At 37.5% G+C, this 288,358-nt stretch overlaps 4 long non-coding RNA genes and 1 other non-coding gene across 11 annotated transcripts, besides 9 other annotated features; 2 read left to right on the top strand and 3 right to left on the bottom strand.

The window, feature by feature from the left end:
* Positions 16,002-16,536: an enhancer, noted in NCBI's record as "NANOG hESC enhancer chr3:30593324-30593858 (GRCh37/hg19 assembly coordinates)". NCBI's record gives its function as "activates a minimal SCP1, AML or CMV promoter by ChIP-STARR-seq in primed H9 embryonic stem cells {active_cell/tissue: H9 hESC(primed)}" and the evidence as "EXISTENCE:reporter gene assay evidence [ECO:0000049][PMID:30033119]".
* Positions 16,622-17,154: an enhancer, noted in NCBI's record as "OCT4-NANOG hESC enhancer chr3:30592706-30593238 (GRCh37/hg19 assembly coordinates)". NCBI's record gives its function as "activates a minimal SCP1, AML or CMV promoter by ChIP-STARR-seq in primed H9 embryonic stem cells {active_cell/tissue: H9 hESC(primed)}" and the evidence as "EXISTENCE:reporter gene assay evidence [ECO:0000049][PMID:30033119]".
* Positions 18,113-18,998: an enhancer, noted in NCBI's record as "OCT4-NANOG hESC enhancer chr3:30590862-30591747 (GRCh37/hg19 assembly coordinates)". NCBI's record gives its function as "activates a minimal SCP1, AML or CMV promoter by ChIP-STARR-seq in naive and primed H9 embryonic stem cells {active_cell/tissue: H9 hESC(naive and primed)}" and the evidence as "EXISTENCE:reporter gene assay evidence [ECO:0000049][PMID:30033119]".
* LINC01985 (long intergenic non-protein coding RNA 1985) lies at positions 41,175-49,500 on the bottom strand. The gene is made up of 3 exons (NR_147054.1): positions 49,411-49,500; positions 43,542-43,661; positions 41,175-41,536 (listed from the first exon to the last, which is right to left on the bottom strand). It is a non-coding gene; the product is annotated as a long intergenic non-protein coding RNA 1985 (long non-coding RNA).
* Positions 67,449-67,498: an enhancer, noted in NCBI's record as "active region_19624". NCBI's record gives its function as "activates an Ori minimal core promoter by ATAC-STARR-seq in GM12878 lymphoblastoid cells {active_cell/tissue: GM12878}" and the evidence as "EXISTENCE:reporter gene assay evidence [ECO:0000049][PMID:35858748]".
* Positions 98,988-218,577, bottom strand: LOC101927995 (uncharacterized). 6 transcript variants are annotated; one of them, XR_001740628.2, is made up of 5 exons: positions 195,211-195,271; positions 178,545-178,660; positions 178,321-178,368; positions 176,480-176,514; positions 98,988-99,335 (listed from the first exon to the last, which is right to left on the bottom strand). It is a non-coding gene; the product is annotated as an uncharacterized LOC101927995 (long non-coding RNA). The 6 variants fall into 6 exon arrangements; XR_007095856.1 differs by having other exon boundaries at positions 178,321-178,364; XR_001740627.2 differs by lacking the exon at positions 178,321-178,368.
* Positions 101,196-148,628, top strand: LOC105377013 (uncharacterized). The gene is made up of 4 exons (XR_940683.2): positions 101,196-101,255; positions 124,612-124,696; positions 127,214-127,361; positions 146,002-148,628. It is a non-coding gene; the product is annotated as an uncharacterized LOC105377013 (long non-coding RNA).
* Positions 127,097-127,391: a silencer, noted in NCBI's record as "tiled region #9798; HepG2 Repressive non-DNase unmatched - State 7:EnhWF". NCBI's record gives its function as "represses a minimal TATA promoter and a strong SV40 promoter by Sharpr-MPRA in HepG2 cells {active_cell/tissue: HepG2}" and the evidence as "EXISTENCE:reporter gene assay evidence [ECO:0000049][PMID:27701403]".
* Positions 213,077-213,371: a silencer, noted in NCBI's record as "tiled region #15230; HepG2 Repressive non-DNase unmatched - State 7:EnhWF". NCBI's record gives its function as "represses a minimal TATA promoter and a strong SV40 promoter by Sharpr-MPRA in HepG2 cells {active_cell/tissue: HepG2}" and the evidence as "EXISTENCE:reporter gene assay evidence [ECO:0000049][PMID:27701403]".
* Positions 218,691-218,835: an enhancer, noted in NCBI's record as "145 bp enhancer 299 fragment used in the MPRA reporter construct; PK_construct_3200". NCBI's record gives its function as "activates an SV40 promoter by MPRA in HepG2 cells {active_cell/tissue: HepG2}" and the evidence as "EXISTENCE:reporter gene assay evidence [ECO:0000049][PMID:23512712]".
* Positions 218,754-218,771: a transcriptional cis regulatory region, noted in NCBI's record as "GATA motif; enhancer activity is reduced when this motif is scrambled, but it is unclear which activator is functional in HepG2 cells". NCBI's record gives its function as "necessary for full MPRA enhancer 299 activity {active_cell/tissue: HepG2}" and the evidence as "EXISTENCE:site-directed mutagenesis evidence [ECO:0005528][PMID:23512712]".
* Positions 225,066-226,265: an enhancer, noted in NCBI's record as "CDK7 strongly-dependent group 2 enhancer chr3:30383595-30384794 (GRCh37/hg19 assembly coordinates)". NCBI's record gives its function as "activates an origin of replication core promoter dependent on BRD2, BRD4, P300/CBP, MED14 and CDK7 cofactors, with strong dependence on CDK7, by STARR-seq in HCT116 cells {active_cell/tissue: HCT116}" and the evidence as "EXISTENCE:reporter gene assay evidence [ECO:0000049][PMID:35650434]".
* Positions 262,793-275,801, bottom strand: LOC124909358 (uncharacterized). Of its 2 annotated transcripts, none has more exons than XR_007095854.1 (2): positions 275,693-275,801; positions 262,793-264,050 (listed from the first exon to the last, which is right to left on the bottom strand). It is a non-coding gene; the product is annotated as an uncharacterized LOC124909358 (long non-coding RNA). The 2 variants fall into 2 exon arrangements; XR_007095855.1 differs by lacking the exon at positions 262,793-264,050 and adding an exon at positions 269,654-270,075.
* Positions 263,832-264,047, top strand: LOC124906377 (small nucleolar RNA U3). The gene has a single exon (XR_007096341.1). It is a non-coding gene; the product is annotated as a small nucleolar RNA U3 (small nucleolar RNA).
* Positions 275,802-288,358: the final 12,557 nt, after the last annotated feature.

The raw sequence follows: 288,358 nt of genomic DNA, 5'->3' as shown, positions 1-288,358 counted from the left end.
CTTCTGCTTGCTCCATTCCACTGTTAAAGAACTCTGATGTATTTTTGAGTATATTAATTGCATTTCAGAGCTCCGGAATTTCTGCTTGATTCTTTTAAATTATTTCAATCTCTTTGTTAAATTTATCTGATAGGATTCTGAATTCCTTTTCTGCATTATCTTGAATTTCTTTGAGTTTCCTCAACACAAGTATTTTAAATTCCCTTTCTGAAAGGTCACATATCTCTGTTTCTCTAGGATTGGTCCCTGGTACCTTATTTAGTTCATCTGATGAGGTCATGTTTTTCTGGATGATGTCGATCTTAGTAGATGTTCTCTGGTGTTGGTGCACTGAAGAGTTACATGTTTATTGTAGTCTTCACTGTCTGGGTTTATTTGTAGCCATCCCTTCTTGGGAACGATTTCCAGATATTTGAAAGGACTTGAGTGTTGTGAACTAAGCTGTTTGTGTTTTGGGGGGCACCCCAAGCCAAATACCACTGTGGTTCTTACAGACTTGTAGAGCTATCGCCTTGATGGTCTTGGACAAGATCTGGGGGAATTCTCTGCATTACCAGGCAGAGACTCTTGGTCTCCTTCCTTAGTTTCTCTCAAGCATACGAAGTCTCTCTTTCTCTGTTCTGAGCCACCGAAAGCTGGGAGTGTCCTATCCTGCTGTGGCAGACCGGTCTCAAGATGTAAAACAAATTTCTCCTCACTCTTCTCTCTCTTCTCCTGAAGCAGAAGAAAGGGGTTTCTTTGGGAGCCGTGAAACATGCAGCCTGGGGCTAGAGGAGGGGTGATGCCAGTTCTCTCTTGACTGCCCAGCTGGTGGTGTCTCAGTATGTCACATGCCTCCCTAGTCCCCTCTCTTTGGGCCTAGTTCAGCCCTAGTAGTCTCCTATGAGTTGCAATCCTTATAACCGAGACTACCTTTCAAGTTTACTTCGAGAATGAGAGTACTTTGGCCCTCAGTGGTGAGGTTTTTGGTCACTCAAGTTCAGACTGCTGGGATCCGCAATTCCTCTCTGGCCGGGCTGGTTTAAATGCTCCCTCTATGGGTGGGTGTCAGCTGAGTTTGATCTGGTTTTTCTTTCTGCTCTAACAGGACAGCACTGAGTTCACTATCTCACCATTGCTGCGTTCTTCCTCCCTCAGTGCCCAGAGATGCTCTTTATATCATGCTGCTGCTGTGGGGGATAGGGGAGGGGTGGTCTTGGTGATTCAGGACTCTTTTTTCTATCTCTTCAGTGCTTCTTCCAGTGATACAAAGTTTAAACCAGGTACTATGAGTGCTCATCTAATTTTTGGTTCTTATGAAAGTGTTTTTCTGTGAAGATAAGTTGTTAACTTGGTGTTAATGCCTGAGGTGGGGGGGAGCAATCAGGGGAGCTCTCTATTCCATATTGGTCTGCCTCCCCGCTAATGCATAGTGTTAATAAAGTAGGCTGACTTTTAGTTAGTTTTATCATTGCTTTACCATTTGCTATATGCACTACGTCTGTCTTATTGACTACATGTGAGGCTGACAACTTTGGCAGCCCCAGCCTTGGAATGCCACTCTTCTTGGAAAATCTGAGTTATAGGGTAGAGCTAAATCATCTCTAATCAGGAACTGGGAAATAGGCTTTATCTTTATCTTAAGGTTAATATTATTGTTAATAATAGTAACAGTAGATCTCAAATCCCTGGTATTGATACTGAATCAGGCCCATTCTACTTATTGTTCAGTGTGCCAATCACTAACATGACAAGTTTTGTAGCAAAGAAAGGATTTATTCACCCGGAAGCTAAGTAAGGAGATAAGAGAACAGATCTCAAATCCACTGCCCAAAGACGAGTTTTAAGGATGTTTATTGCATAGGGGAGCAAAGTGGCCCAAGGCATGGAGAAAGGTGATTGGAGGTAAAGAAAAATTAGTCAAGTGGGGGTTATCTGCACTACTGTGGTCAAGCTTTATTGGTCTTCACAGGACTCATGTTCACACAATGGTGTGGTTAGCATGATTGGAAGATGGAGTTATTTGCCCTCTGAAGTCAAAAGGTCACCTATTAAACATATAGGCCAGTTGAAGGGTCAATGGTCTCAGCTGATTTGAACTGGACAAGAACTGACCCCAAGTCCCTGAAAAACAAGCAATTGTTACGGTGTTGACCCATACGTTGGAGATGTTATCTATAAGGAAGCTAGTGGGAGTTTAGATATATATTGTTTAACTATGTGACTTTTAGCTATACGAGTTTCGAAATCGACTAAAAGCAAGTGATTAAAAACAAATGAGGCAAGTTAAGTTTGGCGGGCCTAATCAGGTTAGCCCTCGGTTTCAGTATGAAACTCTTAATTGTGAGAAAGCAGAAGCATATCCAGGTAAGGAATTCTGTCCACATTTCCTGCCTTCTGAGATTCTCACTCACTTTTGTCTGGAATGCTACTACATCATCTTTTCAGCAGAAAGGAGTTTGACTTACTGTGTTACAATTTCCTTTACCCACTGAGGGATCAGCTGATTCCAATGTAGGCTTGCAACTTTAGTCAAGGCTTTTCTTTCTTACAACTGCATCTCCTCATATGAAAAAGTGCAGATGTTAGACTACATCAGAAGACACAAACATCCCTACAGAGGCCAGGAGGTACTAATTGTGAGTGAAGATGGCAAAGACTCAGCAAAAGGGAGGAGTGGAGACTGTAAAAACCAGAGAGCCCACATTCTGTCCCAAACAGGTAGCACCTGCTCCATATTCACCAATCAATGCCACATACAGGTTTGATATTGCCAGATATTTTTACTTCTCCAGAAAGATCAATTACCTTCTTTTTTTAATGTTCAATCTTACACTTTCGAATGTTGGAAATGAATTTTTGAAAATTAAAAACTGCATGAGACAAACACATATCTACAGGCCAGTTTATGGTCTCTGAATTTTGTGAGATTTCTTATTCTTGGGTTTCCTTAGTGATTCCATCATGCTAGAAAAGAGGAGCTTGACTTTACTCCTTGGGGAGAGCATCCAAAAAATGGCTTCTGATCTGATGCCAAGCTCACAGCTTGACCTTTTATAAACCATTGTTGGTTTGGTCCAAATCTGTTTAATCCACCCAGCTTGCACCCACTAGGCTGGGAGAAAAGGAGGATTATCTTCTGTCAATGGTTTCCATTCTACATCATGACTTTGAGGTCCATTTGGGATTATGTTGGCTTTTTCTATTAGGATATAAGTACAAATGGAAATGAAAATGAAACAAATGAAAATTCCCAATCTGAACAGACAAAATTGAAGTACAGAATCTCTACATGTTAATGAGCCTCTTTTATTTTTATGGTGAAAGAGTGAATTAAGGTAAGAACTATCTTTACTGCTTTTTCTTTACGTACACTTTTTTATTTATTTATGTATTTTTTTTGGTGCTAACATTTGGTGTTAATTGGTTTGGTAAGTTAGGGATACATTTTTTGTTTTGTTTTGTTTTACTTGCAATGCACTGCAGCTCACTGCCCATTTCAATTTTTATTTTTTCCTTATTACCTTGATATTTTCCTAAAATACACAAAGGATAAGGAATTTTAAAGATTGACAGAGATTAAAAGTAATTGGAATTAAAAGGAGGAAAGAAAGGCAGGGGACCAGAAGAAGGCAAAGACTGAGGAAAGGAAGCCTGAACAGAATTATCATTGTCAGTCATTAATCAAAGCTGCTGCTCTTGATTGTCATGTTGAGTCTAGTGGACTTTCCTCAGTGACAGAAATCCATACTCACATTCTTTTGTTTAATGCTTCCATTGTATGGGAGTGGGTACTTATTCAAATATAATATCATTTCCAGAAGAATTATGAAAACACACTGAAAGTCAATGTATGAGAGTTCTCTCAGTCCCAATTTTCCATGTAATGAAGGGCATTTTTGAAGCATAACTTATGCATTTGCTTCGTTTGTTATGATCAATTAAAGTGGAGAACACGATTATAAATTAAACCTTTTCAGAAAAGGATTAAAATGATCTTATAAACAGGCTTTTTAGTATGAGAGCATAAGCTTTACCTCTGAATTGAAAATCAATACCATATAAAAACTAATGCAAGAGAGTTTAATTAACCTACAGTTTATTCTCAACTTCTGTGAGAAACAAAAAGAAACTATCATTTACTTAGGATCTGTCTGTTTAATTTCTAGAACAATTGCATTAATGGAGAGAGTAATTATTAGTGCAAAGGAATGCATTTGAATGCTTTGCAATTACAAGAACAATGTTGAAAGTCTCCATGCTTGAAATTTAATCTGTTTCACAGCTCTGTGATCTAATAAAAGAGTACCTGAATTTCAGCCATTTACAAAACACTTGTATTTGTCTGCGCTTGCCTGTTTTTATTAAATTCCTGGGGAAAAATAACCATATCAGGCATTTAAAACAATTATTCTAAAATATTGCCTCATTGATGAAAGGCATAAAACATTTCTGGCAAGGGCTAAGAAGTGAATTATACATAACATTTTCAATGAATATTTTACCCTTTACATAGACACAAGCAACGAGAAACCAGAAATGTAATTTCAGAATCTCTAAGAGAATTTCAAAGTCAAATGTCAAACCCAAGAATTTAAAGGAAAAGAAGAATAAAAAATATATAATTAAAAACAAGCAACCATCTTTATATCTTAATCTTTGTACACATCCCTAATTATTTAAAGAGGTGTCTTTTTAGGGCAGTATGGGTTATGAGGAACCTTGCAATCTTTTTGTTTGTTTGTTTGTTTGTTTGTTTGTTTGTTTTTGAGACGGAGTATCTCTCTGTTGCCCAGGCTGGAGTGCAGTGGCACGATCGGGTCACTGCAAGCTCCGCCTCCTGGGTTCACGCCATTCTCCTGCCTCAGCCCTCCGAATAGCTGGGACTACAGGCGCCCACCATCATGGCTGGCTAATTTTTGTGTATTTTTTTTTAGTAGAGATGGGGTTTCATCGTGTTAGCCAGGATGGTCTCGGTCTCCTGACCTCGTGATCCACCCACCTAGGCCTCCCAAAGTGCTGGGATTACAGGCATGAGCCACCGCGCCCGGCCGAACCTTGCAATCTTACTTGAAATATAGAAACTTGGGCCCTGCCAAAAATCTAGGCATCAGAATACCTAATTTATGGGCCTGGTACAGGATCTAGGAAACTGAATTTTAGATTTTAGGAGATTCTGATGCAAATGACACTTTGGGAGACCCTACACTAGAGCTATAACAAATTACTCATGTTTATTAGATATTTCACTAGCAGCTAAATGCTTTTTTAAACCCAGGATGGAAAGAAAACAGAGCTGTTCTGACAAAGACAGACTGTCAGTCTCGACTGGCCTACTTGGCCTGCCCTTCAACCTCAAGAGGTAATCCATCCCTGTGGACTATTGAAAACCGGTACTCCTCTGTCCTCAAAACTTGATTAAACAATAGCTTTTGTATCTCCCCTTGGGAAGAACTAAAAAGTGAACATGAACATTCTTATGAGAATTTCACTAACATTTTGGGGGGATGTGGTTTCTAATCAAAACTAACATATAACAGGCCAGCCCCAAGACAGTCTAACCAGATGTTCAAGGTTACCTTGATTCTGATTAGTTATTTCCCTGGCAAACCCATTTTTAACTGTTTTATATCACCAGTGTTTTTGATTGAATTATTGTGTAAGAAAGCAATATTTGCCTGCCTAACAACCATTTCCATCCTCATTTGGGCTTTTTTTGTTTACCACTAAAGGATGGAAAAAGGATGAAAAAGCCAATGCTGACCTTCTTGGCTTCCCTTGTAGCCAAGAGCAGCCATGCAACCCAATTTTGAACAAATGTAAGTAAGAGACAGTCTTCTGGAGCCAGTATAAAAAAATGATTTTTGGTGATAAAAGCAGCAGGGTACCTGAAGAGCGCTTTCTTGACATTTTGGCTGCCCTCTGCTTTTTGCCCTTGGAAACAGTCACACGAAGTTATGTCAGAAATGGTGGCAGCTGCCTCGTCATCCCAAGGAAGGGCCAGGACAATGACAGAGACACGTGTTTTCTACCCTACCATGGTGCAGCTGATGACTGAGTGCCAGAAGGGTCTACCTCCAACTTTCTTGTTATATAAAAATTAATATCCTTGAATTGTAGGCCTCCTTAGTTGTATTTTGGTTTCTTTTACCTAAGAGCATTCTAACTAATGTTGTTTATAACAAACATTTTTCTTCTTCACTGGGTCATCTTCTCTTAGTGGAATATTTTCCCAGGAACTTTTTGAAGTAATATAATATTAAAACTTGAAAGCATTTCTAACTGGGTGACTAATGGTGTCATGTGTATACACACACACACACACAAACACACACACACACACACATTTCTAGTTCAGATTCAAGATCAGAATACCCAGAGGTAAATTCTGTAACTTGCACAAGCACTCAAAACTATCTTGTTAGTCATCATTTAGAACATTGATTAATAGATATACCTTGCTTTCCTCCAAAATGTGTTGAGAAAAACTTATAACTATTCACAAATTACAGACACATTACATAGAAAGACTTAGAGCAAAATCAAAAGGGAAGCAAGAGCTGAGTCATGATACAGAGCCTCGGTAAAGAGAAATCGAAAAAAAAAAAGCATAATCTGAGATGCTATATCGTGGGGCCATATATTTATTTTTAAACCAAGTACCAGTAGTTATTTGAAGCAAACCAATTGTTCGTAACAATTGTAACTATTCCTGATCCAAATGTCAGGAAGGAATTTTTCCCTGAGAATTCTTATAAATAGAGTATTGTGTAGTGTAGTCAGGCTCTGTAGCATGGTATCCTGGGACCTTTGCCTCCATCATCACACCAGGGTGCCTGGTCCTTTGTGAAGCTGTTTTTTTTTTTTTTTTTTTTTTTGAGACAGGGTCTCACTCTGTCACCCAGGCTGGAGTGCAGTAGTACGATTATAGCTCACTGCAGTCTGGAACTCCTGAGCTCAAGTGATCCTCCCACCTTAGCCTCCCTAGTAGCTGGTACCACAGCTGCATGCCATTATGCCTGGCTAATTTTTTTTGCAGGAATGGTGTCTCGCTATGTTGCCCTGGCTGGTTTCAAACTTCTGGCCTCGAGCGATCCTTCCATCTCAGCCTCCAAAGCAGTGGGATTATAGGCATGAGCCACCACAGCTGGCCCATGAAGCTTATTGCACAGTCCAAAGTAAAGCAAGAAAAACAAAGAGTCAACCTAAACAGACTTCTTAAAAAGGATTTGTGGGGCACACTAGGACAAATTTGCTTGGGTTGAGTAAATGGAAGCTAACTTCTTGAAAGAATGTGTTGTAATTACAATGTAAGTGTTAAGAACACAGATTCTGAAGCCAGGTTGCCTGGCTTTGAATCTCACCCTTGCTGCCTATTATCTGAATGACTGTGGACATGTTACATAATCCTCTGTACCTCAGTTTCCTCATATGAATTATAATGCTACTTAGTTATGAAGTTTTGTGAGGAGCAAATGTGCTACTTAAAACAGTGCCAGGGACATAATAAGAATTACGTTAGTGATTGCCATTATCCTATTTAGAGGTAGCTCTACCATGAGCTAAACCATGTTATAAATCATTCTGGGTTCTAGTCATAAGTTCCCCATAAAAGTTAGTCTAATATTTAGTGGCTTTGAAAAGCAAGCATTTTATCTCATGATTGTGTAGGTAAAAAATTTGGCAGGCCTCCTATGGACAATTTTTCTGCTGCTCGAAGCACTGACTAGGGTCACTCAGTGGTACTTATCTGGTGGCTGGTCTGGTCTGAAGTCTGGACTCAGCTAACATTGTAAAAGAAAGTGCCTACACATGACCTATCCAGCCTGGCAGCCTCAGTGCAATTAGATTTCTCATATAGTGGCTCAAGTTTCTTAGAGTTGATATTCCAAGAGACCCAGGTGGAAGTAGCAAAGTGTTTTCAGACCTGGTCTTAGAAGTTCCAGAATGTAGCTTCTACTGCATTCTATTGTTCAAGCAAGACATAAAGGTCAATGCAGATTCAAAGGGGAAAGAATTAAACTCCACATCCCAATGGAAAAAGAATAAAGAACTTGCAACCATCTTTAATCTACCATGTAAAGAATATACCTTCCTGGTCCAATCTGAGACACAGGTCACTACATCATTGTATGCGACCATATTCCTTCTTCAGTGACATAGTGCTGCTAGATGAAGCTCTTCAATATAAGAATGCACACAATTTAAATTCTTTTAGAAGAAAATTGTATTTGAAGACTTTTGATCACAAAAAACAGTGTACTACTAATCATTTAATATTTTCTTAGTATCAATAAAACCTATTTTGTACCATGAAACACAGGATTTATTTTTAAGATCAGCGATCTCTATATTCTCTTCTGAGAATTGGGCCACGAGAAAATTCAAGCCCTCCAAACTTGACAATTCTGTGCTTAGGCAGAATTACTTACTTATCAGAAGCTGTTTGATTATTCCAGTCATCACAGTTCAGTATCCAAACTGTAAGATTAATTAGCATGTTGACTTTCAGTCTTTGTAAATCAACTGAAATGTGAATAACCTGTATTAGAGACTGATAATAAAATATTAACGTTGAAACCTACTGCAAAAATGCTTAAGACTGGAAGGAACTATGAGAAAGGCAGAATATTGGATTTAAGCGATTCAATAAAGAAAAAGCGAGACATTTTGGGAGAAAGCAATAGGTCTCCTATTTGCCTTATACTTGGTAGAAGTCTCATAGTGGAGGATCCCAGATTGAATTTGTCCCTCAGAATATCCAGCAAACACATTGTTGTGGTTTGTTGATGTTTTCTGTACTATGTTTTTATTGAGAGTTTTAAGTCTTTGTGTACAGCATTCCTGATACTCAGGCACAGTCTTTATCACCCCTTACTGTGATACACTGATCTGCTTTGCTTTTGTATGTTGCTTGCTTAGCCACCTTAGCCACTCTCTATAAGTACCTTCATATTCCTTTCTCCTCATTATTATCACTTTAAGAACTTTCTTGTTCAAGAACAACATGGAATGTTCCTCAGGTCCCATTGAAGGCCTCATTAGCTCTATGGCCTTCTCTGATCTTTAGCATCTTTGAGCTCAGAAGCTAACCTCCAACATAAAAGGAAATGAGTGCATTAAAAAAATGTATCACTGTTAGCTATCAAGGGTAGGTCCTAGAACTAGGGCCACGGTGAATTGAAGGAAGAGAGAAGTTATGTATGCATCACTCAATGGTGGGAGAGCTGGAATGTAACAATGGGTGTCACCATCTGGTTACTTTTGCTGGCTGTCTTGATGTCTGACCACTAGGGTATCAATCCAGACTCTTATTTTATTTTATTTTATTTTATTTTATTTTTGGGACGGAATCTTTCTCTGTCGCCCAGGCTGGAGTGCAGTGGCACGATTTCAGCTCACTGCGGCCTCTGCCTCTTGGATTCAAGCGATTCTCCTACCTCAGCCTCCCAAGTAGCTGAGATTACAGGTGCCCGCCACCATGCCCGGCTAATTTTTGTATTTTTAGTAGAGACAGGGTGTCACCATGTTGGCCAGGCTGGTCTCGAAGTCCTGATCTCAGGTGATCCACCTGCCTCAGCCTCCCAAAATGCTGAGATTACAGGCATGAGCCACTGGGCCTGGCCCAGACTCATATTTTTACACTGCTTACTCTGGTGTCTTATGTCATTCATCTTAAGCATCATTATCCTGAAGACTACCTCAAATGTTGTGAAAAATGCAGTGTTTTAAAAGATGTGCTCAAAAAGGCAAACTGCTTTCCCTGTAGCTATTTAATTACTTGAGCTGGGGCCATTTTTCCCAGAGTCAGATCAGCCTATTGCTGATTATATTAGCAAGGCTTGCAGTAGACTCACTAGTAGCTAACAATTGCAGGGAAAAAAAAGTCTCATATAAAGTATTAGAATATAATGAGATTGCCTTTATTAGTCAACAGTCAAATCAATCAAATCAAATCAAGCTTGCCCTTGTTTTGATAGAACATTTGTTCTGTCCAACATTTAAGCAAAGACCACTTAGTAAATGACCCTATTTTCTTACGTATGTTTGTACTTTTTAGAAAGTATATTTGTCCCACTACAAATACGGACATTCTCTATAAGTACCTTCAAATTCATTTCTCCTCATTATTGTCACTTTAAGAACTTTCTTGTTCAAGAACAACATGGAATGTTCCTCAGGTCCCATTGCAAGCAAACTGCTGGATCTTATTCAGGCAATTCTGGAATTGGACTGCAAATAATGGTTGGACCTCTGTTTAAGAGGTCATTCTTACCCCCAACCCCCTGCCCAAACATGATGTAATTTGAGACACTCTGGGTTTTCCATTTCCCCCCAACTTGTTGATTTCTGGTCCTGTGTCAAGGAATTATTCTTATTAGAACAATAACAACAAAAACCCTTTGTTCTTTCATTGGTCTCTTGGGTGTTTTTAGTGGTATTGAACTCAGACATATATTTGCAGTTTCTTGAAATCTTGAATTCCACATCTCATTGGAGTCATTACAGCCTTACAGCATGAGATAAGTTAAATTGTATGGCATTTGTTTGAGAGGTTTCTAAAGAACAAAAGGAGTGTATGTTTCAGGAGGAAGGATGGGGGTGGATGGACTCTATTTATACATCCAAGATCATGGAAAACTCCTTCTCTTAAAAATAGCTGTCCTTTGTGGCAGGTACTGCTTGTTGCCTATCTCAAATCCATTTCTCCTTCTTCCTTCCTAGCAGGATCTCTGATTATGTTCAGGACTGCAATGTACGTAGTTAAAAAGACCCATCTCCCGGAGTTCCTTTGTGATAATATAACTGCTTTTTATCTTTACTGTGACCACAGTTATAGAAATCTATAAGGGTGATAAAACGTCACAGAATTATATACACGAACATATAAGAACCTGAAAACTGAATGTACATAAGAACTAGTGATATCTTAGGAGGGTCTGTCATCCAGACTAATTGTGATCTGTTGATGGAAATTTAATTTTGATAATGTACTCTAGTTATGTAAGATGTTACCTTTGAGGCATGCAACATCATGGCTACATAGGATCTTTGGTTCAATTTTTGCAACTTCTTGTGAGTCTGTAATTATTTCAACATAGAAACTTAAACAAAATAAAGATATTGACCTCAGAATTCCTTGGAAATAAGGATTCCCTAGCGAACTAATTTTGACCAATGAGATATAAGCATGTGGTGATCCTGGGTGAGCCACTTTATCTTACTTAAAAAGGGCAGACTATTGCATTACCCTCCATTCTTTTACCTTTCTTCCTGTGTACAACATAGACATGGGGCCAGAGATGCAGTTTATTTCATACAAGTATGAAGCAGAATATTGCCTAAGTAGGTGATGTGGTGATGTAGAAAATTAGAAGGAACTTGGGTTCTTGACTGTACTAGTCCAGGACAGTCTACACTGGGGTTTTTAATCATGTGAGGAAAATGGACCCCTTAGATGTTTAAGGCCATAAGATAGGGTTTATGCTCTTTGTTTTGCATGAAACCCTAAACAATACTTTTTTTAGTTCGAAATGTAACCTTGGTCACCAAAGGTCTGGGAGATGGTAGACTTTTATTTCTCCATTCTGAGGAAAACCACGGACAGTACACTAGATAACACTTTGGGAGACCTGTGTTCTTATAATAAGAATGGACAAGAAGTTCCATTTTCTCTAAGATGAGAGGGTTGAACTTGAGAACACTGAAGGCATGTATTTGTATGATTCAAGGAAAACCGTAAACTAGGGAATGAAGAATGATAGAATGTAGAGGCATGTTAAATCATACCTAATGATCAAAGAGTATTGGTGGAGTAAATAATGTGAGAAATAGATGGATATTAAAGAGAGGGTGATAGACTAAATCATTTTTCACAATTTTTATTATCTTTTTCTTATCAGAGAACAATTGCTCCTTCCTATTCCCATATGTCTTGCTTTGCTTCCTCGGAGAAGAGTAAACATTCTATCTCATCAACTTTGAGCTTGACTGTGTGACATACTTTGGCCAATGGAATGTGAATTTCACATAGAAACCTTATGAAGCATCATAAATTTTCAACAGAGCCCTTGCTTTTCTCCCGTGCCATCAAGCTTCCTCTCTCATCTATTTCACTGAATGAGAAGACATGTGAAACAGACCTATAGCTTGGCTGCAGTCAATCCACAGCTGAAATATGACATGAACAAGGAATAAGCCTTTGTTGTAAGCCAGTAAGAATTTAGAGTTTTTGTTACTGCAGCAAACTCATACAAAGAGGATCCAACAACTCATTGACAAGAAGCAGTCCAAGAAGAAAGTTGCAGAAGTGCAAAAATGATAATCTAAGGAAGGAATTGTGACTAGAAGCTGGGAAGTGGGTCAGGCACTAAAGAATGGGAACGTGAATTTGGTTGGGTAAATTCTTTAAATTTTGCCAAATGTCATCTTTTACATTATACAGCAAAGTGGTTATAAGTAGGGGTTCCGAGACCAGACACATAGGTTCTAATTCTCAATGCTCCATTGGCAAATTGTTTGTCCTTGGTCAAGTTATATAAATTCTTCTCTAAAACCGGGTAATAAATAGGATTGTGTATTCATTAGCTGGTGTACAAGGAGGATAAAATGTATCAACACCTAGCACTTCGGTGCTTGGTCTATATCACGCACTGAATAAATGCTAGTTAGTATTAATGTGAGAATTCTTTTTTTCACCCCCGTTATCCCAAAATACTATGCTTTGGGCTTTCCCTAGACAATGAGAAAATTACCAGAGCTGTAAACGTAAATCCTGACCAATGAATGAAGGTCTAGAAAAAATTGAGGCAAGACAACTAAAAGTTATAAAACGAGTAAAAATGAAAAATGTTTTCCTGGGCATGGGGGCTCACACCTGTAATCCCAGTACTTTGGGAGGCCTGGGTGGGCAGATCACTTTAAGGTCAGGAGTTCGAGACCAGCCTGGCCAATGTGGTGAAACCCTGTCTCTACTAAAAAAACTACAAAAATTAGCTGGGCTTGGTGATGTGCACCTGTAATCCCAATTACTTGGGAGGCTGAGGCAGGAAAATCACTTGAATCCAGGAGGCGGAGGTCGCAGTGAGCCAAGATTGCATGACTGCACTCCAGCTTGGGTGACAGAGGAGACTCCTTCTCCAAAAACAAAAAAAAGAAAAAGAAGAAAAATGTTTTGCCTATCTATCCAACCTTCTATTTTCCTGTGGATAGGCCTGTTTAATATTTGTACATATAAAATAATTATATATAATTTTAATAAATATGATATATAATTATATTACATATAAATATAATTATATATAGAATTCTTCCTTTGCCTTTAGTGTGTGTGTGTATATGTATGTGTGGGTGTTTATATATAGTGTGTGTCTATATAAACCTATATACACACATACTAAAGACAAAGGCAAAGGCCTTCAGTGTGTGTGTGTATGTGTATATACACGCTAAAGGCAAAGGAAGAATTCAAAATATTCTACTTTTTAGTTTAATTGCTATTATTAATTTTTATTGGAAACTTTTGAACATACACAAACTGGTGGGAATTGTAAAATGAGCCCCAGTGTATTCAGCACCTAAGTATAGCAATAATCGGCTCATGACTATTCTCATTTCATTTAAGCTCCTTCTTCCCCTGCCCCACTAGCTTATTATTAAGAAAATTCCAGACATCATAGCATTTGGTTTAATAACTTTGAAAAACAGTTTGCAATGAATCTTTTTCTAATAAAGGATAGCATGTTTGGACTCTTAGAGTTTCTTATTATCAATTACATAGCATCAGAAAATTAGAGTGTAATTATTAACTGGTGGGTGGTATATCAGCTTGTTAAAACACAAAGTATGAGCTGTGATCATGGTCTAGAGCCAAGAGTCTGCCACACATGCTTCCCACATGGCTTCAGGGCACTTCTTCTTCAAGTGCAGTGATGTGAGCAAGATATTTAAGAGTGGCACCTTATAAAGCCTAAAGAACAAATCATTGCCAAAAAAAGTCAATTCATTTTATTTCAACACATATTTAAAGACCATCAATAATCCAATATACTTTATTATTTGCGAAAAAATAGGTGATTGCAAGATAGCCCTGCCCTTATAGTCCCATAAGGAGAGAGACACATGTATAGTTAATTATAACCCAAGACAATTTGAAGACTTTTAGTAGAGAATTCCAAACCAAAGGCTGTATCATCACAGAGGGAGTGTGAGTCATTTTGTGTTTGGGGAGATGAGGCGAAGAGAGACAGTTTTCTAGAGAGAGCAATTTTTTTTTTTTTTTTTTTGAGGCAGAGTCTTTCTCTGTCACCCAGGCTGGAGTACAGTGGTGCCATCTTGGCTCACTGCAACCTCAGGTTCAAGCAATCCTCCTGCCTCAGCCTCCTGAGCAGCTGAGACTACTGCAGCGCACCACCATGCCTGGGTAATTTTTGTATTTTTAGTAGAGAGGGGGTTTCAAAATGTTGGCCAGGCTGGTCTCAAACTCCTGACCTCAGGTGATTCATCTGCCTTAGCCTCTGAAAGTGCTGGGATTACCGGCATGAGCCACTGCGAGAATGAGTAGCATTTTTGACTGGTGAACTAGAAAGTAAGTGGGTAAGAAAAGAAAACATTTTTTAAAAGGTGTGAACATATATATGCATAGAATATCAAAGGAATCAGTGATGTTTTGTATCCCAAATCTGGAACCTTCTTTCTAGTGTTATATAAATTTAAGTAGTGTTCTAGAAACTTTTTTTAAAAAATAACGACATCTCTTGGTGGCATCACTGAACACTTTCTACATACTGATGAAATTTTATGTACAAATTAAATAATAAAACATTTGTATTTATTTTACATATTGCCATAAAACGAGGGTCAGCAAACTATGACCCTCAGGCCAAATCTGGCCCTTTGCCTATTGTTGTAAATAAAGTTTTGTTAGAACATAGCCACACCCATTCAGTTAGTATAATCTCTAGCTACTTTAGTGCTACAATGGCAGAGGTGAGTAGTTGTAAGAGATCAACTATATTGCAAAGCCTAAAGTATTTACTTAGGGTCAGGATTAGTGAGAGCTTCCTTAAATTTTGTGACTGAGACACCTCACTTGCCTCACTTTAGTCCTGATCTTGTGTTTACTATCTGGCTCTTAACTTTTTCCAAGCCCTGTTATACAATAAAAGGCTTTGTAGCAGATAATACTCTTAAATTTAGCATTTTCCCTGAGATAAAATGACGTCTGTTCATTCTCTAAGGAACCAGAAGACTAGGAAGTGGTGGGTTGTGCACATTCATTAGTATACAGTAATACATTACCAAGTGGAAAATGTAGTCTGCCTTTTCTGCAAAGCATCCTGAAAAGTGACGTGGACCAGGGCTTTTCATTGATTGCAGTATGGATGAATCAAATAGGATTCATTTGTTGGTCTTTCCCTTTTCTTATTTATCCCATGTAATACACTTATCTTTTCCTTTCCAGATATTTCTCCCATTAGGTTGCATTATTATAAACTTCGGGTTATATGGGCAGATTGCTTTGTATTTTATGCTTTTTGAATCAGTGCATGCATTGAGTTCAATAAAATTACTTTCATACAACATAAATAACTAGACAACAAAAGATTAGCCAGAATAAAGGAAAACTCAAATGGAATGTCAATGCCTCTAGCCCCTTCATCTTCTCCTGTGTTTTCATCCACTCCCTCAGGTTACTCTAAAGAGTGCTCTAAATACGCCCTGAGCTTGTCATGTTTCTAATGAAGTATTCTTCCATATGAGTTCCATTGTCACTTTAGTCAGGGTGTTCTGTTCAGAGAAGATTGCTTTGGACAATGTTTTATGTAAATTTTTATCTATCTTTTATAGCTGTCACCATAAAGTTTCATATTGTACAGTTTGAGGGCATCACATCACCAATGTGACAAACAATAGACAGAACCAGGGATGCAGATATAATGTGAATATGCCAAGAGATTTGTAAATTTCTTTTTAAGAGAAGATACAGTGTAGGGGAAGAAAAATCATTTTCTCTCTTTCCTTCATAGTTCTTAACTGGGACTCCTTCTAACAAAAGACAGATTAAAAAGAGGAAAAAAAAATAGAAGTTAGTTAACATGTATTCCTCATGCATACATTGGAGAAAAACCAGTGAAATGAGAAGTCTCCAGAATGTATCTCAAAGAAGGCATTTAAACTTCAGACTTAAATATCACCATATTCTGAAACAACGAAGGGTGTGGGGAAAGGCCCAGCTAAGGTGAGATGAGCAAGAGAAGTGAAAGGTAAGGTTTGTTATGCAGATGCCTTCTCCATTGATGCTGGAATCTCTAGTGATTTAGTCTTCCTTCTCTTCTTGGTGTAGAGAGGAAGATACCCTTAACAAATGGACACTTAATTTACAGATATCAATTTCATTTACAAAAAGGTAACTTTTAAGAGCTATGCCTGTGTCTGCCTACTTTCTGAATGTAACCAGCTCAAAATAATCCTTATGTGAAAAAGGCATATTTGGAGTGCCCTATTCAGATCTACAGTCATATTTTGGGGTGGTGTTGAGTTCTGAGCCCCATCAGTAGCTACTCATTAGTATATTAAAATTGTTGGTGTATTTTGAAACTTCAAGGATATAAACATTATGTAATACAAAAGCTAATAATTGATTGGGTAAACATTAGATAACTAACAAAATAATGCAAATAGTAGGAAATACAAGGATGCATTTGAGGTTTCTAAAGCATTCCAAAGAAAAAGTAGGTTTTTTTCTTGTTGTTTATTTACAGCTGTGTGAAAATGTTACAGGTAGTTAAGCATGAGTAGGGCAGGAAAGGGCTCTCCCCCACCCACTAGAAATGTCAGGTGATGATGGTTCAGCAATTATCACATTGCTTCTCTAAAAATGATAGTTAGGCAGTGTCAGGGAGAGGCCATTTCCTGATGGTCCACACCTGTTAACATAAAAATGTTAATTGAATGCAGACCCCAGGGGGAAGCAACTTCCTGGGCATGCGTGTTAAGATAAAATCTTCTGGGTCACACTCCACTGGAAAAGGGAAGAAAGCATCAGATGGGCATGTGTATAACTACCTAAACATACTGAGCATGTTCAATTCCCAAAGGTAAGGAGAGCACCGAGCATGAGGAAAACCCACCCTAAGGGAAGAAACATGGGAAAGAGTTGAGCCTATAAAGTCCTAGGATCAAGGTTAAAGGTCATTTTTGCTGTCTTCTTCTGCTCTCTTTTCTCTCCTGGACCTTCAAGTGCCTGATTGGACGTCTTTCAAGTGAATTTTCCTATCTTTCCTATTCTAAAGCCTTTTTAAATAAACTTCCACTTCTGCTCTGAAACTTTCCTTGGTCTTTTTCTGCTTTATGCCCCTCAGTCAAATTCTTTCTTCCGAGGAGGCAAGGACTGAAGTTGCTGTGAACCCATACAGATTTGCCGCTTGTAACTCAGGGTAACTCAGATCTCTTCCACCGCTAACAAAAAGAGATATCAAATAGAGATAAATAAAATATTGTTCTGATGCCCAGCTAAAGTTAAGGATCTTAAATTTTTCATGGATCTGTTACCAACCATGGGTTCTTGCGCTTTCAGTGCAATAGAAATTGACATGAGGCCAAAAGAGTTCTCGCAGACAAGGCTTCATTGGAGCTTATGCCCGGGCATAAGGGAGACAGCATGAGAGAGAATTCCCCGACTCGCTTTCTGGAAAAAGCCAGTTGGGATATGAGGCAAAGCACAGGAATTTATATTAGGGGTAGGGTATGCAGGTCAGCATTATCTGGTTGTGATGGCTATCTTGAGTAATGGTTCACCTGGTGGTCTGGCCTGTGGCAACAAGGCTGCAAATCAATTGTTCAGCACTTCTTCCTGAGGTGAGACACTCTGCAACCTAGGTTTGATATTTTGGATTTCCTAAGGCCATTTCCTGGAATTCTTGAAATAAAGGGCATGGTTAAACATTGTGAAAGCACAGAAAGACAATATAGAATGGCTATTTTCTTTCTATGACTAAAGGCTTAAGTTAATGGTACAGTGTCAGGTAGTGGCACAGGTTTTGCAATCAGTGGGAATGCATGGAAGAATGCTCTAGTGGGGATGAACTGAAAAAAAGCCCTGTTCCTACTTTGTCTCAGATCTAGATTAAAATTTGATCAGTATGGATAACTGGAAACTATTAGTATTCTGTATGCAGGCATGGGAAATTGAATACATGAAATTTACTGAAGGTCGAAATAAAAAGTTTTTAAAAGGTGGTAGTATGATCACCTTAGAGAGCAAAGAAGACAAGGTACAGAAACCAAATGGTAGTTGAAAATAATAAAATACATAGTGGTGTGTGTGACTACTATATTCTATACTCTTTGCAGCTCAGAAATCCTGCTAACCGAAGTCTCTAGAAATTCAAGTTATGGGGACAAATGACTGGATAATGTTTATACATCCCACGTGTTTCAGGAAGAAAAACACCCTTCCCACACTCTCCAAAGTCTTCCAACTCCATATGCAATCAAGTGGTACACAATAGGGTGCTTATGTGGTGTTTAGCCCTTCCTCAAAAGAACCTGGCATAAGTCTCAGTAGGAGACAGGATATCAGAATAAATAGGTCATTGTTCCATTCCATTAGGGCAATTCTGGTGTTCCTGTTGCTTGACAAAGACACAAGTGCCGGGAAGTGAGGTCGATTGTTTCCTAGGACTCACATTTTAAAGTGCTCCTCAGTTGCTTCTTTTCAGAGTGGTTCCTTTGGTACAAGCCCAGCTGGAAAAAAGGTCTGGAGAACAATGCCACGGAGAGATAGTCTTTTTCTTTTATTCTATTTCTCCTGTTAACCATATGTTATCAATTACTTAGCAGCTCCATTTGTAAAGCATTTTTAAAATAGAAAAGTGAACAGGCAGCATCCTATCTGGCTTGGGGAAAATCTTGTGTTAAAAAGCGGAGTGAGGAAGTCTTGCCATCAGCATGATAGACCTGTAGAAGTCAGACCAGGGTTGGTGATACTCTTTTCCTAGTGATGAGGGCACATTTTAACCACTCTTCCATGTGCCATTTAATCTAAGAAACAACTGGATTTAGAAACTTTGGAAAGGTGTCTGTAATTAGTTTGCCAGGGCTGTCATAACAAAGAACCATAGACTAGGGGGCTTAAACAGCTGTACGTTATTTTCTTAATCATTCTGAAGGCTAGAATCCAAAATCAAGGTGCCAAGAGGATTGCTTTCTTCTAAGACTTCTCTCTTTGGCTTGCAGAGGTCCACCTTATTGTGTCTTCATGTAGTCTTCCCTTTCTGTGTGTCTCTGACCTTCTCTTCTTATACGGACACCTGTCGTATTACATTAGGGCCCACCCTTATTGGTGCAGAATTTTGCTCCTTAATTTAGCTACAACCGGGTTCTCGTCACACAACCAGAAAAATTTAGGCACGTGGAAAACATTGAAGAGTAAGTAGAGCAGGATTTTACTGGGCATAAAGGGGGGAAAAAAACCAGCAAAGCAAGATGGAATCCTGCTAACAGGTCTCCCACCTCACAGAGTGAATGACTCTCAGGCCACCACACAGGGACTGAGGAAGCCAAGCTCCTCCCCCTGACTTAGCTCCACCCCCTGACTGTGGCTCCACCCCCGACTGTGGCTCCACCCCCAACCGTGGCTCCACCCTGTTCCCCAGTTCACATATAGGCATGCTCAGACAAGGCCCTGGCAGGTTTCCTCATCTGCACAAAAACATCTGATGTAAACACTTGTGGGGTGGATCTATGATTCTCCAGGGACCCCTTTTTATCTGCCTAGGCATTTGGCTGTCTCCTATGACTTCGTTTTACCTTAATTACTCTTTAAAGGCCCTATCTCCAAATATATTCCTCTTCAAAGATTCTAGGGGTTAGAGCTTCAACACAGGAATTTTAGGGGAACACAGCTCAGCTCATAACAATGTCTTTTTCACTTCTTACTTGCAGAAACTCCCGGTTTAGCTCATGATTGGACAACTATGTCACAAAAATATATCTGGTTTATAAATGTCACTTGTGCTGCTGATGGCCCACTTCATATAACAGAAATGGGTTTTGACTGCCCAGGTTAAAGTGGAAGTCACAGGTTTTTCTTTTCCTGAGCTCCGGGCTCAAAAATGGAGCTTTTCCTAGTTTCCTCAGAATTGAGTGGCAGACTAAAGTGGGGAAGTCTCTGTCAAGTGCTGGTGAGGATTGACAATCTTAATATTGGATATTGATACCATTGTCACTATCAACTGAAAAATGATGAGATTCATACATTTGGAAAGGAGAGCTTTATTTCTCATAAAGGGTTGCTAGTCCGCAGGCTGGTCATCCTGCAGAGAAGCATAGCCTCTGGCAGAAGCCAAGAGCAAGCACTTGGAGGGAGTGATAAAGGGAACAGAAATTTATGCTGAGTGGGTTGGGTAAGTATACATACTCAATAGATCACAGGAGGAGCCATGAATATTTTATGAAAGGAGGAACATGAACATGAGCAGTTGCGCTTCATGCCTCTACGTGGGTTGCATGTTTAACAAATGGCACTGTCAGCATGATACATTGGTGGAGTTTTTGGCCTTCTGATATCAAAAAGTGAAGCAGAGGATATGGAAACGCCCACTGTCCCTTTTCCATGAGCCGGCCAAAACTAGTCTGGGGATGGTGGTCAGTTTTTAGTAAGAGGTTCATTGTGAAACAGGTGAGCCGTCAAGCTGAAACTGTAAAGAGGGAGGTCTGGTCATGGCCTCAGATGATTGTCTAAAGGCAATAAAAGAATAAGTGATTTGTGGCCAAGCATGGTGGCTCACACCTGTAATCCCAGCACTTTGGGAGGCCAAGGCAGGTGGATCACCTGAGGTCAGGAGTTTGAGGCCAACCTAATGTACATGGCGAAACCCTGTCTCTACTAAAAATACAAAAACTAGCAGGGCCTGGTGGTGGGCCCTGTAATCCCAGCTACCTGGGAGACTGAGACATGAGAATAGCTTGAACCCCAGAGGCGGAGGTTGCAGTGAGCCAAGATCACACCATTGCACTACAGCCTGGGCAACAGAGTGAGACTCCAGCTCAAAAAAAAAAAAAAAAAAGAATAAGTGATTTGTTTCTTGTCTTCTAGAGCTGGTTTCTGTCTACTTCTTAGGAAAGAATTCTGGTTAAAAGTTAATAAGGAAGGGGCATACTGAGGTGTGTCTAATCTCCCATCCCCTCATGGCAAGGAATCAGAACATTTCTCTGCAGTGCCTTGGCCAAGAGGGAGTCTGTGTTTAGTCAGTTGAAGGGCTTAGGATCTTATTTTTATTTCTCAGCACATGATTTGTGGACTAAAGTATTATGTGGACTTTACTTTTTTGACAAGTGTTTTCCACTTCCCTCGTCCTATGTAACTTTTCCCTTTTCATCTTTCTGTCATTGGTAATTAAAAAAGAAAGTTGTAGTACACTTTTGTCTTTTATTGTGTCACCTCAAAGAGTTTGTAAAAGTGTGTGAGCTCTAAATAAGGCACTAGCTTTTATCGATATTTATTTCTCTGTTGATATTAAGTTCATCAAAACATATCTTTATGACAATTATTGCTATTGGTGTCCCCCAAAACTAAAATATCTTTTTCCTATGTACATGTCAAATGTTAATTTAATTTTTCGTTTATCTTAAGAATTTTATTGAAAAAAATTTTAATTATATAAATTTGAAAAGTATTCAGAATATAGTCAACTGAAAATAGAACATGACAGCAAATAAGTAGCAACAAGGTAGCTGAGGTAAAATACCTTTGGGATTCAAGGTGGATTTTAGGTGGGTTAAGTGGAACTCATGTAAAATAAAAAGGAGTGAGCCTTTTTCTTTTATAAAAATATGCAGCTTTCTCTCTCCCAAGGTTCAACTTAGTGGTTGGAGAAGTCACTTTTTATTATCAGAATGAGAATGAGTAACGCAAGCACTACCTGGAAGCAAAACGGTAACGTAGCTAAGCCCTGAGTAGAGAAATGTGGACCAGTTCTTTCCAATTACTTGTTGAAATGTGGCAATTGCTCTAAAATAAAAATGTGCGAATGGGGTAAAAATTACGCCATGTGGGGGAAAGCACATTCTACTCTTTAAAACCCTTTAAAGATGCAACCATTTTCCACTCAAAACTGCTTGGTGAGAATTTGCAGGATGGCCCCACACAATTCTCAGTCATAGGGAGGTCGCTCAGGTGTTTGATTTCCATTCGAGATGGAAAAACTGAAACAGAGAAAAAGAATATAATTTCCTCATCTATGAGTCAGCAAGCTCATTGAAAAGATTATGGTAGATTTGTGGACAATACTTACTTCAGCCATAGATGGGGTTGACACAATTTTTTATTGCATTACCATGTAGACAGATGAAATAATAACTAAATCTAGGGTTATATCAGTCTTCCTTCCATTTTACATATTTTCCAGTTCTCCTATGAAAGAGTCAGCTTTGTCCTTCTACTCTTGTGTCTCCTTTTATAAAATCATAACACTTTTGTTTTATCCAATAACCTGGACACCTAAGGATTGTACACATAAATAAACAAAATTGGAATTATATTTTATATATATTTGATCTTACTAATATTATATTGTAAGGATTTTCCATAATTTCTAAATGAATTTTTCCTATCCTATCCTAACCTGATTGATTAATTAATTGATTGATTTTACAAAACTTAATTTTTTAGAGCAGGTTTAGGTTCTCAGCAAAATTGGGAGGAAGGTACATAGATTTTCCATGTACCCTCTGCTCCTGCCCCACCTGCATAAATTTATTTTTTCTTATAAACTTACTATGTTTATCTTTAGACTTAAAAATGTCTTTAGAAGAGGGCACTGTTTCTTGACATTTTGTGCTTTTTTTTGGCTATCTTTTACGGTGTTAATTTATTAGGTAAGTGATTGGAAGAAAAGAGTTTCAGAAATGAGACATTGGTAAGTATATTTTGAAGGATGGGAGAATAGTGAAAGGTACAGAGTGTAGCAGGTCGGATCGGGTGGGTCTTCTACCTAGTTAAGGACACCTTTGAACAATAATTAATGTCATTTGTGGAAAAAGAAAATCCCCAACACTTTTCTTTGTTCTGAAGATAATCAGAAACCTATTCAATTTAAAACTTGTGATGTCCCATATGGTAGTTGCTACTACATGTGGCTATTCAAATACACACTTAAATTTCAATCAATGAAAAGTGAATCAGATTAAAAATCTAGTTCCTCAGTTGCACTAGCCACATTTCAAGTGCTCAGTAGCCACACGTGGGTAGGGATTACCACATTGCATAGTGCAGATAGGGAACATTTTCATCATCAGCATCACTGTGAAGAACGGGAAAAACTTCATAAACATGTAAATAAGTGCTAAGAGGAGCTGGCCAGGCACTGAAAACAACCTATGACTACTTCAATTATGATCTTGGCAAAGGCCTGAGACTTTATGAGACGTGAACTCTTCTGACCCTCCAGGATGCTAAGGATTGAACACAACACAAACAGACTTTCCCAAATTAGTCATTTCCTTTTCCATCAATATCTGAGCTCAACACTGAAGCCTCCTTGCAGAGGGATTGTGCTGTGACTACCTTTTATTTAAGAAGATACTCTTTGGTACTTTTTTTATGGTACTCTATCTGCCTATTCTCAAATTACATTCTCTAGCAAATCTCTGCCAAATTTTACCAAATATATTAATAGGTATATTGCCTATATTCTCCAGGAGAAATTTCTTTCCACCAAACTCTAAACATGATTTGGATTAACATTTAGTGTATTACCATATCACTGGATTTTAATTTTAATGCTGAAGACTTTCAACTATGGGCTTAAGGTCAGTAGAGAATAGGTTATAGGATCCATGAGGCTTGCTTTGTTTTCTTTTGCTATTTTAGCATATTTTTAATTTTCATAATGTGACAACCTTTAATATTATATCTTAAATTGAATCTCACTTTTACTTCCATTTTTATGCTCAGTATTAGTGATTAAAAACACCCTTTAAATTCATTTGTCCTGGCATTTTGACTCTTATTATAATTGCATATATAAGAGATGAGATCATCAGTTGGTTTTTAATGCCTTTAAGTTAAAATAATCTCCATATGGTTGAATTAGCCATGATCTCCACACACATAAAATCCATATGGCTGAAATTATACATACAAGGCTTTAGATAAAATGGAGAGTTGTGTAAATTTTACCACCAACAACATGTAAATTAGCAAGGATGAATGGTTTCCCCAGAGTGTCTAAAATCAAATTGCCAATAACAAAGATGTTGGTAATCAAGGTTTGACTTAAAAAATAAAAACAAAAACGAGTGTAATTTGTTAGCACTTACTATGTGCTAGATATTGTATTCTGTGTTTTATGTAGTCTACCCAAATTAGGAGTTGGCAAACTTTTTCTCTCAAAAGCCAGATACGAAATACTGTATTTGAGACTTTGTGGGCCATACGGTCTTTGTACAGTTATTCAGCTCTGCCATTGTGGCACTGAAGCAGCCAGAGATGATATTGAATGAATGGTTGTGACTCTATTTCAATGAAGCTTTGTTTACAAAAATGAGCAGTGGATCTGATTTGGCCTTTGGGCTGCAGGTCCTTTGATCTAAGTTAACCGTCATAAATAACCGAGGGCTATATATTGAGGACATGCCTCCGCCATTGAAGACTGCTGCTAACAGAAAGGAGATAATTTTAAAAATCTCTCTAACACCTGGACAGAGAGTCTGCCCCTGCAAAGGACTTCCACAGTCCCAGAGCTGTTCCTTGTCCTGGTTCCATTTCAAGCTCTGAATGTAGGCCAAAGGCTATATAGTACAGGACCATAGATTGTGGGGTCATCAGGCCTCTGCTTCTGCTTGGATTTAGAACCCTGTACTACCTAAGTAAAAAACCATGTCTCAATCAAATTATTTATAATTTGACATGACACTCCTATGTCTGTTTTAGCCACCCATAATAATGTGGGCCTCTTTGGCCAGCTCTTTTCTCAGATACCTTCCCAGAGCTTCTTCCCTGCCCTCCTGATCTCCTCCTCAGGCTTTTTGTTGTAACCTGTGGGATCTCATTCCATTAGAAATAAACGCTTCCGTCTTCACAGACTCTCCATGGAATTCTTTTTCCACTTGTTCTGTCTGTACTATGCTTCCTCTTTCCATCTCAACTTGTGTGAAGATACAGAGAGTAACCCCTGCCCTCAGACCCTGGAGCGGCCATGCAAGTCCATTATCCTAGAGCCTGTGCGGTAGTGTACTTACTAGCTGCATGCTCTCGTCCATTTAGGCCACAATAAGAAAGGGGAACGTAGATCCATGCTACCTCATTCGCTTTCTTGTTTTCAACCACCTGCTCTAGAGGTGACTCGCAAGTCTGTATCTCTAGTGGGAATTTATCTCCTGAGTTCCTCAAATTCAAATACAACTGTTTAGATATATTTTCCATTGGGTTGTCCCACAGCATCTTTTTTTTTTTTTATTTTTTGAGATGGACTCTTGCTCCGTCGCCCAGGCTGGAGGGCAGTGGCGCGATCTCGGCTCACTGCAAGCTCCACCTCCCGAGTTCACACCATTCTCCTGCCTCAGCCTCCGGAGTAGCTGGGACTACAGGCACCCACCACCATGCCCGGCTAATTTTTTTGTATGTTTTAGTAGAGACGGGGTTTCACCATGTTAGCCAGGATGGTCTCGATCCCCTGACCTGATCAGCCCACCTTGGCCTCCCAAAGTGCTGGGATTACAGGCATGAACCACAGCACCCGGCCCAGTATCTTAAGCTTAATATGCTTAAAGGTGAATTTATTCATGATCTTCCTTACAAAATAGCTTTTTCTTATGTTTGTGAATGAAACCTCCTCTATCCTTTCACCAAAAACAGAAACCTGCGATACTCCTTGACTGGTCTTCTTGGATGAAGCTGGCTGGTGACCCAGTCTTATAAGATACAGCTTTCTGACATCTTCACTAGCTATTTGCAGATGGTAAAGACTCCTACTTGTCCCCTAGAATTGCCTTTCCCCCTTTCACTTAATAGTTGAGTATTTTTAATTACATGGCCATATGGAATAAGCAACACATTTTCCAGATTGACTTGCATCTAAAGTAACCGTCTAACTAAGCTCCAGCAAGGACAGGTAAGCGGAAGTCTCATGTGTAGCTTCTAGGAGGTGTTCTTAATGGAAGGCTGTATAGCCTTCTTTTCTTTTTCCTTTCCTAATCCTGGAATGGAAACATAATGACTCCATTTTGAGTAGCCACCCTGGAATTTGAAGTGAATCTACATTTTTGAGGATGAAGAAGCAAGCAGAATAGAGGATTCGTGGATCAATGTGAGAATTTGCCTTACTAGCCATGTAAATGGATCTCATTTACACGGGAAACAGAAAAATCCCCCAAAACCTACGCGTGCACACACAGACACACACACATGCACCACACAACACACACTTCTATCTTGTTTAAGCTGCTGTTTGTATGTGTGTGTTTCTCTCTCATTCATCTCAACAGTGCTTTATCTACAGAATAATCCTTGCAAAAGCCAAATCTGAACACTTAACACTTCTTACTACATTATAACCTTCCAGTGACTCTTGTTTGTCTCGAGGATAAAGTTCCACTTCCTCAGCAAAGCATACAAGGCTTGCTCATTCTGAAGTTGGCTACTATGTAATGGGATCTTCCATTATGGATGGAGCTAGTAGCAATTATGGTAATAATGGCTATTCTTGGTCTGAACTGCATATCAAATCTCCCAATAAGGAATACAGGTAAATCTGTGTCTCAGGACATCAACCAGAGAGGGGTTTAACATTCAATATTTATTAAAATTTTATTATTTTCTAGGTCCAAGGGCTCTTTATAGATCAACCTATTTAATCCTCAAAACAATTCTGTGAGATAGGTAGTATTACTATTCTTACTTTATAGAAAGAGACTGAGGCACAGAAAGACTAAGTCAAATATCCCAGTACTGACCACTTAATAAACATTAGGGCTAGAGTTTAACCCCTAACAATCTAATGCCAGAGCCTGCTTAACTAATGTGCTATGTGTTACCAGCTGTCTCTATAGAAAGCTAATTCTAACTGGTATGAGATGGTATCTCATTGTGGTTTTGATTTGCATTTCTCTGATGGCCAGTGATGATGAGCATTTTTTCATGTGTCTATTGGCTGCATAAATGTCTTCTTTTGAGAAGTGTTTTTTCATATCCTTCACCCACTTCTTGGTGGGGTTGATTTTTTCTTGTAAATTTGTTTAAGGTCTTTGTAGATTCTGGATATTAGCCCTTTGTCAGATGGGTAGAATGCAAAAATTTTCTCCCATTCTGTAGGTTGCCTGTTCACTCTGATGGTAGTTTCTTTTGCTGTGCAGAAGCTCTTTAGTTTAATTAGATCCCATTTGTCAATGATGGCTTTTGTTGCCATTGCTTCTGGTGTTTTAGTCATGAAGTCCTTGCCCATGCCTATGTCCTGAATGGTATTGCCTGGGTTTTCTTCTAGGGTTTTTATGGTTTTAGGTCTAACATTTAAGTCTTTAATCCAACTTGAATTAATTTTTGTATAAGGTGTAAGGAAGGGATCCAGTTTCAGCTTTCTACCTATGGCTAGCCAGTTTTCCCAGCACCATTTATTAAATAGGGAATTCTTTCCTCATTTCTTGTTTTTGTCAGTTTTGTCAAAGATCAGTTGGTTGCAGATGTGTGGTATTATTTCTGAGGGCTCTGTTCTGTTCCATTGGTCTATACCCAAAGGATTATAAATCATGCTGCTATAAAGACACATGCACACGTATGTTTATTGTGGCACTATTCACAATAGCAAAGACTTGGAACCAACCCAAATGTCCATCAGTGATATACTGGATTAAGAAAATGTGGCACATATACACCATGGAATACTATGCAGCCATAAAAAAGGATGAGTTCATGTCCTTTGTAGGGACATGGATGAAGCTGGAAACCATCATTCTGAGCAAACTATCGCAAGGACAAAAAACCAAACACCGCATGTTCTCACTCATAGGTGGGAATTGAACAATGAGAACAGTTGGACACAGGGCAGGGAACATCACACAGTGGGGCCTGTCGTGGGGTGGGGGTAGGGAGGAGGGATAGCATTAGGAGATATAACTAATGTAAATGACAAGTTAATGGGTGCAGCACACCAACATGGCACATGTATACATATGTAACAAAACTGCACGTTGTGCACATGTACCCTAGAACTTGAAGTATAATGATAATAATAATAATAAAAAATAAGTTTAAAAAAAAAGAAAGCTAATTCTAACAGCCCAAAGATTTTCCAGGGCTGTACCATATTTCCTTCCCATATCTGTTATCAGAAGCAGAGGCCTGTGCTGTTTCCATCTTTCCCAGGATTATTTCAATAAAAGGAACGGGGGGCTTTTTTATGATTCACTCATTCATGCCTAAGTTATTAGAAGTGTGAGCTCATTTCTGGTTGACTCAGATACTTTATATAGTCATAGGCAACATCTAACACTTATTCTAGTATACTCTTACAGTTAATAAATAGTAAGAAATACAAACTCATCTGTAATGTAATAACTTCAAACTTCTAAATATTTTAAATTTAACCTTACTTGCCCAAAGTGAACTAAATCATGATGACATTTATTAAGAATTTCCTCATCCTATAGCAAAGTATAATGCATGACTGGGTGAAAAGAGGGAATTTGCACTGTGTAAATGTCCGAAGGGCCAGAAAGATTTAAATGAAATCCGGGGGTTCTATAATTTTTATATTATTTGTATGCTTATGCATGCATAAGCGAGGAAGATTAATGAAAAGAAAGGATAATTAAAATTGTGGGATATTTTCTGAATTCCTTCCTCAATAGTTCTTTGGAAATGCACAAGCCCTATTATTTTCTCCTATGTTCACTGATATGCCAAGTCACAGAATGTTGTTAGACCGGTTATTGGTGTCAAAAGTTGAAATCCTATCCAATTAATTGCTTACAACATTGCTAGAATTTCTTCACACAGTTCCCTGCAAAAGCATCTATAATACACTGGCGGGGGCTACGTCTTTGCTTTTAAGGTATTTCACTGATGGACTGAACTTGTTGAATGTCTGGTACGTGTTAATAATTAGAATACAGTTGACTATTTATACCCAGGCTTGTTCCAGAAGGGATTTAAAAAATCATTTAATAAAATACATATGAAATAGCAAATAAATGATTTAAAAAAAGACTCAGGAAATTTCAGTGAAAGTAAAAGTGAGTCAGGACACAAAAATCACACAATGAAGTCACGCATATTTTCTAGAGGTATGCCAAAAACTTGTAAGTTTCTGCTAGCCAATGAGAAGAAGGAAACACTAGAGGTGAGTGAGTCACACTACTTATAGTGTTAAATCTATCTAGTTGCTGAAGAGATGAACAATTCTATCTGATTATGAGATCAGAATTTTCTCCCAAGTCTTTACAGACAGGATACCATATATTGTCATACACATAATCTCAACAGTAAACACAGACACAAGTTATTCAGTGAAGTTTATATAATACACCTCAGTATTGGCTGCTGGCATCTCACCAAAGTGCAATTAAATAAAAAAAGAGCTACTGAGGCTAATGTGAAGAGCTGTGAGCCCATGACTCCCAGATGATTTGACTCAAACTAGGGAAGATTAGAGAACTTGTAATAGTAGTTCTTGAACATTTATATCCATAAAAATATCCCAAAACATAAAGAATGGGTTGCTGTGCTTCTTCCTCATTGAGTCAGGTTTAGTCCATCTGGAGAGAGACCCACAAATATCTGTTTTCAATTATTAGCCCTCTTTCCTTGAAGTTATTCCAATGTAGAAGGTAAGCAGACCATCATGGAAAAACCAGAGATTAAAAGCAACAAGTAGCATTATTTGATATCAATTAATGAACTATCAGAGGATACTAGCAAGAAATGATCATTTTAACTTGAGATTAATTGATCTGTAACAAGTTTTGGGGGTAGTGTTAATATAAACTTGTTGAGCTGCCCTACTAGGGAGGATGCTGTACTAGAAAATATTTTTTCCTTTTCTCTACAAAGTGAAAATACCCACTGCATCAAAGAATGGATGGGGATAGAAAATCACTCAGAATTGTTGAGTGGAGACTTCTTAAAGGTGCCATTTCTTAGATGTGTGGTTGTGGGAAGAGGTCTTATTAGAATTATGTTTTTGGGATGTTGGACACTTTTCAGAAAATTGTGGCCCTGTGTAATGAAAGTTATGATGTGGTCTCCACATTCCCACTTCAGTACTTAGGCATTTGATCACCCAGCTGCCAGGAGTCTTTTCTTCTGATGGTTCTTCACAGAAATTGTCCTCCTTACCAAGGTTATATGCTTAACGCAGCTAGCATCCCATGACCCACTGGTGCAGAGAGACAAGACCTGGATGGATATCTCTGAAGGACCATCTTGTATTACAGCTTCTCTTGAGATTAGCTGAAGTCTTTGTAGGACCTGCATCACAGTTTGACTTCTTCCTCCTTCCAATCCTTTGTTCCTTACCCCTTGCAGATGTAGATCCCTAGAGGATTCTCCCCAAACTTCCTGCTCACAACCATCTCAGATTCCACTTCCTAGAGAATCTGACCTAAGACGTGGATATAAATCTCCTGATCTTCACCTCACTGATGCTACTACCTATGTTCCTTTGCAATTTGATTTTAATTATATTCACCCACCTTTCCTTTCTGTATCTGTCTTTTATTTTTCTTCAGCTCTGTTCTTGATATTTAAGGGCTTCTTAGTGTGGACACCTTTTTACTTCCTCAATGATTTTTTTTTTTTTTTTTTTTTTTGAGACAGAGTCTCACTGTGTTGCCTAGGCTGGAGTGCAGTGGAGCAATCTCAACTCGCTGCAACCTTCAACTGCCAGGTTCAAGCAATTCTCCTACCTCAGCTTCCCGAGTAGCTGGGATTACAGACATGTGCCACCATGCCTGGCTAATTTTTTTGTATTTTTGATAGAAAATACAATTTTTTTTTTTTCGTATTTTTGGTAGAGACGGGGTTTCGCCATGTTGGTCAGGCTGGTCTCAAACTTCTGACTTCAGGTGATCCACCCGCCTCGGCCTCCCAAAGTGCTGGGATTACAGGTGTGAGCCGCCACTGTACCCGGCCTGTTCCTCACTGATCTTAAAGGATTTATTTGTTCTGTACTTTGTTATCTCTTTTTGTGAGTCTGACCCAAAACAGGTCTGCTAAGCCTTAAAGATGAGGCATATGAGGTACTACTTAAGCAAACATATGTGCAAATGTGTGCAGGAGTGTGTGTAGGCGTATGTGCACACATACATATACACAGAACAAGGAGGTTTTTGTAATCCAATGCATTTGAGAAATATGACTTAAATGGGTAAGTTACTGCAGGAGTTCTCAGAGTCTGTAAAGTGCTAGTGTGAATTGTGAATCTCCACATTGTACATTATAGAACCCTCCTCTTTTCCCTTTTTATTGATGTAAAATTTTTTTTTTGAGATGGAGTCTTGCTCCGTCGCCCAGCCTGGAGTGCAGTGGCGCGATCTCTACTCACTGCAAGCTCCGCCTCCTGGGTTCACACCATTCTCCTGCCTCAGACTCCCGAGTAGCTGGGACTACAGGCGCCCACCACCATGCCCGGCTAATTTTTTGCATTATTTTAGTAGAGACGGGGTTTCACCGTGTTAGTCAGGATGGTCTCGATCTCCTGACCTCGTGATCCAGCCACCTCGGCCTCCCAAAGTGCTGGGATTACAGGCGTGAGCCGCCGCGCCCGGCCATATTGATGTAAAATTTACACAACATGGTTAACCATTTTAAGGTGTACAATTCAGTGGCATTTATTACATTTACAGTGTTGTATAACCACCGCCTCCATCTAGTTCCACAACATTTTCGTCACCTCAAAAGGGAACTCTGTATCCGTTAAGTCCTTACTTCCCACTGCACCTCCCTCAAGCCTGTGCAACCATTAATCTGCTGTCTCTACAGATTTACCTAATCTCAATATTTTATACAAAGGGACTCATTTAACATAACATGTGACCTTTTGTGTTTGAATTCTTTCACTTAGCATAATTTTTTTGAGGTTCAGTCATGTTGTAGCATGTATCGGTATTTCATTCCTTTTTATGGCTGAATGATATTCTATTCTATGAATATACTGCATTTGATATACACTCATTAGTTCTTAGATTTAGGCAGTTAATGGATACCTTTTGGCTATTTTGAATAATGGCGTTATGAACATTTGTGTATATGTTTTGTTTGAATACCAATTTTCATTTCTTTTTGCTATGTACCTAGGAGTAGAATTACTGGATTAGATGATATTTCCATGTTTAATTTTTTGAGGAGCCAAAACACTTTTTAAGTATATTGATACTAGCATACTGAGGAATAATACATTTTGAAAAGTGTTCTATATGAATTCACTTTACAATATTAATGTTAATTGTGGGTTAATAATGTTTAAATCTTTAGAACTGATGGTTTCAGAAAACTTTCACCAACAGCCTTGAATTTGGAATAAAAAAACTTTAAAGTTGAGATCTAAAAAGGAGAGATATTTTTGAGAAGAAATATCTTTTAGCATTCTTGCTCATATCATGCCATGCCAAGAACTTTTTTCTATGTTTCATAACACTTTTCCATTAAGGAATAAAAGCAAGTTTGATGGTCACTTGAGGACAATGTGAATAACATCTGCATCATAAATGCTTGTTGATTCTCTACTGAAAATCAAGTGACTGTTCTGATGTGAATGATTCAGCCTGGAAGTAAAGTTATAAAAACAAAATAGAAATAAAAAAACAAAAAATTTAATTTAAATTTACCGTTTTATAAACTATTTTTAAAAAATCTAATTCTTATTCCAGAAAGAATTTATTGAAGAGGAAAAACAATTTTGGCTTTATATTTTTTCTGCAGTGTTTAGACATTGATAGAAGAATGTACCCCTTCAATCTCTGGGGGTATTTTAGGGGAATAAAAATATAGACATTGCTATGATGCATAAAAATCAACTCTAATAATATTTGTGCTTATTTGAAAAACTTTATCTTGTAGATAGCATGTAACAGATTACATATGTATAAGTAATATAGTGTATATCACATACACTATTTTCAATTTTCATATATATTTGGATATAATACATATATTTTATATTGAATATATATTTCAAATCTTAAAAAATTTTTTTGCTCATTTATAGGCCAATTGTAAGAATACTTTTTTAAAAAATTTAAAATACAACAACAAAACTGTTTAATTACATTTTGATAGCAGCATTATATACTTTATAAAACCTGGTTTCTGGAAAGATCACATCAAATATCTCATAATTACAGCATAGTGGGCAGATATGAAAGGCTTCTTATTTTACTTTGAATAGTTAGAAATGCTGGCCAGGCACAGTGGCTCATGCCTGTAATCCCAGCACTTTGGGAGGCTGAGGTGGGCAGATCACCTGAGGTTGGGAGTTCCAGACCAGCCTGACCAATATGGAGAAACCCCATCTCTACTAAAAATATAAAAAATACAAAATTAGCCGGGTGTGGTGGCGCATGCCTGTAATCCCGGCTACTCGGGAGGCTGAGGCAGGAGAATCGCTTGAACCTGGGAGGCGGAGGTTGCTGCGAGCTGAGATCGTGCTATTGCACTTCAGCCTGGGCAACAAGACAACAAAAGCAAAACTCTGTCAAAAAAAAAAAAGAAAAAGAAAAAGAAAAGAAATGCTAAACAAATATTTTTTCCTGTGTGTGTGTGTGTGTGTGTGTATGTGTAATATTTCAACTACATAATCAAAACAAAGAATGGGAAATCTCCAGATACTGAAACTGAAGAGAGAACTTAAAGGTAGAGTGTGAGAGACCGAATTGAAGAATTGCAGCCCATATGCATATAGAGGATGCTTTTCCAATACCTTCATAGGACAGGAGTGAATGCACTGTAATCCGGAAGTAACTTTGAAAGTACCAATGAACTGAGATTAGAAAAATCTCCCCATAAGCCAAGGACATAGTCTGAAAGTGGTTCAACTTCCATGGCCTGTGGATGGAAAAGCAGATACTTATAAGTAACTGGGACTCAAGAATGTTACAAGGCACTCATTTGTGACTCCTTCATTTGTATAACCCTTGCTTTACAGATATTTCTTATATAGTAACCTAACAGTTATAGATACGTTTTATTGAGAGATTTATTCCAAAATAGTCTAGTCTATTACTGCACCTTAGAATCAGTGAAAATAGCAAATATAAATGAATTCAACTTTCCTGTTAAAAGACAAAGGTTCTCACATTGCAGTAAACACAGGTAATTTGCTATGAATTAACTCTATACATCAACATGGATAGTTTTTCCCATCACATTTATTCGAAATCAGTGAATTATAGCTGTATGTATCAATATTAATCAATGTCTAAAATAAAATGTTGAAAAGAAAAAGCAGAAATGATGAAGAATGTGTTCTGCATGATTTCATTTCTATAAAGTGCAAAAGCAAGCAGAAGTAATTAATGTATTTGTAGAAATTCAGTCATATGTGATACAAGTTTTAAGAAAATTGGGAGAATTTTTTTTTGTTTTTTTGAGACGAGAGTCTTGCTCTGTCGCCCAGGCTGGAGTGCAGTGGCGCGATCTCTACTCACTGCAAACTCCGCCTCCTGGGTTCACGCCATTCTCCTGCCTCAGCCTCCCAAGTAGCTGGGACTACAGGCGCCCGCCACCACGCCCGGCTAATTTTTTTGTATTTTTAGGAGAGACTGGGTTTCACCGTGTTAGCCAGGATGGTCTCGATCTCCTGACCTCATGATCAGCCCGCCTCAGCTTCCCAAAGTGCTGGGATTACAGGCGTGAGCCACCGCGCCCGGCCGGGAGAATTTTTAATATAAAATTCAGGATCATAGTTACATCCAGGGAAAGGAGAAGAATGAGATAGCTAAGTGCACATATAAGGCTTCTTTATAAAGGATTGTCGAATTGTGGGCACATGGGCGACCACGTCATTGATTTTCTTTAACTGTACTAATATTTTATAGCAAACACTATTTTTCTCTATACTCACACTCACTCTTCAATACTTCACTCTGACACTAGATATGTGGGATTTTTTTCCCTACACATCCATTCTTCAGCCAACACCAACTGGCTGTCCTACAATTCCATTCAATTTTCACACTAATGGTCGTTAGTCCAGACCCCCACAGGCTAAGGGCTCAGTCCTACAAGATTGCTCTCCACTTCAGATGCCAGTTGCAAGTAGTAGGTTTTCAGTTTACCCATATTTCTGTTCTCACTTAGCTACAAATTGGAAGTTCTCATGACCTCCTTGGGTTCTATCATTTGCTAGAACAGCTCATGAAATTCAGGGAAATACTTACTTATGCTTGCGGTTTATCATAAGCGCTATTACACAGGATGCAGATCAACAGTCAGATGAAGTACACTGTGCAAAGCATGCGGGAAGGGAGCGGGAGCTTCCATGCCCTCTTCGGGCACAGCTCCTTCCCAGTGCCTCCATGTGTTCAGCAACCCAGAAGCTCTTCAAACTCTGTCCTTTGGGTTTTTATGGAGGCTTCATTATGTAGACACAGTTAATTACATCATTGGCTGTTGGTTCTCACCTTAACTTTCAGTCCCTCTCATCTCCCCAGAGGTTGGGGAGTGGGTAGAGCTGTAATAACAACGTGCATTCACAGGGTTGATCCCAACCCTCCCAACCAGCCCCTGTGCTGAGGCTGTCCAGGAGCCCCCAGCCACCAGTCACCTCATTAGAAATTATTGCCTCTGAGAATCAAAGGTTACTAGGAGCTGTGTGCTAGAAAACAGGAATGAAGCCCAAAATATATGTTTCTTATTATATATCACAGTATCAAAAGTATATATAATATACAATCTGAGTTTTAAAAGGCGAATAAAAAAAATTTTAGATTGATACATTTAATATGATGTCATTTATGTAAATTATAATAGCACAGCAATTTACTTCATATTGTGAGTGGGTACATAGATATGTAAGAAAAATATTTAAAAATACACTGCAAAGATCAATGCCAAATTCATGACAGTGGTTGCTTCAAAAATGGAAGTTTGGAAATGAAATTTGAAAGGGGGTTGGAAAAAGACTTTAATGGTATCAGTAATGTTTTAAATTCTTTTAAGTTGAAAGAAATGGAAAAACAATATTATCAAAAGTTCTTGTATGGTGAAACAGTGACAACCACTCAAAATAGTTCATTACCGTGGAGTTATTTCTTTTCATGACAATATAGAAAGCAGTTGAACCATCAAGCTACATGTCAAGGTTAAATTTTTAGTGATGTACCAGATTTCATATTGTCGATGTAGCCCACATCTGAAGAAAGACAATAGGAAAAGAAACGTGTGTGGGGGGAAAAGACTACATGCCTAGTGAACACCAAATCCATACTGTGAAACCTCATGGTGTGATCAAAACTATTTCATGATTTTCAAATGAAATTTATTTTCACTTTCAATTGGATTTAGTGGCTTAAATATATCCATACATATGCAAAGTGTACATATATGTAAAATATATGTTTACATAGGCTATATATGATATAACCAGGGCTTATAAATTATAATCAATATTTATATAGAAGCTGGGCATGGTGGTACGTATCTGTAATTCCAGCTGCTCAGGAATAAGGAGGATGGCTTGAACCCAGGAATTTGAGACCAGCCTGGGCAGCATAGCAAGACCCTGTTCCTTTAAAAAATATTACATATCTATATAAATCTATATCTGCCTACATATACATGTACATATATATATATATATATATATATTTGACATTTATATGTATAAAGTCAGAGCAGGCACTTAGCCAGCATTCATTCCAATAAGCAGATGGGTAGTCCATGGATGGACACTGTACATTATCTGGCTAATAAGCCAGCTGTGTCTACCCACCCCCTGAGCTGGCCCCCTGAGGGAGGGCCTGAGCTAAGCCCATGCTCACTTTCCTATGGGACCAGGGACTTTTTCCTCTGCCAGGGTGGAATGCAATGTCCCATTGACCCTAAGGGCTCCAGGTGCAGGGCAGCCAACATTCCCAGACAGCAGCCGCCATCTGAAATCCAGAAAGGATGACTCTAAGCAGCCTATGTATTCTCTGTGGACCAAACTATGTACAGGTCTCCACATGCAAGTGGAAGAGACCTTTGTACTGAAATGCAGTCCTGCCTTTGAAGACCAACAGTGCCCTAGTCTAGGCAAGCCTCCTATAGGATGATGTGAAGATTAAGTGGACCCAAGCAGACGTTGACCTGTGTAAATTTTCCCAATAAAGGCTATTCCTTAACCTATGCTGTGGGTAAGGTGGCATGTGTCCCGAACTCTGGAATATAATATATAGAGGCCTGAATGGGACCCCATATGCATAACATAGAGAGACATTGAAAGAGGGGGTACACATGTACTATAAATATGACCATGTATTTCTTGCTTGTAAGAAACAGGGAAATAAGGAAAGTGAGAAAAACATTAGTAATTGAGCAGTAAGTTTCAAAGGGTAATAAAATCTTGTTCTTTCATGATCATGATAGAGTAGCCTTAGTGACCCAGCCATTTGCCCCTTGGAAGTGTTTCCATTTGCAGTCTGTACTTTATTGCCCCTGCCATTCTCATCACTTCCTCTGCCTGTTTTTACTGTGATTGCTTCTGCTTCTCTAGGTGTACCTCAAGCTCAGAACTCCTGGAAAAAGGATCAATTAATCCCCACCCAATTAAAATCTGATCGCACAGTATTCTTTCACCTCATCAGTGACATGGTCTCTAGCTTAAATAACTATAATTAGAATAAAATAAGGTCAATTATGGCAATTTTCATAAAAAAGTAAAAGACTAGTTTTCTAGTCAAACCAATGGGTGTGGCAAGCCCTTTGATTTTTATGAGTTCTGATCTAGTACAGCCAATATGAGTTAGGATGCCATACTATCTGAACCAGGATTCATTTGAGAATGAAAAAGGGGATATTTTAATAATTAGGACAAGTACTAAGCCAGTACTGTCCTAGGCAAATCAGGATGTATGTTATCTTAATTAGAGCAAAAAATTGATGACTAAGAAATTAAAGTTCAAGCCCTAATACTACCATGAACCAGTGGTGTTCCGGGAGTTAGCCATGTTTTCTGTATAAGTTGCATTTTCCTGTCTATAAATGTGGATGTAATGGTTTCCTCTAATATTCCATGGTTGCAGCATTTTTCTGCCTCTTGATAATTATTTGTTCAATATCTGGCCTCCCTGTAGGTAGCATGAGGACAAGATTCTGCTTGTCTTTTCACCCACATGTCTTTGTATCTATCACAGTGTTTGGCATCTAGTGGTCACTCAAGTGCCCTTTATTGAGTGAGAAGACACAGGGATTCATTCACCTGAGAGACTCAGGTAATGCCAATACAGAATACAGTATCTGTCTAATCAGAATATTCTGGAGAAAGTTGTTCCACTCTTGTCTTGCTAATATTGACAGCAGTAGTGTGTTTGATATTTATGCCACCCAGCCAATGTTTGGAAGAGTTATTTTCTCTAGATGTATGATGTTACTTCTCAGGTTGCTGCAAATGTTGAGATCATTAATTTATGTATTTTAGCTTCAGGGAATACACATGCACACATACACATTGTTTATTTTATGCAAGTTAGAAGTGAAAAAAAAACAATGTTTACCAGGGATATTGAATCTTACAGATACATTTATTTAACTTATTCATCAAATCATCACCTGCTTATATGGTGCCTACTATGTGTCAGGTGCTCTTTTAGGCATTGAGGATACATAGGTAATACAAAAAGGGACATGGGCCCTACTAACTTAGATTTATGGTAGCTGGGGTGAAAAATAGTAAACTAAGAGGAATTGATACATGTAATTTTTGTAGTAATAATTAATGTTTTCAATAAAAATGTAGCAGATAGCAAAAAGGCTGGGGAAGTGAGGAAAGGGGCCTTTCTTGAAGAAGTAACATTTAAGCCAAAACTTGAGAGATGTTAAAAATTAAGCTATGTGAAGAATTGCAGGAAGAGCATTCCAGGGAGAGGAATAACATGTGCAAAGGCACTGAAGTGGGAAGTGCTTGGATGTTCAGGGGATCCAAAGAAAATGAATGTATTTATAGCAGAGCAAGCAAAGCACAGAGTATTAGGAGGTAAGAGCAGAGAAGAAGACAGGAACCAGATCATGTAGAACTTCTGAGGCCCTGATATGGTATTTAAATTTTATTCTAAGAGGAATCACATAATCTGATTTAAAGTCTAAAAAGACAGCTTCGTCAGGTGGGAAGAGAAGAGAGATAAGAGAAGAAGCAGGGAAACAAGTTAGCAGGTGATTGCAACAGTCCATGTGAGAAATAATAAAGATTATGAGAGGCAATTGGCTTTTAAATGTATTGGGAAGGTGGAGCAGAGAGTTTGCTAATGGATTGGATGTGGGATATTAGAGAAATAGATGAATCAAGGATGATTGTTAGGATTTTGTCTACAACTGGAAGAATGATGATGCCACTTGCTGAGATGGGAAGGATCTGGGTGGAGTAAGTCTGGGGATAGCAGTAAGTCAAGGGTCCAGCCTGGACATGCCTTTTAGATATTTAAGTGGATATGTTGTTAGCTGTTGGTTGTACCAGTATAGATTTTACAGCAAAGATTAGGACTAGTGCTATAATTCTGGGAGCAGTCAGGCTAGAGAGGATAGTTAAAGAATGGATTGGATAAAATTGTTGGGGGTATGAGTAAGAAAGAGAGGAGATAAAGACTGAGTTCTGAGATTTGAGACTGATATCACAAAGAGAAGGACCCAGTGAAGAATTCTGAGAAGGAGATAGGAAGAATCACAGCAGAGCATGGTGTCCTGGTCACTGGGGGAGTGGGGGCGGGGAAATGCATTTTAATAAGGAAGAATGGGGATGAGCCATGTCTAATCCTGTTGCTAATTTTACTGAACTCCATCACTTTTAACTTTAGTTCAAAACTGAAGAGATAGCAAATGGCAACAGCTACTTCTAAGGATAAACTTAACTGTGCAAATAAGTCTGAGAGTAATTTTTCTTGTATCTGAGATGAGAGAAGAAGCATGGTACATTTTTCTCCATCAGCTTTAATATTTGAGGAGACATTTCTTTCAGTTATAACAAATGAGCAAATGGTAGGAAGATGTAGATTGTTTGGTAGAGTTTACAAAGGCTAAGCTAACACTTAAACAGATTTTTCAATTGCGTGCCATCATCTGAGTACCTGCAAAGCATATTACATTCCAAATTCTTTAATTTTATAACTGATTTTTAATTTATAATTTTAATTTATAATTGTTTTCTCTTCCAGTGTCCTACTTAGAGTAATAGGAAAAGCTGTTCTTTTCTAGGCGAGAGGAAGTGTGATGTTCCTAATTTGGCTTCTTTTCTTCAGACTTACGTGATTCTGTGTTTACTTTGGAGCTCTCTGAATGGAAAATTCAAGGGTCAGTGTCTGTCACTTGACCTGAGGGAAATGGCAGGTTTACTGTGTTTTTCTTTCTGTTTTTCACAGAAAGGAAAAGATGACAGTATATTTTTGCCTCACCCTCTTCAGTTTCAGGTTTTAGGATGACCAGTGAGATGATCAGAACTTCAGAACCTTCCAAGGTGATGGGTCATTCAAGCTCCAGGAACGTCAAGGCCTCAACAGTTTGGACATAATTTTAAGCAACACATATAAGACCCACAGGTCTCCACTGATATGACTGGGGATCTCATGAAGAAACTACTCGACAAAGACAGATACTGGAGGTATCGTACCCAGTGCCAAAGGCAGATATATTCCCAGAGGGAAGGAAAATCAAGCTCTAAAGGGGATCAGTCTGTCCTCCCATTCTGGTCATAAGTATTGCACCTAGGACTGAGCAAACATATTTCTCTTCGTCCTATTTCTGCGCAGTTGTGGGATTTTGAGCATGCCTCACAATCCCTCCGAGTTCTAATCACTGAGTGAACATATTTCTGTTTGTCCTATTTTTGCGCAGTTGTGGGATTTTGAGCATGCCTCGCAATCCCTCTGAGTTCCAATCACTAGATTTTGTAACCCTGGATTTCTGGTGCCTGCCCTGCCTTTCTTACATAGTACATATAAGGGTCAAAGAGTCTAGTGAGATAATGTATGTAAGTGTTTTTGTAAATTAAAAGTTACTGCAAAAATACACGATGTTATTTTTTATCATACTTTTAATCCTGGATATCTCAAAGTATTTTATAAAACAATCCATGTTGTTTTGTTACACTTTGTTCCTTAAGCTTCCCAGGGTTTAGTTATCTTTTCTCCAATGTTGATTTTTCGCTTGTGTCCCCTTTTTCATCACCATTCAGTAAGACCCCTCTGTACCCCTCACCCCCAACAAGATACCTTGGAGGCGACTTAAACCATTCCTTCACCCTATCTGAAATGATGACAAAGGCTGGGAGTGGTGGCTCACACCTGTAATCTCAGCACTTTGGGAGGCAGAGGTGGACAGATCACGAGGTCAGGAGATCGAGACCATCCTGGCGAACATGGTGAAACCCCATCTGTACTAAAAATACAAAAAAAAAAAAAAAGAAAAGAAAAGAAAGAAATTATGACAAAGTCCTGACAATTCTAACTTTATAAAATCCCCGAGTTCTTTCCTCTGCATAGTCCAACTTTATTGGTACTCCCCCCAGGTCAACAGCCTCCTCCTCCATGCCCATTGATATATTCTAACTGTCGTTATTGCCATAGCTTCTTATTCTCCCATCCATTCTTCATGCAGCTACTTTGTACTGATCCTTAAAAACAACAGAGAGCAACAACCCTGGAAATGTTCATATCATTCCCCAATTAAAAACCCAGAAATGGTTCCTCAATAGTAGCACTATAAAATAAACCTCGATGTGATTTTAAGGTTTTCCATCATCAGGCTTCTCCTGGAATCTTCATGCACAGACTGCCCTTTCCAGTTCTTGTCCCCATATTTCCAGACAGGTTAAACTTCTTGCACTGCCTTGACCAGTCAGTAAGCTTCCATCAACCCCTTCTCATACTGCCTACATGTCCCACACCCTTGATTATCAGGCTTCTCACCTTTTAAATTCCTCCATTATGACTTTACAAATTCAGCCTTGATCTCTACCTTGGCCCTTCACCCAGCCAGAATTAACAGTCCTGCTTTCATGCCTTTGCTTGCCACCCAGCTTAGCCTCTTATCTCAGCTTCTGAAACATTCTTCAAGTAGGTGTTTACGCAACTGTCTCCTTCTTCCTATGAGCTCCTTCAATGTACAACTTTTGTCTTATTAATTGCTTTACTAGATAAGTTTACATTAAGTTACATGCCTAGAACCTTATAACTATTCAACAGGAAGGAAGGAAGGAAGGAGGAAGGAAAGGAGGGAAGGAGGGAGGGGTGGGGAGACGGAAGGATTGTGTATATCAATTTATTTAAAATATTTATGCTACAAGTTACATGTGCTTTTTTTTTTTTTTTTTGAGACGGAGTCTCGCTGTCGCCCAGGCTGGGGTGCAGTGGCGCGATCTCGGCTCACTGCAAGCTCCGCCCCCTGGGGTTCACGCCATTCTCCTGCCTCAGCCTCCCGCGTAGCTGGGACTACAGGCGCCCGCCACCTCGCCCGGCTAATTTTTTGTATTTTTAGTAGAGACGGGGTTTCACCGTGTTAGCCAGGATGGTCTCGATCTCCTGACCTCGTGATCCGCCCACCTTGGCCTCCCAAAGTTCTGGGATTACAGGCGTGAGCCACCGCGCCTGGCCTATGTGCGTTAATATGTAAATAGATGGTACATACCCACCAAACTTTTGTTGAAAACATTTCTTTACCCACATTCTTTCAAAAATAGACTCTATTTTTAAGTAGCCCTTGATAAAAGGTGTCACAGTTTTTGTAATTTCTGTGCTTTTCCCTAACCTTGAGCCTCTACCAGTCTTCTGAAGGTGGCAGCTGTTAATACAGAACTTGATGAGGAAGATGCCAGCATCTCACCTGGAATTCACAAAACCCTAGCCAGCCCTAACTCACAAGGGCCTGCACACCCTTTAATCCAGCAAAATTAACTCAAGAGCATGTGGGACCTGAAATCCAGTCTCTGCATATTATTGCAAGTGCTTCAAGCAAAGAAAAGAACCTGATTTCACATTTGAGATGCATTTTAAACCAAAGGTCTGTTCTGGTACCTCCACAAGGAAGCATCAATCGGACCACAGAAAATTTACATCCAGGGATTTGTCTTCTGGAATGGATCTCACTGACCTACAAGAATTGAATTTGCCCGTGTCTTCACAACACCTTGTTAGTGGTATCAAATCAGGAGATTGAAGTGAGCCATAGTGAGAGTATGGACACCACAGAAATCAACTTACATATCAAGGCTTTTTCTTTATTTCAGGAGAGCCAGTTCAATAGTACAACACTTTTATGATCTTCCCTCTTTTGCTCACACCTCCCTGCCATTCCTGTTCCCAGTCCATACTTGAATAACTGTGTTGCAAATAACATCAGTTCAGAAAACTTGTGTCTCCGCAGGAAGATTTATTTGTTCATTTACCTTAATACAGGAAGTTCCTCTGCAGCATTTTTTAGCTGGAGGTGCTGAAAGACCACGTCCTCTTTGGCTATATTCATTTCAGGTTTATGTGAACATCTTTTGCTAAAAAGGTGTTGAAATCTTCCTAGAACACAGAGTCTATTATAAATAACCATGAAAAAAATCTCCCTTAGTAGACTACAGTTATAAGTAAACACACACCCCACACCCCCCGCAAAAAAAAACACAAATCTTAACTGCTTTCCTCTTCTCCCTTTTTCTTCTCCAAATTACCACAGGGCACTCATGTATGAGTGCAAGCACTTTCAGCCTTTGGTTTGAGGGATTTTATCAGTGTTGATGGCACTCTCTCTGAAACAGTGTCTTAGAGGGCTGTTTGCCATGATGCTAATGAGGCTTAAGCGTCAAGACTCTTCACTTTGATAAGATCTCTCCAAAATCACAATGTGTTCTCATAGTCATATATTTGAAAAATTTACAAAAGTAAGGTTTCTTTCTGTATTCTCTTCCTTTCTTTCTTTTTTTTTTTTTCAGGGTCTCGTTCTGTCACCCAGGCTGGAGTGCAGTGGCACAATCTCGGCTCACTGCAACCTCTGCCTACTGGGTTCAAACGATTCTCCTGCCTCAGCCTCTTGAGTAGCCGGGACTACAGGCATCTGCCACCACACCCAACTAATTTTTGTATTTTTAGTAGAGACATGGTTTTGCCACATTGGCCAGGCTTGTCTTGAACTCCTGACCTCAAGTGGTCTGCCTGCCTCAGCCTCCGAAAGTGCTGGGATTATGGGCATGAGCCACTGTGTCCAGCTACATTATTTTTTTCAAAGAGAGCCCTGCAACACTATATAAATTTCAGGCTCCATGAAACCTCCATACACCCCTGAGGGTTATTTTACATTGGTTTAGCCTAACTTATTTAAAGTCACAATCTTGCTTCCGGCCCTACCCTTCTCATGAACTAAACTCCTGTCCTCTTTCCCTCTTTCTAATAAATTCACAAAGAAACTTCTATGCAATGAATTTGCTGTTTTTAAACTTCCATATTATTATCAAGAAAAAGAAAATGGATGGTTATTTAACTTCTGAAGTAATTTAGAGGAACTCAGGTGCTTGACCAGGGAAAATATAAACTTACTGGCAAGAAAGCTTGGAGCTCAGCTGCCTTCTTGACTAACTGAATCAGAAATGCCTACCTTCCCCAAGCCCCACTTTCCACTGACTACAAACCAGCTTTCTTCCTCAGCCTCATTAACTTCTTGTCCTGCAGGCTCAGCTTAAAGATTGTGTCATCTCGGAAGCCTTTCCTAGGTTAGACATCTCTCCTATTAACTCCCATTGTATCTTGAGTTTAACCCTACAATGGACTTATCACACCAGTAGATTATGAGCTCTAAAGGGCTAGCATGTGTTGTATACATTACTTCTTACAGTGGCTGGCACAAAACCAGCCTTCAACACATATTTGTTGAATGAATATATGAATGAAGGAAATAATACTTTTCTGAATTAGGAGTTAGAATACCCAAATACTTATTGTATATCTGCCAGTAATGAGCTTGTTAACACTGAACAAACCTGTACATTCCCTTGACCTCATTTCCACATACATATATATGTATATAGTAAAGAGTCCAGGTGGAACCAAATCTGAGATTATTCTTAGGTTTTTATATAGCTGTAGCCAGTCTTTACAAGAAAGAATGAGGAGCCTCTTGAGAAAGATCACATGGTAAGTGAAGACAAACAGCTATAACCTGGTTCAAGAACAGTAGGCTGGTGTTGAACAGAGCTGGGACTCTGAATAGACCTTGGGCCTGTCACTCTGATGGTTCTCTGGCCCAGGCCCAATGGACATACAATATGAATAAGAAAACAAAGTTTGTTTTCCTTCTTTTTTTTCCTACTAATTGCTTCACTGGGCTTTGGGACCTCAATAAGTCAGCAGCATTGGCATTGGCAACTTGGGCAGAGACAAGATAGCACTAGAGTCTTGGGAGATGATGTTGGCAGTTTCAGGAGCAATAGCAACGAAGGCCTGGGCACTGAAGATATGTTAGCAGCCTCTCTCGGTATTACGAAGAGCCAAAAACACCATCGCAGTGAGGCAGAGTGAAAGAGGAGGAAAATGACAGACATCCAGTGTCGTAAGAAGATAATTCGCAGCATGCTTACCACAACTTAGACACGTGCCAAACTCCATGGAAGGAATGTAAAGAGGGCTCTATGTCTTATAAAAGCAGAGAGAAACATAGTTTAACTGTTACTGCATAAACCTCTTTTTACTCCGATGTATAGTCTGGAATAAGTTTTGGGGGTTTAACTGGAATTCAAAATTATAAATAATCATCCTTACCCAAAGAATGTGACACCTCAAATATTAGCAAATTGAACAGAGTTAAAAATAAATCTCACTATGGCTGTGAAATTGGGGAAGAGAAGTTCAGAACCTATTTCTTATTTTCTCAGTGCAGTAGAAAGGCTTTGGATTTGGGCTGGTATCCTAACTCTGATACTCAATGGATTAGTCAAATTAGTAAAATTATTTAGCTTATTGAGCCTCAGCTTCTCTAACTGGATGATGAGAATAATACTATCTACAGTACTGTTGGAAGGGATTAAATATATAAAGCATAAGCACATAGCACATATGTGAGTGCCTGACCTTTGGTGGGTGCTTAATAAACATGAGTTCTCCCTCCCTGCCTTCATCTCCCTTTATTAATAAAGCTTCTTCTCACACTCCAAGCTATTAGAAGTTCAGCTGACACAGGACATAGGGCAAGAGGAAATAAACTTTGCATGGTTCTAGAAATTCCCTTTTGATATTCATTATGTTATTTTTCAGGGATAGAAGAGTCTATGAAGTACAGAAAAGAGGAAAGATCTGCAAACAATTCGGTATCTTCTTTTAACTTGAAACTCATTCTACCCACTGCTACAGCTAGGTACTGTGCTCTTGCTCAGATTGCTGGAGGGTTTTGTTGTGATGATCTCCTTCAATACATCAATACTATAAGTTCTATAAGAATCATCTCAGAGCTTGTTTAGAACTCATTTTTTTTCTTTTTCTGGGTTATGCAATTATAATATTCATTTACATGTGAAAGCCCTGGACCATCAATGGATTTTATCAATGTATTAAAATTGCTAACTGTGCCATGCAGATACCAGTGATGTTCCTGATGGAATTACAAGTCTAGGGCCATGGTGTTCTATTCCAAATAAATCCCATGCAAAGCATATTCTTACATTTAGACATTTCCATAATTATGCACATTTTCCTTTATTAGCAATTTCTCTGACTGTGTTTGGATGAGTGGTATGGAGTGTGTATAGGCTTGAGTGTGTACATACACAGTAAGGTGAAATGTGCCATGGTCAATAGGGGATGCTTTTTGGACTGTGGTGGATCTGCATGTGCTTAAGCTCCAGTTTGACACTCCCTATGTGATCTTGGGCAATTTACTTAATACCTCTAAGCTCTTCAGTTTTGTTATCTTTAAAATGGAGTTTGGAGAACTTACGCATAAACAGAACACTCAAAAAATTTTAGCTATGCTATGGATATTCCAAATATGATGAAGCAATATGTTAGATATTACATTAAAACATTACTATCAAATAGATTTTAGGGGTAAATTTTCAAAAATAATTGTTCAGATCTTTTGGTAATAGAGACCACAGAAAGAGCCAAAAAGCTTTTACAAATTATCCTAATGAAGGGAAAGAAGGGAAAAGGGAGGCAACTTTTGAAAAATGAAGTTATTGCTTTCTCAGTCCTTTCCAATTCAGTCACTGGGAGCTGACAATAAAAACAATATTGATTCCTCATTTTTAGTGAAACCTACCCAATAGAAATCCTTCAGGGCTTGCTATTTTTCTGAGAGAAACCCTGCCTTAGCACTATTGCCTTTTCCGGAAAGGATCTGGCAGAAAACAATATTCTGCCTGGAATTCGCAACATTTCTTCCTTTGTGAAAACAAACAAACAGTAAGTTCATTTCCTCCCAAATCTTCTCAGGATTCTTTCTCCTGGTTTACCTCCTAGAAATCAATTTCTTATGACTTTCTTCACTCACTTTCATAAAAGAGATCAGGCAGATACTCTAAAAGGTGAAAATTAAACATTTCAGGGACAATCTGATGTCATTTTGATTTTTTATGATTAAGTCTGATAGGATTTAATCGAATTCTCAATAATTATTTCTGGCAAGTGATTCTATAAGTGATTAAGTAATTCTCATTATTTTTACTTCTCTGTATTTTCTAATTTCCCTACAATAGATATTTAGTACTCATGAAAGAAAACACATAAAAGTTAAAAAGTATGGTGATCTTAAAGTTGCAGTCAAATATTTGTGGCCATTCTAATCAAATCGCCTTTATGGGGTCTGCTCTTGACTATACTACTTCATTTAATTCTTCCAATCACATCTACTCATCTTGACTGTTTTATCACTGAGGAACCAAAGCCCAGAGATTTTAATAAATGAATCGAATTATCACAGCTAGGAGAGGCAACACCATTATTGAACTGACAGCCTTATTTTTTAAAACACCCTGCAAGTAGGTAAAAAGCAGGAATGTAAACTCAGGTCTATCTGATCAAGTTTTATATTATTAATCACTGTTATTTCCTCAGATGTCTTCCTGAAGTAAAAAACTCAGAATCTGACCAATGTGATTTCTTTTTGTAGCCACGGTTCTACAGTTAAACTGAAGAAAAAAATTAGTTTTCTCTCTGTCAATTGAATGGCTAGTTGTTTTTTTGTTTTGTTTTTGTTTTTCTGACAGTCTTGCTCTATTGCCCGGGCTGGATTGCAGTGGAGTGATCTCGGCTCATTGCAACCTCTACCTTCCAGGTTCAAATGATTCTCCCGCCTCAGCCTTTCAAGTAGCTAGGACTACAGTTGTGTGCCACCATGCCCGGCTACTTTTTGTATTTTTAGTAGAGATGGGGTTTCACCATGTTGGCCAGGCTGGTCTTGAACTCCTGACCTCAAGTGATCTGCCCGCCTCGGCCTCCCAAAGTGTTGGGATTACAGGAGTGAGCCACTGCACCCAGGCTTTTTTTTTTTTTTTTTTTTTTTCCCAAAACAGATGAATTTTCTGAGAGAAGGCCCTCAGCTACATCTAGACTCTACTGAAATGGCCCATTCGGAACCCAGAACATCTATAAGAGTATCTTTGCTTGGAAACTTATAAGAAAGTTCTCAAAATACTAAAGACAAGACACTATGAGGGAAATGAAGGAAAGTTATCATACAGACAGAGGCATTAATTGAACCCCAAGATGAGGCCAGTTAATACAAAAACGAAAGAACTTAAATTCAATACACATTTTCCATTAGCACGTAACTAAAAAAAAAGACTTACAGTAACTTTTAGTATTGCCTGGTATTCTACATTTTTGTAGGCGGAACTTAAAACTCTTAATTTTCACTGAGTTACAATTTAATGACCATTAAGTACCTTCTAAGCCAGAAACATTTTGACTTCCTTTAAGTTTTAAAAACTTCTCCCCCAGACCTTTCCCTACTTTGCTTGTGTTTCCCCTCCTCAGACTTTAGTCTTGCTTTGCTTATTATTATTTTTTTAATCTTCTATTTAGTTTTTTGCAGTTCAGGGTAAGAGACAAGGTATTACTTCTCTCTTGTGGGGTTCCAGCACCAAGGCTGATCTTAATTGAATGGCTCAGAGAATGAATCTGAGGGAAGCAACTATGAACCAATCCAACTGCAAAGGAACAGATTATGAAATTAGTCATGTGCTTTTAAAGCAGTCCCATGTTTCAGTTTTGGAAAGCTGGACTTAAAAATGTAACTAAAATCAATGACTAGGAATGAATGGGGGAAGAATAATGTCTTACCTGTTCTATGTTCATCATATTAAGTTTCAAACATACCATCTCCAGCCACAATTTCAAGCAAAATTAGTTTGAGAATGAGACATTCAGGAGACAGGGGAATTGACAAAGAAGGGAGAACCAAACTCATTGGGTCAAACTATACGGAGATGGCCAGAGAGGACCTGTTGCCAATTTGATAAGTGATCTCATTCCACTCTGAAGCCCATCAGAGTTCTGAGCAGAGAGATGCTGGATCTCATTATTATTTATTCTTGACCTGCAGCCAAAAAAACCCTCTGAACTGAATATCCAGCTTTGCATCTAAGGCATTTCAGTGTCTCCAATGTGGTAAAGGAAAACACTTTTTCTTTCCTGTTGCTATGTATATTGGCAAATATCCTATCCAAAGAATTGTGCTCCAAGAACTCTGGAAACACCTGCCAGCAGAAAACTTGGGAGCTTTGTTTAAACAAGTATACCTGCCAACTTTCCAGTGCTGTTGATTTTGCAGGACTGAACAACGTGGACTATTTTAAAACTACTTATGGATAACAGGAACTGGGCCATGGAGATGAGGCACGGAATGTGCCTAGAATCATGTTTATCTTTTTATTTTTTAGTATTGTGTAGTCTGAGCCTTGTGCAAGAAAACTGCAGTGTTAATCTCCCTTCAGCACTGGGTCCACCATGTGGCTGTGAACAGGAAGAATGCTTGGGCGTGAATTCAAGGTATTTGGCAAAATAGGGTTTCCAAGAAACCCTGTGGAAATATAAAGCTCCAGGCTCTGTGACATGTACTGGCATTAACAAATGTCCCTTAGGTTCTCAAGGGCATTTAGATTCCTTTTGTAATTTCTTCATAGCATTGTAATCAATGAATCAGCTCAAACACTCTTGAGTCTTAGTGAGCAATTCCAAATCTGAGTCCTAATTGGACATGATTATAATAAACAGTTCTACTCTAATTTCCTTCCATCAAAATTAACTACTGTAGGTAATTGTCCAATAGGCAAGATGTTTTCTTGAGGTATTAAATAAAGGCATTTGGATATATAAATCTTAATGGTTGGCATAAAAGATGCCATGCTCAAGGCAATAAGGCTTAGTGGTATTTGTTTTTAACTCAACAGCTAGTATATGGTTGTTTGAAAGTAACTGAACTGAGGTCATTGGAGGAGGTGGAAGGACACCAACCTCCCATCTTACAGACCATAAGGTGGTCCCACTGAACTTCAGCTGTTTCCATGGCTGAGCAGCATGGTGATGTTTTGTGGATGGGAAAGATGCTGCTACTCCAAAGGTGTATCAATCTGAAGATGCTAGCCTACTTCATGTGGTTGGAAGGAAGGATGTTGAAAACCTCTTTATCAGCTGGGTGTGGTGGCCCATGCGTGTAATCCCAGCGCTTCGGAAGGCCCAGGCAGGTGGATCACCAGAGGTCAGGAGTTTGAGACCAGCCTGTCCAACATAGTGAAACCCTGCCTGTACTAAAAATGCAAAAAAAATTAGCCAGTTATGGTGGCACGTGACTGTAATCCCAGCTACTCAGGAGGCTGAGGCAGGAGAATCGCTTGAACCTGGGAGGCAGAGGTTGCAGTAGGCCAAGATCGCACCACTACACTCCATCCTGGGTGACAGAGTGAGACTCCGTCTCAAAAAAAGGAGAAGAAAACCTCTTTATCAATGTGTTCTTCTGGCCTGCTATGAAAGTCCTACCATTTTGAGTTTTTCCTTTGGATTAAGGCTCTGTAGGAGTCACTTTGCTTCTTAGTTCCTCAGTTGCCTCCTCCATACTGTTAGGGAATTAGTTTATGTATCATTTAGTGATCACTGCAATAACACTATGTAATAAACCACCTCTGAAACTCAGGAACTTAAAATAATAATTATTTGTCCTCATAGAGCTGTGTGTTGTTTGGGGAGGCTCAGTTTCAGGCCATGGTGGCTGGGGTGGCTTTGTTTTACATTGAGGGTCCACTGGTCAATTTTGGACAACCTGCCATTGGCTAAGGCAAGTCACATGACCAATCCCTAAGCCAAGGAGTGTGGAAATATGCCTCATTCATGAGTATTTAGTACCAAGCAGTGTGAAAATATACTTCATTTATGAAGTTACTATGGCAAGGGTGTGATATAGGGAGGAGTAAAAAATTGGGGTCACTAAATCAACCTAACACAGACTAGTTAAGTGGATTCTAAATATTGGGGTCCTTGTAGCTATAACAGAGATTTCTCAAATACACTATGTTACAGAATCCTAAAATTTTAAAAATGTAAAGACAGAACCATTTTGCAGGTCCACTAGGGAACTCCTAAAGCATTGTAAGTATCATGTGGGAAGCCTGTAAAAATCTGGGTCTTCTGTAGCAGAACTGAGACGGATGGTCTAGGAAACACCATTTTAAATAACATTTCAAGTTATTCTGATGAGAGCTTGGTGGAGCTTGAATTCTCCAGGATCCTAGGATTCTAAGCTGCACCTCTATTTTGACAGCACATGTGGTTATCAAGTACCAGCACCGTTTTACTGAGTCAGGTTACATATGCTAGCTGAAATAAATTACTCTTCCTATGCCAGTTGACACATTTTGGCAGGGACCTCTTATCCACAAGCCAATACAAATAAAGTGGGTAAAAGCAGGAAAAGGGAGCAATGGTATCTTGTCAAGTTTTGAATACTAATATCTCACTTTTATTTACAACAATAATAGTTGACAATAAAGTCAAGTTCTGATTCTAAGCATTATTTCCAGAAAGTTAGAGTTAATATGCAGTTACTGTAGGCCAGGAAAACCTTAAGCAAAACTTCAGTCATTGGATATATCATTCAGGGTTATACCAGATAAAAAGAATTGGTAGGATATCTATCTACCTATCTGTCTATCTATCTATCTTATCTATCTGTGCAAGGAATTGTCTTTTATGATTGTGGAGGCTGGTGACAAGTCTGAAATCCGCAGGGTAGACCATTGGGAAGGGCAGGCTTGAAGTTAGGCAGAAGTTGATGCTACAGTCCACAGGAAGAATTTCTTCCTTGTCAAGAAAAGCTCACCTGTGCTTTCAAGGACTTTCAGTGGACAGAGTCAGGGTCAAGCACATTAGAGATGATAGTCTCCTTTACTTAAAAGTAACTAATTATATATGCTATTCATATTTACAAAACACATTCACAGCAACACCTAGATTAGTGTTTGATTGAATCACTGGTGCAACAGCATTGACAAATTGGCACATAGAACTGACCATCATCATATCTGAGGATTTCTCTTCTTGTTTTGGGTGTTACATTTGTGTGTTACCTGTATCCTTATTTAACATTTTTTTAAACTAACTTAGTTTTTGAATTTCAGCCTTCTCATAAGCAATAGTAACTATTAAACTATTCATTTCATGTGTTAGTTATATAAATCATAAAAACAATAAAATTAGTTATATCTATTAAAATAGTTTGTCCATATACTACCTTAAATAATTTACCACACCCTCTTGGAAATACTAGACTAATTTATTAAATTAATCGCTAGATAGTTGGGTCGAAGAGCTTGCTAGAAAGAAGCAATTTTAATAAGGAAAGAGAAAGTCTAAAGCCAGGAGCTCAACCTGGGCAGGGCAAAATCCAAAAAGATGCTTTCTGTTACAGAAAGCCCAGGGGAACCTGGGATTGGGAGTGCTACACACCTATGGTGAAAATGACACAGGGAGGAGTGTTTAAAGCTGTCTGAAAGTTTCATAGAGTTTTGAGGAATGACTTTAGCCACTTACATTACAACTTTCAGGAAGGCTATACTGCAAAGAACTTAAAATAGTTGAGTTCATCAAGCCAAAGACAAAGAAGGCGAGAAAGAAATTATCTTTGCCCTTAAGACCCTTATAGTCTAATAGAAAAGAGCAATATCAAAATATGATCACAGACCAGTATGGAATACACTGTTAGAGGCCTGCAGAGGTGCCAAGTAAAAGGTGAAGTGCTCAGGAAAGGTTGCTTGGTGGGGAGATGTCTGAGTTGAGGCTCAAAGAATAACAGGTATTAGCCTTGTGAAGATGGCCTGGGTGCACGTGTGGGAGGAGGTGGAGCATTCCACATAATGTGAAAGCATGAACAAAATCGGGGACTTGAACTTGGATTGTATGTATATGTGTGTATGGGTATGTGTGGAGTATAGCGTTGGGGTGGATACAATAGAGAACAGTACAGAAAAATGGCTGAAACAGAGTCACCACGTTGCACAACTCCATGGGACACCATTCAAAAAGACTTTGAGGCTCCGTTCATCAATGGCTCACACCTGTAATCCCAGCACTTTGGAAGGCTGAGGTGAAAGGATTGCTTGAGCCCAGGAGTTCCAGACCAGCCATGGCAACATAGAGAGACCCCATCTCGACAAAAAAATAAAATAAAATGATTAGCTTGGTGTGGTGGCACACACCTGTAGTCCCAAGTACTTCTTGCGAGGCTGAGGTGGGAAGATTGCTTGAGCCCTGGAGCTCCAGGCTACAATGAGCTGTGATCGTGCTACTGTACTCCAGCCTGGGTGACAAAGCAAAACCCTGTGCCAAAAAGAAACAAAAAACAAAAAAAGAAAACAAACAAAAAAGACTTAGATTTAATACCCATTACAAACTCTGCATGACTATAGGGTTTAAAGTGCAAACATGGAGGGTGGAATGTTGGGAACCTAGTCTGGAAAGGTAGGCATAAAGCAGGTCATCATGAATCCTTAATTCCATGACGAGGAAGTTGGCCTTCATATCACACAGCAGTTCTGAATTTTCCAATAAGAAAAATCAAGTACACGCTTAAGACATCAATTAATCAGAAGGGCAATTATTTTATTTTGAAATTGTTTGTAAATTTTCAAATTACCAAAGTAGTTATTTTAGGAAAATACCCCAAACATTGAGTTGCTTTTACCCTTGTTTAATGTCTTAGCATTGCTTTTGTTTTTGAGTTTCATATGGCAGGATGAAGGTAGGTAGAAAACAGCATGAGCTCATCAGTGTTTTGGGTAAATAAAAGCTTTCAGGTCCTGCTGTTGAATATATGTGGCCTTTGAAGAATGTTAACATGAGCAAATACAGAAGAGAAAACATGGTGGCCAGGGTTAGGTGCCTTATTTTAGTGTCGGACAGAATAAAGTAGTGCATTTTTACATTCACTGACCTCTCTGAAATACATACGATAGATAGCATTTTGGTATTATAAAATTGATATTACAAAATATTTAAAATTGCTCAAGGAAAAATATACTAGATCTGTCAAAGTTCCTGGCAGGAAACAGATGGCACATTCAAGTAGAATAATTCAAAACAATTTACTAAAAGGAACTATTTAGTGAAGTGGGAATAGGAATCACTTTGATTTAAGGGAAATCAACAAGGAATATTCAGGGGCTAGTACATTAGGAAGCTCTAAGCACAACCCATAAGCCTGAAGGGACCAGGGGTGGGAGCAGTAAACAGAACCCTGAGAGCCCAGCTGTAGCTGTAGAGAAGATCGTCAGACTAGAGCTGTGACCTTTTATGGAGGGATATACGCAACCTGTGTTAACCTAGCATGAAGGAAGCTAGACTGTATCTTGTCCCCATTTTCCTTTGGCCTTCTGAGTTTCTAACAATGTCTCCTCTTGGCTGAACTTAAACAGAAGCCAGGGAATTAGATTGTGAAATGATGGGTCCATATAAGCCAACTTTCCCTACAGAAAGCAGGATGGAGAAGGATGGTAAGTGCATGTGGAGAGTCAAACAGAAAATATCCAGCGTAGATATATATATTGCAAACAAACATCATTTAAATAATCATTTAGCTGCTGGGTGCAATAACAAAATTCTATCTGTGCAAAAATACAAAAATTAGCTGGGCATGGTGGCACGCGCTTGTAGTCCCAGCTATTTGAGACAATGAGGTGGGAGGATGGCTTTAGGCCAAAGCAGAGGTTGCAGTGAGTTGAGATCTGGTTACTACACCTGATCTCAGAGCAAGACCCTGTCCGTGCCCCCCACCCAAAAAAATTACTTACTTTCTACATCAGGGGCCAGTAAACTATGACCCATAGGCTAAATCCAGCTTGCAACCTGTTTCTTGAAATAATGTTTTATTGAAACACTGCCATACCCATTTATTTACATCTCATCTATGGTTGTTTTTGGCAGAGTCTTTAAATCTGAAAATATTTACTATCTGGCCCTTTACCAAAAGCCTTTACTGACCACTGCTCATAGTAAAAAAGTAGGCTTTCTCCTTTTAAAAAAGTTTCTTAGCGATAACAACATACTCCAGAGTTATCCTAGTTTTTTGACCTCTGCCATCACCAAATATGTATTACTTTCATGATACATATTTCATTTCAGTCTTAGTTTTTCCACAGATGAACTGTATTTGTGTATATATGTATATATATATATGTGTGTGTGTGCGTATTTGTGTGTGTGTGTGTCTGTATGAGGAAACCAGCTTTAATCAGAAACACATCTACGAACTTGGAATGAATAAAAGTGACCAGCAAATAATTTAGGGTGACATATTTAGGTAGCCTTCCCAATTTACCTGGTTTCTCAGATTTTTTAAAAAATGTAGAATACTGTTTTTAAAATGACGAGACATTTCAAAAATATATCATTTCTCACTCCCCATATTCACCCAGCATATAATTATCTATGCACTTTGTCCATGGCAAGTATGACTTTTGACTTCATAGCCTCCCCTTCTTGATTTTCATTTGATGTTATTTTAATCTTCATATACTCAAAAGTGCATTATGAAGTTTTGCTTCAGGTTGAAGAGGAAGATTTAAAAGTTGAAAATTAATTATGTCCTGTTCTTCAAGTCAGATTTGAAACAATGCAAGGAGGGAAGGAGACAGAGAGAGGGAGCAGGAGCAAGAAGGAGAGAGAGGGAGAGAGAGACACACACAGAGGCAGAGAGAGACAGAGAACGAGAGGGAGAAGAATTGTTTGTAAATGAAGAAAGATTGAAATAAATGTTTGAAGATTTTTACTTTATGAATCATATTACTGCCTCCTTTGACTTTGGTTTCCAATGATTTTACCTATTATTTTGTAGTGCATTTGTGCTGAAGCTCTCAGATACTGCTCTTGCAGACCTCGGCCTGGATCTTTCTTGGTGCTGTCTCATTCCACATTCCCGAAATGTTGCAATAGGATGTATTACACAATCTGAGATAGCAAAGAAGAGACTAGACTTGAAGTGAGGAAGCTTGTCATTTAGCCATTCTTCAATATTTGCTGGTGGAAAGAATGAAGAAAGAGGTGGGCGGAAGGAAATAGGAGGGAAGGATGTATTTAACCACAGTAATGTACTGTATGCAATAAATGTGTATAAGAATGGCATTCTCGGTCGGGTGTGGTGGCTCAGGCTTGTAATCCCAGTACTCTGGGAGGCCGAGGCGGGCAGATAACCTGAGGTCAGGAGTTCGAGACCAGACTGACCAACATGGGGAAACCCTGTCTCTACTAAAAATACAAAAAAAATGAGCCGGGTGTGGTGGCACATTCCTATAATCCCAGCTACTAGGGAGGCTGAGGCAGGAGAATAGCTTGAACCTGGGAGGTGGAGGTTGCAGTGAGCCGAGATCGTGCCATTGCTCTCTAGCCTGGGCAACAAGAGCGAAACTCCGTCCCCCACCCCCCAAAAAAAGAATGGCATTCTCTTAAACTACATGTAAAACATTACAGGTCACAAAACACTATTTTCAAAGCACAAATAAAAACTTAATATACGTGTTTGTGTAAATGTGTGTGTTTTTGCAGCACATAACCAAATTTCTATGAATGAATAGAAAAAGGAAAACCCAATAGACAAAAACTGATAGTTTAGAGATGAATGAAATACAAGTGATTCTTAAATAATAATAAAATGTGCATTTTTGTTTGTAATAAGATAAATTCAAATTAAAATCATCGAGGTAACAATTTTTATCTTTCTTACTATATAGTTTGACTCTACGCACCTCTTTCACATTGCTGTATAGGAGTGTAAATGGTTAGATCTTTTTATGGAGAAAAATCAGAAGCTTGTTTTTTGTGTTAAAAATGACATACAGTTTGACCCCATGATGACTCAATTTCTAGAAATAATATACTTCTCTATGTAAGAAATGACATCCATACAATAGCGAACAGTATGAACATTGTTGTATTATTTGTCATAGCAGAAGGTTACTATTATATAATGCGATCTAGAAGATTGCTTAACAAATTAGGAATGCAAAGAACAATATATTAGCCTACAGATCTATGTTCCACTTCTGTAATTCCTCCCTGCTGCGAAAACCTCAGGGGCAAGGGGTCTTCAGTATGTCATTCTTCTTTTGAAGATTACTAACTCTTAAGTTACAAAAAATGCACAGAGTGCAAAATTGGGGAGCTATTATAAAGAATGCAGCAGCTCTATATTTTCTGGAATGCAATAAAACTTTTTTTCTTACAGCATTGGTTTTAATGATGAAATTGGAAAACATTACAAAATCCAATAATAAATAATTAAATTAAAGATAATATATCTGCCTGAACTCAAAAAAATCAGCAAGAAAAATACCAAATAATCCTATTAAAAAGTGGGCAAAGGACATGAATAGATAATTCTCAAAAGAAGATATACAAAGCCAGGTGCAGTGGCTCACACCTGTTATCCTAGCACTTTGGGAGGCTGAGGCGGTTGGGTCATGAGATCAGGAGATAGAGGCCATCCTGGCTAACACGGTGAAACCCCATCTCTACTAAAAATACAAAAAATTAGCCTGCTATGGTGGCATGCACCTGTAGTCCCAACTACTCGGGAGGCTGAGGCAGGAGAATCGCTTGAACCCAGGAGGCGGAGGTCGCAGTGAGCCGAGATCACTCCACTGCACTCCAGCCTGGGTGACAGAGCAAGATTCTGTCTTAAAAAAAAGATATACAAATGGCCAATAAACAAATGAAAAAATGCTCAACATCACTAATCATCAGGGAAATGCAAATTAAAACCACAATGAGATACCACCTTATACTGGTAAGAATAGCCATTATTAAAAAGTCAAAACACATAGATGTTGGTGTGAATTTGGGGAGAAGGAAACATTTATACACTGCTGGTGGGAATGTGTATTAGCATACCCTATTTGGAAAACAGTATGGAGATTCCTTAAAGAGTTAAAAGTAGATCTACCATTGGATTCAGCAATCCCACTACTGGCTATCCACTCAAAGGGAAAGAAGTCATTTTATGAAAAAGACACTTGCAAATTTATGTTTATGGCAGGACAATTCACAATCACAAAGATGTGGAACCAACCTAAGTGCCCATTGACTAATGAGTGGATAAGAAAATGTGATATTATATATAACATATATATGTATAAATGTATCTCATATATATGTATATCATATATATGTATATAGATAGATTACATATGTATATAGATATATATGATATATATGTATATAGATATATCATATATGATAGATATCATATATATGTATAGATATATCATATATGATAGATACCATATATATGTATATAGATAGATATATATATGATAGATATCATATAGATGTATATAGATAGATAGACACCATGAAATACTACTTGGCCATTAAAAGGAACAAAATAATGTCTTTTGCCACAACTTAGATGGAGCTGGAGGCCATTATTCTATGTGAAGTAACACAGAAGCAGAAAACCAAAAACTGTATGTTCTCACTTATAAGCAGAAGCTAAGCTATGAGTAATCAAAGACATACAGAGTGATATAATAAACTTAAGAGACTCAGAATGGGGAGAGTGGGAGAGAGGAGAAGGATAAAAAACACTGCGTTAGGTACGATGTATTCTACTTCGTGGTCAAGTGCAATGAAATATCAGAATTCACCTCTATATGTAGGTGAAAAAATGTTTGTACCCCAAAAGCTATTGAAATAAAAATTAAAGAATTTAAAAAATTTTTAAAAAAGATAATACGTCTAGTCAGTGGATTTTCCTTTTCTCTTAACCTCTCTCGTCTCCTCTTCCAGGCCTCTGGTAACCACCAATCTACTCTCTATTTTCATGAGATCTAGGTTTTTAGCATCCACGCATGAGTGTGATGTTTGTCTTTCTGTGCTTGGCTTATTTCACTTAACATAATGGCCCCAGTTCTGCCCAGGTTGTTGCAAATGACAGGATTTCATTATTTTTTATGGCTGAAAAATATTCCATTGTGTATATATACCACATGTTTTTAATCCATTCATTTGTTGATGGGTGCTTAGATTGATTTCATATTTTGGCTATTGTGAATAGTGCTGTAATAAACATCGAAGTGTAGATAGCTCCTTGGGATACATTAATTTCCTCTTTTTTTTTTTTTTGGTTATGTACACAGAAATGGGATGCTGGACCATATGGTAGTTCTATTTTTAGTTTTTTGAGGAGACTTCATACTGTTCCCCATAGTGGCCGTACTAATTTACATTCCCAGCAACACTGTATGAGGGTTCCTATTTCTCCACATCCTTGCCAGCATCTGTTACTCTCTGTCTTTTTCACACAAGCCATTTTAACTTGAGTGAAATGATACCTTATTGTGGCTTTGATTTGCATTTCGCTGATGATTAGTGATGCTGAGTATTTTTTATATACCTATTGACCATTTGTATTTTTCTTTTGAGAAATATCTGTTTAGATCTTTTGCCCATTTTAAATTGGATTATTTGTGTTTTTTTGCTTGAGGTCCTTATATATTCTTGTTATTAATATTTTGCCAGATAGATGGTTTGCAAATATGTCCCCCCATTCTGTGGGTAGTTTCTTCACTTTGTTGATTGTTTCCTTTGCTGTGCAGAGGCTTTTTATATGGACATAATCCCAACTGTCTATTTTTGGTTTGGTTGCCTGTGCTTTTGAATTCTTACACAAAAGAAATTTTTGCCTACATCAATGTCCTGAAGCATTTCCCCAATGTTGTTTTTTTTTTTTCTGTTCTAGTAGTTTCATAGTTTCAGGTCTTAGATTCTATAATCCATTTTTATTTTATTTTTGTGTATGGTAAGAGATAGGGACCTAGTTTCATTTTTCTGCATGTAGTTATACAGTTTTCAAAGCATCATTTATTGAACAGACTGTTGTTTCTCCATTGTAGAAGATGAGTTGGTTGTAAATGCACGGATTTATAACTGGGTTTTCTATTTTGTTCCATTGCTCTGTGTCTGTTTTTAATGCCACTACCATGCTGTTTTGGTTACAATTGCTTTGTAGTAAATTTTGAAGTCAGGTAGTGTGGTGCCTCCAGCTTTTTTTTTTCCCCCTCAGGATCGCTTTCAATATTTGGGGTCTTTTGTGGTTCTATATAAATTTTAAGATTCTTTTTTCTATTTTTGTGAAGATTATCGTTGGTATTTTGATAGAGATTGCACTGAATCTATAAATTGTTTTGGGTAGTATTGCCATTTTAACAGTATTGATTGTTTAAATCCATTAACATATAATATCTTTTCATTTTTTCAAGTGTCCTATTCTTTCATTAGTGTTAGTTTTCCATGTATAAATCTTTCACTTCTTTGGTTACATTGCTTCCTAGGTATTTTATATGAATATTCTTATAGCTATTTTAAATGGAATTGCTTTCTTGATGTGCTTCTCAAATTGTTTGCTCTTGGTGTATATAAATGTTACTGATTTTTGTATGTTGATTTTGCGTCCTGTTCAGTTCTTACAGTGGTTTTTTTTTTTTTTTTTTGGTGGAGTCATGAGGTTTTTCTAAGGATAAAACCATGTTGTCTGAGAACAAGGCTAATTTTACTTCTTCCTTTCCAACATGGGTATCTTCTTTTTATTTCTCTTGCCTAATTGCTCTCACCAGGACTTCTAGTATTATGTTGAATAATAGCAGCAAAAGTGGGCATCTTTGTCTTTTTCCAGAATTGTTCCACAGAAAAGGTCTTCAATTTTTGCCCATTCAGTATGATGTTAGCCATGGGTTTGTCACATATGGCCTTTGTTATTTGGAGGCATATTCCTTCTATATCCATTTGGATGAGCATTTTTTTCAAAAAGGAATATTGAATTTTATCAAATGTTTTCTTGACATCTCTTAAAACAATCATTGATTTTGTTCTTGATTCTATTAATGTGATGTATTGTGTTTATTGATTTGCATGTGTTGAACCATCCTCGCATCCCCAGGATGAATCTCACTGACCGTGGTGAATGATCTTTTTAATGTATTGCTGAATTTGCTTTACTAGTATTTTGTTGAGGATTTTTGCATCTATGTTCATCAGTAATATTGGCTTGTGGTTTACTTTTTTTGCTGTGTTCTTGTCTGGTTTTGGTATCAGGGTAATGCCGGCCTCATCGAATGAGTTTGGAAGTATTCTCTTTTCTTCAATATTTTTGAAGCATTTAAGTAGAATTGGTATTAGTTCTTCTTTAAATGTTTGGTAGAATGTGTCAATGAATCCTTCAGATCCTGGGCTTTTCTTTGATGGAAAACTTTAAATTATAGCTTCAATCTCTTTACTTGTTATTGATTTAGTGAGATTTTGGATTTCTTCATGGTTCATTCATGGTAGGTTGTACGTGTCTAGGAGTTTATCTATGAAAGGGAATAATCTTGAAGAGAGATGCTACAAAACCCAGAAGGAAGCCGTTGCACAAGAGCGCCTGGGTGATGCAGGCCTTAGTACTGAATCACAGAGGAAAGAAGCAGACAGAAAAGGCTGGAGAATTGATCTGATAAGGCAAGTAGTGCAAAAAAAACCACCACATTATTATTAAACATTTCTTTCACAGTGTCATTTTCAGGAGAATCAAATATGGCAAAATACTTTGAAAAGCACAATGTGTGATATGACTGAAAGGCCTATTTATTAACTTTTTTGACCTATTCATGACTCAAGGTCCTCCCTGGGTCTAGGTGAGATTTCCCTCTATCAGTTAAACGACTGGTGGCGCAACTTGGAATGCTTGGAGAGGGGTGAAGTGGGATGAGAGATTTAAGTAAGAATCCATCCACTGTAGTCACCTAAGCTCTAATAACCATCTTCCCCCATCTTACCGTGTTTCCTTTAAAACTCTGAACTCCAATAACAGACCTCCAATCAGAAGGGGTGAGGGAATAGTTATAGAAAGACAAAAAAAAAAAAAAAAGAACAAAAAACATGAATAAGCAGTGTAATATCCCATTGTTTCTTTGAATTTAGACTATCATGGACAAAAATTATCTACGTTTGCCTTTTTTACCTCAGATCAAATCCTGTGTAGAAACTTTCTCAAATGCTATATTTACCATGAAGCATGTTTTGACCTACTCTCCGAACAGAAAGTCACCTCGCATTTTCCTGACTACCTACTGAACTTTATTCTGTATTTCTTAAGTGCCAAATCTCACCTTATGCCCCATAACATTGTTATGTAGAAACTTGTAGATCCCTTGCAGAGAGGAAGTAAGCCTGATTCATTCACCTTTGTAAGTTATTTTCCAAAATGTTTGGAATTTTCCAAAATGTTTAGAGTGCCAAGTATTTAGTAGGTATTATGGGCTAAATCGTGGATCCCAAATATTAATATGTTGAAGTCCTAATCCCTAGTGCCTTGGAATGTGATTGTATTTGGAGACAGGGTCTTTAGAAAGGTAACCAATTAAAATAGAATCGTTAGCGTGGGCCTTAATTTAATATGACTTGTATTCTTATAAGAAAAGGAGATTAGGACACAGACATATACATGCACAGAGAGCCACCATGCAAATGCACAGCAAGAAGGGGAAAATCTGTAAGCCAAGGAGAAAGGCCTCAGGAAAAATGCATTCTGCCAGCATCTGATCTCAGACTTCTAACCTCCAGAACCACAAGAAAGCAAATTTCTGTTGTTTAAGCCATCCAGTTGATATTTTGTTATGGCAGCGCTAACAGACTAATACAGTAGGTATTCAAAGAAATGTAACTCACAATACTCTATTTACATAGCTCAGCTGTTCCATTATACCACATGTCTAAACTTGACTGGAATTTAATTCATTTAACTTTTAGAAAGTGTATGTCTGGGTCAGGAGTTTGAGACCAGCCTGGCCAACAAGGCCGCCTCTACTAAAAAAAATACAAAAATTAACCAGGCATGGTGGCGTGCGCCTGTAATCCCAGCTACTCGGGAGGCTGAGGTGACAGAATTGCTTGAACCCAAGAGGTGGAGATTGCAGTGAGCCAAGATCACACCACTACACTCCAGACTGGGTGACAAAGCAAGACTCCATCTCAAAAAAAAAAAAAAAGAAAAAGAAAAAAGTGTATGTCTCAAACGTTTAGAGCTGGAGAGTGTTCTTGCCTTTGAAGAGAAAGTTAATAGAATTCACTCACAATTGACATTCTGTAAGGTACAAGTGCTAAGAATGTATGTGCCAGAATCAGTTGGCCCCATGATCAAATGTCAGCTCCCCTTTTTACTGTTTGACTTTGAGCAAGTGATTTAAACCTCTACACTATAGCTTTATCAGCTGTAAAACAGGTATAATAGCAGTTTTCTACCTCATGATTTAGTTGTGAGGACCGAACGAGGTAAGTCCATGAAAATTGCTGAGAATAGTTCTGAGACCAGAGTAAACAATCTTTTTTTTTCTAAGCTGTTATATAATAAAGCTATCGTAAACTAGGGTAATTATGGCAACCATTACAAAAAGAGCAAATGAATCAGCATCTGTATCAGAAGATCCTATAGTTGACAAACACTGTCTCATATTCTAATATACATTTTTAGAATCAGAGAGGTATAATATAGTTTATATTCACAGAATCAGGGACTCAAGAGCTTAGAAAATGGGGTGACATGGGGAGGCCGAGGTGGGCGGATCACGAGGTCAGGAGATCGAGACCATCCTGGCTAACACGGTGAAACCCCGTCTCTACTAAAAATACAAAAAAAAAAATTAGCCGGGTGTGGTGGTGGGCGCCTGTAGTGTCAGCTACTTGGGAGGCTGAAGCAGGAGAATGGCGTGAACCCGGCAGGTGGAGCTTGCAGTGAGTAGAGATCGCACCACTGCACTCCAGCCTGGTGACAGAGCAAGACTCCATCAAAAAAAAGAAAAGAAAATGGGGTGAATGAAAGCAGAGTTCTAGTGGGCCATTTTACCTAAGAACAGGTATTCCTTTTTTCTTTAACTCCCAAGACTGTCAGCAAATATATACTCAATGCAGGCAAGCAGAGAAATTTTGGTGTGACATATGGCACAAATACCAGTTTTCAAATGACACCCACAAAAAGTCACTAAGGAAGTAGAATCTGCCTACTGAAAGAATGAGGAAGATTCTGGGTCATTTGTAGAAAAACATTGACTGGATGTCTGTCAGTCTTATGATGAATCATAACTGAAGGGCAGACAGCTAGATGTCTTGGCATTTGGGGGTTTATGTAGAGACCCAAGACCTGAGTCCATTCCCCAGAATCCGGAGGAGGCAGGACTGATTCTGCTCAGTAAGGAGCTGATATTTTCATCTGTTTTCCATGTTGGAATAGGCTTTTCTGGAAAGAGCTAGGTGGACGGGAAATGGGATCAACAAGAACCTCAGATACTGCCTCAACCTAGAACTTGCATTAGTTGGTTTCCCTGTAGCTTTGCAAGTATGCAGGAGAGTAAAGAGTGTCATTAATATTCATCAACAGATCTCTACAGAGAAAAAAACAACAAACTATTTCTTGGTCTCTGGTTCTTTAAAGTATAGATAATCATAACGTTTCATGTAAAAATTGTTGCATTTCATAAAGTAATAGGTGTTTAAACAGAACAATAATAATTGAGCACTAGTGCACATATTCTCCCCCAACCCTGTCTCTCTGCCACTCCAACTTCAATACCCACTTGAACACCCACACCCCTCTAGTTTTTATTTCTGTAGAAGGAAATAATCTGAGAATGATGACTTTCATTTATTGAGTTCCTACTATGTGCCAGGTGGTGTTTAATTTCATAACAACTTTGCAACGTATGTACTCTCTCTGTTTTATAAATGAGTCTCCAAAAAGTGAGTAACTTGTCCAAGCTGTAACAGCTGATGAGCTATGAAACTAGAATGTAAAACAAAATTTGTCTGGTGATAGCCCCACCCATTTACCACATTATCACATGAATGGTATGCATGAAAGATTACACAAAGTTCATCTCATTTACCTATTGAGTCATGAGGAACTAGTCACCTGGTCTAAGCAGGTGCTCAGAGGCCACTGTTCTCCATTCCATAAGGATACACAATCACTCTTCCCATAGTTAAGACTCTTATGAAGGGCATAACCAAGTTTCTCCCTCCCATTAATAAAAACTTACTATTTTACTGCTGTCAGGCATAACTCTTTGTGCAATACAAATACTTAGCAATGTCTCTGCTTTGTGGTTCTAGCTGGGAGTGGTAATGGCAACATCTTAATTTGTTTCTCCCACCTTGCTTCTGACAAGGAACATGGTTGGGTCACGAATCATGATTTTAGCATTCACAAAGAACTATAATATCAGGAAATATGGAAGGTTGGGGTGGAGTGTGAAGGAGAAGAGGCTGCTGGACTGACCAGAGGTTTCCAGAAACAACACACTTGTCCAGGACTTGTAGCTGAAGAAGGTCATAACGAGTTGCCAACAGAAAACAAAGGACCTGTAGTCCCAGCCAAATCTCTGCTTACCTCTTACCAGCAGCTGTGGGTGCTTTTGCTAACATCTCACATCTGCAGTCTCATCCAGGGAAGTGTCCTTGGGCAACAGGAGCTGCCTAGCCCAGTAGTGTCAGGAGTTGGTGTCCTGACTCCTTCTGTTCCCACCTGGGGCAGCCCTGATCCAATGACTCACCAGCACAGGATTCATTTCTTCATCTTAAGATAGGGCAGGCTCTGTGGTACAGTTTACCCTCCAGAGGGTAAGGATGAAGAATAAAGATAGATTTCATCTGAAACCACATCTTTGCCTAGAGTTTTTTCCCCTTCTCTGTCCTATTTCTCTCACTTTCTTATAGATTTCTCTTGGAAGTACTCCCTGAATAGATCACGTGCATAAGAATTCCCATCTTGAACCCTGCTTCTAGGGAGTTTTTGGCCTAAAGAATTTTCAGAAGCCAGGTGACAAAACCAGAAGAGCAAAGATGCAAAGACTTAGAGCAGGGACCCAAGGGGAGAAGTGGAAGTGCTCTCTTGGTGAGTTTCTATGACAGGACTTCTCCAGTATCCTTATTGGTGGGCCATAGCCACATATATGGCTGAGGGTATGAAGGCAGGGAAGAGGTGACAAGGAAGAGGAAGAACAGGAAATTCAAGAATCTCTTTCAGAATTCTAAAATTCCTAGAAAACTACTCATTTCCTCAACTCTATAAGTTTTATGACATCTCTATTCTTTCCACAAAACATTCCACTTTGACCTTGACCCCTCTAGTAACTGAATTGGTGTCTTATAGGGCATAGTTCAATGTCATTTAAGTCTGGGCTTTAAACCCTACTAGCTTTTTCAGTCTTTTGGGAGGGGATAAGGAGGCATTGCTAGAGTAGACTGTTCCAAAAGTGTGGGGCCTCCTGCCTCAGCACAGTTCTTTTCTTCTCTTTTTCGCTTGGGCACAAAGGGAAGCACTTGACTATGGCAGCCACACAACACTGGGACGCTCAGACTCTGTAAAGAAGTGATGAACCTCAAAGTCTTTGGAAACAAATAGAGAAATTTTCTATCTTTATTCAACTTCCATATACTTAATGAGCATGGGGCAGAGGGACTCAAAGACAGACAAGACAGACTTGAGTTCTGCCTTCATGGAGTAGGCGGTCTGGTACAGACAAAGAAGTAAACAGACAGACGTAATCCAAAGGGGTATGTGTACCATCAGTGGCCATGTGTACCATGGGAACTCAGAGGAGTGGCAGTTCTACCAGATTTGAGGGACAGGGAAGCCGTCCCAAAATATGACACTGAAGCCAAGACCTGAGGATAAGTAGGAGCTACTTGGTGCAAAACACAAAACCAAACCAAAACAAACAACGACAACAAAAAGAAAACAAAACAGATGGAAACTTTTGCATCAAAAGGAGAGAACAGGCTGCCTGGAGATTGGGAAGCAAGAGAGTAGCTGGGGATTTCTCATAGCCAAAGGAAGTTGAAAATGATTAGAGTGCAGAGGCAGAGGTCAGGTTGTGGAGGTGCACAAATCATTTCGAAAGCCAAGTTAAGGAACTGGGGTTTTACCCTATGAGCAAGGGGTGGTTATTAATAAGTTATTAGAATGAGCAATACATATCACTATAAGAATTTTAGACAGATTACTGTTGCTTTTACATGGAGGATAAGATTAGAGGTACAAAAATAAGTTAGGAGTTTCTTACGGCAATTTAGAAAAGAGAGAGAGAGATAGTAGTGGCCTGGACTGGACTAGAAATAAAGAGTTCTTTAGAAGGTCAAATGAACAGAACTTGATTTAGTGTTGGGGTAGAGGAAAAAAGTGAGGGAAACTGAGAACCCAAGTGTGACTCTAAGGTCCTGGGTTTGATGGTGAGGACATTTACCAGAATAGGAAACAACAAAGAAGAGATGATGCAGGCCGGGCGCGGTGATTCATGCCTGTAATCCCAGAACTTTGGGAGGCCAAGGCAGGCAGATCACCTGAGGTCAGAATTTTGAGACCAGCCTGACCAACATGGCGAAACCCTATCTCTACTAAAAACACAAAATTAGCCGGGTGTGGTGGCACACGCCTATAATCCCAGCTACTCCGGAGGCTGAGTCAGAAGAATTGCTTGAACCTGGGAGGCGGAGGTTGTGGTGAGACGAGATCATGCTATTGCACTCTAGCCTGGGCAACAAGAGCAAACTCCGTCTCAAAAAACAAACAAACAAACAAACAAACAAACAAACAAAAAAGAGACGATTCAAGGAGAAAATGAATTCAGTTTTAAAACACTATGATTTTGAGTGGTCTGTAGAACATCCCAGAGATCAGTTACGTATATAGCTCTGAAACCTAAGAGAGAATTCCAGGCTGGACGTCCAAATATGGGACTCCCTGGGATAGAAACTATAGCTGGTGCACATTTAGGTGAGAATTATAGAACAAGAAGATACAAGGGCCTGGTACAAAAGCCTGAGCTATTACCGGATCTCCATAGAAATATCTGAACTAGGACTCTGCAGGGACTGCATTGGTGGTGGATAAAATGATTGCAGCAATGATGATGATAATGATATTAACAGTTAATAGTTACTGAATACTTCCTATGTGTCATGTGCTATATGCTGTCTATTTTTCTCTCATTTAACCTATAGCATTACTATCAGGTATGGATCGTTATCAGTCCCACTTTACAGATGATGAATACAGCCTCAGAGAGGTGAAGTGACTTGCTGGAGTTCACGTGGTGAGGAAGGAGCAGAGCTGGGGTTTCCATGAAAACCTGTCTTTTTCCTCATTCATGGCTCTCAACTGTCAAGTGTCCAAAAGTAAAATCTGAAATACTTCCTCAAGACCTGCCAAACTTCATCAAATGTGTTAAATTAAGTTCACTATCCTTTAGGGTGGGTGTAAGATAAATCTAATGGTTTAAAAATTATTAATGAGCTATTTATGCAACTGATATTAACTGTTAATTAGGACATTTGCTCATCCATAAGATATCATTTCTTCATTAGTATAAGGGACACAGAGATTTGGCATCGTGGAATTCCAGAAAAGAAGTGCAAGAGGGGATCTCAGAATATCTAATTAAAACCTTTTGATCTACAATGGAGAAAGTTCAGAGCCCTCAAATTACTCAAGAGCACAAAATAATTGCAGAGTATCTTGGGGCTCTTTTACTTCTATTCCATTTTTTTTCCATTTCTCAGAGCAGGAACATGTCCCTTGTGCCCTAATACAGCCCCCTTGGGAAATACAGAGCCATAATTCATCCCAGGGGGCAACCCTGGCCTGACTCTCCCAATTCTGGATTTTATCTTCCTCCACCCTGCTGCGATACTCCTGAGTACAAAGCACACACGGCTGGAAGCAGCACACACTCTGGCTTCCTCTCCCATGTGCCTTGGAGGTCATTTTATTTCATTTCTATTCCTCTTGTGAGCTGCTTGCACTTCTGTGTAAGACAGATTTATTTGGAACCAATTGCAGCTGCCAGTTAGAGGAACCCTCTATGAAACATCTCTATGAGACAGCCATCTGAGACTGACCTTCAGGACACCACTGTGCTGTCTCCTGCCAACTTTCAACAGACATATCCAGGAGCAAAGTACATTGTGTAGCCTGGAAAGCCTGCCCCTGTGGTCTCTTCCTTTGTCCCCTCTGACTGTGGTGAGGGGCAGCCTCTATTGACAGTGTGGGAACATGGGAACACAAGACAGAATGCCCTTTGGGCACCCGTTCTTCCTGAATTTAAGTTCCAGGTAATTTCACAAAGTTGGGAGGAAAAGGATGGAAAAGAAGGAAGAAAATGAATATTTCCTACATCTTCTATGGGTTAGCCCTGGAACACCCGCTTTGTATAAATAATCTCTGATTCCTCACAAGATGCAAGGTGACACAGCTGGCAGGGGCAGAGCTGGGCTTTGAACCCAGGCAGAATTGTTCCATGTGCACCATATTTCCTGTGCCCCATATACCTTATTAGTGTCTCAAGGATGCTAACATTTTCCTAATTAGCTACATTTGTCTTCTTTAGGAAACTCTGGAACCCCAAAGTGCTTCAAGAACTGCAAAGAGAGTTCTTGCAGTGATAGTAAGATATCTGTGAAGTGAATGAAGGATGGTATGGAGAGGAGCTGGAGTTCATGTAGGAAACATGGATGAGCCTAATAAGCTTTGTTCCCTACAACTGCTAGCTAGGACTCATTGGGTCTGCAAACACCGTGAACCTTATTGGACAAGAGAAATGTTTACTTACTTGCATACCCTCATGTGTTTTAAAGCAGAGTCAGGGAGAACTATGCCCCTTCTCAAACACGTCCTCTCTTTTGGTGATCTAATAAATTACTGGGTGAGTGTAACAGAGAAAGGTCAGGCTGGGCGCAGTGGCTCACACCTGTAATCTCTACACTTTGGGAGGCCGAGGTGGGTGGATCTCCTGAGGTCAGGAGTTCGAGACCAGCCTGGCCAACATGGTGAAATTCCGTCTCTACTAAAAATAAAAAAAATTAGCTGGGCACGGTGGCATGTGCGACTGTAATCCCAGCTACTTGGAGGCTGAGGCAGGAGAATCACTTGAACCCAGGAGGCAGAGGTTGCAGTGAGCCGAGATCAGGCCACTGCACTCCAGCCTGGGGGACAGAGCAAGATTCCGTCTCAAAAAAATAAATAAATAAAAAATAAAGGTCAGCAAAATACCCCCATAGCAGTAGTGATTCTCACTGATAGCCTCTCTGTGGCTACAGCACAAACTCTTCCACCCTTCTTTCTCATTTCCATCCCTAAAAATATTTGCTGTTATTTGCAAACCTAAAGAGACTAAAGAAATGGGCATAGACCAGTGGAAGTCTCCTTAGAGTTACTTTCACTGTGCATACTTTAGAGAAAGTAGAAAAGTTTTCCAAGAAGGGAAAAAGGGGCCACAAATTATATGTTTGACGCACAACTCCAAATCCTGCCCACTATGTCTTCTCTCATCATTCCTGATACAATTTTAATTCTTTCTTTTGTTCTCTCAAATATTAACAAGAGTTCATATCCCCTGGTATCACATCAAGTTTATTCTGGAAATACTAAACTCTCCACAGAGACTTGGGACAAAGAAACATAATTAAAGGCTCTTATCAAGTGTTATGTCCTAGTTTTGTCCTAGTTTTACACAATGCTTTTGATGAATGAAGAAAATGGCAATAAGTAATTTGTTTTTTTTCTGCTGGAGAATAATATGGGAATAGGAACTTGCACAGCAACAAGCTTGGAAAGTAATCTGTCCTATAGTCTCTGAGTCTTAAAAGCTCAGTCTACCTCTAAGAAAGGAGAGGCAACTCTACTTTTATGGGATGTCTATGTGTGTGGAGGGGAGTATGAATGAGGCTAGTTATGCTGTAAAATAGCCACATCGTTTCTTGCTACATTTTTGTGCTTCCAGCCCATATACACTTCGTGTGTTTCTTGGCTTCCTTATTCGGATGAGGCACCAGCATTCAAGTGAACTGAGGGTGCAGTTTTAAAAGCTGCTTTTTGCGACAGGGGTGGTGGCCTAGCCCACAGGAAATGAAGAAAACTGATAGGTCCAAACTTTGAGTTCCCGCAGAGGCCTGAAATCAGGACACTTGCTCTTGAGGACAAGAACTACTTTGTAAAGAATAACCAGTGTACCCACAGCTCAGAATGCTCTGTGCCTAAGCAAAGCCAAGCCCCGAAACTCATTTTTCCATAAACAAGCCTCAGCCGCAGAGACATAACTCTCTTTAGACTCTCTGGATGATTTCATTTACTCGGCATGCCAAAGCGCCCAGATGTATGATTCGCTCAGCCTCATTCACTGGGGAAACTGATCTTTTCTTTTGATTTGGTATTAGCAGAAATGTCATTTATCAAAGCTTTTCGGGCAGGTTGCCTATCTGGAATTTGTCTCCTAAGACCCTGAAGTCATTTTCAGGGTGACTGTCCCTCCCCACCTCCACCCTGCCATAGTCACATGTACTCTCTTCCTAAAGAATTTAGACCTCCAGTTCTTTCTCATGTAGTGTTTTTCCTTTCTGGGTTTTCTTTCTTTTTTTTTTTTTGGTCTGATACATCCCTTTTGGTCTCTAGGATATTTCCATGCATAAATGGGTTGACATTTTTATGACTTGTTATTTAAAAAAAGAAAAAGACTTGCTGTGTTCACTGTAATCTTTTTAATGTAAGATAATTCCAATGACAAACAGTGGTAAAACAAGCTTATTTCTCCGCCAAACATGATTCAACGTCGATGGGTATTTCTTCTTTCTCCTCGCCGTTTGAGAGAAATTGGGAGGGTCAGGAGGAAAGCCAGATTTGAGAAGAAAGTGCTTCATTAAATTCCAGGCATGGGTCTGAAGCAAAACAGACAAACAGACAAGGAAAAACAAAGCACTTCTCTAAATTTTTATATGGCTTGGTTTTTTTTTTTTTTTTCGCGGTGGTTTCAGACAGATGGCAGAGGTTAGTTCCATCTTCCTGTCAGCTGTCAGCTACTGAGACACTTGTGAACTCCAATCTAGACAGTCTGCCAGGTTTTCCACAAATACAGCCACACATCTCCTAAATTTCCCAGACCATCTTAATTTCAACGGCTCTATACCATTGTTTTACAAATACCTTGACTTGCTGGGCTTCAACTTTTTGTTCAATTCTGATTCTCTATTAAAGTAGAATATAGTCACAGTAAAGTAGACAAATAAATCTAAGCGTCCATCTTTAGATTTTTACCTATTTACACAGGCATGTGTGTACACATTAAGTCAGAATATTTCCAGTGCCAATGAGGTTCCCTGTGTCTCTTTCCTGACTCAGAAATAGCCAAACTTCTGACTTTCATCATCATATTTTACTTCGTGTATTGTTTATTCACTCAGTGTGGAGTCTTTTATATCTGATTTCTTTCATTTAACATAACACTTGTGAGACTCACCTATTTTGTTATGTGTAGCAGTAGCTTGTTCCTCTTTACTTCTATGTAGCATTCGAATTTATAAATACACATGCCATCTCTCTATTCTCCTGTTCATGGGCTTTTGGAAATACCCTTATTTTTGATGATGGATGATTTGGTTACCATACCCACAAGATATCAGACATCATCAAAGAGTGGGGCAAAAAACACAAGGGCTTTCAAACCTAATACATGGGATCTCACAGATATTAGCTTAATGCCCCCAGGAAAGTTACTTAATTTATCATCTGAATTTGCCTTACACATCATTATAAGAAAGACATGGAATACCATATATACATGTCTATACTAATTCTTTACACAAGATAGAAATATAATAAAAGATTGCTATCATGATTTTTTTTAATCTTCGGGGCAAATTAGTTGTTAATATGACACAGGAAGACAAAACATCAATATAATTAGTGCCTCATTATACCATTAGAAAATGACAAGAATGTTTCAAGGAAAATTTTTAAACTTTATCTTGGCAGAAAGTATTTAATTTCTGGTATTATAGAGAATAATTCCAGAATGGGATTTTGGGTGTGGGCTCTAAGGATAAGGGTTCCAAAGATTTGTCATTTTCGGAGAAACATACTAATTCTTCAAAGTTCATCCAACAAATGATTTTGGAGCAATTACAAAATTCCAGTCACTGTTGCAGCAAAGAATCAGACAGTTTATCCTCATGACTATTAGTGGAGATGGATCATAAATAAGTAAGCAATTAAATTAATAAGATATGTTTGGGAGGCCGAGGTGGGTGGATCCCCTGAGGTCAGGAGTTTGAGACCAGCCTGACCAACATGGCGAAACCCCGTGTCTACTAAAAATACAAAATTAGCTGGGCATGGTGGCACATGCCTGTAATCCCAGCTACTTGGGAGGCTGAGGCAGGAGAATCACTTGAACCTGGAGGTGGAGGTTGCAGTGAGCCAAGATTGTGCCATTGTACTCCAGCCTGGGCAACAAGAGTGAAACTCTGTCTTGGAAAAAAAAAAAAAAAAAAGATGTTTTTATCAATAAGTGCTGAGGTAAAACACAGAACAGGGTAAGGAGAGAGAGTGGTGGGCGTCAGGTGCTGCTTTAGATCAGGAGGCTAGGAAAGGCCACATTGAGGAAGGCATATGTAAGCAGAGAACCCTGTGCAGGAGTCATTTATCAAAGTCCCTGGGGAAAGAGACTTCCAGGCAGAGGGAAAAGCAAGTACAAAGGCACTGAGTCAGATATGAATTTGGCAAATTTGAGTAACAGCAAGGAACTCAAAGTTCCTAAAGGGTAGGAATCTGGGGATTTGGGGAGGAGGAGTGATATTGGTGGAGGTTACAGAGACAGGCAGGGGCCAGACCCTCTGTATTTCATCCACTCACTGTTAGTGTTAGAAGCCTCGGAATGTGCCTTATGGGCGGCTGGAGGGTTAAATTACTTCTCTAAGATTACTCAGAACTAGAGTTGAGCAAGAATCCAAGTTTTCTGTTTCTGTTTTCCATGCTGCCTAACTTTAAATAATATATATCAAGTCCATTACCAAGTCTGGGTATGATTTAATACTAATGATTATAATTCAGCCAAAGAGAATAAGAAAATAGGCAATAAAGAGGTGTTATTATGATGAAGAAATTCTCAAACTTCACAACTAGAACAATTTTGGAAAGAACTGAATATTTTGAAACAGATGCCAAACACTGTTTGAAGATACTTTTGATAGTTATTTAGCTATAAACCTCCTGATAACAAAAAACACACGGCGTGGCCACTTTCCTGCACTCTAATTTTCCCTGGAGCCCAGGTGGCGGCTCACGCCTGTAATTTCAGCACTTTGCGAGACCAAGGTGGGCAGATTGCTTAAGCCCAGGAGTTTGAGACCAGCCTGGGCAACAGAGTGAGACCCTGCCTCTATTAAAAATAAATAAATAAGTCCAAAACATATGGTGAGACAATGCAGTGAGATTGAGCAGTGCTGAGGATGTGGATATGATTATATAGTGACACAAAGTGTTGTAACAGATAGGGGCCAAGGGGCTGGGGTTAGCAGCATTCAGGTAAAGATGCTTCATCATTACATATCCAGTAAGGGTACAGTATCACAGGAGAATAAGAGCACAGAGTCTGCAGTCGCCCCCAACTTTGTCACTTATGCTGGAGAAGTGACCCAAGCAAGTTACTTAACATTTGTGTATATCAGTTTCCTTACCTGTAAAATGAGGATAATACTAGCCATGTCTTTGTTCTCATCACTGCCACAACTCCCCTCCCCCTTAACCTCTCAATCACAGCCGCTTCTAATACCATACATTCCCCAAATGAGAGGAATAGGAACACAAGCGAAGAGGGACATGTGGGTTGTAGATAATGCAAACAAGGCAGGCTGAAATAGACTTTAAGTTTGTACATTCCCAGTGAGATGACTGTCACTGTGGTGCAACAATTACATCTCGATCACGATCTCTGACACATTCCATTAAACACCCTTGTTTTATTTCAATACTCACTAAGCTAATATGTGACCCTCAATTGACCTGACTATAGGGAAAGATGTACAGACTCAATAGAGCTTTGTTCCTGATTTCTATGAAGGTACATTCTCATGGTCCGTGTTTGCATTGGCTCTCTGACCTTGAGTAGTATTGTCATGTAGTTTGAGTAAAGGGAGAGATAGTGTTTTACATGCCTATGTGAATATTTCTAGTCTGTGTGACAGATGGTTTATTGTTCTTGGATAAACTGGCTTTCATGAATGAATGAATGCAATTTACAAATAGGCAGAATGATCCTAACTACAGCATAAAAATGTCACTTCATTCCAATCCTTCTAAATCAAGATTTCCCGGTGTGAACTACTTAGACTGGGGGAATTTCTTCTCAGCTGACAGTCACATTTGCTGTTAGTTAACTCCAAAGAAAGCCTGAAATTTTGGTAGGAAGTGAAAGCTCTGAAAATTGAACTGGGTCAGTTTGTTGTCTACCACATATGGCCAGCCTTCATTCTCAGGTTTGAGTGTCACTAACTTGAGTAGAAGAAAAGAACACATGCACTTAGGGTTCTTCTTATAGTTTTCCATGGAAATGTCCCTTTTTGCTTAAAGGCACCAAAAATAAAAAAAAAATCATAAGCTGTACCTCCTAGTAACACTTATTAAAAGAAGGCTCTATTGTGGGGACAACCTTCATTATATATTTTTGCTCCAATGTTTTTTATTATTAGTTCATTCGATAATAAATTGTTGAGATTTTACTGTATCCTATATCCTAGGCACTGGTTATCTTTAGGGATTTAAAGAGGAATAAGAGAATGTTTGTACCAAAAGCTTTTAGAGCTTATAGGGAAGAATACAAAGAAAAACTTAAGATTTCATTTATTTCCCATCATTCCAATAAGATCATTGGCAAAGATAAATAAAATGGGACTTTGTACAAAGAAGTAACTACCTATAAATTAAAGCGAACCAATTATTTAGGGGAAGCAGATTGATCTTGATTCTAAAACCTGAAAACATTCTATTTAGGGAAAGAATAGAGTAATCCCAGCACTTTGGGAGGCCAAGATGGGTGGATCACTTGAGGTCGGGAGTTCAAGACCAGCCTGACTAACGTGGTGAAACTCCATCTCTACTAAAAATACAAAAAATTAGCCGGGCATGGTGGCGCTTGTATGTAATCCCAGCTACTTGGGAGGCTGAGGCAGGAGAATTGCTTGAACCTGGGAGGTGGAGGCTGCAGTGAGCTGAGATCACACCACTGTACTCCAGCTTGGGCAACAGAGAGAGACTCCATCTCAAAAAAAAATAGAGTATTATTATTAACATCCTCAATAAGATCCTTAGAGTAAACATAACCATATTTTTCACAGGACTGCCTCTCAGTATGCGATGAAGCACAGCTCTCTATAAACCATTTGCATGAGCGGGAGGGAGACAAATAGTGAACTCTGCATTACTGGCTGTTTAATAGTCTGTCATGATAGAAAGAGCAGGATTTTCAAATTGCTGCATGGAGACAGATAGAGTTTGAGATCTCTAAACCTACTCCCAGGTCCCCATCACGGCTTGTGAGTGAGCAGTGGAAAGGGCCAGACAGTGATGTTCCAGTTTCCATCAGACAACTGTAGCTTTTATCTGTTTTATAACATGGACTTCCTTGTCAGGTTTTATTGAACAAATGATTCTTATGGCTTAAAACAACTTTAAAATTATTTATCTAAGGGAATGTTTGTGGTAAAATCAAATTTCCACTTTAAAATGTATATAATATTGATAATCCAAGGTTTGATAAATATCAGTAGATATTTCAAGATTATACCCTTCAACAAATATTTGGGACGCAGTTAATCTGTGATTCCAGAAAAATTTAGATTCTTGACTTAGTAATTAACAGAATTGGAAGAGTAAATGATAGTGGCTCATAAAGGTTAGGGAGGCCAAGGCAAACATATGCCTAAACAGAAGACTGACACAGTTCTGCACAGGAGGTTTCATGAAAGAATCAGTGGGAAACATCTAAATGTTCCTTTTCTTTAATTTTAATTTTTAATTTTATTCAAACTTATATTTGTGTATGGTTTTTAAAGAGTTAAGCAATTGACAAGGCTTTTTATGAAAAACCAATTGTTTACCGTCACTCTCCCTCTACCTTAACATTTCCTTTTCTTCAGAAACCGTTTTTCCCCATTCTTTCAGGTAATTTTTTTGGTATTTATCCCCATGTCTAAATGACCAGGTTGAATCACTATCTGTGATTTTTTACTTTTAGACACTATCTATTGACTCTCCAATATGGATAAAGGGAATTTAGCTTTCTTATACTCTTACATTCCCTACCAAAAACGTGAACAATTCCTATTATCCTTAACCCCCAAATTTAATTATCTCATAGGTTTTGTTGGATAAATCTTTGGTGTTTATTAGTGATTGGAAAAATTCTGTTCACAACTAGTCATATGGCTTAATCTGACTACTTTTCTCACTCTAATTTTCTCTGAAGTTACAAGTTTCTTCACACATTTGCTTATTATTCTTTGTACTAATTCAATCCAAACTTCCCCCAACTCAGTTGTGTGAATTTTCTCGCACATTAAAACACATCAAGCATTTTTATAAATGCCATCTTCTTAAAGACTTTTCTCTGGAGTTCTCTGTCCTGCTGCAGCCTAGACTGAAGATTTCTCTCTGGGCCAGCTGCACAGCTGTACCTTGGCATCTGACCATGACCCTTTGGATTCTATGTAGCTCTTTCTTATATTGGATCACCTATTTCCTGTGTCCCATTCTCCTGTTGTTTACTATAGTGCATTGGAGAAGTATACATTCTGGTAGCTTCCTAGAAATTGTGTATGGGCAGAATAATGTTTGATCCCTTGAATATCTGAAAATGTCTTTGTTCTATACTCATTACTTGAAAAGTTATCTGAACATAGCATTCAAGGTTGAAATAATTTTTGTCTATAGCTTTGAAGGCATTGCTACATAGTCATTTGTAAGTTGTGAGGTTGTGATGCCATTATGATTGCTGATCTTATGTAATTAAATTTATATTTCCTCCATTTGGAAGCTTATAGAATTTTCTTTTGTTCTTAGAGTTTTGAAATTTCCCAATAATTACCCTTCGTGTGGATCTGTTTCAGTCAATCCATTTTTCTAGAAACTCAGTGGACTTTTTAAATCCAAAAATACCTGTTTTTCAGTTTCAGAAAATTTTCCCCAACTATATTATTTTTAGAATTTCTCCTTGCCAAATTTTTGGTTATGTTTTTTTAAAAATTCCTTCTATTTCATATATCGGATCTGTTAGATTTATCCTCTAATGTTCTTACAGTTTTTCTTCCTCCTCAATCCCTCCAATTCCTTTACTGAAGTCTACTTTCTGGTATTTTTATTTTCTAAGAATTCCTTTACATTCCCTGAGTGTACCCTTTAAAAAAAACTGTTCATATTTCATGAACTTAATTTCTCATCTTCCTAATCACACTGATGATTATTTTTTGATGTTTCTTTATCATTGTAATTTTTTTTCTTTCCAGTGGTTTTATTTATCTTTGGTCTCCACCTCATATGTCAGAGACTGCTCATTTTTTAAGACTGTGGTACTAAGAAGCAGATTGCAAAATGTCTGTACTTGCAATGGGCTTTTCAACTAGGTGTTTTCTGTAGCATGATCAGGATGAGCCATTTTGGGAAGACCTCTTGATATCAGTATTGTTAGAAGGTTTCTCTTGACTGGACTGAGTTCTCCAAGTCTTCCAGTCTCTTGTTTTGAGGATAGAATCCTGGCTGCCAGTATTTTGGCATTCTGATCCTTTGTAGAATAAATTCGTAGTAATCTGCCGGATAAAGGGATGGTATCTAGAGAGATCAATAATTTTTGAACGGATTTTCAAAAAATCCTACTCTTTTCACTGTTTTTTTTTTTTTTAGCAGAGTATGTTAATTGTGTAGACTTTTTGGGCTCTACCACATAAGTTGGGTTGCTATTCATTTTCCCCAAGTAGTCTTAGGATTAAGCTGTCTTGTATTTGTTAATTTAGTTACCACTTATTGATCTCCTTTTTTTTTGCCTTCAACATTTTTTGCTGTTGTATGTGTGTATGTCTGTGTGTGTGTGTGTGTGTTTGTATGAGTTCTCTACCAGAATCTTCATCCCTATGGGTTTATAGCTTTAAAATACATAGTTCTTTTGTGTGGTTTTGGGAGGGAGCAAATGTCATTGGTCTGCTTAGTCTTCCATCTTTAATTGGAAGACAATATCTTGATTTTCTTAACAAATCATTCAAGGTGAGTTCTAACCAGGGTTCCTTCTTCTAACCAAGGGACATGAATGAGTGAATGTGAATGGTATTTGGCAGCATCCACTTTAATAATTTCAGAAGCTTAAATTAGCATGGTACGTTCTGTAGAGTAGGTGTTAGCTAGATCCAGCTTACTATCTGTCTTTGTAAGATTCAGGAGCTAAGAACGGTTTTAACATGTTTAAATGGATTAAAAAAATCAAAATAGAAATAATGTTTTGGGACATGCAATACTATATAAAACTCAAGATTGTGTCAAAAATGTAGTTTTATTGGAATACAGCTATGCTTATATATTCGCTGTGGCTACTTTTGGTTCTATGACAGGACAGTTGATTAGTTGTGACAAAGACCACATGGCCCACGAAACCTAAGATATTTACTATCAGGCCCTTTATAGAAAAAGTTTCTTGATCTGTTCTCTGTAGTGTAAAACCTGGCAGTTCAGTAATTGAAATACCTAGCCACAGAATATAACTGAAATATGTAGCCACTTTAAATAATATAATGTTTTGGTAAAACCCCCAGGATAAGCAAGTAAAAAAATACATTTCTAGATACCTCTGTTAGCTTGCTTTGTAGATTTACTAGTTATAAACCATTAAAGCAAAACAAAGATTTTGATTTTAGAATATTTGATTTGCATGCATTTTTCCACTGGTATATAGATAGCCCGTCTAGAGTCTTGTAATATATTAAGGCTGCCACTCAGCTGGGTGCAATGGCTCATGCCTGTAATCTCAGCACTTCGGGAGGCGAAGGCAGGTGGATTGCTAGAGTTCAGGAGTTCGAGATCAGCCTGGGCAACATGGCGAAACACTGTCTCTACAGAAAATATAAAAATTAGCCCTACATGGTGATGCACACCTGTAGCCCCAGCTACTTGGGAGGCTGAGGTGGGATGATGGATTGAGCCCAGGAGGTTGAGGCTGCAGAGCCACGATTGTGTCACTGCACTCCAGCCTGGGTGACAGCAAGACTCTGTCTCAAAAAAACAAAACAAAATAAAACCAAAGATTGCTATTTATATATGGCAAAAAAATTCTTGTTAGCCTATATAATTGTTCTTATCTTTCTCTTTCCTATAGCAATGGTGTTTGCTAACTAAATGGATTCTCAGATATTGAGAAGGAGCAAGCAGAGGTGGGATAATGAGGGAGAAGAGAAGATGTTATGGACTGAAGTTTGTTTCCTCCAAAATTCATATATTAAAGCTCTAGCCACCAATATGATGGTATTAGGAGGTGGTGCCTTTGGAAGTTCATTATGCTTAGATGACATCATGAGAATAAAGCCCCCATGATGGGATTAGTAACCCTATAAGAAGAGGAAAAGGTCAGAGCTCTCTTTCTCTCTCTTTTCCATGTGAGAATACAATAAGAAGGCAGCCATCTGCAAGCCAGTAACAGACCCCTCACCAAGAACTGAGTCTGCTGACACCTTGAACTTGGACTTCCCAGCCAACAGAATGGTGAGAAATAAATGTCTTTTGTTTAAGTTACCCACTTGACAGTATTTTGTTACAGCAGCCTGAGCACACTAAGACAGAGAGTAGGAGGAAGGAGCTAGAGAGAGACAGACCACATTCCTATTTAACTCATTGGTAATTATTCCTAATCTTACAACTTTGACTCTTGGGTAGCATTAAGATACAGGTTTTATATTAACATTACTACCCTAAATCCACGCTGACTTTTTATGGTTTATCACTTTACTTGTGTCTGTTAAATAAAGGCCAATAAATCCTGAGAATGATCTCAGGTATTCCTGACAGACACTGCTAGGTGATAAAAATATGATAAAAGTACCCCCAATAAAGAAAGGAAGAAATAAACTGTCACTTGCTGAGAGTCTGTACCTAGTCCACCTTTTTCATATGCTATCTCTGTAATGCCATTAACAACACTATAAAATAGGTACCATTATTATCCTCATTTTATGCCAAATGAAACTGAGTCTTGGATACATTAGATAAATGCCGCTCAAAGACTTACAGCTAGTAAGTGGTAGGACTAAACTTCCAGCCAAGGCTTTCTGTTGACCAAGTCTCTGCTCTTTAAAACCAGACATGCCACTTTGTAGCAGTTCCAAGAAAATGTTTTCACTCTAAGTTCCAGGAAAGGGAAGACATCCCTAAAATATTCTAGCTCATCTGCTGGAAGACAGACTTAAAAATCTTTAGACTGAGGTCGAGAAATTCCCTACAACAACTTTATTTATGACTATAGAGAGTCCTTCATCTGTCTGAAACATTAATGGGTCAGAATAATCATTCAATGAGTTGCCTGCAATAGTCACTTCAATTGGAGATGGCACTAAAGGGATAAACTTTTCCGCACATTTTCTCCACTGCCTGGGCCCCACTGCTGGTGGGATACCAATTCTGCATGCTTTTGGTATCTAGAACAAATGAAGGTCAGTGTGAAAAGACTATTTTCAGATATTCTTTTATTAATGTTCTTTGGAGGACAGATCATAAAGAAGTGGGTTATTTCCAAAACTCTGCCACAATCCTTCTCTGTAAGATACTAGGGAATCTGCCTGCTTTTGATGATTCAGCTTGTCTATTAGGAGAGTGAAGTGTTTTAAATTCTCTTTTTTCCTTCCTTCTTTCCCTTGTTTCTAACTTCTGATCCTTCTAATACTTTTCAACCACTTTGAAATTTTTGTTGAGCACCTACTAAATGCATGGCCTTGTACTTTGTTGTTGCAACAAACATGAATGTGAGCTAAAAAACAGCCACTCTACCCCTAATCCCAATCACATTTTACAATAAAGTAAAATAATCTGAAGACTTCTTTTATGAATGTCTTCTCCCCTTCCTTAAACTGATTACCCATCCTGAGTCTTGCTTCTTGCTTTCCAGGTCAGATAAGTTGCTGCATCAATCAGTGAACTTGGAGTTCATCTGTCAAATACAGTGCAGATCACACAATTGCTTATAGACATAGCGTCTGCCTGGATCCAGAGTTTGATTTGGCTTTTTTGTTTCTCTGCCTATGACTGACTTTACCCAGTGGCTAACTCCATAGTGAGATGGTCCATGTGACAACGATTTGTCCATAATGCACTAGATCACTGATCCATTGTATGGCCTAACAAGGAACTGCAGGTTCTTGTTCCATCTCCTGATCTGGGATCAGAAGATTCCAAAGTTGTTAATAAAGGAATGATTTTCCAGCCCCCAAAAGATGAGATGGGAGATGGACAGGAATTGATTTTGAAAAGGATTTTTGAATAATCACATAATTTTGCATAAATGTGTCTTAGGGGATGCTTTACGATTAGGGCATTTGAAAGGCTAGACTGCATTCCTTCCTTTAAGACATTCAAATGCTCTCATTTTTTTTTTGTTTGATTTTTAAACAGTCTGGCTAAAGGTTTATACATTTTATTGATCTTTTTAAGGAACTAGCTTCTAATTTTATTGATTTTTTTCTTTTTTATTCCTCTGTGTGGTTATTTTATTTATTTATTTTTATTTCACGTTTTTTTTCTTTTTCAACTTTTACTTTAGATTCAGGGGTTACATGCACAAATTTGTTACCTGAGTATACTTGTGATGCTTAGGTTTGAGGTATGAATGATCCTTTCACCCAAGTACTGAGCATAATACTCAAGAGTTAGTTTATCAGCCCTTGCCCCCTCCCTCCCTTCCCACTCTAGTAGTCGCCAGTGTCTATTTTTGCCGTCTTTATGTCCGTGAGCACCCGATGTTTAGCTCCCATTTATAAGTGAGAACATGTGGTAATTGGTTTTCTGTTTCTGCATTAACTTGCTTAAGACAATGGCCTCCAGCTACCTCTATGTTGCTGCAAAAGACATGATTTAATTCATTTTATGACGGTGTGGTATTCCGTGGTGTACATGTACCACATTTTCTTTATTCAATCCACCATTGACGGGTACCTAGGTTGATTCCGTGACTTGGTTATTGTGAAAAGTGTTGCAATTAATGTATGAGAGCATGTGTCTTTTTGGTAGAACAATTTGGGTTGTTTCACATGCACACACACACACACACACACACACACACACACACACAGAGTAAAGGGATTGCTGGGTTCAATGGCAGTTCTGTTTTAAGTTCTTTGAGAAATTTCCAAACTGCTTTCCACAGTGGCTGCACTAATTTACATTGGCACCAACAGCGGATAAGCATTCCCTTTTCTCAGCAGCCTCACCAACATCTGTTGTTTTTTGACTTTTTAATAATAGCCATCCTGACTGGTGTGAGATGGTATCTCATTGTGGTTTTGATTTGCATTCTCTGATGATTAGAGATGCGAAGCATTTTCTCATATACTTGTTGGTCACTTGTATGTCGTCTTTTAAGAAATGTCTGTTTATGTCTTTTGCCCATTTTTTAAGTGGGGTTATTTATTTTTTGCTTGTTCAATTGTTTAAGTTCCTTATAGATTCTGGATATTAGATCTCTGTTGGATGCATAGTTTGCAAATGTTCTCTCTCATTCTGAAGGTTGTCTGTTTATTCTGTTAATGGTTTCTTTTGCTGTGTAGAAGCTCTTTAGTTAATTAGGTCTGACTTGTCAATTTTTGTTTCTGTTGCAATTGTTTTTGAATAGTTAGTCATGATGCTTTCCCAAGGCCAATGTACAGAATCATGTTTCCTGGATTTTCTTCTAGGATTCTTAGAGTTTGAAGTCTTACATTTAAATTTTTAATCCATCTTGATTTAATTTTTATATATGATGAAACGTAGAGGTCCAGCTTCATTCTTTGGCATGGCTAGCTGGCTATTCCAGCACCATTCAATGTATTGAATAGTAAGTTCTTTCCCTTTTGCTTATTTTTGTTTACTCTGTCAAATGTTAGATGGCTGTAGGTGTGCAGCTTTGTTTCTGGGTTCTTTATTCTGTTCCCTTGGTCTATGTGTCTGTTTTTGTACTGGCACTGTGCTGTTTTGGTTAGTGTAGCCTTATGGTATGGTTTGAAGTTGGCTAATGTGATGCCTCCAGGTTTGCTCTTTTTCCTGAGGATTGCTTTAGGTATTCGGACTCTTTTGGTTTCATATAAATTTTATAATAGTTTTCTTCCAATTCTGTGAACAATGACATCGGTAGTTTGATAGGAATAGTGTTGAATCTGTAGACTGCCCCTTGGAGTGCCCTCGTTTTTACAAAATAATAAAAGCTTATCTGGAGGAAAACAGCCTTGGACAAATTCTGACTTGAGTTCAGATAATATGAGCATTTGCTACTATGTCCATTTGAAGAAGGTGTTTAAATTCCTAAATCTAAACTGTCTCTTTTAAATGGACATATGGAAGGTAACTTTTTTATTGAATTGTCCTAACTCAAGATGTAGTCCGATAACTCAAGATGTAGTCCGATGGCCTGTTGTGGAGTAAATAAATATTGGCTAGATGTTGGCTGCAGTTTCTATTCTTCTCTGTCTTAAATTGAACTAATGAACTCTTCAAACAAATGTTATTCTTCACTGGATGATACACTTTGTGTTATTTCCCTTTTGCCTTTCTTCTGTGGAGGGATGCCTAAAAATGATTCAAATGAGATTAGAAAGTGAAGGATTAAACACTTAAACAGGATTAGTTGTTGAAGAACCATTCAGGGTCATTAATGCATTAAAACATTTGTGCATTATAAAGTAACAAAGAGGAACAGGTGTAGCATTTGGCTTAATGATTTGACCACAAAAATTAAAACAAATTTTTTTTTGTTTTAAAAGAAGGAACTTGTAAATTGAGTGTTCTAAGGCATAAATTTTGGGAAATGTCAGTTTAACAATGGATGCAGTGAAACTTGGCCCTACTATTAAGGGAGGAAAATAAATTTGTACAACATGTATCACATATGTCAAATAGTTAAATGTAAAAAAAAAACCTGAAAATATATTAAGACTAGAGTAAAATATGGAAGTACATTTTTAAATCTTTGCATGCCAAGAACTCTGTGTTCCTGGAATAAATGAAAAAAATTACAAAGGTAAATATTGATAGATTTGATTATATAAATGCCCAAGTATTTCTTGTGCCAAAAAAAAATTACTTGACTTTAAGAGGCAAAAGTTAAACTTGAAGAAATCATTTATTTAAAATGACAGACTTTGTAAGCAACTTAAACAAGTAGTGAATTAAATATATATATATATATATATATATAAATAGACCGAGTGTGGTGGCTCACACCTGTAATCCCAGTACTTTGGGAGGCCGAGGTGGGTGGATCACAAGGTCAGGACATGGAGACCATCCTGGCCAACATGGTAAAACCCTGTCTCCACTAAAAATATAAAAAATTAGCTGAGTCTGGTGGTGCGCACCTGTAATCCCAGCTACTTGGGAGGCTGAGGCAGGAGAATCGCTTGAGCCCGGGAGGTGGAGGTTGCAATGAGCTGAGAGCACACCACTGCGCTCCAGCCTGGGCAACAGAGTGGGACTCTGTCTAAAAAAAATAAAAAGAAATAAAAAAATATATAAATGATCAAAATATATGAATTGTATATGGATATAAGAGGAAATAAATGGCCAGGCATGGTGGCTCATGCCTGTAATCTCAGCACTTTGGGAGGCTGAGGCAGGTGGATCACAAGGTCAGGAGTTTGAGACCAGCCTGCCCAACATGGTGAAAGCCCATCTCTACTAACGAAAAAAAAAATTAGCCAAGTGTGGTGACAGGCACCTGTAATCCCAACTACTCAGGAGGCTGAGGCAGGAAAATTGCTTGAACCCAGGAGGCAGAGGTTGCAGTGAGCCAAGATCGTGTCAATACACTCCAGCCCGGGTGACAAGACGGAGTTTTTGAAACTCCGTCTCAAAAAAAATTATGAATAAATGCATGAAATATAATATTTAAAAAAGTTAAATTAAAATAAAGAACAAATTAAGGACATAACATTTTATTTACAAAGTTTGTAATCATTCAAAAAATTCAATACTCAGTATTCTTAAAAGGGTTTCTCTGTCCCATGGAACACTTACATGAAACTGTGGGAATATTAATTTTTGTCATATTTATAAAGAATAATTTAGTAACATATAATTAAATAATTGCAGGTGTATTAGTCCTTTCTCACACTGCTATAAAGAACTGCCAGAGACTGGTTAATTAATAAAGGAAAGAGGTTTAATTGACTCCCTAGTTCTACATGTTTGTAGAGGCCTCAGAAAACTTCCAGTTTTCTGCCAAACCTAGAGTCATAGCCAAACCTCTTCACAGGGTGACAGGAGACAGAATGAGAGTCGAGTGAAGGGGGAAGCCCCTTATAAAACCTTCAGATCTTGTGAGAACTTACTATCACAAGAATAGCATGGGGGAACTGCCTCCATGATTCAATTACCTTCCATGAGGTCCCTCTCCCAGTATGTGGGGATTATAATTCAGATTACAATTCAAGATGAGATTTCTGGGTAGAGACACAGTCAAATCATATTATTCCACCCCCAGACCCTTCCAAATCCCATGTCCTCACATTTCAAAACACAATCATGGCCTTCCAACAGTCGCCTTAAGTCTTAACTCATTCCAGCATTAACCCAAAAGTCCAAGTCCAAAGTGCTTCATCTGAGACAAGGAAAGTCCCTTCTGCCTATGAGCTTGTAAAATCAAAAGAATGTAGTTACTTCCTAGATACAATGGGGTTACAGGCAATGGTTAAATACACCTGTTCCAAATGGGAGAAATTGGCCAAAACAAAGGGGCTACAGGCCCCATGCAAGTCCAAAATACAATAAGACAGTCCTTAAATCTTAAACTTCCAAAATGATCTTCTTAGACTCACTGTCTCATATCCAGATCATGCTGATGCAAGAGGTGGGCTTCCACAGCCTTTGGGAAGCTCCATCCTTGTGGCTTTGCAAGGTACAGCTCCCCTCCTGGCTGCTTTTACAGCTGATGTTGAACATCTGTGGCTTTTCAGGAACACAGTGCAAGCTATCAGTGGGTCTACAATTCTGGGGTCTTCAGGATGGTGGCCCTCTTTTCACAGCTCCATTAGTCAGTGCCCCAGTGAGGACTCTCTTTTGGGGGCTTCAACCCCATATTTCCCTTCCACATTGCACTAGCAGAGGTTCTCCAGGAGGGTTCTGCCCTTGCAGAAGATTTCTGCCTGGACATCCAGGCATTTCTATAAAACTTCTGAAATCCAGGCAGAGGTTCCCAAACCTCAATTCTTGTCAGGCCCACCACTGTGTGTAAGTTGCCAAGGCTTGGGGATTATGACCTCTGAAGCAATGTCCTGAGCTGTACATCAGCCCCTTTTAGCCACAGCTGGAGCTGAAGCAGCTGGGATGCAGGGCACCATGTCCTGAGGCTGCATGGAGCAGGGGGGCCCTGGGCCTTGCCCATAAAACCATTTTTTCCTCATAGGCCTCCAGGCCTGTGATAGGAGGGGCTGCTGTAAAGGTCTCTGACATGCCCTGGAGACATTTTCCCCATTGTCTTGGTGATTAACATTTGGCTCCTCATTACTTACGCAAATTTATGCAGCCAGTTTGAATTTCTCCCCAGAAAATGGGGTTTTCTTTTCTATCACATCATCAGGCTTCAAGTTTTCCAAACTTTAATGCTCTGCTTCCTCTTGAATGCTTTGCTGCTTAGAAATTTCTTCTGCCAGATACCCTAAATCATCTCTCTCAAGTTCAAAGTTCCACAGATCTCTAGGGCAGAGGCAGAATGCCACCAGTCTCTTTGCATAGTAAGAGTGACCTTTACTCCAGTTCCCAACAATTTCCTCATCTCCGTCTGAAACCACTTCAGCCTGGACTTTATTGTCCGTATCACTATCAGCATTTTGGTTAAAGCCATTTAAACAAATTTCTAGGACATTCCAAATTTTCTCATATCTTCCTGTTTTCTGAGCACTCCAAGTCTCTAGGAAGTTTTAAACTTTCACACATTTTCCTGTCTTCTTCTGAACCTTACAAACTGTTCCAACCTCTGCCTGTTACCCAGTTACAAAGTCACTTCCACATTTTCAGGTGTCTTTACCGCAGCACCCCACTCTCTCCTGGTACAAATTTACTATATTAGTCTACTCTCATGCTGCCAGAAAGAACTGCCCAAGACTGGGTAATTTATAAAGGAAAGAGGTTTACTTCACTCACAGTTCTGCATTGCTGGGGAGGCCTCATGAAACTTACACTCATGGTGAAAGGCACCTCTTCACAGGCTGGCAGGAGAGAGAATGAGAGCCAAGCGAAGTGCAAAGCCCCTTACAAAACCATCAGATTTCATGAGAATTTACACACTATCACAAGAAAAACATGGGGAAACTGCCCACATGATTCAATTACATCCCATGAGGTCCCTCCCCCAACACCTGGGGATTATAATTCAGATTACAATTCAAGATGAGATTTTTCTGTGAGGACACAGCCAAACCATAACAGCAGGTAACCTAAATACTATGGTCTTAAGGTTTGTGTCCCCAAAATTTGTATGTTGAAATCCTAACCCAAAGATGACAGTGCTAGGAAACAGGGCCTTTGGGAGGTGATTAGGTCATGAAGGTGGAGGCCTTATGAATGGGATTAGTGCCCTTACAAAATATATTGCCGATAGATCCTTTATCTCTTCCACTGTATAAGGGCACAGTAAGAAGGCATCTTCTATGAATCAGAAAGCAGGCCCTCACCAGACACTGAATCTGTCAGCATCTTGATCTTGGACTTCCCAGTTTCCAGAGCTGTGAGAATTAAGTTGTTTATAAGCTACCCAGTTTATAGTACTTTTTTATAGTTCTCCCAATGGAGAAATATGCTAATTTTTTTAAAGAATGTAATTAGGGAAATGATAAAGCATACATAAGAAATAGTGTATTGAAGCCCTTAAAATATTCCTGAAGATATTTCAGATATAATATGAGCTCAACTAAAATGAGTTTATCAATAAGTATACCTGAGAGGAAATAAACCAAAATGTTAACTTTGATCATCTCTGACTGGTAGAATTAGCATTTTTTCTTTCTTAAACTTTCTTTTATTTTCTATAAAGGAAAAAACCCAATAAGCTTAAAAATATATAATCACAACTTGGATTGGCATTTCTGACACAGAATTAAGTCCTTGATGGTAGGGCAGGAAGTAGTGTAGACAAGGAGTAGCCTAAACAAAAATGCCTCCTAATCTACTTACATGTATATTGGACCATTTGATAAGGCAAATAAAGTGTCCTGTCCAAGCTCAACTAATCAGCTGATAAATAAGTTTTTATCTTGGGTTGTGACAGTCATTGGAAATGAAAGTGAAAATGAAGGATAGAGGCAAAGAAAAGAAAGAAGTAGTTTTGAGCGTCCCAAGAGTGAGGGCCACTATCAAATTTGGAGGATGGTAGCAAGTATGTGTGCTGTAAATTCAAAAAGAACCATCTCAACACTGTTACTTTTAATATCATCTGTAATAATTCTCCAGGGGAAATCAGGAACTAACCAAAGTCACATGTACTAAGCTATTTGGGGTTATGCTAATAAGTTTTATAAATGATGAGCTTAAGTTTGTAATGATAAGCCCATATTAATCCTATTATATTGATAAAATGGCTGGTATATTCACAGTTTTCTGCTCTAGCCTCCAAAGTTAAAGCATGGAAATCTGTAAAAACTAACTAAGCTGCTTTTGTATGTACACAGCACAAAGAAAAACACCAAAAAAAAAAAAAATAATACAACCTGCTCTTCTCATGTTTAGAATTTTTGTTTTTTGGGTTTATTATTTGTTAGTTTGTACTGCATTCTGCCAAGACATGAATGATTAATTAGAATAAAACAATTATAAGGTAAATTGAGTCATCATAAAACAAAAAGCATCCCAGCAGATTTATTAAACTATCTCTTGGATGTGGAAAGGAATGGGATGTCTCCATAGCAGCTCTGTATCTACTGAGGTCTATTCCCAAGTGTGTTCCTCTGCCTCTGAGTCTTATCAAAGTTACAGTTTCTGGTAGCTACTTATTTTGGCTGTCTCTTCAGTCCTCAAGCCGTTTTCCTTCCTGAGAACTACTTCCTTGCATATAGCTATGTGCTCCAGTCAGCTATAATCGCTCTGTACGTCCCCATCCTTTCCCATAACTTATGTGGGGAAGGAGTTGTGGTGTGGGGGTATCTGACACAAAGTGGGCCAATGATAATCTTCTTTCTAGGCAGATGGAAGTAACACCGAAAGGCAGGGTATCCATCCCTATATGTGTCTGGGACAGTAACAGGGACTCTTAGAAGCTAAGAGGCCACAGGGACAAGGAAGCAGAGAAAGCCAATTTACAGAGAAAGTAGAATGAAGTTTTCAGGGAAAGAAAGAAAAAGAAAGTTTTTTGGGTTTTTGCAGAATTCCCTCTCCTAATCTCAGTTCCTCTTTAAAATCTAGCTACATTATGACTTCTGGTTTCTGCAAAGCACCCTTATATTTTTTGAAAGATATCTGACTCTGTTGGCCTGCTCCCCCAACTCCCAATTTTTGGTGTAGCTGTTAAGGGAATTTAATTGTGTCCAGTTATTTGCAAATCGGGAGACTTATTTAATATAAACTTTTACCAAAGGCAGGTATTTCATTTATTTTATCTCCTTCAGGTCTCCCTGACAAACCTGTCCTCCTTTGGGGCTGCTTCATTTGATTAACTTAAACTTGTACAATATTTACATCATTTATAAAACGCTCTTGTATGAGATTGTTTGGGCTCCTCTGGAGTAGTCATGGTCTATTGTGTAAACACAGCTTTGATGTGATTTCTACAACTTGCATTATTTACCCAACAGACTGTGTAACTGCTCCAAATGAACCATTATGACTGTCATGTGGCATAAATCTATCTTCAAGCACTTTTGAAAGCATGACTCACTGTAGTCTTTTGTGTAAGGGAATTTATGAAATGTGTATTATCCATTTAATAAAGTCTAATGTCTGTCTGGTGAGCTGAGTTAATCCACTGGGAAAAAATTAAAACCTTTGCAGAAAGGAGAAATAATTTCTTATACCAACTAATTCTAGCACTCGTAGTCAAAAAATCTTATTTGTTTTCTTCACTAGACAGAAATTTATGGCCCTGTTTTGTACACTACCTTATCCACAGTGTTGGGCACAGGATCTGGCATAGGGACTAATGCACTTTGCTGAATGAGTGCCTGAATAAACTCATATAAGTTGTTATCTCACTTAATTCTAGCAGCATCCTCATTTGCAGATAAGGAATGGTGACTCAGGTGTGGTAAATAATTTTTTTTAAGTCACATAAATTTATAAGGTAAAACTGGAATCCAATCCATCCTACCCAACGCCATAGCTACTTCAATTATGTCAAAATAACAGAAAAGATACAGAAATAATAAAACATTACTATAATAACTAGCATAAAACAAAATACTTATGTATCCAAAAGAACACAAAAACAAGTAAAGTAAATCTTTCCAGACTGGAAGTCAGGAGATCTGTGTTTTACAAGATCTTTTCTTTCAGTTTGCTACATGTGTTAGGCAAATCACTTCATTTTTCTCATCTTTCTTTTCCTTCTTGGTGTTACAGCTTATTTTCTAAAAACCACTATTTTGGATATTCCTGTTTCAGTTGTTTTCATTCTCTCTTCTTGGAAGCACCTGAGAACAATTGCTTAAATTTTAACTTTTTACTCAATTTTACTCCCTAAGCACCTGGCTTGCCTCACGCCAGTCCTGGCCCTGCTCTCCACAAAAGCCCAGGAAACTCCTAACATTGCTTCCAATCATTAAAAACTTTCACAAGAGTCAGTCATTAACACCTTCCGCAAGAGGCCTTAGGCTCACCTCTCCAAGGAGACTGAAAATCAGAAGGAATACATTTCCAGTGGAATTATAAAGGTCCTAAATTATTACCTGGGTAAGTGGGATTGTCCACCCCTTCCAATTTTCCTGTTTCTTTTTCTCCTTTTCTTTTTCCTCTCTTTCTTTTCAATTTTGCTGCATGTGGGGCTCCTTTCATGCTTCTGCATTATATCAGGTATATACCCATCAAAATGCCCTTGAATGGACCGTAGTAAGAATAGGAGTAACATCTCTCCTCTCAGATGACATCAGGTATGACCTCTGTTATCCTCTATGATTGTTGCTCTCATGAGCATTCCTACCCTTGATCTGGACTTTGCATCTTTTCGGGTGATGTTCATGTAGTATTTGGTTTATATTATCTTCTCCTGAGAATAGAAGCGTGTAATGGCCATGTATTGGGGGAAGTTTGGGCGTTTGGCATGTTGGCGGCACAGCCCTGTTAAGCACTTCTTTTGTTCTCAGTTCCACCCAGGTCTGGAGGTAGAATAGCTGGCTGATTGCTCACAGCACCTTGGTATAAGAGCAGGGGAAACCCACAGCTGCTGAAGGTTGAAGCTCTTTGTGGCTTAAGCTGGGCTGGGTTGAGTTCAATGCTCCATTTAGGGATTGAAAGACATGTCTTCCAAACTTCTGAATTGTATTCCAGAGAGCCCCAACATAGGAAAGTGGGACAACTCTGAGTGAGAAAAACTGGGAACAAACCCAATAGCTTTTCTCTCCCTGCAGACCTCATGGGTTTCATTATTAGCTATGAGTGTTTTGGGTGTCAGGACTGAAAGTTCATTGTATATGCTGCCTCTTGAAGTAAACTGTCAGTAGTAGACCAAGAAGTTATTGAAGGGCTCTAGATTATTTTTAGGTGAATACAAACAAACTTGAGCTATCATTTAAAAAAAAAACTTCGGGAGGATTAAATTAGAAAAACAAACAAACAAATAAGCAAGCAAACAAGAAACAACAGCAGCAAAAACAAACCCTACACAAAGATAATTAAAAAAGAAACAAAATTAACACCCCTGAATGGTATTTGAGTAATGGTGAAAGACAGAATCAACACATTACCTTGTCCTTAAAATTCACTGAAATAGCAGAGAATGATAAATAATACACATGCAATGAGGAAAACAAAAATCTCTTGCATTTCCATGCTCTCCAGAGCTTAGCTGAAATAAGTCCCCGTTCCTGTTTGAGTTTGGCCTTGTAGGGCTTTGAAATCAGAAAACAATCCCTGCACACAGAATTGGATGCTCACTAGCTAGCATTTAAAAATAGGAAATGAAAATGAGTGACAAAATAGAATACTGGAGAAGAGAGGAAATAAACCACTTTCCCATCCTACTACTCTTTCATGATCTATTCTGTCCCACAGGCATAGTGGAAATTGCTTTGCTTGTGCTGGCAATGGGGTTTCACCATAAGTTATTAAAAAGTCAAATCAAGGTTTTTTAGATCCTTGTAATTACAAAGCTAAAAAGCAATTGGAAACATATATTCAGTACCTTCAGAGCATTTGCTGTGACTTCCCAGTGACATATAGTCAGGGGCATGCTATTGGGTGAGGATTTTTCTCTTCAATTCCTTCAGCCTTTTCTGAAAGAAAACAGAATTCTCGCACCATCTTTCAATTAAATGAATTCAGTTAATTAGCTTCACAAACAGAGCACATTTCCTATTCAGCAGAGGATTCATTAAGATTGTCTTTTTGTAGCCAGCTCTGGCCCTCACCTTACTGGCTAGATGGGCTAGGTATCACACATTAGGGTCTGCATTTGAGTCAAAGTTTGTCCTGAGTTAAGAGTTTGGGTAGGAAGACAAGGACCGAACTTGGGGTGTGTATAAGTTGGGGAATGAAAGAGTGTGTGTCATGAAAAAGTGTGAAAGAATCAGAATGATCTCATGATTTGAAAAAAGACAATAACGCAATGGTTCATTTGTAGTCTCTCTGGGGTATGTGTTCTGAGAAATTTTTCCTGCCTCATCATATTTGCTTCACTGAGATCCAGTAACAATGATTCATGATTTTATCACAGTGGAGCTGAACAACTGGCTACAAACATACATAGAAAATAGATCATCTAACCATGCCTCGTGTGTGCCACATGCAGCTGGGGAGGCAAACCTGGGAAGAATCTCAGCACATAGTCTCCAGTTCACCTAGAAGGACTATGTTTTAGAAAAAGAATAGGAATCGAAGCCACCTCCCTGGGGTTTTTGATGCAGTTGACTGTATGGCATAACAGACTCTAGGAATGTTTGAGCCTGTCCCATCTGTTTTCTTGATAATGAGGAAACAGGCTAAGGGAGGTCAAGCACTTGTGCAAGATCACACAGTTGGCCAAGAGCAGAGCCCTCTATAATCCCTGTTGCTTGGCCATTGCACATCAGTCTCTGGATGGCCTTGAAAAAACAGCTTCTCTTCCCTGTTCTGTCTAGTGGTTTCTTGTTCTCCATTTTTGTTGAGAGGTTTTTGGGGCTAGTGGTTATGGATATGGGCTCTGGAGACAGTCAACTTGGGTTCAGATCTTGCTTCTGTCACTTAATAGCTCTATAATTCTGTACAAGTTACTTTTCTGAGCCTCAGTTTCCTCTTCCATAAAATAAATTGTTGTAAACATATAGATGGCCGTACATGTAACATGACCCAGCTCTCTTGCTCCCCTTCCCCTTTCCCCCTTACCTTTACTTTCTTTAAATAACAGGCTTCATCCACCTTTGATAAATATGGGAATTGTGATTCAAGAGGCTTATGATCCATAAGGCAGAAGATCAGGCTGATACATTACAGTCTTGAGACAGATATTTGTTGTTTTACCTACCTAGAGTTTTCCCATTCTTCTCAGAATAGAACACCCCTTCCTTTACCCACTCCAATGATGTGGTCATAGATAGAGTAACTCACTATGTTCCCAGATGGCCCTGTCCCACTGATCACAATTAATTTGTCCATTATTAGGCACCTATACCAAATTGAGCAAATAGGTTATTCGCCTAGATTTTTACTAAAGGATCTGAGGGGAAAAAAATAAAGGTTCTCATTTTTAGTGGTGAAGCTGAGGCATAGGAGACTTAGGGATACTGACACCCACCACATGGAGAAAGCCTAACCTCACTGAGAGAAAATGAAGTTATCAGAATAAGATGTGGAAATGAGCCAGAGAACATCTTGGCATTATTCAAGTTCCTATACTCAGCTCTTCATGGGGCTCAACTCCACTCCTATATTTGATATATTTAACTTTTTCACTCTTTATTTGATTAGGTGAGATACCTTGTTATCCATCCGTTCGCCGAATGCTCCTTTTACCTAAGTACTTTCAGACAAGAGATATATATTGAGGGCAAGTGTCTTAGTTTTCCAAAATCTAAGAAAATGTCACCCTTCTTGTATGGTTGCCTTGAGGAATAAATATCATATGAAAAGCCCCTGGTTCTTAGTGAGTATGCATGTTTTAACTTTACATGAGTTTAAGTGCAGGATCTGCCACTCATTAGATAACATGCATATGAGATTTCTGGTGGCTCAGTTATTGACCTTTAAGACAGTGCTGATAATAACTCCATCACAGTGTAATTATTAGCACTAGTGGAATCATGAATGACATGTGAGAGAGCATTGTATTTTAAGGAGTGCTATTCAAAGATACAGTGAACTGTGGCCTTAGTATCACTATATTAAACCTTCCACATTTCTGAGTATTGTTTGAGGAAATCTTCCTGCCACACTCTTCCTTCACACTCTTCATATGAATGGCTAGTATGTAACATAATTGACTAATCAACATGCCACCAATTTGTATTTCTTCAGTAAATCTTCAGCAGACATCTGAAGGAGCTGAAACACTAAAGCAAAATAAGATGATTTTGAAATAATCAGTTCCCAAATGTGAACACATGTGATGCATGCTTGACAAACCCTTGGAGTAATTATCAAGTCATTAGCAATGATTTTGAAAGAAGGATTTCTAAACATTCTTGGTTATACATTTCATGTCTTTGTCTTTGTTTTATTTTTGGGGGTTGGGGGCCTGAGATTTGGGAATCCACTGGGGCTGAAAACATAGGCATCTCTTTTCTGGGACAATGAGGAGAGAAGAGTAAGGCAGCCAATTGACTCAGTCTTCATAACCAGTGATTTACAAAAGAACAGACCGTCTGTCATTTTTTAAAAATGGGATTTTCTGGCAATTTATTAGAGAAAACATAAACGGTCACCCAAAGGAAATGGATAAGAGAACTATGATTTCATTCTTGTACTGTTTCCATTAGAAGTTTATGACAATGGGTAATATTTATTGAAAATCAACTATGAACAAGAAGATTTATATGTATTATAACCTTGATGGACTATTTTCCTCACTCCACACATAGACAGACTGATATTCTGAAATGCAGTGTGTCTTATTTGAGACTAGGACTGTCTGGTTCCAAACCACCACTTTACCACTATTCTGGACAAACAGGTCTGATTAAGGGACAGTTGGAAGGTGAACAGGGGTTGCAAGTTATGATAAACGATTTGCCTGAACCACACATTCCATGGCAAGCAACTTTCCCAAACCATGCCACGATACCCATTATTTCAGAGTCTTGCCAGCAGTAAGTGTGCTGTTTCTTCAGTCAGTGCATTCCTGAGCATGCAAAGGAACTTCTCTAGACATTTCCCAAATCAGAAAGTGTGGAAAAGGTCCAACTGTGTGTACACCCCTCATGGACAGATGTGTGAGGTTATAAAGGGAATTGTAGAGTTTATCTGCCAAAGAGATGCAAAAGTTGATGACATTTTTTCTAAAGTGATTTTTTTCAACTGAGATAAGATCTATTTAATCTGTAGTGGGTTGGAAAAAAACTCATCTAAGTTTCTCTCTTTTAAAATACTTTTACATAAAAATTGAACAGTTGCTATTGTAATTACTCATCATTGTTATTACCATTATTATATTATAACCACTTATTAAAAATAACATTAGGAATTTCTCATGTAAGAACCCCTTGTAAGGAAGGTTCTGAAAAACTGAATTCTCATTCATTTCCTGATTTGCAAACATGCACAGCATTTTCTACTGTAAGAACAATCCCAGCACTAAATTCTTTTTCTTAAGAGAATTCCATTCCTTCTGCCCATTTCTCTCTGACTCAATAACTTAAATTGTATTGCATTTTGCCTGAAATTCCAGGATTAGTAGTTCAAAGTAAGTGTTTTCCACTTCTGTGACCTTCCTTGAAAATGAGAATTTCTCCTACTCGAGTTCAACCTGATATGTCTATAGATGAATTTCTTCATCAACATATATTCTTTGTTCCTCTTTTTAGGTATTAGAAATCTTTGCCTTGTAGTCTTTATTATTTTATTCTTAAGTCTTGTCTTTTTCCGATTACCTCATAAGCTAATTTATAGGTGGGAAAACACTGGAGTTTTTCTTCTTTAGCCACTGAGCTATAATCTTGAACTGAAAAAAAAAAGGTAGAAAAAAAATTTTATTTTCTTGTTCTGAGGACATTCATTTATCATATATTTACCAATCACTCCTCTGGGCTGGACATATATTGATGTACCTTCTCTCATGCAGTTTTTCTAACACAAATAAGTGAACAAATGATGAAATAAGAAAATTTCATATGCTGTAAAGAAAATTAAACAGGATAATAGAATGCTATAGAAGAGCCAACAATGTGAAGATTTGGGCCAGGACTACCCCGTGCTGGGGACAAGCAAGTACAAAGACATGAGATGATAACCAGGGTACAATATGTGTTCCCAACAGCAAGGGTGTGAAGTCTCATTGGTAGGAGATTTAAGGGTGGAAATTCTTCTTTATGGGGAATAATGTGAGAGAGAGGTTGGGTGGGGACAGAGTTAGAGGAATCAGATCTTAAATAAAATTGTGACAATTCTGATTTATTTTTTGTAAAATAATACAACAAATGGTTTGTATCCTTACCAATTTAAATAAATAAATGTTATTGGTATTTAAATAAATAAATGTCATTGCTATTCTCTCCAGGTCAGAAGAGAATACCAGTGACATTTATTTACTTAAATTAGTAATAATGCTTAATTCTCTATTAATTTCCAATAGCCTTTCAAAAACTTTCCTCAACTTGGAAGTAAATAACAAAACTGAATGAGAAAAAGACTAGAAAAAAAATTTCAAAATGTTTTTTGAGGAATAAAATTTACATATGATGTCTCAGAACCAAAGTATTAAACTCAACATAGCCTCCTTTGTCATGAAATGTAGTGAAGCCACCTGCCTCTGAACCCATGAGAGTAGGATGACTATTGAATTGCCTACATACCCACTATCTATGCCTTAGGCACAGATGAAAATCTGAGGTATAAATTGTTCTACCTAGAACCAGGGATTTGAAGGGGAAGGCCTACTGCACAACAGTATCCTCTTCTGCCCTCAAATAGTCTTATAAACCTTCTAAAAATGTCTCAGTCATTATAATTTGTAATTTAAGATCTTCTCTCATGTGCTTCCCATCTTTCTTTCCAGTTAATAATGTTCCTCTCCAACCCTGCCAAGTTTGGGGTATTTGAGGAATAGATACATGAATCAGACTAATGATGATAAAACATGAGCTTTATATTTGGTAGATAAAACATTAGCTTTAAATTTGCATCTATAACCACAATGAGATTTCCAAAAGCCTTGCTTTTGAGATAATCTACTTAAGAGTGAGTTTCAGTTTTCTGAGCAAAATGTTTTCCCAGAATTGATGCCTTATTTCCAATGTATCCCCATGTAGTACCAACCAATGTTAGAGATCTGAAGATATTGAGATTTGGTCCGCCAAATGCATCCATTGTTCAAGAAAATCTTGTCTTCCTTCACCTTTATGAGTAAGAAAATAATATAGGAAGATATGTTAGAAAAACAAACGTATGAGCCTTTAAAAAAAGAGTAAAAGTAGAGTTACAGATTCAGAAAACAGTATACACATATAGTTCACTGAATTTTTACAAATATATAACAACTGTGTTACCAGCATCTATAACAAAGTAGTAAGGAACTCTCACTCAGAAAAAATCTCCATTCAACTAGCCTCCAACATAGGACTGGGCCTGTTCGATCATTGTCCTGTCATTCGTTATTTTTAAGTAGTTCTTATCTTTCTTGTACTTTCTCTTTAGGTCTATTATTATTTCCCTGGTTTTCCCAGGACAGTCCTATTGTCATGGTGAAATTATTTGTAGTGGGTTGAATAGTGTCCCCCCCAAAAAGAGATATGCCCACTGAGAACTACATAATGTGACCTTATTTGAAATAAGGGTATTTGCAGATGTAATCAAGGTAAAGATCCCAAGATGAGACCAACCTGTATTAGGGTGGAGTAAACTGTAAATTCAATGATGAGTGTCCTTATAAGAGAGATAAAGGGAAGACACAGAGACATAGAAGTCCATGTGAATAGAAAGACAGAAATTGAAGTGATACAGCTATTAATACAAGCTAAAGAATATCCGAAGAATATCTAATAACACAAGCCAAAGAATATCTAGGATTGCTGGGAGTTACCAGAAAGTAGGAAAAGGAAAGAATGAATTCTTCTCCAGAGACTACAGAGCAGGAACAGACCTGCTGACATTTGTATTTCAGACTTGTAGCTTCCAGAACAATAAGAAAACAAATTTATGTAATTATAAGTCACCAAATTTGTGGTAATTATTTACTGCAGTCCTAGGAAATTAATACATTATTAATAATTCCCCTTTTCAGTCTCAAAAGTGTCCCAGTTTGGATAATAAATTATATGGTCACCCTTAGTCCCTAGGAGTTCTCATTCCATAAACTTCTCAGGAATTTCCTTCAGACATCAGTCAATACCTATAACCCACTTATAATAAAATAACTGTGGTGTATTAAAACTTGTCTATTTACACTTGACATAACTTTTGTTGATCTTTACAGATTAGTCTACATTTTCTGCAGCTCCTTGGTTCTTCTGGCCCCATTTTCATAGACACAGTTCTTTGTAAACTTGCATAGTAGATATTCTATCTGTAGCTTTTAAAAAGCACTTCCAAGCATAGACATGCATTGCTTAGGAATGAGGATATCTTCTGAGAAATATGCTGTTAAGTCATTCTGTCCTTGAGCAAAAACACTTAAGCTATATGATATGGCCTATTGTTCCTAGGCTACAAGCCTATACAGCATGTTACTGTACTGAATATTGTAGGCAATTGTAACACGATAGTAAAAAAAATGTGTATCTATATATATCTAATCATAGAAAAGGTAAAGCTATGGTATAAAATGGTAGACTTCTACAAGGCAGCTCCATTATAATCTTATGAGATTACTGTCGTATATGGAGTTCATAGTTGACTGAAATGTTGTTATGCAGTGTATGACTATGTTTTTTTTTTTAATTTTTTTTGAAATGGAGTTTCGCTCTTGTTGCCCAGGCTGGAGTGCAATGGTGTGATCTCGGCTTACTGCAACCTCCGCCTCCCGGGTTCAAGCGATTCTTTTGCCTCAGCCTCCTATGCATGACTATGTTTTCTTGGGTCTTGAATCCTTGTGGAGAAGTCATTTTATTTACTCTCTGAAATTTTACCTCTCTTTCTTTGAAGATATCCTTGCAGCTCAAGTCACTGTCTCTGATCAAATAAAAATATTTCTTTTGGTAGTTGGAGTGGCAGAACAAAATGGTAAAATAGAAAGCTCCTCCAATCATCTCTCCTGCAAGGACACTAAGTTAACAACTATCCATATGGAAAAAACACCTTCACGAGAACCAAAAATCAGGTGAGCACTCATAATACCTGGTTTTAACTTACTATCGCTAAAGGAGGCACTGAAGAGTTAGAAAAAACAACCTGAATTGCTGATGCTACACCTCCCCTATCAACACCCCCACACTCCCTAACCCCCCACCCCCGACGCCCCGCCTCAGCAGCATGGTGTAGGGAGCCTCTCTGGGCACTGGGGAAGGGAGAACCCAGCAATTGTGAGGCATTGAACTCAGCGCTGTTTCTGTTACAGCAGAAAGGAAAACCAGAGCAAATTCAGTTGACTCCCACCCACAGAGGGAGGATTTCAACCAGCCCTAGACAGAGGGGAATCGCAGATTCCAGAGGTCTAATCTTGAGTGCCCACAAACCTGACCATCAACAGCCAAAGTGCTCTCAGTCTCCAAGTAAACTTGAAAGGTAGTCTAGGTCGTAAGACCTGCAAATCTTAGGCAAGTTGTAGGGCTGAACTATGCCCAGAGAGAGTGGACTTTTGGGGGCACACAACATACTAAGACACCAGCTGGGGAAGCCCAAAGGAGTGCTGGCATCACCCCTTTCCTAATCCTAGGCTGCACAGCTGGTAGCTCCAAAAGAGACTCCTTCCTTCAGCTTGATGAGAGGAGAGGGAAGAATAGGGAGGACTTTGTCTTGCCTCCTGGAAACAGCTCAGCCACAGCAGGATAATGTACTGGTCGGAGTCATGAGGCCTCCATTCCAGGCCCTAGCTCCCAGATGGCATTTCTAGAAACACCCTAGTTCAGAAGGGAATCTGCTGCCTTGAACCCCCTGGGTTATGCTGCTAACTAAAGAGCGCTTGGGCCCTGAGTAACGAGCAGCAATACCCAGGTACTACACTGAGGGACTTGGTGAGCCTCTGAGACTTGCTGGCTTCAGGTGAGACTCAGCACATTACCAGCCATGGTGGCTATGGTGCAAAAGTCTTTATGCTTGAGAAAAGCAGAGAGAAAAGAAAAGGGGACTTTGTCTTGCACCTTAGGTACCAAGACTGCCACAGGTAGGTAGAGCACCAAGCGGGCTCTTGGGGTTCCTGATTCCAGGACTTGACCCTTGGATGGCATTTCTTGACCTGCCTTGGGTCAGAGGGGCACCCACTGCCCTAAAGTATAAGTCCCAGGCCAGACAGCATTTACCACAAACTGACTTAAGAGACCTTGGGCTTTAAGGGAACATCAGTGGCAGTCTGGCAGTACTCCTGGCCAGAGGCAGTGTTGGCTATGGGGTGAGTCTCCTTTGCCTTTGGAAAGGGGAGAGAAGAGTGGAAATGGCTACATCTCCTGGTTTGAGTGCCAGTTTAGCTGCAATACAATATAATACCAGGTATACTTCTAAAGTTTTTGACTTTTGTCCTTGACTCCCAGAGGGTACTTCTAGACCCACTCAGGGCCAGCAGGAGCTTGCCACCCTGAAGGGAAGAACACAGGCCTGGCTGGCCTTGCCACCTGCTGATCGTAGAGACCCAGGGCCTGTAGCAAACATTGGCAATAGCCAGGGAGTGGTTACAGCAGGCCTTGGGCAAGACCGAGCTCTGTGCTGGTTTCAGGTCAGTCAGTCATAGTGATGGTGGCCACTTGTGTCACTCCACCCCCAGATGTAGGTTTTCAAGAAAAGAGAGAGAGACTGTATGTTTGGGAGAAAGTAAGGGAAGAGAAGAGTCTCTGCCTGGTAATCCAAAGAATTCTGTCGGATCTTGTCCAAGACTATCAAGGTGATTCCTCTACAAGTCTACAAGAACTAGGACATTACTGAGCTTGGGGTGCCCCATAAAGTAGAAACATCTTAGATTACGATATCGAAGTCCTTTCAAATATCTGGAAAGCCTTCCCAAGAAGGATGGCTACAAATAAGCCCAGGCAGTGAAGACTACGATAAATGCCCTAACTCTTCAGTGCCCAGACACCAGAGAACATCTACTAGCATCAACACCATCCTGGAAAACATGACCTTACTAAGTGAAATAAATAATGCACCAGAAATCAACCCTGGAGGAACAGAAATATGTGACTTTTCAGTTAGAGAATTCAAAATAGCTGTGTTGAGGAAACTCAAAGAAATTCAAGATAACAATGAAAGAATTCAGAATTATATCAGATGAGTTTAACAAAGAGATTGAAACATTTAAAAAGAATCAATCAGAAATTCTGGAGGTGAAAAATGCAATTGGCATACTGAAAAATCCATCAGAGTCCTTTCACAGCAGAATATATCAAGCAGAAGAAAGAATAGGTGAGCTTGAAGACAGTCTATTTGAAAATATACAGAGGAGATGAAAGAAAACAATGAAGCATGTCTACAGAATCTAGAAAATAGGCTCTAAAGGTTAAATCCAAGAGTTGTTGGCCTTAAAGAGGAGGTAGAGAAACAGATAAGGGTAGAAAATTTATTAAAAGGGATAATGGCAGAGAACTTCCTAAGCCTAGAGGAAGATATCAATATCCAAGTAAAAGTAGGTTCTAGAACACTGAGGAGATTTAACACAAAGCAGACTACCTCAAGGCATTCAATAATAAAACTCCCAAAGATCAAGGATAAAGAAAGAATCCTAAAAGCAGTAATAGAAAGGAAACAAATAATAAATAATGGAGCTCCAGTATGTCTGGTAGCAGACTTTTCTCTGGAAATTTTACAGGCCAGGAGAGAGTGACAAGATATATTTAAAGTGCTGAAGGAAAAATAAATAACTTACCCTAGCATAGTGTATCTTGTGAAAATATTTTTTAATCATGAAGAAGTAATAAAGACATCCCCAGACAAACAAAAGCTGAGGAATTTCATCAATACTAGACCTGTCCTACAAGAAATGCTAAAGGGAATAGTTCAATCAGAAAGAAAAGGATATTAATGAGCAATAAATAATTACCTGAAGGTACAAAACTCACTCATAATAATAAGTATGCAGAAAAACACAGAATATTATAGTACTATAACTGTGGTGTATAAACTACTCTTATCCTAAATAGAAAGACGAAAGACGAACCAATCCAAAACAATAACTACAACAACTTTTCAAGACATAGTCAGTACAGTAATATATAAATAGAAAAAACAAAATGTTAAAAAGCAGGGTACAAAGGTAAGGTGAGTTTTAATAGTTTTCTTTTTGCTTCTTTATGCAAATAGTGTTAAGTTGTTATCGGTTAAAATAACGGGTTATAAGATAGTTATTTGCAAGCCTCATGGTAACCTCAAACCAAAAAAAAAAAAATACAATGGATACACAAAAAATATAAAGCAAGAAACTAAATAATATCACCAGAGAAAATTATCTTCACTAGAGGAAGACAAGAATGAAGGAATAAGTCCTTACTTATGATTAATAACATTGAATGTAAATGGACTAAACACTCCAATCAAAAGACATAGTTCGATGTTTCTTTGCTGATTTTCTGTCTGAGGGACCTCTCCAATGCTGAAAGTGGGGTGTTGTTCCCAGCTATTGTTGTTTTGAGGCCTATATCTCTCTTTAGCCCTAACAATGTTTCCTGTATGTATCTGGGTACTCCATTGTTGGGTGCATATATATGTAAAATTGTTATATTCTCTTGAAGAATTGATCTCTTTATCATTATACAGTGATCTTCTCTGTCATGTCTTACAGTTTTTATATTGGAAACCCTCCTCTAACCTGTGAAATTCCTGTTCCTCTTTACCTTTACCTACTCTTTGCTCCCTGATGTGTTCTGGGAACTCAGAGCAGTGCCTGGCACTTAGTGAGTCCTCATCAAATATTTGTGCATTTGAATGAATGAATGTCGATATAGTCCCTGCTAAAGCCAATTTGTGCCCATAAAAACAGTCAAAGGAACTTGCAGAGGTCCCACAGCTCATACTTATTAAAAAACAGCTGCATAATCACCATGGAAGCTATTATGAATTACCAACATAAAATAAACAGAGAAGCTTGAGTTTATGAAACACTGAAGCTTAAAGTCTCATCTTCCTGCCCTGATTCAACCAATATCCATCATGTCTCCATGGATTCCATGAACTATCTCAGTCTCTAAATATCAGTGCTAATAACTATCTATCAAGGTTCCCAGTTGATTCACTAATTGGAAGTTTTATGAAACAATAAATAACACTTCTCTCTTGCCTCTCTAGGTTCAGAAATAAGGAATAGATAAATAGATGACTCAGATGAACGTCAAAATATTAACTTTATTTATGATATATGATAGAGGAGAAAATAGCTGTATCTATGGCCATAATCAGGTTTCCTGTACCCTACATTCCTTTTTATTTGTTCATTAATAAAATCTAACACAACTCTGTGAGTCAATTTAAGACTTTAAAGTACTGAGTCCTGAGGAAAGAAGTTTTATGTTCTTGCATGTGGAGAGGGAAATCAATTGAAACTAAAGATGAATTTTTTTTATTGCTAGCTTTCATGATAGGGACAATTGTAAGTCAAGAACAAGTTCCTAAGAGTTAGAGTTTTCATAGATTCCTAGGCTGATATAGGCCGACATATTTCATCAAATAAGGGCTCCTTGTAAACTCTTTATGATCTTGATTTTTTTTTTTTTACTTTTATGTGGTCTCCAAAAGGGAGAAAAGGAAAGATAAAACTCCTATCAATTCTACAACTAATTATTTTCTCCTGTTCTGCCTTCTCATTCCTCTTTCTTTCCTATTCCTCCTCCTTTTCATTCCCCTCTCTTTTTGCAGTTTTCTTTTATAACCTGAAAAAAATGAGGATAAAATCTTGGGCTACTTGAATTTTTCTCTTCTCTCCTTCCCACATTTCTCCTTCTTCTCTGCTTAGATTTTGGGTAGCTTTCACTTATTCCACATCCCATGAGCCCGGATGTTTTAAAGTTAGTTGCAAAGGATTACATTTTCTTGCTTCTCATCATCTTATCTTAGGATGATAAATCCTAAAATTCTTGAGGCCACAAATTGCTAATTTCCATAAACAAAGACTAGGAAAAACATATCACAGTCATTTTGATAGCAATGGTCACAAAAGCAGCAAATACTCTTTGTCACCCCCTCTGTAGCTGACTACTGATTCAGATGCCATTGGTCCATGAAATTATTTAAGATTCAGTACCAAAGCATAAGCACAGTCAATGTTTCTAGATATGCCGTTGCTATAAAGACATTCAGGGTTTTAAATTTAAACATTTATGAAATATCCCAAATATTTCAGGGTTTCTATGGTATCAGTGGTGATATTTATGTTATTGACATTCACAGATTAGGAAAACTTTATTTTAAAATATAAACCCTACTTTGACATAGCTTTATCATTATCATCTGAGCAAGAGAAAGGACTATTACATGAATGTCCACCTGATCCTCACCTTGTATTTAAATCTCCATTCCAACCATAGGCTTAAAATTATGCATTGATCCATCTCTTTCTCATTGACCATTTTAAAACTATAGAACAGAGGTGACAGAGGCAATACCTTCAGTAATCAGGGAGGTAATATAGAGTGGCATTTGGATATAAGAAAACAGTAGAGAAAAGGTGATAATGAATAGCAAGTCAACTACAGTGTCAGAGAACAGTAGGGAGTGGCAGAGGTCGTGGTAAATTGGGACACATATGCCGTGTTTAAAGGGAGCAGATCTCTTGCTTTTTTGCTGACTCTTGAGAATATACTCATGCATTGCCAGATTTTCCAACTTTTCTGGACCTAGAATTCAGATATTGATGTGAAATATTTTATTCTCCTAAATGCTAGAAACTTATTAAAACCTCTTAACAGAGCTGTGTAGAACAAAAAATATCTGAAGAGTGGAATTGGCTCATGGACTAGCTATAGCTTTGTTTTAAAAAAAATTGAAGCCCAATATCTCTGACAATTCTGTTTCTGTGCTCCAAGGCTGTCCTTGGACTCCTTGGACTCCTAGCTAATGGAGGAGTGGAAAATGGAGAGAATAAGATTTAATGGAGACCTACTAAGAACCAGGCAAAGCACAAATTACCTCAGTACCATCTAATGTTGGTTGAGTACCTATTTCATGCCAGACACTAGGTAAAATTTGTGGGGTATACCAGTGAACAAGGATAAAAGCCCTAATCTCATTGAGCTCATTCTACCTACAGCTCTCTTATCGAATAACTCTATAACCTTGATGGAAAGAAGTACTATTATCATCAATGTTTAAATGGGCCAAAAATGATGGAAAACATGTTTGGACCTGGATCTTTGAGTCTTCAAATCCTCATTTATTTCCACTATTCCATATTCCTTGCTAGTTCCCAAGAAATTCAGAATGAGGAGATGGATAAATAGCTCTCACAATAAATTCCTTATCTGTATATTAAGAGAATGGGGTCCCACTGAGTTCCAAATTACATCTCACAATTATATGTATTTTAATTTTTATGGATACATAATAGGTGTATATATTTTTGGGGTACATGAGCTATTTTGATACAGTCATACAATGCTTCATAATCATACAAGGGGAAATAGGATATCCACCACCTCAAGCATTTATCATTTCTTTGTGTTGCAAACATTCCAATTATATTCTTTTGGTTATTTTTAAATGTACAATAAATTTTTGTTGACTCTAAGAACCCTGTTATGCTATCAAAGACTAGATCTACTAGATCTTATTCATTCTATCTAACTATAGTTGTATACCCATTAACCATTTTCCCTTGCTGCTCCCACTACTTTTCCCAGCCTCTGGTAACCATCCTTCTACTCTATCTCCATAAGTTCAATTGTTTTAATTTTTAGCTTCAACAAATGAGTGAGAACATGTAAAGTTTATCTTTCTGTGCCTGGCTTACTTCACTTAACATAATGTCCTCCAGTTCCATTTATGTTGTTGCAAATGATGGGATCTCATTCTTTTTTATAGTTGAAGAGTATTCTGCATTAGGCCTTTTTTGCACTGCTATAAAGAAACACCTGAGGCTTGGTAATTTATAAAGAAAAGAGGTTTAACTGGCTTACAGTTTTTTAGTCTTTATAGGAAGCACAGCTTCAGCATCTGCTCAGCTTCTGGGAAGGCCTCAGTGAGCTTTTACTCATGGCAGAAAGCAAAGGGGGAGCAGGCATCTCATATAGCAGAACAGGAACGAGAGAGTGGGGTAGGTGCCACATACTTTGAAGAACTAGATCTCATGAGAACTCACTCACTACCATGGGGATAACACCAAGCCATGAGGGATTCACCCCCATGATCAAAAAACCTCCCACATAGCTCCACCTCCAACACTGGAGATTACATTTCAACATGAGATTTGAGTGGGGACAAATATCCAAACTATATTATTCCATCCCTGGACTCCCCCAGATCCCATGTCCTTCTCACATTGCAAAATATAATCATGCCTTCCCAACAGTCCCCCCAAAGTCTTAACTCATTCTGGTATTTACTCAAAAATCTAAAGTCCCAAGGGTCATCTGGAAGTGAGTTTCTTCCACCTATGAGATATAAAATCAAAACAAGTTTACCTCCAAGATACAATGGGGTTGTAGGCATTGGCTAAACATTCCCATTCCAGGGGAAATTAGACAAAAGAAAGGAACTATAGGCCCCATGCAAGTTCAAAACCCAGCAGGGCAGTCATTAAATCTCAAAGCTTCAAAATAATCTCCTTTGACTCCATGCCCAACATCCTGGGCACACTGGTGCAAGAATGCCAGTGCATCCTTAGGCTCCTAAGGCCTTGGACAGCTCCATCTTTGTATCTCTGCAGGGTTCAGCCCCCATGGCTGCTGTCACTGGTTGGCATTGAATGCCTATGGCTTTTCCAGGTGCAGGGTACAAGCTACTCGTGGATATACCCTTCTGGGGTCTGGGGGACAGTGGTCCCCTTCTTGCAGCTCCACTAGGTAGTACTGCAGTGAGGAATCTGTGTGAGGCCTCCAATCTCACATTTCCCTTTGGCACTGCCCTAGTAGAGGTTCTTTGTGAGGATTCTGCCCCTTCAGTAGGCTTTGCCTGGGCACCCAGTCTTTCTTATACATTCTCTGAAATCTAGGCAGAGGCTGCCAAACCCCCCTTACTCTTGTACTCTGTGCACTTGCAGGCTTAATACCATGTGGTTTTCAACTTGCATGATCTGAAGCAGCAGCCTAAGCTGTAACTGGGACACTTTGTGCTGAGGCTAGAGTGAGAGTGGCTGAGATGTGGGGAGCAGTGTTCTGAGACTGTGCAGAGCAGTGGGGCCCTGGGCTTGGCTCCTGACATCAGTAGGTTATCCTGGGCCTCTGGGCCTGTGATGGGAGTGGCTGTCCCAGAGATCTCTGAAATGCCTTCAAGGCCTTTTCCCCATAGTCTTGGCTATCTGCACCTGGCTCCCATTTAGTTATGCAAATTTCTTTAGCAAGTGATTGCTCCACAGCCTGCTTAAATTCTTTTCCTGAAAAAGCTTTTTCTTTCTCTGCCCACTTGGCCAGGTTACAAATTTTCCAAACTTTTACACACTGCTTCCCCTTTAAATATAAGTTCCAACTTTAAGTCAGCTATTTTCTCCCACATCTGATCATAGGTTGCTAGAAGCAGACACGCCACATCTTGAATGCTTTGCTACTTAGAAATTTCTTCTGCCAGATATTCTAGGTCATCATTCTTAAGTTCAAACTTCTGCAGATCCCTAGGGCATGAATACAATGCAGCCAAGTTCTTTGCTAAGACATAACAAAGATGACTTTTGCCCCAATTCCCAATAAGTTCCTAATTTCTATCTGAGACTTGTCAGCTTGGACTTCACTGTCCATATCACTATCAGCATTTTGGTCATAACCATTTAACCAGTCTCTAAGAACTTCCAAACTTTCCCTCATCTTCTTATCATCTTCTGAGCCCTCCAAACTCTTCCAACTGGAACCTATTACTGTTATCCAAAGTCAATTCCACATTTTCAGGTATCTTTATAGTAATGCCCCACTCCTCAATACCAAGTTTCTGTATTAGGTCATTCTTGCATTGCTATAAAGAAATATCTGAGGCTTGGTAATTTATTTTTTTTTTAAAAGAGAGGTTTTATTGGCTCATAGTTCTGTAGGCTTTACAGAAAGCAAAGTACCAGTGTCTGCTCTGTTTCTAGGGAGGCTTCAGGGAGCTTTTACTCAGGGAAGAGTGCAAAGGGGGAACAGGCATCTCACATGGCAGAGTGGAAACAAGAGAGAGTGGGGGAGGTGCCACATATTTAAAAAATCAGATCTCATGAGAACACAGTCACTAACATGAGGACAGCACCAAGCCACGAGAGATTCATCCTTATGACTCAAACACCTTCCCACCAGGCCCCATCTCCAACACTGGGGATTACATATCAACATGAGGCTTGGTGGGGACAAATATCCAAACTATAGCATGTTTCATTCACAATTGAAATAGTAGTAGTAATGTCTGAACCCATTTGATAACATTTGGTCTTATTTGGGCACTGTGCTAAGTGCTTTTCATATATTAATTCTTACAACAATGAGTTAAGTAACAGCTATTATACTCTTTTTAGAGATAAGGTAACCGAGGCTTAAAGAGAATGGAATATGTATTCACAGTGTCACAGATAACAAATAGTTGATATCCAATTCAAGCCCAGATCTGTCCTGATCCAAAGCTATGCTCCAAAGCCCCTCCCTACTCTGACTACAAGAATTCACCTCTTTTGAGATCAGTGGAGAAAAGGAAGTAAAAAGCTAGCCACTAGACAGCTAGTTTAACACTCTGTTCTATCAATATCCATCGGCAGGAAACCAATGGCAAATATAATTTCTGAAGGAGTGTGGTCAGGGATTTTAGCTCATCCCTGCTCAGATGTAAAAATTTAACAGCAGGAAAACAAAATCCATATTCTTCCTATCCCCAGTCTTTAGCATTGCTCACAGGCTGCTTTAGTGGATTTGGCTATTATCCATCACTGTGTATTCTCTTACTGTTAGAGGCAGCTGTCTCAAGAAATTCTGTAGGCCACCTAGATATCAAAATAAAAACATGCTAAGCCAAATATAAATGGGAGAAGTCATGACATAAACTAGTTGCATTAGGGTAATCAATTCTTGGCATGATATACTCAGAGCTAACATTCATTAAAAAATAATTACCTCTCTGATTTGTGGGAAGCTAGCAAAATATTTACAAATAAATAGCTCTTCCTCTTCAAGTATTTATGAACAGGTATTGAGTTCTATAGATTATATATAATGAGCTTTTTAATTTCTCTTGCAAACTTGTTACTTGCTTTTTTTTTTTTTTTTCTTTTCTTGGTCCATTCACCTGATCATTCAAATGAGAACACTGAGTTTTCTTTAGCTCATTCCTTCATCAGGCCCCATGTTTCACTAATCATCAAAGCCTATCCTATTCCACTTCTGAAAATTTTCAGAAATTGCGTTCTTCTTCAGTCCCACTGCCTTTGCCATTGATTAGATTTTTTTGGAATCATTTGCTTGGACAACCATGATAGCCTCTGTACTAGTTTCCTTTTTTCCATTTGTTTCAACATTGCTGGTTTTAAAACATCTTAGATTATAATTCTGTTCTATCAAAACCCTTAGAGAGTGCCTTATTATCTGCAGAATAAAGTTCAAGCCTCTTTAAATAATGTTTAAGATCATTTATGTATTCAAACATTTATTAAGCTTCTACAGTTTATTCTGGGGGAAAGAGGAGTGACAAAGGGTATTTCCTGCCATCAAAGGAACCCACCTAGAGTCTTGTAAATGACATATGATTGTAAAAACAAATGCGGTAAAGTGTAATGGGTGTTTCTTACAAATTGAGAAGGTATAAGGTTGTAATGAAAAAGTAGTTCATTATTTCCTATAGGGTACATCTGTTGGCGGGCTTCCTAGTATGCAGTCTCTACTTTCCCATAATCCCAGATTGTGGTACTCTTAGCTTTAGGAATGGAAGATGTAATATAGGCTAAGCCAACATGTTTTTCTAGCCCCTGAACCCAGTTCACAGTTCAAGGGTGGACATGTGAACTAAAGTAGTCAAAAAAAAAAAGAAAAGAAAAAAAGAAAAGTGTCAGGACTTTTGCAGGAAAATTTACGTCAGAGATGTTCTTAGTTTCTTTCTGGACAAGGCAGCGTGATGACCCAAGAGCTGCTGGCAGCATTTGGGAAATAGGAGGGAAGCCAAGCTCAGAATAAAGCCAACGTTGTAAAAATCAGAGCAAAAAAAAAAAAAAACAAGAAATTTATCTTTGATGTGAGTGTTAAGCTGAGAGCTCAAGTATTGCTTAAATTCTGCCCTAATTCTGAACTTTTTAGTTAGGTAAGCCAATACATTCTTTTTATTTTTTTAAATGCAAGATTACATATGGTTTTGACCCAGTTTTAAATTTCTCTTCACTAAGAAATTGTTGGGAACCACAATTCTCGGGGCTGAAGAAAGGCCCTTATCTGATCTAGATTCTTCCCTATGAAGCCTATATTATTCCAGTCAACTGTGTTCCTATATTTTGAAATGATTGCTCTTGACTTCAGGGCTCCTATTAAGTCTCCCTCTCTCTCTCTCTTTGCTTAAGCATTTGCTCATTTAGATGATTTATGCTGGTCGTGCCTCCCCAAAATCAATTTCTCATAATTTAATTTTGGTAGACTACCCCAGTCCTATTCTCAGCCTGTATAGTCTAAATGTTTCTAACTGTACCCCACGGTTCCAGGGGTGGACACAAGGCCCATGCTGAGCCAATAAGCTTACTGTGTTTAACTGGTTACAAATATTAGTTTAGTAGAGGACATGTGGTCAAGCCTGTTGAATCCAAATGAATAAGCACCACATCTAAGATGTCATTCAGAGCCAGGGTCCAATCAGGAAATTAAAACGTGATAATTTGAACAAGAAGATTTGTTACAAAAATTATTGATGACTCAGCACTTGGGGAGGCTGAGATGGGCGGATCACGAGGTCAGGAGTTCAAGATCAGCCTGACCAACATGGTGAAACCCTGTCTCTACCAAAAATAGAAAAATTAGCCTGGTGTGGTGGCTTGTGCCTGTAATCCCAGCTACTCAGGAGACTGAGGCAGGAGAATCACTTGAACCCGGGAGGCAGAGGTTGCAGTGAGCTGAGATTGTGCCACTGTACTCCAGCCTGGGCAACAGAGCAAGACTCTGTCTCAAAAAAAAAAAAAATTATTGATGACTTACCAGGAATTAACTAGGAATAGATAAAAGGGTAATCTAAAGAATGCCATGGGGCTGAGGGAGAGTATCCAATGAAGGAAAAAACTTGGAAGATGGGAAATTCTTCCCAAAGATTCCTCACTGCTGGGAAGCCACCCGAGGGAAGGAGTTTCACTAGGTATCTTGCAGGCCAGCCCAGCACCATGGGAGTAAGCAAAGCCAAGCATGCTGCAACCAGGAAGAGCAGCCTCTTCCCTCTCCAGGGTCCCTTCAGCACCTTCTACTGACCAAGCTTAGCATCATTCCTGTTGGCAAAAGGAACATGTTTCAGTATCACAAGAAGTGCAATAAAGGGTGGATTTGGGGCTGAGAGGCAAAACATTGGTAACTGGCACATCTGAGATTTTTATTTTAATACTAGGAAAAAGAAGCTGTCTGCTATCCACTGATGTACACTTAAGGGCAAGATGGTGGCCATCGTGCAATCAGGAGATGGAAGCATATCTTAGAATAAAGCTAGCATAGGTGAAAAGGACAGCTGAGAGATTGATAGAGGAAAGTTGGTGACAATATTGCCTGGCTCTAGCAATGCCTTTAATACACACTACTTGAACTTTTTAGTTATAAAAGCCAATAAATTCTTTTCTTACTAAACCAGTTTGAGTTGAATTTAAGTGTCTTATAGTCTAAGGCGCTGTGAGCAAATCTCTAATAAATATTTAAGCATTGAGCTTAGGCTAGTGTTGTATCTCTAATATGCATGTATTGTTTCTCATTCTTTGTCCTTGCATTCGTAATTCATGTGATAAATTGATCTAGGCTCCAATTGATCTGAAAGCTCCCTTAGTGTGGAGAGCCTTCTTAAACATAAAACTGATGCTACATTTGCACAGCACTATACACTCCTTATGTAACATCTTTCAGTAGTCTGTGTAATGCCCTTTGCAGGTGTATCTCAGGCTGTTATGTTTTAATCATTTCATTAACAGTATCATATTAATTACCATGGAACAAATGAGATTGAGAGGAGTTAAGTGACATGGTAAAGTAACAAAGCTCTCCATGAGAGAATGGGGGAGTTGAGAGCCATAGCATTCAGTTATCCGATTTGGGGCAATTTTTTTTCTGGATGAAGTCTTTAGAGTGAGCCAAAAAAACTAAGCAAACCCAACATATTATCTGCCCTTTTGTGAACTGAATTATTTTAATGTGAAAGATGAATGAATAGCTGTAATATTGTCCCATAAACTTAAACGTTCACAATTTAAGAAATTGAATTGGTTTTGATTGGTGCTTTTCTCAACTGCTTCTGAAAGGTAATTTGCTTGAGAATCAAAAAAGAGAGGAGAGAATTTTGTTGAACACACAGAGGAGTGGTTTTCTTGTGAACCATTAGCTTTGCTCATGATCAACCGACACTGAGTTATATCAATAGCAGTCACTCATGTAGTCTGACAGGAGAGGGATTGCCTGATGGAGAACATTTCCAAACATGTGATAGACCAGAAACTGCTCTCAAATGACCTGGCTCTGTTCCCAGAGATGACAGCCCCTATTATATATATATCTTTGTTAAGAAATATTTCTGGATTGCCCGTACTTCTGCAAATTTAATTTAAGTTAGAAGACTGTTGCAGAAGAATAGAACTTGGTATTGGAAAAAGAAATAGAATTAAAATGCCCTTCTCATTGGCTTTGATAATTTTTAATGTTTTTCTCCTTGAAACTTTGGCCTTAGTAGGATTTGGGTATGAGAAAGGAGGACAAAAAAGGAGAAAAAAGAAGAAAGTATGGGAGAAGAAAGAGTTATTAAGGAATATTCATTATAAGTTATAAACTTGACACAATAAAGAGAATTGAACGAACTCTTTTTCCCTAATACCTTTCTATTTTTAGAAAGAGAATCAGGGTGGGAATCTAAGAAAACATTCATCCTGAGAATTTCAGACACATTATTGGAAGTCTTTCCTGAGGGATTCTAGACCTCCTAGAAAAAGAATATGTGTATGTTGTCAAGACTCCAGAAGTTAAGCCCAAAACTCTCTGGTAGGAGATAAGTAGTTTTACCAACCTGTGGGAAGAGTAAATTCACATTTCCTCAGAGGTCAGAAAATTCTGCAAAAACAGACAGTGGTCCAAAAGATAGGAAAATGATATATCTGAATATGGTACTAGTGTTTCTTACAAGCACAGACACTTAGTGAACATATTCTAAATTCCTGGAAAAGGGGGATTTTTAAACTGGAAGAATCAGTTGGCCTGTGGAAGACCAAAAAGAACGATAATCACTGACAAAGCCTACTCATCCAAGAAAGATCAAAATAACTCTGCTAAGTTTGTTTCTAACATCTGAAAACTGGAAATAGCCCACCTGTTCATTATTAGACAAATGGATAAAAGTATTGTGGTATATCCAAACAATGGAATACTATTCAGCAGCCAAAACAAATGAACTAGTTTAACATTCAACGATATGGGTAAACCTCCAAGTAATTTTGCCAAGTGAAGGAAAGCAGACAAAAAAAGAGTACATACTATATGATTTAGTATATTTAAAACTCGAGGAATGCAAAGAAATCTGTAGTGACAAAGCAGATCACATCGCTTGGGTATAGGAGGAGGGTAAGGAAGGATGGGAAGGGGAAATTTCAAAGAAGTACAAAGAAATTTGTGGGAGGGGTAATGTGTATGTTCACTGTCTTAATTGTGGTGATGACTTTACAGGTAAATTTTGTATGTCAATTATACCTCAGCAAAACTATTAAATTAAAAATCTGCTCACTTCTTGGCCAGAACAATTACATTTGACTGTGAGAAGTTCTGGGAAAGAAAATTGCTTCCCAACTTCAGGAATAAGATGTGTTTCATGGAGATGATGTTTCTGAGAACATCAGAGTGGAGCATCAGCTGTGAAATAGCCATAGAAAACCTATAATAGCTTCCAAGATGGAAGCCATTGATTTTGGAATCTTAACAATGAGATCAAGTGAGAGTTTGGAGCTAAGCCAACTAACTTTGCTACTAACATCCAAGTCTTCGATTGTAGCTATAACTTCAATTGCAGTGGGGATTAGGCAAAGATTTCACAAGGAATATTACAAAGGGTAAACATGGACTTGGCATGTTATTGCCATCAGACTGAGATGCCAGGAAGAGGCTGAAGGACATGAAGATCAATGTCATTGTTCTGGACTAATACCTACATTTGTTCTGGTGAAGTCCACAGACAACCAGGCCTATTTCTTTGTCCGCGTTTGTATTGAGAAGGCATTAACAACCAGGATTTTGTTGGCTCAGGATAGATGAAACAAAGAAGAAACATAGGCATTTCCATATCTTGCCATGTGTAGAAGAAACAAGACTTCTATGTGGCTCCAGAGGAATAAACTTAGAGTCAATGGGTAAAAACTATTGAATGGCAGCCAATGATTTAATATGAAGTCATTAATAAAATGAAATGAGCTGCTCTGTGAGACAGAAATCTCCCAGTCAGTGAGAGCATTAGAACAGAAGTTAATTACAAATATTGTTTCTACAGCTTGTGCTCCTTTAAGTTAAATTATGTGTAATGTAATTGATTGATTCAGGAACACAATCTGTGTTATAAAGACCATTATTAGTTATAACATGGTCACTAACTGTGTGTGCATAGGAAAAAAATATTGCAGAAAGCATAGTGATATACAGCTATTTTGAGTGGCTGCCTGTTTAGTTTGCATTGCATTCCTTTGTTCAGTATCTGCAATTGTAAACTGTTACGATTTTGTGCTTTTTGCAACCTAATTTGAATTATGCCAATTTTTAAAACAATGTGCCCCATAGGTGACACAAAGGTATATATTAAATTGCTGTGGATTGCCCAGTTAAATTGATTGCCTTTGCAACATGACTTTTTATAAAGTGAGATTTTTTTATCATTGCAACTATAACATCAATGTGTTATAGCCCTGTAGAAGGGTTGATTACATTGTGCAATATTAGATTAGATTTTCCAAGGTGATTGTCAACTCTTTAGTGATATGATAGTAGCAATCTTATATAGGATAATCAATGGGGATGAAGTTCCTTGTACTGATAATATTTCCCTACTCACACTTACCTCTCATATTCTCCTGAATCTCTCCCTTCTTATTATTCAATTCAGAGCCTCTAGGGGTAAATTTTGGAAGGGAAGGAATAATAGTTTGGTTTCACTCATGTTATAATTTTAGATGCTTTTTTGACACTCAAGAAACGGTGTGAGTAGGAGATCGAGTCTGGAGCAAAGAGAGGAGAGTGCCTAGTATGAGGATACGTATTTCCATGAGATTAGATGAAACTACCCAGACAGAATTTGGAGGCAGGTTGGTAGATGGAGCATCTTGGGCTTCTCTGATATTTAGAGATATACTAGAGAAGATAGGGATAAAATAGCCAGTGAGATACGAACAAATTCAGGTGAACATTGTGTCACAAAAGCCTGGAAAATAAAATATTTTCAAAATGAGGGAAAGCCACATAATTTCTGGGTTCTTCTTGCCAAAAATACATAACTGAATCTAATCATGGGGAAACAGACAAACCCAAATTGAGGGACAGTCTACAAAATGATAAATGGCCTGGAGTCTTCAAATCTATCAAGGGCATAAGAAAGACTAAGGAACTGCTCCAGGTTAAAAAGACTGAAAAGACACGACAACAAAATGCAATGTGTAATCCTTGATTGGATCCTGATAAGTAACTATTATTTTTTAAAATGTGCTATAAAGGACATTATTGGGACAATTGGCAAAATTTGGATAGGTTCTGTGGATTTGATAATATTGAATCAATGTTAATTTCTTGATTTTGATATCTATATGGTGGTTGTGTAAGAGAATGTGTTTGTTTAAAAAAAGAAGCACACAGAAGTATTTAAGGGTAAAGGGGCATAATGTCTGCAATGTATTTCCAAATAGTTCAGAAAAAAATAGTATCTATATCTAATCCACATATCTATCTCTCCATGTGTCTATCAGTAAAGAGTAAGCAAATGAGGTAAAATTTTAATTCAGGAAAACATGGGTAAAAGATGTATGATAATTAATTTGTACTATATTTTCTGCTTTTTTAAATCTGAAATAATTTAAAAATAAAATTCTTAAAATTAAAAGAAAGGAGAAAATATCAAAAATAGACACATGTCTCTGTCAATTATTCCTTTCTTGATTGAAAACTGGCTTTTCTTGGTTTCTAAAGCCCACTATATGTTGCACATATGTCTTTCAACCTTACACCTGGCATTTAATATTCTTTTTGCTTCAGAAATTTAGAACGAAGTCTCTAGACTCAAGGTGCCTTCGACCATATTTTTCCATAGATGGATTTCTAATGATCTTGGATAGAATTAAGCCCTGATGAAAGAATACTTCAGTCTGGTTTATGGGCCTATTCTGCTTGATATATAAAACTATTACATGACTTTTCTCATGAAGGAGTCCTTTGATACATTAGAACAACAATATTATTGTCACCCAACAATTTCATTCCAAGAGCCAGAGCTATATATAAGTCATAAGAATGCATTCATAAGGGTTGGAAAACACAGCTTTGTGAGATTGACAAGAAGACATTTCAGTATCAGAACAAGTGAGGTTTCTGAAGAGCATTTTGTTGGGGTCAAGAAAATGGCAGCTGGATCTGTAGGATATTCACATCGGAGCTTTTTCCCTTGAACATTTTCAGTTCTACAGAGGGCAAAAATTACATCTTTGTTTCCCTCCAATTTTCTTTGGCCTCTCAGACTTCTGAGTGATTCCTTAGTTGTCACTCATCAACAAAGACTTAACGTTTACCAGGGGACTTGACAGCAAATTCCTCAGGCCTTCAAGCCATGGATGATTAGAAAAGCCAGCATTTAGTAATTAAGCCATGAAATGAATGTGAACCACAAAATATTTGGAAGGTTATGGCAGAATATGCCTAGCAGCTGTCCAGCATGAAGGGCTTCTCTTAGAAGAAAAGCCCTTCAGTCTTCACGATATCCAGGGGACCTTTTAGCTGTGTTGCCGTTTTTCCCTAGCTGGAGATTTTCTTATACTTCTGAACAGTTAATATAAATCACAAAATTTCATAATGGTATACAGGCATCCTAGGGTTGGCTTAATATGTATCATCTAGCAATTCGCAGTACAACCTACTGGGTAACTCTGCATAAGATATTTTGATCTGTTTATGCAGCATAATGATAATGGGTTTTGTAAATTGCTTGCTTTTCCTTTTATATGATTGATTTACTGCTCAGGATTACTGAGTGGGCTCAGAGATCCATAAGTTTGGAGAAATATTAAGACTTCACCCATCTGTGTTAAAACGTGAAAATTCTAATGAATCAAGAAAATGCATTTTATATATCTAGAGCTTACACAATCACAGGACACTCATTAAAATATCTGTCTGCTGAGGCATTTGCTAGTGTTTGCTTCTGCAGTAGTATTTCCTCATGTTGAATAAAAATTGTTTATTCACAGAGAGTAATTTTTCTTCAGTTAGATTAATGGTCAGGTTTCTTCTAGTTTGGTATTCTATCAATTCAGGAAACATGTATTAAAATTAAAACAGAAGAAAATGAAAATAACAGTATGGTAGGCCCTTGTTTCACCTCACCCAAAGCTAATTTTTAAACATGTATTTCAATTTCGCTCTAATTTCCTCAATAATAACAATGAATGTTTAGCAAACAGTCGCTGTGTACCATTATGTGCACTCTGCTGAAGGTAATCAAAAAAGGATTTAATGTGGTCAACATATTTTGTTATATTCTCCACTCAATCATATCTCTCAGTTTTGTTTTTTTTTTTTAAAGAAGATGGGATGATTGGCTGGTGGAGTGAATGTAGGTGTTAACACCCACATAAAAATATACCCAAATTCCTGTCATTGTAGTCATGAATTTCAGTGACTTCTTGACTTACAGCTCTGGTAGATAAATACCCCTAAATAGTGCTCTTGATCTGATGACCAGGTAATGACAAAAAGATATTAAATTAAAAATCGTTAGCTCCTGCTAATGACATCTCTTCATGACTTTAGACTCTTGAGGTTGAAAGAAGCTTTAAAAGTTGCCATATGAGAGTTTCTTTTTTCTTGTTCTTGAATCTCTTTCTTAATCAATAATTGTCTTGACTCTGGATTGATATGCCTTGGCATTGGCAAATAATTACCTCCTAAATCTCTGTTAAAAGCTTTTTCTTATATAGACACAAATAATGTTATTATTGGTTTCCTACTGTGTGCCAAGCACTGTTTCACATAGCTTACACCCTTCGGCTCAAGTCCTAGCTCTTGGTGCCACAGAAAACCGTTTAAATTCATCTTTATGTGATGCACATTCAAGGATCTGAGGATGGCAATGGGATTCCTTTATGCACCCCATCTTCTCCAACCTGAATACTTTTCATTTGCAATTAGCCCTGGTAGTTTGACATCATCTCCTCATCATTTTTCTTGTTAATCAGTGTACCTGTAACCCAGATCTAGAGCCAAAACTGAATATGTTTCTTGTTTTAAATATAATAAATAAATTGTGTTTCCTATGATGTAACTACCCACACCCCGCCCCATTTTTGGCAGCTACTCTATTTTGTTAAAGTTGATTTATTCCAATTAGCATTTATCAAGAAACTACTATGTACCAAGTACTATTGTATGTTGAAGATAAAATACAAATCAGACATGGTTTTTGACATGACATCTATATTTGTATAAGGCCAGTGCATATGTTAAACACGTGACTAAGTATAATAAAATGTGCTTCATATGTTACCAGAAGCATCAAAATGCTCTGGCAGCATGGGAAAAAGCTTGATTCTGCATGGTTGTGCTGCTGCTGGTGGTAAAATCAAAAGGCTCATTTTGAGAGTAGCATTTGAACGGGATTGTTAAATGTTACTAGGGCATTTTCAAGGAAAGAAGACAACAGATGTATTGGAATCTTGAAATATTATAGGAAGATTAATAATAATAATAATAAAAGCAGATGTGGAAATATGAGCTATGTTTCAACAGTGGCTAATGGAATCAGGAATCAAGGACTGAGAGGAAGGAGAGGTACTGGCAGTAGAAGAGCAGGTTAGGACCAAACAGTGAATTCTGGGGAAAGGCATTTAGAGCTATGCCAAAGGTACTCATCACACAAAGTGTGGTCTGAAAATGAGCAGCACCATCACCACCAGAGAGCTTGTGAGAAATACAGAATCTCAGACCAGCTGACCTAGAATCTGCATCTTAAGAAGGTTGCCAGGTGGTTTCTGTGCTTACCGAAGTTTGAGATGCACTGCCAGAGGTGACAGACAACACTTTATGTAAGGTTTGGAGGTAAAGAAAGAAGTGAAAAGGGAATGTACATTTTTAGGGATACTGGTGTTATTTCACGTAACCCACACAATGTACTTCTATTACTGTCTCTTTACAGAAAAGAAAACTCACATCTGAGTAGGTTAATTCTATCGCCCACAGTCTTGATTTAATAAATGGTAGAGCAAGAATGTGGAGCCTGGTGTGTCTAGCTCCAAAGATTGCCTGGTTCCATTTCACGACTGAATGATTTTATCAGTTTGGGATTTTGAAAAGTTAAATGTAAGAGAGTCAATGAAGTGGGTTGAGACTGTTTTCTGTCAATTAGAAAATACCCATCATGTTCTTGTGAGGACTGAATGAGGCAGTTTATGGAAGCTGTGTGATGTATGGTGGGTAGGTGCTCAGGAGATGAAATCTGCCATTAGTAGTAACTGAACCCTAGAGTCTTTGTTGCACTCCCCTCTCCAGTATATGCTTACATAACCAAGTTCTTTATGGTCTCTTTTTCCTTTAATATTCAAATATCTACAATCTGACTTGTTGTCCTGAGTGACTGTGGAAAGTCTGGTCTTTTATTTTATCCCCCCTCCAGGCATATCGGAGAATGCCAGGGGATTGTTTACATGTTCTATGATTCCCACATGGTTTTCACTTGTCAACTGTACCAGACATCTCCTTCATATCTCCTTCCTCAGTACTGTTTCACCCTAACAATGGAACAGGCATCTCTATTAATTCCCCAAAGGACAATTAAGACCAAGGTTTGGAAAACAACAGCAGGAAACTACAACGCAGAGAATATGATTGGATTCTGAACAATAATTTTGAGTCTTTGTCCTATGGCTTTTCCCTTCCCTGACTCTTCCCTTGGCTTTGGTTTGCCTCGATGTTTCAGGGGCCACCCTCATGTCCCTCCACATGGATGCTCTGGTCGTTTCTATGCTGCTTTGAAGATAGGCTCCCAACTTTCTCTTGAGCTCAGGAAGAAGGAAAAAGAGTCCTCATTTCCCTCAATGGGGGACTTGTCTTTTGTTTTTTCTTCCCTAGGACTTGTAGAAATGAGGACATTCATGTTCTTCATGGGAAATAGCCATCTCCATTCAAAGAATGTAAACTGGCCTTCCATGTTTACATTAGGTAATCACAGTACTCACCATTTTATTTTCTGTCTGGTTAATTCAAACTAAAATGATACCTTAAGGGGGAAATTGAACAATCTTCAAAGAAAATAGTTCTTTGAAACTAACCCTCCAGCATTTCTTCTGTCAGGTCTACATGTTCCTCCTGATGTGGCTTGGTCTCCTAATCAATAAGCAGCTACTTTTAAAAGACACATGGGGGGACGGATAGCATTAGGAGATATACCTAATGCTAAATTACGAGTTAATGAGTGCAGCACACCAGCATGGCACATGCATACATATGTAACTAACCTGCACATTGTGCACATGTACCCTAAAACTTAAAGTATAATAAAAAAAAGACACATACACTTTAAGAACAAATAATATTCTTTTTAAAAGTTAATTCTTTTTATTGATACATAATAGTTGTGCATATTTATGGGGTACATGTGATATTTTGATACATGCATACAATGTGTAATGATCAAATCAGGGTAATTGAGATATCCATCACCTCAATTATCATTTCTTAAGAACACACAACCTTCTTACAGAAGGAATTCTAACATGTAAACAGAACATTTAATATCTCAGCCTGAATTAGGCCTTCCCAAGGACAGTGAGTAGATATTTGAATTATAACTGCATAGCATAATGGGCTTAGTAAGCCCACTACACTATCTCCTGGAACTGGCACATGCCATCACTCATAGAACAGGTGTGTTTATGAGGGTCTGTGTGTGTGTGTGTGTGCGTGTGTGTGTCAAAAAGAACCACAAGGTTACAGAAAAATTTAGTCTATCCAATTGCCACATTTTTTGACACCATGTTGACACAATATGTCACAGAAACTGACAGCATCCAAACATTGAAACATAGCTGTTTCTTGATTTAAAGATCATGAAATTAGAAGCACTCTGTGTTAAGGGTAGGGGGAGTGGTCTCCAAAGACAGTGCACATACACCCCAAAGACAAGCTTTATAATCACCTTGAAAGCAAAAACTTCCTATAATCCTCCAAATGGTGTGACACGCTTCAGCTCTTTGGATATGTTTTTCTCCCTGGACTGCTCTATTACCCCATGCCCTGTTGTTTGTCTTGGATACAAGATGAAGATTTTCTACTTAGACCTCTGAAAATTATTCAGGTCATGTTTAGCTACAGAATGTTTTGCTGCCTCCACCGGATGGAATCTATTTTTAAAATTTGGAGTTTGAAGGACTAAAAGGAAAGAGAAAACATGATGCTTTATTGGTTTTAAGGCAGTTGTTTTTATGTGTTTCAAGTCATACACTCTTGTGTACTTAAAAGGAATGGGACTTAGCCTCTAAGAAATGCACTTACAGATGACATTAGAGTTTAAGAGACCTAATGTATTTTTTTCAAACCTTTCCTGGACTCCCTCCATGAGGCCTCTTGGTTTAAGATTAGTTTAGACAATATTGTAGTATCTTTCAGTGAAAGAAAATATTAATAACTTTAATAAAGAGGAAGATTATATGCCTATAAAAATTAATCTCAACATTGCAACCTTGCTTCAGTCTGAGGCAAAAGAGGGCCTTCATCTGTTACCACGATGGTTTCCCAGAGGCCAATCAAGTTGTTGACCAGATTTATCTCTGTAGCAGTTAATGCTGAATGTCTGCGGTTTGAATGGCTTGTGAGTAGAAGCCATAAATCAATTGTTGGGTATTGCTCATTTTTGTGGTTTATTCTTCAAAATATAGCCAAAGACAGTAGCAATTTAGAGGATTTTGTTTCTTGGCGAATAGGTATTTCCTTTTTTACACATACATTAACTTGCCGAGTGACAGTATGTGAAAATCATTTCTGCTCTTTGAATACTTGCAGGATATTCTATCACTCTAACTGATGGAAGTTCTTCAAGGAAGCTTTTCTCACAACTTACCTTTTTCTTCTAGCAAAGGGACCATTTGTGAGTATTCTTTGAAACCTAATAGTTTGTTTTGTGTGTTGGTGTATGTATGTGTGTCTGAGAGAGAGAGAGAATTTTACAAAATTGAGTCAAACTAGGATTATTGATTTGTGAACAGTAGGATATTCTATGTTTCTCAAAATAATGGAAAAAGGTCAGCACAAAATTTGTATCACTTAGATTTTTAATAAACAAGAGAAATAATGCCAGATTTTAGAACAAGGACTCAAGTAGCGTAGACTTCAAAAGGTGCTTCTCTGAGGTGTAGGCATTTTAGAAGTCAAATTGTGAGAGGAGCCTCAAAGTGTATTTCCCTCTTAAGTGTCACCTCATTTTAAACCTTGAAGACTCAGGTTTTACCATATCCTTGATATAGGATCACTGCTTTATAAAGTGTTCAAGTAAAGTCTCAAATGTTAAATAATGTTAATACAAAATAATTCCTTAGTTCACAGAAAACTTGAGATTTTTTTTTTTACTCTGGTCCAACTCGCCAGCATATCTGACCTGGACTATAGCAGTTGACTCCTAGCTGGGTCTTCCTTTTCCTACCCTCGTCTCCCTGTCATCCATTGTCCACAAAGCAGTCACAAAGGCTGATATCAACCTTAAGACTATTCAGGACTTTATATCACACTTGGAATAAAATCCATACTCTCTCTTTTGGCCTGGGTGACTCTTCTTGATCTAGCCCTTACCTCATTCTGGGAATCCCATTTCGTACCACTTGTTCACAGTGCCTCAGCCCTACTGGCTACTCTCTAGTCTGTTTCTTGAACAAGCTAAGGCCATATTTCCTAGCACGTGCTATATCCTTGTTTACAAATGTAAATGGCTGGCTTCATCTTCTCATTTCGGTCTCTTTTCGAAGTGACTGTGTCAGAGAGGTCTTTCCTGAACATTCATTTCAAACCAGTCTTCTCCACCCTTACCTTTCATCTTTTTTTTTTTTCTTTCTGAGATGGAGTCTCACTCTGTTATCTAAGCTGGAGTGTAGCAGCACTCTCTTGGCTCACTGCAACCTCTGCCTCCTGGGTTCCAGCGATTCTCCTGCCTCAGTTTCCAGAATAACTGGAATTACAGACATGCATCACCACACCTGGTTAATTTTGTATTTTTAGTAGAGATGAAATTTTAGCATGCTGGCCAGGCTAGTCTGGAACTCCTAACCTCAAATGATCCACCTGCCTTGGCCTCCCAAAGTGTTGGGATTACAGGCATGGGACACCATGCCCGGCCCTCACCCTTCATCTTACTACCTTGCCTTATTTTCTTTACAGCACTTTTTACTGCTTAAAAATACAGAATATATTTATTTGCTTCCATGTTTATTTTTTACTTCCTTAACAGAATATAAGCTCTCTGAGGGCAAGGATTTTATCTTTTCCAGCTATAACCCTAACCTTTAATACAGTGCCTGTCACATAAACAAATACTGAAAAAAAAGCTATTTGGATTATTGAATGACTGAGAAAGCGAATTTTCAATGGGATTTCACATGCTGGATCTCTTGGCATATGGAATGTGGATGGAAGGAAAAAAACGTGTTATTCTCTGATTCACTAGGCCTTCCTTAGGGTAGGGACAAACTTAAATCTTGCTCTTCTGTGAGCAGATTTAAAAGAGAGTCAATGGAAGACAGTCTGTGATATTTAGGAACGTCTGTAATCTCCAAAGTGAGGAAAAGAAGAAGTTTCAAATGTCAGTGATAAATGTGGAGAGGGAAAACATTGGAACACAGCAGTGCATCTCTCTGGTCATACAACATGACAGAGTCGCTTCAACAATTTCATCTCTTGTGCCCAGGGAAAGGCATTGAGCTCCATATCAGATGTGAGTTCAAGTTTTGCCTTTGTTCTCATCAGCTCCTGCAAACCTAGGCAAGGCACAGATACCTGGGCCTGATTTTTCACTGGTGAAATGGGAAGGATAATGAAAGGAGAAAATAATTTTTATTAAGTCTTACTGTCTTCTAAGCCCTAAGTACATATCTGCCTGTATTATTTGGTTTAGTTCTTATGATAATCCCCCATTGCTACACCCTTCTCCACCCCAACCCTGTGCTACAGATAAAGATACTGAAACTCAAGAGGGATTTGATAATAGTAGTAATTATGAAAAGGCACACATGTAGCCAGTGACAGAGCTGGTATTAAAGCTTCATGTCAATTTGAGCTTGCAGCTCATGGTTTTAACGGCTGTGCTATGGGGTTTTCCCTTCAATATGATTGGGAGAACAAAACGAAGTCACCTTCCAGCTCTAATAAAACGTATCACACCCTCTTGTAATTGTTATGAACACATATGCCTCCTCCATCAGAGTCAAAGTTGCAAACCTGTCCATAATTCAATTCAAAGTTGCAAACGTGTCCATAATTCACCTTTGTGTCTCCATTATCTAGCACAGAGCCTGGTTCATAATAGGTATTTTTAAAAAATGTCCGTCTCTCTTTCCTGGCACCTTTCCTTGCTTTCCTTTTCTCTGGTGACAGAAATTACATTTGCCATAACCCACAGGGTCATAACAAAGACATTCCTGGGGAAGGAGTGAGAAGCAGAGCACAATCGTCAAGTCTCTTTCTTTCAACCTGCTGATAAACCACACTGCTGTTCCAACTCCTGCAAATCCAGCTTTGCCAAGAACTTTGTGTGCTTTCCACAGCAGGTTGGTGTGAATGCTATGTTTAGAACACAACCGTAAGTAGTCAGGGGTTTTAAAATTCTAGAAAGTATTGTTAGTTTTGTCCAAACACAGAGCTTGGCCTCAGTAACTTTGCAAGGTACAGGAACAAGACCCCTGCCCACACAGTGTATTTGGATTCAACAATGTTAATTTCACATAAGGGAAAAAGGGCTCTATGATTCCAGGACCAAGAGGTGGAGATTCAACAAATACTATAGGATACACAAGTTTTAGAAAATATAGGTTTTTTTTATTGCCACCTACTGTTGAAGTTATGACGGAAATAATTTATAATTCTTATTTATTTTCTTGCTTCTTTATTAAGGCCCCAAAGAGAAATGTAAACAGATGTTCTCAGCTACATGTTTTTGTTTATTAATTTTTCAAGTTTATTATTTGTGCAATACGTAATTTCTCTTTGAATCCTTTTATTTGTATAGATAGTAAATAATGATGTGAGAGTCAACACACCAGGATGAATGAATCATTCCTGGGGACTAGAGAACTGCCACTCATTTTACAGATAGAAGAGAATAAAATTTCAAGAATGTGAAATGGCATGCTTTACAACAGTAGATTGGACAGTCAGGAGCAAGGCTGAGAAACAAAGGCCAAACCTCAATAGTCTCTCATCAATTAGTAATCAGAATCAGATTTTGTGAAAGTCCATTGGAAAGAAAACAAGAAATCTGGCTAATACTTCAAATGAAAAGTATGCTTGAGGAGTATTGAATTGTTTGCCTTGGCTGCCATCTGCCTTTTAAATGGCCTTGACCCAATAGGCAGTTGGGAACCGTAAGGCTGATCTCCTACTCCCTAAGCAAATGAGACTTCACTGCAGTTAAAAGAGGTTGAGTACCAGGAAAGGAGAGGATGTGCCAAACCATTTACTTTTTTATTAATTTCACTTCTTGGCCGATAAATGGCCATTACTTTGGAAATTTAAAAAGTCATTCTGTTGTAGAAAGGTACCAATTGTAGAAAGAGGCAAATAAGTTTACTTCTTTTTATTTTCTTTTTGACGGAGTCTCGCTCTGTCACCAGGCTGGATTACAGTAGTGCGACCTCAGCTCACTGCAACCTGCACCTCCCAGGTTCAAGCGATTCCCCTGCCTCAGCCTCCCAAGTAGCTGGGATTTCAGGGGCACACCACCATGCCTGGCTAATTTTTTGTATTTTAGTAAAGACGGGTTTCACTATTTTGGCCAGGCTGGTCTTGAACTCCTGACCTCGAGATCCACCCGCTTCAGCCTCCCAAAGTGCTGGGATTACAGGAGTGAGCCCACAAGCCCAGCCAAGTTTACTTCTTTATGTCGAGATTTTCTTGTGTGATTTAAAATTGTTTATATTCTACAAATAAATATTGAGCAAGACTACCCATGAATGGAACTCTGTACAGAATTATGGGGCTGGATGGAGCCCTGGAGATTACCCAGAATGATCCCTTAATTTAACCACAGAGGAAACGAAGACTCCAGAGAAAAGAAAAAACAAAAACAAAAAATAATACCTCTTTGATGTAACATTCTCATCTAGTAGCAGGACTGTGACTTGAACCCAGCTCACTTAATTCCTAAGTAATCTCAAATTCTGTCTACCATTTGCTCCCACCATCACCATAGATTTTCAATTCCTCACCTTAGATAAGGTCACTCAGCTAGCATATTGCAAAACACAGAGGCTTTTTTTTTTTTCACTCTGAGTTCAATGGTCTTTCCACCTACCACCATCACTTTTTGTATTGGATTTTAAAATAATAATACATAAGAAAATGTAAAAAGTTACAGTGTGCCAATTGTGCCTTTTTGCCTCTAGATTCTATGCTGCAAAATATCTGAATTTCTATTCTTAGAATGAAAATATATCCTAGAAACATCAGAGGGCAAGATGAACCACAGAAAGAATCCCAAGACATTTTGCTGGTAAAACTGATTTTTTCTTAGTTGTCTCTTTTGTTCTGAAAGGGAACAACTTGAACAGTAGTCTCATTGGAAAGGAGGGCCATATAAATTATTTTTTATGAGGTACAACCCGTTTATACATAGAAACAAGAAAAGCAGATTTTGACATGGTTATTAATTACCCCAAAGCAATTTTTTAGTACTTTGACATTATTATTATTCTAAAGTCACTGTAGGAAATCACAGAAAAACTATTTCCCTTTAAAATGTACTGAGATAGTAGTTGTTTTAAAATATCTTCCAACTCTAAAAGATAGCAGTATTGCTTTACTCTAAAATTATGTCTCGATCTCTTTTGCATTTTTTCCTTAATTGTTCACTTTGTGGTAACAATTAGAATTCTGAAGAAAAGTAACCACAAGGAGATTCCTGGGGAAAAATAAATAGGAAGTTGATTCTGAAAACAGAACTCTTCTCTTGCAAAAGAGGCCATAGTTGGTGGTCCCAAACTCTTTATAGTTCCAATAAACAGACCTACACTTCAGAAAATGATCACCACCTGTAAGGTCAATGATCCCAATGACCATGAGATCATTACCACATAGAGGAAGATTTGGTTGGAATGGCATAAAAATTGAATTTATTGATAACTTAAATTCTTCCCATTATCAAAAAGGATGTGAGGTGGCATATAATAAAAGCCAGAGATGCGTAAGGGGATCAGATGAGGAACAGAAAGTCAAACCTGCTGAGGGCTATTCATTAACAGGCTAAGTGGCTGGCAGTTCTTGAGACAGCCTCTCCCACCCGATCCTTCTGAAGAGAGTTCTGATTCTTTTTGTAGGTAAATGATTGTTCATGCCAGAACATGGGAAACTTCTTTCCATCCCTCCCCACCCTCATTCTAATTTGAAGTACAACTCATATACAGTAAAATGTACAGATCATAAGTGTATAATTTGATATGATTTGACAAACGTAAGCATTCATTTGACCCAAATCCCAGTTAAAATACAGAAAATTTTCAGAAAATCCTTGTATCTACTACCTCCTAAGAAGTAATCTGTGGTGGAAGAAAATAATTTATACGTTTTTCCCAGTTACATGGCAACAATTTGGGGGCTTCCTTTAGCAGACACCAGGAGTAAAGAATATGTGAAACCATAGTGCTTTCAGTGGTCTTGGCTGATTGTTTAATAAATTTCTGAATTGTAATTATTACCGATGATATTAAATAAGCTCTGCGAATGAGATGCCATGTTCAGAATGCCTAGGACCTCAACATAAAACATTTCGTTTTCTTTCTGTGGGGCAATGGTGTTAATGTACATTAAACAGAATGGTCCCCAATGCCAAGGGTAGGAAATATTGGGAGCTACCCTTTTATGGTAAAAAAATGATTCTTCTGCTGGGTAAGCAAATAGCTCATAGCTCTCAAAGGAGGGAACTTAATTTAAGGAAGAATAAGCACTGGGGAATTAAGTTTCACAGGGGCAGCTGGGCAGAATTCTGTGTGTTTTTATAGCTGGCTCTTGAAAAGTCTTCAAGCTGGATATTTCATTCACACCATAGAGTGGCCTGGTCACATGACAGGCGTGCTGAAATTCACTCAACCAAGGTTTTGTCGAAAGGCTCCCAAATGCTGGTCTCCGGTTGATTTTAGGGCAAGCAGTTACTTAATATGCTGACTCTCTAGGGACTGAAGCAATACATAGACACCACCTACGGAATTCCACTCCCACCACTAGGCCTGTGAAAGCACTTGTTAGGGGGAAAGAGAGAGAGAGAGATTTATCCTGCTTTCTTAAATTAAAGATGCCTTTCCTATACTAGGGCCTCCTGAGAAACATGAACTTTCTTTAACTGCAGTTAGTGCCAGCAGCAAGCACCAGCAGGGGAGTTGTTTGGCTGAAACTGGGCTGAGGTGCTGCAGCTCATTTTAGATTAATAGGCTTCTCTGGTTTCATTCCCAAAGTTTCCACCAATAGATGTGGAAATTTTTCCAGTTCTAGAACCATTATCCCTACCCCTGGCTGTCTAGTATGTTTGTGTCTGCAAGAGTTGTCATTCGTTTATCTGGGACACATTGTTTTTTTTAAGGGATAAAAGATGAAAGATGAAAGGATGACAGTTTTTTTTTTTTCTTTTTCTTTTTTTGCTGAGAGAACGGTCTGACTAAAATTTTTTGGTATAGTTGAAGAAATTCCTTGTATAACTTTAAGAGTAACTTTATTATCAAGCCATTGCAACTAAGAAATGCTTAAGCCTGCCCAAGAAGTTCTTCAAGGATGTAGGTACAAAACTTTGAGGATACACTTTTGGCATTATTCATGAGGCACCATTGTGTAAGAAAACATACTAGACTGGGTGTCTGGGGGCCAGAGTTCTAATCTCAGCTTCGTCGCTAAATTGCTGTGTCACTTGCAAAGTGAGGGGGATTAGAAAGGGACATATTCTGAAGTCCTTTCCAGCTATAAATTCTTGTGGAGATAGATTACATCAAATCAGATTCAATTTCATGGGGATAGATTTAAAATTACAGGATTGGCAATAATGATGACCTGAGATTCACATCGAATTTGCCAACAGCAAATTGCATTATGAAATGTGATTTTGCATTTTTGCAATGGTAGAGTAGCTTATGCAGGCCCATCATTGTGCCTAGACATCTATAAATGCAGCATAAAACCAACCAAACAAAAAAACCCAAAACAAAAACAGCTGTTTGAAGGCTCTGAAGAGCAACCATGATTTTGAAGAAAACTGCATCATGATAATGCCAATAGTCCTAGTCAGTTTTCTCCTTGAGGCATTTACTAATTTGTAACAGGTGTAGGGCTGAGAAACCAGGCAGAAAGGTGACAGACAGCTCAAGACTTCGGCAGTCTCACTTGCCTGAGAAGACAAAAATTGGAGATCAAGGTTATTAAGTGAGCCAGAACTTGAGGGTTTAATGTCCCACAGGAAACAGAACTACGGAAACGTGAATCTAAAATTCTGTGTGCGCTTTACCCTGAAAGCATTTGCAAAATCGTAAATTGCATAAAGTGAAAGCAAGCAAGAAAAGCAGAGAGCAGCAGCTTGAAGCTAAAATATAAAGCCCAGCTTTTTAGCAGACTCACGATGCTGGTAAGACAGAATTTGAATTTCACGGCACTTCAAAGCAGGGTTCCTAGTAAGCATGTTAGGATCCTATCTGAGATGCCTGGGAAGCTTTATCCTGGGTGTAAAGCAAAACCTACAAATAGACTAGATCTCACAAAGACAGAAACTCAGGCTTGAATCATCTCAACTCCTGTTTAAATCAAGGTGATCTGCCTCTAATCTACTTGCCTGCCAGAAGAAAATCAAATTTTCTCTGAGGAAAACAGCATCTCACAGAGCCTCTGCAATATTTTAGTCACAATGCCCAGCATTCATTCAAAGTTACCAGATACGTCAGGAGACAGGACAAAATACATGTAAGCTAAGACAGAGCGAAAAATTAAAAAACAGTCAAGAGAGTGACCCGTAGGTAACCCATGTATCAAAATGATTAGGCGTGGAATTTAAAATAAATACAATATTTATGTTTAAGAAATTATGTGACAAAAATGGAAAAGCTCATCAGAGAACAGAAATCTATGAAAATGAATTAACATGTAATTCTAGAATTGAAAATTTTAATACCTGAAATTTAGAACTTAGGTGGGCTTAAGATCAAATTAGACACAGGAGAAGAAATTATTAGTGAACTGGAAAGAAAAGTAAGAAATATCCAGACTAATATACATGGAAAGTAAGAAAAAATTAAAAAGCACAGAAAAAAGCTCCTAAAGTGGAGACAGCCTCAACAGCAAAAAAGCTAAAACATGTGGCATTGACATTGAGATCAGGAAGTTTGTGGGGGCTTGAAGAACTATGAGGAGATTTTAGTGAAGACTGAAAAAGCGGTGACAAAATTCTTGGAGACTGAAAAAATGGTCATCCATGTTACACGGTGTCAAATGTTTGACAATACTCATCAATGATAATGTTGGACATAGAAAATGTATTTAGTAAACTCATGGAACCAGTGTGGGAGATTGATAGGCAGGATATTGAAAGTGTCATTGGTTTCTTTTACCTACGTATGATAAAGTACAAGAAAAGAAAGGGGAACTGAAGAAGGAACTGTTAACTTTTCAAGGAAAATTACAGAAAATACTTTAATAACTTAAGTAGCTAATAATATTTAATAATTTAAATAACTACAACCCTTTTCTCTAGACTGGATGGTATTGCCATATCAGGGCATATTCCCACTAAATGTTACCTTAAGATCAAAATCAAGTCTAGGGTGAAGCTGTAAGACACTTCATGAAGACACCAAACATGATTTAATGTGGAAGCATTTCAGATGCTCTCACTTAATGAAAAGAGATTCTAGTAATATTGGATGCGTGCTTCAAAAATCTTCTCTGCTAAACAAAAGAGCTTCTAAGTATCTTAAGAACATTGTTCCACAACACCCTAACAAAAATTATAAGATATAAAGGAGACAATATTAATGTGTTGATGTGTTTAATGAAGTGGCTTATAATTTGATAAATAAGAACCCCAATTTTAAATTTTAAAACCCACGATTTTAAAGGAGCTTTACCTGCTAGTACTGAAAGGAACACAGATGATTCAAAATGAAAAGAGGTCTCTGGGCTCCAACCTTCTCTGGACATCAAGTAAGCTGAGAAAGTTACTTAGCCGCAAACAAGGACCAGTCTTATGGAATAGTAAGGATGACTCAGAATGTAAAATTAATATCATAGAGGACAGAGTTAAGAGCCATGGAGCACTGTTCCAATGAGCAGAACTAGGCTCAAAGCACCCAACATTTCCTGCCTTCAGAGAAAGATTAATTACTGACGTATGTTCAACTGACTTGCAGAATTGCTTTGGACCAGTAATTACTATAAGCCTCTCATTCTCCCACTTTTTTAAAGAGAGTGTCTATAGCAGTTATTCTGTCTCCATCTCTCCACTTTATTTTGGATGTGTGGAGGGTAAATACCTTGTATTTATTCATTTTGAAATTTACAGGTCTCCACGTCAAGATAAAGCACACCTGAGAAGCTGCACCCAAAAAACCACATCTTGGGTGCCTTGACAACACCTGATTTTAATTTAGATGATGGAATCTTGGTCTGTAAGCCTGAGCCTAATGCCATAATGGGATAAATGTTGGAGCCTTTAGGGGAGGTGAGCGTATTTTGTATGTAGGAGGGATGTGGCTCATAGGCCTCCAATAAGCCATTCCTACCAATACTCGCATCTCTGTGTAGTCCCCTCCCATACTGACTCTGGGCTTGGCTATAATACTTTCCTTGACCATTGGGAAATTACAAAAGTAACTCATGCAAAAGTTTGATAAATGCTTTTATGTTTTTTTTAAAATTTTTTTTACTTTTAATTTTTTTATTTTTTTCAGGTGAATTTTAATTTTATTTTTTATTTTTTATATACTTTAAATTTTAGGGTACATGTGCACAGCGTGCAGGTTAGTTACATATGTATACATGTGCCATGTTGGTGTGCTGCACCCAGTAACTCGTCATTTAACATTAGGTATATCTCCAAATGCTATCCCTCCCCCCTCCCCTCCCCCGACCCCACAACAGGCCCTGGTGTGTGATGTTCCCCTTCCTGTGTCCAAGCGTTCTCATTGTTCAATTCCCACCTATGAGTGAGAACATGCGGTGTTTGGTTTTTTGTACTTGTGATAGTTTGCTGAGAATGATGGTTTCCAGCTTCATCCATGTCCCTACAAAGGACATGAACTCATCATTTTTTATGGCTGCATAGTATTCCATGGTGTATATGTGCCACATTTTCTTAATCCAGTCTATCATTGTTGGACATTTGGGTTGGTTCCAAGTCTTTGCTATTGTGAATAGTGCCACAATAAACATACTTGTGCATGTGTCTTTATAGCAGCATGATTTATAATCCTTTGGGTACATACCCAGTAATGGGATTGCCGGGTCAAATGGTATTTCTAGTTCTAGATCCTTGAGGAATCGCCACACTGACTTCCACAATGGTTGAACCAGTTTACAGTCCCACCAATGGTGTAAAAGTGTTCCTATTTCTCCACACCCTCTCCAGCACCTGTTTTTTCCTGACTTTTTAATGATCGCCATTCTAACTGGTGTGAGATGGTATCTCATTGTGGTTTTGATTTGCATTTCTCTGATGGCCAGTGATGATGAGCATTTTTTCATGTGTCTGTTGGCTGCATAACTGTCTTCTTTTAAGAGGTGTCTGTTCATATCCTTCGCCCACTTTGTGATGGGGTTATTTGCTTTTTTCTTGTAAATTTCTTTGAGTTCATTGTAGATTCTGGATATTAGCCCTTTGTCAGCTGAGTAGATTGCAAAAATTTTCTCCCATTCTGTAGGTTGCCTGTTCACTCTGATGGTAGTTTTTTTTGCTGTGCAGAAGCTCTTTAGTTTAATTAGATCCCATTTGTCAATTTTGGCTTTTGTTGCCATTGCTTTTGGTGTTTTAGACATGAAGTCCTTGCCCATGCCTATGTCCTGAATGGTATTGCCTAGGTTTTCTTCTAGAGTTTTTATGGTTTTAGGTCTAAAATTTAAGTCTTTAATCCATTTTGAATTAATTTTTGTATAAGGTGTAAGGAAGCGATCCAGTTTCAGCTTTCTACATATGGCTAGCCAGTTTTCCCAGCACCATTTATTAAATAGGGAATCCTTTTCCCATTGCTTGTTTTTGTCAGTTTTGTCAAAGATCAGATGGTTGTAGATAAGCGGCATTATTTCTGAGGGCTCTATTCTGTTCCATTGGTCTTTATCTCTGTTTTGGTACCAGTACCATGCTGTTTTGGTTACTGTAGCCTTGTAGTATAGTTTGAAGTCAGGTAGCATGATGCCTCCAGCTTTGTTCTTTTGGCTTAGGATTGACTTGGCAATGTGGGCTCTTTTTTGGTTCCATATGAACTTTAAAGTAGTTTTTTCCAATTCTGTGAAGAAAGTCATTGGTAGCTTGATGGGGATGGCATTGAATCTATAAATTACTTTGGGCAGTATGGCCATTTTCACGATATTGATTCTTCCTACCCATGAGCATGGAATGTTCTTCCATTTGTTTGTATCCTCTTTTATTTCATTGAGCAGTGGTTTGTAGTTCTCCTTGAAGAGGTCCTTCAGGTCCCTTGCAAGTTGGATTCCTAGGTATTTTCTTCTCTTTGAAACAATTGTGAATGGGAATTCACTCGTGATTTGGCTCTCTGTCTGTTATTGGTGTATAAGAATGCTTGTGATTTTTGCACATTGATTTTGTATCCTGAGACTTTGCTGAAGTTGCCTATCAGCTTAAGGAGATTTTGGGCTGAGACGATGGGTTTTTTAGATATACAATCATGTCATCTGCAAACAGGGACAATTTGACTTCCTCTTTTCCTAATTGAATACCTTTTATTTCCTTCTCCTGCCTGATTGCCCTGGCCAGAACTTCCAACACTATGTTGAATAGGAGTGGTGAGAGAGGGCATCCCTGTTTTGTGCCTGTTTTCAAAGGGAATGCTTCCAGTTTTTTTCCATTCAGTATGATATTGGCTGTGGGTTTGTCATAGATAGCTCTTATTATTTTGAGATACGTCCCATCAATACCTAATTTATTGAGAGTTTTTAGCATTAAGGTTGTTGAATTTTGTCAAAGGCCTTTTCTGCATCTATTGAGATAATCATATGGTTTTTGTCGTTGGTTCTGTTTATATGCTGGATTATGTTTATTGATTTGCATACGTTGAACCAGCCTTGCATCCCAGGGATGAAGCCCACTTGATCGTGGTGGATAAGCTTTTTTATCTGCTGCTAGATTCGGTTTGCCAGTATTTTATTGAGGATTTTTGCGTCGATGTTCATCAAGGATATTGGTCTAAAATTCTCTTTTTTTGTTGTGTCTCTGCCCGGCTTTGGTATCAGGATGATGCTGGCCTCATAAAATGAGTTAGGGAGAATTCCCTCTTTTTCTATTGATTGGAATAGTTTCAGAAGGAATGGTCCCAGCTCCTCCTTGTACCTCTGGTAGAATTCAGCTGTGAATCCATCTGGTCCTGGACTTTGGTTGGTTGGTAAGCTATTAATTATTGCCTTAATTTCAGAGCCTGTTATTAGTCTATTCAGAGATTCAACTTCTTCCTGGTTTAGTCTTGGGAGGGTGTATGTGTCGAGGAATTTATCCATTTCTTCTAGATTTTCTAGTTTATTTGCATAGAGGTGTTTATAATATTCTCTGATGGTAGTTTGTGTTTCTGTGGGATCAGTGGTGATATCCTCTTTATCAGTTTTTTAGTGTGTCTATTTGATTCTTCTCTCTTTTCTTCTTTATTAGTCTTGCTAGCAGTCTATCAATTTTGTTCATCTTTTCAAAAAACCAGCTCCTGGATTCATTGATTTTTTTTAAGGGTTTTTTGTGTCTCTATTTCCTTCAGTTCTGCTCTGATCTTAGTTATTTCTTGCCATCGGCTAGCTTTTGAATGTGTTTGCTCTTGCTTCTCTAGTTCTTTAATTGTGATGTTAGGGTGTCAATTTTAGATCTTTCCTGCTTTCTCTTGTGGGCATTTAGTGCTATAAATTTCCCTCTACACACTGCTTTGAATGTGTCCCAGAGATTCTGGTATGTTGTGTCTTTGTTCTTGTTGGTTTCAAAGAACATCTTTATTTCTGCCTTCATTTCCTCATGTACCCAGTAGTCATTCAAGAGCAGGTTGTTCAGTTTCCATGTAGTTGAGCAGTTTTGAGTGAGATTCTTAATCCTGAGTTCTAGTTTGATTGTACTGTGGTCTGAGAGACAGTTTGTTATAATTTCTGTTCTTTTACATTTGCTGAGGAGTGCTTTACTTCCAACTACGTGGTCAATTCTGGAATAAGTGCAGTGTGGTGCTGAGAAGAATGTATATTCTGTTGATTTGGGGTGGAGAGTTCTGTAGATGTCTATTAGGTCCGCTTGGTGCAGAGCTGAGTTCAATTCCTGGATATCCTTGTTAACTTTCTGTCTCGTTGATCTGTCTAATGTTGACAGTGGGGTGTTAAAATCTCCCATTATTATTGTGTGGGAGTGTAAGTCTCTTTGTAGGTCTCTAAGGACTTGCTCGATGAATCTGGGTGCTCCTGTATTGGGTGCATATATATATTTAGGATAGTTAGCTCTTGTTGTTGAATTGATCCCTTTAGCATTATGTAATGGCCTTCTTTGTCTCTTTTGATCTCTGTTGGTTTAAAGTCTGTTTTATCAGAGACTGGGATTGCAACCCCTGCCTTTTTGTTTTCCATTTGCTCGGGAGATCTTCCTCCATCCCTTTATTTTGAGCCTATGTGTGTCTCTGAACGTGAGATGGGTTTCCTGAATACAGCACACTGCTGGATCTTGACTCTTTATCCAATTTGCCAGTCTGTGTCTTTTAATTGGAGCATTTAGCCCATTTACATTTAAGGTTAATATTGTTATGTGTGAATTTGATCCTGTCATTATGATGCTAGCTGGTTATTTTGCTTGTTAGTTGATGCAGTTTCTTCCTAGCCTCGATGGTCTTTACAATTTGGCATGTTTTTGCAGTGGCTGGTACCAGTTGTTCCTTTCCAAGTTTAGTGCTTCCTTCTGGAGCTCTTTTAGGGCAGGCCTGGTGGTGACAAAATCTCTCAGCATTTTCTTGTCTGTAAAGGATTTTATTTCTCCTTCACTTATGAAGCTTAGTTTGGCTGGATATGAAATTCTGGGTTGAAAATTCTTTTCCGTAAGAATGTCAAATATTGGCCCCCACTCTCTTCTGGCTTGTAGAGTTTCTGCCGAGACTTCCGCTGTTAGTCTGATGCGCTTCCCTTTGTGGGTAACCCGACCTTTCTCTCTGGTTGCCCTTAACATTTGTTCCTTCATTTCAACTTTGGTGAATCTGACACATATGTGTCTTGGAGTTGCTCTTCTCAAGGAGTATCTTTGTGGCATTCTCTGTATTTCCTGAATTTGAATGTTGGCCTGCCTTGCTAGATTGGGGAAGTTCTCCTAGATAATATCCTGCAGAGTGTTTTCCAACTTGGTTCCATTCTCCCTGTCACTTTCAGGTACACCGATCAGATATAGATTTGGTCTTTTCACATAGTCCCATATTTCTTGGAGGCTTTGTTCATTTCTTTTTATTCTTTTTTCTCTAAACTTCTCTTCTCACTTCATTTCATTCATTTGATCTTCCATCACTGATACCCTTTCTTCCAGTTGATCAAATTGGCTACTGAGACTTATGCATTCGTCACGTAGTTCTCATGCCTTGGTTTTCAGCTCCATCAGGTCCTTTAAGGACTTCTCTGCATTGGTTATTCTTGTTAGCCATTTGTCTAATTTTTTTTCAAGGTTTTTAACTTCTTTGCCATGGGTTCGAACTTCCTCCTTTAGTTTGGAGTAGTTTGATGTTGATGCTTGATTGCATTAAATTTTTCCTTTTGTTGGTCTTAGACTCTCATGACTTAAGAAAGTTCAAGATGGACATCTGAAAGGGCAGAGGAAGGACATCTAAAGAATCCAAGCAAAAACCAGAACTAAGGCCTCAGACATATTGCCCCAGTAGAGCCAATATGACTGACTGCTCCTTAGCTATTCAAGTCATCCCAGCTTAGTCATCCCCATTGTGGTCTGACAAAATTCCTAATTCACAGAATTGTGAGTTTTAAAAGAAGTGATTGTTGTTTTAATTCACTAACTTTTGGGATAGAATGGATAATTGAAACAGGAAATTTGGTCAAGGATTAAAAATGCCTAACATGTTTAATTTGAGTTCCTGAAGAAGAGAAGGGATAAAATGGGACAGAAGCAGTATTTGAAGGTATATTGGCAAAACAATGATGTAAACCACCACCAAGACACAGATTTAAAAATTGCTGTGACTTCAAGATGATCAATGAAAAATAAGACATACATAGGCACATTATTGTAAAACTGCTAAGTACAAAGGCAAAAATAGTTTCTTAGAAGCAGACAGAAAACAAAGGCATGCTACCTAAAAAGAAACAAGAATAACTTTGATATCTGTCTTTCTAACCAAAATGATGGAAGCATAAAATAACAGAATGGTGTCTTGAGATAAAACAAAAACTCTATCAACCTAGAATTCCATATAAAATGAAAATACCCTTTAAAAATTAAGATAAAATAAAGACATTTTTAGGTAAAAAAAAAAAAAGTCTAGAAGACTGATTCAGTAGCAGGCTTAGCTTACAGCAAAAAACTTAACAGAAAAGTCTGTCAAGAAGAATAACATAACCCCAGATAGAAGGGCAGACATTGAAAAGGGTGAATATTTTGAAAATTTTAAACGTTTATTTTTTTTTAAGAGACAAATTCTTGCTCTATTGCTCAGGCTCAAGTGCAATGGCACAGTGATAGCTCACCAATCCTCAAATTAGTGAGCTCAAGCAATCCTCCTGCCTCAGCCTCCTGAGCAGCTGGGACTATAGGTGCCCACCAGTACACATGGCTAATTTTTTTATTTCATATTTTTTTTGTAGAGATGGGGCCTGGCTATGTTGCCCTGGCTAATCTTGAACTCCTGTCCTCAAGCAACCCTCCCACTGTGGCCTCCCAAAGCACTGGGAAAATGTCTATTGACTATATATTAAGCAGTAATAATGCTGCCTTGTGGTGTTTAAAATAAATGTAGGATTAAATTACAAGAAAACAATAGTACAAAAGGTTGGAGGAGAATAAATGACAATTAAAGTGATACAAGGTTTTGCACTGTCTAGAAAAGGAAAATAGTACTAATTTATATAGACTCTGATAAGTCAAAGATACATATGGTAATTTCTAATACCACCAGAAAGTTGATAGAGAAAATTATACTAAACATATTATTGAAGGAGGGAAATTAAATAATACAATTTATTTGATTATTTTGGTGGAAGGCAAGAAAGAAGACATAAAGAACAGAAAGCAGATTAAACAAAATATTACAAAGTATTATGGTAGATTTGAGCCCAAATATGTTGAAACTACTAGAAAAAAATACTCCAATTTGAAAACAAAGACTGTGAACTGATTCAAAATCAAAACCCAGTTATATGCTGTTTATAATGAATGTACCTTAAATATGAGAAAAGAGGCAGGCTGAAAATAAAGAGTAGAGATCATTATGCAAATACTACTCATTTTTAAAAAGCTGATGTAGTTATATTATTATCTAATAAACTAGGATTCAGGAAATAATGAGGGAATTTTATAGTAATAAAAGAAGTGACAAGAGTCACATCTTGAATGATGTCATGAGGAGCTCAGAGGATCCTTTGCCCAGTGAAACAACTGTAACTGGTGAAAATTAGTAAGTTTTAACAAAGGAAAAACAATGACACAAATCTATAATTTTTGGAAAATGTCTAAGGGCATCCAGCAAATGGAGACATATATATTTAAGAAAATCTTCTAAATCTTATTAAGAACAGTAAAAATAGGTGGCATTTGAACTAAAGACGTGCTCCCTTCCCCCGCTCTCCAGCTGAGCATGACAGAAGCTCTACTCCAGCCAAGAGGAGTTGCAGCCAAGAACACAGAGCTTGCATTCCTCCCAGCTCCCAGTCAAGGGCCGTGGTATCTTCTCAGAAAGGACAGGCTGACAGCATTTCTCATTACCACCCCCAGATCTGTGTTGCAGAAGCTCTATTCCAAGCAAGAGCAGCTGAAAAGTCTGGGGCTCCCTTCTTCCATCCACCCCCATTCACAGGGCAGAAGCTCTACCCCAGGTGTGACTGGGTAATAATATTGAACCCTATTGTTAGAAGACAGGATCTTGTAAGGAAACAATTAGAATTAATAAATGAGCACAGTAATGTTCAAGATGTAAGACAAATGTGCAAAACCAATTGTATTTCTATACACTAGCAATTAACAATCTGAAAAAGAAATTAAGGATATAATTCCATTTATGACAGCTTCAAAAGCTATAAATACTTAGAAATGAAATTAACAAAAGAAGTGCAAAACTTGTACTCTGAAAACTGCAAAACATTGATGAAAGAAATTTGAGAAGACTTAAATATTACAACCTATGTTCATGGGTTGGAAGATTTATTATTTTAAGGTGTTAATACTCCACAAATTTATCTACACAATTAATGCAATACTTATCAAAATTACAGATAGCTGACTTTTTTTTCAGAAATTGATAAGTTGATTCTAAAATTCATATAGAGTGCAAGAGAACCAGGATAGCCAAAACAAGCTTTATAAAAAAAGAACAAAATTGGAGGATTTACAGTTCCCGATTGTAGAACCTACTTCAAAGCTACAAAAACCAAGACAATGTGGTATTAGCATTTGGATAGACATATAGATCAATGTAAAAGAATGGAAAGTACAAAAGTAAATCCTGACATTTGCTGTCAACTAATTTTTTGACAAAGTTTCAACATAATTTAATTGCAAGAAAAAGTTTTTTCAATAAGTACTGGGATAACTGGATACCCATATGTAAAGAATGAAATTGGATGCCTTCCTTATACTGTACACAAAAATTAACTTCAAATAAATTATAGACCTAAATGTAAGAGCTAAACTAAAATTATGTACCTAAATGTAAGAGCTAAACGAAAGATCTCATAGAAGAAAACATAGGAACATATCTTTATGATATACCTTCATGGCAAAGCCTTCTTAGATATGACACCAAGTGCACACACCAAAAAATGCATATGAATTCAACTTCATGAAAATTAAAAGCACTTTGCACTTTAAAGGACATTATGAAGCATCTGAGAAGACAACCCACAGAATAAGGGAAATTATTTGCAAATCATATATATCCAATATATATATGTATCTTGTATTTATAAAGAATCCACACAAACCAATAATAAAAAGGGAAATAACCCAATTAAAAATGAGCAAAGGCTCTGATTAGACATTTATCCAAAGAATATACAAATGGCAAATAAGCACAAACAGTTTGGCAGTTTCCTAGAGTGTTAAACATGGAGTTATTATAATACCCAGCAATTTCACTCCTAGTAATATACCCAGACAAAAACATATACCCACATAAAACTTGTACACAAATGTTTATAGCAGTATTATTCATATAGCATAAAAGTAGAATTAAGTAAAATGTCTACTAATTGAAGGATGTATATAAAAATGAATATCCATAAGATGAATGGCTGTTTGGTAATAAAAAAGGAAGAAAATACTACTATATGTCCCAACATAAATGAATCTTGAAATATATACTAAGTTTAAAAACCTGGTAAAAAAAAAAATCACATATTGTATGATTCCATTTATATAAAATGTCCGAATCTATGCAGAAAATATTAGAATAGTAGTTGCTTATGCTGGAGGTTAGGGTAGCAGAACAAAGAGTTACCACAAATGTCAGTGGGTTTAAAATATTTTAAAATTGATTGTAGTAACATTTTGCAATTATGTAAATATACTAAAATCCATTTTAGTTTACATTTTAAAAGGATGAATTGTGTGATATGTAAATTATAGCCTAAATAAGGCTGGCAAAAAATGAATAAATAAGAACCAATTTACCAGAAAAATGTTAATACTAAATGTGTATAATCTAAAATAAAGCCTCAAAATATGTAAAGGAAAAGTTAACAAATTTTAAAGGAGAAATAAATTTCACAATCATGATGACAAACAATGTAACCCTCTAAGTAACTATTAGAGCAAACAAATAAAAAGTAAAAATAAAAAAGTTGACTTATTAATTGATCCAACTGACATGTACACACCACTGTAGCCAGCAAATGTAACATCCACATTCAAGCACACAGGAAACATTTAGCAAACTTGATCGTATGCGGAAGGGTAAAGCAAGTCTCGAGATGGGAGAAGATTGAAATCTGGCAGGTTATTTTGCTCAGGGTAGAAATAAGATAGAAAAGAATTATTAAAAGCTAACTAGATATTCTCAAGTGACAGAAAATTTAAAAATACACGTTTAAAGAATCAATGAGTCAAAAAATAGTGAAAATTAGAAAATATTTTAAGCTCAATGAAAAAGAAAACATATTACATCAAACCTTTTAAAATATGAGCTTAAAGTCTTGCTTAGAGGAAAATTTAAAGCCTTGTTTAGATGTATTAGAAATTAAGAAAGGCTGAAAATTAATGATCTAAGGTATCCACTCCAAATAATTAGATAAAGGGCAGCAAATTAGATCCAAAGAAAGTAAAAGGAAGAAAACAATGAATATAAGAAAGTTAATAAAACTAATGAGGTAGAAAATAAAGATATAATAGACATGACATTATCAACAATCAAAAGGTGGTTATTTGGAAACATTATTAAAAATGACCAGATTCCGCTTTGACCATAAAAAAGGTAGTGAGAAGTGAAAAATTACCAATATAATGAATGTAAGAGAGACATTATTACAGATACTATGGACATTAAAAAGAAAATAAGAGTATTTGATAAACAATTTTATTTTAGTAAATTTTAGACCTCATATCTATTGAGAAAAGTTTTGAGAAAAACTATCAAAGTGATACAGGAAATAGATCATTTGAATAGAATAATATTTATTAAAGTAATCAAATTCACACTGAATAAAACCAAACAAAAAACTTGAGACCCAACTGGCTTTGCTAGTAATTTTTTTCAAACATTTACGGAGAAAATATCAGTCTTATACCCACTCTGAAAAACAAGGAGCACTTTTCAACTCATAAGGTCAGAAAAATTCTGATAGCAATTCCTAACAGTGACATTACAGAAAGATTGACATATAATGAGATTGACATTATAAATCAGTCTCTCTTATGAACATTGGTGGAAAAATGCTAACAGAAAAGTTTACAGACTAAACCTATCAATATATAAAAAGTATAGCACCACAACCAAGTTGAGTTCATATTAGAAAATTGAGGCTGATTAACGTTTAAGAAGTTCATCAATGAAAATACACTCATTAACAGGCCGGGTGCGGTGGCTCACGCCTGTAATCCCAGCACTTTGGGAGGCCAAGGCAGGCAGATCACGAGGTCAGGAGATTGAGACCATCCTGGCTAACAGGGTGAAACTCCATCTCTACTAAAAATACAAAAAATTAGCCGGGCGTGGTGGCAGGCGCCTGTAGTCCCAGCTACTCAGGAGGCTGAAGCAGGTGAATGGCGTGAACCTGGGAAGCGGAGCTTCCAGTGAGCTGAGATCGTGCCACTGTGCTCCAGCCTGGGAGACAGAGAGAGACTCTGTCTCAAAAAAAAAAAAAAAAAGAAAAGAAAAAAGAAAATACACTCATTAACAAAACAAAGGAGAAAATAATAATTATCTCAATAGGTACAGAGAAAATATTGGATAAAATTCAAAAAATTCATAGTTAAAAACAACCTTTTAGTAATTTTGAATAGATGAGAATGTTCCCAATCTGAAGACAGTATTAAATATAACTATAATAAACGGTATAATTTATGGTGAAATATTGGAAATATCACTACAAAGATTAGGATTGAGGCAAAGAAGCCCATTATCACCACTTCCGTGTTAGGCAACTTTCAAGACAGTCCCCCATGATTTCCATATTCTGGTATTGATACCCTTGTATAATTCTCTCCCCTTGAGTCAAGACTGGACTTACTGATTCACTTCTAACAAATATGGCAGAAGTGATAGAATGTTTTTCTGAGATGAGGCTATAAAAAGACTGTCGCTTCCATCTAAACACACTTTCTCTCTTTCTCTTGTGTGCCTGTAGGTGGTCTTTCTTAAGTCATTTTCCAGAGGAGAAGCCAGCTGCCCTCTCTTGACATAGCCATGTGAAGATGCTCAAGTACTGAAGATCCTAAGCCTGCCAACAAACATGTGAGTAGGTTCAGAAATAAATCACCTTTTCTACACTCTTCCATTGGAGACTTCAGTAAGACCACAGCTTCAGGTAACTGGTTGACTATAATTTCATGAAACATCTTAAGCCATAGGCACTCAAATAAGCATCACCCACATTCTTGGCCTATGAAATAGTAAATGTTTGTTGTTTTAAACTATTAAATGTCAAAGTAATTTGTTATGCTGTAAGAGACAACTAATATAACTTTATTCACCATTGTCTCATAGGTCCTAAAATGTGAAGTAAGATAAGAAAAGATGCCATCATTGAGCATATAAAACATGAGTACATTTATTACAGTTGCAGGTTACAAGTTAAACACACAAAGATCACTCACATTATATTAAATAGATATGGCTATAAATATATATTAGCAATAAACAATTCAAAAGTAAAATTTAAAACTGATCAAAAAGCACTCATGATAAAGGAAGATGAAGCACTGATTGATAAAAATTGAAATAATTTTTTTATCATCATAAAAATTAAGAAGTTTTGTTTACCAAAATACATTGTTAAATGAGTGAAAGGCTGGCCAGTGACTAAAAGAATATATTTTAATCCAAATTCTGCATACAAGAAATTTATGCAAAATATATAAAGAACACATACAAACTGAAAGCCAACAGATAGTTCCCCCATTTAAAAATAGCCTAAAGTCTTGAATAAGCACTTCCCAGCAAAGGACATTGAAATAGCAAATAAATGCATGAAAATTGCTTAACATTATTAGTCATCAGAGAATTGCAAATCAAAACTCCAATGAGATACCATACATAACAACAAAATGACTACAATTAAAAAAAAATAAAATGTTGCAATACAAAACGATGGTGACAGTATGAACAGCTGGAACTCTCAGCTACTCCTGGTGAGAATGTCAATGTATACAGCCACTTTAGGAAACTGTTGGCAGTATCCTTCAAAGTTGTGCGTATACCTACTTTTTCATCTAGCAACTCCACTTTTACATGTATACTCCAAAGAAAAACTCAGATATGTACATCAATTGACATGTAAAAGAATTTTAATAACTGCATTATAAATAAGTGCCACAAACTGGAAGCAAACTGAGAGCAATCAGTAGTAGAATGGATAAATTATGATATGTTCACGCAATTGCATACGATCCACCAAAGAAAATGGGTAATTTATTGTTGTAAAAGTAAGCTGAATGAATTTCAAAATTATTACGTTGATTGAAAGAAACCAGACATAAAATAGTACACGGTAGTATCCCATTTTAAAAAGTGAAAAACCAGTGAAAACGAATCCACAGTGTTAGAAGTTAGAATAGTTTTTATATTCTGTGGTTGATAATCACGAGGGGTAGAAACATGAGAGAGACTTTTGGGATGTTGTAATCTTTTATTTATTGTTCTATGTGGTGGTCACATAAATGAGTTTATTTTGTGAGAACGTATGAAGACCTACCAATTAATGCACTTTTCTTAATGTACATTACACTTCAGTAAATGTTGACTTAAACATTTTTCTTAAATCTCTTAATTTTTCTTGTCAGAGTAAATACATTAAGTCAAAAGGCAGAAGCAGTAAGCTTAGAATGCACAGTGCCAGGTAAAATGAGGGTCCTACCTAAGTGCGAAGGGAACTCTGGCAAAGTCAAACCTGCTTGCCTGTCCCACCTAAATGAGCCAGTCCGTCAGCTTCAGCCCATGATAGCTTCTTAAGAGCGTCCACCAGCCTTGACACAGTTTTTAGTCTTTCAAAGAAAGTCAGCAATTCGCAGTTTTATGTAAGATCTGCTGAGTTAATTTTTTTAAAACCACTTTACTGAGCTGTTATTGACATGTAAAAAGCTGTACATATTTAATATATGTAACTGGAGGAGTCTGGGGTAAGTACACACCGTGAAACCATCACCACCATCAAGACTGTAAACATGTCCCTCACCTCCCAGTTTCCTCTTACTTCTTCTTCATTATTATTATTATTATTATTATTGTTAATACTATTTATGGTAAGAACACAACACAAAAATCTATCCTCTTAGCAAAATTTAAGTATACAATACAATATTGTTACATATAGGCATTATGATGTATAGTAGATCTCCAGAATTTATTTACCTTGTATAACCAAAATGTTGTACCCTTTGACCATCATCACCCTACTTCTCTCTACCGCCAGCCCCTGAAAACCACCATTCTTCTCTCTGCTTCTGCAAGTTTGACTACTTTACATTCCACATATAAGTGGGATCATACAGTATTTGTCTTTCTGTGTCTGGCTTATTGCTGTTAGAATAAAGTCCTCCAGACCCATCTATGTGATTGCAAATTGAAGGATTTCTTTCTTCTTTCAGGCTGAATAATACATCCATTGTATGTAAGTACCACATTTTCTGAATCCATTCATCCATCCATAAGCATTTAGGTCGTTTCCATGTGTTGACTTTAGTGAATAATGCTACAATGAATATGAGAGTATAGGTATCTCTTTGAGATCCTGATTTCAATTCTTTGGATGGATAAATACCCAGAAGTGGAATTGCTAGATCAGATGGCAGTTTTATTTTTAATTTTTTATGAGAACTTCCACACCATTTTCCAAAACAGCTGTACCAATTTACATACCCACCAACAGTATTCAAAGGTTCCCTTTACTCCACATCTTCACCAACACTTGTTATGTTTTTTAAAAGTAATAGCCATGCTAACAGATGTGAAGTGATATCTCATGTATGTTTCTTTTGCACTACCCTGATGATTAGTAAAGGCAAGCACCTTTTCATAAACCTGGGATAAAAAGAGACTAGTAGACAAACGGAACAGAAAGAGAGCCCAGAAATAAATCTATGCACGTTAGGTCAATTAATCTTTGACAAGGTCATCAAAAATGCAAAATGAGAAAAGAAGAGTCTTTAATAAGCGGTATTTGGAAAACTGGGTATCCACATGCAAAAGAATGAAGTTGGATCTGTATTGTACACTATATACAAAAATTAATACAGATGGATTAAAGACTTAATTATAAGACCTCAAATCTAAAACTCCTAGAAGAAAACGGAAAAAAAATCTCCTACGTATTGGTGTTGGCAATGATTTTTTTAATATGATATCAAAAATGCAGGCAGCAAAAGCAAAACTAGGCAAGTGGGACTACATCAAACTCAAAAGTTCTGCACAGCAAGAGATACAATCATCAAAAGGAAAAGGCAACCTATGGAAGGGGAGAAAATATTTGCAAATCATATATTTGAGAAGTGTTGATATTGGAAATATGTAAGAAACTCCTATGACTCCATGGCAAAAAAAAAAACCCTCAAATAACCTGATTAAATAATGGACAAAGGGCTTAAATAGATGTGTCTCCCAAGAAGACACAAAAATCTTGACTTTTAATGTTGGCATCAAATTAGAATTCTATAAAACATTGCAGTCTAAACAAAAGACAGCTGCAAACTTGATTTAATCATTTTGTTAACTCTAATCTATAGTGTCAGCATGCAAATTAGAATTGTAGAGTTGGAAACCAAATATTACCATCCCCAATATTAAGCTATATCAGATAACTGCTGATGCTCATCTTTGATATGATTCATTATTCTTAGAAAGTTTCATGCATTTTTCTTCTCTGACTACATCATCAAAGGTCACATGTGTACTTATAAAGAATGTGTATTTTGCAAATGTTAAGTATTAGGTTCTACATATAGAAATTCAGCCAACTTTGTGTTTCAATCTTTTGTACCCTTATTGATCTTTTATTTACTTGTTTTATCAAACTCTGAGAGTAACGTATGAAAATATCCAACTATGGCATTTAACTTACCTATTTCTAGTTTTTGTTCTATCTACTTTTGCTTTGTGTAATTCGAGGCTATGATATCACATGCATACAACTGTTAGTATTATTTTGTCTTGCTGTGGCATTGAAACTTTTATTATTAAAAAAAAGCCTCTCTTAAAAAATTCATGCTTATTTACATTGGCTAACTTTTTAGACAGTTTCCACTTTAGTAATGTCCTACTTCCTTCTCTGGTTCTCACAGTTGTCCATCAAAGACTTGCCCAATGTCACCCCAGTCTGTGCTGTCTTTTTTGCTGCCATACCCTCAAGAAGCATGAACTGTCCCCTTACCTATGCTTTTAGGTCCATATTTCTATTATTAGACATTATATATTACATTGCAGTTGTTTTTCCATCTCTTTTATTATTTAGTTTATGAACTCCTTGAGAACAGTTAAAAGAGAAATACAGTTAGATTTTTTTTTGCAGCATTTGCATGATGCAAGATAAGTCACCCTATGCAAAACAAAGGCACAATGAATATCTGGTAGCAATGTTGTCCTATTAAACACAGGATTTTAGAACCAATACTTGCTCCTCTGGAGAGCCAGTTCACTTCCATCAGTAAAACTCTTGGCAGTGAGGGAAGACGTACCTATGTATTTCATCCTAGTCACAGATGTACTGTAAAAAACTACCTTGGAAATCCCTATGAAAACAGCCTCTGTTTTTGTGACATAGAAGCAAGAAGGAACTATAGATTCCATCTACTTACTTGGCATAGAATGGGGGACATGCAATAAATAAGGTAGACAAATGTCCTGGCCTTTTGGAGCTTACATATTACTAAGGGGAGACAGTGAATGATTAAACAAGCCCCATTATTTCAGATTGTGGAAAGAACAAAGAAGGAAAGAGTGTAATGAGATTGAGGGTAATAGTGGAGTGGGTAAGGAGAGGGCCACTTTACATTGGGAGGCTATGGAAAACCTCTTGGAGATTTTTGAGCTGAGGTAAGGAGTCACCCCATGGAAATGTGGAGAGAGAATTCTGAGTGGGGACATAATAGTGTGGTTGGTCCACAGTAAGTGGAAATAAGCTTGGTGTATTGCAAAAAAAGAAGTGAGATCAGTGCAGTGGGGCCCAGTGAGCAATGGGGAGAGTGATGTGAGGCCAGTCGGGATAAGGTGAAGCCATGACTTGCTTGGCTGGGTAGGTCAGATTGTGTTCTAAGGGCATTGGAGGCCTTTGGAGGGAATGATGTAATCTGACTTTTGCCTTTATAAGACCACTGGTCACTGAATTGAGAACAGGTGGCAGGGAAAACAAAGATGGAAATTCATAGATCATTAAGAGGCTATTGCTATAGTTATGGCAATAAATGATGACTGGACTTGGTGAAGACAAGTGGGTGGATTTGAGGTGTTTGGGGAGCTAAATGGTAGATTATGAAAATGCAGGTGAGAGAGAGGGAGACATTTTCAAGGTTTTGGGCTGGAGCCATCAAGTCTCGGGAGGGCTCTGCCATTATGAGATAGAGAAAACTAGGTGTGGAGTAGGCAGGGAGGGGGCATTGAGAGCTTGTTTAGCTGTTAATTATAGTATGACAACACCTAATGCCATGCCAGGGTAGAATTGAAGTACCACTGTGACGTCAAGAGCCTGGATGAGTGAGAAAGAGAGACGGGGGCAAAGACTAGCCCCTGGCATCCTCTGACATTTCCAGTACAAAAGAGAAGGGCCAAACAGGAGTTTTAGAAGGAACAGTCAGTAGTTTATGAGGAAACTGAGGCAAGTGTAGACTCACAGAAGCTTAGACAAGACAATATATTAAGGAAGAGAGAAAAATGAAAGTATAGTCTTATATGAGTGACTGCTATATAAAATGGAAAATGGAATCCCTAGACTTTTAACATTCACTCTGTGTACTACTCTAGGACCAGCCTTTTCTTTCAATGCATCATACCACCCTGTCGTTTGTTCAGGATATTATAGTCACACTGGCTTGTTTTCCAGTGTCTCAAGCAAACCAAGTTCATTCCCATCACTACGAGTTTGTCCTGGCTATTCCCTTTCTCTGAAAAACTTCCTTTCCAGCTCTTCACTCAGATCCTTCTCACTCTCCAATTCTCCACTTAAATGCCACCTCCTCACAATGGCCTTCCAGATCTCTCTCCCTAAAGTAGACCCTTCTCCAGGCTTTCTATCATCTTACTGTTTAATTACTTCTCAGGACTTCTTATTATCAGAAATTACAGTTTATCATTTGTTTCATTATTTATTTTCTCTGTATCTCAATGAGAACATAAGATCTGTGAGAGCAGAGGCATTTCTGATCTTTTCCAATGCTGATCCTAGCATCAGTAAATTGTCTGTGTTGGTTGAAAAAGTAAATAAATAAGAGAGAGAAGGCTAATTAAATTAGAAATACCAAATTTGATGGCAATGTTTATTAGAACACAGTGGTATGTTCTTATTTGTAGGCTTGCTCTATTAGCCCACTAGGGCTGCCATAACAAAATACCACAAGCTGGATAACTTAAACAACAGAAATTTATTTCTCACAATTCTGGAGAATGAAAGTTCAATTTCAAGATGGTGGCAAGTTTGGTTTCTCCAGAGGCCTCTCTCTTTGGCTTAAAGATGGTTGCCTTCTCACTGTTGCCTCACATGGCCTTTTCTCTGTACTCACACAGGCCTGGTGTCTCTTTCTCTCTCTTCTTATAAGGTCATCGACATAATGAAGCAGGATCCCACCATTATGACTTCATTTAGCCTTAATTATCTCCTTAAATGCCATATCTCCAAATATAGTCATATTTGGGGTTGGGCTTTAAAATATGAATTTAAGGTGGACATGATTAAGTCCATAACAGCTGCATTTATCTCTATCATGTCCATTCTCTCATTGCATGAGTCTATGACTCAATTCCATAGTGAGATAGAATGCCATTTGTATTCTACTTAAATTGGCATCACTGGGAGTTTAAAAAGAGGGTGAGAGAATGCTTATTTAGGTAGATATTAATGGCTTCTCAAAGAATCTATGCCAAATCTAGAGAATAAGAAAGGGTAGTAGTATATTCTTTTCTTTCTATATCAGAAAAACACTTTAATATTTTCATCCTCCACTCCAGAACATTGGCTTTCTTTCCTCCAGATATGAAAATTCAAGCATGAAATTGTTATTAAAGACCTCATTATTCCTCTTCAAATAGCACACAAGACCTGAAATATAGTTTAATTATTTAAATGGGTCACGTTGTAAGTAATGATTGACTAGTACATTGCTTACTTAGAAAAGGAAATCATATTGGTACATTTAATTCTGTTGAGTAGTGAGCAGTGACCTCTTTTTGATTAATGGTTTCACCCTAAGCACTTTTCATTTTGATCTCTAATTAGGTATAATTAGAACAATCCAAACTTTTCAACTTAGATAACTCTCTTGGCTTGCTTATGTCTTCATTATTTTGTCTGGAAAACTACATGAAACAAAGGCATAACATTAAAAAAAGACATTGCAAGTTTTCCAGAAATTTCTAGATAAAAACAGAAATAATGTATTTTCCTTTTGCTACTATGCAAAGATTGATCATTCAACAGATGTTCCAGGCATTGCCTGAAACTATCTTTTACAAAATAATGCATATGGCCTCTGAGAGAACAAACAGTGTACTGAATATGACAAACTATAATGCCCATGCTGGTTATAGGGTACAGTTTTAAAGCTGGATTTTAGTTTAATCTCCAGAGTGTATGTTGAATCAAGTCTGGTTCTCACTATAAGATTTTTTTTACCTTACAGAAAAAGCATTGACGTTATTTTTGCAGAAGTTTTCTTATTATTAGACCATTGAATGGGTACAATTCTAGAAAGTAACAAAGTCATGCTTCATTCTTTGATGACACACCAATGTCCTTCCAATTTGGGGATCCTGGTTGTTCCTTGTGAAATAAAGTTCATCTGGTGATATTGGCTTTCCCACTACAGTCCAACCTCAGTCACCCTTGGAACACATCCAGGCCTAAAAAGACAATTTGTTTAAAAGGCAGGTTATATTCTAGCCCCTTAGAGTTGGTTTTCAGTTTCTGTTGTCACACAGCTGAAGTCTCAATCTCTAGTTTTCTTTGAAAAATGTGGGAATTTCTTCACAAACAGGAGTGTCAGGAACACCAAGCAGTAGAAAGAATCAATCAGAAGCTCTTTAGTTTAATTAGATCCCATTTGTCAATTTTGTCTTTTGTTACCATTGCTTTTGGTGTTTTAGACATGAAGTCCTTGCCCATGCCTATGTCCTGAATGGTAATGCCTAGGTTTTCTTCTAGGGTTTTTATGGTTTTAGGTCTAACATTTAAGTCTTTAATCCATCTTGAATTGATTTTTGTATAAGGTGTAAGGAAGGGATCCAGTTTCAGCTTTCTACATATGGCTAGCCAGTTTTCCCAGCACCATTTATTAAATAGGGAATCCTTTCCCCATTGCTTGTTTTTCTCAGGTTTGTCAAAGATCAGATAGTTGTAGATATGTGGCGTTATTTCTGAGGGCTCTGTTCTGTTCCATTGATCTATATCTCTGTTTTGGTACCAGTACCATGCTGTTTTGGTTACTGTAGCCTTGTAGTATAGTTTGAAGTCAGGTAGTGTGATGCCTCCAGCTTTGTTCTTTTGGCTTAGGATTGACTTGGCGATGCAGGCTCTTTTTTGGTTCCATATGAACTTTAAAGTAGTTTTTTCCAATTCTGTGAAGAAAGTCAATGGTAGCTTTATGGGGATGGCATTGAATCTGTAAATTACTTTGGGCAGTATGGCCATTTTCACGATATTGATTCTTCCTACCCATGAGCATGAAATGTTCTTCCATTTGTTTGTATCCTCTTTTATTTCCTTGAGCAATGGTTTGTAGTTCTCCTTGAAGAGGTCCTTCACATCCCTTGTAAGTTGGATTCCTAGGTATTTTATTCCCTTTGAAGCAATTGTGAATGGGAGTTCACTCATGATTTGGCTCTCTGTTTGTCTGTTGTTGGTGTATAAGAATGCTTGTGATTTTTGTACATTGATTTTGTATCCTGAGACTTTGCTGAAGTTACTTATCAGCTTAAGGAGATTTTGGGCTGAGACAATGGGGTTTTCTAGATATACAATCATGTCGTCTGCAAACAGGGACAATTTGACTTCCTCTTTTCCTAATTGAATACCCTTTATTTCCTTCTCCTGCCTAATTGCCCTGGCCAGAACTTCCAACACTATGTTGAATAGGAGTGGTGAGAGAGGGCATCCCTGTCTTGTGCCAGTTTTCAAAGGGAATGCTTCCAGTTTTTGCCCATTCAGTATGATATTGGCTGTGGGTTTGTCATAGATAGCTCTTATTATTTTGAAATACATCCCATCAATACCTAATTTATTGAGAGTTTTTAGCATGAAGGGTTGTTGAATTTTGTCAAAGGCTTTTTCTGCATCTATTGAGATAATCATGTGGTTTTTGTCTTTGGCTCTGTTTATATGCTGGATTACATTTATTGATTTGTGTATATTGAACCAGCCTTGCATCCCAGGGATGAAGCCCACTTGATCATGGTGGATAAGCTTTTTGATGTGCTGCTGGATTCGTTTTGCCAGTATTTTATTGAGGATTTTTGCATCAATGTTCATCAAGGATATTGGTCTAAAATTCTATTTTTTTGTTGTGTCTCTGCCTGGCTTTGGTATCAGAATGATGCTGGCCTCATAAAATGAGTTAGGGAGGATTCCCTCTTTTTCTATTGATTGGAATAGTTTCAGAAGGAATGGTACCAGTTCCTCCTTGTACCTCTGGTAGAATTCAGCTGTGAATCCATGTGGTCCTGGACTCTTTTTGGTTGGTAAGCTATTGATTATTGCCACAATTTCAGCTCCTGTTATTGGTCTATTCAGAGATTCAACTTCTTCCTGGTTTAGTCTTGGGAGAGTGTATGTGTTCAGTAATTTATCCACTTCTTCTAGATTTTCTAGTTTATTTGTGTAGAGGTGTGTGTAGTATTCTCTTATGGTAGTTTGTATTTCTGTGGGATCGGTGGTGATATCCCCTTTAAAAGAAACTACCATCAGAGTGAACAGGCAACCTACAAAATGGGAGAAAATTTTCACGACCTACTCATCTGACAAAGGGCTAATATCCAGAATCTACAATGAACTCAAACAAATTTACAAGAAAAAAACAAACAACCCCATCAAAAAGTGGGCAAAGGACATGAACAGACACTTCTCAAAAGAAGACATTTATGCAGCCAAAAAACACATGAAAAAATGTCCATCATTACTGGCCATCAGAGAAATGCAAATCAAAACCACAATGAGATACCATCTCACACCAGTTAGAATGGCAGTCATTAAAAAGTCAGGAAACAACAGGTGCTGGAGAGGATGTGGAGAAATAGGAACACTTTTACACTGTTGGTGGGACTGTAAACTAGTTCAACCATTGTGGAAGTCAGTGTGGCGATTCCTCAGGGATCTAGAACTAGAAATACCATTTGACCCAGCCATCCCATTACTGGATATATACCCAAAGGACTATAAATCATGCTGCTATAAAGACACATGCACAAGTATGTTTATTGTGGCACTAATTCACAATAGCAAAGACTTGGAACCAACCCAAATGTCCAACAATGATAGACTGGATTAAGAAAATGTGGCACATATATACCATGGAATACTATGCAGCCATAAAAAATGATGAGTTCCTGTCCTTTGTAGGGACATGGATGAAACTGGAAATCATCATTCTCAGTAAACTATCACAAGGACAAAAAACCAAACACCACATATTCTCACTCATAGGTGGGAATTGAACAATGAGGTCACATGGACACAGGAAGGGGAATATCACACTCTGGGGACTGTTGTGGGGTGGGGGCAGGGAGGAGGGATAGCATCGGGAGACATACCTAATGCTAGATGACGAGTTAGTGGGTGCAGTGCACCAGCATGGCACATGTATACATATGTAACTAACCTGCACAATGTGCACATGTACCCTAAAACTTAAAGTATAATTAAAAAAAAAAAAGAAGTTTAAAATATCCCAAAGTAAAAAAAAAAAAAAAAAAAAAAAGAATCAATCAAATGTAACATTAATTCACACTTCAGCAGAATCTAAGCCGCCCCTTCAATTCCCAGATCCACTTGAACTGAGTCTGTTTTACCTCCAGGTTGGTCATGACTTGAAGCTCAAGTTTTTCAGGTGTTTTCACAGATGCCCAACTTGAATGCACTGGGGAGTCTAAAGGGTTTAGAAGTTTTTTGCTCACCCTCTTCCCCTTTCCTTCCCAGGAACAACACATTTTTTTTCTTGTCATTTACACCCTTGCCATCTTATCAAAAACCAAAAGAACCATCAGAAATAGTATGGGGTGTGGGTGGGCTTATCAAATAATTAATTCCAAATTAATATAGTAGTCTCTCTTTCTAAGATTACTTCTGATAAATAGAATTTTGACTTATCCTAGTACAAATGTTTATTTCCTTCTGAGTTGTCTCAAACTTTAGGATAGTGGAAAATATCATGGATTTTTGAAAATTCAGATTCAAATGGTAGGTCACTGTCTTGTAAAAATTAGTTATCTTCTTTAACTCTGTTTAATCCATAGTAAATGGTACCTCAGTAAGGTAAGGTATAAAGTTCCCAGAAAGAGATTGGCAGTTGCCTTCTCTCTTTCCCTCTTGTATACTATGTATAGTACCTAGCATAGCTCCTGGAGCCTGGGACATGTTTACATGTTTGCTAAGTTGAAACCATTGGAAATAAACTTTGGAAGTGGAAATTCTTTATCCTGGAAGAACTTTACAGGACAGAAAGATAATTCTCTTATGAAAAGACAGTTAATTTGCATTTTATGTGAATATTTTAAGTGTTGTTTTCAAGAGATAGGTTTCTTCTGTCTTGTGCACAGTGATAATTATATAATAATTTATTGTTTCTGAACATACAGCAAAATATTCGTCGTCATCATCAGGCTGCAGAGAGTGAAATATTTTCAAAAGTCATCTGTGAAGAGTTATGAAACTAAAGGAAAACCAGGCAGGAGTTAGAGAACTGTTGTGGATGAGGGGGAGAAAAAATGGGGTAATGGTAAGATAAATCAGAGTAGGGTTATTATTTTGGGATGTGTAGGAAATAAAATATCTGCCTCATCTTACTCTTCTGCTGTGCATACATTCTCTCTAGAGAAGCATAGCCTCTCCAAAGTCGAAGCCCACACTGGAGTAATTTCTATAGTTAGCCCCTTCCTGCCTTAATGTCTAAAAGCTTAGAGTGCTCCCTATTGTAAAATCCAATAAAAACGAAGGGCTTGCTTTCCATACTAAATTCCTAACTACATTTCTCTTAATGAGTTTAATGAGTGTTGATTCAATTTATAGACAGATATTTTTCAATAGCCCCCAAGCCTATAAAGCCACAAGAGGAAAATACACTTATCCAGGTGGTAAAATGTAAATGCATCTCTCCAATCCAACTGGTTTCATTTAATCTTAGGTTGTTTGTCTCATATTGTTCTTCCCACGTGAAATGAAAATGGCTGATGCTGTTGAGAGAAGCCAAACAAATGGTAACATTTCAACTTTTAAATCTCTCCTGAGTCACTTAGAAAATAAATTCAAACTTTGTTTTCCCCGTTTGGAATTAGATTCCACAATCCCCTCCCCTGTATATGCCAAACCTATTATGCATCTCCACGTTTGAAAAGTTTGTGACATCTTTTTTGGCTAGGAAAAGGCGATGTAGAATATTATGTATACAGTAATTTTTTCTTTTTGTAAGCTTTTCAAACTCTGGCCTCAGGTTGCTTTTTAAAAACTTTAAATTTTTTCCCCTGGTGCCAAGAGTTACAAAGCTTAAAAGGAGACAGTGAGAAAAAGGAAAATGGTGGTGAGAATTTAGAAACAGCACTTACAGAATATCCTGAAGACGTTTAGTTTCTCTGGCCCTGTCAATCCTAGTGTATGTTTTATTGAGCAGACAAGATTTCAAACAAATAAACCAGATTTCGATTTTTCAGAGGACTTCTGATTGAATCCAGAATTTAGGGGACACAGATCAAGCAGGTGGAAAAAAGGAAAAGAACAATAAACAAAAGTAAAATGAGAAGAGAAAAGTGGAGAATGGGAGGTGATCTACTCCCCTTTTTTTCCTTCAATTCTGTTATAGCAACTACACTAGAAAGTCCTTTTCACATCATCTCAGGTGGGACAGTTTTAATTATTCTCATTTAACACTATTTTCATTATATGAAAAAGTTAAGGCTCAGAGAAATTCAGCAATTTGTCTCAAATCACATGTTTTTAAAGAGGTAAACAAATTTCAACCCAAGTCTGCTATTTCCATGACAAACTTCTCTTAGTCAGGATTAAGGATGGATAAAAAGATGAAAGAGAAAAAGAACTCTGAAAAAACAAAACTTCATCAGATAATTACTATATTTGAGATCTTTTAGTGATTTTAATTTTATATGTATGTATAGGGTAAAAAAATTTAAAAATTCAATAAAGTGTAAAAAAAAAGAAACAAAATAATGACTGCTAGTTTTCGGTATATTTCCTTGCAGAATGTTAGCTTTTTTTTTTTTTTGGTGTTCAACTATTTGTTTATATATACATATATTTACAAAATTGAGATCATCTATTTGTAATCTGCCATTTTTTAACAGTATATGATAAACATTTTCTGTCTGCACATAATCTTCTATAAGATGATTTTAAATAACTGAGTAATTCATTTCAATCAAAAAAATTTTATTGAATACATCCTATGTCCCAAGCACTAACTAGGAAATAGGTATTTACAATGATAAAAAGCAAATGGTCTCCTTGCCCTTGGAAAGTTTACACTTGGTGGGAGAAAGTAGTATATTAGTCCTTTCTCATGCTGCTAATAAAGACATACTCAAGGCTGAGTAACTTACGAAGGAAAGAAGTTGATTTGACTCACAGTTCAGCATGGCTGGGGAGGCCACAGGAACTTCTAATCATGGCAGAAGGGGAAGCAAACACCCTCTTCTTCACATGCTGGCAGGAAGGAGATGTGCCAAGCAAAAGGGGAAAAAAGCTCCTTATAAAACCATCAGATCTCATAAGAACTCACTCACTATCATGAGAACAGCATGAGGGTAAAAACACCCATGATTAAATTACCTCCACAGGATTCCTCCCACGACATGTGGGCATTATGGGAACTACAATTCAAGATGAGATTTTTGTGGGGACACAGCCAAACCAAATAATGAGCAAGTAGACAAATAAATACAGAATTTGATCTATAAAGTATGATGAAGAAAATCTATCTGTGGATTTAGTACACAATTACTCTAAGTTAGAAAGGAAATTCAGAGTGTGTGTATTTGAGAATATGGCATTAGAGTTGAGAACTAAAGAATAAGAAGGAATTTAAAGGTTTTTTAAAAAATAAGAAATTGCATTCAGAACAAAGAAAGGGCACTTCAGATAAGGGGTTCAGCATATAAACTGACTCAAGGAAGTTTTGCTCTGTTAAGGGACAGAGAATTAGAAGAAAGTTCTGTGCTGCTGAAATATTTGTGGAGGGAGGAGAGAATGATAAGAGATGAGCTAAGAGATGTTATCCAGGAGGAGATCATGCAGGGTTTTGTGGGCCATTGCGGAATTTGGATTTCATTCTAAGTACAACTGGGAAACTACTAGTGATTGCTAAGTGAGGATAAGTCTGATTTGATGAAGGTATAATAGGCATGAATTTCTCAGTCACAGACTCACGCACATAAAAATGAAACATTTCTTCACTCAAATTGATTTCTAAGTTTTAGCCTCAAGCTTGTCCAGCAGCAGACAATCAAATCTATCCAATTGCAAGTTTCTCTCAGTTTGATCCAGGGATTTTTCACTAACTCCAAAAGTATAATTTAATCATACTCTGTCCTTCACCTCTTCTTTGTTCAGGAAAGAAGGGTCTTATGAACATTATTATGTTGAGAGGTGTGTGTGTTCCATTTGTGTATGTGATGGTGGTTGGATTATTTCTTCTTTGCTGGCTTTTACTGCTGATATAAGTGATTCAGTCTTCAGGCACATTTCCTATCTATGTGGATAATTGGGAATTGTCTAGTTGTCTTGTGCTAGATGCTGGTCATCAATTTTTACCCTGCTGACATGACTCTGGTCCCACCAGACCTCCAGTCCCCAGGTCCATGCAGGTTGCTGGTCTCAGCAGTCAAACATAGTTCATACAGCTGGGACTTTTCTCAGACCCTCCATGGCCTTCTCTTAGGTATAGAAAATGATCAATGTCTCGCCTGTGCTTTTGTGAGTCCTGAGGGATATGGATTTATTCTTTAACTTTCATAAGTTTCCTGAAATTATACTTCTTAAAGTTTGTCTTCCAGGATTCTAGTGACCTGGAGTTCCAGCTAATAGAGCCACAAATTCACTCTATTCTGAGATTACCAAATTTAAAGAAAGATTTCCACCAGAACTATAGGCTAGAGACAGAGGTGACTAGAGGTTGGAGGAATCCTCCTATCCACACAACATATGACCATGTCTGTTTTTTTGTTGTCTTTCCAAAATTATTTTATCTCCTCTGCTTTTGTCTGCTCTGGAATGTGGGGATGTGGCAGTATGACGGCAGGGACTCAACTCAGAAGCCATGAGTGTGGCATCTTTGACTTCACTGTGAACCTACACATGACATTGAGTACACATTCCACATAGCTACGAAAAGAAGACGGCCAGTGGGTATGCTATGGGTAGAAGGCAGCATAATCAGCAACATTTTGAGGCATTATCCTGCTACGGACATTTTTACAAATTTATCAGGGCTGCCCCACAGCTCGTCCTTATATCCAGTTCTTACTCCAACTTTGGGCAGGTTCTGGGTTTTCTTAGGCGTATCCTCTTATTACTCCTTAGGCAGCTTTTGCTTTGCTTGCTGGGATTTGCTAATTTTGGTGCCCTTCCTGTAGTCTAATCTTATGCGCAGTTAAAGTTTTGGGCATATGGCGGTACAATTTCCTTGTTTTCAACACTAATATTTTTTTAACTATTTATTTATAAATATATTTTAACCATTTCAGTTAGAATTTATGAGTTTAAATTTCTACTCTTTGATTGCCATGTTATCATTTGCTTTGTTTTAAAATACTTACCTATTTAATCCACCTGGAATGCATTTTAGCGTTTTGTATGAGGTATCAAATTTTGATTTTTTTCCCCAAAGAGTTAACCAATGGTTCAATTAATATTTATTGGTGTAAAATGTTACCTTTTAAAGTCCTTTTTTTAATAAAAAATGTGTTTTCTGGGATTTCAATTACTTTTTTGCTTATTTCTACTTTATTACTACAGCATGAATTATTATCTTTTTATGTCTATTTTCAAATTTCATTGAGAAATTTTTTAATACCCCTTGCTTATTCAAAGTATTCTTGGCAAGTATCAACCCTATATTTTTCCGGATAAATTTTATAATCAATTAGCCAGAATTTTAAAAAGCAAACACCTTGAGTTTTATATTAAATTTTGAAATTTACTTGGGAAAAATTTATTTTCATCCCAGAATATTGTGTATATCCACTCTTTTATTTCTTTTATAAAGTTATTTTGCACACATTTTTCTGTTGAATGTTTTCCTAGTGATTATTGTTTCACTGCAGCTATTGGATTTTACAGATTTATTTTGTCTCTGGACATTTTGTTAGTTGTATAGCATTTTCTAGTTGATTCTTCTCACTTTTCTAGTCAAATAATGTCAACTATAAATAGTAATTGAATCTCCTCCTTTGCAATTGTTAAACATCTTGGTTACACTTCTTGTTTTATGCCATTGATTGAATCTTGCAAAACAAAGCTTAAGAAAAGGTAGTGACAATAGTTCAAATCTTTGTTTCTTTTCTCATTTTAATGAGAATGTTTTTGTTGTTTTATTCTTATATGCTAAGTTAGCCTCACGTTACATATTCTTTCTTTTCTTGTTCAAGATTTTGTGTGTAATGTACTGATATTCATTGATTAATTTTCTAAACTGATTACATGATTTTTCGTGTGGTGTGATAATTCATATTATCACATTTCTTATTAAGAAACCATAATAGATGGATAAGGTTTTTAGATTATATTCTACTTGCTCTTGATGAATCATTTCTTTTAATAAACTACCAAATTTGACTGACTGTACTTTAAGAACTTAGAATATATATCAATAATATTTATATATTTATACTTTCACTTTAATGAAGTATAGCATTTACATAGCAAAGTTCACATGTTATAAATGTATTATGAAGTGATGATGTGAAATGTTTCTATTTTTATTTTATTTCATTTAAAAATTTTATATTTTGATCCCTTCTGTTAGATTTCAGCTGCAGGATTAAGCTTATCATGTAAAATGAACTGTTAAGCTTCCCATCATTTTCAGTGATGGAAAAAGTTTATGTAATATGAGACTTTTCTGTCTCTTTATACTTTAAAATAACTAGTCTATAAAATCATATCTGAGCCTAGATCCTTTTTATGAACTTTTTCCATTTATTCCATGACTATTTGTGTCATATTTTATCTCTGTACAATTTTGTAATATTTTCTATAGGAATTGGTAATATATATTATTGCCCTATGCTTTGAAAACAATAACCATTTATCTTGTTATATCATATTTTAAACCTAATTTGTGAATTTATGTTCTCCAATTTCTTTTGAGATTACATTTGCCAGGAAAATTCATTGTTTTCCTCAGGAACTTGTTCTTTGATTTATGCAGCCTATGTCTTTAATTATTTATTTTCAGCTTTTAACTTTATTAATTCCCTCCATTTCATTGGACTTGTTTTATTATTTCTCATATAACTTCCTGAATTCCTTACTCATTTTTCTTGTGCTATGTTTCTTGTTGTAAATGAAAGCATTCATAACAATGAAATAACCCTGAGGACATGCCACATGTTCATATATGTTTTCTAAAATTTTTTATCTTTCTAAAAATTCTGCAAATGCTTTTTGGATAGACTCTCTGAATCAAGAGCTCAGAATGCTGTAATGTAAAGATAGAAGCTGATTTCCACCTCATACAACAGGAGTTCTAGGATGGTTCAGAGCTAATAAGGCAGTCCCTACATGATTGTCCAAGCTCCCAAGAATCTCCCGCAATTTTGCACCAATATCCTTTGGACCTTATTTTTGTCCACATAAGTATTACATAAGTGATGTGTCTGTCTTGGGGAATCACAAGCATCAGATCTGGAGGCACAAGTTGTCCATTCGAGATTAACTGTGATCACCTGGTAAAGGTATTGTCTAACTTCCCCACTACATATTTAGGATGTTTTTCCCTTTTGCAACTAATAAGTCATTTACAGGGAAGCACTTTGAGATCACGCAAATATCTTACTCCCCATCAGAAAATTCCCTCTAGATTCAGCATCCATGATGATATTTGCTGAGAAGCAATTTTTATCAAAATTACTGCATTTAACTTGTATATTAAAGACAGCATATGGGACAATTGTTTTGGTGTCAATGTCTCTCTCCCTGTTTCCGACAATAACCCGACCCTTAACAATCCTTTGCCCCACCCAACCCAACATGACATAAATTCCTTTTAGTAGCTTCTCCTTTAAGTTATTAATTTTAAAAGTTATTATGATCATATTTCAAACATTTTCAAAATTAGAAAGTATAATACAATGAGCTTTTTTTACCCATCACCTCACTTCAATAGTTGCTGAGATTTTGCCATATTTCTTCTCTCTTCCTACTTACTGAGTTTACATTGCTGAAGTATTTTAATGCCAATTCTAGACCTCCTGTCACTTCCTTACTACATAATTTAGTATGTATTATTTTAAAGTATGGACATTTTCTTAAATGAAAAAAACAAAATCTTGGTGGAAAGAGCTAGAAAAAATTCCTTGTTTCCTGATGAAAATCTGCCTTCTGTCTTTATAGAGTTCTTGAGTCAGAAAAATTAAACTGAGCTGGATAATATACACCGCATTGTCCTCCAGGAAAGTGTTTTACCAAATAGCAATTCCCCTCACTTTATCTTTGGCTCAAGTTTTTCTAAAAGAGAAAAGACTGTCTATATTTTAAATATATGTTCTGTTTAGCAGAGAGAGAGAGAGAATCAGTTAGGAATATGGTCCAACAAGTTTATCTAAACTTTTGCAATTGTTTGTAGCAAAACTCTTTGCCCAGTGAATTTGTTCTCATTCATTCTGTGCATCCACGTGCAGACTTCTGTGAACAGACAGTTCAAGAATTATGTGACAGGAGACATCTTTGGCATTAGAACATGGAGTCCTATAAATCTATCAGGGAAATCTATTGCCAAACAATTTAGCAGCTAGAAAATTTGTGTGGTTCAGGTAAGAATCAGCCCAAGGCTTTGGGCTGAAGTGCATGCCATCCAAAGGTCATTGAAAGCCCTGCAAAAATTAACAGGGGAACATAAAACTAAATACTTCATATTCTTACTTATACATGGGAGCTAAATGATACGAACTCAAGAACACAAAGAGGAGAACAGACACTGGGACCTACTTGAGGTTGGAGGGTGGGACAAAGGTGAGGGTCAAAAACTACCCACTGGGGACTATACTTGCTACCTGGATGATGAAATTATTTGTACACCAAACCCCAGTGACATGCAATTTACTCATGTAACAAACTTGCACTTGTACACCCTGAATTTAAAATGAAAGTTGAAAAGTAAAATAAATTAAAAATATAGTAGTTGCCTTTAGAAAACTTAAAAAAAAAAAAAAAATTAAGACCCTGCAAGGAGACAGCAGCTCTTCAGTGGGCTCCCTCAAGCAGCAGTTCCCTAATGCCCATTCTTGGACTGGAGCAGGGTTACCACACAGTGTTCACCAGCCTAAGGATTTCAATCTGGAGGAAAACAAGGACCATACTGGTGGTTTCTTATAAACCAATTTGTAGTCATCTGGGGAACGAATTCAAATGTCCTACTTTCTAAAAATAGTAGTGCTAATAAGTAGTGTTTGTAGGTTGGTTTTTCTTAATGTCTTTACTTAGTACAATTAAAATGTTGCCAATCTTATGCCAAAGCATCCAGTTCTTTAATTGTTAATTTTACCTTAGATTCCTAGACTGGTAACCCTAATGTAACAGATGTAATAGTTTTTAATATCTAGATTCTGTCAGCTCTAGCTCTGTGTCCTCAATCCACAAATATCCCTTGCATGTGAAATCTATTAACTTTTTGCCCCTGAGGATATCTCTTCAAGGAAATAATAACTAGCTCCTGGCTTCACTGGGGTCATGTGCAAATGAAAGCACAGGCTGCTCCCTGTAGCCTCAAGCTTGTTCTGGACTGGTAGATGATGAATCATTGCACTCCTCTTCATGTGCAGAAAGTAACACCTAAACATTTGACATAGGATCAGCATCTGCATCATGGATGCCTCATGACAAAAGGCCTCTCTCCTGCATCCTTCTAGACAATGACAAGAAAGAAAATGGAAAACAGTATACAAATAGGTAAAATCTTTTTCTTTAGATGAAAAAGTATTCTTTTTTTCATTAGAAAACAAGAACATTTTAGCATTCACCTAGTTTATTACAGCTACAAACATTTTTGAGCTTATATGTAGTGATCACAGTTAGCACAGGTTTTCTGCTTTCTGTTTCGTAGTTGCTATGATCTTATCCTTATTCGATTACAGGACAATTATAGGTCATATCAATCTTTTAAAACTAATGGATTTTAAAACATTTCATAAACAAATCCTGGTTTCTGAACGGCATTGCCTAGGATGTTTTTCCTTTTGTTTTAGTTTTCCTTCAAAATAGAAAGAAAATCTCTTTCTGTTTATTTCCTTCCTAAACAGAAGAAAATATAGCATAAGAAAGACATTCACTTGTAGTTTACATTGTCCTATAAAATACATGGTACTAAATTGTGGGCTATCACACTTGTTTATCTCAAAGTATTTCAAGCGATGAGTATCAAACTGGCTCCTTGATATATAAGTGTATGTATAGTCTCTGTGTGAGAGAGAGAGAAAAAAAAATGAAGAGATTTTTAGTCTTTGTCTTGTTTCTTTTGGATTCAAAAAGAAAAGAGAAAACAATATTATATCTCTGCTTTAATTTGTATATGTGTACAGAGAAAGCGCTTTGCATATATGTGAGGCTTGTTTCATGCAAAATAGCATTGACAAGGTGATCTTCATAGACAGAAGAGGGAAGTCAGGGAGACAGTCATCGAAATAGAATTGTATGCACATACTGTCACACATCCCCTCATGATAGAGACAGCACCAGTATCGGGGAGCAGAGAGCAACTGTGTGTAAACGTGCTTGAGGTCCTGTGAAAGGCAGGGCAGTAAAGTCTGTTTAGAGTATATGACTGCACTTGCTTCCTGTGGTCCAGAAGTGAAAGCAAATAATCTATTATAGGAGTCCTTATCCCTTCTGGGAAACAACATTTCTGGTCTGACCAAGAGATAAATAAATTTGAGGGCAGAAGCATGGAGAGGATGGGTCAGTTTTTGTGATAGAATTTCTGGCAAAGACTGCTAATTATTACAAGAAGCCTTTGTATTTTTTTGTGACAGACTGTCTCATTGCTCTAAATATTTTCTGTCCCTCTATCTTAGTTTAAGTTCTTGCAGAAGGATACCTTGAAGGAAGGATTCAAATGTAAGTAGTTTATTTGGGCAGTGATCACAGGAAATACCAATATGGGAAAGGAAAGCAAGACAGAAATAGGATAAAGGCCAAGAAAGAACATGCTATAAAGCGCATGACCAATGAGAGCAACTGGAACTCCCTCCAGTGTAAACCATGAACCTCAGAGCTATCCTGAGAGATGAGGGAGCTAATGTATTTATTGATTGAAGGCTGCTCGTAGGGGTGGTGGCTTGGGCATTAATTCCCTGGCATATTGGCCTGCTCTAAACATGGACAGGAAGGGCTTCATACTGTCAGCTGGAAGTAAATTGATGCCCACTGAAATAGCAAGAGCCAAGAGAATGCTCATGGTGGACTTACTTTATCTACTTTACCCTCTGTGTGAAAGGATTAGACAGTCATCCCTTGACTGTCTGGGGGATTAATTCCAGGACCCTTTGAAGGTACCAAAATCCTCAGATACTCAAGTCTCTGATACAGAATGGCCTAGTATTTGCTTGTAACGTATGCATACCTTCTCATATATTTTAAATTATCTCTAGATTGCTTTTATCTAATGCAATGGAAATGCTATGCAAATTGTTGCTATACTGTAATTTTTAATTTGTCTTATTTTTGTTGTATTGTTATTTAAAATTTTTTTTAAAATATTTTTGATCCACAGTTGGCTGCATCCATGGATGCAGAACCCGAGGATATACAGGGTGGACTGTATATCCTGCCCTACTGACTAAGCTTAGCTAGGTTACTTCCTGTAGGAGGATTATATTTCTCTGCTCCATTGACATTGAAGTGTCAGCAGAAGTGATGTATTTGACTTTCCAGCACAGCTTTAGGAGCCATCACCTACCTTCCTTTCTTTCTTTTTCTTTTTCCTTTCCTTTCCTTTCCTTTCCTTTCCTTTCCTTTCCTTTCCTTTCCTTTCCTTTCCTTTCCTTTCCTTTCCTTTCCTTTCCTTTCCTTTCCCTTCCTTTCCTTTCCCTTTCTTTCTTCCTTTCTTTCTCTTTCTTTCTTTCTTTATCTTTCTCTTTCTTTCTTTCTTTCTTTCTTTTTTCTTGTCTCTCTCTGTTCCCTCCCTCCCTCCCTCCCTCCCTCCCTCCCTCCCTTCCTTCCTTCCTTCCTTCTTTCCTCCCCTCCCCTCCCCTCCCCTCCCCTTCCCTTCTGTTTGAGATGAAGGTCTTGCTGGTTCACCAGGCTGGAATGCATTGGCTATTCACAGGCCCGGTTCTTGTGCACTATACCCTGAAACTCCTGGGCTTAAGTGATCCTCCTACTTCAACCCATGGTTACTTTTTTTTTTTTCCTTCTACTTTGTACCCAGCAACATCCTGGGTAAGAACTGCTCATTTAATCTGGGTCCTGAGATGAAAAAAATATGTAGCTAAGCCTCAGCATAGTGTAGAATTAGAAAGAAATAATATTGATGATTATATGCCCCAGAATATTTCAGGTTGTTTATTATAGCAGGATAGCTAGTCCATCCTGACAAATGCTTTGTTTCTAGAAATAAATTGTTGAGGGGAAAAGCAAATAAACAAATGTGGTATTGACTTCATGTTTGGGCAGATAATAGTGTGGAAACTGTCATGGATAGCATGCAATTTATGCAGTAGTGAAACATTTTGACAAAACCCTGTCAGTAATAATTTTGAGGGCAGATAATAAACCAAATGAGCTTGTTATCTTAGGTAAAGAAGTTGGAAAGCAGAGTATAAGCAGCCTGATATGCTATTGGCTGAATTTCATGATAAAGAGGTGAGCTCAGAAAAATAATTGGCTGGTTTGCAAGCAGAAGTAGAAAGGAAAAGAGAAAAAAGTCCAGATTTTCAGGACTTGCAGCACTGAAAACCTCTGGTTTATAATAACAGAAAGAATTAAGGACCCTTGTCCTCTAATTGTACTCTGAAACAACAATACCTGCCCTAACTGTCTTACTCAGGATTATTTTATGTGGAAAAGAAAACCTTTTTATTCTTTATTTTGCTTCATTTTATCTTTATTTTTTGAGACAGAGTCTCACTCTGTTGCTCAGGCTGGAATGCAGTGGCACGATCTCGGCTCACTATAACCTCTGCCTCCTGGGTTCAAGCAATTCTCCTGCCTCAGCCTCCCAAGTTTCTGGGATTACAGGCGCCCGCCATCATGCCCAGGTAATTTTTGTATTTTTAGTAGAGAGGGGATTTCACCATGTTGGCCAGGCTGGTCTTAAACTCCCTACCTCAAGTGATCTGCCCTCCTCCACCTCCCAAAGTGCTGGGATTACAGGCGTGAGCCACCGCACCCAGCCATTATTTTAAACCCACTGTCACTTCTGGTCTTTGTTATCTGCATGCACATTCAAGCTGATATGATGTAGTCAGAACACTCAGGGGTTTGTTTGCTCCAGAAAACTTTAACTGATGACTCTGGTGAGAATGGTCTGGGTTTCATCAACGCGCAGTCACCTGGGAGGGACTAGAGTTAGGAGATGGCACTGGGTGGAGAAGAAAAGCACAGATCTCCATGTTAGTGGATGCTGCACAGTGGTTTGTGGATGGGTTGGCAGGAGGAACAGGAGCAATAACCTGCCAGTTTAGCAGCTGATGGCCTGAAACATCGGCCTCTAGTTGTCTCTAGGTTTCCTTAGGAATGTCACATAATAGAGTTATTTGCCAAAAAGGGTTATTTGTCTGCCATTCAGTATGAGAGGTCCTTTAAGAGAGGGATCATTCTCTTAGCTATTTACAAAGGAATCCTTCCCATAAATATTTGTAGCAAAATATAAGATAATAACTATTGAGCTCATTTTTGCCATAATGGATCACTTCCTTCTGATCTTCCATCAACAGAGTTATCTTTAATGCATTCTACAGAATTCTGATAAAAACACAGGATCCCATGACAGGGAGAACATGGTGACACTTAGCTTCAAGTTGTTAACACAGAAAGGAATGCTTGTTCAGCACAGAAATGGGGCTGATTTAGGGCAGTTATGGATTTCTTTATTGATATTGATGTTCACCTCTCCCTTCCTGAACACACCTTCCAACAGTTGGGTTGACAGGGCAGCGAAAGGATTAATATTATTGTCCAAACATAAAATAAGCCTTCTTTCCTAGGGTACATTACATTTCCTAAGAATGATCATGTTTGGAAAAAAATAAAACCTAGATTAATCCCACAAAATAGAAATTTTATAATCAACATTTGCTGACTATTCAGCAGTCAGACTTTAAATGTTTAGATTCAATTTGGCAAAAAGTCAATGCCATGGGAAAAAGAGTGAGAAGACTACTTCTCAGAAATAAAAAGGCTTAAGAGACACAAGAACCAAATCTAAACTATTATCTTATTTGGATTATGATTCAAGCAAACCAACTGTAAAAATATATTTTTGAGACAGTCGGGTCAGTTTGACTATGGACTTAGAATTAGAAGATACCTGAGATGATAGTGGCATTGCTTCTTCATTTTATTACTTAAGTGCTGCTAACAAAGGAAAGCTCCTTGAGTGGAGGGTAGAATATTCAGCCCCTTTAGACAATCCATCATAGCCGGGCTCTGCAAAGTTTCCAGTGTCACCTATAACCATCATCACATTATGTGTTCCAGCCAAGGTGCTATACTTGAAATTCCTCAAACACACTCTCCTCTTTCAGAACTCAGTGTCTTAGCAAAAGCTGTTTCCTGGAGTTTGCCTGAAACCCTCTACCTGCCAAAACTGTCCTTGAAAATTGCCTTCCTGTATTCTTTCCACAGCAAATGTGGCAGCTTTTTATAGCACTTACACCATTAGATTGTATTTATTTCTTGAAACATCTGTCTTTTCCCAGTGTTCCCTGTATATCCCTCCAGCTGCCACCCAATCTGTCCATTTCCTTCAAAAAAGAGTGGTTTCTATTTACTGTCTATTTCTATTTCTATACTGTCTATTACTATTCTATTTCTATTTACTGTTTCTATTTCCTTTCTTCCCTTTACTCTGCTTACCACTTAATATGCTTCCCCACTCCCCTCTCCAATGAACTATCTGTCTAACTGTTCTCCAAAATTTCTAATCTTGCCAGAGCTCTGATTTCTTGATTTCTATGGATTCCTGTTTTAGTGACTGTCTCGCTTTAACATATTTTAACGTAGTCTCCCGCAAAAAAGCAGATGACAAACAAGGGCTTCTGCGCTGGGATTCCATTTTGGAAAAAGATATTCCAAAGAACATGAGTGGAGGACTTAGAAAACTGAAAAGCAGAGAAGGAGAAAAAGCCAAACCAACGGTGCAACCCTTGACCAAGAAAATCACCACTGTAGGCCACAGGACTCCATCTTGGTAGGAAGCCTCTAAGGAGTTATGAAAATGCACTTTAGAATGTTCTTCCTGAGATTCAGGACAGGGGCTACTTATCCATCTGTTTTTGTCTCTCACTTGTGAAGGGTTGCTCCAAGGATGGTGTATTAGTACATTTTCACACTGCTGATAAAGACATATGTGAGAGTGGGCAATTTACAAAGGAAAGGGGTTTAATGGAGAACTCACAGTTCCACATGGCTGGGGAGGCCTCACAATCATGGCGGAAGGCAAAGAGGAGCAAGTCACATCTTATTTGAATGGTGGCAGGCAAAGAGAGAGCTTGTACAGGTGAACTCCTGTTTTTTTATTTTTATTTTTATTTATTTATTTATTTATTTATTTTGAGATGGAGTTTTGCTCTTCTCACCCAGGCTGGAGTGCAATGACACCATCTCAGCTCACTGCAACCTCTGCCTCCTAGATTCAAGCCATTCTCCTGCCTCAGCCTCCCGAGTAGCTGGGATTATAGGTGCCCACCAGCATGCCCAGCTAATTTTTGTATTTTTATTAGAGACAGGGTTTCACAGTGTTGGCCAGGCTGGTCTCGAACTCCTGACCTGAGGTGATCCACCAGCCTTGGCCTCCCAAAGTGCTGGAATTACAGGCATAAGCCAACAGGCCCGACCCAAACTCCGGTTTTGAAAGCCATCAGATATCGTGAGGTACATCTTGTGAGACTTATCCACTATCATGAGAACAACACAGGAAAGGCCCACTGCCATGATTCAATTATCTCTCATCCAGTCCCTCTTACAACACATGAGAATTATGGAAGCTACAAGATGAGATTTGGTTGGGGACACAGAGCCAAACCACATCAGACAATTAGCAACATTGCACTTCCACATTTGCACATGTGGAAGTATATCTGAGTGAATTCCAACAATGTCCTTTTTGTTGTTGCCAGCTAATCCTTATGGCTAAAGTCCCCAAAGTTACTCTGTACAGTTATGACAAGATACTATCTGATTACATTTTAGCTCAGCTGGTTGTTCCAAAAAATGGCAGCTTTAAGAAAGTGTGACAGTACAATGTGAAGTAGGACACAAGAGATGTTCAATACTCCATTCTTTTTCTGGATCCTTTTCTTCTACTGGTGACTAGTCAAAGTTTGTAGAGAAACACAACATGTACTGTACATGTTCAAAAAGTCTACATAGATATGTTTCTTTACAGTGGGGACAATCTGTAGGCACTGCCTTAAACAAATTATTAAGATTAAAATCTCTAGAAATAAGACATATCAACTTCATCATGATGTACCAAGAAGGACACACCTCACTTATACAATAGTTTTGCCCCAAATGCATAACTTCAAACTCATCCTGAGAAAGTATTACAGAAACCCTCTTTCTTTTCAAGTGCTGGTTGCTTTTTCAGTGTAGAACCTGCAGGAAGGAACCTTGAAAACAGAGACATCAGCTAGGAAACTATTGTAAAATTCCAGGAAGGAGATCGAAGGGGATTGGACCAGAGTGGAAGCAGTGGAGGAGGAAGAAGGGATTGCATTCTGGAAAAATTTCAAAGATAGGTAGGGCCAATAGGATTTGCAGCAGATTTGATGTGTGGTGTGAAGGAAACAGAAGAAGTAAGGTTATTTTAGAAGTCTTTGGCATTGACAACAGGTGGAATGGGATGTCATTTTTTAAGATAGGAATGCTATGAGAGGGGCATGTTTAGTGGAAGACAGATGAGAATCCAAGTTTGTATTTAACATAGTGAACTTTAGATGCTTTTTAGTTAGATGTCAAAAATCAACTAGGCATTGGGAGAATGGTGCTCAAGAGAAAGGTAGGGGCTGGAGTAAGGAACTTGGAAGCTTTTAACATATAGATGGTATTTAAAGACATAAGGTTGTTGACAGCCCTGAATGACAAGGAGTGAGTACAGACAGAGAAGAGATACAAAGACTAAGATATGAGGCTCTCCGGCCTTGAGAAAGAAGAATTCATAAAAGAGACTAAGAAGGAAGAGTCAGCAAGGTAGAAAGATCCTCAAGATATGTAGTGTATCCTAAAAGTCAAGGGGGTAAAACATCGTTTCAAATAAAAGGCAATGACTAACTTTGTGTTGATTACCGCAGATAGGTTAAGTAAGGTGAGGACTAAGAACTACACATTGAAATTGGCAGCAAGAAAGTCCTTGATGACACTGACATGAGCGGTGTTCCTAGAGTGGTTGGCTTGAGAAGATGATTTGAGAGGAAAAGAGAACAAAGTTATGGGGGTAGCTGGTGGGGAAGAGAGCCAAGAAAAATTCTTGTTAAGACAGAAAAATAACATGTTTTTATGTCAATGGAAATGACCCGGTAGAGGGGAAAATTTGATGAGAAAAAAATTGATAAAACAAAAATCATGAGTAGGAAATGGGGATGTCATCTGGCAGAGGAGTTTGGTTTTAGATAGGCATGTCCAGCGGTTCTTTATTCTCAGTCTACATGTTCTCTCTGGTTAATTCCGGGGCACTAAAATCAAACTAAATGCCTCCATTGGACTGTGGTGAGCAGAAGGGCACCTACGTTGTATAAAAGCATCATTTTGTGGACAACTCAGCTCCAGCCAGTTGCTGACAGGTCAGGAGTAAGGACACAGCTTTGCCAGATCTACTTTGTCAAAAGAACCCTGGAACCCTGATTTTATGTGAGAGTTCCCAATTTTTAAATGTTCACAACTAACTCAGAATTAAATGAATAAATTTTTTAAATGCACCCTGAAGGCCAGAGCACATTAGCAGGTTGAATCAAATTGTGGTCTTTATCCTAGGAAATCACATCGAGGCTCACTATTTTAATTAACATCTCATTTTCCACACAGTAGCTGGAATGAGTTTTTAAAATACAAATCTGATTGTATCACTACCCTGCTAAAAAATCCTTAAGTGGCTTTCTCTTGCACACTAGATAAAGTTTAAGTTCTATAAAATAGCTTGTGCCATGATCATGCCAAAGCTAACTTTCCCAGCTTCAGCTCTTGCTGTTCTCCTTTTAGACTTGACACTCCAGCGATGGAACATTCCACAATTTCTCAGGTACGCCATGCCCATTATCGCTTCCTGGTCATGGCACATGGGACTTTCACTGCTTGAAAAATTTCTGTATTCCTTTTTTTCTGGTTCATTTCTACTAGGTCTTTAGATGTCAGCTTACACTTTTTTTTTTCTCTAACCTGCCTGGCCTGCTGCCCTCTCTCCATGCTACCTTATGCCAAGTCTTTGTTAAGAACCCTTCTCTATGCTCTCGTCACACCGTATACTTCCTCTAGTAGTGTAATTAAATAACTCAGTGTTCTATAATTACATGCACCTTCTTTGGAGATTACTGAGACTCTGAGACCTTTGGGGTTAGGAGTGACTACTATGAGGCAAGCATCAAATAAATAAGTGATGGAATTTGGTGCTCTTCATATCTTTACACCAGCAGTCCCTCTCGATTATTTCCTGCTATGTAGATGTCTACTGGCCCCTCAGATTCAACATGCTTCCTTCTCCATGGACCAGAGAACTTGAAGTCTCTCTCACACCTCACATCAGTCATCACCAGATTCTATTGAATATTTCTTGACTATCTCTTAAGTCTTGCTGCTGTTTTCTTTCCACTACCACTGTCTTAGGCAAGACTCTCTTTATTTCTCACTATTTCTGATTACTCAAAAATATATATCTGTGTCTATAATTCACTTATTTCTGTCTTCCAACTTATTCTCAACGCTGCTGGCAAACCCATTCCTGGTTTCTTCTGCTTTGAATGCTTCACTTTCTCCTCCTAGGCATTTGGGTATAGTTCAGATGCTTTAAGAGACATTTCTATCCATTCATAATCTACCCTACCCTACGTTTACGTTTTTTATCTCCTCCCATTTTCTCCCCTCACCACTTACACAAAATGCTCTAAAGATACCAAGCTTATGACAATATCCTAAACATAGTTTCCATGCTTTGTTCTAAATGTATTCACATATACTATTATTTCTGCCAAAATGGTGTTTTTATTTCTCCAGAAGGACTTTTATTCATCTTCAGAATTCAGTTCAAACATCCTCTCATCCAGAAATCCTTTATTTAATATTTTCCTCTAAGAGTTACTCACTTCCCCTGAGCTACCTTTGGTTCTTGTTTATATTTCTATTGTACTTACTTATATGTCTTTTTCTTCTTCTAAACCCTGAGGTCCTTAAGAACAGAGACTGAGCTTTACCTGTCTCTGATATTTCAGTGACCAGACCATCACCTAATGCATGGTAGTCATTTACAGACTTTGTTAGAATGAATGGATGAATAATGGTTATCCCTTGTCACACACAGCTTGAACTTGCCATTGATTCTAAGGGCACTGAATACCCCTGCCCTTTGTATTTACAGCACTTGCCAAAGCATTTAGTTTTTAACTTACAAAGAAATAATTAAACAGAAAGGATCCTGTTGCCTTGATCTTGAAATCAATAAGCATTTATCTTATCATGCCTTCTGCAGAGTAGCCAGGAAAATCTAAGTGAAATTGTGAGGACGTTGACATTGCCTTTGCTATCATCCCAGCTTCCCTTTTAGAGGTCATTTCTTCCCTTCTGAAATTGTTCGCTTTCTAACCTTCTTTTTATCCCCAACACTTACTGCATTTCCTCTTCTGGGACACTTCATTTTCTTGTCTGTAACAGAATCATAGAAATTTTAATCAGCAATAATTGTTAAAGTAAATTGAGATTCTTTTTTGAACGTTTGGTCTGGAAGGAATGAATCTACTTATGAGACCAAAGGAATAGAATGTTTGAAATTGAGTCTGTTCCAGAAACTATATAATATGTGTTCCGTGTAATCAGAGATGACTTGGCTTCACCCTTCTTTTTATAAATGAGAACGAGCTAAGTCCTCAGACACTGCTAAGCAGTTCTATAACAATCTACTGTCACTCACAAATTCCCATAAAGTGTTGGGCAGGTAAGTGTAAATAGTTTTTCTATCACATTTCCAGAGAGAACTGTTGACATTGGAATACCATTTAAAACTTAGAGAAAAAAATCTCTGATCTAAAATGGTAAAAATTTGAGCACAAGGTGAGGAAACACTACATGACGTTTAATTATAGAGACATTATTTAATCATTAATACCATATGCTAAGTTGAAGAAAACAGGGCAACTTCCCACAAATTTTCTGTTCAGAATTTTAGAAGCACTCAATGAGTAAACACACAAAACCAGTTCTTGTTTACATGGGAGTTAATTCATGATGTTACATTATGGGAAATATCTATTGTTGCTAGGATAGATCTACAAGGTTTCCTCTTTTCCTTCAAACGAATAATACTGTAGGTATCCCCTGGAGGGGATAGTAATGGCATGATCTTATGCGGTTGATTCCTGAGATGATGCAAAGGGTGATTAAAAAAGGCTGACAAGAATTTGGAGTTGTGGCAAATCAACAGGCCTGGCCTTGCTAATTGTACTGAGCATCACACTGAAAATTTTGCTGATTGCAGTCCTTGCCTGGGAAATGCACACCCAGTCTCCTAATTAGCAGTAACAGCATTAATAATCTTCCAAAAAATACCTTCTCCAAGCTCTTTGTTTTCTTTCAAATTTCTATAGCTATTTTTCTCACATTTTCTCTCTGGAGTTAGAGTTAGGAAACTAAATGATAACCCTTGAATGCCAATTAGATGTGAGGCACTCTGCAATACATTATTTCATTTCATTATTGTGTGGCCACAATAAAGACTACATTCCCATCTATAGATGTGGAAACTGAAGCAAAAAGTTTGAATAACTTGCAAGAGATAATAACCATTAGCAGGCATGTCCCAAAGGACCACACTGCCACATCTCCGATAAGCATTTTTAAAATTTGGGAATATGGGTATATAGTGGGTAGAAATTTCATGCCACAAACTCAGGTGTGCAAGAAGCATAACATGCTTTTGCACATAAAACAAAATTTATTATAAATTTTTCCACATAAAACAAAATTTATTATAAATACTTCATCTGGCCAGTTGGTGGGAATTTTAGCTCAATCCATTTCTTCCCATTGCCTATTCGTTGGAGTGGTGTCTCGGTTCTAATGGGCTTCCATAATAATGTAAGGCACTAAAGGAAGCATGCAGGCTGGGTCATCAGCTATCCATGCTGGCACCTACTGAGATGTCCTCATTCCTCACTATCTTTAGGTGCTGGTCTATGCAGGTCCTTTCTGAGTTCATCCCCAAAACCAGTCTTCAACCTAACAGCTAGACTCATTTGAGTCCAGCTGTCTCCCACTTAACCCAGGCCCCTGTTGGGTTTTGGGATTTTTCTCCAAATCTGGATCTCACTGTGATTGGGAAACTTGGTTTGGTCAACTATAGCCCTTCACCCTTTCCATGCTCTTCTCAGATGCAGGTACGTTTTTACCACTCCCATATCTCACTGGGCAGTGGGCAATAATAAGGCTGTCTACATCTCACCTGACTGAACACACCTCAAAGTCATTTATACTCTGGCATCTTGCCTTTCGCCTGGTGTCTACCTGGGAAAGAAAGCATAGGTTACTCCTGCACTGGAATCTCTCAAATTATCTGAGATTTCTGCTATATCTCTATACCCCAAACTGATCCCAGAAGAGGGGCAGGTTCCAGCCCAACCCGACCCATATTTCAGTAGCCCACACTGTCCCTTCAGCCTTTGTTAATGCAATCCTCTCACCTCATCAAGGAGCTTTTAGTTTTTGAAGGATGGTGTTTCCTTAGTGTTATTCTCATTAGATCCATCTTCCAATTCTACTGTAGATTTTATACATGTAACTTTTTTCTCTTGACAATCTAGAATTTTAAAAGAAAAAAGTAATTTGTACTTTGTTTATTCTGTTTCAGCATTTCCAACCCTTCCTTGGAGCAATAACTCTAGAGCTCTCTAAACATCTGCCTGAAGGGGAGAAGGGCCATGGGTAACAGGAAATACATTAGTTGGAAAGCACTTTGGTTGGTTTTTCCAACATAATATTTTACCACATTCCAACATAAAGTAATTAACCAGCAATTTCTAGAATGAAACAGTGCTTGAAATTAAAGAGAACAACAGGCATTATAATAGAGATAAAATAAAATAAAATTTTAGAGAATGACCAACACCATAATGTAAGCCTAGAGACATCAGGGGGAAGGGGAGGGGAATAAGTCCAAAATGTCAATGAAGCCCAAGAAGCTGTTAATTTTCTATCAATTAAGCATCTTCTTTGGGTCATGTTCAGTGCTATGTCCTTTTTAAAAATTAACTTTTAAGCTCTCCAAAAATCTACAAGATAGGTTTCATTATCTCCATTTTTGCATAAGGGTAAAATGTAAGCCCAGATGAAAGTGACTTGTTCAAACTTCCCCCACTCCCCATAATATGCTTCAGACCTGGAAAGATTTAGAGGAGCAGATTATTACCTGTAACAAAAATTACTGCCAAAAAAAAAGAATATAAGGGAACTTATCCTTCTCCTTTTAAGAAGCTACAATTCCAAAACGGGATGAAGACTGTAAAAGAAAGAAAATTATCAGCACACTTGATTTTTGCTTATAAATGCAAAAAGTATAAATAAAATATTAACTGAATCTAAAGGAGTATTAAAATGAATCATGAAACCAATGAGAACAAAGACACAATGCACCAGAATCTCTGGGACACATTTAAAGCAGTATGTAGAGGGAAATTTATAGCACTAAATGCCCACAAGAGAAAGTAGTAAAGATCTAAAATCAACACCCTAATATCACAATTAAAAGAACTAGAGAAGCAGGAGCAAACAAATTCAAAAGCTAGCAGAAGGCAAGAAATAACTAAGATCAGAGCAGAACTGAAGAAGATAGAGACACAAAAAAACCCTTCAAATAATCAGTGAATCCAGGAGCTGGTTTTTTGAAAAGATCAACAAAATAGACCGTTAGCAAGACTAATAAAGAAGAAAAAAGAAAAGAATCAAATAGACACAATAAAAAATGATAAAGGGGATATTACCATTGATCCCATAGAAATACAAACTACCATCGGAAAATATGATAAACCCCTCTATGCAAATAAACTAGAAAATCTAGAAGAAATGGATAAATTCCTGGACACATACACCCTCCCAAGACTAAACCAGGAAGAAGTCAAATCTCTGAATAGACCAATAATGGGTTCTGAAATTGAGGCAATAATTAATAGCCTCCCAACCAAAAAAAAAAAAGTCCAGGACCAGATGGATTCACAGCCAAATTCGACCAGAGGTACAAAGAGGAGCTGGTACCTTTCCTTCTGGAACTATTCCACTCAATAGAAAAAGAAAGAATCCTCCCTAACTCATTTTATGAGGCCAGCATCATCCTGATACCAAAACCTGGCAGAGACACAACAAAAAAGGAAAATTTTAGGCCAATATCCCTGATGAACATCGGTGCAAAAATCCTCAATAAAATCCTGGCAAACCAAATCAAGCAGCAGATAAAAAAGCTTATCCACCATGATTAAGTTGGCTTCATCCCTGGGATGCAAGGCTGGTTCAACATACACAAATCAAAACATAATCCACCACATAAACAGAACCAACAACAAAAACCACATGATTATCTCAGTAGATGCAGAAAAGGCCTTCGATAAAATTCAACAGCCCTTCATGCTAAAAACTCTCAATAAACTAGGTATTGATGGAATGTATCTCAAAATAATAAGAGCTATCTATGACAAACCCACAACCAATATCATACTGAATGGGCAAAAACTGGAAGCATTCCCTTTGAAAACTGGCACAAGGAGGCCCTCTCTCACCACTCCTATTCGACATAGTATTGGAAGTTCTGGCCAGGGCAATCAAGCAAGAGAAAGAAAAAAGAGTATTCAGTTAGGAAAAGAGGAAGTCAAATTGTCTCTGTTTGCAGATGACATGATCATATATTTAGAAAACCCCATCGTCTCAGCCCAAAATCTCCTTAAGCTGATAAGCAACTTCAGCAAAGTCTCAGGATACAAAATCAATGTGCAAAAATCACAAGCATTCTTATACACCAATAACAGACAAACAGAGAGCCAAATCATGAGTGAACTCGCATTCACAATTGCTACAAAGAGAATAAAATACCTAGGAATCCAACTTACAAGGGATGTGAAGGACCTCTTCAAGGAGAACTACAAACCACTGGTCAAGGAAATAAAAGAGGACACAAACAAATGGAAGAACATTCCATGCTCTTGGATAGAAACAATCAACATCATGAAAATGGCCATACTGCCCAAAGTAATTTATAGATTCAATGCCATCCCCATCAAGCTACCACTGACTTTCTTCACAGAATTGGAAAAAACTATTTTAATTTCATATGGAACCGAAAAAGAGCCTGCATAGCCAAGACAATCCTAAGCCAAAAGAACAAAGCTGGAAGCCTCATGCTACCTGACTTCAAACTATACTACAAGGCTACAGTAACCAAAACAGCATGGTACTTATGCCAAAACAGATATATAGACCAATGGAACAGAACAGAGTCCTCAGAAATAACACCCCACATCTACAACCATCTGATCTTTGACAAACCTGACAAAAGCAAGCAATGGGGAAAGGATACCCTATCTAATAAATGGTGCTGGGAAAACTGGCTAGCCGCATGCAGAAAGCTGAAACTGGATCCCTTCCTTACACCTTATACAAAAATTAACTCAAGATGGATTAAAGACTTAAATGTAAGACCTAAAACCATAAAAAAGTCTAGAAGAAAACCTAGGCAATACCATTCAGGACATAGGCATGGGCAACGACTTCATGACTAAAACACCAAAAGCAATGGCAACAAAAGCCAAAATAGACAAATGGGATCTAATTAAACTAAAGAGCTTCTGCACAGCAAAAGAAACTATCAGCAGAGTGAACAGGCAACCTACAGATTGGGGGAAAATTTTGCAATCTATCCATCTGACAAAGGGCTAATATCCAGAACCTACAAAGAACTTAAACAAATTTACAGAAAGAAAAAGCAAAAAACAAACAACCTCCCATCAAAAAATGGGCCAAGAATATGAACAGACACTTCTTAGAAGAAGACATCTATGCAGCCAACAAACGTATGAAAAAATGTTCATCATCACTTGTCATTACAGAAATGCAAATCAAAACCACAATGAGATACCATCTCATGCCAATTAGAATGGTGATCATTAAAAAGTCAGGAAATAACAGATGCTGGAGAGGATGTGGAAAAATAGGAATGCTTTTACTCTGTTGGTGGGAATGTAAATTAGTTCAACCATTGTGGAAGACAGTGTGGCGATTCCTCAAGGATCTAGAACTAGAAATACCATTTGACCCAGCAATCCCATTACTGGGTATATACTCAAAGGATTATAAATCATTCTACTATAAAGACACATGCACACGTATGTTTATTGCAGCACTGTTCACAATAGCAAAGTCTTGGAACCAACCCAAATGCCCATCAATGATAGACTGGATAAAGAAAATGTGGCACATATGCACCATGGAATACTATGCAGCCATAAAAAAGATGGGTTCATGTCCTTTGCAGGGACATGGATGAAACTGGAAACCATCATTCTCAGCAAAGTACCACAAAAAGAGAAAACCAAACACTGCATGTTCTCACTCATAAGTGGGAGTTGAACAATGTGAACACATGGGCACAGGGAGGGGAGCATCACACACTGGGGCCTTTTGGGGGTGGGGGGCTGGGGGAGGGATAGCATTAGGAGTAATACCTAACGTAAATGTCAAGTTGATGGGTGCAGCAAACCAACATGGCACATTATACCTATTTAACAAACCTGCATGTTTTGCACATGTATCCCAGAACTTAAAGTATAATAATTTTAAAAAAATGTATAAAATAAAATACATCATGATCAAATAGAGCTTATTCAAGGAATGGGAAGAAATTTTAACATCAGAATATCTGTGTATGTTTATCAACACGAGGATTGGACTAGGATAAAGAAAGTGAGGTATCTAAGAAGTGATATTGACAGAGGCATGCTATACACCAAAAACTTAGAGATTAGAGGATGGAGCAAGGTGGCAGAATAGAAGCCTTCACCAGTCATTCCTGTGCTGTAGGAATAAAAGCACCTTCATAAGAATAAAAAATCAGGTAAGCAATCACAGTATCTGGTTTTAACTTCTTATCTCTGAAAGAGGTACTGAAGAGGGTACCAAAGACAGTCTTCAATCACTAATGCCACCCTTCCCCCTTCCCTCCACACTGCCCCACCTCTCCAGCAGCAGCCATGTGGTGTAGAGAATCTGAGTGCTTGTGGGAGGGAGAGTACAGCAACTGTGGGGCCCTGCATAGAACTCAGGGCTGTTCTATTACAGAGGAAAGCAAAACCAGGTAGAAGTCCACCGATACCAGCCCATAGAAGGAGCATTTAAGCCAGCCCTGGCCAAAGGGGACTCACCCATCGTAGCATTTGGAACTTGAGTTTTGGCAAGCCTTGCCATGATGGGCTAAAGTGCTCTGGGGTTCTAAATTAATCTGAAAGGCTGTCTAGGCCACAAGGACTGCAATTCCTAGGCAAGTACTAGTGCTGTGCTAGGCTCAGAGCCAGTGGACATGGGGGAAACACAACCTAGTGACACACCAGCTGCGATGGCTAAGGAATTGTTTGCATCACCCCTCCCCCAAACCTGGGCAGTGCAGCTCACAGCAACAAAAGTGACTCCTTCCTTCTGCTTGAGATGAGGAGGGAGGAGGGAGTAAAGAGGACTTTGTCTTGCACCTCGGATACCAGCTCAGCCACAGTAGGATAAGGCACTGGGCAATCATAAAGCCCTTGTTCCAGGCCAGAGCTACTGGATGGCATATGTAGACACACCCTGGGCCAGAAGGGAACCTTCTGCCTTGAAGGGAAGAACCCAGTCCTGGCAGGATTTATCATTTGCTGACTAAATAGCCCTTGGGCCCTGAATAACCAGTAGCAATACCCAGGTAGTGTGCCTTAGGCTTTGGGCATACTGAGCACTCTGAGACATGCTGGCTTCAGATGAGACTCAGTACATTCTCAGCTCTGGTGGCTATTGTGAGAAACTCCTACTTAAGAAAAGCTGAGGGGAAAGCAAACGGGACTTTGTCTTGTACCTTAGGTACCAGCTCGACCACAGGTGAATAGAGAGCATCAGGTGGGCTCTTGTGGTCCCTGATTCCACACTTCAGCCCATGCATGGCATTTCTGTATCTGCCTTGGGACAGAGGGGAGTCCACTGCCCTGAAGGATGAGTCTCAGGCCTACTAGGATTCACAACAATCTGACTAAAGAGCCCTTGGGCCTTAAGTGAACATCAGTGGTAACCTGTCTGTACCTCCCATGGGTCTGTGGTTGTGGTGGCCATGGGTAGAGGCTCTTCTGCCTATGGAAAAGAGAGGAAAGAGTGGGAAGGACTTGGTCATATGGCTTGAGTGCTAGCTTAGCTGCAATAGACTAGAGCACCTGGTAGATTTCTAAGGTATTTGACTCCAATCTCTGGCTCCAAGATGGCATCTCTGGAACTTCCTGGGGCCCAAGGGAATTTGCCAACCTGAAGGAAAGGGTAGAATCCTGGCTGGCTTCACCACCTACTTACTCTGGAGCACTAGGACCTTGAGGAAACATAATCTGTAGCCAGGTAGTGGTTACAGTGGGCCTTGGGTGAGACCCAGTGCCATGCTGGCTTCAGGTCAGACCCAGTGCTGGTTTCCACAGGGATGCTTGTGTCCCCCTACCCCCAGACCCCGGTGGCTCAGCACAGAGAGAGACTGTTTGGGAGAAAGTAAAGAAAGAGAACAAGAGTCTCTGCCTGGTAATCTCAAAATTCTTCCAGGTCTTATCCAAAACCACTGTACTAGGCTAGTTTTTCATTTTTATAAAAAAATATGTGAGACTAGGTAATTTATAAAGAAACAAGGTTCAACTAGCTCACAGTTCTGCAGGCTTTACAGGAAGCAAGCTCCTAGCATCTGATCCACTTCTAAGAAGGTATCAGGAAGCTTACAATCAAGGTGGAAGTTGAAGGATTTCCACCTTGTAGTAGGCATGTTACATGGCAAAAGGAGGTGCAAGAAAGAGTGGGGCGGGGAGGTGCCACACACTCTTAAATGACCAGATCTCATGAAAACTCACTATCTTGAAGACAACACCAAGCCATGAGGGATCTGCTGCATGATCCAAACACTTCCCACCAGGCCTCACCTCCAGCCTGGGAGGGAGGAGGTGTCCTGCAGAGCCACAGGGATGGAACTGCCCAAGACCATGGAAACCAATCTCTTGCATCAGCATGACCTGGATGTGAGACATGGAGTCAAAGGAGATCATTTTGGACCTTTAAGATCTGACTGTGCTGCTGAGTTTTGAACTTGAATGGGGCCTGTAGCCCCTTTGTTTTGGCCACTTTCTCACATTTGGAACAGCTGTATTTACCCAATGCCTATAGCCCCATTGTATCTAGGAAGTAACTAACTTGCTTTAGATTTTACAGGCTCATAGGTGGAAGGGACTTGCCTTGTCTCAGATGAGGTGTTGGACTGTGGACTTTTGAGTTAATGCTGAAATGAGTTAAGACTTTGGGAGACTGTTGGGAAGGCATGATTGGTTTTGAAATGTGAGGACATGAGATTTGGGAGGGGCCGGGGGTGGAATGATGTGGCTTGGCTGTGTCCCCACCCAAATCTCATCTTGAATTCCCACATGTTGTAGGAGGGACCCAGTGGGAGGTAATTGAATCATGGGGGCACTTCTTTATCATGCTGTTCTCGTGATAGTGAATAAGACTCATAAAATCTGATAGTTTTAAAAAGAAGAGTTCCAGCCACACACGGTGGTTCACGCCTGTAATCCCAGCACTTTGAGAGGTTGAGGTGGATGGATGAAGAGGTCAGGAGTTCAAGACCAGCCTGGCCAAGATGGTGAAACCCCGTCTCTACTAAAAATACAAAAATTAGCTGGGTGTGGTGGCAGGCACCTGTAAATCTAGCTACTCGGGCAGCTGAGGCAGAGAATTGCTTGAACCTGGGAGGCAGAGGTTGCAGTGAGCCGAAATCGTGCCACTGCACTCCAGCCTGGGCGGAAAAAAAAAAAAAAAAAAGAAGAGTTCCCCTGCACAACCTCTCTCTCTTTGGCTGCCACCATGTAAGAAGTGCCTTTCACCTTCTGCCATGACTGTGAGGCCTCCTCAGCCACATGGAACTGTAAGTTCATTAAGTCTATATTTTTTCCCCAATCTCGAGTATGTCTTTATCAGCATCATGAAAACAGACTAATACAGAAGACATACATGTGGCCAGAAAGCATATGAAAAAAAGCTGAACATCACTGATCATTAGAGAAATGCAAATCAAAACCACAGTGAGATGCCATCTCACACCAATCAGAATGACAATTATTAAAAAAGTCAAAAAACAACAGATACTTTCGAGGTTATGGAGAAAAAGGAATACTTTTACCCTGTTGATGGGAGTGTAAATTAGTTCAATCATTGTGGAAGGCAAGATGGAAATTCCTCAAAGACCTAGAGGCAGAAATACCATTAGATCCAGGAATCCCATTACTGAATACATGCCCAGAGGAATACAAAGCATTCTACCATGAAGACACACACACATGAATGTTTATTGTAGCAGTATTCACAATAGTAAAGACATGGAATCAACCTAAATGCCCATCAATGATGCACTGGATAAAGAAAATGTGCTGCATATACACCACTGAATACTATGAAGCCATAAAAGGGAACAAGATCATGTTCTTTGCAAAGACATGAATGAAGCTGGAGGTCATTATCCTTAGCAAGCTAACACAGGAACAGAAAACCAAATACCACATGTTCTCACTTACTAGTGGGAGCTAAATGATGAGAACACATGAATACATGAAGGGGTGGACAACACACACTGGATCCTGTCGGAGGGTGAGGGGTGGGAAGAGAGAGAGGATCAGGAAGAATAGCTAGTAAATGGTAGTATTAATACCTAGATGATGGGATGATCTGTGTAACAAACCACCACGACACATGTTTACCTAGGTAACAAACCTGCTCATCCTGCACATGTATCCCTGAACTTAAAGTAAAATTTGGTAACACATAAAAAAAGAAATACTAAAGGGAGCTCTTCAATCAGAAAAAAAATTATGTTAAAGAGTAATAAGAAATCATCTGAATGTACAAAATTTACTAGTAATACTAAGTACACAGAAAAACATAGAATATTTTAACTCTGTAAGTATGATGTGAAAACTGTTCTTAAATAAAAAGACTAAAAAATGAACCAATCAAAAATAACTACAGCAAGTTTTTAAGGCGGAGATAGTATAGTAAGATATAAATAGAAACAATAAAAAGTTAAAAGTGGAGAACAGTTAAAATGTCGGGCTTTTATTAGTTTTCTTTTGCTTCCTTGTTTGTGTATACAATCAGTGTTGTCATTATAAGTTTAAAATAGCGAATTATAAGATAGTATTCGCAAGTGTCATGATAACCTCAAATAAAATACAAAAGCTACACAAAAATATAAAGCAATACATTAAAACATACTACCAGAGAAAATAATCTCCACTTAAAGGAAGACAGGAAGGAAAGAAAGAAAAAAAGACTAGAAAACAACCAGAAAACAAATAAAAAATTGGCAGGAGTAAGTCACTGTTTATCAATAACAACATTGAATGTAAATAGAATAAACTCTTCAATAAAAAGACATAGAGTGGCTGAGTGGATTAAAAAACAAAACCCACTGATCTGTTCTCTACAAGAAACACACTTACCCTATAGAGACACACAAAGACTGAAAATAAAGGGATGGAAAAAGATATTTCATGCCATTGGAAACCAAAAAAGAGTAGGAGAAATGACACTTATATCAGACAAAATAGATTTTAAGACAAAACTATAAGATGAGACAAAGAAGATAGTTATATAATGATAAAATGGTCAGTTCAGCAAGACAATATAACAATTGTGAATATATATGCACCCAATACTGGAGCACTCATATATATAAAGCAAATATTATTATTTCTAAAGAGAGACATAGGCTCCAGTAAAATAATAGCTGGAGACTTCAACAGCCCACTTTCAGCGTTGGACTGATCTCTAGACAGAAAATCGACAAAGAAACATTGGACTTAATCTGCACTTTAGACCGAATGGACCTAAATAGATATTTACAGAACGTTTCATCCAGGAGCTGCAGAATATACATTGTTCTCCTCAGCACATGGACCATTCTCACTGATAGACTATATGTTAAGTCACCAAAAAGTCTTAAAACATTAAAAAAATTAAAATAATTTCAAATATCTTCTCTGATCACAATGGGATAAAACTAGATATTAATAACAAGAGGAAATTTGGAAACTATATTACAAACATATGGAAATTAAACATTATATTCCTGAATGACCAGTAGGTCAATGAAGAAATTAAGAAGGAAATTGAAAAATTTTTTGAAACAAATGATAGCGAAAACACAAGATTCCAAAACCTGTAGAATACAGCAAAAGCAGTACTAAGAGGGAAGTTTATAATTATAAGCACCCATGTCAAAAAAGAAGAAAAACTTCGAATAAATAACCTAATGATGCATCTTAAAGAATTAGAAAAGTAAGAGCAAACCAAACCCCAAATTAGAAGAAAAGAAATAATAAACATCACAGAAATAATAAAGACAAATGAAATTGAAATGAAGAAAACAATATAAAATATCAACAAAACAAAGTTTTTTTAAAAAAAGATAAGCAAAATTGACAAACTTCTAGCCTAAGTAACTAAGAAAAAAAGGGAGAAGACTCAAATAAATAAAATTAGAGATGAAAAAGGAAACATTACAATTGATACCAAAGAAATTCAAAGGATTATTACTGGCTACTTTAAGCCAATACATTGGAAAATCTAGAAAAAATTGACAAATTCCTAGACATATAAAACCTACCAAGATTGAACCATGAAGAAATTGAAACCCTGAATAGACCAATAACAAGTAATGAGATTGAAGCATCATAAAAAGTCTCCAAGTAAAGAAAAGCCCAGGACCCTATGGCTTCTCTGCTGAATTCTACTGAGCATTTAAAGAATAAATATATACCAATCCTACTCAAACTATTTCAAAAAATAGATGAGGACGGAATACTTCCAACCTCATTCTATGAGGCTACATTACCCTGATACCAAAATGTGACAAAGACACATCAAAAAAGGAGAAAACTACAGGCCAATATCACTGATTAATGTTGATGAAAAAGTCCTCAACAAAATACTAGCAAACTGACTTCAACAGCACATTAAAAAGATCATTCACCATGGGCAAGTGAGATTAACCCAGGGATGCAAGAATGGTTCAACATACACAAATCAATCAATGTGATACATTGTATCAACAGAATGGAGGGCAAAAAACATATGATCATTTCAGTTGATACCGAAAAAGCATTTGATAAAATTCAACATCCCTTCATGGTAAAAAGCCTTTAAAAAACTGGGGATAGAAGGAACATACCTCAACATAATAAAAGTCATATATGACAAACCCATAGCTGGTATCATACTAATGAGGAAAAACTGAAAGCCTTTCCTCTAAGATCTGGAGTATGACAGGGATTCTCACTGTCACCACTGTTATTTAACATAATATTGGAAGTCCTAGCTAGAGCAATCAGGAGAGAGAAAGAAATAAAAAATATTCAAATTTGAAAGGAAGAACTCAAATTATCTTTGTTTGCAGATGATATGATCTTATATTTTGAAAAACCTGCAGACTCCACAAGAAAACTATTAGAATTCCTAAGTTCAAAAGTTATAGAATACAAAATTAACATACAAAATCAATAGCATTTCTATATGCCAACAGCAAAGAATCTGAACAGTAATCCCATTTATGATAGTTACAAATAAAATAAAATACATAGGAATTAACTTAACCAAAGAAGTGAAAAATCTCTACAATGGCAACTATAAAACATTGATGAAAGAAATTGAAGAGGACACAGAAAAAAAGAGAAAAATATTCCATGTTCATGAATTGAAAGAATGAATATTGTTAAAATGTCCATACTACCCAAAGAAATCTACAGATTCAATGCAATCTCTATGAAAATACCAATGGCATTCTTCACAGAAATAGAAATAACAATGCTAAAATTTATATGGAACCAAAAAAGACCCAGAATAGCCAAAGCTATCCTGAGGAGAAAGAATAAAACTAGAGGAATCGCATTACCTGACTTCAAGTTGTACTACAGAAGAATAGTAACCAAAACATCATGTTACTGGCATAAAAACAGACATATTGACCAATGAAACAGAATAGAGAACCCAGAAACAAATTCATATATCTATAGTGAACTCATTTTCCACAAAGTTGCCAAGAACATACACTGAGGGAAAGATAGTCTTTTCAATAAAGATAGTCTTTCCCAGTTGCTGGGAAAACTGGATAGCCATATGCAGAATAATGAAACTGGATCCTATCTCTCACCATATACAAAAATAAAATCAAAATTGACTGAAGACTTAAATCTAAGTCTTCAATCTGTGAAACTACTACAAGAAAACTTTGGGAGAAAATCTCCAGGACATTGTTCTGGGCAAAGATTTCTTGAGTGATACCCCATAAGCACAGCACTATTTACAGTAATCAAGATTTGGAAGCAACCTAAGTGTCCATCAACAGATGAATGGGTAAAGAAAATGTGGTACACATACGTAATGGATTACTATTCAGCCATAAAAAGAATGGGATCCTGTCATTTGAAACAACATGGATAGAACTGAAGATAATTATGTTAGGTGAAATAAGGCAGGCACAGAAAGATAAACTTTGCACGTTCTCACTTATTTGTGGGAGCTAAAATTTAAAACAATTGAACTTGTGGAGACAGAGAGTAGAAAAATGGTAACCAGAGGCTGGGATGGGTAGCTGGGGGTTGAGGGGGAGGTGGGGATGGTTAATGGGTACCAAAAAAAAATAGAAAGAATGAATAAGACATACTATTTTATAGCATGATATGGTGACTATAATATTATGCTATAAGTTATTATCAATAATAACTTAATTGTATATTTTTAAATAACTTAAAGGATATAATTGGACTGTTTGTAACTCAAAGCATAAATGCTTGAAGGGATGGATACCCCATTCTCCATGATGTGCTTATTTTTTTCTCTTTTAAGTGCCTGATATTCCATGAAACTATAGAATGTCTAGAATAAAAGGTGAAGCCATACTCTTAATAAATATGTTTATGCTCAAGTCTAAGCCAATACATGCAGTAAACAGTTTGAAAGGAACATAATTAACATTCTTGGTTTGATGTCAAGGCCTGAGGCATCATCCTGGGATGAAAAATAGTGTATGCGGCAAGGTCTTTATGAAAGTACTTATGAAAAGTTGAACAGAATAAGAAGTAAACCAAAAGAAAGGACTAAACAACATTTCACTGGCTAGTAAGATTTGAAAATTAATTCACAGTCAACACAATTCCATGCAATTTGCTGTATACTGAACATCTGGATAATGATGTTAATATATATCCTGCTTTTTTATACGCGTTAACCAAATAGCCTAACAAATGCAAAGTTATAACTGAAGTATTTACAGCCACAAATGAGCATTTCATGTTAAACAAAACAAAACAAACCCTCATGTTATTTAGAGGCAATCAAAGCCTGGTCCTGGTTCTGCAATACAGAAGGTGAAACACCCCAGGTGTGGCTTACTCCCTTCCATTTAGAGAGAAAATAAAAACTTAAAAAATAATTTTGAAATAAATTGACCATCTTTTCTTCTCACATGTAATCCATCAACCCTGCTTACTTGTATTTACAAATAGTTTTACATTTTTTCAAAGCCAAAATCTATTTTAATATCAGTTTGGGACATACATGAACAGTTCCTAGCAATTCTATGTTTTTGTTCTCCTAATAAGTTTTTTTTATTCGTTTGTCAAAAAAGAGAAAGGATTACAACAAAATAGATATAAGCATGGATGGTCTCACTGAAATTGAATTAATTAATTATCTGGAAAAATATACTGAAGATAAACATTCAAAAAGCTTGCTGCAATCAAAACCAAAAAGGTGGAATCCTCACCCTCCATAGATCCATTCCATTAGAAGACATTAACAGGGAATTTAAACATTTTTACTAAACGATAGGAGAGGCACAGATATGTACCTAGATGATGAAATGTTTATGTAAGTAGTTAGACAGTTAAACCCAAATACTGGTTTATTTCACAAAATCCAGTAAAACCAACTCTTACAATTAACATAAACTAAAATTTGGAAATGTATGAGTTGTTGCCATCCACACATGTAATTTTAAGACAAGTCCCTTTGTAGTCTTTGGATAGTCTAAGATAAGGTGATTGGTTTATTTCTTGTGTCTTATAATGAATATTATTGCCAGAAAAAGAAAGATGAATCCAATACTGAGTGGTATATACTCTCTGTAGTACAGAATTTTAAGCCAATTTCCAAAAGAAAAAATTCCTTAGCAAATAATGCAAATATTTCCTCCATCTTTTTTCCCATCATACCTGTAAGTAAAAAACCATAATTTGATTGTTAATCCCAGCATAGTGATATGCAGTGAGGCTTTTTTCTCATTGGGGAAATGAATAGTAATTTTGATAATTAGACTTGGACTTTACTCTAGCTTGGCTCTTCTTAGCTGTGTGAACTTGACCAATACGCTACACTTTCTATGCGCCTCGGTTTCCTTCTCTGTACAATGCCCACCTCATAGGACATTTGTGAAGAGTGATTAAAATCATGCTTGTGGAAGGCTCAGACTGACAATGTGTGAACTGAATCCTGCCTATAGATATGGTTTGTTAGGCTTATACAAAGTTAAAAATTTTTAAGTTCATTGACAATTTTAATTTTCTAAATTTAATCAGAAAATTAGGTAATTCAGATTTTGGATTTTTTGGTTTTAAATCTAAACACTGAAAACTTACAAGCTGAAACTGAATTAACTGGCTTACACTTGTTTCTCACTACTGCCTTTACTCTTCACCCATCTTGCCCAGTAGATGTTTGTGTGCTTGTAATTCCCATTATTTAGAAAATATTTAATTGATTACACCAGTAATATCCCGCTAAGGTAAATGTTATTAGACAAAGTGATCTTGAGCACAAATTAAAACTCAGTGCTCATTAACAGGGAACTTAAACATTTTTAATAAATGTTAGAAGAGGGACAGATACGTACCTAGATGATGAAATGTTTATATAAGTAGTTAGACAGTTAAACCCATATACTGGTTTATTTCACAGAATCCAGTAAAACTGTCTCTTACAATTAACATAAAGTAAAATTTGTTCATGTATGATTTGTTGCTATCCACAGATGTGACGAACCATTCCTCAGGAAAAAAAAAGTTATCTATGTGAGATGCAAATGATCAGCCAAATGATGGTGACTAGTAAGTAGTTGTAGCAAGCAACAAGGACTTATCCCCTGAAAAACTTGAGTGGGCATGTAGGCTCTAAGTGGAGTTAAACAGAGTTCAGCTAATGAAAGCTCAGAGTCCTGATTCTTCTCAACAGGTTACCCAAATTTTCTTCGCAGTCATTTAAAGTTGCTGAACACAGTTTGATGAATTTTTAGGTCAGTATTTTTCAAACAATTTTCAAAGTGTATTTTTCAACATCCCCAGTCATCCCAGAGGTCTATCTATATTCCTATTTTCTCCCCAAACCTTAACTAAAGTATAGCATTATATACAAAAGTACAAAATTAAGTGTATTACTTATTGCATTTCCACAAGTTGAACATACTGTTATAAACAGCACCCAGATCAAAAACCAGATTATTCGCACTCCAGAATCCCTGCCACTCCTGTGTTCCCTCCAGACACTACCCATTTGCCCTGTACAAGGGAAACAGCTGTCAGAACTTCTAATACCCTAAATTACTTTTGCTTGTTCTTAAACTTCATAAAAATGAGACCAAAAGGCACAATTCATAAAAATATGTGCCTTTTATGTGTGGTTCCCTCCCCATATCATTATATTTGTAAGATTCAGTGTCATTTTCAAATGTAGTTGTGTTGTAAGTCTATTCACATTGCAGAATTGTATTTCACTGTGTAAAAAACCCACAATTTACCCATTCTACTGTTTCCCATATGGGGATTTTATAGTGTTCCTGTAAATATTCTTGTGCTTTTTGGGGGGTGCACACATGAGTGAATATATGTTGGGGTTCCTGTATTCCCAAGGTTCACTCTATGAGGTTTCTCGTAAACTTAGAGTTGTGTAGACCCCTGAATCCAATTACAGGGGCTGTCCTCAAATCCTGTTTAAGGCAGAGGTCACCTTGGGTTTCAATTATGCTCTAATTATGCTCCTGCTCTCTGACTCCTCCACCTCTCCTGAACTTGACCTGTCACTGTCTTGATCTTGGATTTCTAAACCTGATTTTCTATCTGCTTCCTGGCTTTGATGCACTGATGACACTTCTTGGATCTAGAAGTGATAGATAACAAAGACGGTTTACTGCGTGAGTTTTGCTTCAGGAGGCTTTTGTTAAAGGCACATATTAGAGCATCAGTGAGTATCAAGTTGATCTTAAATAAACATTGTTGGCCAAAATGATTTTTTTCTGTGTGTAAATAGTGCAAAAAAATGAGAAAAGAACATAACATTGAAGTAGCATGTGGCCACATGCAGAAGGAAAAATAGAGATTTACACAGCTAATACCCAACGGCTCATTCCAACTTCCTTGCCCCTTTTGTACAAAGATTTAAGAATTTGTATCTACCATCTTAAAGCCATACACAAGCAGGTAGACAATAATAAACAAAAAAGCCAACATGGTTGAACCTGACTTCATTCACTCTGCTTTCTTGGCTTGGAAAACCCTTCCCTTGTTTGCTTCACGCCATTTTCATCTGTCACTCTCCACTTCGATGTCACCAACTCCAGGAAGGCTTCTGGACTCTCCAAGCATGGATAGGTTGTTTGCTCATTTGTAAGTCATATAGTTGTGTATTTTTGTCAGTTCAGTGGAGCATATCTTCCACCAGACCCTGTGGGGCAGGCTAGTCCATGGGTTCTGCCATCAAGTTTGGGTCTGTTTTGTTCACTGTCCCACCTTTCAACACTCAATTTAGAGTTTGGAATGTAGGAGCTGCTCCAGAAATGCTTGATAAATATGAGCATGAAGCCAGGGTATTACCCTCTTTCATCAACTAAAGACATGCGATAAGGAGAAAATAGACGTTGTATTTGAGAACAGTAGGAGACTGTTAGAAAAAATAAAGGAATGGAAATACAGATTTTTAGAAAAGAATAAATGAGAACAACTAAAAAGAAAGCAGTTAGTGTTATTAGCTACTTTAACATTCAGTTTTCCATTAAGTAAAACCAGTCACCTTGCTCGGGGACATTCTGCTTCCTCCAGTTGCTGCCACTCCACACAGTTCTTCTGGTTCTGAGGAACAATCCAGAGAGAGGCTCTAATCTTGCTGAGCCAGCCACTCCTTTCTCTCTCATGACAGAGATAACACACTTCCCACAGCTCCACGGTGTGCTGAATCCTGGAGAGAGACCTCCTCCAGGCACAGGGCATCCTTCCTGTCATCCCAGGGATGCTATTTTCTGTTCCTAGAGCTCTGACGCTTAAAAATGTGCTTTGGATCTCAAGCAAGTCAGTTTGAAAATTAGGTTTAAATGTAACCACACTAACTTCTAAAAATAGAATTCATCTACAGCTGGACAATATTGAAATGAGTAAAAAGAGTAAGAAACTTGAGGATCAAGAGAAAATAATGGTGGGGGCACCTCAAATTATAGAACTGATATCTGGGCTTAGCCTTTGTTATTTAGTTGGTAACTTGACCTAAGCATTTACATTCTCAGAGTCCCATTTGCAGGTTAGGGTAAGGGTATGTTTCCCGGTGCCTCAAAGCCCCATTTAGAGATCCCTGATCTCAATTGTTTTGAAACCATTACAACTTCCTTTTGAACCTCAATTTTAAAAGGTACACAAAATAGTTAGAAAGAATGAATAGACCTAATCTTTGATAGCACAATAGTCAATAACTTTTTTAAATAACTTAAAGAGTGTAATTGGATTGTTTGTAACTCAAAGGATAAATGCTTGAGGGGGTGGATACCCCATTGTCCATGATGTGCTTATTTCACATTCCATGCCTGTATCAAAACATCTCAGATACCTCATAAATATATACACCTACCCACAAAAATCAAAAATTAAACAAAAATAATTGTATCCCCTAGGAATTGAATTAATAGAAGACTTGGTGTTTGAATTTGATAAAAGTTAAATTCAGGACTTCGTGGCAGTTTTTAAGTGTTCATCAATTTTTTCTGACTCTTTTCCCTTCAGAATTAGAATCCATGTTTCCTCCCCTTAAATCTGGCAGGCAATGACTACCTCAACCAATGGAGCAGGGTTTTTCAACCTCAGCACTATTGACATACTGGGCTACAAAATTCTTATTGTGCATTATAGAATACTTAACAGCATCATTGAGCTCGACTTACTAAATGCCAGTAGCTCCCACCACCTTCAGTTGTACAAACTAAAAATGTATTCAGATACTGCCAAACATTCTTGAGGGTGGTTCCATGCATCCCAAAGGGGGAAGATGGGAAAATAAAATTGCCCCTCGTTGAGAACCACTGCAACCGAGAATGGCGGAAATGAGGTTACATGACTTCTGAAGCTAGCTATAAAAGTCACACAACATTCTCTTGATTTTCTTTGGATACTCACTCTGAGAGACACCACCACTCTGAAAATCTAACGACTCTGAAACTGCCCTGCTAGGGAGGCCATATATACACATTCTGAGTAACAACTGCTGAACCTGGGTGCCAGCCCCAGCTGAGTCTTTTCCAGATTCTTGATCCATAAAATCTGTGAGATAATAAAAATTGTTTTACCCTGCTAAATTCAGGATGATGTTACAGTGGTAATGCTTTCCTTGGTAATGTTTTATTGTTTTCAATGGTAATTGAAACATAATCATTGGGAAATTGGAAGAATATAGTTTACTTACGAAACAGGTTTTACTTGATTATACGTGTAGCTTATCAAATGATTAGCAGATACACAGGCGCCCACAGAATAAATTCTTTACACTCAGTTATATGTGCTTGTGGTATGCTGAGAAAATAAGAGCTGGTGTCTTAAACTCGTTCTAGTCCTTGTTGTTTTTTTTTTCTCAAGAGAAAATATTTTGAAGATGTAAGAGTTAAAGAAAACATCTGGTTTATGGGAAAATTATAAGAACACGCTTTCCCCTACGACCTTCCCACCACTCCCACAGTGGCACATTAGCAGATTCTCAGACCTTAGCAACAAAATCAATAACAACAGGCTAACATAATTACTCTGTAGAGAGGGCAGATTGTGTCGGTTATTACTTTATTAAGCAAAAACAACATGTGTGAAAGAACAGCATCCTGCAAAGACGGAAGAATTGGGAGAATGCAGGAAAGAGGGCAAGGCAGCTCATAAATATGCTGAACTGAAGAAATCAGGATCACACCCCAGAATGGCAGGAAAATGAATGTTTACTTTTTCTGGCTGATTATTTGCTTAGGGATACCTCAGCATTTCTAAAAGATAAATGCCTTGGCTGTGGTTCTATCAGTCTGCTTTATTTAATTTCACAAAAGCGAATGCTCAAATGTTAAAATATTTGTTCTCTTCTCACTTGTGGTTTACTTCATTTTCTACTCAAAGTGGAATGACCCTTCAAGGTAATGTTTGAAGCATATGAATTACTTGGTGTTCATCTGGCACTGGTTCTGTGATAAGTTCTTGGCATATTTTCATTGTTTTACAAAACACCTCTGGGAGGTGTTTGAAGTAAAGTGATTTGTTCCCATTCATCTTGCTCAAGGAGGTCAAGATAAAACAAAGATTTAGAACCTCAAATCTTCCACACAGCCCATGTTTTTCCTCTGGCTCTTCACCACTTGGGGTAAAAAGAAGCATCTCATGTTGGAAGTAGGCTGCTTGTTTTCCTGTTTACCCTCAGATCGATTTCCTGGTCATTCCCTTCTTTACCCAGTACCACAGAGGGCAGATCCACCACCTGGATTTCCCAGGTTCCCCTGCCATCTGCTTCTGACTCTGCTCAACCAACAGGAGACACTGGAACGAGGTTGAGGGGTGGAAGATGGAAGAAGCAGCCAGAGAATTTCTTCCCCTCTCTATTCTTCCTCAGGGTAGCATTTCCTCCATGGTCCCAACTGTTGCCAGGTAACTCCAGCCATGGATCAAGTTCCAGTCTAGCTCTGCAACCACTGTCTCTTCTTTTTGTCCTTTCTTAGGGTTAGTAACAGCTAATATTCCAAATTTTGAATTTCGTCTAATGAACAATATTACATAAACTCTTGTTTTCCTAACTGGACTGTAACACAGGGAAATCTAGCTCCAACTGAAGCCCAACTTGAGATCTAGATATTGTATGTTACATTTTAATGAAATATAAAAAGCATCGAAATCTTTATATTATTTCATAGTATATTGATTGACTTTACAGTTTAGGTCAGAAAGTTTTAGAGTAACATAATCCTCTGATATGTTTCCTATGTATCTTAAATAAACTTTATTGGGGTATAATTTACATATACTAAAATGCATTAAAGACATCATCCTTCACATTTCTTTTTTTGAAAAGTCTTTCAAATGTTTTGCCCAGTTTTCATTGGATTGTTTATCGAAAAATCACTCCTGTACAGTTATGGTTTCTGGTTCTGCATGTAAGGAGCTTGAAAATTGCTACTCCCTCCTTACAACAAGTAAAAAGATGAACAGACTGAAAAATCAGCAACTCTTCTTAGATCCATAAGAAAAATGAAAACAGAGGGTAAGCCATTGCCCCCCAGATTACAGAGGCAGACAAGTGAATAGAGGAGCCTCAACTTCCTGGAGCAGAGACTCATAAGTGGAACTACAATGGGAGCTGGTGCCAGGGTAGGGAGACCTGAACTGTAATTGATGAATTTCTGGAGGCTCATTGTAGACCAATCTGAGAGTTAATAACTTCAGAGCACCCAGTCATTGCTAGCCCCCCTCACTTTTGTGAGTTTTACCATGTTTTTACAGTAAATATCAGAGAAAAAGTCACTTATGCTTCTGGCATGGAGAGGGAAAAAGGAACCATTTCAGGGTATGCCACAGCACTCTGTTTTTAACAATGCTTGCCCTCAGGAGAAGCTAATTAACCAGAGTGTAACCTGTTGGAGTTTTATCAAGCCTAACTGAGTTGGGGGAATGGAGGTAGCCAACTCCATCTGGCTTTGGTGAATTCTACCAAACACTTAAGGAAGAAATTATAGCAATTATGCAATATCTTTCAGAGGATAGAACTAGATGGAGTACTTCAATGAGATGACTCATTCAATGAGGCCAGCATTCCCCTAAATTCAAAACCAGGCAAAGACATTACAGGAAGCTGGACCAATATCTCCCATAAACATAGATGCAAAAATCCTCAACAAAGTACTAGCAAGTTCAATCCAACAATGGACAAAAATAATTATACACCATGTAAAAGTGGGATTTACCCCAGGCTTGTAAGGCAGGTTCAATATTTAAACATCAAGTAATGTAATCCATTACATCAAGAGGCTAAAAAAGAAAGGTCACATAATCTTGTCAACAGATGCAGAAAAAGACATTTGATGGAATTCGACAGTCGTTCATGAGAAAAACTCAATAAACTAGGAAGTAATGGGAACTTCCTTGGCCTGATAAAGAATATCTACAAAAAAAGTACCACTAATGTTATACTTAATGGTGAGAAGCTAGAAGCTTTCACACTAAGATTAAAAACAAGCCAAGAATGTCCTTTTCTGCCACTCCTTTTTCAACATTGCATTGGAAGTCCTAGCTAATAAAATAAAACAAGAAACAGAAATAAAAAGGGTATTGATTGGGAAGAAAGAAATAAAACTTTGCTTTTAGATAACATGATTGTCTAGGTAGAAAATATAAAGGAATCACCAAAATCTCCTTGAATTAATACTCAATCATAGAAAACTTGCAAGACACAAAGTTAATATACAAAAATTAAACAGTTTTCTATATTCTAGTAATGAACAAGTGGAACTTGCAATTAAAAGCATAGTACCCTTTACATTAACACCCCCCAAAAAGATAAATTCTTATGTATAAATCTGACAATATATGTACAAAATCTATACTAGAAAAAATTTAGAAACTCTGATGAAATAAATCAAAGAACAAAATAAGTGAAGAGTCATTTTATGTCCATCTTTGGGAAGAGTCAATATTTTCAAGATATCTGTTCTTCCCAACCTGATCTGTAGACTAAATATCATCCCAATAAAAAATCCAGCAAGTTATTTTGTGATAGAGACAAACTGATTCTAAAGTTTATACAAAGAGGAAAAAGATATAGAATAGTCAATGAAATATTGAAGGAGAAGAACAAAGTTGAAGAACTGATACTACTCAACTTCAAGACATACTGTAAACCCACAGTAATAAGGACAGAATGGTACTGGAAAAAAAATTAATAATAATAACAAAAACAAAAACAGAAAAAAACAACCTGACAAATGGATCGTGGATTAGTGGCAGCAGAAAATAAAGCCCAGAAATAGACCTACATAAACAATCAACTGATCTATTAACAAAAGAGCAAAGGCAATAAATATAGCAAAGAAAGCAGTCTTTTCAACAAATGGTGCTGGAACAACTGAGCACGTATATGAAAAAAAAATCTAGATGTAGATCTTACACATTTCACAAAAATAACTCAAATGGATCATAGACTTAAATTAAAAATACAAAACTATAAAACTACTGGAAGATAACATGGGAGAAAAATCTACATTACCTTAGGTATGGTGATGCCCTTTTAGATACAAAGAGATGACCCATGAAAGAAACAATCGATAAGCTGGAATTCATTACAATTAAAAACTTCTGTGAAAGACAATGTCAAAAGAATGAGAATGCAAGCCAGAAACTCAGAGAAAATAATTGCAAAGCACATATCTGATAAAGAACTGTCATTTCAAATATACAAAGAACTCTTAAATCTCAGCAGAAAACAACCCAATTTTAAAATGGGCCAAAGGCCTTAATAGATACCTCAACAAAGAATATATCCAATGGCAAAGAAGCATGTACAAAGAGACTGCACATCATATGTTAGCAGGAAAATATGAATGAAAACAAGGTATCACTACATACCTATTAGAATGGCCAAAATCTGGAACATAGACTATACCAAATATGAGTGAGAATATGGAGCAACAGGAATTCTCATCTGTTGCTGATGGGATTGCAAAATCATATAGCCACTTTGGAAGACAGTTTGGTGGTTCCTTATAAAACTAAGCATATTTATACATATCATACAATCCAACAATCATGCTCCTTGATATTTATTCAAAGGAGTTAAAAACTTATGGCCACCCAAAAACCTGCATATGAATATTTGTAGCAGCTTCTCCCAGCTCCCACCATAATTGCTCAAACTTAAAGCAGCCAAGATGTCCTTCAGTAGGTGAATGGATAAATAAAAACTGTGGTACATTCAGACAATAAAATATTATTCAGTACTTAAAGAAAATGAGCTATCAAGTCATGAAAAGACATGGAAGAAAATTAAATGCTTATTACTAGGTGAAAGAAACCAATCTGAAAAGGCTACATATTGTATGATTACAACCATATGACATTCTGGAAAAGGCAAAACTATGGAGACAGTAAAAGTTCAGTGGTTGCCAGGGGTTTAGGGTAGAGGGGATAAATAAGCAGAGCACAGAGGATTTTTAGGGCCATGAGAATACTCTATATGTGTAATGATGGATATGTGTCATTATTTGTCTGGCAAAATCCATAGAATATACAACAAGAGTGAACTCTAACGTAAACTACTGGCTTTGAGTGCCAATGATATGCCAGTGTGGGTTCATCAGTCGTAACAATTATATCACTCTGGCGAGGGATGATAATAAAGGGGAGGCAATGTATTTGTGGGGACAAGGGGTAAATGGGAAATCTCTTTCCCTTCCTCTGGATTTTGCTGTAAAACTAAAACTGCTCTAAAAAATAAAGTGCTTTTAAAAAAGAAAACTTTCTTAGTCTACATAAAATATCTTTGTCAGAAATATGACAGATATAAATATTGTGACTATTTTTCCCAGATCTAAGCTTGCATTTTAATTATCTTTTGAAGTCCAAAAGTTCTTCATTTTTACAAAGTCCAAATTATCATTTATTATTTTTTTATATTCCATGCTTTGTGCATCTTCACAAAGATTTTTTTAAAGTTTTTTCAAGATTGTTTTGACAAAGGACCTTTGCATTTTCAATACATTTTATTTTTTTATTTTTTATTTTTATTTATTTTTTAATTATTATTATACTTTAAGTTTTACGGTACATGTGCACGATGTGCAGGTTAGTTACATATGTATACATGTGCCATGCTGGTGCGCTGCACCCACTAACTCGTCATCTAGCATTAGGTGTATCTCCCAATGCTATCCCTCCCCCCTTCCCCCACCCCACAGCAGTCCCCAGAGTGTGATGTTCCCCTTCCTGTGTCCATGTGTTCTCATTGTTCAATTCCCACCTATGAGTGAGAATATGCGGTGTTTGGTTTTTTGTCCTTGCGATAGTTTACTGAGAATGATGATTTCCAGTTTCATCCATGTCCCTACAAAGGACATGAACTCATCATTTTTTATGGCTGCATAGTATTCCATGGTATATATGTGCCACATTTTCTTAATCCAGTCTATCATTGTTGGACATTTGGGTTGGTTCCAAGTCTTTGCTATTGTGAATTAGTGCCACAATAAACATACTTGTGCATGTGTCTTTATAGCAGCATGATTTATAGTCCTTTGGGTATATATCCAGTAATGGGATGGCTGGGTCAAATGGTATTTCTAGTTCTAGATTCCTGAGGAATCGCCACACTGACTTCCACAAGGGTTGAACTAGTTTACAGTCCCACCAACAATGTAAAAGTGTTCCTATTTCTCCACATCCTCTCCAGCACCTGTTGTTTCCTGACTTTTTAATGATTGCCATTCTAACTGATGTGAGTTGGTATCTCATTGTGGTTTTGATTTGCATTTCTCTGATGGCCAGTGATGGTGAGCATTTTTTCATGTGTTTTTTGGCTGCATAAATGTCTTCTTTTGAGAAGTGTCTGTTCATGTCCTTCGCAAGGAAATAAAAGAGGATACAAACAAATGGAAGAATATTCCATGCTCATGGGTAGGAAGACTCAATATCGTGAAAATGGCCATACTACCCAAGGTAATTTACAGATTCAATGCCATCCCCATCAAGCTACCAATGACTTTCTTCACAGAATTGGAGAAAACTACTTTAAAGTTCATATGGAACCAAAAAAGAGCCCGCATTGCCAAGTCAATCCTAAGCCAAAAGAACAAAGCCGGAGGCATCACACTACCTGACTTCAAACTATACTACAAGGCTACAGTAACCAAAACAGCATGGTACTGGTACCAAAACAGAGATATAGATCAATGGAACAGAACAGAGCCCTCAGAAATAATGCCGCATATCTACAACTATCTGATCTTTGACAAACCTGAGAAAAACAAGCAATGGGGAAAGGATTCCCTATTTAATAAATGGTGCTGGGAAAACTGGCTAGCCACATGTAGAAAGCTGAAACTGGATCCCTTCCTTACACCTTATACAAAAATCAATTCAAGATGGATTAAAGACTTAAATGTTAGACCTAAAACCATAAAAACCCTAGAAGAAAACCTAGGCATTACCATTCAGGACATAGGCATGGGCAAGGACTTCATGTCTAAAACACCAAAAGCAATGGCAACAAAAGCTAAAATTGACAAATGGGATCTAATTAAACTAAAGAGCTTCTGCACAGCAAAAGAAACTACCATCAGAGTGAACAGGCAACCCACAAAATGGGAGAAAATTTTCGCAACCTACTCATCTGACAAAGGGCTAGTATCCAGAATCTACAATGAACTCAAACAAATTTTCAATACATTTTAAAATCAGCTTGTCAAGTTTTACCGGAAAAAAACTTACTGTGATTTTAATTTGAATTGTGTTAAATGTGTAGAACAATTCTTAGAGAACTAAACTTAAATAACACTGAGTTTTTCAATCCATGAAATTGGAATCTATTTCTATTGAATTAAGCAAATCTTCAATTTTTCTCAGAAGTGTTTTATAGTTTTCGGTGAACACATTTTGAACATATTTTGTTAACTATGTCCATAAAGACTATTATGAGGGCTGCAATTATAAGTTGTTCCCTTTCTTCTCTGTGTTTCATTTTGAACAGTTTCTGTTGCTATGTCTTCAAGTTCACTGATATTTTCCTTTGCAGTATCTGATTGCCATTAATTCTATCCAGAGTATTATTCATATCATACATTAAAATTTTCATCTTAGAGGTTCAATTTCAGACTTCTCTTACTGTAGCAGTACGAGCCGCAGACAAAACTCCTCAGACACTGAGTTAAAGAAGGAAGGGGTTTATTCGGCCAGGAGCATCGGCAAGCCCCCTGTCTCAAGAGCCAAGCTCCCCGAGTGAGCAAGTCCTTTCCCTTTTAAGGGCTCACAACTCTAAGGGGGTCCACGTGAGAGGGTCGTGATTGATTGAGCAAGCAGAGGATATGTGACTGGGGGCTGCATGCACCGGTAATGAGAATGAAACAACAGGACAGGGATTTTTGCAATGCCTTTCCATATAATGTCTGGAACCTATAGATAACATAACCGGTTAGGTCAGGGGTCAATCTTTAACTACTAGGCTTAGGTCAGGCAGGCCTAGGCCTGGTTTCGGGTCTGGTTCCTAGGTTTCGGGTCTGGTTCCTAGGCGCCGGGCTATCTGCCTTTAGTTTTGCTTCTCTTTCCTTTTCTGAGTATAAAACAATATGAGAGGGTCTGTCTCTCTTCTCTCAATATCTTACATGTCCCTGCTCAACTTTCTAACATCTGGAGAACAGTTGTAATGATTGTTTTAGCATCTTTTTCCAATAATTCTACCATCTTTGGCAATTATTAGTTGATTTTAATTAACTTGTTTTCTCTCAATTATGAGTTGCAATTTTCTACCTCTTTGCATAGTTGGTAATTTTTATTTTTACAAGGTTAAATTTTTGTTTTGAAATAATTTTAGATTTACAGAAAAGTTTTAGACATACTACAAATGTTTTCCTTATACTCTTTGCCCATTCTTTCTTTATTTTAGCATTTACTGTAACCATAGTACAATAATCAAGAATAGAATAATACTATTAACTAAAGTACAGGTCTTATTTGAAAATCACTAATGTTTTTACTTACATCTTCTTTTTTTCTTTTTCTGGATCCTACCCAGGATCCCACTTTACACCTACTTTTAAATTTTCCTCCAATCTGTAATATTTTCTCAGTCTTCTTGTCTTTCATGACCAAGACTCTTTTGAAGAGTGCCAATCAATTATTTTAAACTATGTCCCTCAATTTGGGTTTGTCTAATGCTTTCTCATCACTGGAGCTATGCTACAGATTATTGTCAAGACACCACAAAAATGATAATGTGTCCTTCCTATACAGTGGTTCATGATGACAAAGGTCTTATTCCATTGATTACATGAGTTATGTTTTTGTCTGTCAGACTTCTCTTCAGCAAGTTCTTACATTTGCCTTTGTAATTAATAAGTCTCTTGGTGAAGGTACTATGAGACTACGCATATCTTGTTTCTCCCCAAATTTTCACTAACTAATGTTGCCTTGTCTGCATAATGTATCTACATGGTGTTTCCATAATGATGATTCTTTCTGTTATTCTACATGTATTAATTTGAATTCAGCTGTAAGAAAGAACTGTCTTTTCTCCCATATTTATTTATTTATTCTGTTATTTATCCATATCAGGATGAACTCATGAATATTTATATATGGGTTAAAATCAAATTTTGTTGCTAAAATTTGTCTACTTTTAGCCATTGAGAGCTCCTTCAGAAGGGCTCCTATGTTCTTTCATCAAGATTTCACTGTCCCTTATCATCTTGAGCATTTCTTACTTTCTGGCATCACATAATGTTCCTGGATCATTTTATATTTGCCCTTCCCCGACCCTGAAATTAATCACTTCTCCCAGGAGCTCTCATACCTTTTATTTGAATAAACGTTTAGAGACAAGAATCTGGATTTTATATACTCTCATTGTTATTGGGATGTCATTGCTCTGATCCTCAAAGAAGACAGAGCTGGGTATTTTATGTATACATAGTAACCCACTAATATACTCATATCTATATTTTGATATGAGTATGTATATTAAAAACCATGAGTTGACATTGTTAACTCTGATACTAATCTAATACCATGTGGTGTTTATTTTAGGCTTCCCCTTTTCCTTCTTTATAAATTATTTTGCTAACATTAAGAAACCTTGGTTCTCATTATCTACAATCTATTTTTTTGTTCAAGTCTAGTATAAACATAAGTAGTTTCAGAATTGCTAAACATTACTGTTTTTAAAAATTACTAGATTACGGTTTTTATGTACAATTATTTTGTCTTCAGCCTTGCAATATCCTGGCAAAATAATCCTGGCAAAATACAGTTTTCCAAAAACTTCAGATAATTCTTTTTTCTCACATACACTTCAGTGTGATGATGTTATTTACTCGTAATACAGTTAGGTTCATTTGCTAGTGTTTGTATTCTATTTTGGGTTACCCTCATGTTTAATTGCTTTTAATTATTTGCTTAATTTGGGGTAGTTGAAGGGTATATGAAACATTGCTATGGATCTAAGAATAAGTTATATTGAAGTCATAGTCAAGAAAGTTTCACTCTCTTGTCATCCCTGCTACCTCATTCTTATCTCTCATTCTCACGCCTTTCCAATAAACCTCTGTAGGTAACCAATCTCTTTAATTTCTAGTTAATTTTTCCTGATTTCATTCTTCAGGAATGAAGAAAATGGAGATTCATGATTAGGCAAATGAGCAGACAGTAGTACTTTATTTTATATTTCTTTCTTACATAAAGTATCATCTAATATAGACAATTTCTTTGGGCCTTACATTTTTTTACTTAGAAACATGCCCTGGAAAACATTCTGTATAAGTTCAAAGCAGTCTTTCTCATTAAAAAAAAAAGTGACAGCTGCATAGTACTCCATTACGTTATGCCTGGTAATTTTTTATTACCTCTCAAACATGTCCTCCTTTGCCCTGTTGCCCAATGTTTGAAAATTGTTTCGTGTATTTTTTGTTTAGTTTTCTAGTTTTTATGGTGTACAAACAAGTCCAGTTCCATTTACTCCTTCATGGCCAGCAGCAAAAGTTTGTTCCCTTCAACAAACTTTTGAGGATTTTCCAAGACTGTAATAAAATAACATATATTTGATTACTCTATTTTTAAATTTGTGGCATGTTGACATAAATTCACCTGCTTGATTTTTCAACTCTCATTATTTGTCATTATATAAGATAAAATAGTTCTATATAAAAATACAATGTATGATAATTTGTTTTGTTGGGATAGAGGTGCTATCATTTCGAGGACTTTCTAAGTGTGATTTTTTCATTTAACTTTTTGAATTTCAAATATATTAATCTGTGTCAAAATCCAAAAAATTTTAAAAAGGAATTCAGCTAAATATTTCTCCTTTATCTTTTCTCCATTTATCCAGTTGCCAACCCACAAACAGGTAACCCTTGTTATTAGTGACTTTTGAATCCTTCTATAGATACTTTATTTTTTATTCAAGGCAATACAAATGTAAGCTCCAATATTTCTTATGTTATAAAATAGAATATCTTAGATGTCTTTATGTATCAAAAAATAATATGGAATGATAGCTATAAATGTTAAAGGAAAAATACTTTTCAGTAATTGTCTGCCAAATTATTGAAATTATCCCTAAAAGAAGAAAATATAATTTTTAAGCAAAAAAAAAGAGATAAATTTGAGAACCAATTATAGTGTCTTTTAAATTCAAATAGCCATGATAAATTTGGCAAATAAAATATGACTTCTCCACCCTCACTTGGGGATCCTGATTAAAATAATGGTGTTTCTGAATTGAAAGAACACTCAATAACCAAACCAGTACTAGAGGGGGAACTCACCTCTCAGCCTCTTTACATTCTGCCTTATTCTGGACATTATTTCAGGTAACAATGCCGCAACAATATTGAAGGTTAAAAATAAGCAAAAGAAGAGTAAAAAACAAGATTAGGTTTAAGGGTAGAAGGGATGAGATGAAAACCACAGAAGTCAGCATGGGTCACAATTTTGCCTTTGAGTGTTCTGAAATCCATATTTGAACATTATACCTCCTTAAGATAAAAACAGACAAATTTTTCAGGAGAAGTACAGCTGGTTTAGGAGCAAAGCTCTGATAGGGATTTCTCCTTGGGGTGCTTTATTATAAGGAAGACAGCATGAAGTAATGACCAACTTCTTTATTAACAGATACTATAAATCCACTTTTGGTGGCCTTTGGTAAGCACGGCTGGTTAAGAGCCATCATGTGTTTGATTATTAACCTGTGGAGGTTGACATTTTTTGTCTTCTGTTGAGTGCTGATCTGGTAAAAAGACATTGAACAAAAGCTCATCCATAGGTGGTAATATTATGAAAAGACAAAACACATGTAAGATTAGCGATCAGCCTCAACAAAATCAGGAGGTCTGTTGAAGGGTGGACAAGAATAGACGATATTTGGAAACCACAAATATCCACAAATAACCACCCTTTCATGTGGAAACATATTTCTAATCAATCTGAACTATTTACATGTGGCATGTAAAGAGACTTTTGAGAAGCATTTGATGATATGATGAAGAATTTACTACATTTAGAGAAGATGGTTGGTAAAGTACCTTATCTAGGGTAGTTAAAATACAACACACACACACACACACACACACACACACACACACACACACACACAGAGCATACTTTTATAAGTACAAAGGCATGCAATACAGATCCAAGTCAAAAGACTTATCTTTTTAATTGAAGTAATCAGGAAATCAGAATGTAAATAGAACAATAAAAACTGGTCGGTATGTAGATATTGAATTTGAAAGGAGAAATTTTATATGATCACTGTTATGGTGAACCAGAAAATTTTATTAATAGTAGAATAAAGAAATCAATTATAGTATATTCATTGTACACACCACAATACAGACAAATCTCACAGACATAATGTTGAGTGAAAAAAAGAAGCCAGACATGGAAGAATACAGATTTTAAAATTTCATTTATATAAAGTTCAAAACCAAGTACAATTTAACTGTGTTAGAAATTAGATCATGGTTCATTGGCATATGTCCTCTGGGGCATGGGTGGCAAATTTAGCTCGAGTTGAGAATCACTGATATGGTTCATAATTATAACAAAGAAGTCTGGTAAGGCAGTATGTGCCGTATCCCTGTACCTAAAACATACACCTAGTAGATGCTGGGGAGATGACGAATTTTATGGACTTACATTTGTTTAATATTATGAGCAATGTCAATGGCATGATTCCTGTCTGTCAAAAGAGTTACCAAATTCATCAAGTAAAAAGTAATTGATTTATAACTTCAGCAATTTCATAGAGCTAATTTTAAAAAACTCTTAAATCTCCAAAAAAAAAGTTAGATCATGGGTAACTTTGAGGTACTTTGACTGGTAAAGATACTAGCAGGACTTCTGGAGGTTTGGGTAATATTGTCTTTCTAGATCTGAGTCGTAGTAACGCGAGTGTTTGCTTTGAAAAATTCATTGTATAGTTCGTTGAACTGCACAGTTATGTTTTCTGTAACTTTCTGTATGTCTGCTATAATAAAAAACAAACAAGAAGACCTTATTTTGAAAAAGAATAGATAAAAATATTCAAAAACTCAGTTTTTAAATCAAAACATGTTTTTAAATTAAAAATAATGCAACTGTTTATCCTACAGACAATGGGAAGCAATGTTAACTATTGCATTAGAACTTTGAACAATATTCTACAAATTTCCTCCTCTAAAAAAGACATAGTGAACAAAAGGGCAACTACAAATAGTTTCTGGGTGTTAATTGAGTAATTTCAGGTTAATTGCATATTTTTATGTGTTTTTTACTGTTAAATGGGAAACCAGATGTACTTATCACAGTAAAACAATAAGAGATATTTAGGACCCTTTATGAATAAAGAGGTTTTAGGTTTTGTTTACTGTTATGTCTCCAGTATCTAGAACAGTGCCTAGCATATAATAGGTATTATATAAATATTTATGGATGACTGGCTGAGAGAAAATAAAAGAATGTTGTGGCTCTCTCAACATAAAAGGATTATGTTGTTGCTAAGGTGTGGCCAATATTCTTACTTCATGACTATTAAATGTAGTGTTACAATTGTAAATTAAGTCTTAGCCTCCTGGGTATTTTTGTCACTCTAGTTGCCTTGGGAACTGAGATGGAGCAGAAGAAAATAACATGGGCAAAAGCATGGGTGTGGGACACCCTGGTTACATGTGGGGGAGAATGAGTAAGTAGTTCCTTTTGGCTGAAATGTCAGGGTATTAGGGATTTAACGAGGGACAGTATTAGAAATCATGTCGGAGTTAGGATAAGAAGATGGAGTGATATTGAATATTAAGCTATGACTCTACAACTTTTATTTGAACTCACCCATGTCTGCATTTCACAGATTCACTTCCCAATGCCCTAGTGAAAGCCAATGAAATGATCTGGTCCCATGACATTGTCTGCAGAATTTTCTCGCAAACCAGCAAAATTTACTCTAAAACATATCTGAGTATCTGGAAGACATCAAGATTTTTTTTTTAGGTATCTGTTTGCTATTGTGTAATAATGTTTGAAGGTATGAATCAGTGCTGATCTATTCATTCAAAATAGATCTGCTTCTCTTTGGGTAAATGTCTGAAGGCTGTGGGCAATTGGAGACCCATCCTCACTTAGTCATAAGGCAACTGCCTGAGTGTCTGTTCAAATTTCAAGGCTTTTGTGTCAGCCTTGCTGTGTTCTGGCTGGCTTGGCACATCTTGACAAAGATTAAAAATTATGGGTATCCATAGAATGCCTTCTGGAATGCCTTGATTTTGTGCATCGTAATGAAATGAATCATACACATCTAAACAAAGGATTTTAAAAATGTAAAGCAAACAGTATAAGCTCAAACGGTCCCCGTTCCATTGAGCAGTGCTGAATATGCAATTACATTTTGAACAATAGGTATTCATAAATCAGGCAGAATACTCATGAGAAAACAGTCCTTTAATTAAATAAAAGGAGAATCAGTGTTTCTTGTTGCAGGGATTTTTGGTGGGATTAAAGGATTGTTCTCGAGCCCATCACACATGAGAAGCCTGGCTGGCTGGCTTAGAGTTCTACAGCCCCCACGTGCCCAGATGACCCAAGCTCTAAGACCAATCCAGCTTTGCCAAGTAGGAAAATTAAAACAGGCTTTGACCATTACTCCCCGTTCTGTGCTGATCTTGTCAGGCCCTCTGTGTAGTGCTGTACAGTTTGAGCATTCTATAAAGGCACTGGGCCAAGTGGGCAAGTGGAGGCAGGAATCCAACCCACATGCTGCTACCAAGCTGTGCCCCCTTGTAGCAGGACTGTGTCTGCCAAAGGACTGCCTCATTCTAATTCATTTAAAGATGTTCTGTTAACCCACAGGGGCCTGCCTAGCTCTAGTATACAATGTCCTCTGGGGTTGGTGACCCTCCTGCTCAAATATAGACCTAGTGTCACAGTATCAAACACCCAGTGCCAGGACTCTCTGAGGTGGATATCTGTACCCCCTTGAGCCATATGCCCAAGCCAGATGCTGACTGATTGTCTCTTGTCTGAACACTCTTCTTTCTCTGAGACTTGGAACCTGCTGTACTGTGAGGTTCTGCCTCGTCTCAGGGTCTAAAGAGCTCCACTGGGCACAGTCCCTTCCATTTGGCTCGTTGTTCTGACCTGGTTAGGTTGGACATTGGGTTTACTGTAGGTACAGTGAAGTTCCATAATGTGAACATTTAACGCAAAAACCCAGCTATTAGAGGTCAGCAAAGAAAAAGCAAATGAGAAAGTCAACTTAGTTTTCTCCTGTCATTCCAGTGAATAAGTATAAGCTTTAGGGTGAGCATATTTCCCATAGTGTGAACATTTTGATGTACTAATTATGATTCTAATTTTTAAAATAATATACATATTTATATATAACATGGCCCATAAATGCAAGCTGACAATCTCTTTTCTGGTACTCAGCTAAAGAAAGCATGATTTTTTTAATGCTGGGGAAAAAGGGAGGTCAGAGATGGAGCTATCTTAGAAAGATACTGAAAGCTATTCAGAAATTGGGATATTTTGTTAGGTAATTTTGACTACGCATAATTTTTTTTCTTAAAGTATCAGAGCCTGCACCTTGGTGCAAAATATGAATCTGACGTAAAGACTTTGAGGTTTTTATGTAACCATTCTCCCTGGAAGTGCCCTTGAAGTCCTTGTTCCTACCTCTCCTAGGCACATTGCTGCTAGGAGAGAGACACTACTTCAAATCTCCTCTCAGGATCATCCTTGCTGCCAGCACTTTGTGCAACAAAAGCTCTGCTCAGCAGGGTGTGGAATGTGTACAGGTTCTTTATAAAACATCAGGGAATGTTTTCCTTAAAACACTTTCTTTGGGCTTAAGATTGTAGCCTTGTCTGAAGTTCTGCATCTGGTATGGGTCAGAAGCCTAGTGAGCTGGAACTACAGTAGACCACAAAGGATAAGGAAGTCAGAGAAGCAGAAAAGAAGAGTTGAGTAATGCCAGCCATGCACCATGATCAATGAAAGGAACAATCTAGCTTCACCTCAGTTATTCCGGACACAAATAAATGTCCACTTATAAACCTTTAGAGCTGGATTAAGTTCAGGTCCAAGTAATACATTAAATTTAATAGGTGAGTGCTTGCTCTATACCAGGCATTCTTCTAGCATGCAGAAATTTATGAAGGGGCAGCTTGTCCTTCCTTGTCATTTTAGAAATAGCAACACTAAAGCCCAGGGTGGCCCAGACTTATCCAGTTACACCTAAGACACTGGCAAATGACTGAAGATAGGATTTGTTTGCTAGAAATAATTGATAAACGTCTTCAATACCATCAAGTGCTCTCCCTTACCATCATATCTTTGTGAAATTCTTATAATAAGATAAAATGCTTTCAGTGTTTTAAAGGATACCAGATGAAATAAATCTTACTCCAGTTCACCAAGACCTACACACAGCTCTCATGAACCTTTAGAACAGAGCTGTGCAAATAAAGATTCACATTTCACTTGGAGCATGGCCAAGAATGATGGAAAGTAATCAAAGAGCATTTAGCGTTTATTGTGTGTTCCACCACACCGTGCTGCCTCATATGTAACTACATTCAAAACCATTGTTCCTTGGGATTCTCTACTGAGAACATTTAATCGTATACACGGCTGCTGTCAAGTGGCTGTTTCAAAGAGACCCCTCCCCACGCCTAGTCAAGTTAAAGCGAATCCCTCTCAGTCCTCGCTGCTCATAAAGCACATAAAAAAATTAAACTCCAGCTTCCTATCTCCAAGTGCTTAAAGACTCCCAAGCAAAACCTCCTTTTTGAAGTGCTGAAAGAACAATTGGTTCTCAGAAAGTAGATCTGCTGCTGAAAGGCCAACTGACTACCTCAATAACTGCAGTGGAGGCCTCCTGGAACCCTGGGAGCCTGGGCTGAGCTCCCTCTTAGGAAAACAGCCCCTGCACAAGCCTGGCTCAGGGGCACATAGACTGGGAGAGACTTTCATGACTCTGGCAACTCATGCTCTCTAGTTGCCGTGAAAGGTCAGGCTGGCCTTGGGAAGTGAAGCCAAGAATAGTTTGATGCTTTTCCACTGGGAGGTTTGGTCCCCAGAGAGGACTATTCTTGGAGGGAATACATAGTTTACAGTGTCCAGGCAATGGGGGCTGGGGTGTTTCTTGATAATATCTGAGTGCCAAGGCAGGAACTGTGTCCTATTTGTGTAAGAATCTTTAGCATCTCACCTAGTGCCTAGTACATAACAGGATCACAGTGGGTGCTTTTGGAGTGAATGAATAAACAGAACGTAGTTAATCCCAAAATAAAAGAGATCCTCTAAATTTCTTTGCACAGAGTTCTTAATATAGTCAGTCACAGGGACTGCCTCCTGGTTCTAGCTGTCAACAAAACTGGGCCTATTATGAGCATGGCTCTGCATCCTTCATCTTGCACAGAGCTGGTACACTGTGGACCTTTAACTCACCTCAAATGATAACCACAGGAAGTGGTATACCTGCTAATGCACATGTCAGGAAGAGGCTCAGGGCTGTGGTTTCTCTGTGTGTGTGTATTTTTCCCCAAGTAGGTTTTTAAAATTCAAAACTTATGACTTGAATTTGATATTTAATAAACCAATAATATTAACTCTCTTTCTTGCCCTGTTGTATACAAGAATAGTGCTCTGAGATTATTTTCATCTGGGAATAGAGTTGCACTATTGCTATTGGGATTAAAGCCATAAAAGTGATTTTGCCTTTTTGTAGGTGATTCTATAAATAGATCATGGAACTGTAACCATGGAAGGCTCTTCAGAGGGATAAACCTGTGAGTGTGATCACATTTACAGTTATGCAGGCATGTGTAGGCATGTGAAAATTACAGCTTTTAACATAATTCTCAAGTGATATAGTCCTGTTGTATTTTTGCTGAGAATGTTTCATTTTGCTTCTTGATTCAGATACACTTATTAGGATTCCTTAGGCCAAAGGTTGGCAAGCTTTTTCTGTAAAAGACTTGCTCCTAAATATTCTATGTTTTGCAGGCCATATGGTCTCTGGTCTCTTCTGGGGCTACTCAGCTCTGTGGCTTGAGAGCAGCCACAGACACTACATATATGAATGAGCACGGCTGTGTTCCAATAAAACTTTATTTATGGACACTGGTTTACTAGAATTTTATATAATTTGTATGTATCATAAAATATTATTCTTCTAAATACCTAATGTAAATGACGAGTTGATGGGTGCAGCAAACCAACATGGCACATGTATACCTATGAACAAACCTGCATGTTGTGCACATGTACCCTAGAACTTAAAGTATAATAATAAAAAAAAAACCAGGCCCGACTTTAACATAATAAAAAAAATATTATTCTTCTTTGGATTTTTTTGGCCCTTTAAAAGTGTAAAGTTATTCTTAGCTCATGGGGTACACAAAAACAGGAGGCATGCTAGATCAGATCTGAGGGCTGTGACTGGCTGACCCCTGCCTTGGACTTCCTCAATAAAACTACCCCTGAACTTCATTTGCTGACTGATTCCATTTAGATGTGTCCATGGTAATTTCTACCACCTGGGGTCAAGCATTCACTGGCACTGTTCTTGGCTGCCACTGTGCAAATAGTCCTACCAGTCAGACACCTGGAATTTCTGTCTTTTACTCCCATTTTTAAAGTAGAGTCAAAAAAGGCACTTTGGGCCAGGGAATCTGGCATAATCAAAAGGACCGGATCATACAACTTAGAAGCACAGAGAAGTTAACTTCTAATGGGGCAAACTTGGACCAATGAAACAGGAGATGGGAAGGAGCCAAATTCTTCCTTCCTCACTCCCATGGTAACAGTTTCTCATACACACTTTTTTGAGGCATCCTGCCTGAATGTTTGCATCTGCTGAATGATGTGTTATGCCTAGCAATGTTCTGCATCTTCTGGCAATTTCTTTCTATAATTTCCTGTCTCATTTTCCTCTTTCTGTGCTTTTGTTGCCCTAGGTTTGTACCTCCTAAATAAAATATCAACACTTAATCCTTGCCTCAGGCTCTCTTCCACAGGGAACCCAGCTGAGACACTCTTAAGAACACATACACATATTCACTAAAAAATTCCAGTCCAAAAAATATATATATCTACAAGTAACCTTGCTCAAAATACATGGCAGGGATTCCAAATTCAACTAGAGCCAGTTAGCTAATGTGAATTCATGAGACATTAAGAAGTGGTGACAAACTAGAAACCCATGTTTTATTTAAAGAGAGGAGTCAAAATTCAGGTCCCTTGATGATATTGCAATTCAAGAGTGTGTGTTCAGGATTCCCAGCTCTTTCTATTTTTCAAGAGCAGTTAGTTTTCAATCTGGAATACTGTGTGAATTGTTCTTACTATTAAATGTTGAAAACTAATTTTAAAACTTTAAAGTCCATGTGGAGTTAAACATATCTATCTGTGGGCTGAAGGTGGTTCAGGCAACTTTGAGCTTATAGTCTCAGGAGGAGAATCATACACTGCAATGATTACAAAATGTGAGAGAAGCAAACAAGGAGAATTAGGGAGAATGTCCCAGAGTAATAGGTGTGTCTCAAGTATGGCTCTTTTATTTTGTCAGTTCCCCAGGAAAATGAACTAAGCATTCAAAGAATTAATGTATTTAGATTTCAGGACTCTGCTCTGTTTCTCAAACTGTAAGGATGTGGGCTCTGATTTCTGGAAAAAGAATGCACTTCCAGTCATGGAATGGCTTTTATGATATGTACAAAGATGAGAAACAGCCATTGACATCGTCTTTTCCCAGTCTCAATTCAGCGTTTGATTCTTCTCTGTAACATCCTCAAAAGGAGTCTTACTTGCTTGAAGACCTTTGCTCAAAACCATTTAAAGCATTTTATTTCACATTTACATTTTATGGATATGAATATTATATTTGGCTTACATTTACTTTTTCCCCTATTTTCAGCTGTTTGAATTTATATTTATCCCTAGGTAATATATTTCAGTTTTTCCCTATACTACTTAGAAGTCCTTTAGTATTGAAAACAGTTATCCTATCTCACAATATCTTTCTTCTTTTAGGCTAAACATTCTCAATTCCTTCAGCCATTCTCCCCAAGACATGATTTCAAGTCTTTTCACTGTTTTCTTAAACTTGACTGAACATGCTGCTGATTATCTAAATCTGTTTGGTCCTAAAATCATAAACTGAAAAAATATTATAGGTAAGACCTGATTAGTGCAGAGTAAAATTGAATTATCAATTTTTGTTTTCAAGATATTCAATCTTGATTAATTTAATCTAATACTGCATTACCTTTTCCGGTCACAACCTCACACTACTGATGCCCATTATATTTGGCTGCATAGGAATTAGTATAATAGATTCTTTTGAATTTCTACATTTTTCTGAATTCCTTTCACACCTACTCTGTTTCATATTTCTAACCATATTTTTCCCTTGCTCCACTTTTACCATCTAGTTATTTTGTTGTAGTGTACATATTTTGCAATCTGCCGCAAATACTTTTGGAAATGAGACAGAGCATAAAGAATATATAAAATACAATAACCAGTCATTGTTATTTCTCAGTCACAGGAAACAATGTTATTTTCATCAAATCAGCCTGGATTAAAGATTCACATTTCAGTATTCTTTTGGCAGCCTGCCATTCATATTTGTTTGCAAAAGTGAGTCTCATGGAGATGTCCGCTAGGTAACATATTGTTCTTCTAACTACACACAAACACACACATACACACACACACACTTATATATGTATATATAAATATATATAGATTGAAACAGATAAAATGAATATACCTTCCTCCAAACATTTAATTCAGAATTCTCAAGGTTTCCAACTGTCATTTTCATTGCTTCAGCATGGGTATTTATTGCCATCTGCTCCTGTTCCATTCTTCAATTTTACAATTATATTTCCCTGACAACTTTGTCAGAAATCTCAATTGTTCTATCTTGCCTCTATCAAATCATCCAGTTAGGTTAACAACCAGGTCAATTCCAGCACAAAGAACATTGGTGGGTTCACTTCTACTATTCAGATGGTATCAAGTTGGGTTTGCCCAGAGAAACAGAACCACAGGAAGTGATGTAGAATCAATTGTTTATTGCAAATATTTTACTTTTCCCAATTATGGGAGCTGACTAAACAGTTTATGTGTGGCTGTTGCTTCTATGTCTTGCATTGGAGACTGAAGTTAGCAGAGCAGGACATCGAGAAGGAAAGACAGACATGAAATGTTGGAGAGAAATGATAAATTGGAATTCAGGGGGACAGGCTGGAAATCACAGAGGCAAACTGTTTTTCAGCCTCTGTCTTGAAGCCTCCAAATTCAATGATGCCAGTGACCTGCAAGAGAAACTGCTTTGCTTCATCATGTTGCTAAACATGTAACTGACCCAGGAGCTGGAGAAACTGAAGGAAGCAAATCTGGTGAGAGCTGATGAAGCTGCATGCCCGGCTTCTGCTCAATGTCAATAATGTGAGCCAGAGAGCAGAAATCACTTGGTGAGCTGCAGTGGTGCCTGTGCTCTGCACTTTTGCCTGCACCGATCTTCAGTGCTTTAAAGGAATGTGATTGACGCTTAACTTCAGCCTTCCAAATCCCATCATGTGTGTTTCTGGTGGCCCACGCTAACCTGAAATTATGCAGAGACAGGGATCCTGGGAAACATAGCTCCTGCTTAGCTAAATTTGCACAGTGCAAATCTACCATACAAACTCATTTTTTTTACCCTAGAGTCAGTCTGAATTCATAGTTCTATAGTTTTTTTCTCTCATTCTAAATCTTTACCAGGTTCCTGAGGTCCACTCTTCAGCTCTGTTTTGGGGAGCACAGGCCTGATGGCTCTTCCCTGGCATTGCAGACACAGATTCAGAAAGACATGCTGTGGAGGATGGAAGGAAAATGCCATGTTGGAATCACAGCCTTCCCCGGATTAGGTTGCTTCTCCCCTTCCCCACTTGGGGCTGCAGCATGGTTCTCATTGTAGTTTCCAAGTAAACCGCCCTTACTTCCTGGCTTCCTCTAATCAGGGTGGCAGGGGGATGTGTCCACCTCTACAGCAGCCTTCCTGTGTTGACAACACTGTTTGTTCTTCCCATCTCCCTAGGGAGAAGCTGCCTTATCTTTTCCGTGCAATATGTTTGGAAAAAAACACATTTTTCTCTCTTAAAGGAATTGATTATTGTGCTTCTCAAGACTATAAAGAGAATATCTTCTGGACCCAAATACTGGCTTTAAAAAAATAATCTAGATTCCTAGATTATTCTTAGATTATTGCAAGAGAAGGGGATATTTTGGTGATTATTGGTAGTGCATTTTGAATCACTCTATGCACTAAAATATGGCATTTGAGTATGTGTGTGTATGAAAAAGAGACAGAGAGAGACAAATACGAACAGATAGATACAGATAGAAAGACGAAAAGAAATAATTTTAAGTTTTTTCCAATATCTTGACCTAAATCCCAAATTTCTTGTTTGTGCAGCTTCCTTGATCCTATACTGCTAGCAGTATAAGAAAGACTTGCCTGTATAGGCAGTTCTCTCCTCCACCCCGCATGCAATATGGATTAGTTAAGGAGCTCAGGGTTTTATCGTAAACTTTATTAAGCACTTGAATGCAACTAAAACTCAAAATTATCTCTGCACAGAAATTATTTGTTTTGGGGGTTCCTAAGCTAGGTCCATTGGATTCTGACAAAGCCTATTTAAGAAAAAAAGAGCCCTTAAAAATATATTTGTAATTGCAAGAAAATTTGTCATTAACTCTGTGTTACAAGTGTCTTTGTCAGGTGGATTCCTATCTTCCCTTCGATTTCTAACAGAAGGCAACAAAAGCTATCAGAATTTTCTCTTAATAACAGAATTCTATATGCATGACTATTGGTCTTTTTTCCTTCCTTGGTCTTTTCTGAGCAGTTAGTTGAGGAGAAGGTTGGGCTAGCTCTTGATCTTTCACTGATTATAATAATGTACTGTTTCATTTCCCTCCAAACATTGCATTGTAAAGTGAGATTATATGTTCATTTTCACTTTTGAGACAATATTTGTGAACCACAATCAGTTGTGTGTTTGTCTGCACATGTGTGTGTTTAGTGTCTTATTGTCCACAAAAACATTTTATGTTCTCAGTGTTAATTAAATAGGCATTTATAGAATTAATTTACTATGTTAAAAGTATTAGATTCTATTTGGAATTAGAGATGAGTCCTTAAGAATTTCCTAAGTTAGCAGGTGAGAGAGTGATGCAATTAACCAAAGATGCAAGTAGAAAGAATTAACTGTTTAAAGTAGGGCCAAACATAATATGTTTTGGGAGCTTAGAGAAAGAAGGAATTAATTAATTGATTACAGAATTGAAAGAAGCTTTATCAAGGTTATACTGAGATGAGTTGAGCCGTGAAAGATAAGTAGAAAGGAGACAGATAAATAAGCTTGTCTAAAGGAACCATATCAGCATTGTTTGGACCAAGAGCTCTTGTTTTTGTTTTTATAGTTATTTCTTCATGATCATTTTTTTTTAAGAACATTGCTAGAACACCACTTAGGAATGTGTTTGCCTGTTAAGCTATACATCAAAACACAGGATAATCTGATGTCCATGATCTAATACTCAGAGCAAACAAATATTAAGCAACTACTCTTCACCAAACACTTTGTGGGGATTTTCCCATTTAACCTTCCCAAGCAAGGGGGATACTGTAATTAAGTCTACTTGAGGCTTCAAGGGGTCAGGTGACTTGCAAAAGATTTGTCTAGTAGGTGGTGGAAAAAGAATTCAAAGCCAGGCAATTTTAATCTGGAGACTGAACTCTTAGACATTTTACACTGTGGTGCCTTAACAGAGCAATAGATGGCTGTTGTTCTAACATAGACAGATCTGAAATTTGCTCTGGTTCAAGTATGACTCCTCATTTGTCATCTAGGACATTCATGTTTCCTGGATGTGGTTGTGTGCTAGAATGAGTCAATTGGTCCTCACGCATCCTCTCCATGATCTTTATCACTGGGGCCCCTTTTTCCCCAGCTTGTTTCTATGCCATAAGAATAAAATTCGTGCCCCAGCTCTTTCCTTCAAAGCCTTCTGTTGTTTTTTCTTCTGATTTACATCAGAAATCACTTTAACATTCCAGTGATTTTTATTTCAAGTTTTATTTTCCAACTAAAGAAACATACAGTTTCAACAATCTACAAATCCTAATGAACACCCTTTCTGTTATGCCAAGAATGATGTTTTAAGGTACATCACAATCCCAGCAAGATTTTCTAAGATGTTATTTCAAAATAACATAACCTGCTTTTCTAAGGCTGCATTTTCTAGAAGGTTATCTCAGATTGAATGTCGCTAAGGCCTCAATTTTTAATTTCCTATAATATCCTTTCATTTTGTGTCCTGGATCCTGAATTTATGAGGAAAAAACATGAAACTAGTATTCAGCAATCCTTGTTCAGATCCTGACTCCACTATTTATCAATGGGCTAATATTGTCAAGACATAATAGGAACATAGGTCAGTTCTACTCCAAAGCCAATGTTGCTTCCACTAAACTGCAAAACCTTACTTTGAAAAGACTAAGCACTGTATTTTTCAAAAGTTCCAAGCAGGAAATGGGTTTTCTTTTCCTGTTGAGAAAAATCCCTGTTAAGAAACCCAGGATAATCAAACTACATCTTAACATAATGGGCTCAGGCTTCAATACTTCTCTTTACTAAATAGCATTCATTGGCTACCATGGCCTATGCACCTGGCCCTATATTTTATTTCCTCTGACTTAAGCTGTCCATTTTTCTTGCAGGTGGAAAATTACTAATATTAATACAGTCTTGGACCAGCTAATTAAGTGCAATGAGCCCTCCCAATGGGTGCAGAGCCTAATTGCATTTGCAAGCAGCCACCTGCAGGCATAAACTGTCGGCTTAACACTGCACATGGAGGGGGACAGCCAAATCTTCTAATACTGTCCAATTGTCCCTAAGGATATTGAATTTTTCAGAACACTCTGTGTGTGTGTGTGTGTGTGTGTGTGTGTGTGTGTGTGCGCGCACGCGCGCAAGTACTTGACACTCTGTGTGTGTGTGTGTGTGTGTGCAAGTACTTGATTTGTGCATACAAAACAGGGAATGTGGATGAGAAGGCAAAGAAAGATGGAGAATGGCAATAATCCCTATTCCAACCTAACCATAAAATTCAAACCCTTTGAAAATATATTCTTAAAATCATTACAAATGTATGCTCCCACTGTAGCATCCTAGTTATAATCTCTTCCTTAAAGAAGTTTGGAGCCCAGTTGTATGCCTAAAAATTACCATTAACTTACACAATACTGAACAAGCCAGGGCTGGTTTAAGTAGTATGCCTGCCTGTTAAGTTTCTTACTGAGTCATTCACAATGAAGCTGATTCAGGAAATATGGAGTGAGACAAAGTAAAGGAAATGGTGAAGATATTTCTTTATTTGGAATTTTCCTGTGTTCTATTCTTCAGGAAAAATTTGACCTACTTTGAAAAAAAAAAAGTGAACCTCCCTTGATTTTATTTGTATGAACTGAAGTAAAATACTAACCAAAGATTTTAGGGATTTTTTTTTTTTTTTTGTGAAACATCTTGGGCAGAGTAAAACTATAATTACAACTAATCAGGGTAAAATAATGGTGACCCATTGAGCTGAATATGCTGTAAGTGATCTATGACCTTCTGAATAGAAACCTATCTCCTATCTGAATTGACTTCCTTCTAAATGATAATAAAAAAATCTCTAGCAATCTAGATTGGCAAGATAGGTTATTTATTATAATGTGGGAAGCAGGAGAGAGAATTTGTTTGATAATTGTAGTTTCAGGCTGACAGTAATTAAATACTTCTGGGCCCTCATTGAAGAGAATACATTTTATAAGTCTCTGTCCCAGGAAATCAATATCATTCTTTTCTACCTCTGCCCTTTACTTCATCTCTTGGTTTACTTTTTAGTAATTTTTCTCTAACAGTTTCCTCTTCTTGCTTTCGCCATCTTAGAAGTCATGAAGAGCTCTGATGATGTTACTGGGTAAACAGCCTTGGCCTGAGGTTGAAGCAAGGAAACTCTGGAGTTCAACAAAGACACCAGGCCTGATGACCAACACTGTAACTACTAGACAGTGATACTGGACAAAACAACCAATCTCTCTGGCATCAGCATCATCAGTGATAAAATCAGAATAATGATAATTCAATCTTCATAGAGTTGTTGATAGAATTCAGTGATGTGAATTATGAAAAGCAATTAACTAACATAGTGCCTGACACATTAGAACTGCTTATAAAAGGATGGGAACTTTTACTATCATTTCCCAGGGACCAAATGAACACTCTCTTTCTTAATAGCACTGGAACCTCTGAGCTATCTTGAGACTTTACTTTAGGGAGTAGATATGTGTTATTTTGGTAGTAATTTTTAAACAAGATGTAATTGCATACAATATTCTTAAGAGTTGAGTGTGATTAGCGTATGTACTAATAAGATATATAAATATATACACATACATGTGTATATGTGTTGTGTATATGTGTGTGTGTATATATATATATATATATATTATATATAATTTGAAGAGTAACACCCCAGTTAAGATATAGAGCATTACCATCACCCTAGAATGTTCCCTTGAATGTCTTTCCAGTCTATGCCCCCACCTCCATAGTCGACCACTATTCTGATTTTTATTCCATAAATGAGTCTGCCTATTCTTGAACTTTCATATAGGTAGAATCAAACAGTAAGTACTCTTTTTTTCTGGATTTTCAAGCTCAATATAATGTGTGTGTGATTCATCCATGTTGTTGCAGATGTAGATCTCAGGTCAGGCCACTTATTTCTTTTTATTCCTGAGATATTCCTTTATGCCAATATATTATATTTATTTTTCTGTTTTCTTGTTGTTGGACGTTTGGGTTGTTTCCTGGGTTGTTTGTAACTTTAAAAGTTTATGCCATTTTTAAAAACTTCAAAAGAGATGGTATGGTATAAATAATTTTGCATTAGTTGGCTTTATTCTACACCTTATGAATAGAGTACAAGCATCTAATAAACATAGATGGTAGGCTTCGGAGTGGAACATTAGATTTAGATTCCAAAATGGTGCATGTACAGCCTTAGCTTCCTGGGACTCTTTATTGTCTGACTGCCACTAGAAGGTTGGCTGGCTCCTGCCAGGAAAACATTGTTGCATTTACCCTGAGTGGACCTTTTCTGTGTGTGCCCTCAGAGCACTTAAGAGAACATAGAGCTGTCACTTCTCAAGTTTACTCACCAGGCTATAAGCTTTCATTATACCTATTTGGTAACAAATGTTTGCATAGTGACAGAATTTGGTCTTAGACTCACTTTTATTGCAACCTGGTTATGAGACAGCAAAGAGGCCAATGCCCTCTTATACTACCAACAACAAAAGCACTTATAGTTACCAAAAAATGAATGATAATTATGAATGATAATTGGCTCAATACCTATTGGCTCAATACAGAAATAATATATTTCAGGTAACTTAAGTATAAAACAAAATCATTATAAAGAAATTGCCATTTTTTTTTTCTACTGACCTAACCACCCTCCTACGGCACCAGGTAAGAATTTTTCTGTGCCAAGGGTTTGTGGTTTATACTATCAAATGCACATTAAAATTTAACTTCCCATTTTCAATTAAATAGAATTGAGTCACAGTCAGTACATATCCAGAAAGGTTCACATCTTGTGATGCACTTATAAATCTGATCTTGTAAGTCCCCAAATCATATCTGCTTTCATGCATTTGTTTCTTCATTTCCTGCCCAAAGAATGTTTGGAGGATTATTTTGATCCTACTGTAGTTTAAGACCATGCCCTTACATGACTTAGTTTATTGAATATTTTGCTAGCTTATTTTTATTTTATTTTATTTTAAAGTTGTTAAGAACCAGTGGATTGTTAGTTGAAATATGCAGGGCTGCATTCCCCCATCCCATTACTACCTTTATTTCAAGTGAAAGTTTGCCATTCATAGTGCCTTTGCTTCCTAATGACCTCATTCATACCAAAATTGGGACCTGGAAGCTGAGGCCCGGATTTTTCTCTGACTCAGTTTCCTGTGTTCCAAAAAAATTCCTTTTCCTATATTAATTGTTATTCTTCTTTTGTTAAGACTTAAGTGGTTTTAAGGTAAATTCTCATGTTACCCTCTAATGCCAACTTGAGCTGTTTAAAATATCGGAAGCGCTCCCACAAATGAATTGTGTTCCCACAATTTCCTAGCATCATTCATTGCTCTCATTTCACAGATGCAAACACAAAAACACATCCTTTTGTACATAACAATCATAAATACTTTCCCAAGGTCAGGAATATTTCTGTCAGGAAAGCCCTATTTTACCAAAGAACAGGATGTTTTGATAAACTAAATATTCTGAGAATTATCATATGTACCTATCAAGGTTTCTATTGTGAAGCCTTCTCTCTCTTCACTGAGAAAGAAGTCGGCCCTTTATCTGTCTTCCTTGCTTCCTAATCTCCCACCCAAGAGGTTCAACTATTGGCTTAATGATTCACTAATTGTGAGAGATGGTGATTTATGATATTAGGGAAAAAAAAGGAAGCCTTTATAGTTGAAAAAAAATTAAGATTGTTCTCATGTTTTAATCCTACATCTATTTCTGGTCTGACTCTAGTCTTGCTTTGTTTTATTTTTGCATTTGACTGTCATCTTGATGTTTACTTCGGTCTACTTTAGAATCCTTGTCTTCATTCTGGCTTTTCTGCTTGTCAGTTTTGGGTTGGCTTTATTTATTTATTTTGTTTGGGGGCAGGACATAATCTCTTGCCCTCAGGCAAAATCAGTTGCTGACTCTCCCCCGTTTTTTCTCCAGGGTCTAGGTCACTTTATTAGCATATCTTTCATGTTTAGGTAAGACTGCTGTCGCTTTTTGAGAAGTTAGTAGGTATCCTGTGGATAAAAAGTGATATCAGGCTTTTTTTTCCTTCTCTCTCTCTCTCTCTCTCTATATATATATATGTATATCAAAAATATTAAGCACATGGATATGATTCTTATACGATAATTTGTCTTTCAAAATGATACGAAACACAAGAAGGTACATGCAGTTGATGTGATTATGACACATTGCTCTATTATGCCCAGGAAAGACTGTTTGATGAAGCCTGGATTTTTCATAATTCAGAATCTGGCTCAGCTACCTGGTCTTGTCAACTTCCAAAAGTGACTCACCAGTGACTCAGACTCAGAGGATTGTACCATGCGAAGCTTGAGCCCCAAAGGCTTTGGAGTGAAACAGGCTGGTCCAAAGTTTTAGTTCAGCTGAGATATCCTAAGTGTATTATTTGCAGGTTGAGATTTGATTATGAGAAATGAAGATATCTACCTTATAACATAGTTTAAAGGCAAAATAGTCTAATATATACACAAACACATATAGAGGCAAGATGAAGTAAAAATGGTAGCTGTGGTTGTTCTGAGAATGATTATAAAACAGAATTTGTAGAAAGAGACATATTGTTAAGAGGCTTATATAACTTACATAAGACAAAAATTATATTAGCCAAATTACATTTAGTAACTTTGTTGTATAAACATAGAAGAGCAGAAGCAATCAAATCTAGTATGCAGATTTTCCATGAGTCAGGTTATGACATCCTAATTCTTTCATCTGCACAAGATAATTAGACCTGCCTCCAGGACCACACAGATGGAGACAGTGGAAGGGCACCCTTGATCCAAGGTCAGCATCATCAATATTTCCTTTCAGTTCACTCAGTGCTCTTTCTCACTGACACATGCTTTAGTTATATGATCTTCAGTCTGGGTCTAGGCATGTCTTGCTGGTCGTTGAATTATATGTTTTCTTATTTTTTCTGATGAATTTTTAGGAAAGAACATCTCTTCACACTTATGTGCTGATACAGTTGGGAGACTTATGATGGCAATTATATTTTTTATTAATCACATAGGGAAAAAAGTATAAAGACTAAGGAGTGCATAAAAGCAGGAAGGAGTAGTGTGGTTAAGTGATGGGCGAATGAGAAAGAAAGCCGGGGTCAAGATGATAGAGGGTGAAATATTTGTTGACACTGTATTAGATCCTGTACAATGGCATGGACACTTAAAATACAAAAGGTATATACCTGAAAATTGTTTGCCTAAGCCTTTACCTTATGAAAGTAGATGGAAGAATATGTAACATTGTCTCCAGTTTTTTTTAGCTTTCCTCTTAACTCATCCATTATTATCTCTTTTTGCAAATCCAGAAGCAGGCCAATTTCCAGATATCAATTAACTGAGTTACTATCTTGCCGAAGGCAAATGTGTTTATTGGTCAATTTACCAAACTCCCATTTTCAAAAACTATTTTTGATGGACAACATTTTACTTTCCCTTTCATGACAAGCTGCTAAGGGATCTTCAATATGTCTGCCACTGCTTCCTGCTATTAGCAGCTGGAGAATGACAGGATGAGAGGCAAAGACACAAGAGAGTTGGGACTTAAGAAGATATTTCACCTGAATAATCATGGAATATAAAAATGCAATAAATATGCTATGAATATACTATTTTGCATGATGCGATTGTGTTGATAAGAATTCTTCACATATATTCAATGAATTTACATTTTGCACTATTTTTCTTGGATATCAAGAACTGTAACAATTGTCCACTTGCAGGATTAATAATATATTCTAAAAACAATAAATTCAAAAGAATGCTCTGTGTTTGAGAATATAGTCTTACAATTATATCTTTCATACCCTCTGTAGTATCTGTCTCTTCTACCCTGAAGCTCATCCGTTTCTCAGCTCACCTATTTTTCAATTCCCCTTTCTCTGCTCTCTCTTTCCTCAGCCTCCTCTTTTCTTTGTTCTATAGCTCCAGCTGGAACAGTGCGGACTGTCACAGAAACAAACCAAACATTCCTTAAAGTGCTATAATTAGGGCAAAATAAAAATTCATGAGCCACAACTATGTAGTAGAAAGGTATAAGTAAATTTGATGAATCAGTCATTTGGTGAATTAGACTTTCAACTAATTGGCTTTAGGCATGTTGCCCACTCAACAAACTGACTTCTGGTGGATTCACTTAGAACCTGTGTATTCTGGGAAGAGGTAGAGTGGTGAAAGCATAAAGCTTGGAAGAGATTAGGGTTTTGCATTTTTTTTTGTATAAAAATTGTTTTGGCGACTTATAGCAAAATGTAGTTCTGTCCAAGCAAAGGTGACATGACTCAACTGATCATTAGTCTAGATTGGTGCTGTAGTTGTGTGCAGCACTGATAACTTATTACAACTTCATATCTTTGTGCTCACTGGCTACGTCATCAATTTTATTGAATTTAGAAAATAAGTACAATGAGCTTGGTAGTTTATGTGATATGTGTGACAAATAAACTTTAAAGTAATTGGTGGCAAAGATTATTAAAGTACCTAAATATCATGTTCGGCATATTTTTAAAATATGAAGTATTAAAGGATTTTTTTTGTTGTTCAGTGGTCCTTGTTGAAATTTTAATGCTATGTAGTTCAGTTTCAAAGAGTAAATGTATGTTAACAGCCTTATTTGATTCTCTTATTTAATCATCACAGTAAACCTCTGAAGCAAACACTATTATTAATCTCAGTTTACAAGAGAAAACTGAAATTAGTGATGTTTAGTAACTTGATCATAGTCTTCCTGTTAGTAGGTCACAGAATTCAGAATTTGAAATAAGTAGCATCACTCAATGTGATCAGCACTGTTCAATACAAATATAACATGAGCCACATATATAATTTTACCTTTTCTAGTAGCCACATTTAAAAAGTGAAAAGTTAAATTAATTTAATTTTAATGGTATATCTTGTTCATCCCAATATAAGCAAAACATTATAATTTCGATATAAAATCTATAAAAAGTTAATGATATATTTTGAGTGTTTTTCATATTAAACCTTCAAAATCCAGTGTGTATTGTGCAGTTTCAGCATAGCGCATCTCAATTCAGACCAGCCACATTTCAAGTATTCAGTAGCCACATGTGATAAGTGGATATCATGTTAAACAATGCAAGTCTAGACCTTTGTTTCTCAAAGTGTGGTCCATGGAAGGCAGCAAAGAAATGCAGGCTGTCAGAGCCCATGCCATTTCTACTGAATTGTAATCTTCCTTTATATGAGCGGGGTAATCATGTGTACATCAAAGTTGAGAAAGGCTGAGCTAGAGTCCATGCTCTTTACCATTTTATTATGCTGATGGTTCAGGGTGCTCATTTGCTACCTCATTTCACAAATGGTTTTCAGTATTTATACATGGCAACCCCCTGCAGGATAACACTGATGACAGCGTTACATTGTGAAAGTCATGTTGGCTTTGGAATTAGGTAGATTACTTGCCATAATATCTCATAATTGCATAAATTAACCACTGAGCCTTAATGTCTGCATCTGTAGCATGATCACACCTATGTTATTTGCCTATTAATCAACATTCTCCCTTTCCTTAGCTATGAACTTTCCATTTTAAGATGAGGGCATTGTCTTCAGAGTTTTTTTTTTTTTTTTTCTCTGTCTTCCTGGGACTAAGTTCTGGTCTATGAAATGTTAGCCTAAGTACTTGTCTTTTTGACTTCTGGAACGGTTCTTTAAAAGTTTCTGACTCAGTTCAGAGGTTTATCTCCTTTACCTTATTCTTTCTCTCCTTCAGCCTGGAATATAAATATGATAGCTGGAACTCCAGCAGCCATACTAAACCAGAAGGTGATCTTAAAAATAGAAGTTATACACTAGAATGGTAAGGCAGAAAGATACAATGATCCCAGATTTCTGGGTATAAGAGAGCTTCTGTGCATGTTTAATTGCCTTCTTCATATATACATATATTTTTTTTTCTGTGAGAAAGTTCTGCCTTCTTTAAGCTACTTTGGGTTCTCTATAATTGAACAAAATTCTGTTATATCCACCCAGAATTTTTATTGTACAGATTAAATAAGTTAACTTATATATACAGCCTTAGTAGGCACTAAATAAACATTTTTGGTAGATATGAGAGTGCTAGTCCACAAGGAGCAAAATATAGAGAGTGGACAATAAAGTAAATATAAATGTCCAATAAATAAGTATCTGGCCTGCCATGAATTATTTCGTGCCTTGGGCATACACATGTAAGCTCACAACTTCTGACCTACTAAAACTCCTAACAAATTAATGTAGTTTTTGTCTTTGCTTCTGTTTATATGCTGGATTACGTTTATCGATTTGCATATGTTGAACCAGCCTTGCATCCCAGGGATGAAGCCCACTTGATCATGGTGGATAAGCTTTTTGATGTGCTGCTGGATTCAGTTTGCCAGCATTTTATTAAGGATTTTTGCATCGATGTTCATCAGGGATATTGGTCTAAAATTCTCTTTTTTTGTTGTGTCTCTGTCAGGCTTTGGTATCAGGATGATGCTGGCCTCATAAAATGAGTTAGGGAGGATTCCCTCTTTTCAGGGCAATCAGTCAGGAGAAAGAAATAAAGGGTATTCAATTAAGAAAAGAGGAAATCAAATTGTCCCTGTTTGCAGATGACTTGATTATATATTTAGAAAACCCCATCATCTCAGCCTAAAATCTCCTTAAGCTGTTAAGCAACTTCAGCAAAGTCTCAGGATACAAAATCAATGTGCAAAAATCACAAGCATTCTTTTACACCAATAACAGACAAACAGAGAGCCAAATCATGAGTGAACTCCCATTCACAATTGCTTCAAAGAGAATAAAATACCTAGGAATCCAACTTACAAGGGATGTGAAGGACATCTTCATGGAGAACTACAAACCACTGCTCAACGAAATAAAAGAGGCCACAAACAAATGGAAGAGCATTCCATGCTCATGGATAGGAAGAATCAATATCATGAAAATGGCCATATTGCCCAAGGTAATTTATAAATTCAATGCCATCCCCATCAAGATACCAATGACTTTCTTCACAGAATGGGAAAAAACTACTTTACAGTTCATATGGAACCAAAAGAGGGCCCGTATCGCCAAGTCTATCCTAAGCCAAAAGAACAAAGCTGGAGGCATCACGCTACCTGACTTCAAACTATACTACAAGGCTATAGTAACCAAAACAGCATGGCACTGGTACCAAAACAGAGATAAAGACTAATGGAACAGAACAGAGCCCTCAGAAATAATACCACACATCTACAACCATCTGATCTTTGACCAACCTGACAAAAACAAAAAATGGGGAAATGATTCCCTATTTAATAAATGGTGCTGGGAAAACTGGCTAGCCATAGGTAGAAAGCTGAAACTGGATCCCTTCCTAACACCTTACACAAAAATTAATTCAAGATGGATTAAAGACTTAAACGTTAGACCTAAAACCATAAAAACCCTAGAAGAAAACCTAGGCAATACCATTCAGGACATAGGCATGGGCAAGGACTTCATGTCTAAAACACCAAAAGCAATGGCTACAAAAGCCAAAATTGACAAATGGGATCTAATTAAACTAAAGAGCTTCTGCACAGCAAAAGAAACTACCATCAGAGTGAACAGGCAACCTATAGAATGGTAGAAGATTTTTGCAATCTACTCAGCTGACAAAAGGCTAATATCCAGAATCTACAAAGAACTCAAACAAATTTACAAGAAAAAAACAACCCCATCACAAAGTGGGCAAAGGATATGAACAGACACTTCTTAAAACAAGACATTTATGCAGCCAAAAGACACATGAAAAAATGCTCATCATCACTGGCCATCAGAGAAATGCAAATCAAAACCACAATGAGATACCATCTCACACCAGTTAGAATGGCGATCATTAAAAAGTCAGGAAACAGCAGGTGCTGGAGAGGATGTGGAGAAATAGGAACACTTTTACACTGTTGGTGGGACTGTAAACTAGTTCAACCATTGTGGAAGACAGTGTGGCGATTCCTCAAGGATCTAGAACTAGAAATACCATTTGACCCAGCAATCCCATTACTGGGTATATACCCAAAGGATTATAAATCATTCTGCTATAAAGACACATGCACACGTATGTTTATTGTGGCAGTATTCACAATAGCAAAGACTTGGAACCAACCCAAATGTCCAACAATGATAGACTGGATTAAGAAAATGTGGCACATATACACCATGGAATACTATGCAGCCATAAAAAATGATGAGCTCATGTCCTTTGTAGGGACATGGATGAAGCTGGAAACCATCATTCTCAGCAAACTATCGCAAGGACAAAAAACCAAACACTGCATGTTCTCACTCATAGGTGGGAACTGAACAATGAGAACACTTGGACCCAGGAAGGGGAACATCACACACCGGGGCCTGTCATAGGGTGGGGGGAGGGGGGAGGGATAGCATTAGGAGATATACCTAATGTAATGATGAGTTAATGGGTGCAGCACACCAACATGGCGCATGTATACATATGTAACAAACCTGCATGTTGTGCACATGTACCCTAGAACTTAAAGTATTTAAAAAAAAAAAAAAGAAACAGGGTTTCGCCATGTTGGGCAGACTGGTCTCAAACTCTTGACCTCGAGTAATCCGCCTGCCTCAGCCTTTCAAAGTGCTGGGATTACAGGCGTGACCCACAGCGCCAGGCCAGTGATGCCATCTTGAAGGGACACCGCCCTGATGATGGGCATTTAACCCCCACCTACCAAAGTGTTCTGCAGCGAGGTTGTCAATGCCTGGAGCATACATTACTCGTCATAAAGCTGCTGATCTAATCCACATAGTGGTCACATATCGTGGCAAAAAAAAAAAAAGGTCCGAAGATATAAGCAGCTGCACCAGTTTTACCGTAAATGCTTGTTCTATAAAGAGTACTTTCTGGAGGGTAGGTGCAGGGATCCACCACCTCCTGATTGCCCAGGACATTGCTTCTGTTTGTAAGTCCCTGTAAAGTATTTCTTGTTGAGAAAAAAAAAAAAATGAATGTAGCTAATGTTCAATGTGTTGATGTCCATGTGGAACTCTTTCCTTGAATCAATAATGGGAAATTGCCAGTGGCAATGATGCATCTTATCAAGCCTACTCTATTGAATTCCTTTTTTTTTTTTTTTTTGGTAATATCTGCTATAACAACACTGTCCCAGATCTTAATATGTTGAAATCACCTCATCTGGGACTACTCTGGTTATTTGGGGGGACATGTATCTATTTTCAATGATTCTTAACCATACAATACAGAAGCAGAAATTTTATTTAGACATATTTATTATCTAATCATTTATTTTGAAATAAAGAAGAGGTAGAATTAAAAGAAAATCAACACTTGAATTTATGGACACATTAGTAAAAATTTTTAGTTTGTGAAGGAACTTTAAGCTAATCCAACCATCTCATAGTACAGATAAGGAAGCCGAGACCCACAAATTAAAAAAAGGGCTCATTGAAGTCCATAGCAAGCAGCTTGTTAGGAGTAGAGCTGGCAGTAGAACAGTTCCCCACTTCCTGATGCAAACTGCTTTCCATGTATTATTCCATATATAAACATGTACAACACATGCAAACATACATACATATGGCGGTAATGACTATTCTAAATGTGGCCAGTGAGTTACAGTTTAACAAAATGCTTTCACAAACGAGATCACATTTTTTTTTTTCTTTTTTCGTGTGTGTGTTTGAGAACCATTTCTGTACAGTATTTTATTTCAGCTCCCAGTCATTGTGGTAAAACAATCACAAGACAAAATATATAAGAATTACAAAGAATAGTTATCATTTTTTAAGAATTGCCATATAATTATATTGTTACAAATTCAATATAATAAAAGTTTTCCTATATCTTATCTCTAACAGTAAACATTGATTTTACTCACCATAAATGATTTTCTTTCAAGCTTTAATATGCTTGCTAGAATCATATATGACAATAATTGTTATACATTTTTATAACTTCAACTTTTATTTTAGATTCAGGGGGTGCATATGCAGGTTTGTCACATGGGTATATTGTGCAGTGCTGAGGTTTGGGGTATGAATTAATGATCCCACCACCCAGGTACCAAGCATAGTACCCAATAGGTAGTTTTTCAGCCCTTGCCCACCTCGCACTCTAAATCTTCTAGTGGTCTCCAGTGCCTACTCTTCCCATCTTTTATGTTCTTGTATACCCAGTGCTTCCCTCCTACTTATAAGTGAGAACATGCAGTACTTGATTTTCTGTTCCTGTGTTCATTAGCTTACTATAATGGCCTTCAGCTGCATTCCTATTGCATCAAAGGACATGATTTCATTCTTTATGGCTGTATAGAATTTTATGGTGTAAACGTACCACATTTTCTTTATCCCATCCACCATTGATGGGCACCTGGGTTGATTTCATATATTTGCTATTGTGAATAGTGCTTCAATGAACATATGAGTGCCTGTGTGTTTTTGATAGAACAATTAATTTTCTTTGGTATATACCAAGTAATGGCATCGCTGGATTGAACAGTAGTTCTGTTTAAAATTTTTAAAGAAATCTCCAAACTGCTTTCCTTAGGGGTTTAACTAATTAACATTCCTCTCAACAATGAGTAAGAATTCCCTTTTCTCCTCAGCCTTGCCAGCATGCTCTTTTTTTTTTTTTTTTTTTTTTTTTACTGTTAATAATAACATTTGGCTCTTTCAGGAACCCTGCAAAGTAGGCATTCTTTCCCCATTTGTCAGATAAGGAAACTGAAATATAGAAACATAAGTTACTGTCAAAAGTTGTCACATACTGGCAGAGCTGTGACTTGAAAGGGTTTCTCCTGTGTTGAAGGAATGGAGCTTTGAGTGCCCAGCAACATGTCAATGTGCTTTCTGAAGACATCTCCAAAATTCCCAGATTTATTTTTATTAATATATAAATGCATTATCATAATTCCTAGTTTTCTATCACCACGATTGCAACAAAGCAATTATAAAGGTGCTCTTAGAGATACGTGCTGGGGTATGACATAAAAAACAGGAGCTGTCCTTCAAAAATTCTTAGAAATACTGGGAAAAGAGGTATATGAATATTTTAAGGGCAAAAGTTTGCAGTTTTGAAATATATATTCAAAATATATAAAAACGATCAGCAGTGCTTTAAAAATATGCCTTCATAAAATACAAAATATCTTCCTGGAGGAGAGTCGGAGAAGATGCAATGATTTTGAAACAAGAACACAGTACTTTTAGGAGACCATAACAGAATGTTTGAGTAGTGGGAGGACCGAGTTTTATTTTAAATTGAGAAATAGGAAATATGTATCTGCAAAAATGGAAAAAAATTGAAATGCCTGAGAATCAAAAGTTTTTCCTCCTTTTCTCGAAGGAAACGTTATACTGATGCTGGCAGTCTGAAAGTAGAATACAAACATGTGGCGTTACACACCTCCAGGAAGCTCCGTGCATATCACAGTCTCATGTATGGTGCTGCCAGGAGGAGAACACAGCGGGCACTATGTAGGTATTATCCCCAGGCATTTTAGAGGACTCTTTTTAACACACAAATTGGGAACACAGTAAAGAAAAAAGCATGGACTTTGTGGAGATCTGGGCTAATCATATATGAATTTTAGTTTCTTTCAGCTTTAAAGTGAGGATAATAAAACTTGTATCTCAAGATTCTTCCAGGTTGTCCTATGAGAGACTAAGGTTTAAAAGAACACCAGAATGCCCTCAACTTGAAAGAAAACTCATTAATGGACATAATGATGTTTACTTTGTCACTGAAAACGACATTACAAAAGAGGTAGCTGTGGTCACTGAAGTGTAGGTTTCCAGTCACCTGGGGCTAGCCACGACCCAGAGTTAAGACAGGGAAGTGGTATGGCCACTCCACCCAGACCCACGAGAATGCCTTTTACCCCAGCTTCTGTGTGTTTTGCTTTCTGTGGGTTGCTCCTACAACTTCATTCAAAGGGCTACCCTCAGGCTACTGTTACTACTTCTCTGCATTGCATGGAGAACTGGAAGCACCTGGGAGAGGATGACCTCCCAACCCTCACTCCAGGACAGACTCCTGTAGGAGTGTGAATGCCCGGCTGGCTGTGGGAGTGCCAGACGTCTCTGAGGTGGCATTTTGACTCCATGGTTCCTGTGGGATCACGGGGAGGCTGGGGCTTTGCCTGAAATCACATCCTTCCTTAGACTCTTCGCCTTCCCTGTCCTGTTGTCCCCCTGCTCTTACTGGTGATTTTTCTGAGAGTTTCTTTAATAAACCACTTGCACAAAAGTCCAAGAAAGTTAATTGTTTATGCAATTCAGAGATCACCTGCACTGGGAAATGAGGTTAAACTTGGCTTGAGCCCCAATTCCAAGTCTTGTAAAAGCAAAGTCTGCTGCTGTCTCTGCCTGCACCCAGACCCGCTCTGACATGCGTCTCTACTTCTGCTCTCACTCTCGTCATTTGCCTTTTCCTGTTGACAATTTCTACACTCTCAGTGACTTTTGAATTAGTGAAGAAAGTGAAGTAATAAATTTTATGTAATACCTCAAAAATAACCATAGTAAAATTATTGTAGACTAATTTTTTTTTTAAAAGGCTGCAGCCGATAAGAGAATTACAGAGCAAGAGAGCTAATAGCATCTGTTGGTAGGGAGCTATGTTCTCCACACAGCTTTGTTTTATCTATGAATATTGGTAAGTTGAAATTTATTAAATAGAGGGACATATTTTAAGTAAAGATAAAAGAACCCCAAACCAGTGCATAAGTGCATATTGTATATACCCTCATACATGTATATATGATATAATTGAACATGTTTACATATATATGCATACATTTATAAAGAAAACATTCCCAGATGTAAAGACAATTCTGGGTTTTGGAGTAATTGGTTATTTTAAATGTTTTCCTTTGTAATAAGGTACATTATACCTACAGTAAAGTGCATAAAGTATATCACTTAATTCGTTTCTTAACTATGTGACCCTCATGTCACCATCACTCAGATCAAGACATAAAACATCTGCAATCTGGAAGGCTCCCTGGTGCCTCAGTCAATACCAACACCTATGTGGCAGGCCAGGTCTTACTAACACCTGCCTCCATAACAACTGTTTCAGTACTGACTCAGTGGTTAAGTTAAATATTAAAAGCAAGTGCCCTTATACAAAAGCTGGAATGTAACAAAAGCCCAAACAAGAGTTTTGTCTAGGCCTTTCCTGGGCCTTAAAGCATGACAAAATAATGAAGGAATTCTTAACAGGACCCATTTAAGATGAAACAAGTTTTATTGGGCGGTTGAAGAAACTCCCCAGGACTCCACAAATAAGTTTATTGGGGGTCTAAAGGAATCCCCAAACCTCTGTGATTTAGCAAGAGACAAGATAAAGTTAATCACCCCAGGACCTGGACCCATTTAGATTAAGTAAATTTACCGAGGCTCCAGACGAAGGTGTTCTGGACTCAGAGTTTAGTTATAGACTAAAAGAAGTTAATCACTTATGTCTTTAGATAAATTCACACTTACACATACAGACATATAGCTTAGAAGGTATATAAGCTCCTGAAAACTTTGTAATTTTCAGCTGGTCTGGCAATAATTCCCAGGCCTTCTCCCTGTAACCAGTGGCAGAAATAAAAACTCTCTTCCTCCCCAGTTCATCTTCATCTCATTATTGGGCCACTAGAATAGCAGCCTGACCCTCAGTTTGGTCTGGGAACACCTACACTTCTTACTTGCTTGGCAATATAGAGTCTTCTGACTTTTACCATATAGGCGATTTTTTAACCTGTAGGTTTTTGTCCATATTTTCAAATTTTCTACAGTGAACTTATACTGCTTTTATAATTACTAAACAAAGCAAAGTTGACAAACAAACTGCTTTATCCAATGGTCTGGGTGTCTTATATGGAAGAGGCAAGTGATTTTCAGAAATCCTAAAGCAGTGGCCACTAGCAAGGAGAAGTGTAGGGTACATTTGCCACTAGAATAAAGAGAGCAGAAGGGAGTTTATGGATAGAGAGGTCTCTTGTGTTGAATGGAGGCCTGAATTTCAGCTCCACTTTTTTTTTTGTTAGGAAGAGGGCTCTTAGGGTGGCAGCCAATGGTTTCATTGCTCTTACAGTTCTTTCACTTTGTAAGCAGTAAACTGGGATTACAGGTTTCAAGAAACTGATTCTCACTGATCTCTTTCAGGCCCATATTTTTCAAATCCATCATTATTCAATTGAAGATTTTGATGTTCCTGAGGAGAGGTAAATTACTGCCTTGGAAGAGCTTTGCTAGCAAAAAGGAAAATATCACTGCTATGGTAGTTCACCAATTATTCTCAAGTCTGTGCGAGACTGTGGGAATCATTCCATTTCTCAACCTCTTCGTTTTTTAGAAGGGGGTCTGATGATGGAGAAATAACAATCTTGCCATGATTAAAGAAAAACTGCTATTCTTCAAAGCACTTTTTCTTGAAGATTTCAAAGGTGTGGACAATTTCTTAGAATCGGAGGCAAGATTTAAAAATAACTAAATTTTGCTGGCCTGCCACCATCTTCAAATCTTCTGATAAGTCTTAAAAAGGAGTTTTGTGCTGATTCCTGTAGGCAGTTACCATGAATATTATTCATTTGTCCCCAAATATTAGAGGTAGAAGAGGAAAAGTGTGTTTTGTATAGTTAAAAAAAATAACTAGTAGGTTCCATGTTTGCACTTGGCATTATAAACTACACATTCTTTCATAGTGAGAATAAACAAGGAAATTGGATTCAAGCAAGACCCAGTTCAAATGACATGAAAAATTCTTTTGGATAAATCGTGTTTAGTTAAAACTTAAGCCCTATGAGTTTATTTTTTCATATTTAAATTGAGAATACTACTACTTCCTCAGAGGATAATTATGGGGACTAAATTTTAAAAGCAGAAAAAGAACAAATGAACACTCCATAAATGGTGGCTTTATCTCTCTCTACCTTTAATGAGATGTCCTAAGGGAAGTATAAAAGAAGAAATGGAAGAGTGATAAAATTAAGAATATGCATTTTGGAATTAGGCATAAATAGTTTTAAGCTATAGGTCTTCCATCTACTGGATTTGCAACCTTAGGAAGGTTAATTCTGAACCTCTCTGAACCATGGTTTCTTCATTTTAAAAATGAGATTAAGAATGATAAATAGGTTAGAGGATAAATGAAGATTAAATAATGTTAAACATCAACAAAGTTCTTAGCTCAATGCCTTACACATCAAAAAAATAAAATAAAAAGGTATTTTTATTATTTAGATTAGACCTTAGCTGCTACCATGTTATTTATAAAAGTGGGGAGATAATAATATTTTCATGTTACAGTAAAGGAAACCTCTATGTAAAGTGTGATTTCTCTAAATCTGAGAACATTTTCAAAGGATGTATTCAGTATTCAGAATCCCTGCCAAAAGTTTACTCTTTTGACTCCTACACATGTCTCTTTCTTAATTTTGAGGCTGTTTTATTAAGAAATTATTATTTGAATAAGTACATGAAATTCTTAATATTACCAGGACAAATAACAGACATTTTTATATAGGAACAAACTTCTGAATTTGAAAGTCTTTTATGGGTCCAGTCTCCAGGAGAGGAGACCACCGTATTGCTAAACCTTAGAGTGTAATTTAAAAAGTCAGTGATAAAGACAGTGGTGACAACATCCAATACCAAGAGCATGATGCATGCTGTACCCTTTACTCTCTTGAAATGCCTTAATTAAAAAGAGGGTTCATTCATGCATTCATTATTACTCATTAGAATCAAGTTTGTCTTTTAGTAAACCATGTGGTACATTATTTTCTACAACTCATAAAAAACACCTTATTCTCACTTTTTTGACATAAATCAATGCGTGATGTGAGAAAGTGAAGATTTCAATAATATTTCTACTCTTATTAAATTTTGTATTAAATAGACTGTTTTTAGAGCAGTTTTAGGTTCGCAGTGAAAATGTGCAGACAGTAGAGAGTTCCCATAAACCAGCTGCTTCTCCCACCACACACAACCTCCATAACTATCAACATTTCACTCCCCAGTAGTACACTGGTTACAACTGACAAACCTGTGTTGACACATCATTATCACCTGAAGTTCATAGTTTATTTTAGGATTCACCCTTGGCACTGTACATTCTTTGGGTTTTGAGAAATGTAAAATGACATGCATTCACTATTGTAGTATCACACAGCACAATTCCACTACCCTAAAAATCCTTTGTACTCTGCCTATTCACCCCTTCCTCCTCTAACCTTAGCAACCACTGAAATGTTTATTGTCTCCATAGTTCTGCGTTTCCCAGGATGTCATATCATTGGAATCACATAGTACGTAGCCCTTTCAGATTGACTTCTTTCACTCAGTAGTATGGGTTTAAGGTTCCTCCATGTCTTTTTGATAGCTTGATGGCTCATTTCCTTTTATCACTGTATAGTACTCCATTGTCTGAATGTGCCACCATATTTTTATCCATTTACTTATTGAAGGGCATCTTGGGTGCTCCCAACTTTGGGTAAGTATGAATAAAGCTGCTGTAAACATTCACGTGCAGGCTTTTATGTGGACATAATTGCTCAACTCACTTGGGTAATTAGCAAGGAATGTGATTGTTGGATCATGTAGTAAAAGTATGTTTGGTTTTGTAAGAAACTGCCAAATTCTCTGCCAAATTGACTATAACATTTTGCATTTTCTCTAGAAATGATTGAGACTTCCAGAGTCTCCACATCCTCATTAGCATTTGGTATTGTCAGTGTTTTGGATTTGGCCATTCTAATAGGTGTGTAGTGGCATCTCATTGTTGTATTAGAGAATTTGGAATTCCCTAATGATATATGATGTTGAACATCTTTTTGTATGCTTATATGAAATTTGTATATAATTTTTGACAAGATGTCTATGATCTTTGGCCTATTTTTTAATACAATTTTTCATTTTCTCATCGTTTCAAGAATTTTTGTATACATTTAAGATAGTAGTCCTTTATCAGCTACATCTTTTGCAAAAATTTTCTCCCAGTCTGTGACTTATATTCTCATTCTCTTGACATTGTCTTTCACAGAACATGGCTTGTTAATTTTAATAAAATTCAGCTTATCAATTGCTTCGTTTATGGATTGTGCCTTTGTGTTATATCAAAAATTCATCACCATGCCTGAAGTCCCCTATTTTATCTTCTAGGAGTTTTCTGGTTTTGCATTGTAAATTAAAGTCTATGACCCATTTTGAGTTATTTTTTATCAGTGTTGTAAAGTTGATGTCTAGAATAGTGGGGTTTTTTTTTTTTTTTTGGCATGTGGATGTCCAGTTGTTCTAGCACCATTTATTGAAAACACTATCTTTTCTCCATTGTGTTGCCTATGCTCATTTGCCAAAGATGAGTTGACAATATTTGTGTAGGTCTATTTCTAGGCTCTCCTGTTGCACTAATATATTTGTCCTTTATTTAAAAAATCAATACCACATTGAATTACTATAGCTTTATAATAAAGTCAGCTAGTGTCAATCCTCTGACTTTGTTCTTCTTTAATATTGAGTTTGCTATTCTATGTCTATTTTCTCACCATATAAACTTTAGAATCAGTTTGTCTATATCCATAAAATAACTTGCTGAGATTTTGAATGGGATTGTGTTGAATCTATACATCAAGTTGGGAATAACTGACATCTTGACAATATTAAGTTTTCTTATCCAGGAACATAAAATGTCTTTCCACTTATATAATTCTTATGTGATTCATTTCATCAGAAGTTTATAGTTTTTCTCAGATAGATTTTGTATATATTTTGTTACATTTATGCCGAAGTATTTTATTTATTAGGGTGCCAATATAAATGACAATTTTTAATTTTGATTCTACTCATTCATTGCTTATATATAGAAAATGTTCTTATATTTTTTATCTTCCTTTGCCTTTCATTTTCTACTTATTGTTTGTTATTGGTACATTATTAATATTTATAACATTTACCTCCTATTATATATTTCCCATGATTTTATATTCTGTGTTTACTATTGATCCCTTTTCCACTGTGTCTTCTTCCATCATCTAGTTGTCTGGATTTTGTCCAGAGAAGTCTGGATGTTTAGAAGTCTGTTTGTTTTAAAAACAGGCTACTTGGTATTATGCTACCAGATTCATTCATGTTTGAAAATTTCTACATTTTGGCTATTCCATGAAAGACAACTTGACTAGGCATCATATTTCAGGGTCATATTTTTATTTCCTGTAAAAAAATGTTGTTGTTGTTGTTGTTCCTTTGAATGCTGTTTTGGAGAAGTCTGGGCCCAGAATAATTCTAGAGAATTCCTTATTCTTGGTAATTAATGCCAGTGCTTGTCTAGAAGGTATCTTCATGCCAGCTTTTATATTAATTTTTCTTTTGATTTGCTTATTTAGTTTTGTCTTATTTCAGTGAAATCTTTTAATATGACACTGATGATATTTTTTCTTCTATTTTTGGGTTTTCATCTTTAAGAATGCCAGTTAACTTTTTGGTGAATCACCTTTGTCTGCTGTAATATCTATTTTTTCTCTTGAATTGGATTACTATATAAGTCCTTTCCCTCTTGCATGTTAAATGGCTATCTTTAGCTTTTTCTCTTTGTCAACAGTCTGTCATCCATGCTTACTTACTGGTGTTTGTTTAAAAATAATTAAAAAATTTATCTGTAGTTGTATTGTTATTGGCCTCCGTTTATTTTCTTATCAAGAAAATCTTTATTTTTATCTCATTTTGCTCGCTGTTTTGCTTGGTATTTCTTTATCTTATCTTTAAACATTTATTTCTTAAATTCCTGACATTATTTAGTTCATCTATAGCTTAAAGCACCTCTAGGAAACGTCCCTCTTTTCTGAAAGCTTATCTTTTCTTCAAGAATAGATTCTTCATGTATTTTTGGTATAGTATAGTTGTTTTCCCATTATTTTACTGCATATGCTAGGAGAGATGTATTAGACCTTTCCCTCTCTTTGTCTCACTCCTTTATGCTGGATACTCTTAACTGGGCAGTGGTGTCAGGTCTAAAACAGAGTGGGTGGATCCTCAATGAGTCTCTTTCCAATCCAGTTGTAAACTGTTTGTCTTCTAATTTAAAACTTGAAGATAGTGTAGAGTGGGAAGCAGTGGTGTACTGCAGCCTGCTCATACAAGCTCATGAGAGCAGGTTATTCCATTTTTGCAAGTTGGTTATTAAATATACACAGATGTTATTAAAAATTAAATCATATTGATTTAAAAATAAATGCATTGTATTAAAAACTCCCCCATCCTGATTACTTTACTATATTTTTCTATTATCCATACTATTGAGGTTATTTAAGACCATTTTTGTGCTTTCAGTGATGTCACATTCGTTGCTTGAAATCAGCTATGGTGGCAGTTTACACGTCCTGAAAATTGGCAAATACTACAAATCAGAGCTAGGCTTATTGTTTTGTTGATGATCTAGATTTAATAAGAAGACAGAATGTTAATAACATATCTTAAACATAAATGTGCATTGTATGTTTTGTCATTATAACGGAAAATTGAGAAAATATTTTTTCAGTATTTGGAAACTACTACCCAATACACAAAGAATTTGCTCAATTTATTGACAGATGAAAGCTATCTTTATTGTTTCACTTATTCTTACTAGACAAATAAAGAAAACATCAATAAACATTCATGTTGAAACTACACTCATTGAGTACAACCATAGCTTGGCCATGAACACAAGAGCTCAACAAAATTCAACAAAACTATTCTTAAAAATCATTTGGCCGTATGGAATGTATTGTGTATTTTATTATTACTGGTAAATAATGTTTGTAAGTTTATCATTTTTATGCTATGCATTCTTCATAAGAGTACAAATTTTATAAACATATATATATGTGTGCATATAGTCCTCCCTACCTCTGCCCAGAGAGCCAGCTGTTAAACATTTACCAACATCTCACTGGTGGGAAGGACTGCATGGGGTTGGATGCACTTTTATTAGTGAATCTGAGCATTGCTCACATGTTTTATAGCCAAGTTTATTACTCTTTGTCAGACTGTATCCAGGGGTACTAGTCAAAATATTTACAACCTGAAAGCCAGGCACTTAGCAATCAAAACAGAGCAAGTAGATATTAGCCATGGTATTCTGGTCCTGTGAAAAGATACTTTTCGGACACAAATAATGTTTTCAATTTAACTTGAGGCATTATAGCTTTTCATTCAGTTCCTGAGTCAGCCAGATTGTTCTTTTATCCTATTTTAACCCATTGTTTCCAGTAACTATGACCACTTTCTCCTTTTGCCCTGCTCTTGCTCTCTTTATGATTTGGGAAGAATTTTATGAGTGTCCCTTCCCCCACTACCTGCTACCTCTGAGAATCTTAGCTTATTTTCATTCATTTTCACCTTTTCTTTGGCTAAATCTCTAGTTTGGGGATTTTACATCCCAAATTTTGGGTTTTACATCACTACTTATTGCCAGAGACAATTAGATTGGGAAATTAACATCCTTTTGTTTTTTTCTCTTTATTTTCCTTCTTTTCTTTTTTTTTTTAACTTTTATTTTTAGGTTTGGGGGTACATGTGAAGGCCTGTTACATAGGTAAACACATGTCACAAGGGTTGGTTGTACATATTACTTCATCACCCAGGTATTAAGTCCAGTACGCAATAGTTATCTTTTCTGCTCCTCTCCCTCTCACTACCCTTTATTCTCAAGTAGACCTCAATGTCTGCTGTTTCTTTCTTTGGGCTCATAGGTTCTTATCATTTAGCTCCCACTTATAAGTGAGAACATGTGGTATTTGGTTTTCTGTTCCTGCATTAGTTTGCCAAGGATAATAGCTTCCAGATCCATCCATGTTCCCACAAAAGACATGATTTTGTTCTTTTTTATGGCTGCATAGTATTCCGTGGTATATATGTACCACATTTTCTTTATCCAGTCTGTCATTTATGGGCATTTATGTTGATCCCATGTCTTTGCTATTGTGAATAGTGCTGCAAGGGACATTCATGTGCATGTGTAGAATAATTTATATTCATCTGGGTATATACCCAGTAATGGGATTGCTAGGTCAAATGGTAGTTCTGCTTTTAGCTATTTGAAGAGTCACCATACTGCTTTCCACAATGGTTGAACTAATTTACACTCCCACCAACAGTGTATAAATGTTCCTTTTTCTCCCCAACCTCACCAACATTTGCTATTTTTTAACTTTTTAATAATAGCCATTTTGACTGGTATGAGATGGTATCTCATTATGGTTTTGATTTGCATTTCTCTGATGATCACTGATGTTGAGCTTTTTTTCTTATGCTTGTTGGCCACATGTATGTCTTCTTTTGAGAAATGTCCGTTCATATCCTTTGCCCACTTTTTAATGGGGTTGCTTGTTTTTCTCTTGTAAATTTGTTTAAGTATCTCATAGATGCTAGATATTAGACCTTTGTCAGATGCATAGTTGACACATATTTTCTCCCATTCTGTAGATTGTCTGTTTACTCTGTTGATAGTTTCTTTTGCTTTGCAGAATATCTTAACTAGATCCCACTTGTCAATTTTTACATTTGATGCTATTTCTTTTGGTTTACTCATCATGAAATATTTGCCCATTCATATGTCCAGGATGGTATTGCCTAGGTTGTCTTTCAGGGTTTTTATAGTTCTGGGTTTTACATTTAAACCCTTAATCCATCTTGAGCTGATTTTTGTATATGGTGTAAAAAAAAAAAAAAAGGAGTTCAGCTTCAATCTTCTGCATATGGCTAGCCAGTTCTCCCAGCACCATTTATTGAATAGGGAGTCTTTCCCTCATTGCTTGTTTTTTGTCAGCTTTATCGAAGAGCAGGTGATCATAGTTGTGCGGCCTTGTTTCTGGGCTCTCTATTCTGTTCCATTGGTCTATGTGGCTGTTTTTGTACCAGTACCATGCTGTTTTGGTTGCTGTAGCCTTGTAGAATTGTTTGGAGTCAGATAATGTGATGCCTCCAGCTTTGTTCATTTTGCTTGGGATTTTCTTGACTATTCAGGCTCTTTTTTGGTTCCATAGGTGAATTTTAAAATAGTTTTTTTCTAGTTGTGTGAAGAATGTCATTGATGGTTTGATAAGAATTAAATCTGTAAATTACTTTGGGCAGTATGCCTATCTTAATGATATTGATTCTTCCTATCCATGAGCATGGGATGCTTTTCCATTTGTTTGTATCATCTCTGATTTCTTTGAGCAGTGTTTTGTAATTCTCATTGTAGAGACCTTTCACCTCCCTGGCTAGCTGTATTCCTAGGTATTTTATTCTTTTGGTGGCAATTGTGAATGGGATTACCTTTCTGATTTGGTTCTCAGTTTGGCTGTTGGTGTACAGAAATGCTAGTAATTTTGTACCTTTGATTTTATATCCTGCAATTTTGCTGAGTTATTTATCAGCTGAAGGAGCTCTTGGGGAAAGACAATGAAAATGTCCAGATATAGAATCATGTCATCTGCAGATATAGTTTGACTTTCCTCTCTTCCTATTTGAATGCCTTTATTTCTTTCTCTTGCCTGATCACTCTGGCTAGGACTCCCAATACTGTGTTGAATAGAAGTGTGGACAGAGGGCATCCTTGTCTTGTGCCAGTTTTCAAGGGGAATGCTTCCAGTTTTTGCCCTCGCAGTATAATGTTTTATGTGGGTTTGTCATAGATGGCTTTTGTCATTTTGAGGTATGTTCCTTTAATACCTAGTATATTGAGTGTTTTTAACATGAAGGGGTGTTGACTTTTATTGAAAGCCTTTTCTGCATCTATTGAGATAATCATGTGGTTTTTGTCTTTAGTTCCATATATGTGATAAATCACATTTATTGATTTGCAATATGTTGAACCAACCTTGCATCCTGGGGATGAAGTTTACTTGATTATGATGGATTAACATTTTGATGTGCTGCTGGATTTGGTTTGCCAGTATTTTGTTAAGGATTTTTGCATCAATGTTCATCAAGGATATTGTCCTGAAATTTTCTTTTTATGTTGTGTCTGCCAGATTTTAATATCAAGATAATGTTGGCCTCATAGAATAAGTTGGGGAGGAGTCCCTCCTCCTCAATTGTTGGAATAGTTTCTATAGGAATAGTACCAGCTCTTTTTTGTACATCTGGTAGAATTTGGCTGTGAATCCATCAGGTTCCAGGCTTTTTTTGGTTGGCAGGCTATTGGTTACTGATTCAGTTTTGAAGATTGTTATTGGTCTGTTTAGGGAATCAGCTTCTTCCTTGCTCAGTCTTGGGAGGCTGTATATGTCCAGGAATTTATCCATCTCTTCTAGGTTTTCTAGTTTGTGTGTGTGTATGTGTTCATAGTAGTTTTTGATGCTTGTTTTCATTTCTGTGGGGTCAGTAGTAACATTCCCTTTATTATTTCTAATTGTGTTTATTTGTTTTCCTCTTTTTCATTCTAATTTAAAACTGTAGATTTTCTTTGGCTCTGCTTGAACTCAGACATAGTCATGGTGGTTAAGATTTTTGTGGAAATTGTTATCTTTCCATTTGGAACTGATCAAAGTAGCTGTTTTCTCACCTCTTTCCAAGTTAGACATCTATTGTAAGAGTTTGTGTGTGTGTGTATGTCTGTGTCTGCGTGTGCGTGTGTGTGTGTGTGTGTGTGTGGTGGAGGGGGTGTTTATTTTCCATTTTCCTTCCATTGCCTCTTACATATTTCTTTGGAAAGCAGGGATTGGATATTAGTTTTATTTATATTTGGATATAATACCTCAGAACATTAGTTTTCTATTGACAAGTTACAAATTACTACAGTCCTAGTGCCTGAAAACAACACACACATTGATTATCATACCGTGTCCATGGATCAAGAGTCAGGAATGGCTCTGCTGGAACCTCCACTCACCACTGGTGAGCTAGGAACAAGTTGTTCGCTTTATTAGAAAATTGTCATATTTAGTTTCCTCGTGGGCGTATAACTAAAATCCCCATTTTATAACTATCTTCCAACCATGGACCACTGTCAGCAGCTAGAGGTCACCTTCAGGTTCTTACTTCCTGAACCCCATAGGTCATTTACAACATGGCTGTTTGCTTTCTTCCAGGCCAGCAGGTTCTCTCTTTGACTCCTCACTTTATTCCATTTGATTAAGTTAGGACCTTCCAGGATAATCTCTTTTGGCTAACTCCAAGTCAACTAATTAGTAACCTAATCACAGGAGTGACATCTCATTATATTCACTGGTTCTACCCAGTTAAAGTAGGTTAGGGGATTATAAGGCATGCGTGTACACAAGGGAGTGGGAATTTGAGATCCCTCTTAGAATTTTTTTCAACCACACTCAGCCTTGCTAATTTTTAACATTTTCAATCTTTCTTACTGGCAACAAACTCTTTCTATATCCTCATGATTGCTGTTAGTTTATTTTAGCTGTTTTTTTAAAATGTTTGTTTACTTACATTTTCCTCTTAGGTTATAAGAAAAGGAGGATCTTGAGGTCAACACCTCTGTGGATTTTCAGTAATCCCTTTCATTTTATTCCCCTGTAGCTCCTTCAGAATTCACACTTAAGTCATGAATACTGTCATGCCAGGAAAACAGAAGGGGGTTAACCTTAGAATAAAGAATTATAAAGAGAGTACAATATTTGGGAAGTTTCCACCAAAGAGAAAAGGCAGGTAAAAGCTTTTCATATAGGAGAAGAAAAGAGATTTGAATGAATCAATACTAAAGTAAAGATAAAGCTTGTGACCCTCAGTAACTCAGTGCACCCTCCCATGAGTGCCAAGAACAAAATGGACAGTGACTGAGAAGGTGTCAGTCATGAGGTGTGAGGTGAGTGCTGAGTCCCTGCCCATCTGCTCAGTAAAAAATATCTGAACTGGTGCCAAAGCAGCAATGTGGGGAAATGAAGTCTTTACTGCTCCAAGAGGCCAGCCAGTGAGTTACAGCATCTGTGACACTTCAGAAGAGAATGCAAGGAGGTCAGAACTCTATGCCTAGAAAACAGGCAAAATGAGCTACATTTCATTTATGGGTCAGTGAAGCCATGGAGAAACATAGCATGAAGGCAGGAGATTCCCTGAGGCTATAGGAGATTTCCTATGTGTCCAGATGCCATCTTAGGAAGGTGGAGAAGAGAAAGCTCTTTCAGACAGAAATGAAAACCTCATTTTACCCCCAAATAAGATTGTTTACAGTAGGAAAGACTTTATTACTTATAACTGGAAATAGCTTCTGCTGTCAGTGGAAACAGAAACAGAAGAAAAGGTTTGTATTTGTTATAGAAATAGAGAAACTAAAGTTCATATGTACACTCTAGGTTGTGTTGCACTAAATTTTGACCCTACTCTAAATGTATTATCTCATTTAATCATTTCATAAACCTTACTATTATTCTCATTTTAGAGCAGATAGTACTGAGATTATAGGAATGTAGATAATTTGGGCAACATCACAAAGCTAGTAAGTCATAGATGTAAAGTTTTGTTTGACCGTAAAGCTGTCTATTTTAATCATCTGGCTTAACAATATAAGAGATATATTATTTTAGTGACAATTTAAGTGACACCAACATGAGTTTCATTGGAGTCAATATATGAATTCCTAATTGGGACTTCAAATATTCAGAAAGCATGTTAATTTTTAAAGTTTAAAGGAGAATATTGAAATTCAAGGTGCTTTTCTTTTTCTCTATGTCTACATCACAACTTAGTCATTGGTCCTGCCTGCAGACAGTAAAGTCAGCCTACACTAAAGACTCCTTCTTCAGAATCATTCTGATCCCTCAAAATGGTGTTACATGCCATTTTTTTTTTATTTCTTCACTGTTTGGTACCATATAGTACCCCTTATCCAGACTTACCACTGTGCAAGAGCACAAGCCTAGGGAGACCGATTTAGGAACTAAAACCAGTCTACCTCCACTGGCCAAGCTTTGGCACAGAAAGACACCCACTTGATAAGTCAGTGGTGGCCATGACAGTATCTCTGAATAGGAAATGGCTATTTACCCAAAGTCCCACCCAGACTGTAGATCTTTGAGGACTGGCACTGCCTTGGTCTTTACTTACCCATTTTATCCTGTTATTTATTACTTCTTTTCTGGATGATTTTCATGCTCTTTTTTGTATCAACCTTTTTGTTATTTGTCTGTGTCAGTTATTTTATTCATAGGAAAGAATGCTTGACTTGCAAGGCTGAACCATGGTAGGCATATACAAACTACTGTGGTTTTAATTTAGGGGCAATAAGTGTAAAAACATTCTGATGTATTTATTTGAACAAAATGGAAATCAAACATTCTAAAAAATATATCTTTTCATAGTCTAAAATTTGTCTCCCAACAAAGTCTATTCAAGGATGCATCAATATTTTGAGTTCTGGCCTAGGTATTCAGCCAAAATATATTCTTTTCCTTTGGCCTCAGCATTGGCCTTTGAAGGATTTGGGCTAAAGATTCATGTATAATTTCATACCATATCTGATATCCTTCAGCATGGTTGGGCACAGTCACGTGATCACATGCATTACTGTCATACTGAAACAGCATCGCCAAGTTAGTAAAATGAGCTAGGTATTTCATCCTGATTCATTGATTCTTGTACATACGATGAAACTCTGGCAGTTATTTGATTATAAATGTACATTTATTCTCCAACCATAAAATGCTACAACAATTAATAGTGATTTTGAAAAATTTTAAGAACCTTTCAACAATGAAATGAATGGAGAAATGATTGACAGAAAATACTAATGCTATGAGATTATGTTAGCTACATAACTTGGGAAGAATATTATATTCTTCTAGGATCAGAATATATTTACAAAAGTAAAATAATAATACAAGGTAAAAAACATTTATATGGTATTTCTGATCTTCATAAAATTATTTGGTGTATTAGTACTCACAACATTAAAAAAGATAGCATTTAAAAACTATATTTAATTTTCACTTATTTAATTATACTTAGGCTATGAGTCTGTCAAGAAAAGCCTTATTGAGGAATTGTTCTCATTTTGTGAGAATGAGTCAAAAGAAGAATGTCAACTTTTTCAACTTTTTATAGAATGGAAAATCAGGAAAATGTCATGCGATTGTTATTGACAAAAGAACAAACGTAAAAGCTGTGAATAATTCAGGCATCACAAGCATTCAGTTTTTTCACTCCTCAGTTTTGTGTTTGGAAAGTTATTATAGAAATATATAATATAACAGATTTTCTATCTGTGAGAAGAAAGATAATAACCATTTTCCTCGTTCTACTTAAGCCATAGACAAGCTCTATGGCATGCTAGAAATGTTGAAACTTCTTGTTTGTACTTTTACAAATATTGAACCAAATGAAATAGCAACTATTACATGTTTAAAACAAAAATTGCTTGAAATAAAGAAACCTTTAGTACTGAACTTTGTAAATATGAAAATCAAATTAACAACAGACGACTACTTGAAAAGAAGATAGTTTATGTATTGGAATCTATTGTACTAAAGGATAAAATTAATGATGTTTCTTGAGAGTGAAAATATTTCTTATGTGTATCTTATAAAAATAAAGAATAATCATTCCATTATTCTGGGAAAGATGCATGGATGGAGGGCAACTTTGTGGAGAATCATTGTAGTTAGTCCCAAGCAATATGACAAGATCATGCCATTATTTCCGTGGAATTACAGCAGTTTCACAGCTAGGCTTCATTTCTGCATTCCCAAAGCCATCCCTGGTGACTATGTATATATTGACCTGTCCATTTAGTTGTTCAGCATAGGAAAAAACTTGTTTCCGGCTGAGTGATGAGATTTGTTAATTAGGTTCATTCATTAGGAGGAGTCACTGGGAAATTTTAGAGCAGAGAACAGTGTTACTTGCATAAACAAGTTATTACTATAAAAAAAAGTTTCCGTAAGTGTTCAGAAATGCCCTGTGCCTGTTTCTTCATGAACAGTTGCTTCAGATAAGTTTCACAAGAAAACAAAGAGCACAAGGAAAGTCAGAAAGACTTGAAGTTCTGAATAAAATGCAATGAAACTCTTCATCTTGAAGAGAAAAGCCTGAGTTTAGCAATTTCAACAGGTTAAAGTTGAACCCTTCCCTTTCTAAATAAGCAAATATGAAAAAGCAAGGAGAGAGGGGTTCACAGTGATGTATGATGAAACATAGGTAAGATTTTGAATTATTGGACATTTGGGTTTAGAATCCTAGTTCTGACGCTTTACAGCTGTGTGATCCTTAAATTTTCTAAACCTTGGTTTTCTCTTCTGTAAGATATGAATCATAATAGAGCCTACTGTATAAGATTATTATAAGGGTTAAACAAACTAATCTTTATAAAGTGCTTACTAGTTAGCAATTATTGCATGAAACAATATCAATACTTATGGCCCACATAAAACTCATTTATTATTTACCCTGAGCCTGTGGGTGAGCTTGACACTGCTGCTGACCTGGCCCAGGCTTGGGTAGTGTTACTTGAGTCCAATCACATATCTGCTATCAGAGGCATGCTTACTGGGGGATGGCTGGTCTAGCATGGTCTCACTCACATGTCTGAAGAATTACCAGATATTGGCTGGTTATTACGTTGATTTAAGAAATGGGGATACATATTTCTCATGATCCAGGTACCTAGCTCAGGCTTGTTCTCATAGCAGAAGCAGATGTCTAAGAGAAAGAATGGACACATTTGAGATTTCTGGAGGCCTAGGCTTGGAAGTGGCACATAATTACTTATACCATATTCTATTAGCCAAAGCAAACCACATGACTAAATTCAACATCAGTGGAGTGAAAGTACATTTCACCTCCACGAGAGGAACTGTAAAGTCACATGGCAATGGTTATGAAAACCTGGAGGTCTGAACAATTGTGGCTATTTATGCAATGTACCATAACGCATAGCACAATGGTTGGTACATGCAAGCATTCAGTAAGAGACCACTCTTATATTTTCATTGTGGAGTGAGGTAGGTTGAAAGGTTTAGGGGGTGGAATGCTGGCTTAGGAATGGGGGTGCAATTGAAGAACCATAACTATGCTCTGGCCTTTCAGAAAGAAGCCTGAGCTCTAAAGATGTGCTAGAAATCAGCTGCCCCTGGGTGTCTAGCTGACCACGGTCACTTGATTGGAATGTTTGTATCATTCTTTTTAACTGTTCGAATATTAAGAAAGTCTCAAATTCTTACTCCATAGCTGGGCAGAAAATGAATAATTCTGTATTCCCAGAGGAACCTTCTTTGTTACAATTGTAAAGTGATTTATCCACCCCAGGTCACTGGTAAATTGAAATTTGAGCCAGGACTTTGAGGGAGTTACTATCTCACGACTAAGTGCTTTGACAAGGTGGGATGAGCCAGGTTAATAGAAAAAGCCACTTTTAAAGGGGATTTTTTTTTAATCCACACACTTTGCTGGAAACCTTTAACATAAAGATTGATAGCAAGTTGGAAAAATTGCAGGGGAAAACAGAAAGGCATTACTGAAAGTAAGGAGTATAATTTGATTTTAAAGCACCCCATCAGCTACCAGTGGGAGCGCTGAAAGGGCTGGAGGGCTTTGGAGTGGAAGTGTGCAAATGGAAGATAGTTTTTTCAGGAAGACAGAAACAAGAACCAAAACTTGGGCTAGAAAAACTCATTACAAAGTTTCTTATTATAAATGAAGAGAAACATTGCAATCCACTACCAGCCAAACCCACAGGCTTATCTCTAACTTCTGTTCACATAAGGTATATGCCCAGAATTTTTTGTCAAATGCCAAACAGACCCCTTCCCCTTTCATCATCATATCCCTTTAAGATTAAGGGACTTTTATTTCCTTGCCCACAATTATATTATATTTAAGAAGACATAGAAGTGTCCAAGTTTTAAATGTTATTGTGCAACCTCCCCTCCTACAAACTACTCACTCTCCATCCAGAAAGCGTCTTAGAAAACTGGATGACACTGAGAAGACCTCTGCTTCTCCCAGTTCTCCACTAATCACAGCCTCAATGCCTTTATTGGACTTGAGATTACCAGAAATAATACAAATGTGCCTTTTATGCTAGTTTCCTTCAGGCAGCACAAATTGTCCGGGCCTCCCACGTTTCTGTGATGCCCAGGCCCAAATGTAAATGAGCTCTATGAACAGAGAGGCACCTCAGCTACCAACCCCCACCATCTTCTACCTGCTGTCATATTTTAGTTTTTCCATAGCACTTATCACCAACTATTCTATGTATTTTGCTAAGTTTTATTTACTAAATTAAGTGTTTAATGTATTTATTTTCTGTCCCTGCTGGAATAAAAGCTCAATGAAGTTTGGTATTTTTATTTTTATTTTTGCTATATTCCTAGTGTCTAAGACAGTGTATGGTTCATAGAGGCACTTGATAAATATTTCTTGAACTAGTAAATGTCAGCTTACTCCTGTGTATATTTAGAATTTGGGTGAAAACATGCCTATGAAGTACACTATTGTATTAATGTGAATGAATTATATAACTATGAAAACTGGTAAAAAGAATCAGACAAATTGGGCTCCAATCTCAGTAATAAAATGTGAGTGAAAATGATATGTGTCCCTTCTGGATGGAAAATGCTATAGGCAGCAGGAGATGCTACAATACTCCTTTCTCAATGCCTGCTGGGCAAAAGCATGAGTCAAGATGGATCCTTTGTCAACTTGGTTCTGAGAGTGACTACAGTAAGCAGACACCCGCTGACCCACAGCAAACATGTAACATGAACAAGAAATAAACTTACGTTGTATTAGCCATTGAGATGTGAGACTTGTTTGTTACTGAAGTATTACCTAGCCTATCCTGACTGACTCATACACTGTGTGGATTAGGAAGTTGCTATGATGATAATGTAACTATAGTGTAGAAATAATGAGGCTTAGCACACAAAATTGTAATAAAATTAAATAATGTCTATAATAAAGCACTTAGCATGACCCTTTGATTCAAAGTATGTCTTCAATAAAATATAAAAAGATAGGCCAGGCACAGTGGCTCACACTTGTAATCCCAATACTTTTGGATGCCAAGGTTGGTGGAGCACCCGAGGTCAGGAGTTTGAGACCAGCCTGGCCAACATGGTGAAACCCCATCTCTACAAAAAATACAAAAAAATTAGCTGGGTGTAGTGGCACTTGCCTATAATCCCAGCTACTCCGGAGGCTGAGACAGAAAAATTGCTTGAACCTGGAAGGCGGAGGTTGCAGTGGGCCAAGATCACATCACTGCACTCCAGCCTGGGCGAGAGAGCAAGACTCTGCCTAGGGAAAAAAAAAAAAAAAACTATATGTAAGAGAGATCAAATATCTGTAATGTAACTGTCGCCAAGCTTTTCAGCCCTCTGAGATCACCCCTTCATTCAATATCCAAGTAAAAGGGTTCCAGTCTTTTTATACTACAGTGAATGCAGAATGCAATGTCTTCCCTAATAATCCTTCAGGAAAATAGGAATGGGAGAGATTGGAGGACATTTGTCATTGTTTTAACCAAAATGTTACTTTTGCGCTTGCCTTGGTTCTCTCTGCTCACCTTCTCTTTGATTCTACTAGCCATTCCATCTCAATGGGATCCATTTTAGTCCATCACATGGATAATGCCTACCCCCTTCATTGGCACAATAATTCAAATCAGTGCCCTCAAGTGGTTAAAGGACCTACTACTCAGAGGGATAAGATGCATCTTGTTGTGTCTACTGCAAATCCTGCAATAGTATTAAGCATATGTCAAGCATTCAATAACTACTTGTTGTTTACTCACTTTTGTGATTTATTTCTTTTTAAGTCAGGTCTCAGAATTTTTTTTTCAAAACATTAGGTAGTAGATATATTCAGTTTTTGGTCCATACAGTCTCTGTCACAACCACTCAGTTGCTATTGTAGTGTGACAACAGTCATAAACATTATGAAAACAAATGACCATGGCTATTCTGTTCTATTCATGACGAAGTTCTAATAAAATTTTATTTAAAATGTAGGTAACCAATGAATTTGACCCTCAAACTATAGGACCCCTAACTTATTTCAATTACCTTCATCTCAGCAGAAAATATATATACTTAAGACATTTCCAGGTATATTTTCTTCAACTTTCCTTCATTTTTGTTTATTCAACAACCTTATTGACTATCTACCGTCTTAGGCTCTGTGTAACATTGTCCCTCACTAAGACAAGTATAACCCTGCTGGGATCTCTTTGTCCAGAGGTAAAATAGAGATGGAAGCACAGACAAAAATACAATTTGGTGTGAGAAGCTCTATAATAAAATCTTTTTCAAATTGTGAACAAATGAGTACTATCCAAGAGAGTTTATTTTACCCTTCAAACCTCCTAGAAAAAACTGCCACACACTAGACTGCTAATCTCAAAAGTATATTCTGTCTGGTGGGGATTAGAGGAAGTCATCATTTCCATCTTAAGTTAAAAGCGAGGTGTTAATTTTTTTTTCTTAACATCTGGTTGTTTCTTACCTTAGAAAAATAGGAAGTAAAAATAATCAATAAGCATTTTCAAAAAGAATTTCTTCCAATGCTTAAATGCTATGTTAAATGGCAAAACCTAGGGAATGGAAGTATCGATCAAAAATTATAATTCTGCCTTATGAGATTTAAGCAGGCCAATGTCAACCCCCAAGCAATCTGTGAAGCTATCATAGTATTACCTTATTTGAGATTGTAACCTGAACAATTTATAAACACAAAATAATTTTTGCGGTGGTACCTTCTTTTTTCACATTTATGAAGTCATTAGCAAGCACTTTGCAAGGGCAAAGACTTGCATACCATTCTTCATTCATAGGACGCTCTGATAAACCTTGGAGTAGGCTGAGAAAGGAGCAAGAGCTGGACTCCCGCCAGCTCCTGGCGCCACTTCTTGATGGCTGTACCAGATGCCTGAATCAACCTCAGCAGATGGGCAAGGCACTCTTCTTTTAAATTTAAAATTACAAGCAGAAGCATAAGACAGTTCTTTGTCTTCTTTAAAGGAAAGGGAATTAAGAGGAAAGGCATTTGGAGAGTAAAGAAGTAGAGGCCATTGACCTGACTTGTATTGAAACATCTCAGGCAAATCCCCATTAAGAAGTTGTTTTCTACTCAGAAATAGTGATGGCCCCACAGTCTCAGACCTATGCCCTCTTTTCCTGACTTCAGCTGATCAAAACAGAGAAGCGCTCCAAAGAGACAGCTTCACCTCACTGAGCGGAGGACATCCAAACTTCCTTGGGGGACTGTTTCCTCTAGACAACCTGTAGTGGCCATGACAGCACCTTAAAAAATGCCAGGGCTTAAAAAGGCAGAAAGTTAGCTTTCAGGTTTGTGTTACGAAAGGAAGAAGATAGGTTAGTAAAAATTATTCCTGGTAGACATGTATTCAGTAAGCTCACATGCTTTTCATAAGCCAATAAGCATAAAAAGTGAGATGTAATGGCATCCATTGGCTGAATTAGAAACAAGGGCATGGCAAAAGAATTTTCCAAATATGTCATGTTTTTAGATTTACCTTTCATTTTTTATTAATACATAATAGATATACATATTTTTGGGTCACATGTGATATTTTGATACATTCATATAGTGTGTAATAAAGCAAATCAGGGTAATTAGGATACCCACCATCTTAAACACTTGTCTGTTTTTTCTTTTGGGAACATCTGAATTATTCTCTACTAGCTATTTTGAAATAAGCAATAGACTATTATTTACTATAGTCACTATACGATTTATGGAGCACTAGGTCATATTTCTTCTATTTACCTATATTTTTGTACTCATTAATCAACCTCTTGAATGGGTCTAGTCTCCTTCCAATAAGGTTACTCTGTCTACAAAATAGATTCTTCAGAGAATCAGGTGTTCTAAGTCCTGTATTACTTTAACTGGCCTTAGGAAGATAAAATCTTTTGGCCCCGATGAAGGTTCTGTAGCTGAAATACTGCATGGATTGGCAAAAAGCTCACAGTGTACACCTCCTGGAAGTGATATTTCATCATACACTTGGCTGTAGCAGTAATTGTGCTTGCAAGTAAAGAATTTCCGTAAACTTACTGTAGCAGATGAACAGCAAGGAAGTATATAAGGATATTTGATGACACAGACCATAGACTTCAGGATGAAGTCACAGAAGATTGGCTTACTCTTGGCCTTGGATTTCTTTGTCCAATCAGCACTACTCTCATCTTGTCTACAGGCTTGCCCTCAAACACCATACAGAAGGCCTTTTCACTGAGTGTCCCCATGTGTTGCCTCCAGACCCCATTTCCAGTTCTTGCTTGTCCTGTGCTGTTAAGCCTGATTTTTGGAAAATTATTGCTCTTTGTCTGTGTGTTTAGATATGACTTTTTGGTATCTCTCATGCTTTTCCTATCAGCAAGATTGTGAAATTTAGTTTTCCCTTTTCACTTGCTTAGCCAGACTATGATCCTGGAGGGAAAAAGAACCCAACTAAACACAGAGATTCCTGCTGGCTTCAGAAAAGAGGTGGGGGTCTATTTTTTACTCTCACAATTATAGATAATCTTTCCTCCCTGAAAGAGGACTGGGTATGCTGGCTTGAGGTTATTAAATTAGGATCAAGTTGAAGGTGGAGTCTTGAGGCCCAGGAGGAGAGGGTACACTCTTACTTGGTAGTTCAATGCTGGCATGGCTGAGAGTGCATTTCAAGTCAGAGACTTGAGAAAGATGAAAGAGAGCAAAGCCACTGAGAGATCAGACAGTAATATCCACAGCAGGGAATACACCAGAGGAGTCTTCACACCTTTACTGGCAGGGAAGACACAGGGCTTTGGTGCACAGGATTACTTTGGGTTAAGAGTTCAAAAGCACAAGTCTGTATTCACAGAGACACAGAGTGAGACTAAACCCAGACTGCTAAGAATTGGAGCGCTTTTCCATTCTCAGACACAAAACTAATTTGTCATTTATTTGCTTTTCTCCCAGCCATATGATAACCAATTATTACCCATTTCACAAGACTGGATAGTAACTGTAACATAAAGTTAGGGAGAACCAAAAAAGGAACTAATAGCATTCACATGGTCTGAGCCAACTTGACAACCCTTAATATCTTTCTCTCCACTCTGTTCCAAAATAATTTTGAAAAGTTTTTCACTATACTTCTCTAAGTCTCAGCTTTATAATCAGTAACATCGAGATCACAACGCCTATCTCACAGTCGTTTAAGGTTGAAAGATAATGAACATAAAGCACCCAGCCCTAGTGATGGATGGCAAGGTACATTGTGCTCAGTAATGCCAGCTTTGGGAAATATCTCTAGACTCTGTTTCTTGCCCTTATGGCTTGATCTGACAGATCCATCCTAGTGTCTCAATCTAGTGAATGGCAAACTCTGAAATTACAAGGCTGCTAGCAGAATCTCCTATAGGTACAATAGTGTGTGTGTCCTACTAAATTTTTTAAACCTACTTGGGATTTCTTCATTTTTAATATGCTTAAAAAACTCATAAAAGGAAAGAGGCTTGGCTTCTCTTGATCTTTGGCCTTAGGACAGGTTTGCAAGTTTCATAACAGATCCATTCTCCCACATCGAACATTTAAGATCTCACAGGCCACATGACATATCAGCATGGTGGTGTCAACAGCATCTCATTTTAGTTCACAGTAGGAAGAAAAGAGGTTAGATCTGAGCAAGTTCCCAGAGAGTTAGGCTTTTGGTTTCCTCTGATTGCTAAAGTTGGGAAAATCAAAGTTCAGCCAAAGCAAAGCCAATGGAAATTATGGTATCTATATCTGGTTGGGTAGTGTCACCCTAAATTTAATGTCCACCTTGTACCTTAGAACATGACTCTTAATTGGAAATAGGGTCTTTGCACATGTAATTAAGTTAAGATGGGGTCATTTTGGTTTAGGTTAGGCCCTAATTTAGTGATAAGGAAACAGACACAGAGAAGGAATGTCATGTGACAACAGAAGCAGAGATTTGAGTGATGCGTCTACAAGCCAAGGAACACCAAGGGTTGCTGGCAACCATCAGAAGCTAGGAAGAGGGAGGGAAGTTTTCTCCCCTAGAACCTTCAGGGGGAACATGTCTTTGTCAACACAGAAAATCTTGACTCCAGAACTGTGAGAGAATAAATATCTGCTAAGTCATCCACTTTTGGTAATTTCTCATACAGAAAAGTAATAGCAAGGAAACTAATACACTATTTTTAGGGGCAAACAGTTGGGAACTAGAAACTCAAAGCAGAGTTAATGAAAATATCAAGCAAATTTCAGTGGCCACTTATGATTCAAGAGGTTAGGTTAAATTTCTAGCAACATCTAGAAATAGAATGCTGAGTTGAGCCTGATTCTGAGTGAAAAGTACAGGACATCTATGCAGAAGTAGGTGAATCTGAACATTTCAGCATGAAAAAGAGAATGGGCTGTAGGAAGGGTCAAGTCCTCAGTAACTTAGAGGTGGGTCCCGATACTTTGAGACTTAGAAGAAGGCCTCTTAGAATCAGGAGTTTATTACCCTAAAGATGACTAAAACATTCCATCTGCAATGTGAAGCTGACTGATTACAAAGAAATAGTAATGATGATTGTGTAACTCTGATTATTATGAAACAAATTGATTTACTGTTCTCATAAATGTTTTGCCTTGTTATTACTTTTCTGGATAAGAAACAGCCCTTTAAAATAAAAATAGAGCTTCCCTCAGCTGGTGAAGGATATAATGTGACTGAATTATTAAAAGGCAAGTGTCACCAGCGTGAGCATAGGACCAAGGGCAGTCATGTTGCACTAACACAGCTGGTGCACTAGCTCTGATTCTAATGATATATTCAGCATTCAAAATATCCAACTCTCTGTTCAGATATTTGTAACACTTCCTGGTTGCTTTGAGGCTTTTAATAGGCCTGAATAAATCTGTAAGTATTGAAAATTTGTCATCAAATGGACTACACTGTAGATAACAAAAACTCAAGTTGTATAGAGCTATATCTATTCACTTTATTTTGGCTGAAGAAAAATATTGCAGTAATTTCTTCTTAGCATCACCAGTTTAAATGAGTTTGCCTCTTCATTTAATTAATCAGGGAATCCCTCTTTAATTATGTGATAAAATCCATTGCTAAGATGATCCTTCTGTCCACTCAGCAAAATGCTGTGAGAGTTGTTTCATCCTTTCTTCTTAATTCTTCAGGTGCAGTTTGCATTTTTAATTGCTTAAGACAGTAATTCAAGGTTGAGATTATAGACAGAAGACTTAGACCCTTCAACTTTGTTCTTACACCAATAAACACCAAATTAACTCTGCAGATAAGCAACATGTATAATGCAGTATGTCTCAAATGTCATTCACTCATGTGCCACCTTCACAATTTCACAATTGTCATAGTTGAGTAATATCTGTATAACTTTTTCTTATTTGTAAGTTCTTTAAATCAACTTTTGTTGCCTAAAAGCATTTAACTAAGAGAAAAACTATATATTACCACCATAAAAGGAAACCCAGTATCCTGGGCCAATAGTATATTGCAACTATAAAAATTAGTGCATAATTATTAAATAAAAGTAGTAATCAGTGAAAAATATAAAATCACTTCACCTCTCTCCCATATAGGAGTGGCATCATTTTGGAAATAATGCCTGCTATGGTTTGGATATAGTTCCTTTGGTCCTGTCAAGTTTCGTGTTGAAATGTGACCCTTATGTTGGAGGCAGGGCCTATTGGAAGGTGTTTGAATTGTGAGGTTGGATCCCCCATGAATAGCTCGGTGCCATTTTTGTAGGAGTGAGTGAATTCCTATTCTTAGTTCCCAAGAGAACTGGTTGTTGAAAATAGCCTGGAACTCTCTGGCTGTCTCTGCCTTCCTCCCTCTCTCGCCATGTGACACACCAGCTCCCTTTCACTTTCTGCCATGAGTGGAAGCAACTTGAGGCCATCAGAAGCAGATGTTGGCATCATGCTTCTTGTACAGCCTGCAGAACTGTGAGCCAAATAAACCTCTTTTCTTTATAAATTTCTAAGCCTCAGGTATTACTTTACAGCCATACAAACAAACACAGTGCCCAATTTTAAGACTCCCTGGACTGAAAGTAACAAGACATCTTACTAGTTACCTGAATAATGAACAAATGACTCCCCACTTTCGCCATCTGTAGGACACAATTTTATCTATAAAATAGAGATTGAATTAGAATCAGTAACACACATTCATCCCTCCGCTCTCACCTCATGTCCATAACAGACATGGCTAATTCATCAGAGCAATCTTTCCTGGGTGAGAATGACGGACACTTCTCCACGGTTCTCTCCCTACTCCCTCTCACCTTTGTCTTTTCATTAACATTCTTACCTGGTTAAGATTTTTCCTAACTTGGGAGAGAAAAATATTTTTATTCAATCCCCTCTTGTCTTTCAGCTATTGCCCTATGTCTCTTTTCCCATCCAAAACAAACTTGAATGAATTTTCTTGTCTGCCTTTGCTGTCTCCACTTGCTTACCTCACTCTTCACACTAATCCAATCCAGTGTCATCACTCACCACTGCATCTAAGCAGAACTGACTTAGGTCACCAAAGATCTCCTTGTCTTAAAAGTCAATGAATATCTCTTAGTCCTTATCTTACTTGACCTCTCAGCTCCATTTGAAATATTAACCTACCTGCCTTCTTGAAATACTCTTTTCCCTCTGATTCCAGGATACTATGCTTTTCCTCATAGTTCTCTGGCAGCAAGTACGGAATATTTTTTTCTTGACCTTAGAGCTAGATTCATTTTCTACATTTCTCCAAGTTGATCATCTTCTAGGAGGCTAATCTATCTGTATGGACAGCATCAATGGGCTTCCTTGTCACCTGACTTCCCATTGATTTGGCCACTGTAAGGCAATTGCTCCGCCTTCCAGAGGGAAGCCTGGGAGGGGTTGAGCTCCTTTACCAAGGCCACGGCTCCTATCCAGCAGTCCTCTCCTGAAGCTACAGTCACAGCCTCAGCTCTATCTACATTTTGGTATTCTAAATTTTGGTATTCTCTCCCTTCCCTTGCCCCTTTCAAAGCTAGGGGGCATATTTCCACCCCTTTGCTATCACACTATCCATTTTTGGTTTCCCTAAACTCTCTTTCATTAATCTCCCTAATTACCCCATTTGCCTGTGCCATTTTTTTTTCTCCTAGAACTGAGATTATCTATTCCCTCTAGATTCCTGAACACTTTTTTATGAAGTGTCACATAAATGTGACACAAATGCATACTTTTATCTTCTTAGAACTGTAAAATGATGAATGCTTCATTTCAAAACTTGAAATGTATTGTTAAATTTACTTTGTGGTGCTGTTTTAATCAATGGATTCAAGTGTGTGTTTCCAATAGATACAAAGGCAAATCAATAGTCTTGGCAAATTTAGTGTGGATTTCTTATTTTTAGGATGGTATACAGGAGTAGGCTAAAAATAATCTCCCTAAAATATTGGTTTCTAATTTCTGAAACCTGTAAATGTTATGTTATATGGAAAATGGGCATATGACAGATGTACCTTTCAGCAATAACTTAAGCATATATTCTGAGAATGACTCTGTATGGCAAACACACCTGACAGCAATAACTTAACTTGATACCCTTAGATTGACCCTGTGGTCTAAAAAGAATGTGTGTGTGGAGTCCAAAGCTAAGGAATCCGGAAGTGGCCAACCCGGAGATTCATTCCTTATCTACGAGGAACATCTCAATCCCCATCCCATCCCATGGAACATGAGCCATACAGGGGATCAAAACCCTTTGTTTTGGGTTAAATGAAGGTTGTGAGGTGTAGGCTGATATGAGAAAGGTGCTAAGTGAAAATGCCACATAAACTGCATTTTCTTTTTTTTTTTCTTTTTTTGGGGATGGAGTCTCACTCTGTCACCAGGCTGGAGTGCAGTGGCACGATCTTGGCTCACTGCAACCTCCGCCTCCCAGGTTCAAGTGATTCTCCTGCCTCAGCCTCCCAAGTAGCTGGGACTACAGGCATGTGCCACCACGCTCAGCTAATTTTTTGTATTTGTAGTAGAGACGGGGTTTCACAGTATTAGCCAGGATGGTCTCAATCTCCTGACCTCAGGATCTGCCCGCCTCAGCCTCCCAAAGTGCTGGGATTACAGGCGTGAACCACCACACCCGGCCTAAACTGCATGTTTTTTACAAGTGGTAGCTGTTCTTTTATCCAGCCCATTGACACTGGGTTCCTTCAATAAACCCTGTATTTCATTCACCGGCTCTAGGTCTCTTCTTCAGCCTGTCAAACAGGGTGTCACTCCTATCGATGTCAGCAAGGGTCTGGCATGACAAAGGCTCTTTTCAGATGTGATTAAGAATCTTGAAGACTATACTTTGAGGGATCATTTCTATAGTTTGTTACTGGAGAAGTTTCTCTGAATATGTAGAGCACCACAAATCACGAGGAAAAAGCGCAGCATTCTCTCCTGAGCATGAAGCCAGTTTTCAGTGTTGCTTCGATGTAACTGCCTTCTGCCCTTGATGATCATTCTTCTCTCCTCCCTGGAGAGTAAGAGGGAGAGGAGGCAGTCTGAGTGGTTTTCTGAAAAACAAAAAAACAAACAAAAAGGAATCTTGAGATGAGGAGATTATCCTGATGAGTCCTTAATACAATCAACAGTGTCCTTGTAAGATGGCGGAAGAGGGAGATTTTGACTACAGACAGAAAAGGAGTTGGTGATGTAAACTCAGAGGCAGAAATTAGAGTGATGTGGCCACAATCCAAGGAATACTGGCAGCCGTCAGAAGCTGGGAGACGTGAGAAATGAATTCTCCTCTAGAACCTCAGGGAGAATGTGGCCCTATGAACACCTTGTGCTCAACCCAGTAATGCTGATTTTGGACTTATGGCCTCCAGAACTGTGAGGAAATAAATTTCTGTTAAGTCATCAAGTTTGTTTGTTCTGGCAACCATAATAAACTAATACACAGGCCATATCTGTAATTCTGACATATTTAAGGCCTTGGGCTCAATGCTCTTCATTAATACAAGGCACATATGAATGTATGCAAATGTCTCATTTCACTGTAAAACATCAGTCTCCATCTTAGCTGTGGGCAAAATGTGCTCATGCAATGGAAGAAAATGCACATGGATTTCTGCATAAGAAAAGATATTTTACTTTTCAAAAAAAATCAGATTACAAATATAAGTTCATTTCTAAAACATAATACAATATAGAATGTCATATACACAATATACAATAAAGACAAAAATAAAACCCATCACTTAGAGATAATCCCCATTTTTTAAGAATTTGGCATATTTCCTTTCAAACATATTTCTCTGGCTACACACACACCCACATACACACACGCATGCATACCCACCATGCTGTATCATGCAAATTGGATCATGCTATCTGAATCTAAGATGTTTTGTAGTTTGCCTTTTCTACTACTATTTCATGGCATTCCTTTCTAGTTAGTAAATATGTATATATCATCCTTTTTAATGACTTCATAATATTCAATCACATTGCTAACTCCTAATTTATTTAATGACCATTTTCTTGGCATTCAATTTCCAAATTTTATATTCATAGTCATCCTATGTATGTATATCTCTGAACTCGTCTGAGTATTTTTCTGATATAAATTGCTAGAAGAAAAACTGCTAAGCCAAATAGGAGCACATTTATAATACTGACACATACTGCCAGATTGATATTCCAAATTTTGTACTACTTTACACTACAAAAAAAAGTATAGTCTTAAGATTTAAGTTTCATTGGTTGCAAAGAACAGAAAGCATGCTAAATAAAGGAGAAAAGAGAAGTATTAAAAGGATACAGGGCCAGGCACAGTGACTCGCACATGTAATACCAGCACTTTGGGTGGCCAAGGCAGGAGGATTGCTTGACCCCAGGCAGGAGTTTGAGATGAGCTGAGGCAACATAGTGAGACCCTGTCTCTACAAAAAAAATATATATTTTTTTAATTAGCCAGATGTGGTGGTGCACGCCTGTAGTCCCAGCTACTTGGGGGATTGTGGTAGGAGGATCCCTTGAGCCTGGAAGTTCAAGGCTGCAGTGAGCTGTGATTCTACCACTGCACTCAAGCCTGGACAACAGAAGTAGACCCTGTTTCAAAAAAAATAAAAAATAAATAAATAATTTTAAAAGGATATTGAAGTAGTTCATAGATACAAAAAAAGGGCTAAATGCCAAGTCAGGGGCTAGGTTCCTCATACTCTTTCCCGAGGCCTTCCTGAAGGTGATGCTGATCCATCCTCCTCTTAGCTCTTTGTGAATTAAATTCCCAAAAGACAGAATAGGATTGGAAGAGCTTGGCACAAGTGCCCTCTCCCTAGACCACTCATTGCTTCCTGGGCTGTATTTTGATTGGCCATTTCTTACCATAGCATATGGCAAAGAGAAAATTGCATGTCTCCATAACTTGCACATGAAAGAGAAGCCATTACAGGGATGCAGATTACTTTATGTTCAACCTTGAATTAATAACAACAACGGCTGTAGAGAGTTTTTGAAAAGTACGTCTCAAGGTGGGATACCTGAGGAGATACAGAATGACATCAAGGCTCCCGGAAACATCAGCAAACATCAGCAATAATGTGGAACCTGAAGTCCAACGAAAGTGAACATTTCCCTGAGTCATACCTGTCAGGGATTTCCCAAGCTACATTCTGCATTCGGTGTAGTCTGATGTTTGTGGTCATGCTTATGTTATATACTGAGCAAACCATGGGGACTAGAGCCAAAGCCCTTCTTACAGACTGTTGCCATAAGAAATCAGATTTCTTTCTAGATGGGCTTCCTACTAGACTTTGTAGGGGATACAAATTTGGCACAAACATTATTCTGAACCTCATCTCCATTATAAATATTTAACCCTCTTTTGTATTTCATCACTTGGATGAAAAAGGCACATCAAATTTTACTAACCTCCCTCCCCTACTTAACCTATCATTCTATGTCAGCAAATGCCAGTGCCATCTACTAAGTAGCATAAGCCCAAGATGTGACCTTTTCTTCACTTCCATGTCCTGTCGGTCTCTATCTAGATTCTAGTTAACAGTAATTGCTAACACATTCACAACACTTACCATATGCTAGCTACTGCTCTATGCTTGTTATAAACCAGTTTATTGTTCACTGCATCTTTAGGAAGTACTACTATTATCTCAATTTTGCAGACAAGAAAGCTGAGGCACAGAGAGGTTACACAGCATCCCCAGCCACAAAGCTAGTCAGTGGTATAGCTGGTATGCGGCCTGGGAAACTCTGGCTGCAGAATCCATGCTTTTAACTATTGGCATTTATGTCCTAAATATTTAGTGAATCTCTCCTCTTTTCTCCGTCTTTTCTTTGTTCCTGTCCTTATCAAACCTCACTTAAGTTGTAACTTTATCGTGGTGGTCATTATATGAATCTCCACATGTGACAAAATTTCATAAACCTATATGTATGTAAAAGCTGGTAAAATCTAAATAAAGTCTGTATTCTAGTTAATAGCATTGTGCCAATGTGAGGTTCCTGGTTTTTATAATACATTATAGTTCTGTAAGTTGTTATAGTTCTGTAAGTTGTTACCATTAAAGGAAGTGGTTACCATTTAAGAGTATATAGGGTCTCATTCTTTTATTTTGCTATTTCTTATGAATCTATAATTATTTCAAAATAAAACATTAAAAAATTAACCTTGGCTATTACAACAGCTTCCATGGGAACCTTCCTGCTATTATCTCTGTGTCCTGCCCACCAACTCCTTTCCTCATCGTAGCCAGAGGGATTTTGTTTTCTCCCTATTGTCTACTTGCAGTTCTTCCACATCCCCTATTGTCCTGAAGGATAAAGTCCACATTTCTTAACATATTCAAAGGTCTGGCCCCACTCCAGATTCCCAATCCCACCCCTTGCCACTCTCTACCTTCCATATTGTATTCCCACATGGCATTTTCAGGAGAAATACTTATTCCTCCCTGAATGTGTCACAGATTCACTGCTCTGGGACTTTGCTCCAGCTTTTCTCATGCCTGAGGAGTCTTCCCAGCACCTCCTTCTGCCAATGTTAATCCATCTTTTGGAATGGGTAGGAGCTCAGCATTGCCTTCTCTGGGACTTTTCCTGTCTCCTCTTCTTCCCCATCTGAGTTGAGTTAGACCTCTCTAAGGTCCCAAAGCATCAGATGGATGTTTCTATATTGTCATTTCCTAAACTGCCTCATATCCATTCATTTAATCATCTGTTTCCTGACATTTCCCCTGAAGACCAAAATAAATCTATCTTGTATATAAAATTTCCGCAACACAGTGGGGTCTAAATAAGTTAATGAAAAAAATAAATGGACTTTGAAAATGACCATTTTCTATCTTGTCAAAGGACTACATTATACACCACTTACTCAAACTTCCTTTTCTTCATCACAAAACAATTAATGCATTTCTACATTGACCTCCCCAAAGCCACACTTTAATTTTGTCTTTTTAAACATTTTAAGTGATGTTTGAGAGAATTTATAAATGTACAAAAATAATTTCAAATGCTATAAATTTATGGGAAAGGAAAAGTATGTAGCATTGCTTTGAACATTTCTACAAGGAAATAAATTTTCTTCATATCCATTCTGTCATTCCAGGCTGGATGACTTTGTACCTTTCCCTCCCTTATGAATGCTGCCTTTTATGCTGAACACAGCAGACTGCTCTGAGTTCTTTCAATTTCAATGTAAACGTAAGGTTTTAAATATTTGGAATTTTCAGTTTATTTTTCTATGTTTAGAATTTATGGAACTATAAGGTTGCTTCATCCTTCGCTATGTTCTCATTCTAATTGTTCAGGTATCATATTCCACAGAATCTCTCCAGGAAAAGAAAACTTACCAATTTGAGGTTTGCTTGCTTTTGACACATAAGGGAAGACTTTTTGTTGGTTGGATATGACTAGAAACCACTTGCAGTCATTTATTGATGGTTTGAAATCCTTGTGTATACACAAAGAGTAATAACTAAGGCTGAATAAACCTAGCCAGACACATTTTATTCTAAAAGTTTCTCAAACCAGTTTGAGAATGTGGCCTGTTTCACAATGTTTTCTGCACAGTTAGATCACCACCTTCCATCATTTTGAAGTCCAGGTGCAGTCCGGGAAAATTCAGGACAGATGTTCTGGATGCCTTTACACTGACATAATTGACAGGTGGGTTGAGAATAGTCTCTTCAAAACTAGGATCACTCACGGGGGAACTCTGAGATGATTTCGAGGCATTTGCTTAACACAGGAAGTAATGATTTCTCTAAAGTGGAAGGAGAACAACTTGAGGCAAAGAGTATTGGGTTGAAACTTAGAACTTACACATTGTCATGAGTTGTCAATTTGAAATCGGCAAATGTCTTCTGGTGTTATCAAGATGTTTGAGAAAAAAGCCTATGCTCCTGCACTGGTGTGCCCTTCAAAATAAAATTCTAATGCTAAGTCTTCTGAAAAGGCTACAGGCAGAATTAATCATGTATTCCTAGTAACTCCTGTAGTGTTGATAATAAGAACAAGCTCTACTAGAGGCAAGTGCTCTTCCAAGTACTTTACATGTATTGGCTCATTTAATCATCAAAGCAACCTATGAGGTAGGTACAGTATTATTATCATCCCCATTTTTCAGATAAGGAAACTGAGGCCTAGAAAGGGTAATTTGCCTGAAGTCATACAATTAGTGACTGCAGGACTAAACCTTACATTCCCTTCATTATGCCAAATTGTGCTCCAAACTATTCCCAGTTTCTTTCCTCAAAAGGGGACCATTCCATATAATCAGGCATTTATTTTCCAGCTTTGAAAATCATATCCTGTATTTTTTTATTTTTAACAGTCTTAATTGAAAATTTCTGGAAATCTTGGAAATTATAGTGATCTTGCCAACAGTCCTTGCATCCAAGTTATACCAGATGCTGCCATTATTGAGCTACCAAAAGATAAGGTTGTTTGAGAATTAAAGAACAATTACCGTCATTTCTTTTGGAAAGGTGAAGAGGCAAAATTTCCTCTTAAGAGTAAGGAGGGCTACTTTATACTCTGTATTACCACTGCACTGAGAAGGTTCCCGTGGATTTACCTGCAAAGAGAACAAGAACTTGTTCTTTCCTTAACTTTTAAAAAGAGGTCCAGACATCAAAATCAAGCTACATGATTATCTTGGTGTCCCACCTTATCTGATTTTATTTTATGGTTTCCTCATTCATGTCTCCCTCTTAGAGAACCATGGGGAAAATAAATGTCTGGGGAGAAATTTTTCCTCTGAAATAAAAATATGAAAGTAAAATATATTCCTCAATAAACCTGTTGTCAGAGGGAATGGGGTAGGAAGGCCACATTCCAACATATTTTTCCAGAAATCTAGATAAATTGTGAGAATAATTGAGTTGTCTCATGAGGGAAGCCATAAAATGCCATGATGTTGAGATAAAGAAAGGACTGAGAACCATTGCAAGGGCACACTCATTTCCCTGCACGTCACTACATGAGGCCATGTTTACAGATGCAGATAGACGGCTTCTGTTCCCAGGATGGAGTTCTGATGGCAGAGCTGTGGGTTCTGGATGCCTGATGGGTTTCCTAGAGACAACCAAGAAGATTAAAAAGTCCAGTAACTAGAAAAAATAATTAATTATAAATATGACTTTAATCAAGTTGAGATTGGCAGTGTGTAGCTTGCAAATTGGGTGGCTTTCCTTTGATAATATTATTTTGATAATGATAAGCCAGGATATTTGATAGTGACTGGAATTGTATTTGAAGCAAAATTTGCTTGAATTCCTTTGCATTTTATATTTTATTTTATTTTGTTGTTGGTGACTTGTAAGAGTAGTACTGGATTTTGAAATTATTTATACCTTAACCAGGATTTACCAAACAGAGATGAACACGTTTTAAAAATGGCTGAGCCTTGATATGGGGTATCTGATTGTCTCGTATTGGGTGCTTTCCCTGTAAGCCTCACTAATCACATCATATTCCCCCAAATTATACCACACAACCACAACCTTAAGTGAACACAAGGAATCATCATTTAAATTTTTACCTGACATTATTTTTTTTTACATTTAATTTTGAAACAATTTCAGACTCACAACAAAATTGCAATGCTAGTGCAAAGAATTACTGATTACTCTATACTTAGGTTCCTCCAAATATTATACTTTATAATATTACCTCATTTATTATTCTTCCCCCACCCATTAAATTATAGGCATTCTCTACTGACATCACATATCACTTTTATGTCAGCTTCTTAAGCTGCTTCTAAAAATCTTATTTGCCATTTAATTTTCATGGTTTAAAATGTTATTCCAAGAATAAGATAATTTCTCAAATTATAAAGAACTGAATATAATGCAATCATCATTTGCTAATACAGCAAATGTAGATTTTTTTTTAAAAAAGTAGAATAAATCAAAGAATTTCAGGAGCAGGTCTAATGAGGAACAGAGGTAGGGAAAAATAAACTGAATTTCTGTTTCTTTGCATTTGGCTTCAGAGACATCTTATTTCAAAGTACAACCGTGAGCATATTTGTGGTATGCAAATATATATACTCAGCTCAGGAAAGTGAGAGGCAGTAGGAGGTAGGCAATTAAAGAGGCAGAATATAAATTTGACAAGTGTAGGTGAAATCAATAGTGATATAGAAAACTAAATAGAGTTTTGATTAATGTAATTATTTTTTGAAATCCACTTACAAAATAACTGCCTGTGAAGCTAGAGCTGAAATATAAAGTACTAGCCCCACACTACCTCCTCTGTATTTTGTGTGCTCTGATAGTTTCACATAAGCTGTGTGTGTGTGTGTGTGTGTGTGTGTGTGTGTGCCTATGAAATAAACTTCTTCTTTGTGTGGAAAAATTAGGATGTCATAAAACGTATTTTCAAATAAGAGCAGTTGTAATATTTGCTGAAGTGTAAAAAGTGAAGTGGACATTTCTAGTATATAGCTATATCCCTTCCTAGTTCATTATATTTTGCATTTTTATGACAGGTTGATATGCAGGTTGCTTCATAAATATGGACAATTTGCTATATATTTTGCTATTGCCAAAGACCAGCAAAGGGCTTCCATTTATTTAATTGTCATTATTATTTCTTGATAGAATTAAGTACTCAAGAAAATATTTCCATTAAACTAGTTTGATATATTGATATATTGTAACCAATCATTTGAATTGTGTGGGTGATCTGTGTGGTTTACTCATATCAGTATAAGCATCCTTTTATTTTAAAATGCTCCTATTAAAACTATCATTAAAAAACAATATAGCAGCAACTGCCATTTATTAAGCATCTACCATGTACCAAAAAGTGTGCTAGGCATGATACATACCTGATTTTATTTAATCCTCACCACGAATTACTAACAAAGACACTATCATTTCAATATTGCAGTTGAAGTTACTGAGGCTTATAGAGAGCCCAGAGAGGTCACTGAATTAGAGGGTGACAAATTCAGAATTTAAATGAAGTTCTGTCTTAGGTCAGAGCCCATGTCTTTAATAATTTTGTAAAATTGCCTCTCAGCCTAATTAAAAGAGCATAAATGTATTAAAAAGTATCAAACCCCAACAGGAATCATTCTTATTAAACTTTATCAATGTATTTCATATCTTGCTAAAACTGGAAGCAGAGCCATAACTTATGTTTCCATGGTTTGTGTCGTGTACAAGTACCTATTCAAGGTGGGAGTGAAAGTTGACCCATGGCCTTTGCTACGCTCCTGCCTGGGTCCTTCCTTCTCCACACACAATGGGTGCCTTTTTCTAACACCAAGCCATCAACTGGAATGAACATGAGCACTCACACAGTTCATCCAAATTCCTACTCTTATTTTTAGACCTGTATTAGAATATCTCTTGCAACTCAATTTGATGTTTTAAACTGACAAACTATTTTTATAGGTCTCAGATTAGATTGTTGTCAGAAACTTTTAAAAATGAACCCCAATGATAACATTAGTCTGTCTTCAGCTACTCAGAAGTATTGTTGGAATTTACTGTTGCTCAATCCATGCTTTAATTTTTATTCTCACCTCAAAGGGAAGCCCAAACATGTAGGCTGCAATCCCAGGGATGAATTTCCATGGTCATACACACCACTACAACTAATTTTTCCTAGTCTAGAGACAATTTTTTTTTAAATCTGCATTTCAAGGAAGCCTCTGCAATCTATTTACTGGTCTCTTGTGTTATATGAGATGCATTGAATGCATTTGAATTTCTATTCAAATGCAATTTGAAAGTGCAATTTGAAAATACAATATGGAATGCATATTGAACTCCTTCAGTATCTGTGAATAATGACTACTCACAACTAACTTTTTAGATTAGGTTTAAAACAAAAACAAAAAATACTTACGACTTACACTAAAATATCTTATATCCCTATACATTTCAATAAGATTTAAGCAAATTTGAAAACCAATTTTTAAAGTGTTATCTCCACAGCCACAAAAATGAGTGACTTATTTTCTTCAGTTGTGGAGCACTTAAGCCCATGATAAAGAAATTAAAATTTATGCTTGGAGAAGAACAGCAAGAGAAGCTAGAGGAAGAGTTGGTGAGCATATACTGTTGCAGCCCTGAGCTAGTAAGAAAATACAGTAAAAACATAGAATTTTTTTTTTGTTTTCTCCTACAGCCTCTTCCTCCCTCTCCCATTTTATTGTATCATTTATTCATTTGCTCTATATTCATTGAGCATCTATTGTATTTTAATCAGTGGGGATAAAACAATGAACAAACCTCATGAAGTATACAGACTACTGGGGTGGAAACAAACAATGAACAAATAATTAGAAAAGTACATAATTAATTATTTCAATCTTTACTAATAAAGAAAGTATGAGATGTGTGATAGGTTACAAATTGTAGATTCATATCAGTCCTCAACTCATCGGAGGCCTCCTTCCCTTTTATCTATCCATAAGTCTTTGGATTATTGCCAGTTAAGTTTCAGGAATTGTGTGAAAATATTATTTGTGAGTATAGAAAATTGCATATGAAAATTATAAAGCTGAAATACATTTGTAGTCATCAGAATATGCTCTTCATTTAAGTAAACTGTGTAAAATAAGGGCAGAGCAGGGCGCTGGCTAAAATTAGTAAGTATAAGTTGGGATCAAGGTTGTGCCTAGAGCATCAATACTAAAGGCAAGGAGCTCAGTGCTCAGAGCCGTGTAGAAAGACCCAGCAGGCAGCAGAGACTGATAATTGCCCAGGTGAAGTAGTTTCACGGATGGTTTCCCCACTGTGGCTTCATTCTGAAGTGCGCCTTACTCCTCTTATCCCCACTAGGCTAGGAAAGCTGCAGGATGTGTGGGCTCACGCATAGCCAACTCTATCCTTCAAGCATTTGCTTTTTTTTTCAGTTCCTGTTTCCTTGACTTTATTCTCTGGGGAACTAGAGTTGGAAAGAAGGAAAAAGAGGATTGAAAGAATCCAAGTGTTCCTCCTCTTTATTCTCAGTTCCTACTAACCTTGGGACAAAACTATTTATTACTAAGGGAACAACTATTCCCTTAGTAATAGTTTGAATTTCCCTTAGAAATTCAAACCTAAAACACATAGTCTTATGAAAATATGCCTCACGTGGTCTGGGAGGTCAGGATGAAATCCTATTAGGCAGAAACTTTAGAGCAAGGGAGAGTAAGCCAGGTGAAGGAGAGGAGAGCATTCCAGGCAGTGGGAATTTATTTATAAACAGCTGTCTTAAGCAGTGAGAAGCGTGTTGTATTTATTAGAGAAACTGAAGGAAAATGTGTCTGGAGCACAATGTGGGTGAAGGGAGAATGACGCAAGATGACGACTTTGGAGTCAGGCAGAGGTTGGAATCTGCAGGTCCTGGAGGGCAACTTTACGCAGTTGTACTATATTCTACAGTGATGAGAAGCTCTTCAGAGTTTTTATTGAAAGTGTTCAGAAGACAAAGGACTCAAGCCAACCGAAGCAAAGTAGGAGATTCATACATCCCATTTTTATGCAAAAGAAATGTTGGCATCCAAATTAATGTTCCAGCACCTACAGCAGTTGAACTTCCTACACACACAGTGCAGATCAACCCTGGTATCCCAGATCTCCTGTCTCTTCAGTATTCATCAAGAATTCACGGCATTCCTGGAAGAGGGTTTTCAACCCACTGACAAAATGACAAGAAGCAGTAACTCATGTTTCAAAGCTATGAATAATTGGGTGAGATACCCAGTAATTTCATCCAAAATAATGAAGGTGCTTATTTTTTGTAGAACAAAATATAACATTTAATTAGAATTTCAAAATCAGAGTCTATTTAGAGAAAGCTCTTCAATGGTTATTCCAAATCCAATTTGTAAAACATAAATTGTCATCTAGATTTAAGTGCTTTTCCATCAAAATATATAATGAACTTGGCTGAGGTTATTTCAGGACATCAGCATGAATATAATTAATATGTGGAAATGTATTAAAATGACCATGAGAAGAGTAAAGTTAAATAATGAAAACTCATAACACAAGGTGGGTTGTCAGGGCTTAGCTTAACATTCATAATATTCCTCAATTTTAGGGCAACAATGTTATTGAACATGAAAACTATTTCACATGACTCTGCAAGTTTAGGTTAAAGAAATTGATAAAAATCACCCATTTGCTCATTTTCTGTAAAAGTGAATATTAACACTCTGAATACCTATTCTCAGACATCCTTATGTGCCCAGGACATAGAACACCAGCAGAAGCAATGCTAAATTTGGGTATGTACTCCCAATGTGACTAGTCTGTAAATCTTTTCAACGATGCAACTTAGCAAGTGCTTTTTAAGCAAGTATTGTTAACACAGTCCTAAGCCCAGCCCTTTGTGCTGTGGGAAGAGAAAAGATGCAGAAAATATTGTCCATGCTTTCCAGGAGCTTACTATCTATTTGAACATACTGCTTGGGGAAAGTGGCCACAGTGTAGGGAAAAAAAACAGTTTTGAAATTGTATCCCATCTAGACCGTGATAAGAAAAATTTTAAATTAAAGACCAAAACTATATCAACAATACTAGAACCTTGCATTTAACTAGTACTTTATCATTATTTTAGTTAGCAATTAGTTATTGAGCATTGACAGGAATTTAAATGTCTTGCCTCATATCTCACTACAGTGACTCAAGTTCAATGTCACACTCAGGAAGCAGCAGCATAGAGTTAAAATATTTCTACCCACCTCCAAAGTCTTTCTCTACCAGAGAGTGGCCACTTATTATATTGTCTGGTCTCAACCGTTCATTCCCTTCTTTTGAGGTAGCTGCTTCCCTCTCCAACATCGTGGTTGTGAAAGGGGTTTCCATTTCTAAAACTAGAGACCCCTGGTCACAAGTTTAGGTACGTGACCCAGCCTGAATCAGTCATTGTAACCATTCCCATTATTGTTCAGAAGTAGATATGCAACCAAACCACAACAATAATAGTCATTTCCTAAGTAATTTCTCTGAGGAGAAGGCAGGAAAGAGTTGTATTTACCTAGCATGATGCAACATCAACGCTGCCTATGGTAATGGATTTAGACAGATGGGAAAATGTGGTGGAGAGAATGAAGCTAACATGCAGTGAGAAACAAAAAGATGGAGATGAGAGGAAAGGAAAGGTGAAAGGAGGGGTGGAAGAGTGGAAGAAAGAGTGTTAGCAAACCAACAGTTTATATATCCATTGGAACTAGTTGCTTATGGGACTAATTCTTTCTACTCCTTCTCATGATTTGCTTATGGGATTAATACATTCCTATTTTTGCTTAAACTAATTTAACTTGCACTTCCTGCTTCATATACTGTTGGGAATCAGTATGTAAAATGGACAGCCACTAGAGCCTCCAGACTGGGTTTGAATCCTGACCTAGGTATTAGCTGATTAACCTTGGAGAAGTACATCACTTCTTGGAACCTCATTTTTTCTCATCTGTAAAATGGTGTTAAAGTGTTTCTCTCCAGCATTATTGAAAGAATTACACAATGTAATGCACACAATATAGTTGATAAAGTGCCTAACAGTGAAAACAAAAAGAATTCAAGTGATCTCTTTCTTTCTTTACCACCCTAGTGTCTTTTCTTTTTTCTGTGTCCCTCAATGCTTTCCACCACCCTTTCAGCTGGTGTTTTTGAGAAACATTTGTTCAGCTAGAGCTTGCAGAGTGATGTTTGAAGTGTCTGTTCTAAGGAAGAGGTGATCTGAGCAGTAGCATGGACTTGTTTCTCCGCTGCTGGTTGTGGCTGTGTTTACAAGGCTACCTATTTTGACATCTGGCAGGTGTCACTGATTTTTTATTTTTTTCCATTTAAAAAGGTCATTTAGTCAAAGACAGTGCTAGAAGTTAGTTTAAAGGGTGTGATGTGTTGGTCACATCGCAGCCAGTAAGAAACGCTTTGTAGGTTATCCACATCTTTTGCTGTCCGTTTCCATATGCAATTCTGGTCACCATATTTTCCAAAGCTAAAATCTGAGATGTGGGCTGATGGTTTTTGAAACCAGGATTACTTCAGGGAGAACCAGGTCCTATGACTAATTTACCTGATTTTGAGGCTTCGAAGGCTTGTTTGAGACCCGTTCCAGAGAACTTGGTACCAGAACGTGGATTCACAGTCCAGCTTACTATTGATACAGGCCTGAGCACCCTTTAGGGTGAGGCGCCTCCTCCTGCCTGCTGTCCTGTCCCTAATTAGTCAGAAGACTTGAATTTGGCAGGAGACGGGAGCCCTGTGTCCACGAGGCAAGAGGGTCTATACTTGGTTTCAATTGACCCCCTATCAAGATTTCAGACTTGCAGTGTGGCCACCTGGCCCTGCCCTGCTTCTCCCTTTCTCGCACAGCTTCAAAACTTTACCACTTTTATTTTAAAATAAACAGGTTGGGAGAGAAATAGCGTCACCTAAGGGGGGTCATGGGAGGGAGGGAGGAAGTCATGGGGGTGGGGCGCTGGAAAGGCTTTTTCCCAGGACTCAGGGTCCTGTTCTCCCTGGCCTCTTCCTAGAGGGCCCGTTGACAGGCCACTGGGAGTGCTTATTTGGAAAGCGGATGTGTGAACCCAATGCCTGTGCGGCCACGCACTCAGCACAGGAGCCACTGTACCTGGCTGCCCTCTGAAAGGAGCAAGGGGCTACTTCCCAGGTGGCTCGGACATCACGTGGGCTCATCAGCCCCAGCGTCCGTGCCAGGTCCAGGTGCCTGCCTCTGGGTGTGTTTGAGGGAGAGTCTGCTCCCTGGCCTCACCCTGGGGAGGCCCCTGGTGCCAAGTGCTGGGGCCGCTGCAGCTGGTCAGCCTCAGCAGGCGGGAGTCTCTCTACTGAGCAACTATGCATTGTCATTGTCGGGTTCGAGGCTTGCTGTGGCTCCTTGGTGACTGGGAATTCCTTGTTTGCATGTGCTGGAATGCATGCTTTGGGGTCCCAGCTGCCCCAGACCCGCACAGGTACCCCCTTCCCATCCGAAGCCATTGGTGGAGCTTCTCTGGAAGCCAAAGCCGAAGGCAGAATCCAAGAGTCCGAGATCATTTCCCTGGAGCTCGTTTTTCTTTCCTGTAGGAACTTTATTTATTTATTTATTTATTTTTTAACTAGCACCCACCATGCTTCCGAAGGTCATGTTTCATTTTTCCTGGATCCCTACACTGAAATATTGCAGTTGTACAATTCCCAGTCTGGCCTTGTCTTGCTTGGATAAAACTTTGTATTTTGTATGGCATAGATTCCATATTGTAATGATGTTCTATGTAAAAAGAAAAAAAATGAATGAAACTGTAAATTTTATTGTTTTAACATGTATGCATGTTTAGTGATGTTTACATTTTGAAATATAATTTATGATTCACTATCAAAAAAAGAAGAAGAAGAAGTTTCTGTTCCAGTGGTGGCAGCCTAGCTTTCCTGAATTCAAACCAAAAGCAGCAGTGGTCAGTTGTACACCTAAAACCACACCATGCTATTTCCTCCACTGTGTATTTCCTGTTTGCCGCTATTCTCTGATGGTCCATGAAAATTTCATAGGAAACTCAACCAGGGAAGCAAACTGAGCATAAGAAATATTTCTGACAATAGAAATTAACTACAGCATAACATAAAGTTGAAAGAAGCCTTAGAGAAAATATTGACAACCAAATTATTTTACAACTGAAGAAGAAAGGGCAAGAAATAAGGGGAAAAGTATTGACCTGAAACCTGACATACATTTCTTCATTCAAATTATGATTACCATTAGAAGTCAATATGATTTCCAAATTTGGTAGCTGAGGAAACTGAAGGTCAGAGAAGTTAAGTAATCTGCCCAAAAACACATGGTTAATAAATGCAGGAAGTGGCAGTGTGACTTTCTCCAGAGACCATATCCTTCCACTGCAGAGTATTTACTCCCAGTAATCGAGCATTGACAGTACTTTAAATGTATTACCTCATATCTCACTACAGTGACTAAAGTTCAGTGTCACACCCAGGAAGCTGCAGCATAAAGTTAAAACATTTCTACCCACCTCCAAAGTCTTTCCCTACCAGGGAGTGGCCATTTATTGTATTGTCTGGTCTCAGCCATTAATTCCCTTATTTTGGGGTAGCTGCTTCCTGGGTGTGAGAAACATCAGTAACAAATCAGTTGAAAAGTAGGAGTAAACCAGCATTAGTGATAAGTCTTAGGAAAAGAGCTTATGCTAACAAAAGAGCTTCTAGAGAAGAAAATAATTTTCAGGATAAGAATGAAATCTGAAATTGCATTTGAGATAAATTCCTTAGCTAAAAGAGCTGAATTCTACTTATATTGCCTTCCCCTCTGTTTTAACACCATAATTTTAAAAAATAAGGTCTAGTGAAGTTTAAGAAACACCAGTCTTTCCATCTTGCTTTTAAAGCCTACAGAGTTCTGGCTGGATCTTTCAAAGGAGCCAAATGAAATGTTGCCACATGGAAAATGTAGTGCCTCCTAGAAAGGGGAAAGGTCTGTTCTAATTTCACTCTCTGAGGCATGCAGTCACTTTCCAATTTAGCTTTTTTTAAAAAAAATCAGTGGTGTCCTATTGTAACACCAACACCTGTGAAAAGAATTCATTCATGCTGGCAATTAGAGTGGAAGTTTGGGGAAGTGGGGATTTTCAAAAGAAAAGAACTAGAATTTAGTCTTTTAGTCTTTTAGTCTTTTCTCTTTCTCCTTTGTCTCTTCCTCTCCCCTCTCTCTATCCCTTTCCCCACCCCACCTTCTCTTCACCAGTTCCATCGCCCCACAACACACACACTCGCTCATGTTTTTCTATCACAACTAACAAGTTTGGTTTTGCAAATTCCTCAACAAACACTTCTCAATATTTTCCTTGGAATCTGTTTTTCAAGTTGTTACTGTTTGTGGATAGTTATTTTTTTCACATGTAAACCTGTAATTAAAATTATGCACTTACCGCAAGCCAAAATTTCATCTTGCTTTGCAGATTGAAATGACCTGTCCATTTATTTAATCTTATTAACAGCAACTGTAATCATCATTATTTAGATGCTTTTAGAACATAGCATTTTATTTATGTATTTTTGAAAGAACCTTTTTTTTTTTTTTTTAATTGCCATAGTGCTTTAGAAGCTTAGGCTCAGAAGTCAGCTTTTTCTGGGCTCGAATTCTAACCTTCCGACATCCAGCCATGAGTTTTTAGACAAATTATTTAATTGCCTTAATCATTAGTTTCCCTCATCTGTAAATCAGGATTATATAATATATATGTAATAGACTATTGGGAGAGTTAAATGAGGCTATGAATAGACAACACATAGCAATGGCTGGAATGTAGTATATAGTCAGTAAGTTAGCTATCCTCCAGCATTTTCTTCTCCGGCACCATTATAATGTGGGATATTGACAAAAGAGATTTATAAAATAAAAGAATTATATGTACAGTCTTAGTTTCTTCATGCTTCTATAACAAAATACCTGAGACTGAGTAATTTATAAACAACAGAAATCTATTTCTCACAGTTATGGAGGCTGAGAAGTCTGAGATCGAGTCACTAGCAGGTTTGCTGTTTGGTGAGTGCTAGTCTCTGCTTCAAGATGGCACTCTGTTGCTGCATCCACACATGGTGGAAGGTGGAAGGGCTAAAAAAGGGATACATTTTGGGAGAAGCTTCTTTTATAGGGCATTAATACCTTTCAAGAGGGCAGAACCGCCATGACTTAATCACCTTCTAAAGGTTTCACCTCTTAATACTATCACATTGGTGATTAAGTTTCAACATGAAATTGAGAGGGAATGCAGTCAAACCATAGCATATACAAATCATACTAAGAAAAATTTTCCAATATTGACTTTTCCAGTAATTTAAAACAGTCACAGGAATCTGTGCCACTGTAGAAAGCTGCAAATAGGGCTGCAAACGAGCACCCAGTACTTCTGATCTAACTGATGTTACAGTGAAAATGCTGTCATGACAGAGGCATGGTTACCCTGTATCCACAGGGTATGCACTGTGCCTTTTGGAAATGGAGTATGTTAATCAATGTCATAAGAGCTAAGCTGCAACATTGACTGGATATTTGAACAGGACACATCTATGGTGTAAATTCAGCTTTGAGTCATCACTTCTTTAGTTGTTGTAGCTGGAGTAAAAAAATTCATGAAAACACCAACTCATTCAATTATAGGATGCAGAAAAATTTGGAAGGGATGGAAGGCTGTTTTGTAGAACACAATGGGTATAAAAGCCTTGAGTAAGACTGAGAAATTATGATCCCATTGAAGTCATTGGACATACATTTTCTGAGTATCTGCTCTATTCTGGCAGTGTGTCTGGTCCTATAGAGGCAGTGAAGCCCAAAACAGTGCCCCAGGCCTCAAAAAGTTTCAAATCGTGAGACTGGGGTAGAAGGAGAGATGGCCTTAAGGAAAGAGGGTATGAGTCAGCTTTTGCTGCAATGATGCTGGGCAGCAAACATTCAAAAATCAGTGACTTAAAACAAGCTAAATAGTATTGTAACCCAGGTTTCTCGACTCAACAAAAGTTCAATACCACCTTAAAAAGCCTATTTAGACATTCTTTTAATCTCACTCCTTCTAATTGAAATTGAAATGCCTCAGATAAATTACACATCTGTTTACATATTATATGTATATCCATGCTTTATGCATTAAAAAGTAAGATTTTTTTTGCCTTCCAGTGCCAATTTTCACCCCTTTTGGGCAACATTGCTCCATTAATAATGCATGATCTAACCCACCTTTGGGGGTTCAGGAAAAAGCTTCCAGAGACTTTAATACTTGGATTGCACCTTGGAGGTAGCAGGATTTTTCCAAACAAACAAGAGAGAAGTGTATTCTAACCATTAGGAATAGCACTGGTACCAATGGGTAAAAGAACCTTCTGTACTTTGGAAACTGCCAGGGTGGTTGGAATGCCAGGCTAAGGTCAGGGTGTGGTATGAGAGAAAGCTGGAGAGGTAGGCATATTATGAATCAGAGCCATGGTAAGCACCTCACCATGAAATCAACATTTCCCAGACTTTTCTCAGCCTTTTTTGCCTGCTTATATTCTAGGCATAGAATCAACTTTGCTTCTGAGGACAACTGTATCTTACTTTAGCCTTCAAAATACTCCCACAATTGAAGGGGAGGGCTCCTTGCAGCAACAAGGCTAGCAACTGGGGTGTGAAAACTGCTATTCTCCTTCTGAATGGGTCAGCTGGGAAATCAAGGGAAATGAATCATTGAAAACAGCTGTGTGGGTTGACCATGGCTTGGCAGTTGGCCATTGTTTGCCAGTAAAAGTAGCAGCAGAAATCAACCTGTACTGAATGCTACCCGTACATTTGGCTCAACCAATTTCTTAGAAGCTGATTTAAAGATTCTTCCCAAATTTACTATTAACAAAAAAGCCTGTACCACAGAAAGAAATATTTGGATTGCCTGTCAGTTTGCAGTATTTATGTCAACTCCTGTATGTTCCACTTTGGCAGCTTTGGCAAGTAAAAACTAAACAAAATAAAAATGATGCCATGAAGTAAAACACACATTCTCTTTTGCCAGATTTTTAGTATGTTCCTAATTTCTAAACCAAAAATTTGGTCACTATGACGTGACTAACATGAACCTCCCTAGGAATGGAAAGTAAATAAATATGAAACTAGGACTATTTTAAAAAATGTGAACGTAAAATCACTAAATTTTAGGCAAATTTTGGACTTAGTAAAAACAATCATGTTGTGAAATACTAAAATAATTCCCTGACCTACAACTAATTAGTTTACTTCAGATTTCACTAAGATATTTTAACCTCAACAAACAGCAAAAATCCTTCTTTCAACTGAATACTTGCAAAATTAAATTCCAGAACCCATCTTTAAGTTTGGCTCCCATAACCCAATATGCGATAGCTATGTGATATGCTCAAGTTGTCCATATTTTTGCAACATGTGGAGAAACAGGAAGCCCAGAACAGTCAAATGCAGGCCCTTATGCAGACATAATGTAATTGTGTTCAGACAGGATATTCATTCTTCTGGGTTTTATTAGGTGCACTCTAATTAATTAAAGAATGACAGACGTCATTGCGGAATTCTTCATCCCTCCAGTTAAGGCATCATTTTCAGGGCATGATACCATCTTAATGAAAATGATCCATTATTACCATGTTAAACAGATACAAATAACAAAAACCAAGTTAAACAGGAAGAAATGAACCTAGCTATAAATCACAGGTGAAACTAAGCCCAACCTAATTTGCAATGCAGAAGTTTCTCTGTTTCAGATGTTCTACTCTGGTAGTAGCTCCGGCCTTCCCATTATAGGCACCCTCTCCACCACCAGCAGCCTTCTTAGGTATCAGCTCTGGAGCATTCTTCTCTTGACTATCAATGTTCCATGACACTGAGAACCTTCCATTCAGCCAGAGGTCAGGTAACTTTGAGTCTTCATCAGCTTGCTGGAGACACTGAATGCACTGAAGGTATTTTTAAAAGAGAATACAGAATCATGGAGACTTGAGAGGTAGGCTGATCTATATCCCTGTTCTTTCCCTCAGGAGAGATGAAGTCACATAGTGACTACATTGAATAAAGAATAACTTCAATATCAACTGAATTCTGAAAATTAAGAGATCTGCTCTGTATTGTACCATTTTGTTCCTGTAGGATTTCTTTTTTCTTGGCTTATTTTTATCAAGAGCAGAGATGAATTATGAAGAAGCTAATGATGCATTTTTAAACTTTAAGACACTTCCAAAGCCAGGGGAAGAGCTGTAGCTATGTCTTCATAGTCATATTTTTGTAAAATTTCAAAAGTACTATATTTTAACTACAGGTGAATCACTTTCTCTTTCTACTCTGACACCCCTCCATTATATTGTCCCTCATATCAAGTGTCCCCAGAGTAGCCACAGAGATTTGCGGGTTTCAGCTAAGAGGAAGTTTGGTAAAGCATCGATACAGTTGCTGAACATAGTTGGGCATATTTATGCTAGTTGTCCCATTTTAAGAATGGCTCTAGAAATCTTTCCCCCAGTTGAAATATGAGATACAGCCCAACTAATGCTTCCATGGAATAATCACAGAAGACTTGGGAAGGACCTTGAACCACACGCACTCAGATAAAATATATGCATATTGCTGCCCCGCAGATACTGAGATAATTAATGTTTGTTGTCTTGAGGAGCTAAGTTTTAGAGTAGTTAGTTATATGCCAACATATAATTAATATATTGAGGAAGAGAAACAATAATTTAATCATCTTGTTAAATTCGTCCTCTCAGAATATATGAAAGCTGTAATATCTTGCATAATGAAATATCATTTTATAATAAGGTTGAAAGTCCATTTCCTTATTTCTTTTTATGTTCCATTAAGTGGTTCTAAGGATACTCACGAGTTCACATAATTTTCACAATAGTTGTCCTTGGTGGTTGAGAAAAAATTTATGATACCAAATAATTCATATTAATATTATTCTAAAATCTGTATGTAGGTAAGATTAGATGAAACATATACGAAATATGTAAGCTTTATTTATTGAAATCTAGACAGATGTTAAAAGCTAAAATTATGGATAATTTTATTTCAAAAAACTGTTTTAAAATATTTAGTTACATTTTCAATAAAATGTTTAAAATTCAGCTTTAAATAAATTTCAGTGTAAAATATTGATATTCACTAATTATAGTTGCCTCTTACTTTTTAACTTATGTAAATTCAAGTTTTTTAGAATAAAATATTTTAAGCATATGTCAAAGAATTTTATCTTTAAATATTTTACATTAATTTTAATTTACTTTTTTGATTTAAAAATACTCAATTTGTTTAATATTGCATATATTTTAATTTCTGGCCCCTTAGATGATCAGAACAAAATTATGTCAAATATTAGATTCTTTAGATGGAGATTTTTCTGAAATGAAAAAAATAGAATACATTTTATAAAACAAACATATAAAAAGTCATTAATAATGTATGTCTCTATTTGTCTTTAAACATGGCTGGCCACAAAACATTTAGAAACACATATTGATAATGAAATTTAATAATGTTTGATATTGTGTGTCATATAAAAGCTATAACTTTATACATAATTTTCAAGTTTGTCATTATGAAGATGTATTTCAGGAAGATATAATATATTTTAATTAACAGTTGGTTATTTTAGTTTATAATTGTAAAATATTGACATATATGGTATGTGCACCCCATTAGTATTCTTGCCCACACACTTACAAATATTAGGGGCAGGTGTGCCTTTCTTGACAATTCCACTGTAAAATTTCAACATCACTCACATCCTCTGTATCATCTTCCTCTTCCCAGATTTACTTTTCTTTAAAGTTCTTATCAATATTTCACAAGATATACATTTTGCTTTTTAATTTGCTGCCTTATTTTCTTTACTAAAATGTAAGAGTAATAACATAGCAGAGATTTTTGGACTTTTCATTCACTGCTATATTCTCAGGGCCTAAAACAAAATACGGCACATGCTTGAAAACAAAACATGGCACATGCTTGGTATGCCTAATAAATTCATTTATTCATTCATTCTTCAATCAAAAAAATGCTTATTGAGTACCTTCTATGTTCCAAACACTGTTGAAATCTATTAATTGGTATTTAAAAAGTAAAAATAGAAAAAAAGAAATGAGAATATTCTTAATTGGAGAAAGAAATTAATGAGGTGATCTCACCCCAAGTCTATGCAGATTTTTTAAAGGGTTGTAGAAGAGTACAAGCCACCAACCACTCCCACCTCCCACCAGGGGATTCCATTCAACCACTGCTATCAACCCTGAAATCACATTATTTCTTTGTCAGCCATTCTAGAATACAAGAAGTGACTCACAAATTCTTTAATCCCTGCTGGCAGCAAGGTTGTCTCCGAGTCTGCATATTTAGATGCTGCCTCAGGAATCATCCTAGAATAAATTTGGATGTGAATCAGTGTTAAAAAGTATGTCTCATCGTGTCAGAACTAAAGGCTTTTATGGTTTTAAATTCTTTTTTCCCTACAAAGGGATTTTGCACACATACAGCAGACATCAAAGGCTATTTGTAATTAAGCAAGGTCTTGAAAGGCTACTAATGTACTTTAATCTATTGGAATAAAAACTGAGCTGGGCTCTGAAGCTAAGTACAGTATTATTCATCATTCCTCTTTTTACAAGCAGTGCTGTCTTTGTAAACAACAAACATAAACTAGGAATCTGAGTTCTACTTTCTGCTCTGCCACTATTAGCCATGTGACCTCGGGAAAGTTACTAGAGATTATGTATGCAAAATGACTGGCTCTATCAGTGGTAGAGAATGTTCATGAGCCTTCAAAATTGAAATAAAATTTTTACAATTTAATCTACATACAATGTATATTGAATGTATAATATACTCAATATATTTATAATTCAATATATCTATAATTTCTATTCAATATATTTATTATATATATGCCATTTTATGGGATTTTTATGTAGAGAAAGGAAAGACAAAATATATAAAGAAAGCAATATCTGTTCAAAATATAAAATTCGATTGTTTAATCCACATGGATTAACAGCAAATTACATAAATGAGAGGAAAAAGCCAATCTAATTCTGAATTTAATTGGCCATTCAGTTTAGTCAAATATCAGTTGACCCCAAGTGGAGAAACATAGGAGACCATCTGCTAGAAGGTCTGTCAGATTCCCTGCTTGGCAGTAAGTGCAGGCAACAGTCTCTGCCTAAGGATGGAAATATGTACAAAGAAGGAATCTGAGAGTGTGATGGTTAATTCAAGGCCCAGATGGATGTGCAAGAGTTTTCAAGTCATATTGCTTCTAACAGCTAGAAACAAAAAATAAACTAAATACCTACCAATAAAATGTGATACTTCCACAAAGGGTGGTCATTAAGAATAATATGGTAGAAATGAATGTGCTGACATGGAAAGATGCTTATGATATGTTAAATGAAAAATTAAAATTTGGCTGGGCATGGTGGTTCACACCAGTAATATCAGCACTTTGGGAGGCCAAAGTGGGCGGATCACGAGGTCAGTAGTTCCAGACCAGCCTGGCCAACATGGTGAAACCCCATCTCTACTAAAAACACAAAAATTAGCTGGGCATGGTGGTGCACACCTATAGTCCCAGCTAGTCGGGAGGCTGAGGCAGAAGAATTGCTTGAACCAAAGAGGCAGAGGTTGCACTGAGCCAAGATTGTGCCACTGCACTGCAGCCTGGGCAACAGAGCAAGACTCCATCTCAAAAAAAAAAAAAAAAATTAAAATTTACAGGGATGTAGTTGGTATGATCCTATTTGTATAGGAAAAAGCATGATATGTTAATATGTTACAGGAAAGGGGTCCCTATCTAGACCCCAAGAGAGGCTTCTTGGATCTCACACAAGTAAGAATTCAGGGCGAGTCTGCAGTACAAAGTGAAAGCAATTTTATTAAGAAAGTAAAGGAATAAAAGAACGGCCACTCTATAGACAGAGCAGCCCAGAGGGCTGCTGGTTGCCCATTTTTATGGTTGTTTCCTGATGATATGCTAAACAAGGGGTGGATTATTCACGCCTTCCCTTTTTAGACCATATAGGGTACCTTCCTGATGTTGCCATGGCATTTGTAAACTGTCATGGCGCCAGTGGGAGTGTAGCAGTGAGGACGACCAGAAGTCACTCTCGTCACCATTTTGGTTTTGGTGGGTTTTGGCTGGCTCCTTTACTGCAACCTGTTTTATCAGCAAGGTCTTTATGACCTGTATTTTGTGCTGACCTCCTATCTCATCCTGTGACTTAGAATGCCTTAATTGTCTGGGAATGCAGCCCAGTAGGTTTCTGCCTCATCTTACCCAGCTCTTATTTAAGACGGAGTTGCTCTGGTTCACACGCCACTGATATTTCCTCCCTCTGTTTTATAAGAGAACCCGTAATCCTGAGGGTTGCAGAGGGATGAAGATCCGTCTTCTGTAACTTCTTTAGGCTGAATAGAGGTGATGATATTCCTGCCTAACTATGAGGGTCTCTTGCATTCAGGGTATAGAGAAGCTCAGTAAGAAAGCATCAGTATGGTAAATCCATTTATAACTCTTGAGTTTCAACAAAAGGTGATATCTGGAAGATTAATAAGCGTTTAAGAAAACATTCAGCAAGCTTGTCCAGTATTCCTGCACAAAGAGTATAAAAGCAATATATTCCAGAAAAGCAAAGCAAAATAAGTAAAGTTATTCCGAGTAAACTAAATTAGAAGGCTTTTCATGAACTGGGCAATTGTTGAACTAAGCTGATATGGGGTTGATAGCTGATTGTAATGTGTCCAGAATTAGAATACAGATCCAGATTTTTACATTACCCATCCCTCTTGTTTCTTCTGAGCAGCAGCCAGAGATCACTGGTTGGTTCACAGGAATAAGCAGGGTTAGCCTAAA

Source organism: Homo sapiens, chromosome 3 (genome assembly GCF_000001405.40).
Source record: "Homo sapiens chromosome 3, GRCh38.p14 Primary Assembly".
In the NCBI taxonomy this organism is placed as follows: Eukaryota; Metazoa; Chordata; class Mammalia; order Primates; family Hominidae; genus Homo; species Homo sapiens.
Note: the sequence above shows the minus strand (reverse complement) of the source record. Positions and strands in the feature narration are given on the sequence as shown.